The 258,494-nt window shown below is 47.1% G+C and overlaps 5 protein-coding genes across 5 annotated transcripts; 3 read left to right on the forward strand and 2 right to left on the reverse strand.

The window, feature by feature from the left end:
* The first annotated feature begins 4,005 nt into the window (after positions 1-4,005).
* LOC144732151 (glutamine--fructose-6-phosphate aminotransferase [isomerizing] 2-like) lies at positions 4,006-44,517 on the forward strand. The gene is made up of 20 exons (XM_078613479.1): positions 4,006-4,261; positions 8,452-8,559; positions 10,976-11,083; positions 12,989-13,114; positions 19,340-19,398; positions 21,085-21,219; positions 22,799-22,860; positions 24,914-24,990; positions 26,882-26,950; positions 27,095-27,200; positions 27,750-27,913; positions 28,437-28,532; positions 29,682-29,779; positions 30,419-30,539; positions 32,215-32,372; positions 33,513-33,627; positions 34,152-34,279; positions 35,047-35,214; positions 35,989-36,150; positions 41,117-44,517. Exons 1-20 carry the CDS (start codon positions 4,255-4,257, stop codon positions 41,159-41,161), a joined length of 2,112 nt encoding a protein of 703 aa, XP_078469605.1. The 5' UTR covers positions 4,006-4,254; the 3' UTR covers positions 41,162-44,517.
* A 5,085-nt stretch (positions 44,518-49,602) lies between these two features.
* On the reverse strand, positions 49,603-141,373 carry LOC144732152 (anthrax toxin receptor 1-like). Its single transcript, XM_078613480.1, has 18 exons — positions 140,742-141,373; positions 136,484-136,555; positions 130,473-130,544; positions 126,557-126,638; positions 124,986-125,019; positions 122,966-123,045; positions 122,099-122,167; positions 118,405-118,485; positions 116,878-116,938; positions 98,503-98,601; positions 93,317-93,386; positions 91,652-91,730; positions 82,992-83,087; positions 80,850-80,888; positions 70,034-70,129; positions 69,278-69,442; positions 66,827-66,907; positions 49,603-52,898 (listed from the first exon to the last, which is right to left on the reverse strand). The coding sequence occupies exons 1-18, from the start codon at positions 140,921-140,923 to the stop codon at positions 52,512-52,514; spliced, it is 1,845 nt and encodes a 614-aa protein (XP_078469606.1). The 5' UTR covers positions 140,924-141,373; the 3' UTR covers positions 49,603-52,511.
* A 7,599-nt stretch (positions 141,374-148,972) lies between these two features.
* On the forward strand, positions 148,973-157,871 carry LOC144732015 (uncharacterized). The gene is made up of 4 exons (XM_078613195.1): positions 148,973-148,978; positions 153,261-153,365; positions 155,098-155,176; positions 156,157-157,871. The coding sequence occupies exons 1-4, from the start codon at positions 148,973-148,975 to the stop codon at positions 157,305-157,307; spliced, it is 1,341 nt and encodes a 446-aa protein (XP_078469321.1). The 3' UTR covers positions 157,308-157,871.
* Positions 157,872-161,839: 3,968 nt separating this feature from the next.
* RBP3 (retinol binding protein 3) lies at positions 161,840-171,949 on the reverse strand. Its single transcript, XM_078613185.1, has 4 exons — positions 168,866-171,949; positions 167,377-167,567; positions 165,028-165,170; positions 161,840-162,330 (listed from the first exon to the last, which is right to left on the reverse strand). Exons 1-4 carry the CDS (start codon positions 171,947-171,949, stop codon positions 161,978-161,980), a joined length of 3,771 nt encoding a protein of 1,256 aa, XP_078469311.1. The 3' UTR covers positions 161,840-161,977.
* Positions 171,950-189,289: 17,340 nt separating this feature from the next.
* On the forward strand, positions 189,290-220,618 carry LOC144732153 (fibroblast growth factor 5-like). The gene is made up of 3 exons (XM_078613481.1): positions 189,290-189,819; positions 218,587-218,690; positions 220,111-220,618. Exons 1-3 carry the CDS (start codon positions 189,429-189,431, stop codon positions 220,519-220,521), a joined length of 906 nt encoding a protein of 301 aa, XP_078469607.1. The 5' UTR covers positions 189,290-189,428; the 3' UTR covers positions 220,522-220,618.
* Positions 220,619-258,494: the final 37,876 nt, after the last annotated feature.

The raw sequence follows: 258,494 nt of genomic DNA on the forward strand, positions 1-258,494 counted from the left end.
CGACTATTTGTTACCCACTATGTCTTCCATGTGATGAGAGGTGTGTCTGCCAAGTGACTCGTTTATGAAATTATATATTTTTAAATGCGGGTTGTAACTTATTGCTCAATGCTATTACGCATATAAAATGTGCTTTATTATAGCGTGTTGACTCTCATGACCCAGAGCAAACAATCCGCACCTACGATTTCCACGTTTGGCTATATACGGTGCGAAAGAAGTTGAACATACACACATACACTGTCGTGTATTGGAACGTAGTGCAAGTTGCTTTGTAAATGTGTATCCAGTTGGTGAAGTCTGTGTATTCAGCATAGAGGACCTTGTCCTGACATATCCCGAGGGGCAATGTTACTGCTTTTTGTGTAAATTATCGTGGAACAAAATGACAAAACAGCGAAACAGTCTGGAATATTTACCAGACATAATCAACATCAACATAATGTCACAATATTCTTTGGGTCTTTCGGTAAAGCCACGTAGATAGAAAAAATAATCAAAATAAGCAATCGTCTTCACCTGAAGACGATTGCTTATTTGAAGACGATTGCTACGTGGCTTTACCGAAAGACCCAATGAATATGAATTCCACGAAAGCTTTAAGTCAATATATTGTCACTAATTATACTATAATCATCATCGGCCATGTTCAATACACTGCTGTACGGTCTCCCCAAGTTACTGCCAATTCTCAATTTTTGTTATGTAGCGATACACCCAGCACCTGCATATAATCTAAACCATTAAATAAATGTTTTTTTTATTTGACCAGATAAGGCTCGTTGAGCTATATAGTTCTTTTTTCAGAAGCCACCTGGCCACAAATGATAGCTTAACGAAGTGGCTTTATGGCGTGGAAATGTTTAGCAACCAAATAATCTAAATGCATGTTTCTGAACGTGGAGAGAGCAACCGGAGGACCTGGAGAAAAATCCACACGATCACAGGGAGACCATGCAAACTCCAAATACACAGCAGGCATCATGGTCGGGATCGAACCCATGACCACCCATATAGCAGGTAGTTAACATGTCGCTACCGCAGCACCTTAATTTGATTTAATTGCTCCATCGCCTCGGTGGAGGTCCTCTTGGATGTGTTCCATGCTACATTATATATATTGATGTTTTTAAATAAACTAAAACAATTGTTTACAACAAGCACACGTGATCGAGAGTTGGGAAATCCGTATAAAATTCACTTAAAACATCATGCTGAACGACATCTTAAACAGGGCTGTTTATAATATTTTCCTCCACTTTTGAGAGAGGCTTTGGGTAAGACTTTAATCTTACGGCCCTTTGTCAATCCACTGCTGGATGAAGGCCTCCCCCATACCTCGTTTGACCGTACTGCACCGGTTCAAACGATGAGCACATTTCTTGTATCCTCTTTGCCTCTGTCCACCCACTCAGTTCAGTTAGTAAATCAGCAGGTCACTTTTGGTGGGCTAAAGCGTGGGCACTCCCACGTCTACCAAGATGTCTGGCGAGCATGGAAGAATAGCAGCAAATCAACTCTTCTGCCAGCGGTGACATGCAGCTAGAAATCGCACGGCTACCCGAGTTTCACAGATAAAGGGTAATTGTCTTGGATAATAAGTTCCCAGGAAGTCAACGTTGGGCCATCGTTGGCATGTTGTTGAAACTGTTGGCCCAACGTTCCACGTCTACTTGGTTGACCTTCAACATGGACTGATCAGCATGGTGAAGTATGCTGGAACAACTCCCAGAGACCTTCATCCAGCAGTGGATTGAGAAAACGTTAGGATGACAACTCCTGTCATCTGCGAGCCTTCTTAATCCACCAACAGTTTTCGTGTCTTACATAAGTGCGGATAAGAAGGGTTTCCGATTTACAGGGTGGCCCAAAAATCACGACACCCTGGGTTATTTCGTTTATTTTAACACTCGCATTAAAACATTTTAGCCGTAAAGTCTTTAGGTTAATATCGATGATCACTCTTAATATAAATGTCTCTTCTTCCTTTTCAGATGCCGTTTAAAAATGGAACGTTGACAAAAGACGAACGAGTTCAGTTAAGTAGTTTTAATATTTTAAAAAAACATCCTAAAATTTATTTCAAAAGATAATTCATGTATCGCAGTAAATCTGAACATTTGTTTAATAAAATTAAGTAACCCTACTTGATGTGTTCAAATACGGTTACAATTACAATGTGTCCTGACTTTGGGCCACCGTGCGGAAATATACAAGTGTTGGTATGAAGCCGATTCATCCGTTTTCCCTCTGCGGGAATACCGTCGTGTAAAGGAATAGGATCCGTTCTCAACAAGTGCTCTTCACAACACCCGTGGTCATGTCTTGTTCTGAAATGTACCGAACCGGCGTGGCATTACGTCGTATACTAGCCCATTCCTACCACTCTATACAGACCACGGCATACCACACATACAGAATGCAGAACTAATATCTTAGGGGGCGTCCATAAAGACTTCACGCACCTAGGGGGGGTCAGACATTTGTGACGATGTGTGACGAAGGGGGGGGGGGGTGGGTTGAGAAATGTGACGTCACATCAAAATTCGCAACTTTAAATCAATATAGACAACACGTTCTACTTAACACATTCCTGCGGAGGGAGCTGGTAGGAACGTTGGGTTGCTAGGTCAATGGCCAGGGTCAACGGCGGCGTGGTGTATTCCGCAAATATGCCCGACTGTGAGGGCGGGCACAAGCCGGCGTGAGTAGGTTAAACGTTGAGTTTTATAAGGGCACCCGGGGTGACCAGCCCCTCCCCACCCAGCCCCCACCCAGCCCCACCCTTCCCACCCCCACCCAGCCACACCCTCCCCACCCAGCCCCCCTCACCCTCCCCACCCAGCCCCTCCCAACACTCCCCTCCCAGCCCCTCCCCACCCTCCCCACCCAGCCCCTCCCCACCCTCCCCTCTCCACCCAGCCCCACCCCTCCCACCCCCCACCCAGCCCCACCCTTCCCACCCCCACCCAGCCCCACCCTCCCCACCCAACCCCTCCCCACCCTCCCCTCCGCACCCAGCCCCTCCCCACCCTCCCCACCCAGCCCCTCCCCACCCTCCCCTCTCCACCCAGCCCCACCCCTCCCAATTTTGGCTGCACGATGGACGGACGGACACAATAATCCCCTGTGGGCTGGTGGAACCAGGTGGTTCCTACCAGTATTAAATACTTTTTTATGTTTTCTCCTACAACATCAGAGTGCAGCGCCACATTAAATACGCACTACAATGATAATAGTTTAAAGCGATTTGAAGCATGTTTTATTTGTTTTGGGGGGGCAGAACTTTATGACGTCATATTTGAGGGAGGGGTCTGACTTTTTGTGACGCTGTGTGACTAAGGAGGGGTCAAAAAATGTCAAAAATGGCGTGACGTCATTTATGCACGACCCCTTACCAGATTGCCCCCCACCCCGCTCTCCCTTCAATCGTGGCAAATGATTAGTCAGGGTCCAGACTGCTCCAAGGGCATCCGCCGTGTTACAGTACTATCAAGTATTTGCAAAACGCGTCGCCGCGTGTGTGACACGCAACGCAACGCTTCTTGCCCAACCGCTGACAATCACAACCAAGGGATGTCGCCGCTGGCTGCTGGCATCCGCTGCGCATGCTGCACCCCTCCCGCTGCTGCTGCTGCTGCGCCCTCTTGGTGCGCGCGCGTGCGTCCGTGCGTGTGCGCGTGCGTGACGTATGTCACTCAGAGCGTGCGTCTCGCGCCCGGGGTTTGGTTCCATCCTCTATGTGGTCTATGGGAGGGGGTGAAGGGATGGGGTGTTGTGTATGTGGGTAGCCAGGGTGGGGTCTGTACATTGCCTTCCACCTATATGCGCGTCACCATACCTCCAACCCACCCATCCCCATCCCCCTCGAGCCGACGCGAGACCCGCATCTCGTCGTAATTCGAGGGCAGTTGCGCCCAGCCTCGTCGTTCGCTGGGGCGGGTCGATGGCATTCATTATTTAAGTCTCATTCATTCTCCCCCTGGCCTTCTTTCTCTCTCTCATGCGTCACAGCGCTCGGGGGTTATAAAAACAGCAGAGCATCCCGGAGCTCACACACGCCGCTCTGTGTTTTAGACAGCCGCTTTTGCTCCTTCTCTGTGAGTGCCAGTCTCTCTCGCCTCCCTCTCTCTCTTGAATTGTTGTAGCTCTCATCAGCTTGGGTGTGTACGACGTCCTAAGCAATAGGATTACCTAGCTAGCTATCGCTCGCCTGTTACCGGCTTTCGTCTGTGCTGTCCAGCGCTTCAAACCATGTGTGGTGAGTACTCAATGTGACGAGCGCTTCGTGCGCGCGCTGTGTGCGTGCATATCGTTACGTTGATCAAGGATGCTCATTGAAGAAACGTAAACATGCGATTGTGTTCACGTATCTTGATTTATTATCTGACATTTGCTATTCGCAAGATTCACGTGTAGGTTGCTATGTAACTGTGGCTGTGAATTGTGATATGTGCTGTACACTGAAGCTGTCGGAACAGCTGATACTGTATATTCGTGAGCAGGCCCCCTTTATACTATGAGATGGGACTTAGTCGTGGATTATCAATGGATTTAGTAACACGATCGAGAGCCCGCCGAGAATGCGTGTCTCCAATTGAAATTGATGGATTGTATTTATTTTAACATTGGTTTACAATTAAGCGTTCCACAGAAAACGTCTGGGGGTTCCTTCCAACCTTGCAAAAAAAACCAACACAAATTAAATAAATCTTGATTTGAAGCTTTCGTGACTGCAGGAATCCATACTCTTTGGTTCTTTCGGTAAAGTCACGCAGGTAGACAATAGATCACGACGTTTCGTACGTCAGCAGTTTATCCTGCTGTGGTTGTCCCACCTGATGAAGGTTGCTTGTGTTGCGATCGAAACGTCGTGACCTATATATTTTCTATCTACGAAATTAAATAAAGTTAAGAATAATCGGCCATTCACTCCAATGCAGGACCTTCCCCGGAAAGAAGCCTTAGTATTAACAACAGCGAGTGTAGAAATACCTTCAATATATCCAGTCTATTTTACTTAACCGCTGTGCAACAGAGCCATTGGTGATGTAACGAGTGCCATGAACTTGAACGAGGTGGGGGGGGGAGTGAGAGAGGGGGGGGGGGTCATTGGTGAGTGCTTTGGGTTGCACGAACCCGGAGCCGTAATTGAGCACCTTCAGTGAAGCCCCATTTGTTTGGCTAAGGCCACCGATGCTTTGAATGCAACACAAAGTTCAATGTCCGCGGTTCGTAAAAACGCCAATCTGTACACATCCGTGTCGCTAAGCAAACACTCTGCGCAAGCTGTATACGCCGCGGTTATTCCGGACGCGGATGACACGTCGGCGCGTGTGCCGAGCGATTGATTGGCGGGTCCTGTTTCTCGATCTGTGGGTGTCATAGGTACACGCGCAAGCGGTGGTAAATGTGGTCAGATAACTTGGTTTAATACAATGATAACAGATTTTAATTCCCAGTCGATCCCATCTATGGCGGGGGGGGGTTCATACAATGACTTTGTGGGATGGCCAACAAGCGGGTCCTCGGTACAAACTTTCACAAATGGATGGAATTTAGATTTTACCGCATTGCTCGTTTAGGCAGGGCTAAATGTGCACGGTATTTTATGATGATGTAATGTGAATGTAGTTAATAGTTAATATTTTACGCTGTCAGTGAAACGCACTCCCAATTATCATGATTGCCAAAACAATGACCAAACAAGCAGACGTCACAGATTTCCCTGGACACATACATGCCGCTCAACAACATCGTTAAGTAGACATTAATAAGCACGCATCACACAAGCAAGCGGGCATACTATGTGTGGCAGCATTGACATGATGGCCTATTTTAGCAGGACGTATTTTTTGGCCCGAACACTTACATTTCTGGAATTGTTGGGTTTGGGCAAATGTGTTATTTTTAAATACCCCCGGTAACAACTTTGAACGTTCCCTGAGTTTGACTGCGTCGAGTTCGATTTAGACTCCGAATATGAATAAAAGCGCACGTGTTTTGCACACTGCCGAACAAACACGCATACTTGCTCGGGATGCTTGAGCTTATTAATAAGACTGCAATTTTACTTTCAAACTGCTCAATTACAGCAGAGGCCCAAGTGATTTATGCGCTATGCCGTCTGGAATGCAGTCGCAACGTGTGCGCGCACATTAATGTGGCCCTGATTTACCGGTGCCTCTGTTACATGAATCCGCCTACAAAGGAACTTACTTGCCCTCTGCATGCAAGGCACATGGCAAGTGAATTGGAAGGCCCCTCGGTACAATGTGACAACGGTCTTAACAGCTATTCGCCATCACCAACCCCCTCCATCACCATCCCAACTTTTCACGGCGTAGCGTCAAAGGGCCACTGCAACTCGTAACACGTGTCCGGAAGCGGCTGTGTTTGTGTTTCTGCGTTGGCTGCTGGGAGGCGTTTAAAGGCAGCGTGAGGCTTTTGAAGCGATGACGAAATAGTTGTGCGTGGGTGTGGAGTGTGCGTGTGTGGCCGTACCCTTCCCCACCGCTGTGTCATTTGATGGACAAGACGCATGTGGCGGGGTAAAGTGTGGGTACTCGCCCCTATTCCAAAACGCACGGCCAAGGTGGAAGAGTAGGCCAAATACCCTTCACAGGGGTTTCTCCCTCTATCGGAGGCCCCTTCTTGTCAGCAGTTGCGAAAGCAAGCAAGCAATGTCAGAGCCGCACCTTTAAACTTTACTCCTGCAAAAAAAAACCTTCCAGTAGCTTCTTCACAGGTTTCAGATGTAGTTACATGAAGGTTTCAGCAAGCCATTGCAATTCTTTAACATAAAAATCAGGTTGTCGCCTGATAAAGCTAGTTGTAATTACTGGCGAAACGTCGTACTAAGATTGTAAATGTTGTGGCTTTGCTCTCCATCACACCAGTGTGCTGTACTAGTAACAAATTAACACGTTCTGTTTACGTGACAAACCTTACTAATTAGCTGTGTCGGGTGGTGGCGGGTTTAGCGACACATTTATATATTTACGCGATCTAACCCAAAAAAACCTGTATTGTGGATAAAAAAGCACGTTTGAGAAACGTTTACTGTACACTCATTTATGATGTGTACTCGGAGTGCATACATGGTGTGGTGGCTAACCGGTCCTAAGGTATTTTAAATGTCAGATCAATTCATTCACACTGCCAAGACCCGGGTTAAGAATCCACATTTTCAGTCGACTCCACTTGATGGTTTAACATTTCTAAGTTTAGATTCGTTTTCTTTTTTCGTGCAGTCTGGCCTTTCCGTAAGAACTTTGTCATGGGTGTCAGATCAAAGCATGTATTTTAGTTAGAGGACCACCCCTTGCAGTCGACATAGACATATAAACGTGAATATACAGTTGGGTTAGCATGGATGCAATGCACATTAGTACTTGTTAGTACTTGTTCTCCGCTATTTTTGCGTGCAATTAAATCATGCTGTGTGCTATTCCTGGGACACGTTAAACTACTAAAAGAGGGTTGACTTACCGGATAAGATCGTGAACATTTTATCAAACCGAGCGAGGTCAAGCACAGTAAATCAGTGTCGTAAAAGGGGGCAGGCTCACCTTTACAGCACCAGGAGTTAACTTGTGTTGGAGCGAAACATTGATACGGCGCTTTCATGCCATAAAGTGGTCGATATTCTATCAAGAAATCACATCCACGTGTGACAATACAAACATACCGTGATGTAATCTTTACTTTGACCCTGTCGGGTAATTGTTCGGTAAAATACGCAATATCTTCTTTACTTTTAATGATAAGAAGGCTCAAAGTACTGTACTGTATACAAACTAAATAAGGGGTAACATTATTCGGTAACATTTTACGAACTGGAAAAACGGTCACCTGATAAATGGCCACCGTTGACAACAGTTTTTCTAGCAATACTTTAGTAACGTGATATGCAAATATGGTAAAAAAAAGCCACTTCGTTGAGCTATCATTTGTGGCCAGGTCGCTTCTGCAAAAGAATATGCCAACGAACAAAATCACGTGGCATGAGCCCCGGTCTCAGAAGCCCTTGGAAGCATTAGCAGGGTTGGGCCTGAATTCGTGATTGCACGGGTGACCGCCATGCATGCCAGGTTTATTTTCGAGGTTGTCGGAGGATCGTTGAACTGTGCCGTGTGGTGAACAGAAGGCCTGTGCGGCAACATGCAATGTCGCACTGTGATTCTACGCTCCCACGTCTATGGGCAGCACCATGATAAACCCGCGTTGACCCCGCGTGGTGGAGTATGACCAAATAACCATTACGACCCGTACGATGTGGGGAGGCCGTCATCAAGCACGAACAACTGACACCTGCATGTGATGTGTGTAAATGCGCACATTTGCGTATGATTTTTGAATTCTGTATATGTTTTGCATTCGTGATGGGTATTAGTTTGTGTGCTTCTAGCCGATGGGTATTTACGTGTCTTTTTGTTCTCTTTCGTTCAGGAATCTTCGCCTACCTGAATCACCAGGTGCCCGTGAACCGCAGGCAAATCCTCGAGACGCTCATCAAGGGACTGCAGCGGCTGGAGTACCGTGGCTACGACTCGGCAGGTGAATGAATACCCGCGTCGAGCTGGCGACGGCAGACTCACGAGTGACCCACGCTGGACGATTGGTTAAACTTAATGCCAGAGGCATCCACCCCTGAACACCGAGGGGCCTCTGCCGTAGGGATCAATGACAACATTATTGGAGGATCTGTTATCTTTTTGCTGATTCGTTTCTGATTTGAGTTTTTTTCTTCTTTTTATTTTTCCTTTTCATTCTCCACTTTCTGTCTCCTCCGATCCTTCTGCGTGTGTTTTCTTACTCTCTTCTGTTCTTTTCCTGCTCCTTATATCACAGCTGGGGATCACAATAATTATGCTCCCCCCCCCCCCCCCCTGCTGTGCATCAGTCATCCTGAGAATGTGCAGCTCGGTTCTTTGTCTCTTTGAAACGTTGAAATATTAAAAAAACCAAGAGCCGGCCATTATGAACCGCGAATTCGTTGCCTGTTCCGTGATACGTTTTGTTGCGCCCATTGCTTGTTGGGAAAACCCAAGCGGTCGAGAATTGATAAGGGCAGCGGGGGGGGGGTATCAGTTTTGTCACGTGCATGTGCGGTTGCGAATGATACAACCTCCAGCGATAAAACCAAGTTAAACAAAGACTTTGCTTCTATCCACCAATCAAATAGCGGTGGGTGCAACAGCTTTTATGGTGCAGTTTGGTGATAATGGTCAAGCCAAATGGAATAGTGTACAGATTAAACGCGTTACTTGGTGCAACCCGATCACAAACAAAGCTTTGAGTTTTACCACTTTGGATCAGGCAAGATAATGTTCCAAAACTGCACAGGTTAATCCTGTATAGCTGTATGCAAATTTTACGTAGAAACATCCGGCTTCGCAATAGCAACCACTCTTTAAGCACCTGGACAGTATCATGCAATTCATAGATGCCACTCGTTTCAAATATTTAAAATAAGACGCATCTTTATGGCAATGAAACAAAGAGAATCAAGACGGACGTGCATTTCCATGTAATCAATTTACAATGAAAAAAAACATCTCTCTAACTCATGAACATAATGCATGGGTATGAGGTTTTTCTAAATTCTTGTTTTGAATGTATTTTCGTTTAAAAGCAGCGATCGTTGCGCAACGCTGTAGTGCCCCAGTGATCCAAGTTCAAGTGCTGGCCATGAAACTAATGGCAATTAATACGTGAACCTCTCCTTCACCTCAACCTTGGTTGACTTGGATTAAGATGATTGTGACCTGTGATCATTTGCACTTGGGAGACGAAGGTTGACCTCCCCCGAAATGTCCTGAGTCAGCCATAATCGCTGATCACTTCGGAACAAGTGCCCCGGAAATATACGAAATTAAAGTGAAAAGATTGTTGTCCACATATTATTATTTCATTTCCAATTTTCCGCCACATCCCACCTCTCAATGTTTCCCCCAATACTTGTTTAACACACGCACACACACACATCCGCAGGAGCCCTGAACAAGCCCTAGCCATTGAAATCTTTATTTTCAGCGCTGATGCCGTGTTGCCCATGGCTTCGCTTGTGAAATGTCAATGACAATGCTATTATTTCAATTCTGGTAATAATAGCCTGTATTCTTGGTTCGTTCGGTAAAGTCACGTAGAAAGGAAATAATAAAATAATAAAAATATAAAACTTTAAAATTCTCACGACGTTTCGACTGCAACACAATCAATCATCATCATCAGGTGTGACTTTATCGAAAGAACCAAGAATATGAATCCCTGCAGTCACGAAAGCTTTAAATAATGTTTTTATAATAGCCTGCGGACACTAGAATGTTCTCATTCAAGGGAGACCTGGGTGAAACGTAACACATCCTACCAGCAACATGTTCTCGAGTTATACAAATAAAAATGCATGATTAAACATCATAAGGGCAAGCAGGTTAATGTTAAGAACATTCAGTGAGAGCCGGTGATGGGCACAATTAATGTATGTGGCTGATTGTGGTGTGACATTCACGTGAGCCGCCTTGGCTGTTTTGTTTCTCATGCTTGACACTCCCTAAAGGTATTTGACAATCTACACGTGCCATGGAGAAGGGAAAACTTGTACAAAAAAACGGCGTAGATGCTATATTTAATTATTTAATTCCACAGTGTTGATATCGAGTTTGTTTGCTTTTCTTGAATTAATTGAGCGTGTTACCCACTGCCAACGCAGCGTCACCACCACGACTAAGTACATGTTGTAGAATTACAAAATATTTTTTGTATACAAGTAAGCACGTGTTTGTTCTATGTACGCGTAACCTTGGACACCCTTGACAACGCGACGTTCCTTCTCGAGCGATGATCCAGGTGGAATATTTTTCGAATGGACAAAAGAAATAGATAAAAAAATGTCCACACACATGAAGGGAAAATTTTAAAAATTCTCATCTTGAGAGCGTTTGTGACGGTGACCCCCCCCCCTCCCTGCCAGGCATTGCCATCGATGGAGGCAACAGCAAGGATTGGGAGAAGAATGCCGAGCACATCACCCTGATCAAGAAGCGTGGAAAGGTGAAGGCCTTGGATGAGGAGATCTACAGTAAGCATTGCACTCCCTGGGCGGATGGATGCGTGTTGTTTGCACTTCTTTCGCACTGTTACGTAGACAACCTTGCTAATTTGAGGTGTGGGGGGGGGGCAGCAAAGTAAACACATAGTTAATGATAATTATAATACTCTTTGGTTCTTTCGGTAAAGTCACGTAGATGAAAAAAAATGAAAATAACTCAATTTAGTTATTTTCATTTCATTTTATTATTTTTATTATTATTTTTATTTTTCATCTAAGTGACTTTACCGAAAGAACCAAAGAGTATGGGATCCTTGCAGTCACGAAAACTTCAAATCTAGGATAATTATAATGATGACCAGACCGAGGTGAGAGGTAAGCCCACACAGTCGCCAAGTGAATTGACTGCATTGTGAACTGCGGCCAAGAGGAACGTTTGTTCGGCGAGTGTAAGACGTTCGGTCTCCCACCGTGGCAATTGAGACAGTGGGTCCCACCCCGCCGCTTGTCTACCTAGCAGGGGTTAGGGAATACGGCCACGTTCGATTGGCAGCTCGGGTGTGCCGGGGTGAAGTGTGGGATCTCTCCCGTCTCTTGCAAGACGTTTATCCAGTGCTGAAAAGTATGCCAAGGTACCCGCTACACGGAGTTTTCTCTAGAGGTCCCCCCTCTAGCAGGGGAGGGGTGGGGGGCATTCTCCAAGCAGTGGTGCGAGAAAGTAAAAACATTGCACTGCTTTGTGTACCCAGGTGCATATGTTAGAGGGTTTGTTAACCGTGTTTGAGAGCTTTATGATGAGTTGTTTTTATTGCGTTGACAGCAGTGAAGGTTACGCCGTGCAAAAATTAATCAGCACAAGTGACGTGCTAAGGAATGCAGAACTGATGTTGACTGTGAGGACGGATATCTGGCTACTTTCACCCAGTTGTGTTATCACCAACTTAAGCGTGTACAAAAAAATGCATCTCCGGGTTTTAGGAGCTATAATCTGCACCCCAAAGTTAAAAGTTACCCACAACTTGGTTGTAAAACTAAAACAAAATTTAATTGATACAAATTAGTCACCGGTTGGCTCACCGGAAAGAACAGAGGCCGCTGCCGCTGAGATCTTGGGTTTACAAGCGTAAAGAGTCAGCGTTCTCAATCCACTCACCAATAATGACTTCATACTCTTTGGTTCCTTCGGTAAAGTCACGTAGGTAGAAATAATTCTAGATCACGACGTTTCGATCGCAACACAAGCAACCGTCATCAGGTGTGAAACAAACACAGCAGGAGGACTGCTGACGTTCTACCTACGTGACTTCACCGAAATAATCAAAGAGTATGGATTCCTGCAGTCACGAAAGCTTAAAATCAAGATTTTCCACCTCATTTGCCAAAAAATTCCAGCTCTGGGACTGAACGAAAAACATCGTTCGACCGCCATGTGAAGAACACGTAGAGGACACGCAGGACCGTACAACCACACCACAGGGGTGGGGATAAGCGGTGAACTGAGGGGATCTCAGGAGTAGTTCTGTCACATCTCCCTCAGCGGGCCATTCTCTAACACTCGACGGTGTTCTGCTCTTGCGAGACCTCGAATGAAGCCGTTGTCATTCCGTGACGCGAAAGCTGATTGCGGAATTGGAGTAAAACTTTGAAAAAAGACGAACATTTCGACAAATAATTTCCCTTCAATCATTTTGATAGTTTGACACAATAGAACGATGCGCTGTTTTTGCTGTACCGTGGTTACAAACGTACACTAACATCTCGCGACAAGGAAACGGACTAAGTAATCTCGTCGTCAATCCCTCTCTCTCTCTTTTTGTTATTGTCGTCGTTGTTGCCATTGAATGAATTCGGGTGCGTGGCGGTCACACACCCGGTTATGTAAATGTCGCTGAAAGGAAATGACCCGCCGCGCCGCGCCTCTCTTCGTACCTGCAGAGCAAAAGGACCTGGAGATGGACCTGGAGTTCAAGTGCCACGTCGGCATCGCTCACACGCGCTGGGCCACGCACGGGGAGCCCAGCTCCCTCAACAGCCACCCACACCGCTCCGACAAGGACAATGGTGAGGCGCCCCTGTGTGTGCTCACCTTCGCATATGGCACAAAGATGAAGTTACCCCCCCGCCCGCCCGCCCGCCTGCCCCACCGTAGCCTTTAACAGACCGTTGGGGCGAGCGCTGCTAGCGATCACCTAGCGGGTGGGTGGACAGTACCACGCCAGGCCACCTTTGTCTCCCCAGCGCTGATATATAACAGCCCTCGGCAGGTACTTATTTTAAGGCTGAGTTGACCTAGGGGAGGCCCAGGACCGGGTCAAATATTCAGCACTCTTATACTGTTGGTCATGAGTGGGAATCGAACTCGAGTCGCCGGGTTCGGAGCGCAGTGCGCTAACCACCGCGCCACCGCTCCCCATTCACGTAACCTCTGCGCCACCACTTGTGCATAAGCACACACACACGCAATACACACGTTACACGCAACACATACAAACGTATGAAAACGCACCCAGGCAAGAGCTCATGTCTTGCACATATGAGCCAACCCAGAGATTCATGTACGTGCGGTTCAACATTAAGTACTCATATTTTGGTGGTGGGGTTTGTGTTTAGACCTCTGTTGTGTTCGAACCGTCGTTAATTTTGCTGATAGAAAGCATCAGTGCTGTAATCGCCATCATCATAAACTAAACTATATGTTTTTTATTGTACAAAGGTAAAAAAAACCCCACTAAGCTCTAAAGTAAATTTTCAGAAGCAACCTGGCCACATATGATAGCACAACGAAGTTGCTTATCATTTGGAAATGTATCTCAGCCAAATACTCTAAAGGCATGTTTCTAAATGTGGAGGGAAAATCCGGAGGACCCGAAGAAAAATCCATGCAACCACGGGGAGAACACGCAAACTCCAAATATAGAGACGTCAGGGTCCTGATTGAATCCACAACCTCCTGCATCGAGGCGAGGCAGTTAACATCCCGCCATCGTGGCGTCCTGCCTTATCCATCATCGTTGTCATCTCCATCATTCAAAGCGACAACCGATATATAGCAGATTGGAACCACAATCGCCATCTCATCTTCATAGGAAGCCTCAGTAATCATCATGGTCATCATAAGCAATTGAGCTGTTATGATTATTATCGCCATCATCAATCTCAAATAAAGTGTTACAAATTACACCCATCATCACCTTCACGATGACAAATTACAAATCTAAGGCACTCCGATGTTCACCATGACCCAAAGTACAATTTTTCACCACTCGTTCTTGAATATCACATCTAGGGAGTAACACACAATGCATTTTAAAGCATCATAACATCTCCCACAAGGCACGCGACGCAAGTTGTGCATGTGCTGAGGGCTCAAGCTTAGAATGGACATGACCGGACGTGGGTGCCATGGGTAGAGGTGGGCAGTTGAGCGGGTGGGCAGTTCGGCGGGTGGGCAGTTGGGCGGGTGGGCAGTTGGGCGGGTGGGCAGTTGGGCGGGTGGGCAGATGGGCGGGTGGGCAGTTGGGCGGGTGGGCACTTGGGCGGGTGGGCACTTGGGCGGGTGGGCAGATGAGCGGGTGGGCACTTGGGCGGGTGGGCACTTGGGCGGGTGGGCAGTTGGGCGGGTGGGCAGTTGGGCGGGTGGGCAGATGAGCGGGTGGGCACTTGGGCGGGTGGGCACTTGGGCGGGTGGGCAGTTGGGCGGGTGGGCAGATGAGCGGGTGGGCTGTTGGGCGGGTGGGCAGATGAGCGGGTGGACAGATGTTCGGGTGGGCACTTGGGCGGGTGGGCAGTTGAGCGGGTGGGCAGTTGGGCGGGTGGGCAGTTGGGCGGGTGGGCAGTTGAGCGGGTGGGCAGATGAGTGGGTGGACAGATGTTCGGGTGGGCACTTGGGCGGGTGGGCACTTGGGCGGGTGGGCACTTGGGCGGGTGGGCAGTTGGGCGGGTGGGCAGTTGGGCGGGTGGGAAAGAGCTCCCATTTTTGGCGGGAACAGTGACACCAATTGTGCCCACTGGACCGTGCCGGCCGAGGGATATATTTTTTTGCAGGAACACAGAGGGTACTCAGAGCTGCCCTCGTGTGTGGTACAGTATGACCGTTACCCACATGCGCCCTCCCCTCATTGCTTTTCCTGTTGTTAGCTCCCAAGATTGCCAGCTCTGGCCGAAATCCGCAGAAGCCCCAGAGTGGTTTTTGCATTGCATCCATTTCTAACACTGTGCAACCAACCGTTCATTACTCGATTGCGATATTGCTGTAGTGGTTAACTTTCGGTATTTTTTGACGCTGGAATTGGGCACGCCTTGCAGGGCAAAACGTTTAGATACGTTCCACTCAAACTGCTAACTTATTTCATTGCCTCTATCCGTGTCTTCCGAGGGTTTTCCTTGAGCTTTCTAATCGCAATGGAGTGCACTCGGTGCTCAGTATCACGGGGTAGGTTGACCTCTGACCTGGGGCATCTGTAGAGGGGGTCACTTTAAGGCCTCCTTAGGCACGAGGTGAAATGATAATTGACGTTAATAAATCTTCACGAAAGTGAACGCTCCAACGTGAACTAATCCACAGGGGGGGGGGGGGGGTGTCCTGCATGGTTACGGTAGTCTAAAATTCATATTCGTTTGGGTCTTTCGGTACAGTCACGTCGATAAGTTCGAAAAATAATAAGATAAACAAAAAACTACGACGTTTCGATCGCTTGTGTTGCGGTCGAAACATCGTAGTTTTTTGTTTATTTTATAATTTTTTGAACCTATCTACATTACTTTACCGAAAGACCAAAATAATATGAATACCTGCAGCCGCAAAAGCTTTAAGTCAAGATGTAGTCTCGAATTGATGAACTTTAGAAATCGAACATATATTTAAAATGTAACTTGGAAAACTTCACTGAGTTTCAAAACTCACTTTCAGAAAGGTCGGACTCACACTGCACTCGCCGCTGACGGCAACCACGGTCCAGGTATCGAACTCAGTTGGCCGGGTTCGCAGCAGGAGTGCACCACGGCGCTGTTATTCGAATCCGGAGTCGGCGTATTGTGTGAGATCCGAGGATTCGACTCGGGATCGCCTGACACAGCCGTAAATAACCACGGCTGCACCGATACGTCCGTTGTGTGCTGTCAACTCGAGGCAATGTTTTGACAGACGAGGCACACAGGTGCCGTCATGCGACAGAAATATTGTTTTATGTTTTATAAAAAGAACATATATATACTGTAACCGATCGGGCCATCGTCAAATTCGTTTTGTCTTAAAATTCCATCCGTTTGTAAGTGTGGACAGACCCTAGCCCCTCGTGTCTCCACCGTGTGATTTACTGCAGGTTATTAGCTGCCCGGTTTTACTTGTTTGCACGCTGGTTCTTTCAGGGTTCATTTGTAAGCCGAGGCGTAATTATTGTTCTTTGACTGCCTGACAGTACCTGTGCGTATTCACGAAAGACCGGAATATCTGGTGGTGCTCCGTACAAAGGCTGTTGTTGTTTGCACATGAACACGTATGCTGTTTCGGGGCTTCGCATTTTAACAATTGCTCCCCAAACAAAGGCGATGAGATCGCGTAGCATAATGTGTACACTTTATACGCTTTACAAACAGCACTTCTTCGTGTCGGAGGAAACAGTCCGGAACGCTGTTCTTGGCAACCATGCCACGTCACCCAATAATTTTGTCCTGATTTTTTGCTGCGATGCGTGCGCGCGTGTTAAAGAGTGCTCAGTGTCCCATACGTTGCTCACAGATAGAACTGAGACGTTAACTTCCCCGTTACCGAAGGTGAACTGCATCCAATGAGGAAGCCATAAGGAACAAATGTCCGCGGCGTCGAAACAAAATTCCCGCGACGTGTCGCCGACATTCCGAAAAATGTCTCGCGAGACATTAGGCCCCTGCGTGTGTTCGCGCAATCATTAACATCTTAACAGTCGAATGTCAAGGCATTTCCCCCGGCTATGAATGCAAATTGGGGGTCAGTGGCGGTGGTGCTAGTGGATGAGCGCACTTGCACTGTGAACTCGGCGAACTGAGTTTGATCCGTCACTCCTCTTAGTAATGGTTGGGAATTGAATTCGGATCACTGGGGTTTTAGCACAGACCTCTAACCACAGTTCCTCCCCTCCACCCTGGCAACGAGCGATGCCCTATCGGGAATACATTCTTTTTTTAAATGAGCAATCCCCATTGTGTGTGCGTGTGTATACATATGTGTATTTTACCGGCAACACCCTTCAATTTCGTGTTCACTTAATTATTACCCATAAAAACCACACGCAATAGATCGTCCAGGGAATTGTTGTTCGAAATTGCCTGTAAGGTCATCTTGACACGCGATGTGGCATTGTAACCAACACGCTGCTGCCTGGCCACTTTCTGTTCCCCCAGCGCGAGCGTTCACACACGGGAGTATCGCTTGTTCGTTTTTTGGGCCAAATCAGTCCAGTTCGCATTGTAAAACCCCACTCGTTTTTTTTTCTTCCCGTGGCCAAGAATCAAACCCAAAGGTTACCTCTGGCATTGTGGCGTGGCGTGCCAAACCGCTGTACCAGCGAAACACATTTGCGTGCACAAACACGCACGCGCGTGTACATGGACAGACGGAGAGGGTTCATATTATTTTTCGCTTCATACGTGAAGGCACTTCAGCTCAGAGGAGGCAGAGTGTGTAGTGATTTAGAACAGGAAGGGGGGAATGTTGCCGCTTGCAAAACGCAGCAGAGTGGCCACGTGCAAGGCTCCCTTCACATCTGCTCCATCAGAACCAGATGTGCCGGAATATTTGGACTTTTTTCTGTCTCCTTTTAAAAAAAAAATTTCAACGAAACAACTCGCGGGTCCGTTATGATGCACCGCGGGGTCCGTGCTTTCAGCGCATGCATTGGCGCGGGCTCCAACCGACGCTTCTGTATTAGCCGACGTGTCGTCAGGATAGCCTGTACGTTCCGTGAGGTCTGCAGATGCCTTCTGTGGGGCGTTATAAGGTGGGCAGGAGGGGGCGAAGAATTCTGTCTCCTTTTTAACTTTCTAACTTTTTTCCCTCATGGCACTAAGCCCAGAAATCAATTCCCTATTGCCCCAAAGCACCCCCCACACCGGCCACTGCCTTCCCCAGCACCTCAAAGCAACCCCACTCTTCTCTCCACGCACACACACACACCTTTACCCTTTAACTTTCAAATCGATACGGACGTGACGAGCCCGCATTTCTATCTTCTCTTTCTTGCCTGCGTGAAGGCGTGGGCTCGCATTTATCTTTTGAGGGGGGTCGGTGGGGGGAGAGAGCCAGGGAAAATGTAAAACAAAATAACTCAACACATTCGCCAATAACTCCTGTGGCATTAATATAAATATATAATACGCGACGTTTTGGGCTATGGCCCTTCTTCATGGCACGTGAATTTCGAAAGTGCTGATTCATTTCTATGGCCGGAGATACTCTGGGTTTTTTCCACAATATTAAGGATCTGCCCGATGACCGGTTTTTTGCTGCTGTGCGGATCTCGTGTCCACTGCCCGATTCGAGACTAAAGTGGAATTGGACATCCAAAGTCAGTCTATGGAATGCGTGGGCTTTTTCGAAGAGGAACACAAAAAACTGGTTTAGTTTGGTGACACGTGGCCTCTTCCGTCGCCTCTCAGGAATTACTCAATTGGAATCTTACAGCTGTGAACTCTTTAGATCCAACTCTCCTTTGGTGGGTGTTATTCTACGTGTGGGTGTTATTTAATAAGATGTGTCATGTTCCTGCTGCAGTTTGCGCAATCTTAATCGGGTAGCTGGTTCTATCCGCTGACTATTATCTGCTAACTGGAAATGTAAAAAAAAAACAAATGGATTTCGAGAAATGTTTAAGAATGTTGATCTTAATCATTAAAATGTACTGTACATCTTCTTGGTTCTTTCGGTAAAGTCACGTAGAAGGGAAATAATAATTATTTTATTATGTTTTATTTTTATTATTTTATTATTTCCCTTCCACGTGACTTTACCGAAAGAACCAAGAAGATGAATCCCTGCAGTCACGAAAGCTTTAAATCGAAATGTACTGTACATGGCACTCTTTCTATATATACTAGTATTGTTATATACATGTTATGGTGAATGATACAATACTGTAAAAAAATATTCGTTTGTTCTTTGTGTTCACTAAAGTTGTCAGCATGAGTATTGAAAACGTATCCTATGTTGATTTGATTTTCCCCTGTCCACAGTTCAGAGTCATTTCCGTTTGAGATCCCATTTGATATTAATGACACGTGCGTGCGTGTGTGTCTGCGCGTTTTCTGCGACAGAATTTGTGGTGATTCACAACGGCATCATCACAAACTACAAAGAACTGAAGAAGTTCCTGGTAAGGGAGCAGTTTTCCACTGCCATTAACTTGAAACTCCCGACAGACCTAGCTGGCACCATGACGCGTCCACAGCCTCGCAGGGTTTGGCCTGAATGAGTGACGACAGAGGTGGCCACGTAACCTCTACCTGAGTCTGCTGAAGATTGTCCGAATCATAATATTTATTTATTACTGGAGGAATCCAATAAGCTATATAGCTCTTTTTAACAGATGTCCAGTAGGGGCAGGTCATAACGTTACAACAACAATGCAAAAAGCACAATAGGTGTGCAAAGTATGGGAAAGGTAAACAAATCACTAAAAAATATAGAAAAACTAAACTACCAGGAAAGGCCCACTGAGCTATTAGATTTTTTTTCAGAAGCAACCTGACCACAAATTATAGCTCAACAAAGTGGCCTATAGCGGTAAAACAATTAAAACAATTATTTAGAAGCATGTTTCTAAATGTGGAGGGAAAAACCGGAGGTCCCGGAGAAAAAATCCACGCGTACAGAATGTGTTTTATATTGTTATATTAGATTTTTTCTTATTCTTTGGTTCTTTCGGTAAAGTCACGTAGACAGAAAAATAAGAATAAAAAGAAAGTGAATAAAAATGAATAATACATAAATAACCCATTCATGTAGACTGTAGCCTGGTTCTTAATCGGAGTGAGTGTACTGGCAGTCTATAATGCAGACTGTAGCCTGGTTATTAAGTTTGGTGAGTGTACTGGCAGTCTATAGTGTAGACTGTAGCAATGGTTATTATACTTTTTCTGGCTAAGTTGTTCCTACACAATACTGGATTTTACTCACGCGTATACGGCGGCATGCTGCCGTGCTGCAATGGTTAGACTCACATTCTAGGCGTCACCGGTTTCATCTCCTGGCAGGGCAGTGAAACAGTGGGCAAAGTTGTTCATCCCCCCCGCACCATTGTCCATCACGCGGTACGGATGGGTACACCCCAATTGATCGGCAGGATCAGGTGTGGTGGGGCAAAGCGTGGGTACACTCCCGCCTCTTCCAAGATGTATGTGTGGTGAACTTCTTTCGCACCGTACGTAGGACAACGAATTAAAAAGATATCGGGCCAGCGTGGTCGAGTAGGTCGCAAATACCCTCTAGAGGCGTTCCCTAGAACATTCTCTCGTGGGTGCCCTTCTGCCAAAAGTTGGACGTTTACCTTGCTCATACCGTGCCTCACATTTAGGTGTAACTTAGGTTTTCAAACATCCGTACATTTTTACAAAGCCGGCGTGTCCGGCAGAGCGGCGCTGCGGCTAGAGCACTTTGTGGGAATTAAAAATTGGTCAAGCTCTGGGAGGTGGAGCGGCGGTGCAGAAGTTCCCACGACCCAGCAAAACGAAGGTGGAGGGAGATGAGAGAAGAGTGATTGCAGGCAAGATCGAGATGAAACAGACTAATTGGGCTTTATATATATTTTTTACAAATTTTTTTATGATGGTGCTGCTGCGTTGTCAGTGGTGCACATGCACAATTACCGATAAACTCTCAAAATATTCGTCAACAAAGTGAATAGATATAAAACACGTAACATATAGCTGGCCCATTTCCCAAAATGCCACCTATTAGATATATTGTTTCAATTGAGGCTTCAGTGTTAATGCTGAATGTATTGGATTTCGATTTTGAATGGGTTAGTAATGTTCTCCCCTGGATGTCCCTGTTCTCCTAGGAGAGCAAGAACTACTTCTTTGAGTCCGAGACTGACACGGAGTCCATCCCGAAGCTCATCAAGTACATGTACGACAACCGCGAGAAGGACGACATCCGTTTCAGCGTTCTGGTGGAGCGGGTGGTGCAGCAGCTGGTGAGTGGAGTCTGCCCAGCACTCATCACATCAGCTCCCACAATGCATGCAGGCTTAGGTGTCACCCCATGTGCTTATAAACTATAAACCAATTTTTTTTTTACCAAGTAAGGCCCACTGAGCTATATAGCGATTTTTTTGGAGTGACCTGGTCACAAATGATAGCTCAATGAAGTGGCTTATCACGTGGAAATTTATAGGAGCCAAATGCTCTAAACGCAAACTGCAAATATACAGGCGTCCGAGTCTGAATTGAACCAACGACCTCCTGTATACCAGGCGAGGTAGTTAACGTCTCGTCACCACAGCGCCCCATTAGAAAGCACAACAAAACAAACACTCATGATGGCACGTGCGAAGTCAGAGAGGTTAACGCACGTTACGAAAGACAAAGAACCTCCATTTAGCGTCATTGATAGTAATGGCATGTGCTGTTTGCAAGCACATTATGGTCACTATGGTACACTAGGGGGTGATGGAGCCAGCACCATGCATGTAAGACCACAAATGTTATCCCTGCGCTGATGCTTGCTATACCTTACATGTGCAGCCCTTTGTCAATCCACTGCTGGATGAGGGCCTCCCTATGCCATATGGGTCGAGGGGGTTATCTGACCATACTTCACTATGCTGGTCAGTGAACATAGGCAGCATATACATGGGAGCAAAGAAGAACCAGAACAAGACCATACCAGACCAGGTGCTATTGAAGGTTCGGTTGACTTTGGGGAGGCCCAGAACAAGATCAGATTTTAGTTGTTTGGTTAAATGCATTTTCAGCAAATTAACCTAGAAATAACTGTTGTTTTGTACAAACAAACACTTTGCTTGACAACATCTAATATCCAGCAATGGCAAATAAAGTGAAGTTAAACACAACTTTAATTCGTTCTTTCATTCCAAACGTACATATTCTTCCTCTAAGCATATTTTGATCCGCATCGAGCATTCACTGTTGGCAATGCCATCCGTCTGCAAACCGGCTGCCCTGCCCTCTTTGGCAGTTCAAGTGCCACCACCCGCTTACTAAGACGGAATGCGTAGACACACAGTCGCACTGACGACTCGGAGACTGAGCTCATCACATCCCGCGACGCAAGCGGGGCCTTGGGTCTCGCCCAATGTCCTTATGAGCCAGCTGCATAAAGTCTATTAGCCTCTGCCAAATTTCTCCCCGGTGATTTCACAACAAAACTAACACCAATGGCTGTATTCCCAATCTTGGAGGGACGCCTTTGTCTTCTTCAATTTGACGTTGGCAAAAAAGTGCCGCCCACCCAACGATGAAAATTGCACCGCCAAGTCCCAAGATAAATGGAGACATTTCTCTTTTTGCCAAGATAATAACCGTGCCACGAGATTAGTCTGGCAGATATTTGATACAGAATATCAGATTTAAACTGTCGAGAATGGAATTCTGCATCTCGTGTCCTCAATTTGTATGTAAATGATCTGGCGCATTGAGATGCGTTTTTCAATGGACCAACACCCTGGTTAAGTAAAGTTGATTTATCGATCTTATCTATCTGTGTTATTATCACCGTCTCATATTCAATGCAATGTGTTTTACTTCTTGTAGGAAGGGGCCTTTGCTATTGTGGTGAAGAGCTCACATTACCCAGGCGAGGTGGTTTGCGCAAGGTAAGACTTGTTGGGTTAGATCACGTAAATATATAAATGTGTCGTTAAAACCCGCCGCCACCCGACACAGCCAACTAGTAAGGGTTGTCACGTAAACAGAACGTGCCAATTCGTCACGAGTACAGCACACCGGTGTGTTGGAGAGCCAAGCCACAACATTTCAATGTGCCAGCAAGAAGTCTCGAATTGGACATCTTGTTGGCACGTGACCATGACGAGCGGCGCAGCCAGTAAATATTCGACCACGTGAACGCAACGCGTCACAAAAAGAACAGCTCTCCCTTGTATTTACGATGTCCAACGGCACGGATGCCACGGTGGCGAGATGTTCACTACCTCGCCTAGTATGCAGGAAGTCGTGGGCTCAATCCCGACCCTGACGCCTGTATTTTTGGAGTTTTCGTGTATCTCTCCTCGTGGTCGCATGGGTTTTTCTCCTGGTCCTCCAGTTTTTACCCTCCACATTTAGAATCAACGCCACCCGTTTAGAGCATTTGGCTGCTATACATTTCCACGTGATGAGTCACTTCTTTGAGCTATCATTTGTGGCCAGGTCGCTTCTGAAAAAAAGAGCTATATAGCTCAGTAGGCCTTTGCCTGGTAAAATACAAAACAGTAGAAGTAGTAGTAGTTTCGCTCCACATGCTGGGCGCTTCTTCAGTGTGTGGAGCGAAACGTCGGACATCGTGCGACTCGACACTCGGCAATAACCCGACAAGGCATCGGGAGAGCTGTATAGCACAACCGTGGAGAAAAGGGAGAGAAAAAGTGAAGAAAAAAACCCGACATTGTCGTATAACGAAAGTAAGATGCAAAAAATGGCAAGAGAAACACGTCGGCGAAAGCGTAGGAGCCAAACGAGACACTCCACCCATGCGCGGGAGACGTTGCCTGTCGTCGCCGTTGTGTGTGCCTTAGGTCACCGAAGTCTCTGCTTTTTTTCCGGCCCTGCCATCTGGAACAGCGTCGTGCCAATCGGGTGTGCGTACAGGGCACACGCCTTAGAGTCTTTCCCAGGCGGCCTCTCAGTGTGAAGAAGGCAACAGCTGTCTTCGTTCTGCGCTGGACCTCATTCACTCGTCATAATCCCACCGAGATTACGGTCTTTCCCAGCATTCATTAAAAACGGCCAAAAAACTGAACATTGCAAGAAGAGAAAAAACAAACAGTTATTACTTGTTCATGATGTGTCATTGTTCACTTTCTCCATTACTGTGGGAATTGCACAATAGTTACAGTTACAAAAAGCCAAGGTTATTTGACGTCGAGTTTCCAAACATTGGCAATGTTTGCTAATTAAAAATAACTGGTCAAAACAATTTAAAAAATTGTGATACTGCGTTGGCAGTGATACACAATCAAGTCAAGTCATTCTATTAATAAACGTATTTGAAGCCAAGCTCCACACAGCTGTCAAAAGTGCTGCGCAAAAGAGAGAGAACGATAGATTAGCGGCGTTTTGTTATTACTCTGCAGGACCGCTTGTATTAGCATTTACATTCTATTCTCAATCAACAGTGGGTGTCCTGTGTAATCAACGAGATCCCGCCATAGAAACGTGGAATGTCCATCGTCTGCGTCAGGGTTGCCCATTGTGCTGCGTGCTGCTCAGTGCTGTATTTTAGAAGAGATACACTTTGACCTGAACCTTTATATTCGTGCCGTATATCATGGGGGAGAACAGTGGCAACCCGAGTCCGATTCCTGGCCACGGCCAACAGCAGTAGTGTGTGACATCTAACCCCATCTCCCCACCCGCACTCCATCTTCCCTTTAATGGCTTCACAACTATGAATGCACGGCGGCTGCCAAGCATGAATACTGATGCATCATTTGGGATACGAGCTCGGCTTTGCCAGGAGGATCCTGCATCCGGATTGACTGGTGCCAACACCGATTACAGTGTGCGGTTTTTTTGCATACAAACTCCCGCACCCGAGTCAGGCATCGAACCCAGGCGCTCCGTGCTGTGGTGCGTTGCTGTTACTGCCGTTACCCCCCCCCCCCGCGTGTCTAATAGCTAACGCTGTTATTGTCACTGCGCTCGTTGCAGGAGAGGCAGCCCTCTGCTGGTCGGCGTGCGTAGCAACGGCTTCTCCGCCGACGAGATCCCCATCCGCTACCGCAAAGGTAGGGCAACTCCGGCGCCTCTTCGTCACTCTCTCTCCCATCGCTAGCGCCATGGCTGCTTGCTCTCGTGCTCTTCGCTCATCGATTCCTGCGCCCAGGCCGAGGACCCGCACGTAGCTGCACGTTGCGGCGTCACGCCCACACTCTGGCTGTGACTCACCGACTGCATTTTATTTTCGTACTTTAATTTGCCTCCACGTTGGAGGTGGCCGCGTGGCTTGAGATTTAAGCGGAACACGGAGATTCCTTGGTTCGATTTTGGGTTACGGCCGCCATAAACTCTTCTCGTTGGTTCCTCCGCCAATGTTCAAAACTCAGTGGACCAGACTTGACTGTTTTGTGCCGTCATCCACACGGTGTTCATCCACCACTTGCGCTTCCGCGACCGTCTGGAACGCTCTTCCTTCCGATATTAGCAAGCCACAGGAGCTATGGACTTTTAAATTTAGATTGAAAACGAACTTCTCTAGAACTGCTTTTTTGTGTTTAGTTTGTTGTCTTTCCCCCGCAACTCTGATTAGCACGGTTGACTACGTATGGTGCGAAAGAAGTTCAACATACGTACATACAACGCTTACAATTCTGCTTCTACCCTCGCACTCCTCCACTTGGGAATTCTTTCCCGTCGTCTCTTTTCCAAAGCTCTTACAACAACCCAGCTCAATTCGAGAAACTTGTGAACTTTTATTTTTTATTATTATTTTATATATATAAAACAACTTTGACAGTTTCGATTTAAAGCTTTCGTGACTTCAGGGATTCATCTTCTTGGTTCTTTCGGTAAAGTCACGTAAAAGGGAAATAATAAAATAATAAAATAATTATCACGACGTTTCGGCCACAACGCAAGCAGCCGTCCTCAGATCGACGCCGACAGCTGTCTTCCCGACAGACCTGTTCTTCACCTGAGGACGGCTGCTTGCGTTGTGGCCGAAACGTCGTGAGAATTATTTTATTATGTTGTATTTTTATTATTTTATTATTTCCCTTCTACGTGACTTTACCGAAAGAACCAAGAAGATGAACTTTGACAGTCGTGTTTGTTGCAGGCAGTTTGGTGATTTTTAGCCTTTGGGCCTGTGGTCTGCAACTGCGATAAAAAAAATGGTTGTTCACCCATTCTCTCTGGGCAAAGTGCATCCCCTGTGAAGCCACAACCAACATTAGGCCCCAAGGGGAAGTCTTCTTTTGATCGACGCCTACTCGTTGGAGAGCAGGCGTTGCGTAAGAGACAGCACAAAAATGATTCTGGCTTGCAGGCATGCAAGCGACAGTAAAAAAATATGTTGCCGAACCAGGGTGCAAAAAAATATTGAAGGTGTGAAATTTGAAGTTGCTCTCTCGCACACATCTGCTGAGCGCGTGTCTCATTTGACGCAATGAATAATTCTTGCTACAGTGCTCGGCGAAGTGTAGAGCGGCCGGCATTTCATAATCTGCAATTAAATGTACCAATGCCGGGCGATGCTGGTGACACAACTACTACCATCTACACCATCATCATCGTCGTCAATGACAGAGTGCTTGACTTGCATGCGGAAGGCTGCACGTTCATAATCCAGATTGTTCATATCCAGACTTAGGCCCATCATTCTTCCACTGTTGATATGAATTCCACTTTGTGAAAAAAATTTACAGTGCTTGTTCGATGGCGATATTGGGCCTCATCATAAGAACATGGAGTGAGCAACACCCGGCAATTGTTTGAACAGGGAAGCAATTTCGCTTTTTAAACGCAGTCTATTGGACCTTCTAAGAATGTATCACATGAGAATACTGGAATGTTACACCGTACTTGGAACCGATACTTGGCTCGCTCGTCGTTCAGATGTCTCGGCGGTATATCTTGGTCCCTGCAGGCTAACTGACTGATGTCTTCTCTGCCCCACAGCTTCCCACTGCCATCGGATCATGTTCAACAGCCACCTAGAGAACACAGAAGTGGAAGATATCTCGACAGGTAAATAGCCCGTCTGAGGTTCGATCCCCAATGGGAGGTGTTCGGTATTTTCTTTGCAGAGCTTATACAGGTTGGGCCAAACTATAAATGTACGTGTGAACGTGTAACGTGGTTGTTGTGTGTGTGTGTGTCATGGTTACTCAGGCTCCCACGAGAAGGCAGTGCTCATCTCTGAGAACAGCACGGATACGTCCTTCAACCACCTGGGAGATGACGTGGCTGTGGAGTACTACTTTGCTTCTGATGCCAGGTGCGGTAATGTGCGAGTTTGCGTCACCAACCGTTTAGCGGTAGCAATGAAGCTTTAATAATAAGGTAATGATTATTCTTCCCAACTGTGCTCTCTGTCCGTGCCATGTCACAAAATGAAGTGTCGACTTAGAACGATCTCAGAGCACTGCTTCACTCCGTGTTACAGCACGGCCCGTGGAAGGTGATCCTATAGAACTACTTCTTGAACTTTTTTTTTTTAAGGCGTCTCTCATCCACACTCGGGGCAGCACATATTCAAATGCACGACAGTCACGTGACACTCAGTGGTTTTCTGCGACCACCCTGAGCCACCCAGCGGTCATAGGTTGGTGAAAAAAACCGGTGAAACATTATTCGATACGCTCTCGAAGAAATCTAATTGATTACAATGATAGTTGTGGTGATGATGATGATGTTGGCAGAAATAGAAGTGGTTGCATTGATAATGATGACGGCACTAATAGTGGTGGTGGTAGTTGTGATGATGGTGGTTGTGATGCAAGAGTGGTGAACTTGGTAAGGGAACGTCTCTTCTTCTGCTGTGCAGCGCCATCATTGAGCACACGAACAAGGTGATCTTCCTGGAGGATGACGACGTGGCGGCAGTCTTAAATGGTCACCTCTCCATCCACCGCATCAAGCGCAAGGCTGGAGACCAGTCGGCCCGTGCCGTGCAGACCCTGGAGATGGAGATGCAGCAGATCATGAAGGGTGAGAGACGTCCGCACAGTAAAGATGCATTGGCCATTGTCACTTTTGACGACAGATGCGCATTGCGAGGTGGCCTTGTGGCTCAGAGGTCACGAGTAATGGGCCAACGTCCATTACTCGTGACCTCTGAGATCTGGAAAAGCACCGATGATTAAACCAGGTTCTCAAGTAGACTGAGTTGGTTGATGGTCTCTGCCCAGTCCACAAGAGTATGGCCACGAACACCATGATATAAAATAACCGTTTAATATTATCGATAACTCACGATGATGATGATTATCATCATGACTAATCATCGCCACGATCATCATTATCTAATGGCGCAATGGCGATGATATTGGCGATGGAACTGTACGATAAATGTGTGGAGTTGGTGAAGTATCTTTCTTTCAATTGGCTTAGGATTTGGGTAGCTTTTAAGTTCAGGGTCAGCTTCTCTCAATCGTAGCACGGGGAATTAACAGATAAGTAGTGCACAACTCACTCGTCATGTTGCCCTGCCACACGCTGTCTCGTTGAACAGGCTCGTACTCATCATTCATGCAGAAGGAGATCTTCGAGCAGCCAGAGTCCATCATGAACACCATGCGTGGCCGTGTCAACTTTGAGGACTTCACAGGTTGGCTGACCACTACCGACGACTCGCCTCCGGCATTTGCACGCAAACTTCTGTCCTAAATAGAAAGATGTGGTGTCTCAGTGGGATGATGATTATGAAGACACCACGGTGGCGAGATGTTAACTACCTCGCCTGGTGTACAGGAGATCGTGGGTTCGACCCTGATCCCGACCCTGACGCCTGTGTAATTGGAGAGTTTGCATGTTCGCCCCGTGGTCGTGTGGCTTTTTCTCCGGATCCTCTGGTTTTGCCCTCCACATTTAGAATCAACATGCGTTTATAGTATTTGGCTGCTATAATTTTACACATAAGCCACTTCGTTGAGCTATCATTTGTGACCAGGTCGCGTCTGAAAAAGAGCTACTACATAGCTCAGTGGACCATACCTGATAAAAAATTTTAATTGTTTAGTTTAATACTTTAGGTTTAAGACGGTCACTGCATCGCACACTTTTAGATGTGCTTCTGCGGCCGTTTGGAACACTCTTCCTTCCGATATTGGAAAGCCACTAGAGCTGTGTACTTTGAAATCTAGATTGAAAACTAATTTCTTTCGAATAGCTTTTTTGTGTTTAGTTTATTGTGATTCCCCCGCACCTCCGATTAGCACGGTTGACTACGTACGGTGCGAAAGAAGTTCAACACACATGCATACATGTTGTGCTTGCTTGTGCGTGGATTATATGTTTCCCCCCCGAGAGTTTCTGTGTTAAATTACACTGGTCAACAAAAAAAAAAATTCTGGCCTGGACTTTTGCAGCTGTTTTAGATTAATTTCAGGGTGCTGATTCCAAATCTGATCTCAGATTTGCTCATCACATCTCATTTTTATGCTATCGGCATACCCCATTTTCATTGATTTTACCCAAAATTAACTCTGTCACTTATGATTGCAACTTGTTGCGAGTCAGTGACTGCTTTAGTGTTAAAATATGGTGCTGTATTTTTAGGATAGTGTGTTTATAATATCATTTTATGTAGATATCCACATTTATTTAATATTTTTCTTCTGCAGTTTTTATTGAAAATGCAATATTTGATATCTCAAAAACCTGATGTGATAGACAAAAACTGATGCCAGATTTGGAATCGTTGGAATGGCTTATGCCAGAAAAAATGTGTTGACCAGTGTTATCGCTCTTCCAACAGTGATGTTGGGCGGCCTCAAGGACCACATCAAGGAGATCATGCGGTGCCGCCGTCTCATCTTGATCGGCTGCGGAACCAGCTACCACGCCTGCATCGCTGTACGTGCAGTGGCTTCATCGGCCGTAATAAAAGTCAAGAGATTTATTGGCCCTGTTGGCCATTGATAGGACTGCTTAGGATGAACATTCTTTATTACATGGGAGGTGACCGAGTGGTAGAAGTGGTCAGGGCACTGAGCTGGCAGTCAATGGGATCCTGGCTTCTGTTCTGAGTTTCAGCCTGCCGTGATGAAACCAAGTTGTCAATTTCCTTGACTTCATCGATTCCGCCTGTGGATCTATATCTCCGTGTTGTTCCCAGGTCTAGGCCCCACTCTATGGGGGCCCGGGGCTTCTGCCCCTGCGTAGCTTCTAGACTCTGGAATGCTTTGCCGAGGGACATCGGGGATTCCGCTTTCATTGCGATCATCAAGTCTCGACTTAAAACCTCCTCGTTCAGGAACGCTTTTCAACCGAATCGCATCATTAAGCTCTCGCCTTCCATTTTATTATTTTGTTCATAGCGTGAAGTTTTTTTTATGCTCACTGTCATTGTGATCCCTGGATGAAGAGCGCTCTAATAAGTCCAAATTATTATCGTCATCATCGCGACATGCTTAACTAAAGCCTCGTCACTGGAGCGCCCCTGACCCTTGACAAACGTTGCTGCTGCCGGCGCGTGCCTCTCTGTGCGTGCAGACTCGGCAAACCCTGGAGGAGCTGACCGAGCTGCCGGTGATGGTGGAGCTGGCGAGCGACTTCCTGGACCGCAGCACGCCCGTGTTCCGCGACGACATCTGCTTCTTCATCAGCCAGTCCGGTACGGCGCTCTCAATCTCAACTGCCCGGCACACTTCGCACAACACGGTCTGACCAAGTGATCGATTGATCCACCGAGCGACTGATCGACTGGCCAGGTAACCGACCAGCTGATTGATCGATCCACCAAGTGACCAATCGACCGACCAGGTGACCGACCAGCTGATTGATCGATCCACCAAGTGACCAATCGACCGACCAAGTGACCGACCGACTGATTGATTGATCGATCCACCGAGCGACTGGCCAAGTGGCCGACCGACTGATCGATCGATCCTCCGAGCGACCTACCGACTGACGCTCGCAGCCAGAGATTGATTTTCGCTCTTTTTATTTCCCACGTTGCTCGTCAACTTGCATGTGGTCCGTGACGCATAGTAGACGAAAGGTACACCAGTGGGTGCGGTGCGCTGGAAGTCAACTTGAACATTTTCTCACGTAAATGAAATAACCCTGACGTGGTTTGTTGAAATAAAATAATAATGCTATTTGTCCTCACTTTGGGTCCACCCTGTGTACACACACACACATACTTCACAAGCAGTGGCTGGGTAGTACAAAGGCTGGCTTATGTCGGATTCTCAGATGAAGGTCTAATCTCCACCTTCCGACAGGTTCATTGTGCACACACCCACGTTTAGTTTGTTGTCCTTCCCCCGCACCTCCGATCAGCGCAGTTGGCTACGTACGGTGCGAAAGAAGTTCAAAGACATACGTACATATACAAAATGCACCATCTGCAGGATAAAATATATCCCTTTGACACAATTCCTAGCAGGGCAGGTGATCATTCTTTCTGTTATTTCATTGTAGCAAATTTTAAATGTCAATGATTGCTTGGGCACAAAGGCCTATATATACAAATTATACCGCTCTCCTTTTTAAAGAACATGGTATGCTTACGAAATTCCCCACAGCCAATCACAAGGCGGCTGTGCATTCAGAACCGCCAAATCGGTGTACAAAAAAAAAACATTATTTTAGGTTTTCACTTCATTTGTATAAATTCCATGCAATGAACATTTCTCTTTGACTGGATGTGTGGTCAAAAGCACAGATCGCTTCGTGTGTGGATTAAAAAAAAAAACTTCTCGTGAAGGAATCTCAGAAGTAGTTCTTTCACATCTGCTTCTGTGGGCCATTGCGCACTCCTCTGCGAGAGTTCTGAACGTACGCGTCATCTCGCGCCGCTATGTTATCGACAGCACAACAACAATTGCTATGCACTTGAGAGAAATGACGGCCGGGTGCGCGAACGATGGTAATAATTACAATGATGTCAACTCGGTGATGCGCCGCGCATTATTCGCTCGCTCCAGATGAGAGAGAACAACTCGGCGGTGCGAGGAACCGCGGACAAGTGGGGAAGGCAGCAGCCAGGCGGCGAGAGCCGGGCACCAACAATTGCCCAAGCTCTGCAGTTCTTTTAATAGATGAAAGTGTTGTCGGCCAACGAATGACTGCTGACGTGTGGGATGAAATCGTAGCACTCTATGCCATTCTCCTGGCGAGCCAGGTTATGGCTCCTCCTCGACGCCCACGGGGAACGGGGAGTTTCCCGACGTGTGTGCGGTGATCCAGCAACCCTCGCCTCCACGGTGCTGGTTTACAGGCGTGCGTAGCCACCGCCGCCCGGCTAACGACGACATCGACTTTTCTTTCCCGTCGCGGTGCAGGCGAGACGGCGGACACGCTGATGGCGCTGCGCTACTGCAAGGAACGCGGGGCGCTGACGGTGGGCATCACCAACACGGTGGGCAGCTCCATCTGCCGCGAGACCGACTGCGGCGTCCACGTGAACGCGGGGCCCGAGATCGGCGTCGCCAGCACCAAGGTGCCTCGCCCTGCCCGACCCCCACCCACCCTGACCACGCCCCTTGCCCCCCCTGCTACCAGAGGTCGCAAACGGGTTTTGATTCCTTAAGTCTAAAACTAAGCTAAATTGTTTTTTGTTACCCGTACCCTATCCGATACCCGGCTACCCGTACCCGGCCGGGTATCGGTTAGGGTACGGGTACGGGTACCCGATTGCGACCTCTGGGATGAAGCCATGTTGCAGGCGCGGGTGGGTTGATTCTAGGAACTTGAATTGTGATAAGAGACAAGACGTTGGTAAATGAGTGACAAACGGTGACTCACCAGTGACTCACGGCCTACCCGTACCCGGCCGCACCAGGGTCGCAAACGGGTACCCGTACCCGGCCAGGTACGGGTAGCCGGGTATCGGGTAGGGTACGGGTATCGGGTAGGGTACGGGTATCGGGTACCCGGTCACGACCTCTGCCTGCTACCCCCCCCCCCCCCCCGCCTGTGTTCTCGCCCAGCAAACATTGGGAGACCTAAGAAGGGGTCGTATTTTTAGAGGGGGGCGAGAGATGACCGAATAAAGTAAATCGAGAGATGACCGTGAGGCAAGGGAAATGGGAACAAAACTAGAGACGTGGCGTCGTGAGAGGAGAGGTGCAAACAGAGGAGACACGGTGAATTGGGAGAGGTTAATTGCCATTTTATTTAAATTATCTCGTTTTGGTGATCAGGATTTGTTTCCGAGTGGATATTGGATGCACCCCTAATTTGTCATGAATCGCGGTGGGGGGGGGGGGGGTGGGGGGTGTGGTGCACCCTTGAGCTTTTTGGGGTTCTAATAATAAGCAATAGTGATAATTATTTACATTTGTAAGGGCCGTTGAATCTGTAGATCCAATGCACCCATGTATGGAGAGCATAAAAAAACAGAACTAATTAAAAAAAACACCCAGGGTGAACGGCCTGAGCTATGGGGGGTAAAGGTCAGTTTAAAGCGGTGAGTTTTTTCAAGAAAGACTCGCTCTCGTTATGCTTCGCACCACCACCACCACCTCTCCGTCAAGCTCTTGAGTGTAGGGAGCCACGTTGCCTTTCATGAACTCTGCCCCGCCTTGACCAAGCAACGTTCTCCCCGTTTCCCCCCCCCACCCCACCGTGGTCCCGGCAGGCGTACACCAGCCAGTTCGTGGCGCTCGTGATGTTCGGCCTCATGATGAGCGAGGACCGCATCTCGCTCCAGGAGCGCCGCAGGGAGATCATCAGCGCCATGCACGCGCTGCCAGGTGCGTCGTCACAACCGCCTGCCCACCACCGCGCCCTCCCTGCGGTCAGGGCTACCAGCAGGGCAGAGGCCACCACCACCACCACAAACGGGCCACGCCCATAGACGAGAGGACGGGGGTGGTAAACCAGTGGCTCTTAAGTCTAAAACTAAGCTAAACTGTTTTTTTTATTTTACCAGGTAAGGCGCACTGAGCTATGTAGCTCTTTTTTCCGTAGCGACCACAAATGATAGCTCAACGAAGTGGCTTATCACGTGGATATTTATAGCAGCCAATATAATCTAAATGCATGTTGATTCTAAAATGTCGAGGGAAAAACCAGCGGACCCAGAGAAAAAGCCACGTGACCACAGGGAGAACATGCAACAACTTACGTCTGTATTGTCCCCATACAGCGACAGAGCATCTCATTCACTCAAATAGGCCCTCCGACACGATGACAGACCCCTCTCTCTGTCGATGACGCTGCTAACGCTGCTGCCCGTGTGTGTGTGTGTGTCTGTGCGCGCGTGTCGTGGACACAGACCTGATCCGAGAGGTGTTGAGTCTCGACGAGAAGATGCTGGAGTTGTCTCAGGAGCTGTACCAGGAGCGCTCGCTGCTGGTCATGGGCCGTGGATACCACTACTCCACCTGCATGGAGGGAGCACTGGTAAAAGCAATGTTCGTTGTAGTAACACCAAAGCCTGGTGAATGGCACTACGACCAAATCCTCAAATCACGGAGATAATGTGCCCGATCTCGCAATATCCCAGCTCAGCAGGCCTGAGCCTGGATCGTGCTTGGATGTTACCGGCTGCTGCAGGTGCAGGTTGCGGGCAGCAGAGGGCAGTACAGGATCACCCCCGGAAAAATAGTCTTGAGACCCAGGGAGGCTATCCTGGGTTAAATCTATGTTCTCAGTGTTGTTTCCACCTCAGTAATTTAACTAAATCAGACTCTCACCGGGGATTCAAACTTGCACCCTTAGTTTGCGGCCTTAACCACAGCGTCACCAATTTGGATGGTGTTCGTCTGTGACCGTGGTGTGTGTGGTATGTAGGGGGCCGTGGTGGCAAGATGTTCACTGCCTCACATGGTATACAGGAGGTCGTGGGTTCGATGCCGACCCTGATGCCTGTATATTTGGAGTTTGCATGTTCTCCCCGTGGTCGCGTGGATTTTTCTCTGGGCTTATAGTATTTGACTGCTATGAATAGTATTTGACTGCTATGAATATGCACAATAAGCTGCTTCGTTGAGCTATCATTTGCGATAGCCAGGTGAAAAAAGAGCTATGCCGCTCAGCGGGGCCTTACCTGGCAAAATAAAAAATAGCCTAGTTTATGTTGAACTTCTTTCGCGCCGCGCTTAGCCGACCGTGATAATCGGAGGTGCCGCCGTACGTCCATGACACAACCCATGGTCGAATTGTTGCAGAAAATCAAGGAGATCACGTACATGCACTCGGAGGGCATCCTGGCGGGGGAGCTGAAGCACGGGCCCCTGGCGCTCATTGACAAGAACATGCCGGTCATCATGATCGCCATGAAGGACCCCACCTACATCAAGTGCCAGAATGCCCTGCAACAGGTGGTGGCCAGACAGGTGAGAGAGAGAATCATCACACGCGCGTGTACTTGCGTCACGGGCGGCCAGCCGCAAGCGGCACCGCTGAAGCTGTGGCGGATGAGGCCTGATGGGCTCGTTTATATTTCGGTGAATCGAGCGAGGCTGTCATACACGCTTTGCGATTCGGGACGATGGGGGACAAACTCCAAACTGGAGCAGCGTGAGGGATCACGCAGAAAGAGAATTGTCGCGACCGACTCCATGGGGGTTGGACAAGGTGCGGATGAGATGAAGCGGTTAGTGTGCTAGAAAGAGATGGGCGATTTCGTCCACTTGCTGCACTGCCCTCTCCTGGCAAGCCAGGGTATGGCACCTTGATGCCCACGGGAAGGGAAGGGAGTTTCTCCGACACGTGTGCGTGATCCTCCAACCCTCACCTCCTCAGGGCTGGAATGCAGGCCATGTGCATAGCCACCACCGCCCGGTATCAATACTTGGTGTATTTGTGTTCAACTTCTCTCGCACCGTGCGTAGCCGACCGCGCAAATTGGAGGTGCGGGGGAAGGACGCCAAACTACAAAAAGCAGTTACAGAGAAATGAGTTTTCAAATCAGATTTAAAAGTGCATAGCTTCAGTGGCTTTGTAATTGCGGAAGTGAGAGCATTCCAGACGGCCGCAGAAGCGCGTCTGAAAGCGCGCGACGCGGTGACCGTCTTCGTTCGATGGCCTAGCCAATTAGCAATGTACGAACGATTCGATCGGAAAAGGCGGTGGTGACGACGAATGGCTCTTGTGCCGTGACCTCACAGGGCCGCCCCATCCTGCTGTGCGACAAGGGCGACGAGGAGATCGCCAAGCAGGCTTACCGCGTGGTGGGGCTCCCACACACGGTCGACTGCCTGCAGGGCATCCTCACCATCATCCCCCTGCAGCTGCTCTCCTTGCACCTCGCCAACCTGCGCGGATTCGACGTGAGTTGACATCCCTTCGGTCGTTCGTGTTTGCTTTCGTGTCGTCTGCTTGCCGCGATCGCCCCCGAAGGATGGGTCGGCTTCCTTCGATTATACGCACGGCCTGCGTTGTCAAGCCGCTGCTGAGCGAGGGCCTCCGCCCAGGCCGTACGGGCTGGTAATTGCAAACAGCATCATCAGGCATGGCGTATGACACGCATTTTAATTGCGCTATCTGACCCAAACAAATCTATTATGAATCGTGACATCGTTCGCGGTGTAAAATTTGGCCTCCCCCCACGATGTTTCGGTCTTGGTGGGCCTTTTTAAGCAAACTTCACCACGATGGTCAGTGCGGGTTTGTGAAGGCGTTGGGTGTGTCTGTGAAGGAGGGGGGGGGGATGCAGTAAATTTTGCTGCATTGTCATCGCCTATTCACAACGCCCATGACACCTGTTCTATGCACGGTGGTGATCGCCGATCCATAATTCTGATGGGATCAGGGACATTGCGGATGATTGACATCATCATCGGCATGACATCATCATCTCTCGTATTACTCTTGATATATTTCAGGATTTTTGTTCGTCCACCCACCATTGTGCTTATAAGAATCCTTGTAATACCAGGGGTATTACAAGGTAATACAAGGGGTATTACAAGGATGGGCAATGTACCAAGACTCATGAAATAAAATAGCATTAGCGTTGCGTAATCAAAACATTAATTCACTAAAGTGGCATAATTATCCGCATGTGACAGCTGATAAATGTGGCCATGTTATTTATAGCAGTTGCATTTATTTTAATTAACATGTCTTTAAGTGGCATGCCAGTGCCGAGATAGAACTAATTGCATCTCAAGGGGATGGTGCAATAATTTTTGGCATTTCTAGCCTGCAGAGTGATCAAATGCATTTCAGCACCATTCAAGAACGTGCAGGAATGATTGGCTTTCTCAGTTCTAAATGGGGTCTAATTACATGCTGTGTTGTGACGCACACTTGACAGGGCAAACTTACCACTCTTGGCGACTAATTCATGCTATACCGGTCTATTTAAATTTAAAACTACTTATCTTCTGATACAAGAGTATCAGAATAGTAACACTTTGCATAAAAGCTTCTTTCAAACTGCTGGTAATGCCAACAGCTTTCGGTCATAATGGCAATAACCAAATGTTAATTTCTATAGTATATTGCCTTTTAGCATCATCATCATCATCATCGTGGTCGCTGCTTTGGTGATAGCTACCATTATAAATGTGTGTCTGTACGCACACCTTAATGTTATCACTGGGTGGCATTCCTGACTTCCCTGAGCCAGCTGCTTTAGAGTTTAAGAAGGGTAGTGTCAACAATAGGCCATGCAAGGCCGTCGGAATTGTGTAACAGGTGGAAGGGACAAAGTCGGTCGACCCATAGAAAACCCGTGTCTGTCCCGTGACCTGCCAGCGGGCGTTCGACTTCACGTGGCCTTAACGCGGTGCACGTAGCCTGGCACAAGCGCCGTGGTGACGTCACCGCCACTGAGTGGCGAATGGCGGTTGTTGTTATTAAATAATTGTTTTTTTTTAAACGGCGAGTAAAGATTAGGCAGCCGTAGATGCCTTCGACCTCTGGTGGCCATTACCTCGGTTTTAAATTACCTTCTCGCATTGCCATGGCTTCTTAAACCTCTTAAAGCCCTTTAAACCTCCAAAACCTCTTGAGTTGACCGCAGTCACTGTCCGTTCCGTCCCACGAGGTGGCAGTAGAGCACGGTGTCTTACCAACCCTGACACTGGCGTTCAGTTACAGGACCAACGGGGCATTTTGTAGGTCAAGCTTTATACCGTAACTAGCTTTACTACCCGGCTTCGCCCGGGACTTGGATTCGTGTCTTGGATTAATACACGGCCCGACACGGAAGGTTGGGGAGGGGGATGCGTGACGTCAGCAGGCACACTGCTTGACGCTGCCGCATGCGGGTGACATCACAGATGTGACGTCACCGCTCACTTGCCGTGCAAAATATGACATGCATTATTGCGCCTTAGGATAGCTTACTAAAAAAAAGAGACCTCGATGCTGGGAAAACCAGGACAGGTGGCAACCCTATTCAGAACTCACCCCACTTTTACGTGGAATTGACGGGCTGATGCCTACCAATAGCTAGAGTGATTTGTTTTATATAAGTGTCCCATCTGACATATACATTAAAAAAAAACGCTGTGACATAACACGCAAGTAGTAAATGGTGTCACAGCCAAGTTTTCGAGTTTGGCATGTTGGAAAGAAATCTGATTAACCTGGCGAAAAACCCACCCACCCAAAAACTCTGCACATTTGTGTTCAAGAATCCATTTCGGCACTGCCACGTCCTGGCCAAACTCGACTGACACCTGCTATTCCCAGACCGTCTCCCGTTCAAGTAGTAAGCAGGCTTTAAAATCCCTGCTTAGCTTCCAAGATTGGAGGGAGAGAGCTCAGGGGCACTCGACCGGGGTCACACAAACATTGACATACTTGCAGCTGTGATGCATAGGAGGTGACATGCGAATGGGGGAGGAAATGGGATATGCCCCCTGTGCTGCAGGCGTCTCAGCCCAATTCAACAGTCATCGGTTTGTTTACTTGCAACAGATTCTTGAAATATCAGGATGCCAAACATAGTGGTGAGATGTGTGTCATTGTGTGTATTATATCATGGGGGAGCGGTAGTGTAGCGGTTAGCGCGCTGCGCTACGAACCTGGCGACCTGGGTTCGATTCCCGCTCACGGCCAACACCAGTGACGATGATCTGAACCGGTCCTGGGCCTCCCCTAGGTCGACTCAGCCTGAAATGAGTACCTGGTGTGGTGTGTAAAACATTGTCACTGGGGAGACAAAGGCGGTCGGGCGTGGTGCTGGCCACCCACCCCCTCGTGTACCGTTTTGGCCTTCATAGGTGCTCGCTAACAGAACTTGCCCCTACAGTCTTTTAAGGCTATATGGGGGATCTTCATCTTTATCTTTTTTATATAATGGAGAGCGGTAGTGTAGCAGTTAGCGCGCTGCGCTACGAACCTGGCGACCTGGGTTCGATTCCCGCTCACGGCCAACACCAGTGACGATTATCTGAACCGGTCCTGGGCTTCCCCTAGGTCGACTCATCCTCAAATGAGCACCTGGTGCGCGATGTGTGAACATTGCCACTGGGGAGACAAAGGTGGCTAGGCATGGTATTGGCTACCGACCCCCCTCGTGTACCGTGCCAGCCTTCATAGGTGCTCGCAAATGGTATTTGCCCAGCAGTCTTGTCAAGGCTATACGGGGGAACTTTGCCTTTGTGTATATGCATGGTGGCACAGTGGTTACCGCACTGCGTTACGGACATAGCGACCTGGCCTTATATTCCCGCCCACGGCTCACATCAGTGGCAAAGTAATATTGGAACCAGCCTCAGCCTTAAATGAGTAACCTGGTGCAACAAAAACACACGTGTAAGACGTCAGTACTGAGGGAGACAAACGCGGCCGATCCACGGTGCAGCGCTGTTCGTGAATGTGTCGAGAGGTTTTTGTTGTTGGAGTATTATTATTTGTGCATGTGACCCACTGCCAATGCGGTTGTCACGAACCACAATCGTCTCCTACATTTTGACCGGCAGTGCCGATTGCTGGCAATGGGGCATTAAAACTCCGTTGCTTGTGCTTTTTTTTTGCCGGAGTAAAACATTTTTTTTTTTGTCGCTCGACCGTAGGCTGTGCTGTGTGTGCACCAGAGGTCGCAAATGGGTACTCGTACCCGGCCGGGTACGGGTACCCGTTCCCTACCCGTACCCTACTCGAAATGAGTGACAAACGGTTACTCACCAGTGACTCACGGCCTACCCGTACCTGGCCGCACCAGGGTCGCAAACGGCTACCCGTACCCTTACCCGGCCAGGTACGGGTAGCCGGGTATCGGGTAGGGTACGGGTATCGGGTACCCGGTTGCGACCTCTGGTGCGCACGTGCGAGCTCCGCGGTCTAACTTTCGCACAGCCACCTCCTCGCTCCCCTTTCTTCTGAACCCCCCCCCTCCCCCGCTTCAGTCACTGTGCTGCCGTCTATCCTTCAGCGCTGCAGAGGCACAGTCGGTGGTCCTCCTTTTAACGGGGAGCCAATAAATCTGAGCGGGAGATGAGAGAGAGAGACACCACTGGGAATCCGAGAGGGAAAGCGATGCTTGAGGCAGACTCCCTGATGATGGGGAACTTCCTATCAAACACCAGTGGTCTGCTGCTGCTTGCACTGCTTTCAAGTTCCAGATGCAGCATTTAGTTATTGATTTACTATTTGTTGTTTTTAATTATTTCTTCATCAAAAGAATCAAAAGGCTTGAAGCAGCGTCGCCGTCCTCAAACAAACATTGGCGGGGTGCTTATATGTCTTGCCACCAAGTGGTGGCATTTCCACATTCTGCAAAAGCCAACCACTGGGTTAAAATATATATATATACCACCAATTGTCATTCATATCATCAAACCCGAAAGGGCTGAATGGCTGAGTCGATCCCTAACCTTACAATGCGACTCAAGCGCTCACGGTTCACCAATGCAACACGACAATAACGAGGCAATGTCAGTGGCTCTGCACTGCTATCTTTGGAACTATTTCCCAGCGTCACTTGGTGCAACACCACTGCTCAGGAATCGCCGGCTTAGAACGTAAAACATTTTTGCCGGTTCTCCGATTGCGTTTTTGGGTTGTTACCGCGTGCCTATCGGCACGATGACCGTCGTTTCGCTCCACGTGCTGGGAGAAGCTCCCACCACGTGGCCACGAAACATCAAACGTCGTGCAAAACCACACGCGGTAGAACCCGAAAACACTACGGAGGGCTATACGTACAACGGCACGAGCGCGAAAAAAGCTACACCGTAATATCAGTTGCCGAGAGACATTACCATTGTCGGAACCCTAGCACCGCGTTTAACGTGTAATGCACGCCTGCTCAAACAATGTCTCCCATTCTGCGTGTAGGTGGACTGTCCAAGGAACTTGGCCAAGTCTGTGACCGTGGAATGAAGCATGGGACCCCCTGGAACATCACCGCTCCCTCCCCGTCCAGACATTCGCCGTGGAAAGCATTGAAAGTGCCTCCGCACGTGATTTATTTTGGTGCAGCTTTAAATGGCTTAAAGGCCCTCTCCGGGACGTTTCTGGAGGTTGCATCACGGCATTCGGAGAGTTACCATCTGCTAGGAGGGAGCAAAAAAATTCAGCTTCCATAACTCACAGGGCCACAAAGCCCACGAATGTATTTTGTTTTTACTTTGATTTTTGTTACACTATCCTGTGGTAGAAAAAAAGTTACGTACTCAAAAAATCCTGACTTCGAGAGTGTTCGTGAAATAGACAACATTCATAAATTGTGGAGGTTAATTAGAAATTCAGCAATGTACATCAGGAAGTTGTGGAAGGAAATTTTACATCAGGAAAATATTTTTTGTCAAATGACACCAATGCTGAATGGCCAAATCCTGATGGTGAATTAGGGTGACAATCATGCGAGAATTACAATACATGTAGCTTTCTAATTAGGCAAGTTTTTCTTTACGTTCCAAATGATATGCAACTACAATAGCTGGAGCATCATCTATCGGGTGCAGTGTGTACTGGTCACAAACATTAAAAACCTCTATATACGACAAACACATTTTATTGGCCAGTCGACCAAAACGAAGCTTACAGGCATGCTGAAGAATGCTAAATTAAGTTGAGAGTGTATTTGCAATTTTACAGTTTTATTTATTTTATTTAAACTAAATAATATGATTTTCCACCGCTTGCTATATCGCTCTAAAAGTCAAAAGTGGACGGGCGGCATGAGATGAAAACTCATCGATGTTGAAGTCATCCAACCGCTGTCCATTTACACACCCCGACACCACCCATCGCCAGATGCTCGTGCTTCAAATGCTAATGCCCCCTTCGCTGGGCACGTTCAGTCCTCCTGCATTACAATCGCTTGTTTCTCGTTTTTATAAATTCACAATAGCTGTTTGGGGGGGGGAGAGGCGCGGGGGGGGGGGGGAAATAGGCTATGAAATTGGTATCAATCAACGGATGTGGAGAAACGCGTTCAACCACCGTCAGCGGACAAAGCTTCAGCGTCGACAGCACTGTGGATTGCTTAAGCCGAGCATAAGCTGCACACAACTTTGTAGCCATCAAATTGGACAAGTCTCTTGGTCTTTTGTATCTTGCCCCCCCCCCCACCCATTCTGCTTTTAAATATGCATACGCGAATGCTTGAGCCAACAGGACAAGTTGCTCGATTGCAAAGAGCACAACAGATGTTGGGGTCACCCAGACACACGTCCACAATGACCCTAATCTATTCAAAGCTTCTGCAGTGCCTTTCCTATGGATGCGTTTTAAAGGCCACAAAGGGGACTTGTGCCTGAAGGAGGTGGGTAGGCGTGGAGTCATTTCATCCGTTGATGCATTATTCAGATATCTTGAAATGTATTTACCATTCCATTGAGCCAAACTTTATAGAACAATGGGCGGGGGGAGGGGGAGAGAAAATTTATAGGAATTGTAGATCTCTTTTTAACTCAACAGTGTGTTTGTGCAGGCCAATTGTCCATGGGGTTAACCTGCAAAATCAGTGGGATTTAGATTATGCGATACGGTGGTACACTTTTAATTTCCCCGTCGTTGTGAAACACTTTATTCCGACGTCATTAATTCAACCATCCGAAGCTCCATCGAGATTCATTGTCATTTGTAGGGGGAAACTTTTGTGAGAATAGGTATGTCGGGAAAGTATTTTTTACATATATCTTTAGTCCTGTATAAAATTTTAAAATTTGGGCTTTGGCTTGACATCAGTGTACAATACCCTGACCTTGTAAATAATAAAGGTAATATGAATTCTGACGTCAAAGGCTCTCCTCGCTGAAATGAGAAATGTGGTGGTCATCCGTTGGCAATCCAGAGGAGGCGGTGGAATTTCCACTTTCTTGTGGCAGGGGATGGTTCGCCACATGACAACTGCCGTCAACTTTGCAAAAATTAGGATCGTATCAACCGCAGAAGTACGACGGGCCGAGTTCGTCACCACGGCTGGGATTTGAACTCCCATGCTTCTCATTCAAGAGTCGAGGGCTCTAATCGCAGCGCAACCTGGCCGGATGAATTGCAATAGTCGAGGTTTCACCATGAAAAGCTTTCTAATGAAGTTTTGTCAATTGATTTTTTTTTAGATTTGCCTTGAGAGAATAACCTGATACAAATGTTGTCCAACCAAGCACTTTTTAAAGTCCTCTGTTATTTTACAGATTTTGATCCGTGCATTGTGATGTATTTTTTTTTAATTAGAGAACCATATTGTAGGATATAACTCAAAATATTTAATGCAATTAATATACATTAATTTTGCATGTTACTTATAACGTTGTAAATTTGTAAAAGTTAGTATTAAAGTAACAATTATGTTAACCTTTATATTGTCATTGTTTCTTGACCCAGGATGGAATTATTAAAAGCCTGAAAGTGCCTTAGTTGAACAAATAATTTGGTTATCCATCCCTTTGTGAATATTACAAGATCCAATTTTGTAAGAAAAACAAAGTGACATTTGCTTTAAATGGGTGGCGGCGGTGTTGTTTTGTTAATATTTTATGCTTGGGACCAAATTGAATTTACATTTGAGTGCAATACAAATTTAAAGTGCAAACGTTTCTGCACGCTAAGAGCTGGAAATATCCGTTTTTTTTGTTCGAAGAAATGTGAATATTGTTATTACATACGCTGCAATCATAACAAGTACAGGAATAAAAACACTCAATCCACGCTTCTCTTCTTGTCCGTAGATACTTACCATTTGTTTTTTGCCCACGGTCGGCGAAAATCCAAACTCCGAGCAATTTTTTTTAAGGAGTTGTTACATCGATAAAAACTGTTCCCCCACACGCGATTCAAATGCGTGAAAAATGTGAAATTTAAGAGTTTTTCGTTTAAGCGGCCGAAAAGGAAAAAAATATGTACTGCTATTCTCCACAACTTTCTGGGAGTTTATTTTGTGGTGGAGGTGTTTTTTTTTTATGACGGTGCATTGCAGATGAGAGGATCTGCAAATAGCATCCCCCCAAACAGACGCGGATTACGGGCGTTTTACTGCATATCTGCCAATAGCAAGGGGAGCTTTGTGATTTCATGTTTAAAATTAACACCACACAATCACCGTTATCATTCCTATAATACTGGCCTTAAACGTATGAACATCTATGTTGCCAAGTCCAATTGATTTCCAGCTTTGGTGGGTTTGGTGTTTTTTTTTATTACTTTTTATGTTCTTTATATTTGTAATATTTAAATGTAGACATTTTTGTCTCGTACAATTGTTCAATAAAGCATTTTTTTGAGACTGGAAATCATGTGTTGTCGCGTCGTAAAGAAGGTGCCAGCTGATTGAGAATGTTCACCTATTCAGCATCGGCCATGATGACTCCACTGCTGGATGAAGGTGCGCACGAAGTGGTATCTCATCGTCCTCGTCAGGGCACGTCCTCTCGCACAATCCCGCCCGCTTAAACTGCCACTCCATCAATATTCTTACAAAAAAACACGACTGTACATCATGGTTTAACAAGCAATATTTGAGGGAGAAAAAAGGTGCAAAAAAAACACTCAGATGTATATTGAACTTCTTTCGCATCGTATGTAGCCATGCGTGCAAATCGGAAGGGCAACACTCACAAAAAGCAGTTGTAAAGAAATGAGTTTTCAATCTAGGTGATTTAAAAGTGCACAGCTCCAGTGGATTCCTAATATCGGAAGAGCGTTCCAGACGGCCTCAGAAGTGCATTCGGAAGCGTGCCATGCAGTGACCGTCTTTGCTCGATGGCTAGCCAAAAGCCACTGGTACGAGGATGACCGAGATCTCTTGATGGTTTACGCTCCTTGACGAGATCAACGAGGTGTTGTGGGTAATTTGTGACAAGCACTTTGTGTTGTGTCATGAGTGTGTGACGATATATATATGATTTAAAATCGTTCACTTTATTTCTGTAAAGAAAAGCTACGTTAAAACATTTCAATTGAATGTTACCTTTAGATTTTTATAAAGACCCACGGAACTAATGTGCAAAATTCATTACAATAAAATATATATATTGAACGGGTTTTTATTGGGTATGGAAAAAAAATATTGGCCAAAATCTGCTTGCATTCCTACATAGCTTTCTTTAAATTAATAATGGAAATAATGAACGTGATAGTCTTCTAATATAGATAAATAAAATAAGGTTTATATTTTGGGCAGGAAGTTTTATGGGGAAAAATATTGTTGTTTTTGTGTGTGTGTGTGTGGGGGGGGGTGCGTAATTCGTTTATAAGTTGTCTTCATCCTTTTAAAAAGAAAACTCAAATAATGAATACACACTTGCAAATTGTAAGCTGTAAGAAAGTAAACATTTTTGGCATGATTTCTCGTTGAGAATGATTTTAACTTTCAAATGCACGCATGATAAATGCACAAGCAGTGTCACATTTTAGCATGTATACTTTTTTTGTTCAGATATATCCATAATTTTTATGGAAACAAATCACCATGTATGTTAAAGTGTTGAAGATTAAATTAAACTACGGAAATATGTTGGCATGATCTTTTGTGGAAAAGACAAGACTCGCTAAATTATGGCTGGAATGTGGTCGTATTTAACTTATATTTTTTGTTTAAAATAAAGAATAAATACGTTCCATGCTCATGTGTTGGAACATTTTGGTGTAAGCACATATGGAAAATAATGCCAGTTTTAGCTTACATTCGTCATGAAATGTTCTAGGAATGTTTTAATAAAAGCCACAATAAATTCACGTCTATAAAAATAAACTAACTTAAAATAAAAACTGGCACATTTTAAACCATTTTTTTTACACGCATACATTCGAGACCCGACAAATAGCACAAAAACAATATTTTGCTTAAACTATGGACACCGACGCATCTCGTTTTAATTTCCAATACCGAACCATCGAATGAAGTTTCCAAACATAGGAGGCCCTTCCAAATGGAGGGGAAAAAAACTGCAGACACAAGTTGAATATTTTCAAAGATATTTATAATTACATTGAAAATAAATAGCAAATAGCTTCAAGAAGAGGAATAGAGAGGCAGAAGTGTTTTGTCTTTCATAAACCAAAAAGCATTCCAGCACCAAATTCACCAGAGTTATTAAAGTATAACAGCGCTTGACACCACCTGGCACATTGGAAGATGTTGCAGGATTTAAAGAGCTGCAATTACACCGATATAACCACCACAATTGTCCATTTCCTTATCACGATGCTTGCTCTTCCCAACAATACACCAACTGTATGTTTTTATAACATGACCCAATACACGAAGTTTATTATTTTTTTAAACTTTTGTTTTGTTGACAACATACTACAGAAAGCTTACCATTTTAATCAGCATTGTTAGACTGCACCGAGCACCACACCACAACCCTAAACAATAACCAAACAGCAGTCATGCAGACGTTGCTTACCTACCTACGATATTGTAGATTCATGCCCATATGGCTGATGTTTAGTATTCATTACTGAGGCTCTGTTATGATTGTGTAGCAGGGTGTCTCTTATCAAGTAGATGGATGACCTAAACAGGCTATTCAACAAAATATACACATAAAGTATTATTGTGTGACTCTGTCTTTAAGATAAAAGGCATTTTATTAATAAGTGCAAACCGCAAACTGTTAAAATTTGATACCTCTGCAAATAACTTTATTTTTTGAAACTTACAATTCATTTACAGTATATACTCACAAGACAGGGGGATGTACATAATCCGTGCCATATATGTTTTGTTCAAAAAACCACCAAAAACAGTTCCAAGAATTTCCACCACAGTGCGTTTCTCTTAAGTAATTAGGGCGCGACTGCATTTTCTTCTGCACTTGATCTTTACAAACCTGGCTAGGGGCATCCCGCAGCTTGGTAACTCAACATGGTTCTATTTGCCATAGCCTGGACGCATGCCACCGCTTGTCCAGAATTTTGGAACGAGCCACCCGAAATTAAAATTTCCTCAAGGGGCTAAGAATTTCTCTCCCTGGACGAAGACGCACACACGTGGGGCCGAACGATGAACCAGACGAGACATTACGTTTGTACCTCGCATGCTGGAAATACCACAATACAAGGAGGGTGGGGAGAGGGCTTGTTTGTGTTTTTCTTCTCATAATATTCAGGATTTTACAGAGACATACAAAACACACATTTATAGGTGACACACCAAGTTGTAACTTGAATATAATGTTATTCATATATTCATTTTTTTATCATTGATGTATCCACCAAGTACAAGGGCTAAAAGACCAGATGGGTCGTTGAAGACCAATAAAGGTTCTGTGTAAAACAATAAAGTAATATTTTTTTGATAGCTACAAGATGAAAATGTTGCTCAACAACACAGATTGGAACTTTTTTTGTTAAAATACATTTCATTCATACCACTTTGTTGAATCTACCAAACAATTACACACTTCAAAACCGAGGTTATACTTTCGATACTGAATTTCAAGTACAATGTATATATGTAGTGTTTTGTTTTTACTTTAGAACCCAGTTCGGCTGAAAAACAATAGCTGTGCCATGTAAAGAAAATTATGGCGGGGGGCTTACGAGTTTAAAAGTTTTAAATTTGCCTGTGCCAGTATTGGCTGAGCAAACGAGCCTTGTGACATGATCGAAAACGAAGACTTAATAATCACTGGGAAAATGAAAAGCAATGCAAGATCACCAGCCGTGTGAGTTTTAAAAAGAAATGTGTTGCCGCTCGGACGAGGAGAGAGTTTTGATCCTCTGCAGAGCCCCAAAGGGGGCTTTCGTCCCTTCGAGCGGACCCGGGGGTGGCGAGCTTCGAAGCTCTAAATAAAGTACAAAGATAACGATCCCTCTCTGCGGCCGCACCAAAGCGGCCGAGACATCTACACGTCGCTAAATCCATAGTCATGGAGATTAGGAGCCCATCAATGTCAAATGCGAGGCCATTAGGTGTAATTGTGGCAATTAAGTAATAAATCAAGGGTGCCTTTCTCCCCCCCGCCTCCACCTCCAATGCTTTAGAAAAAAAAACTAAATAAGAAGCGGCTCACGCCACACAGAACAGTTTGTGTGACAAGGCCAACAAAAGGCTGTTGGGCTCTGCCAAGAGGCCTGGCCGAGGTGATCGGGTCAGTGGATACGTGTCCTGAATGGATAGTGGCACGGTCTGCTCCTTAATCCTGCCCAGCTTGCGAGAGAGTGGGGGGGGGGCCCACTTCGCAGCCATCACCGGGTCCACAGAGAAATCTGCATAAGCACCAAAAATCCCTTTCGCTGAAGCCCACATTGCCCCGTTCGGGAGATGCGTCGACTGTACGTGGAGCGCACGCAACGCTTACACACCGTCACATTTCGTGCGAAAACGAACGCAGCATTCGCGCTGAACCGGCGAGTGGCGCTTCCGCAGATTTCTAACGCCCCCCCCCCCGTCTCTCCCCCCCCCCCACCTCGGCCCTGTATCACGCTGAGAAGAAAAGCTGTTGAGGACGGTCAAAACAGCACTGGGCCGAGAGCGAGCAGATGGTTAAACAGTTGGCAATGCGTTCTCAGGAGCGGGCGCAAATCGGATTATTCCAAGCAGTTTAGCACTTTGTCTGACCTCCCCTCTCCGATCAGCTATGGACATTGGTAATACTGTGCACATCTATGCATAGGCTTAGAAATGCGAGCAATATAAAAGCCATCCGAGAAAGGCGCGAGTGGTAAGGGAGTGAATGTAGAGGCATTCATTGGCGAGCCGATACGGCATTGTCGTGCCACGGCGAATCTAAAGGCATTTCTAAAGCACGTTTGTGGTTCATTGAGGCCATGTGAAGCACATCAATGTGATCAAGGCCTCAACTGCGCTGGAGTGTAGATGTTATACTTAATATAGCCACAAAGCCCCTCCTTGAGACTAATTTTACTTTTCCAAAGCAAAGCTTTACTAATATTTAAATGCGCTACCTGAGCTTACGTTAAGACAGCCGCTTACAAAAAAAAAACTTATAGAAAAGTACCTCCGACTGCAATTAGGAACTGTAAGGCCTTATTATTATTTTTTTTGGTTTAATAACTGAAAGCCCGAGAAGGTTAACCACGTAAAATAATATTTAAAAAAATCATTTCAGAATATACCATATTGTTCTACAATATGGTGCATCCCGTTACATTGATTATAAAATAAATGTACAAAAAACAACATACTGAAAAGAATGTATGACTATAGCCTGCATCAATCAACTTCTATTACCACTTATGTAATTTCATAATTTAATTGTTGGTCCATTATAATTGCAAAGCCTGTTTTGTGCCTGAAAGTGCTGCCACACAATTTCCAATTAGGTTCAAGCATTGCATCAAATATTAAAGCCACATTATTTATGGGTTAGTACAACAACAACAACAAAAACACATGCGATTTACAATTTAGTTTTACAAACTGGGAAAAGTGTTGTGAGCGATCAAATATGAAACCCGGCACAACACGAAAGAGAATGGTTGTGGGCTTATACCACGCAGCGCTCGGCCACGCATGGAGTTTATCTCCCAGGTCCTACAACTCGTGTTCACGTACAACGTGGCCAGGACTCAAAACTTGACGTTACTGGGGGGGTGGTGGGAATCACTGCTCAGCGAGCAATCCGCTGCGCCACCACTCACAACACTAAACTAAACAATGTTTTAGTTTTATTTCACCAGGTAAGGCTCACTGAGCTATGCAGCTCTCCGAAGCGACCTGGCCACAAATGATAGCTCAACGAAGTGGCTTATCAAGTGGAAATTTTTAGCAGGAAAATATTCTACATGCACGTCGAACATAAATGTGGTAGGGAAAAACCAGAGGACCAGGAGAAAAATCCACGAGACCACGGGGAGAGAAACACGCAAACTCCAAAATATACCGGCATCAGGGTCAGGATGAACCCACAACCTCCTGTATACTAGGCGAGGGAGATCACATCTCGCCATTGTGGCGACATGTCACCAGCGGTATGATGCGGCTTTGCAGAGGCATACACAAAGTAACGTGTTTGCAGCAGGCTATAGTCAATGTCCATTTTCTCCCCACATAAAAATTATGGCGAAACAATAAAAAAAAATGCCTGTACAGCGTTCGTCTCAATGACCTGCAGAGACTAGCCATGTACCCCTCCTTTGTTTGCCAACCACATTCAAAAGCACCACCACCACCACCTATCCCATGACCACGAGCACCATCAACCGCCCCCCTTTAATGCACTCTGACGCCCACTAAAGGCCCAACGGACACACGCGGCGATTTTTACACGGTGGCCCGAAGATAATGATCACGATAAGCCTTGCATCTTTGCCGTACTTTCAGCCTGCGAATCCCCGACGCCAAGTACGGTTCACCCTGTCCGTTGTTCCGAGTAGCTCTTATCGGCTATCAATTACGGCAAGAGCAAAGTGACAAACGCATAACGCTTGGCATGGTATTTTGGACGGGGTAGGTCGGCAATTACTGAGAAATTACATATCTACCTTAACGGCCCTATCCCCGGCCACTTCTGATGCGGGTGAAATTAAACTAAACTATTTTTTATTTGACCAGGTAAGGCCCACTGAGCTATACTCTTTTTCAGAATCGACCTGGCCACAAAGGATAGCTCGACAGAGTGGCTTATCACGTGGAAATTTATAGCAGCCAAATACTCTAAAGGCATGTTTCTAAATATTAAGGGAAAAATCTACACGACCACGGGGAGAACATGCAAACTCCAAATATACAGGCGTCAGGGTGAGGACCGAACCAAGGACCTGCTGTATACCTGGCGAGGTAGTTAACATCTCGACACCGTGGCGCCCAATGATATTGCGGGAAGTGCGTCATCACAAGAGGTCGCTTTACACATCACCTCGTCGCTGCCCAATGCTCCTTTTGGCCAGGCAGTTGCTTTGAAACGAGGATCAGATTTGAATGAGCAATAATTAGGAGGGATGGGGGCGACAACCAGAGGTGGGACAAAGTCATTGTTATGCAAGTCCAAGTCGAGTCGCAAGTCATCAAATTCATGACTCGAGTCTGACTCGAGTCCAAGTCACATGACTCGAGTCCACATCTCAGAGGTGGGACAAAGTCATTGTTATGCAAGTCCAAGTCGAGTCGCAAGTCATCAAATTCATGACTCGAGTCTGACTCGAGTCCAAGTCACATGACTCGAGTCCACATCTCATAGGTGGGACAAAGTCATTGTTATGCAAGTCCAAGTCGAGTCGCAAGTCATCAAATTCATGACTCGAGTCTGACTCGAGTCCAAGTCACATGACTCGAGTCCACACCTCTGGCGACAACCACTACTCTATTTTTACCACCCGTCACTGGGAAATGATAAAGTGTAAAACCAAGCTTTGTGTTATTACGTCACGAGCTCTCCGATATCAAATCTGCCCAATGGCGGCCGAGTTTGAATACATTTTCCCGGTACGAAAAAGTTTGTTCAAAAGCATTTAACGTTGCGCATAGCCCTGTACAGGGCTTGCACCATTCGATAATTTTTTCCCAAACGTTTGCTATATTTGAATTGTAACTAGATTTGGCAATGACAAAACAGCTCTTTGCAGGACTCTCTTGATGACTGTATGCTCTACTTACTCTGCAGCCCGTTCAGAGCCTGACGCAGAGACGGTGTTCCGGTTGAGTCAACACACCAAAGTACAGATCCACCAAAACAGGAGAAGATTTACCTACACTTTTCAAGAGATATATGATTTTTTTTGGGATGGACTGTGTATTGACAAATTTTATTATAGTGCTTATCTTCAGTGTCCTTGATGGGCCTGTGCTATTGATGTGTCAGTCTGTGCTGAATTACAGTTGTTATTAGGGCCATTGTTTATAATGCAAAACGCAGTGCAGAGAAGGGCACGGTGAGCATCAGACAAAACCTTGGCAACTAACAACAATATGTAAGGTGTATTGGACCATGGGGGAAAGGTAAAAAAAAAAATTCACAAAAGTGAAAAATCTATTCACCACTTAAAATTTTAAACCAGCGAATCAGTCTGCCAAACCGATGCACATTGCCCGCTCTCCGACGGAGCTTGTTAGGAATTGTGAATATTTCCCACGGATTCAGTGCGGCCAAAAAAACACTCCACATTCCACCTTAAAATGCACAGTAAATCATTGGCATTTGTCTCTCTACCAGTGCACTTTACTTTCGTTGCTACCCTTCCAGCCGATTGGGATCGCTGCCAACTGGAGGAGACGTTCACCCCTCGCGAGTCGCCAGGAGGCCACCGTACAACACCGTCGAGACGGCATCATCCAGGCCCCTCGCTCACCACACCACGAGCGGCCGCCCGCCAACGCTCACGCGCGCTGCTGCGGCAGTGTCGGCTTGGGGGGGGGCCGCGAAGGCGGCGGGGCCCGGGACGACGGCGGCGGCGCCGGAGGAAGCCGCGTCGGGGAGCCGGCGAGCGCCGACGGCGCCGCCGCTGGACCGGGGGCGGCGTGCGTCGGCACGGGCGGCAGCGGCTGCCGCGGCGGGGGAGGCCCCGGGCTCGCGGGGGCGGCCGCGGGCACCGGCGGGGGTGGCAGAGGCTGCGAGGGCACGGACGGCGGCCGCGATGAGCGCACGCTGCCGCAGGTGCTGCCGGTTCCGCTGCTGCTGCGAGCGCTGCCGTTCCGCTGGGGGGCCCGTGCGGGCGGTGGAGCGGAGGTCTCGGATTTCACGCGCGTGAAGTTGATGCATCGGCCCTGCGTTGCACGGCACGGCAAAATGTAAATCGAGCAGAGTTATTCGATGATGATGATAGGTCTTCCGTTGTGCCAGTTTTCGTGCCTCTTCCGCTGGGTGTTTCAGAGTCATCGAGTTCATGGGTTTCCCTCCCATTGTCTCGTTTTCCCCAGAGTTCTTTAACCTTGCTCGATTAAAAAAATGTAATAACTCTTATGTATTACACCTTTGTTGCTGGCCGTTTGGCATTCAAGGCTTTTGGGCCAGTGGCCAGCAACCGTGATCTGCACTCCACCAATAATCACGATTCTTGTTTCATTGCACAATATTAATCATTAATTGGCAATAACGAAGAGAGGTATTTTAATAGTACGAGAAAGCACAGCGGTGACTTTCAGTTTGAATTAATTTCACAATTTACTTACAACTCAATAATTCAAATAATCGTATGTGTATGTGTGTGGATAAACGTTTATTAAAACAAATTAATATCTACATTCAAAATAAAATGTATTTCACTGGGAAACTATGAAGCCTAATTTCATACAACTATGCAACATTCCTCACAATTATTCTTGGAAATGACTGCAATGTAAATATAAAAGGTTGAACATTTCCATCCAACGTTATTAAATCACTGTTAAGAGCACTTGGCACAAGAAAGGGACCAGGCTCCCTGGCAGAAGCTGTGCTGGCTCAGATCAACATAAAATTCCCTTTTTTTTAATTAAAATAAACCTTCGACTGCCATGCAGTGGAAAAGCCAGGTTCTAAGGCTTTGGATTCAAGGCTCACGATGCTGACCCATAGCCATACCTAAGACGAAATTCCTCTGAAGTTAAGGTGTGGTGCCATTTTACATGCGATGTCTTGAAATGCTATTGAATGTAGACACTAAAAGTTATAATTTTTACAGTCAAATTAAGTCAACCGACTTCTGGATGAAAGCATCCCGCAGCTTCGTCGGTCACGGAGGTTGCTTGACAATACTTTACAAAGCTGGTCACAGTGTGAGTTGGTAAAGGAGGGCCCACGGCCGGTTCAAATATTGCTTGCCACTGATACAAGCCGTGGCCGGGAATCAAAGTCAGCAACTTGGTATGCGAGTGCAGATTGATTAGCATAGCTCCATTCCGTTTAAACACTATAAAAACAGTTTTACCTGTGCCACACCACGGGGAAGCAAGAGTACCGTCGAGGATACAATGAATGTAAAAAGAGAAAGGAATGGGAAAGGGATGCCAGGACGGAAGCCCCCAAGATGGACAAAGAGGGCAAGGGCTCAAGATGAGCAGTTGGGGAGGGGAGGTGGAGGGGAGGGGCACTGGACAGGTGAGGAGAGGGAGCAGGAATGACCGGGCAAACATGTTGGGGATGAGATGAGAGGGGAGGGGCAGAGAGGGAGAGAGAAGCAAGGAGCGAGCAGACGTCAAATGCACAGAGGAGCAGCGTCTGTTTCTACAGGGGGTGGGGCAAGGGGAGGGGGGATTCAGGGTGGGGGTGGCCACACAGAAGTGACGTCATTCAAGGGAGGCTTGTGGCAATTTACATCGAGTAATACGGCAAATGTTATTATAAATATAGTGTGAAGTTATAATGATGATGGTGCTATTTGTTTACCCAGGAAAGCCATAGAGTATGAAACCTCTATGAAAAAGGGTCCTGCATTGCGGTGTTTTTACCAATTAAATTTTTGACGGATAAGCATGTGGGAGGACCATGCAGCATGGCTAGAAAGCTAACAGTTGACTCAAATAATACTGTCGAGTCAATGCTTCAGAAACACCCACTAAGATAGGATTTTAAAATGCATGTTTTGTTTATGTAACTTCATAAAGGTTATCATATCTAGGGAAATGTGGCAAATATAAGATCTCAGAAAATTCTTAAGAATTTAGGTTGGCTCCATTATGGAGTAAAATCACTTCCGTTACTGTATCACGCACACATGTACTCGTACCACAATTTAACGTAATCAGCGGGCCCTGGGGCATTAAAAGTAAACATGAGATTCAGCCTGAAGGCTGCAATGGCCATAGAAGGCTTTGGCGACAACAAAAAAAAACTTTCGAAGTTTGAGTGTGGGAATTGGTTTCAATTACCCCGCTAGGTTGCGCATAGTAGCGCCATTGGTCCGCATGTGTGGCCTCCCTCCATCCCTCCATGATGGTAAATACTTGGAAGAGAAAAAAAAGACTAAAAACTGTAAACCCAGTGAAGCGTATTAAATATCCATACGGTATTTTTTAAGGGTCAAAGCCAGATTTCCAATTACTTGGTTTAGAAATGAGCGAGATGCTGCCAATTGGTAAAGGTGGATCCCAGGAATATTTTTAAGGGTCAAAGCCAGATTTCTAATTACTTGGTTTAGAAATGAGCGAGATGCTGCCTATTGGTACTGCTCTAGAGAACTCCCTCTAGAGCGGTGGTGCTCTGAGAGTGTGGGGGCCAGGTTACCACCGTCCAGCGGTCCGCAACGGCTCCTCCACGTGGTTTCGCGGTGGCTGTGATGCAAACGCAGGTTGCTCCGGACAATAATGACAACGTATGATTATACCTTTTGTTTTGGACATTCATTCATATTTTACTTATATTGATTTATTTTAAATTAAGTTAGGTAAACTACCCGGATTAAATCACCCTAACTCTAAGATCTAAATGCCACCCCCTGAGAAAAAATCTTAAGAGCAGCATTTGTATGTTCCGGTAATATGAATAATTTTACATTACTGCCATTTAGAGATAAGCAAATGCGTTCTGTTACCAGGAGTGGTGGGGGTTTGGTTGGTCTGCGGAAATGTTTGCATCGGCCGAGTGATCCGCGGGTCCAAGAAAGTTTGGGAAACGCTGCCCTCGAGGGCCAATATGCCGACTCTCCCATGCTGCTTGGACATCTTGGAAGAGGTGGGAGTACCCACACTTTGCCCCACCACACGCGGCCTGCCGAGCGACCGACTGTGGTGAAGCCGTTAATGCTGTTCGGTGGACAGCGGTGGAGGGGTTGACAATAAACGTGTGACCACAGAGCTGTTGAGTGGGGTTACGTGGACGTCCAGAATAGACACCTCATTCGCACCCGCTGGCTTTGACATTCCTCCTCCTTCTCCTCGAAGACACTGGCACAACCATCAACCGCATCAGAACATCAACAACAGGCCGATGCACACATCTCCTTCAGAAATAGATCATTAAAGACAAGCGACAGTGTAGTTGTGGTCATGCAACCCAAACTATGGACCATCTGGTCAACCACTGTAGCCTGCACTCCTTCCATCGAGAAATAGCAAAACTATCTCTCCTGAAGTCATCTACTAGCTAGCAAACCTCGACTGGCATTTGGTCTTGGTTCTTTCGGTAAAGTCACGTAGACTTTACCGAAAGAACCAAGAATATGAATCCATGCAGTCACGAAAGCTTTAAATAGAAATGCCATTTGGCTCCTGAACACATTGAACAGTGGAGTGGGAACAAGGACTGTCATGGACCTGCACACACAGTCTCTCGAATAAAGTAACTAATCCACTAGGTTTGAACGGCCAGATATAAATGCAGCACATGGATGCTAAATCAATTAGCTTGCAGGGTTCCTGCGAGTATCCCAAAGGGCATCATTTGCCAAGACGGGCGAGTACATTCCTGGTCACTCCTCCAAGGGGACTCTCAGGTTACAGTACATGTAATGACATCCTGAAGTTTGCTCAGCCTTGTTTTGCTCCAAATCTGTCACGTGCAGGCGAGATCATCATTTGGTGCAGTGTGGCTGCTTGACACGGATTTGCAACAAATGCTTTCACTCTGCTGCTGTGTAGAACAGAGTCAATTGAATTGATCTCAGAGGTAGGTCTGCGATATCCACTTCAGTGGGCCATTCTCCAACCGAAAAGGAATGCACTGCTCTGTGAGACAACCTCATCGGTACCGTTTCGTGACAAGACACCAATAGCAAAATTGGGAAAAAAATTGAGGAACAATAAAAAACTAAAACACAAAATATACAAGTGCGTTCTACCATTTGGTGATGCTGCTACGTTGGCAATGGTGCTCAAACAAAAAAACTCTACACATTCGTCAATAGTGCGTGTCCAATGAAGAAGGAAAATTACATAGATTTTATAAACGCATGTGTGTTCTTTTAAGGCAGTGCGATTGACAAATGTTGATTTTTTTTTTAATTTTCACTATCAAGTGAGCAAGTGCAGTGGTTGTGCAGAGATATTGGTCGAAATTCCACATTTATATAGGACATTATTAACACCGTGCATGCCATGTTGTGTAGAGTGTTTGTGAACTGATTGCAATTTAAACGCACGTTAAATTACGAATGCAATACAATTAGTCTCAGTTTAATTGCCTTACCCTGGCTGAGCATGTTAAAGTGGCAATATGCACAAAAGCATTTTAGAATATCCATTAAGATGTCAAATTGTATTTTACACTCAACGGTATAGTACCAACGAATGTTATGAAGCCAAAATTGTTTAAATGTTGACTTTATTTTGGCACAATATATCCACTAGGTGGCAGACAGCCTTAGTTAAGGCCTCGTAAAGCACGTTATAATGGGTGTAAAAACCCTACGATACGAACATATGTTGGATATTTCTCACTAAAAGCCATAACTAAAGAATAATAATCACATTTTACACCAAAAAACATGGAGTAATAAGAGACACGCATTAAGGTTTTATGGACATTTCAAAATTAAATCACATCTCGCGCATGGTTTTCTGGAAAACAAGGTGTGTCCCCGTCATTATATTTATAAAAGCGAAACATTAGCCCACCAGACATACCTGTCTAAAATCCCGAAACAATGCAAGCTTAATGTGACCACAAGTCAGACTTAAGGTTTCCCATACACCCGAGTTATGTCGCAAGTCTCAATTCACTTCTGCACTGCTCTGGGCAAAAACCTCAAAAGTTCAACTCGGTTTACTTGCGTGGAATCTGGGCAGGTTGTGTGGGTTAGGCTAGGGGAGGTTGCTGGTCCTTAATGGAAGAGTAGGAGAAGGAGGGTGGGGGAGTTTGTGTCATTTCTTCCCTTTCCAAGAAGTGATTGAAGCCCGAGGCTGGGTGGCTACAGTCACCTCGCTGCATAACAAGCATCTGTATTCCACAAAGCCACATAATAACGGCTGATAGAGCTGTTCGCCTCATTCTCACACAACGGCTTCCCATGCAGCTCTAATTCTCACTTAAGATTCTCGGCACTGGAAAATGTTCAGTCCAGTGGCTGGTCTCTTGTTGGGATTAAATTGCTAAGTCAGACACTACCGCATGAAGTATTGTATCTTTCCGATCTCAACAGGCCTGGTTTCAAATACTGTATATTATTTTAATCTGTTAGGGGTGAGGCGGTAGTGCAGTAGTTCACACACTGAGCGACGAGCCCAATGACTGAGTTTGATTCTCGGCCACAGCTAACATCAGCGGCGAGTGATATCTTAATCAAGCCGCACTGAACAGCATGGTGAAGTATCGTCAAAACAACCATCATGACGGACACAACATAGAGAGGATTTAATGCAGCAGTAAGTTGACATAGGGCTCCAACTTATTATTACTGCTCGCTATAAACACTCATTTATAAGATTAAGACTCGTTTTTTAGGAGGGTCCCGATTGGGATGTTTGGACGATTCCTTTCTAAATGTCACTGGAAAACGACAGAGCATATTAAATTGGGTTTTAAAAACGTAATTTCACTAACATTCTAGTTATGGGAAATCATAAATATCGGTTTGACGGTCACGTGACAATCCAAGTGCAGAGGGCTACGAGGCATTATGCTTCCTTATCTTGTATTTTTTTTTTAAATAGCCACTTGTGGGATTTTTTCTGGGCCAAATCCTGTGAGTTTTCACTTCTGGAAGCGCTCTCTCTCTCTCTCTGACGCACAGGGGGGGGGGGGGGATATGCCTTTCTGCGAGATTTCCAAACGGATTCCTCATCTCGTGATACGAGGCCGACAGCAAACACGTAATACATTGGTGGAAACAGAAATGAAACATTTCAAGAGTGCAGAGCTCCAACCATGTTTTATACCCCGGTGAGTCTGAACCCCTCGGCCTAACTACCACGGGGTGGGCAAGATCACAGAACTTCTTGAAATAGTCTGCCAGCCTCCTGGCTCCCCCACCATCACCACCCCCCACCCCTCCTAGCAATTTTTTAGACTTCCATTGCAGTAAACCCATACGGACATGTGTTTGAGATTTAGCCACACTGACACGTGGAAACGTTCGACGATAGAATATTTTTTGGTTATCCCATGCCATGTGTCCCGCAGTTTGACTAAACCACCAACACACATCCTCCTGCACGGAGCCACCACCGCCCTTCGAGACGAGCGGCAAAAACGGCGCTGACTGTGCGGATCTTTGCGGAGTTTCGGCACGAGATCTAATCACTCGTGGATTTGGGGAAATAATTCTAGATTTGAAGCTTTTGTGACTGCAAGGATTCATATTCTTGGGTTTTTTCGGTAAAGTCACGTAGGTAAAAAATAAAAATAAATAAAAGTTAAATAAAAATAAAATAAAAATCACGACGTTTCGGAGGCAACACAAGCCTCCGTCTTCAGGTGGAACCGTAACAGCACGCTACATAACAAAGGCTCAGTCCTTTGTTATGTAGACTAGCCGTAGCTTCAGCCGCACCAACCTTACCATAATAATAAAAAACTCCTATCCAGGAGCCTGCCCTGGCTCCTCCCCCCTCAACCAGTATATATATACGGGGTCGGATCTCTTGGAATTTCTCATTTACTTGATACATCGAGCGTGCTGTGACGGTTCCACCTGAAGACTGAGGCTTGTGTTGCCTCCGAAACGTCGTGATTTTTTTTTTACTTTTATTAATTTTAATTTTTTGGAGAAGTAAGTTTGGATGTCAAGGGACAATTATATCGCCAATGATGTCTCGATTGCACTGTGATGGGAGTACTGTAATGTCGCCATTGGATGATGAGAAGACTCTTACTGGAACTTGTCCTTCGTGTCTGAAAACGAGCTCAGAAAATGGGAACACAGCATTACACTTCTGAAGTTGACTCAATAGTTTAACACCAAATGACGCCCTTTCTTTCTCTAAAGGGAACAGTTCACCAGATGACAATAATCCAATATATTTTACATATGTACATGTACAGCCCATGTTGTCAATCTACTGCTGGATGAGGGTCTCCCTAAGTCATGAAGGCTGTGGCGGGGGATTACTTTATTATATGCCATCATTCCGGTCAGTGTGGATTGAAGCCAGAAAGCATAGTTGCGGGAGCATATCAGTACGGTACAACAATGTATTTTTTTCTGCACTGCCATCTCCTGCCCACCACGTTGCCGCAATATATTTCATGAGATGTATTTACTTAGCAAGGCCTCGCCGAGTCAACATTCCTTGTCACAAAGATCCTGCAGCATTGGAACGTTTGAACAATTTGAGTATTTTTCCACGTGGAAAGAAACGGGGGGGAAAAAAACCTACATCCACAACGAAGTTAAGATTCAACTATCTACAGCGAGCTCGGCAACCTACTTCACATATTTCCCTTCCACGGGCCATCTCACAGCCCCTGTAGGATGGGGGTCTCACACACAACGACATCTGCACAGCAACACCACACCAACCTCCAAAATCATCCATATCTCGGGTGTGTGCCACAAATTTCAGACACACAAAGCGACTGGACAGATACATTGTGTTAATGTAGCGTCATTACCAGTCCCCAGGGACAATTACAACTACAATTACAAACAGTAATGTACATTTCCATTTACAATGCGACCACAATCCATTACAAATTTGCAGTTGTTATCATTTGTGATAATTGACCCCAGGTCCGGCCATTTACTTTGAGAGGTCAGCAAACAACGTGCATCAACAGCAGCAGAGAGGGTTTGGCCTTAATTGCTCATGGTTTTAGGAGCCGTCACTTGTCACATGGGATAGGCATTAATCCCACTGCTGGACACATCTCAGGCGGCATGTCACGAGCGGTTGGGGAATTCACGTGCGAACCCTCTGACAGCCTCCACCATCGTCCCAGCCTCGGCGCTCATCCGAGCCAAATGCGGGAATCATGGTAATGGGAAAGCCCGAAAATAACCTCAGGGTGGCAAGAAGGGCTGGTGCGGGGAGAGAAGGGGGAGGAGGTGCGTGGGGGGGGGTGGAGAGTCCACATGCTGTAAAATTGCATCGCACAGCACGCTCCGTCTGGCCTGCTTGTTATTAAGATTTAAGTCGGCAACAATGTGGCTTCCATACATCCATGCCCCGACCAGACAAACAATATATGATAATGGGGGGGGGGAGTAAAGTGGCTGGGTGGCTTACAGAGTGGACACTGCTCAAAGCATGGGTTTCAATCTGGATTTCAGCCACCTGCAATTATTTTGAAATCATGTACACTGACCACAGGCCCAAAGGCTCAAAAGGACCCAAAATGCCAGTGATAAACAACAGCACTCTCAAAAGGTTTAATAGAAATGCATTAATGCCTTCATTGAATCGAGCGAGGTAATAAAGAAAATAGTGTACAAATATGATGGGAGGGAATTACAAAGTCGCAGTTGCTAGGAAAGAAATCAGACTTGAACTGTGGTATGGATGAGACGAGGCAGTCAGTGAGGTAGACTGAATCCTCAACATGGGTGGAGGAAGCAAGTTCATGGTAACAGTCTGTGGTAGTAGCAATAGAGGAGTGGTAAGGAGGCGACCGACTTCCAGGGAGTGAGTGACTGGGTCGAATCAATGAGGTGGGCACTGGGTGCTCCATCCCAGATATTAGACCAGTTTCTCAAATTCATCGAGGCGGTCATCTCTGTGTGGTCACCGATGACTACACAATAAACCAATCGTATCAAATCAGTTTTTTGTACTGAAATGTATAACGTTCCAGCTCCAAGAATTAAAACCATTCAGTTTGCAAATGCGATAATCTTTGTGGTAAGTAAGCGGTGCAAAGCGTAGCGTTAAATTAGAGTACAGCAGTTAGAAAAGTGACTTTCCTCGCACGACGTGATCTGCTGCGCCGCTGCAAATAATTCCAAATGGAAATGCCTGCGCCTCGTGGCACGCCGCCTTTAGCGCGCAATTCAAATATAAATAAAGATAACAAAAACAATGTCATTTGGCTGCTTTAATCAGACTTCCTGGGGGTCATTCCCGGAGAGCATGCTGAACCCCGATAAGCAACGAAGCTCAGTTTCAACCAACTTTACTCACAGGAGCCGCTGTGTGGAACGCACTGCACGGTTGGTCGGCTGGCTGGTATAAAAGACAAAGTTTTCCCGAATAGCCTTAATAGACTGTTGGGGCAAGTGCTGTTCACGGGGCATCGATGAAGGCCGGAATGGCAAATGATGGGGTGGGTGGCCAGTACCACACCCAGCAGCCTTCGTCTCCCAAGTGGCGATGTTTACACACCGTGCCAGATACTTCTTTAGAGGCTGAGTCGACGCAGGTGATGCAGGTGAGGCAGAGGACCGATTCTGATAAGCGTCACTGGTATCGGCCTAAGCTGGAATCGAACTCGGGTCACCGGATTCGTAGCGCAACACGCTAGCCGCTAAACTACGGCTGGCTGGTATGAATGCACACACACACGCACGCATGCAGCTTCACTGCACAAGGCTGGCAACTTACATGGTGTATAAAGGGGGCAGTCTTGTTTACTTTACTCCTCTTAACAACGCTGTGCGAAACTGACAAGGCACGCACCAGATTGTCGTCCGGAATTCAAGAGAAACACATTTGCCTCAATTAACTAAAAATAAGCACCGCATTTTCATCGCAGCTTCCCAGCAAACATTAAGCCAACGTTGGTCCAGCAGTCCCAACCACATGCCAGCACTGGCCCAGCATTGGGCACGTCTACTGGGGTAGATGGCCACTTGCGTTTTACAATTCCAAATACATAAAAAACCTTGGATTGCGAGCATAATTCGTTCCGGAAACGTGTTTGTAATCCAAAGCACTCGTATATCAAAGCACTCGTATATCAGTTGTGATCACGTGACGCTCGGCAGACCTCGCTCGTTTATCAAATTAGTATTTATATAAAAAAAATTTGCTAGTCTTGCAAAACACTCGCAGACCAAGTTACTCGCAATCCAAGGTTTTACTGTATTTAAATTGCTTCGCGCTCATAGGCACAGTAATTTTTTAAATTATATTTATATCAGAAAAATATATTGCATCTATTGTCCTCGAACGCAGCCTACCTTTGCAATACACAGTGCTGCACTGCAAAATATGTTTTTTGATATATTAGCAGGTTCTCCATATATTATAGAAATAAATCATGTGCCATTGGTGGCTATGCTTGTGAACCACTGCCAATGCTGTGGCTATTTATTTTTGTATGATAATACAGAGCATCTGGTTGTTATTTATCTGTAAGTATTTATAAAGACTAAAACCATAATTTTACACGATTTACAGGAGGAAAGTAATGCAATTGCATTAGACGAATGTATCTATCTGATAATTCATTTAAGTGTATATTACAAAACAACGCTATGTTTGTTGATATTTGATTTACAATTGCATTAATTACCGACATCAATCTTGGGGTAACATAACTATTTACGTATACACTGACCATACGTACATTCCTAGGCGTACGTATATACACAACATGCAGTACACGGACGTTGACTTTAGCTGCTCGCTAACACACCTTTCTATGTATGCATGTAGAACTTCTTTCACACCATACGTAGACAACTTCGCTAAATCAGATAGATTTACCCTGACCGTAGAGTGGTATAACGTCATATGAATGAGGGGGTCAAACTGCAATGGGGGTGGCCGCCCCCCACACGCAAACGTAGCTGCCCCCTTCTTACGTGACTTTACCGAAAAAACCAAAGAGTATGGAGCTGCCCCCGCTCGCCCTCCACACGCAAACGAAGCTGCCCCCGCTGCTCTCGAGGCGACGAGCAGCCGGGGCTCTGAGCTCCGGCCAACGTCACCACGTCTCGCCGGGGAGCGGAGCGGAGCGTCGGGTCGGGAGGGAAGGGGTGGGGGGAGTCCAGGCGACGTAAATTTGCGCCGAAATGTTTTCGCCCGACGGAGCCCGCAAAAAGGTCTGCCCCGTCAAGATGCCACCTTCGGAAAGGGCCGCCCCTTCAAGCAGTCCCATCCGATTAGAGGGGCGCCGGGGAGAGAGGGGACACGTGATGCGCACGTCCACCCGTGTTTGCGTTCGGCAGATGGAGCGGCTGGCGAAAGAATGGCGCGGGCAACACCGCGAGGCATGAACCTGTCACGGCGCACCACTCTGCAACCCGCTAACTAGTTTGCATTTTCATTTTTTTATTATTATTGTTGTTGTTGTCGTGAATGCGTCGCTTGCGGTCACACGAGCGTTTCGTGAGCAGCAAAAGATACGACGGTGAGCAAATGTTTCGTCGGATCACGCAAATGTGTATCCGAATAATTGTACAATTGAAGGAATAAAAAATCCCACAGGGCTCCGAGAGATTCTGGTGAGTGTCCCATGCTCCGGCCGGATACCGTGATTGTTATTGTACCCAAAGGCTGTGCGAATGTGAAATGTATGGTTCGTTTCAAGATGTTGCTGTCGTAATAATATAAAATAACCGTGGCGCCATCGCAAAATGTATATCACCGACACAGAAACTAACATTAAAATAATGCACAAATCTAGTTACTATACCTCATACAATATATATTTAATAAATTATATAGATAATACATTATAATGTGAATTTATACACCAAATATAAAACAATCGAAAAGCTCGTATAGGGTATTCCCTTTCCGTTGTAAATAATTCTACATAATACTGATAACGTGTGCATTATGTCTAAAATCATGCAAATCAATTCAATTTAGCTTAACAGCAATAACAATTAAGATAACTCTGAATGAAGGACAACTTCCCCCACACGGTGTTGGTCATGGGGGTGTTTCACCGTACTTCACCACACTGGTCAGTGCAGATTGGTGAAGGCGTAGGGGTTCAGAAATCACTTGCCAATGATGTCAGCTATGGCCGGGAATCAAACTCAGGCCTAATGGGTATTAGCACAGTGTACTAACCATCCATTATATAGGTTTTATTGGGTTAGATATTTATGCGATTTAACCCATTTTTTTGTTAATTATGGACGATATTGGTCGTGAAAGCCTACGTGTTAAAGCATTCTAACCACTTTACCACCTTTCCACCCCAATGTACAAAATATAACGAGTTAAAGAATTTGAGACGTAAAAGTTCAGCTTTAAAGAAATATCATAAAAACATAAGACCCTTCTCAGTGCCTTTAAAAATGGCCATATTGCAGAACAGCCAACCATTTAAATGCAACACAGCCATTTGCAGACACATGGCCAGAATTCCTCTCTCTGGGTTGTTCCCCCCCCCCTTCTCGCTGCAGCTCCATTGAACACACAGGATGTCAGGAAATGAGAAACACCAGGAAAGAACAAACTGCCGTGGCTTTCCTAGAAAACCCCTGTACACACCAACAACCGAGCCTTTCACATGCTCACCTGACCTGCCATTGCCGCTAAAATGCTTACCGACAACACGTCGTACTCAGATTGTAACGTCGTACTCAGATTGTAAATGTTGTGGCTTGCCTCTCCAACACACCGGTGTGCTGTACTAGTATACTACACTATACACTACTATACCACTACACTATACACTACACTATACACTACACTATACACTAGTGCTGTACTAGTGACGAAATGGCATGTTCTGTTGACTTGACAACCCTTACTAGTTGGCTGTGTCGGGTGGCGGTGGGTTTTAACGACACATTTATAAATTTACGTGATCTAACCCGAAAAACCTCTATTATGGACTATACATATTGTTTGCCATCTAAGATATATCATAATAAAAAAAATGTTTACAGCCCTTTTGTTGTTCTCAATCCACTGCTGCGTGAAGGTCTCCTGAAGCCACGTCAGTTGTGAGGGTTCTTTGACCATACTTCACCACGCTGGTCGGTGTGGGATGGTGAACGGTGGTGGGAGGGGGCAGAGGGAGGGATCGAACTGAGGTCGCCAGGTTTGTAATGCTGTGCGCAGAACTCTATAACAGTGCTCCCCCGTGCCTCATTGATCAAACGCAACAAATAATAATTTCTGCTGCAAAATAAATATTTTTTTCGATATTTTGAGTGTCAAGCATTTTGAAATAGTTTCCTTCAGAGTGAGATTAGAAGGGACGAGTGAGGGATTTGCTAAAGCCAGAGCTGGAATGAAGCATCTTTGCGTTGATTCATATCGATCACGATACACGCATAGAATAATGTGTAAGAATATTTTTTTGGTGCAATTGAGAAATGTCCAGCGAATACCAGAATTCCTGAAAAATAGTTGAAAAACACAACCTCTCCATGAATCGGACCGGTTAATTTTATATGAAGGCTTTCACAACCGATATTTTAATTGTTTTATTTTGGGTTAGATCGTGGTGTGGGGAAAATGTATTTCTTTTCTAGAAAAACCCTCCACCACCCGACGACAAAGCCAATCAAAGCAACTTGTCACGTGGGCAAATATTCCCAGCTCCCACCAGAGCCGAGCTTTTGTTAAATACCCAATGATGCTGGTCCTAATCTCCAGCGAAAGGTCATACATTTTTCTCGCTTTGCAAACATTCGCTACGGTTTTGCTCATAAACCAAGTCATACTCTTTGGTTCTTTTGGTAAAGTCACGTAGTTAGAAATAAAATAAAACAAATCACGACGTTTCGGGCGCAACACAAGCGTCCGTCATCAGGTGGGACAACCACAGCAAAAGAACCCCCAAATACGAATCACGAATCGGGCCCCGTCGGAACGTTCGACAACTCGCCGTTCACATGCGGGTCTCCCCTGTGCTACAAATGCGATCGCAAGGCTCACAGATTCTCGCACCAGGGGGGGGGGGGGGCGGGTTAAACAAAGGGCGGTGTGCGTACCTTGTCTCCCTGTTGCGGTCTCATGAGAGACACCCGATCGTAGCCGCGCCGTAAAAGCACCCAGATGGCATCGAGCTTCCCCTGGGAAACAAGAGGACGACATCAAGAACACCACACCGCCAGCAGCAACTCCGTTAAACCAGCATCCAAACCCAACCGCGGCAGTGTATCTGGCCACATCTATACGTGCATCGTGTTGTGTTAAAAACAATACGTAGTTACGGTTTAGTCAATCCACGACTGTTTTTGTGTCGCTCGTTGTTCTAACGTTGTAACGTTTCAACGTTCTTACCTGCCCCGAGTGGACATCTGTGAAAAAAGAGCTTGATAGCTCATCGGATTCCTCCAGTATACATAAATACTCTGGATGAAGGTCCGCCCCGTGAAGTGCCAGTCATGAGTACCGTTTGATTATTTCACCGGCACTTCACTGTGCTGGCCAACGCAGGGTGGTGGAGAGAGGGCCCCAGGACTAGCTCGGATAATCATTCGCCACGGCCGTAAGCCGTCGTCGGGAATCAGAATCAGAATCTTTATTACTGCTGGAGAAATCCGATGAGCTATCGAAGCTTTTTTTCATAGATGTTCAGTAGGGGTGGGTAAAAACGTTAAAACCACCAAACAATACAAAAAAACGATCAGAGTGCAAAGTATAGGAAAGGAAAGCAAATCTCTAAACATAAATACATAATACTGGTATGAACCTCCTGGTTACACCAGCCCACAGGGGATTATTGTGTCCGTCGTGCAGGGAGGAGCTGGGTGGAGAGGGAGGGGCTGGGAGGGGAGGGGAGGGTGGGGAGGGGCTGGGTGGGGAGGGGCTGGGTGGGGAGGGTGGGGAGGGTGGGGCTGGGTGGGGGGTGGAAGGGGTGGGGCTGGTCACCCCCTGGTGCCCTTATAAAACTCAACGTTTAACCTACTCACGCCGGCTTGTGCCCGCCCTCACAGTCGGGCATATTTGCGGAATACACCACGCCGCCGTTGACCCTGGCCATTGACCGAGCAACCCAACGTTCCTACCAGCTCCCTCCGCAGGAATGTGTTGTATCAAACTCAGGCTCACAGATTTTAAAAAGCAGACTACTCTGGCATTGGTCTGCCCCACGTGATAATAAAGTTGCATTATAATGACAACAATGTACATGTCTGCGTACCGCCCGTGCTTGCAAGTAGGCTCAACCTGTAATGAGTAACTGATGCGCTGAGTAAACGACGTCAGCCCTACGGAGACAAAGGCTGCCGAGCGTTCCGTTGTCCACATTTCCCCCTCGTGCACGATGTCAGCCTTCATTAGATGCTCACGAATATCCCTTGCGGCAAAAGTCTGTTAAAAGCTGCGATGGCGATCTTTGTCTTTGGTGTCTGCAGGTCGACTCGGCCTTAAACAAGTATGTGGTGTGGTGTGGAATGTAAACCTCGGCATTAGGGAGTCGTGTTTACCACAGTGACACGGGCCTTCACAGTTGCTCACTCACAACAATTGCCCCAACAATCTGATGAGAGGCTACACGGGGAGTTTTGTCTTGGTGTCTGTAGTGGGGAGTGGTAGCACCTGTGGTTCGTGCGGTACCATGAACACAGCTACCAGAGTTGTTATTCCCGGCCAGATTCCTACTCGTGTACATATATAAAACACACTGGATATCCTCTCGGACATCGCAGCCTCCTCACAATGTGTGAAAATCAGTGGGTCTCTTCACCCACGATGTGTGAAAATCAGTGGGTCTCTTCTTCACCATCGGTCTTGATGCGTGTTTTACGTTAAAGGACATGTGTTATGTATACATGTTGAACTTCTTTCACACCGAACGTAGCCAACCGTGCTAATCGGAGGTGTGGGGGAAGGACAACAAATTAAACACAAAAAGCAATTCTAAAGAAATACGTTTTCAATCTATATTTTAAAATAACGCTTGACAAAGAAGTCAAGTCATCAGTGGGGTGGAGCCGTGAATAGCGGCACTGCGCTACGACCCCGGTGACCTGCGTTCCGTTTCTGTCCACGGCTGACATCAGTGTCGAGGGTGACAACTCAGCCAGGCACCGTCTCCTCGACTCCCCGTCCCCGACCCGCATCGATCGTAAAGTCCCTCACCAAATGACCGGAGGTTGATTCCCAGGGCCAGGGCCATAGCTAACATCAGTGAGCGAGCAATATCTTGAAAGAGTTCGGGGGGAGGGGGGCGGTGACCACCCCCGGCCCCTGAACCCTTTCAGCAAAGTGTAGACTATTCACAGTAGAGGGCACACTATTCAGATGGGGGAAGGGGGGGTGGGGGTGGCCACCCCCCCCCCCCCCCATTACAACCCCCACACTGACGAAGCGTGGTGAAGTATGGTCAAAACAACCGCCACGACCCGGGCGGCGTAGGGCGAGGCGTACGTCCGGCGGCAGAGCGAGCACGCGTGCTTGCGAGCGGGTAGGCGAAGCGTCGCGCGAGCGTCCCCCACCTTGATGGGCGTGTACCACTTGCGTGGCGGCTGCCGTTGGTGCTTGGGTTTGCTGGGGCCCGTTCGGAGCGGCTCGAACTCCTCCTCGGGGAGCTTGATGACGGCGTTCTTGGGTTTCTCCAGCTTGGCGCCCTCCTCGGTGGAGCCCTTATCCCCCCAGCGCACCTACGCACGCACAGACGAGAGAGCGCGCCCCGTGTGATTGGTTCGCTTAGGTGCTGCTGTAGCCGGTGTGAGCACGTGTAATTTTGCACTCCGCTGCTACGTGTTGCTCTAATTTCTACAGAGACAGATGCTTTTTTTTATTATAAGTGAAGGCAATGATGATCAGAGATAGGACCCCCAAGCCTCACGTGCACAGCAGGCCACGCCTAGCAGTGACATATTTTGTGAAATCGTATTGTGATCAGGCTCTACTCGAGAACTTAGTTTAATCACGGCTGCTGGATTTGAACCCAATATATCTCAGAGATGCAGACTCAAGAGCTCCACCTGAAGTGGAAATTCCTTTGAAAAAAAGAGCAACACGATCGAGGGTGTCGTCAAACAGCTGTGAAGTAGGCCAAGAGTCAGCGCCAGGCCTCAGGGCCAGGCCTCAGGGCAGCGTTCTTCACTCATTTTCCAAGGGGAGGGGGCACTTTCACCGATAAGACATTGTCAGTGTGAGGGCCGTCAAAAAACCTGCAAGGGGTGTTATCACATTTGTGCATCGTCTGGGCCTTGCGATGAACAACACTGCCTCAGGGCTTCTGTCACCTCCATTCTCTTAATGCCTCCAACTCCACGGCCTCCGTAATAAGACGCGTCCACCGTTGGCCATTTCTTCTTGGGCATCTCATCATCTGACGAGTCCTGAGCACGCACACGTACGGACATCGCCAACATGTGAATGACGGAAGACTGAGCAATTTCTAACGAGTCAACGTAATATTTCTTAAGGACGCCAACGAGGTGTGCACGGCGCTCAAATGTTAAGTGGCAAAACTGTACGCTGTAAGGACTGAGGTGCTCTGTTTAGCCTTACAAATTGTTACGCGACGCCCATTGTTAATCTACTGCTGGATCAAGTCCTCTCCATGCCATGTCAACCGTGAGGCTTGTTTGAACATACTTCACCGTGGAGCGTGGGTTGGTGAAGGTGTGGGCGGGGAGAGGGGGGGGTAGGATCACTTGAGATATCACTCGCCATTGACATTTGCTGCTGATGGTAATCCAACCCAGGTTGTCGGGGTTTAAAGCATAGCGCGCTAACCAGTGCACCACCACTCGACTCACAGGTGCTATTCGAGAGCACCGATGTCACATCACACAATGCAGCAGTGATGGCCAGCAGCATGGCTGCCCAGCCACATTCACCTCTCCGATTAAATGTTCAAATTAGCACCGGAAAATCAGTTCAGGCTGAGGTGACCTAAAGAAGGCCCAATTCAGGAAACGATATCAATCGCGACTTGTACTGAGCATCAAGGTCAGGAATGTAACGATGACTGCACTTGTCCCCGTTAGTATTAACAGTTTGTCAATAATTGTAATTGTGCTTATAGTTTATGCGATGCTGTTTGCCATTGTACGGTAGTTGTTTTTATTACGCAAATAACCACTTAAAAAGGAAGTTAACCTTAGTCTCTGGGATCATAGCAAAGTACACCAACCTCGATTCAACTTTCACCCCATATTATACATGTACGGCCCTTATGGCACTCCACTGTGTGGGCCATGAGGTCATTTGACCAAAGAACTAATCCGCATTAGACTATGAACAATATGTATTTTTTCCAGGTAAGGCCCACTGAGCTATATAGCTCCTTTTCAGAAGTGACCTGGCTATCACAAATGATAGCTCTACGAAGTGGCCCATCACGTGGACAACTGTAGCAGCCAAGTACTCAAGTACTCTTAAACGCATGTTTCTTCTTGATTTTTGTGTTCAGTTTGCTGTCCTTCTGCCGCACCTATGATTAGCACAGTTGGCTATGTACAGCGCAAAAGTTTAACACACATAAATACACGACCACTCCCCAAGCAGACAAAACCACACGTCAAATTAAGCTAAAACGTATAACGCTCATATTAATATATGCTCTAGGTGCACTGCCTTAAGTTATGAAAACGTAACATTTCAAACTCTCAACCGTAGTGCTTACGATCTTTTTTTTTCTGGCTGCGGTCTCCCCTTTCCGCCACCGCTTGCAGCTGTGCGCGAAAAACTCCGGGACAAATTCGAGCCTTAGTGCAAAAAAAAATTAAGGTACCTTATTTTTATTGGCAGCGCAATTAAATATTCCGTACTGTATGCTGTCGAGAAGTTGCAATGACATGCCTTGTGGTCGCGGCAGATGGTCAGCTGGAAAATATGTGCCAAGGCTTCTGGCTTGCTGCTGCTGCTACTTTTCTCTCAGCGCCCCGGCTGAAAATGTTTCATTTTTACGCAAAAAATTGCACTTAACAAATAAAGAGAGATGATGCCCTGGGCGTAACGGTTCGCGCACTGCAACCGGAAATGCAGAGGTTGCCTGGTCGACCCCATCCCGTGGCGTGCCATTTGAAACGATGGACAGAGTTTATTCAATTAATCCCCCCCCCCCCCATCGCCTCGGTCCACTCAGCAGCAAGTATACATGGTTCAGCCGCAGATAAGACGATCGGCAGGCTCGTGTGTGGTTGGATAAAGTTTGGGTTAGTGCCACCTCTTCCAAGACACCAGGCCAGTGTGGAAGAGTAGGCCAAATTTCCTGTATTTTGTTAGAAGGCAGTGTCACTCATGAAGGTGGCGAGTTATTTAATTGATTTAGTTACACTTCCAAATATGGGCTGCGAAATACACCAACTGCACATCCCAGCTGGACTACTATTATAAAATCCTGGCATTCCGTTTGTCTATTTGTCCATCAACTAAATTATAAGAGCCTTTCAGAAGGCCCGAATCAAAAAGTTCTAGAAAGTGGACTCCACCCCCTCCCCCCAGATGTGGGAGTTCAAAGTTGATCCAACAGGTTTACAAAAATTGTCGACCCCTACACACAATTGAGTCAGTAGAATCTGCACACATTGGGGGGGGGGACGGGAAGAAGAGGACATGAGTGGGGGGTGACGGGGGAAGCGCCGAGAAGCACTACGTACAGCTCGAAAACGGATACTTCAGTTAAAATGGCTGAACTACTTATCACGGATTAGGAAACAAGGATTTTAATTTAAAAGGTTTGTCTGAAGAGCCAATGTGCATTTAATCACACATGCGTGCTGTGAATCTGAGCCACACACACACACACGCGTGTGCATGAATGTAATACCAAATGCAATAATTACAACTTTGGATAAATGCGGCCAAACGTGCAGTGCATCGAATTCGAATGTGCTTAGCTGTGAGTTCATGTGATTGTTGTGTACTATATTAAACATTTATCGAGGCATTTGCAGTGAGGAGTATAGCGTAATACCAGAATGTAATGTTAAGTTGAACGAACATCTGTGTGCGAGATAGTGAAATGTAGTGCACAATAGTACGTCTCCTCTCTCATCTCACTCTACGCCCTTCCACACACTCCCCTACCTCTCCCCCCTCATCTCACTCTGCTCCCCTCCATGTACTCTCCTACCTCTCCCCCCTCATCTCACTCTACTCCCCTCTACACACCCTCCAACTCCAGCTACCAAGGCCTTCTGTCGAAGGACAACCATTGCACAGTGGGAGGTCGGCTCATTCCCCTTCTGCTGTCCTCATAATCTGGAAATCCCTTCGACTGCTGCGGTGACCTCAGGATTGCAAGTCCAGCGTGCTAATCATCACACCACGGTAGCGCGTCCCACTGTAGGAGGAATCCGATCTATTTTAATCTTTATCATTATTATTATTTATCCAGCGAATGCTCCTCGTGTCACGATTGTTCTCTTCTACAGGAGTGTCTTGGCATTTCATGGAAAACAAATTTCCCTTTTTATGTTTTCATTTTCAATAAAACATCTGAAAATAGACAAATACTCTGCATACAAATTGCTGCTTAACTTAAAATAAAATGCACAAATATTTTAACAGAAGCCAATAACATTATTGATTTAATTTCGAGCCCGTGGGAAGACTCACAATCCGGTGCATGAATTATATATACTTATTAATGACACCAATAGTGCCCTTCATTATCTAGAAGGAATCTAAAGTTCTAAACTTAGCATGTTTTAGCTGCTTAAAGAGAATGTGCATTTGTTACAAAGGAGAAAATGCTAAGTTTGAAATAAACAGAGTTATAACTGAATTCATGATTCATTAATCATCAAGACCATGGTCAATCCACTGCTGGATGAAAGCCTTCCGAAGCTGCCATCACTTCTGACGATACTACGATGTAACAAAGACAAAGATCCCCCATATAGCCTTTAACAGACCCTTGGAGCAACTGCTGTTAGCGAGCACCTATAAAGGCCGGCACTGCACACATGGTGGTGGGTGCTCCACACCACGGACCTTTGCCTCACCCAATTTTGATGTTTACACACCAAATACTCATTTGAGGCTGAGTTGACCTAGGAGAGGCCCGGTACCGGTTCAGATATCTGCCACCGTTGTCGGTCGTGAGCGGGAATCGAACTCGGGTGGCCGGTTTTGGGCGCTAACAACCACATCACAGCTCACCAACGCGATGCAACAATCCGATTTCATCACTCCATCTCCCAGGCAGTCGTTTCCTCGGATGCATCAATTCACTTAACAACAAAAAACCCCAGCTGTTTTTTTCTCAATTGAACGTGGGGGTGGGTGCTCTGTTCACAGCCCTGACCCAGCAGTTGATATTCCACATTCCTGTGGTAGGGGGCGAGTCTTTACATCAAACACGTGTCGTCACGACGTCCCAATAAAGCAATGCTCATTTTAAACAACCCTGCAGGTACGATGGGCCGAGCCGACCCCCGGACAGGGATTGGATTCGTAACCTTCTGATTGTAAGCAACGTACCCCCCCCCCCCATCTCGCTGTGCCATCTGGGCAGATCAAACAAAAACTCAACATACTGTTTGGTTCTTTCCGTAAAGTCACGGAGGTATGAAATCAAATAAATCACGACATTTCGGGTGCAACACAAGCATCTGTCATCAGGTGGTTGCTTTCCCACCTGATGACAGACGCTTGTGTTGCGCCCGAAACGTCGTGATCTATTTTATTTTCTACCTACGTGACTTTACCGAAAGAACCAAAGAGTATGGATTCCTGCAGTCACGAAAGCTTCGAATCAAGATTAAAAACTCAACAATTTTTTTTTTTATTTTAACCAGGTAGGGCCCACTGAGCTATGTAGCTCTTTTTTAGAAGCGACCTGGCCACAAATGAAATCTCAACGAAGTGGCTTATCAATTGGACATTTTTAGCAGCCAAATATTCTGAACGCATGTTGATTCTAAATTTGTAGGGAAACAACGGAGAACCCGGGGAAGAACCCACACAACCATGGGGAGAGAGACATGCAAACTCCAAAAATAAAGGTGTCAGCATCGGGATCGAACCCAAAACCTCCTGTAAACTAGGCGAGGTAGTTAACATCTTGCCACCATTTATTATTAATATTATTATTGCTTCTGGTGTTAGGTAACATATTTGTTTTTGAAAAGAATACAATAATGATGTATAACCCTCTGTCGATTCATTTCTGTATCAAGGGCTTCCCAAACCATTTTGGGGCATGGTGGTTGTGCGGATTGTTCGACCATACTTCACCACACTCCAGATATCTCTGCCTGAGGAAAGTAGCGCAGTTATATTCATCTTCTTGGTTCTTTCGGTAAAGTCACGTAGAAGGGAAATAATAAAATAATAAAAATAAAACGTAATAAAATAGACAGAGTCTGAATGACTTCTCGATGGACCTGTTTCTTCACCTGAGGACGGCTGCTTGCGTTGTGACCGAAACGTCGTGAGAATTATTTTATCATGTTTTATTTTTATTATTTTATTACTTCCCTTCTACGTGACTTTACTGAAAGAACCAAGAAGATGAATCCCTGCAGTTACGAAAGCTTTAAATCGAAAGTTATATTCATTTTATTGAAATGGCAATTTGAGCCCAGGAATGCATTGCGAGGTGGATTATGCCTTGTTTTCACGAGAATAAATCTTCCCACAATGCAATGTGCCAAACAACATTTTATATTTTGACCTTTAATATCAATGAGATTTTTAGCGATACTTTTTTTATTATATAGTAGGGGTTTTTTGCTACCTGATAGAGCTACTATGAGGTAACTATTCATATGCCAATTCAACAACTGAACCTTGTGGCGGGACCCCGGGGTGCCATAAACCCCGGGCTCTCACATAAACTGCATTGCGATGTAATTTGTCTGTTAAAGGCGAACGACACGGCAATCTATTCCTCTCGACGAGTTCTGCACGATGCGCTAATCAAAGTTTAAAAGTTTTGTTTCTTCTGCGCATTCGTCCTCGCTGCTGCGCTTGGACACGACACGACAACAGAATGACCTGCGCCAGGTGGGTCGCGGCGTTTATGTGCGCGGTGGGACGGAGTCGCCAAGAATAAAGTAGTTAATTAACAACGATTTTGACTTCCGTTTATTCGAGACCCAGGGTCCCGCCATAAAATTCAACTGGTCAACAAGAAACATTTTAGAAAACGCAATTCTTAGCAAGCCCCATGGCGTAAAGTGCAATTTCTAGCTCTTATTATCCACCATCTCTTAGGGCCTCTATTTATATGTTGTGAAGAAGGGCCATCGCCTAAAACTTCACCAATTTTTTTCCTTTTAAGGCCACGGTGTTGACAAACCTCTTCGCTGCTTTTGTTAATTCTGCCAGTGCATCAATGCCAATGCAGCAGCATGAATGAATGATCCGTTAGGAATATTCACCAGTCCCAAAAACGGAAGCGCGTACCTGAGCGTGGATGGACGCACGGCCGCTTATGAGTGTCGCAAAGCTTTAAGCGACCGTCAGCAACTTGGCAGCGGCTTCGATGAAACCGATACCCAGCTGCGGCTAGAAACACCGTCTACGAGGCTAATGGGCCGAGTTCCAAGTGAAGCCTCACATTGCCTCCGCTCCATTCGGAAATCGCTTTATCGCACACGCATGGTAACAAGCAAAGCACCTTCCCACGCTTTGCAAAAAAACTTTATTGTCATGTACAGTCCTCCATCGATCCATTGGTGGATGAAGGCTTCTCCAATTGCCGTGTCGATCATTGGGTTATTTAACCATACTTCACCATGCTGGTCAATGCAGATTTGTGAAAGTGGGGGTGGGGGGAAGAGGCCCAGGACTGATTTATGAAAACGATTTTCTTTAGAATTGCTTTTTGTGTTTCATTTGTAGTTCTTCCCTCGCACCTTCGACTAGCTTGGTTGGCTTTGTACAGTGCGAATAAAGTTCAACATCCATACATATCAAACACCACTGTTGGTTAGCCATGGTCAAGGCAATTGAACGCAGGCCAATGGGTTTATAACGGTGCGTGCTAATCACTACACAACTAAGAGGGGACCCAAGAAAGACTTGCCCGTTCAGAATAAAGCAGGCTGGACAGACTTAAAACCACAAGTCGACCGATCCCGTGAGGTTGATGACCAGTCAACGTGGAGGGAGATCAAAACCAGAGCCGCCACCACGGTGCCTCAACAATCTCGTCAAGTCGGTCGGTCACGCGAGATGGATGGAGAGATGGATGGGCACAGGCCTGGATCCACCACGATAACGTGGAATAACATTTCCTACAGTCTCAACTCAGGAATGAATTCTCAGCCGAGTCTGTCCGGGGTCAGTAACCCGTGAAATATTTCTGCACAGGGCACACAACCTCCAGTATACCGTTCTCGCTTCGGCTGTGTGCTACTTAAGTCACGTGCCACCTACTCCGGTCCATCAGCGACCCAGGCAATATTCAGCGCTAAAAGTGAATCCCCGTCTCAACCAATTGCTTTCGTCTATTTCTGGTCTCAAGGGGCACTGTGCGACACCGGTGAATCAAGTACGAAAGTGCCGATACCAATCGCCACCCAAGGTGGCAAACGGCCAAACGTAACTTAATTTCGTGAAGGCCCTCTCTGCTTCCTGCGGCTTACGTAACTCGCAGCACCGCGCAACAGAAGAAGAGCTAAAGCCCAAGCGACACAATGGCACTGCTGTGCTCTGCCTGGCCAAGCGAAGCCAAGCAATGTTCGTTGGGCATCTGCCCCCACCCCGTATGCAGTGAATCAGCGCAGTTCTGTTTCACTGTTGCCATTGTGGTTACCCCCAAGCAGCCGAATTGCATTTTAAAAAAACACGTTAAGTGTAAATCTCCCTTAACTGACACGGATTTAAGCAGGAGCGGAGGCACTTTTGCAACCGAGTTGTTCAATGCGACAGACCTCAGGGCCTTCCCGCACGGAGCTGCTGTAGCGTACGGTGCTGATGTGGCGATGCTATAAAAAACAAAAACCTCCCTGATACCAACTTGTTCGGATGTCTTGCAACACCGTTACATGCGCTCATCAAACAGAATAAGAATATGTATTTATACTGAAGGAATCCGACGAGCTATAAAGCTCTTTTTTGAAGCGACCTGGCCACAAATGAAAGCTCAACAAAGTGGCTTATCAATTGGATATTTATATCAGCAAAATAACCTCAATAGTCTGAACGCATGTTTCTAAATGTGGAGGGAAAGACTGGAGGACCCGAATAAAAATCCACGCGACCACAGGGATAACATGAAAACTCCAAATATACAAGCGCCAGGGTCTGGATCGAACCCCTGACCTCCTGTATACCAGGAGAGGTAGTTGACATCTCACCACCATGGAGCTCCTTAAATAAATAAATATTGCGGGTTCAAAGTGCATCATCAATTCCCAAGCTTGGGAAAGGCAGTAAACAACAGCAAAAACAGTCCCAGACCACACCAAGACAACAGACAGTCCCTTAATAAAGATTTACGTTAAAGTTCAACTCGATACATATTATGGATTACATTTACACATCATTTTGGCAAATGTCGCCGTTTCCAACACTAATCATCTTCTGCTTCAGAATATTTTTCGAAGGAACATTTATGATGTTACGCGAGGCATCGTTGCTCAGCCCTGCCCTTCTCCTATTGGTCTGCTCAATTCCTCCTTTCGGGATATTCTCCTCTCCAAAAAACCAAGCTGTTTGGGCGATCCCCCTTTCTACGGTCCGTCAATGTCACTGCCCTCGAGAGGAAAGCAATATTTAATGGGGGGCATTTCGGGCGAAGGCCCTTCTGCTACGAAGAAGGACCACTGCCAAAACCATTTCCGTTTATAAAATCCATCCTCTTCTACATTACAGGCAAAATTCTGAGCAGTGGCCCTTCTCCCCCCTAAACCTTGCAGGGACTTATTCAAAGCTTCCTCAATAACAAGACGCAACGTCAACTGGCAATACAGCGGACTGTGACAACTCCCACAACAGCCGACTGCACAATGCCCAGACAATTGGCGGTCGCTTCCCTGTGCGCCGCTTCTGGAAAGTGACACCGGCCTAGTTCGGCGCATTGAAACAGGCGAAAGGGGCAGCCGAACAGGGGGCCCCCGTTGCCTTGTGGAAGCCAGAATGTCAAGCTGCGGCTAACGGAATACTCACAGATCCCGAAAACCTCAGACCACACTGGAACAGTGGGACGCTTTCTTTCAAAGCAGGGTCCATTTCGAGGCGGGGGACACAAGTCTCCAATGTAAGCAGAGTGCGTTTCTGCAACTGCTGCTGCTGCATATAAAATGCACTGCCAAGAAACGTTTTGGCTGAGGCTCTCAAATGATGCCTACTCACACGAACCTAGTTATAGTTCTAACTGCACAGGAACATGTACAGCCCTTTGTTATCCATTGCTACATGAAGGTCAACTCACCCTGCTCCCCCCTCCCCCCCCCCCAAATACTGTACAGATGATGGGTGTTGTTTTACTTTACTATACTTCACCGCACTGGTCAGGACCGGTTGCAATATCACTCTCCACTCCCCCCTGGCTGGGATCGATCTCAGTGTCGCCAGGCTTACGAACGTAAATATTACAACCACCACGCAATTTTAAATAACAATTAAAAACAAAGTCAAGCTGAAGGGCGTCTCTGCTCAAATGAGCATACAGTGCCAATCTCCATTGAAACCAGCAGCATAAATTCCATGTTCCCAAGATAGGAGCCAGTTTATTCACAAAGCACAGCCACTGTTGACTTTCTGTAAAGTGGTACTGGTTTTATCAACCAAAGAAGGATGATGGGCAAACTTCTCTTTGCGAGTCTGAACACTGCACTTGGGCAGAGAAAAGGTAACAAAATGACATAATTTGTTGCAGATTAAAACAATTGTATAGCTTAGTACGTGTTGGATACATGTGGGAGTTAAGACAATGAAACGACAGGCCTTCATTTTGGAAACGTGTCAGAAAAAATGTCCTCCGTGTCTGCTGAGGTTAAACACACAATTTAATAAAAAAAGATTACACGTCTCAAAGACAATCCCGCTGGGAGAGACACTGATAAGTTTGCACGGAAAAATATATTCTGACGGCGCAGATTTGGACTGGGTGCAGAAACTATTGGATGTATCATAACACTAAGTGTCCGCACGTCTGGACAAACGCTGCTCTCATCTGGCCGTGTTAACTTGAGAATAACCACTACGACCAGAACAACTTCAAATAAACCACAGCTGTCCCTCCGTTTATAAAACAGGGATGATTACAGTTTGGACTATATTCAAAGTTCAACAATGGAAACATTGTTCCTGATTAATTTTCCTCAATTTTCTCCCCCCCCGCCCCATTAGTGATGCATATGGTGTCCAAACTATAATGTAAAAAAACATTAATTACTGTGTGAAACCATTAGCCAATGACTTATAGCTACAAACGCTCGCTTAAGAAAACATTATGGATTAATAAACACAGGCACGCTCATAAATAAATCACACCTCGACATGTATGGTAATTCCTCGTTTAACGCCGAAGTAGAGGCGTTCCTGAAAAGTGCCGCATGGAGTGAAAGCCGCGTTAAGCGAGGAATCGCTGTACTGTACCGAACCACATTTGCACTCTAAAATCAGCCTGCAGTCATTCCATGGCAGGAATTGGGATGAGGGTAGGCCACAAGTACGGTATCATTCCACGCGCTGTATTACACTGCTCAACCGCGCAGCTCAAGAAAGCAGTAGTCCGTCGTCGGCAGAAACGGCGTTATAACGGTGCGCGCGCATTCCTTGTTGTGTGAAAAGCGTTCCCCCGCAGAAGAACCGCGCTGTAGCGGAAACGTGTTGCAGTGTGAACGCCGCCACGCGTTAATCCAGGACTTGCCTGTACAACTCACACCGGTAGCAAGGAGGCCATTTCCTGTTTTCTATGATCTTGGAAGCAAATTCACCTGGATCAATGATGAGTGGGTGGGGGGGTCACCGTGCGTCCTGCCCAAGTCTAAATCATCTTTCTAAGCAGAGCACTGCCAACAGCAGCGTTTGTTTTTCTTGAAAGTGAAACTGTACGGCACGCTAATGTCCACCACGCAGTCGTTTCGCTTTCTGTGCCACGGTAAACTGATGTTCAGACAAAGCCACAATAAATCATTAAAACCTTACCTCGACGATCGCTGGTGGTGGCGGCGGATCTTTAATGACCTAGAAGAAAAAGAAAAATCAAGAGTTTAGAAATATCGCTACATGGCTGTTTAGAGCACGATCTACACAAATGACTCGGTTAAACAAACACGACGGCTGAATGACCACCGTCGCTGCCAAAACGAATTTACAAAAACAAACGGCACAAGCCGCAGCATTTGGCAGGCAAAACGTCATTAATCTTGCGCGATAGCTCAGTGCCTTCTGACCAACGTATACCGACGGCGAGACACAATCGGACAAGGAGTTTAGCCATGCGGCCGTACAGAGGAGAAAACGATGCATTCGATAAAAACAGGCTGCGAAGGCAATCGGCGCGAGCCATTTCCTGCCAGCTATTTCATGTTCACCAGTCTCCTGCAGCAAGTGAGAACAAATCCAGACACGGGTTGAGCCCGAGTTATTGCTATGTCCGCAAGGCTCAATAGGTGTTACTCCTGGGAGCTGCTCTATATATATTGCAGCTGTGTTTATAAACACACTGCAAGATAAACAACCACGCTGCATGTACAGTGAAGGCATTGGCCCAGTTCTGCAATGACTTACTGCTGGTGGATGGGGCCTCCATGGGAAAGAGCTCTAGACAGCCCATCCGTGAGGGTATTTTGGCTTAGTTTTCACCTCTTCCAAGCTGACCAGAAAGCACTGAAGAATCAAAATCCTTATTTATTATCACAGGAGGAATCCGATGAGCTATAAAGCTCCTTTTCACAGATGTCCGGCAGGTGCACGGGGTCAGAAAGTTGCAACAAAACTTGGGGGGGAACCTACACTCTACTCTACCACATGCGACCCGCCGATCGTCCAAATGTGCGATGCATCCACTTAAACATCGGGGTGGAAATAGGCGGTTGGTGGAGGAGCGATTGCGAGTGCAGGGTGCAAGACCGTTACGCCACGGCACCATAGCCTGTCAATCAATCGAGTGCGGCACTATACCGGCAATGCCACCTGAGGTGGACTATGCGATAACAAGGGAACAGAGCGGGAGGTGGCCGGTTTCAGGGGTTTAGCAGCACCCAGCGGTAACCTCAAAAGGGGCAAAACGGTGAAAATAAGTAAACAAAAACGGAGCAGAATGGACGGGGAAGGGATAATGCAGAAATTGTCAGCTGACCCAAAAACAGCACGGGACGGACGAAAGTGGAGAGCGTTAACAGCAAAGCCGTTACTATAATCTCCGGATTGGGGGGTGCATCTTATCATCCAGTGTGTAGCCTTTATTGCCATAAGGGCCACTTCCACCATTACACGTGTGATTGCATTAACTTCACTTGTGATGGGTACAGTCAACGACTTTATTACCACCACACGGCCACTTCTACCATATCTGCACTCTCTCATACCTGTCAAGCCATAAAGTTTACCCCGTATTCTAGTACAGGGAAATTGAGTTGAGGTCCATACAGCGTACGGAAAAATGTTTTGTCTTTTTGTTTGTGTTTCTCCCTCGTGATGGGACTTTGTAGGATAAACGTTGCAATTTATCAGGAGCACGGGGTGACCAATAAGGTCTGAATTGGTCTGTAATAAGGTAGGGCACTGATAAGGGGTTGACAGGTATGCTCTCTGTGTAATGAGACACACTTTTTTCCCAATGTTCACTCCATATTTTTTACGTTTTACTGCCTTGTTTTCTGCTTTTCCAGGGCTTATTTATATTGGCGTTATTTTTATTATTTTCCTTTAAAAATTAACACAAACTTTGGGTTAATAAAATAAATAGACAATGTGTCATTTGACATATGTCTCTCTCCACGTAAAAAAAATATAAAAGTATTGTAGTTACACATCCCTTCGGCTGCATGGCCATCTGGGAGCGAATTTTATTGCCATTGCTTTAATGCAGGTAAGCCTCCAGACCGGTTTCAACACTCATCGTCTTATCAGCAGTCAGGCTTGCTTAAACCAATAACTGGTAAACTGCCCAACGTCCATGGGCCAATGGCGCCCCTCTTAGATACGAGTCCCAAAGCCTGGCGCGTGGTTTACAGTGTCAGGGGGGGCGGCAGCGGGGGTGGGGTGGGGGTCTTGTAATCCAGAGAATATGAACATTAAACAACGAGTTTATAAAACATCTATTCAGCGGACCGCGATTCTTACCAAGGTGCAGCATAGCGGCCAAAACCACCAGAAGATGGCCAGGGCCAGCAAGAGAAAGATGATGAGCAAGGCGATCGCCAGGATGGTTCCGTCCGACTGCGGGAATTGAGAAGACGGTTATCAGCTTTGAATGCCAGACACGCAGCGACGCATCACTCCATTAAAACCATTTAGACGCCTGTATATTTGGAGTTTGCATGTTGTCCCCGTGGCGATGTGGATTTTTCTCCAGTTCCTCCGACTTTTCCCTCCACATTCATAAATGTGCGTTTAGAAGATTTGACTGCGATAAATTTCCACATAAGCCACTTGGTTTAGCTATCATTTGTGGCCATGTGACTTTGAAAAAGAGCTATATAGCTCAGCGGGCTTTACCTGGTAAACCAAAAAATAGTTTAGTTTAATTTAGTACGCTCACAATGCACATACGCGAAATTGTGCATGTGATAATCGTAATTGTAAAATGCGTGTCCATTTACTGAAAATCAGCAAAGCTCAAACATAATTCTGTCGAGATCAGCTCTTAGGAATCTAAAGGCAAAACCAGCAATGTTATTCTAAGCGGTGGCAAAGCAGTTAGCAAGCTACACGATTTCAGTTTATTTGGAATAACCCTGTGAGCCATTCGGCTCTTGATTTGGGTGCAACCACAACAAACAATAAAATTACAAGATACACTTAAAATGTACTGTTACGCAAATTGAAACATCCCCTACAAAAACAATAACACCTTCCAGAAAAAGCACCATTTGTTTATGCTGTGTACTAAATTGTGCAAAAAATCCCATTTTGATGTTAGATCACAATAACAATCATAATTCAATTTAGATGAAAAAAATTAAATCTAACTCTATACTACATAAAAAAAATCGAGCTAAACTACACCTTTCTAGAAATTACTAAAATAATGCTATAAAAACAATGTAACAGTGATCATAAGAAATGTGATTGAAAGTTAATAATAGCGACATATATAACATATATTACTAAACCTAGCATCCTTCGTTAGCTGCATGAGTCAATCCATAATCCATGTACCCAGTGACGCGAGTTACAATCCCAGCCACGGCCACATCAGTAGAGACGGATATCTGAAATCGGACCTGGGCCCCTCCCACCTTCATAAGCCAGCAATTACCAGAGTGGTGAAGTATGGTCAAACAACCCTCATGAACGATATGGTGCAGGGAGGCATTCCTCCGGCAGTCGCTGAAAAACGGCCATCAATTATGTTTTTTTGCGTGTTTTAATTTATTAATAATTTCAAACGTTTGGAGGCAAAACATCTGACGGGAGGCTACGGACACAATTTCACACAGTCCTGGACAAAGAAAGCAATGGTGGGAAGAAGGGGACACAAAGGGAGGCTGACTGAACCACACTGGGGGTGATCCAATGTCTGAACTGTGGCATTCATACAGATATTCAGATGTGCCTCAACCCAGCCATACCAGTTACGACACGCTGCCGCCGTTTATTACCGAGAATAGACCTTTGTGTAGTCTCCACACCACTGTGTAGTGTGCACATATAAAGCCTTGTTGTCACGGTTGAATATGTGCCTCTCCGTGTTATTTGGTTATTTGACCATACTTCACCGAGCTGGTCGGCTCGGGTTTGTAAAGGCGGCGAACAAGCACATGGGAGCATAGTAGTGTTGCAATGGAATTTGCAGAACCGCCCTCTGCTGCTCACAAGTTAATTCCACAGCCTATAACACCTGGTAAGCATGGTGGTCTCCCATCCAAATACTATTCGGGTTCAGCTCTGCTTCGCTTCAGAGATCGGGTGCATTTCGGGTGATTTGGTCAAAAACCACACAATTGTTATAAAAGGCAGTACATTTCTATTTTTAAAACATTATTTTGTCGAATTGGCCATACATCTCTATGCAGGACTGATGTTAAGGGAGCTTTTGAGACTCAAAGAGGCCTTCCTGGGTAAATAACTTGAGCTCATTATTCTTATTTAGATTCACACAGAGTGGGAAAAGGAAACAATCCAAGTCTATTATCATTATAAAAAAAAATCATGATACTTTTATGCTAAATCTAGAAATAGAATAAACCAACTATTCATTCATTCACGACCAGAGCAGTTTAAAGCTTTGCCAAACAATAAATCTTTAAAACGCTTAAGAATGCTTAATATTTCTTTGTAAAATTCTACATTCAGGTCATGTATAAATCAAACAACAAGAGTGCTATTGTAAAATCAGGCACATTCCCCCACAACAATATATTTTTTTCTACTTTATGGAGCAAAAATAAATAAACGTAAAAAAAAATTGAACCTGAGTCAAAACTTGACACGGAACTTGTACAAACATGCTTGGTAAAGCAGCTGAGCATTTTTCGTTTTGTTGAGTGGGTGTAAACGGGGCTCCTATTAAGTAACACTCCCCACCTGACGTGCTTACACAGTGGGTGCGGCCGAGGGTGTGGAGGCAGCAAGCACGGGGTGCCACGATGGGGAAATGTTAACTACCTCGCTCGGTATACAGGAGGTCGTGGGTTCGATCCCGAACCCGACGCCTGCTGCTGTATATTTGGAGTTTGAATGTTCTCTATCCCCGTGGTCGTGCAGATGTTTCTCTGTCTCCTCCGGGTTTTTCCCCTCCACATTTAGAATCGACGTGCGCTGAGACGTCGTACTCAGATTGTAAATGTTGTGGCTTGGCTCTCCAACACACCGGTGTGCTGTACTAGTGACGAATTGGCAAGTTCTGTTTACGTGACAACCCTTACTAGTTGGCTGTGTCAGGTGGTGGTGGGATTTAACGACACATTTATATATTTACGCGATCCAACCACCAAAAAAAACCTCTATTATGGAAGTATTTGGCTGCTATACATTTCCACGTGCAAGATCACTTCACTGAGTGATCATTTGTGGCCAGGTCGCTTCTGAAAAATAGCTGTATAGCTCAGTGGGCCTTATCTTGTAAATAGTTTAGTTTAGGATTGGGCGCAGGAAAGCAAGCTTCACGTTTGTGCGATGGCGGTGAGAGCCACGTGTGCACAACTCGTTGGCACCGTCTTTTGACAAATAGGAATCGCTCGCAGACAGACAGAGAGAGATAATGGGAATTGTTCTACCGTATCAAGAAACACGGGGAACAGATGTATTAAACAAGTAAACAAAGTCAAATGCCGTTGTAATAGTCAGGCCTGTAATTATGTGGGCTATCCAAATCCTCGGTGTGATAATGTTATTTATTTTATTTAAGTTTATTCACCCAGGAATGCCTCACCGAGTCACAGGACTGTTTTTCAGGCTTGTTCTGCCAAAGACTTTGAAGTCGGGGGCCGATGCTGCGATGTGAAAATCCCAGTTGAGTGATGAAGCATTGGGATGTTTTGCCAATACCTATTCAATGTAAGATGATGTTCTGTTTAACACCAATATTATTCACTAGAAGTGTTTTTTTGGGTTAGAGCTCGTAAATATAAATGTGTCGTTAAACTCGTCGCCACCCGACACAGCCAATTAGTAAGGTTTGTCACGTAAATAAAACGTGCCAATTAGTTACAATTTCAGCACACCGGCCTGTTGGAGAGTAAACTGACAACATTTACAATTCGATTACGACGTTTCACCGGGAATTACAACCAGCCTCATCAAGCGACAGCCAGATTTCTGGATGTGGCATGTTTTGTTTACGTGACAAACCTTACCAATTGGCTATGTCGGGTGGTGCCGGGTTGAACGACACTTTTATATTTTCGTGATGGAATTAAAAAAACCCTGTTATAGATGATCTTTCTTATTTTTATTTCACATTCCAGTGCGTTGTAGCGCCTCTAACTGGCTGCAGGGGTTACGTGAACTAATCAAGTACAACGTATACGAATTGAAGAAGTCGATTCTTAACATGCGGGATTTAATGTATTGTGGAAATTAGAATCGATGATCAAGAAATGCATCTAGACTTAAAGCTTTCGTGACTGCAGGAATTCATATTCTCTGGGTCTCTCGGTAAAGTCACGTAGATAGGTTCAAAAAAAATAACCTATCTACATGACTTTACCGATAGACCCAAAGAATAAGAAATGCATTGTTACACCACAATAAGCAATAATAATAATACAGTGGTACCTCGGTATACGACCACTTTGCAATACGTCGAATTTGGTATACGTCATTTTTTGACAAGAAAAAATGTCTTGGGATACGACGTCTTGCTTGGGATACGACGCGCTTGCTAGAACTTGTATGGGATGGGATGAGTCACCGCGTACCCTCGTAGACCCCGTTCACGACTCCTCCATTTCCTCACCACCATCCTCGTAGGCTATAAACTCCTCTCAGCAAGGTAAAGTGACGTTAAATTTTATTTTTTATTTCCATTTATTTTTATTTATTTATGCATTTACTTTAATTTATGTATGCATTTTAGTAATAAGTAGTGTATAAATTATTTTATACAACCCCATTAATGTATAATATGGCATATAAAATATAATTTCTTATACTCTGGAACGGATTGTGTCCTTTCCCTTTATTTCCTATGGGAAAAATTCGTTTGGTACACGTCATTTTCGGTATAAGTCCTACCTTCTGGAACGAATTAACGACGTATACCGAGATACCACTGTATCAGATTGTTTACACACTATATGGCTAGGCTGGGTGACACTGTGGTCAGAATCCACTCATCACACAATCTTAATTTTGCAAGTTCAAATACTGGCCAGGAGTTGACTCAACCCCGTCATCTTTCCAACTCGAACAAAAAACGTACAATTTTGTAGGATGTCAAGGATGGTCATCATAAGGACATACTTGGGCCCTGCCACAGGAAAGTGGTATTCCACCATTGGCTCAAAATTATTAAGAGAGATGAACACTGCCCTAATGTCCGATTGTACATGCTTTCTTTGTTTAAATCCTGATAAAGGTGTAATTCCCTTTCAAAAGGAAGGGAGGGGTTTTCGCGGTAGTGCTGTACAGATCTGCAATGTATTTTTGGGTTGTGTGTGCACGTGTTGTTCCGAGTGACGTCTTGACTTTTCGCTCCTCGTGCTGGGACATTTTTCAGGAACCGAACATTCACAGAAGCTCATGGTACGTGCAGCGAAACTTCTGACAAACACGCCAAACAATGCCCCAAAAACTGCATCGGAGGGGGGGGGGAATGTTCTTCCATTAAAGTGTGGAGAAGGTGATTCAACGTTCCGTCCACCAGCCCTACACAACACGGAGAGCAGTGTGTAAAATAGGGCAGCGCGTTCGGTCGGTATTGGGGAAGGGGGGGGTTCAGGTCGTCGTCTTCTGTGTACACTTGGGTGCCGGAATGCACATCATCGCGCCACGCAGTAGCGCACACACGCGAGCGCGTGTGTGTGCGTGTGTGCAACTTGCACCCGGCAACCCAGGCTTAAAATACTCTCCACCACTCACATTCAAGTACCCAACGTGAATGTGCGATGTTTGCACTCGATCAATTTTGGTCAAGTATTTTTTTTTCTCTTCCGAAGCCAAGAATCAACTTTTGGCAGTGTGCCGCATCACTACATTCGGCGCTTTCCCACAGCCATGCTTGTGCTTGATGCTGGCTTTCCGAGCATAGGGCAAACATACATCGAACACTAAGGATCGCAAAAAGGTGGCCAGTCTGCTTTCTGAGTCTCGGGCGTTCACAATGAAGCCTAAAGATTGTGTAGTAGGTGGGCTTAAGTTTGGCTCTCGGAGCCTCGGGCATTAGCGCCGAAGCCTGCGAATCCCTAAAGTGTCAGTCTGGCTCCCTGTGCGCCCTTGTGCATTATCAGTCAACACCAAGAATTATAAAGATGTCGTCTGGCTCTCTGAGCCTTGGAGTATTAACGGTGAACCCTGAGAATCATGTGGATGGCTTAGTCTGACTTGCCGAGCCCCCGTGGATGAACGCTGCATTAACTCTGAATTTATCTGGCTCTCTGGGTAATATTGCGTCACGTGTATGTGTGTGTGCGGTGACCTGCTCCGTGCTACGAGCCTGATGACTCGAGTTCGATTCCCGCTCATGGCCAACACCAGTGACGAGTATTTAAACCGGTCTTGGGCCTCCCCTAGGTCGACTCAGCCTCAAATGAGTACCTGGTGCGGTGTGTAAACATTGCCACTGGGGAGACAAAGGTGGTGGGGCGTGATGTTGACCACCCACACTCTCGTGTCCCGTTCTGGTCTTTATAAGTGCTGGCTAACAGCACTTGCCCCAACAGTCTGTTAAGGCTATACGAGGGATCTTTCTCTTTGTTTTGACCTTCTCATATCCTCGTTTACGTGCACAATCTAAATATGAAACAATTATACAAACAAAAGAGTTAAAATATTATCAACTGGAAGTCGTGACGGCATGCAATAAGTGACGTCACAATAGCTTACGTGCCTGCTGACTTTCTCGCTTACAGGCACATCACTTATTCATAGACATGCGCAGACAAGAAAAGCGCGCAGCTTTAGAGACTGTTGGGGCATTCTAGATTTGAAGTTGTCGTGACTGCCAGGATTCATACTCTTTGGTTCTTTCGGCAAAGTCACGTAGATGAAAAAAATAATGAAATGAAAATAACTAAATTTAGTTAATGATAATTATAATACTCTTTGGTTCTTTCGGTAAAGTCACGTAGGGAAAAAAAAAAAAAAAAAAAAAAAATGCTATTTCTATTTTTTATTTTTATTAAAAAAAAAATAAGAAAATTTCTATTTTTATTTTTAATTTTTATTTTCAATCACGTGACTTTACCGAAAGAACCAAAGAGTACTGTTGGGGCAGTTTGTGAGCACCTATGAAGGAGAGAATGGCATGCGTGGCAGTGGTGTTTCTACGCATCGTGAGTACAGAATAAATGAATCAAGGAGTATGATCGAGTGTTTCATTTTGCAAAATATAACATCGATGTCAACATCAGCAGCCACGATCAATCCACTGCTGGATGAAGGCCTCCCATAAGCCTTTGCCATCTCTCACGATCCTGCAATGTAATAAACTAACTTTTTTTTTTAATTACCAGGTAATATGCACACCTTTAATAACGTACCGGTTTCCAAAGACTTTGAGTATTATTATTACTTTATCAGATATTTATCAATTTACTATTGAATGTACTTTAAGGTCTGCTGCATTCTTGAGAGTGATTTTCTTACGTCTTGGGACCAAAATGTTTTCTGTAAGAACGTGCCTCCAATGAATTAATGGAAGTCAATGGGAAAGCAGAGCTCCATAAATGGAATTTTGCTTCATTGACAACTTTTCAGGAACGTATCGGTTCCGTATATCAAGAAATGGCAGTATTACTTTCTTCCTAAGATATGCTCAGTTTTAAAAAGAGTAACATCAAATTAAGCCAGTTAAGAGGCATATAAAATGTACTTCTCATTTATACTGCTGGAGACATCATTCAAAATTGCAGACACAATCCAGAACCTCAACTACCTAATGTGGGTTCACCACAACCATTAAAGATATCGCGGTTTAAGAAACACGTGACACATTGACATCTGCAGGGACAGACACACTGAATGGACAGACACGCAGTGATAAAAGCCCTCCAGCAATTCTTGTAAAGGGATTGGAAAAAATATATTATAAAAACATTGTATAAAGCGTGTGTGTAATTCCTTACATATGTGCAGCTTCATAATGCCTCCAAAATCCATTATGAGTTTCAGCTTTAACGAAGAAGTTGTATTAAGTTAAGCTGTATATAACAACGCATATAGCTCATATCGATTCAAAATTATGCACAATAAATGCATTGAATCCCACGTGTAAGAATCAATGTTTTTCCACTCGTGTACGTTATATGTAATGGATGGGTGATGGTGGAGGGTGGTTGTGTAGTTGAAGCATCTGTCTAATAGCCTCTCAAATGTAATGTACAGACACCTGTATATACATTTGGTCCCAGAGGATCCCATCCTATATCATTTTGGAAGCAGTCATGAAAGCAATCGGCTCCTCAAAACAATGGAAAGGAGCTGATCCTGCTAGCGTATTTCCCATGCTTGTCCACAGTTGTATTTACTCCAATTAGTGACCTATCAGTATATTCTGTACATCCCATCGACTACTTCATAAAAGCCTCGGAATGTCACGTTGGTCATTGGGGTTATCTAACCATACTTCACCAGATTGGTCAATGTGTGGGTTGGTGACATCATGGGTTGCTCAGAACCAGTTCAGATGTCTCCTCGCCGCGTGTTTCCCGTAACTGGGATTCGAATCCTGATGGACCGTTCTATAACGCCGTGCGCCAACCTTTGCATCATTTTAATGAACTATAAATAATTTATTCTCAGACCCATCATTCGATGCATGCATCGTGAGTGCAATAATCGATCTCAATCAATGAATCGATGCTTCGTTTCATGCCTTCCACCTCGGTAATAACACTGTTGGACATTACCGGACGTGAGCCGTTGGGCATGAGGTGGAGATTAAAGACCCCGGAATATTGTGCGCAAGAGGGGACCATCATGTAACCATCTGCCAGCCAATGTGACGGACCGATATAATAATAGTAAATTATTGTCCAAAGACGTAGGGCAAACATTGCAATACAATGCACAGTGCGGTTCGGCAATGGAACGGTTAATTGAAAAGGTGTGCACAGCGTGCGTGCGAGTAGCGTTTAAGCACGAAAGGAAAACACCGTCAAGATGGAAAAGGAACTCACGCAGTGGGTGGCTGTGATGGTAACTGAACTGGAAATGAAGGTCAGGCCATCGTTCATGCTCACTTGGAGGAAAACCTGCCTGGAGGGAAAAAAACAACAGACAGAAGACAATTAGGCACTTGGAGAACAGCGACAGATTATTATTTTTGTGTCACTCAATCCAATAAAAAATGACATTTCAGTGTTTACCATTAACAAACCCACCTGTGCAGTATTCTACCGAGGGGGGAGAAAAAAAAATCCATTTTAGGTTATTCAATTGTGGCAGGAGTTAATTTGTTTCTCTTGAATGGGAATACCTAGAATCAGGGAGGGGTTTTTTCCGCCTAAAAAGTCTTGCATGTTGGTACAGACACAAAGGCCCTATCTCTAAGAAAGCTGATAAGGCTTGTACTCCAATCCTCTGTAATAACACAGACCAAAAGTTCTACCATGGCTGCTTTGCTGAATGCTTCCCACAATTCTCACTAAACCCTGCGTTTTATATTGTTACATTTTATTCCACGCTCTCTTTACAGTTATGTCACAACATCACACTCAAGGGATTACGTTTAATAGGATAATTTTACACTGTCAGAAGTTGAGTAAAAGCACACCCCAATTGGGAGCAGGTCCATGGTATGAGTGCCCTTCGTATTTGCCCGAACCAGTGTAACATAGCCATGTGTTGCTTCTATCAGAACTACGCTTTTACAAAAATATTTAAAAAACCCATTCATCAAAACTGCTTTAAAATAATGAAAATATAAAGACGACGTTTCAGGTAATGCCCCTTCTGAAATCGCACAAACGTCACCGATGAAACAAACAAAGTATATATATTTTAAGGCCACAGTGTTGTTGACGAGTGTCACATTATTTGTTCATTTTGCTTACCAACGGAGCAGCAGCAGAAGCGTCAAATAGTTTGCGCCCGTGTAAGATGCCTTATATTGAGCTCCTAACTGCATTGCGGAAATTCTGCTCGCAAAGAATGGCCATCTTTTACGGTCATTGACAAAATGTTCAGGAGCAAGTCGTGAGTTACGGTTTGAATACAGGGATACGCGGTACGGCAATCTAAATAAACTTAACGTTTATAAAAGGCAGGGCAAGGATGAAATCGGGAATTTTTTATGTCACGGAGACAGATTGTCCCTTTTTTTCTCCCTCTCGGTGACAGAGTCGGTTTTTATGTTCACTTTAAAATTCACTGTTACTTACCATGCAAGACAGCGAATATATAGGGAAACAATTGAACATTATGATTTGACTAAAGGTATGCCTTCACATAGTTGATAAAACATCAATTGCACACATTGTTCATTATCATAAGACATCTGGCAGCATACAAAAGTAGGCTAAAACCCCTCCAGAGCTTTCTCTCGTAGAGGCACCTTTGCTAACAATTGCAGGGTTGCACATGCATATCATCTGATAAGAGCAGCAGCTCTCCGAGATTCACATTCAGGAAACGAAACTTCTCGGTGGTTTTAGTTCAGGCAACAAGCAAGCCACCTGCAAACCCGCGAGCCTCTCACAACGACACTGGCTCGCAGGCGCAACGTTCCACCGGATTATTGTCACGGGACCATTCATGGAAAGTTTGCCTCGCGTGTTACTTAGCAAACACAGCGGAGCCGTTAGCTCACGACGCCGGGCAGAGTTGCACAAAGGACCACTCACTCTCCTGTGTCTTGCAAGGTCGGCGCGGGACACAAGAGGTAGCTGTCTTGTAGCTCCAGGGGCTTTTCCGCTGGAAAGAGAGGACGAGAAGAGGAGGACACATAGACGTCCACTCGAAACTACCTCGGGCATGCTGTTTTTCTTGGTACAAGCCACCGTGCTCGAATAAACATATGGTGGTGCCGAGCGGCAATGCGCTGCGAGCCTGGCAAGGTGCGTTCATTCCCCCCCCCCCTGCTCCCCCCCCCCCCCCCCCGTAACCTCCTTCTTCAGAAACCCGTGCAGATGACCAGCGTGGTGAAGTATGGTTAAAAAAGCCCACTAAGACCGAAACACATGGGGGGAGGCCAAATTTAATACCGCGACCAAAGTTATGATTCATAATAGATCATTTTGTTGGGTCGGATAGCGCCATTAAAATGTGTGTCATACACCATGCCTGATGATGCTGGTTGAAATTACCGGAAAAAACGTCAAACGACCAAATTGTTAAATGTGTGTGGATCATTCAACATTGCCAGTGTGCTGAAGCGGCAATAACCAAGAGATAAATGTATTAAATGGCCGTCTCGGATGGAGGAGGGTTGAACAACAAAAATTTGAATTATGCGAACCGATCCGACCCAAAAGTCCATGATTAATCATTGGGGAAGCCATTGATGAACAATGAATGGAAATTATTTCTTTGACTGTCTATGAAAATTAAATATTGCAGGGTTAGGGTACAAGGTGGTCAGGACATGGCAGTCGAGAGAAGGATTCTTGAATCGGTCTGTGTAGAGCTTTGAAAATTGCTGTACGAGTGTTGAACTTCTTTCCCACCGTACGTAGCCAACCATGCTAATCGGAGCAGTATGGGTTTTCTCCGAGTACTCTCCGGCTTCCTCCACCACTCTAAATACTCGCGGATGATATTGGCCAACCATCGTGATTGGAGGAACCTCGTGACAATGATGACGCACACGGAGAACACCAAGTGCTTTATAATTAAACCGGGGACGGGAGTGCTGTTAACCAGGCACCCTGCAACAGGCCGCTGCGTCACAGCAGTGTGGCCAGCACCACACCCGGCCCCCTTTCTCTACCCCGGTGATCGCATTCAAACAGTTCCTATGATCACTGTTACAATGCCTTTATGGATTTATTTTGGTGATTTAGAAAAGTTTTTTGGTTTGGCCATGTTTGTTTGTTGTAGTACAGAGTTAGACTGATGGCTTTAATCTAAGTTGTCTTGTGGTTGTTGTTGTTGTTTGACTTGCATCCCACTGGGATTTTTGCACACAGCGTTGGTGTACGGTGCTTTTTCTGGAAGATGTTGCTGTTTTTTTCTGGATTTTTCTGCTTGCGCATAGCCACTTTAAGATGTTTTCTTGTTCATGTTTTTGTTTTTTTGTTTGTTGCGGTTGCACCCGATTCAAGAGCCGAATGGCTCACAGGGCTATACCAAATAAATGAAACTGAAAACATTATTGCATAAAAGCGTTTCAACCTAGGCGAGGGCCCACAAGATAATCCATCATAGATTTTTTTTGGGTTAGATCGTGTAAATATAAACGTGTCGTAAACGTGACAAACCTTACTAATTGGCTGTGTCGGGTGGTGGCGGGTTTAACGACGCATTTATATTTACACGATCTAACCCAAAAAAAACCCCTCTATTTTGGATAATATTGGTCGCGAAAACCGATGTGTTAAATTGGCCCCAGATAAGTTGGGATACCACTTGCCACTGACATTGTCAAGGCTGGGAATCGATTTCGGATCGCTGGAATCAGAGCACAGTGCGCTGACCACTATACTTCCACAACAAGGCTGAGAGTACCCACTCTTTACCCCGCCACACATGATCTGCGATATCAACTGACTGTGGCATACCCATTCATGCTGATGGGTGGACAGAGGTGGGTGGGGTGTTTAAGAAACTTACACCATTGTTTCAATTGCGGTACCAGGAGATAGAATCCGGTGACCTCTGAATTGCAAGACAGTTACGGCACGTCAGCATCCCTTGTCCTATGCGATGCGACCAAAATCCAAAACAGTTGTACACAGTTTGCAAAAAAAGGTTCGGCCATTTCATTTGTATGAATTTAGAAATGTGCGTTCTCGAGTAATTGGCTGCTATAAATTCCGACGTGATAAGTAACTTTGTCGGGCCAGGTCACATCTGAAAAAGAGCAATGTAGATCACTGGGCCTTACCTGGTAAAAAAAAAAGTTTAGTTTTATTTTAAGAGAATGAATGCAAAGTTCAGTCAGCCTTTTAACATTGATGTGTAAGTGTACAAATGTTTTTTTTCCTTGCTTGGCAAATTACCGAACAATAAGTTCCATAAAGCAATGCGTTTGATGAAATATGAATTGCATTTATACTGTAAAAAAAAAGTGTCAAATTTTGTGACATCGTTTTCAAAGCAAAGACTCAGGGTTCAAAGAAGAACGTACTGAAATGCGCACACAAACTAAAAATACTACTTTTTGTTAAACATTGTCATGGGATACACCACAGGATGTCCTGTCAAATGCAGGCGACGCCAGCATTTCGAACACAATGCATCTCTCCGATGTGTTTTGTCGTGTTACATCGCTGTGTCATTCGGCACGATGCCCTTCATTTAACCCTCCGCGTGCCGGAAATGCAGTCTCCGAAGAAGCCTCCTCACGCAGCCAAACGTTGGGGATGTCAATGCCGAACGACGCGCGGTACCACCCCACGAAAGACAACCGTCCGAGAGCGACACCGCACAACCGCGATAGCCCGCGCAGTAGCGTTAAGTTCGGCTTGGGCGATTTTAGCTTCCAAGCAAATTCCGCCGTGCGCTCGTGTGCCAAAACGCTCTGGCGAGGGCACGAGCGTCAGAAGTCGGCTATGCCGAATAAGTCAAGAGCCGGCGCTTGGAGCTTGCGGGTGGCGGCAGGGGGGCGACGGTGGGCAAGCCCAATCGTATCCCGAGCCGGGAGAAAACAAACACGTGGTTGCTCCTTGCCAACTCGACACTGCTGCAGCTTTCCCAAGTCACCACCTCGGACACTTTTCCCAGCCACTGTTCCCCTCCCCCCCCCCCCGTTTTAAGCTTACGTATTGGGCCGCCGCTTTTTTTTTCTTGTCAACTGTTTTTCACACGTTGCAGAATGAGGCAACGGCTGTGCCAGGCCGCATAGACAAGCCTCCGTTTGTGCGTCTCTTGGCAGCGACTCGGTGTTCGGTTCATCTGGGTTCTGGTCGCGGAGCCGGGCTTCCCTCAACCCCCTCGGAATTTATCCGCAACACGTCGGGCGGGCGCGTTAGAAGCCTTGCGGCGTCTGCGAGCGGAGCGGCCGTCGCCCCCGGGGCTAATTTGTGCGAGCGACTCCCTTTGTGGGCGAGAACAATTCCCCGCCGCGCAGCAATCGCGGGCCCTTAAATCCTCGCGACACGCATTCGCATCATCGCCTTAGTTTTGCCTGCCCGAAGCCAAGGCATTTCCACTTAATTCGGCGAAGACCGAATGCCCTTTTCATTACATCGTTGTTAGTTTGGGCGGTTAATAGGGTTCCTTGATTTACCTCACTCCAAAAGCTTCCGAAAGGATTCAGAAGAGCAAAAGCCTCGGGACAAACGAACACATTACAAAACGTCAAAACAGCGCCGGGACATTTTAAAAGTTGCTATGTGTGGGCGGGCGTGTGTTTGCGTGCGTGTCTCTTAAAGTACATTATTAAACACTACTTCTTTTCATTCCCCCCCGCCCCCTCCCCGTGGTTATATAACGTGCAGCGTGGAAAAATCGACCAAACACCCTCTATCGGGGCTCCCGCGACATCCACCTAGATACACAGCCTTAGGTGAAGCTCACTGCCGAGACAAAACTGACCACCGGCTGACAGGCATCACATGAAAGCTCTTTCCGCTGCCTCCACATGCTTACTAATTCTCTCTCCTACTCTGTCCATCTCCTCCCTAAACTAGGACCCAACTATCTCCAGGACACAACAACAATTAGAGCCCCCTGCCGCTCCAGCTGTACAGCACTAAAAAGAAAAGAACACCCCTGCTGCTGTTTCCTTCCCTCCCCTGGGGTGGGCCAGCCAGGCGCAAACATCGGAGCGACGCTTCACCTTTGCCCTCTCGACGAGCGAAGCGATTCTCTTGTCCACTCGGCTACGCTTCACGTAAACGCGCGGCGCGGTGTCTCTCGGGTGAGGTGCTTGCGGAATATCTGTCGCGCGCGACGGTTTGCGTCCCGAGCACACATAGCGCACCAGATGCATTGGGGAAACGTCGAGGGCCACCCCACTCTGCGCCCGGCACGCGGCACGAACCACGACCCGAAAGCACATCGGAAACACATCATTTAGTAACGCATTACGCGATCATAAAAATAACTGTAACAATTTAAACTTGGAACGCACCGGGCAGTATTTCGCTCACCTCTCCCCGCGGAGGGAACGACTCACTAGGCGCGCGAGGAGGAACCGCAGACAAGCAGGAAGGCGCGAACAATTGCCCAAGCTTCGTAGTCCTCGTATTAGACAAATTAAGGTGTTATCGGCCAATTATACACAATGTGTGGATAAATAGCTGAAGCCACAACAATGAAAGTTATGAACTCGTAGTTTTATCACTTCCGAGACTACGGTGCGTGGGCATTTCACTTGAGGACAGAGTGCAGTGAAGTTTATTTGTTGAACCGGGTGAGAACTCACTGACCCCTCAGGTTAACCGGGTCAAGCTCACCTCTCCCATGTATTTCGGGTTGTAACCACCTGTTGTTCAGCACGATGTCCGATATTTTATTCCAATTTGTTCTGTTTGAAGCTTGGCACAACCATGAAGTTCAGCTCATTAGGAATCTGCTTCAACTTGGAAGCAAAACGTCGGACACCGTGCCAAACACCACGCCGCGCATCCCAAAAACACTCGGGAGAACGGCACGGCACAAACCCCCGAAAACCTACGCAGCAGCGAGAGTCGAACTCCGTGCTACCTCGGGTTCAGCCAATGACAGAGCTGCAAGAGTGGGCAGAGAGTTGAACGGAGGCACAAAATGCATTCGTGTTTTCCGACGACAACCGTCTCTGGGAGAGAGCTGTGGTTACCGTTGATCCCGCCGCGCGTATCCAAGCGCAAAGAGAGGACGCGGTTTTATGGTTACGTGAGCGTGGCTGCGGTGATCTGGTCAACGATCAGGTGGTGCGTCCACTTACTGATGGTGACCGAGTCGTTAATCTTGAAGCTGCACAGGACCTGCTCCGTGTTCCTCGAGTGGGAAAATCCATTGCCCCTGACGACCACTTGGAACGACTCTGGGAAGGGCAGCAGAGACGGGCGTACACTTGAGAATGCATCATCACACATGAACTGCAACACTTCGCTGATCTCGCCAAGGAGCACAAACCACCACTCGAACTCCGGTCACCCTCCCTCGCAGCAGCGGGCTCTTGGCTAGCCATCGAACAGAGACGGTGAATACATCGCGCGCTGTCAGATGCGCTTCTGCGGCCGTCTGGGACGCTCTTCCTTCCAATATTAGGAAGCCACTGGAGCGATGCAATTTTAAATCTCAATTGAAAACTCACTTCTTGAGAGCTGCTTTTTACATAAAGTTTTTTGCCCTTCGCACGGACCTCTGTTTAGCTCAGTTGGCTATGTATGGTGGGAATGAAGTTCAACATACACCTGTATTGGGAACAGGGCGAGGCTGAGCTCACAGTGACAGAGCAATCACGTATTGCCCTTTAGTCAATAATAAACAATGCCCAGAAAGGCCTTGCCGAGCCTCAAGACACATTTTAACGAGGGTCTTGCATCATTAGGATGCTTGGCCAACTGGAGTGAACGGAGAAAACTCCCACAAATACTCAAAACACCGCACAGATAGATTCAAGAATCCTTTTGCTGTACCGTCATCTCCTGGCCACCTCGCAGCTCAAGCCTATCACACCTGGCAGTCACAGGGCAGCCGAGTACAATAAATGATGAAGGCCTCCCCATGATGTTTAGGTATTGGGAGGCTTTTTGACCACACCTCACCGCGCTAGCCAGCGCAGCTCGGCGAAGTTGGGGGAAGGTAGGGGGCACAGGGGACCCGTCCGGAGAGATATCAATCGCCACTGGCGTTAGCGATGGCCAGCAATGGAACTCGGCTTGCTGGGCTCCACAGCAGCGCTGTTTTGTAAAGCGAACGTAGCCTCGCGTCGAGAGGTGCGCGGCACGTAAACAAATACAAACTCACAAAAATTAAACGTCCAGGTTTTTTGGGTTCTTTTTTTTAAAGCACCCACTGGAATGCACGGAGACTATAAATATGTCGCTTCAAGACAGTTTCTATGGATTGCACGTGGCAAGGCTGAGTGCAGGGTGTGTTTTACAGGTGTTTAGGGTTATGAAATCGTAGCTGGGTGAGATACTTCTGAAGAGAACGTTTTTATTTTTAGAAATGTTATTAGTATTTTAAACTTTCAGGGAAAAAAAACCCTAAATCTGCACTCCGTTATTTTTTTAATAACATTTTGCTGGTTGTGCAACCCCATAATCCAGCTCTTTAGAATGAGGGGTTTGTGAATCACGCAGGGATTATCATGCGCTGTGAGACACAAAGCCCTCATCCAGCAGTGGATTAACAATAAACTGTACATGCACATACGTGAGACTCCCAGCTCACAGGTCTACGATGTGGACACTGGTTAGCAGTACAGCAAGTAGGTTTCCGACCTGTCAGATGTTTGAGTGCGCTTCCCTCATATGGTAACTCTTACATTCTCCATGAAGGAAAACCAGACTCCTCAAAATGGAATCGGCCAAACATCTGAAAAACAAGGTTTGACCTGAAATTTTTTTTTTTACTTGGCAAGGCATTCGTCTAAAACATATAGAGAACTTATGATCACATTGCATTGCCAGTTTATTGAGTGCACATAGACGCGCAGGTCAAAGATATCACGCAAACTGTTAAGAAACGTAAGTGGGGCTCTGGGAAGGGATAATGATGGCTCACGTTCAAGAATAATAATTAGGGAATAGAACGCGCCCGAGAGTACGGCCATCGAAAGGGTGGAGCAATGAGATCCGCTCGTGTGTAGGCGCTCGATGGGTTGTTACATCGCGGGGTTGTGAGAAAAACGACGGCGCGGGGAGGCCTTCATCCAGCAGAAGACTTAAACAACTAAAAATAAACAATTTTTATTTTTACCAGGTAAGACTCACCGAGCTATATATAGCTCTTTTTCAGAAGAGACCTGGCTATTTCAAAAGATAGTGGCTTAGCAAGTGGAAATGTATAGCAACCAAATACTCTTAAACGCATTATTCTAAATGTGAAGAGAAAAGCCGGAGGACTGAGAAAAAAGAATGCGACTTCGGTGAGAGAGACATGCAAACTCCAAATATACAGCAGGCGTCAGGGTCGGGATCGAACCCCCGACCTCATGCATACCAGGCGAGGTAGTTAACATCTCACCACCATGGCACCTCAATGGCTGATCATGGCCGACGTGCAAAAATTCACAAGACTCGCATGTAACAGAAGTTGGATCTTTCAAAGCTGAGTGTGCATGTGTGGGTAAACTAATGCAGCTGACCACTTGATACAATGCAGGGAGGTAGAGGCATGTGCTGTAAGTAATCTATGCTCTCTCATAGCATGAATCAGAGCACAAAACAGCTGTGCACTGGCTCCATCTTCAATCAATTCCAAACTACGCAGCAGGGCTATAAGCTGTCTGCGGTCAGCTTAAGTCTCCCTGTTATTGCACGTTCGTGTGTTCCTCAACACTCCCCACTTAAGGAGCTCACATTTTTCACAGTTGTTTTTGGCAAATGAGTCACTGAAGCAATGGCACAACACAAAACGCACGTAACTGTATTTGTACGGACGCGCCACTTATAAGCGTCGATGGCCAATGGCCGAGACTGATGACAGAATGGCAGCCAAAGGAGGGAACGAGGCCCGAGTGGAAGACCACCGTGGAGATGAAGCGATGAGATCACCCCAGGGGTCGGTGGTGGGGAGGGGCGAGTTCTGCCCCTAAGACAAAGATCCCACACCTACCCGACACAGACCGTTGGGGAAAAGTGGTGTCAGCGAGCATCTACGTGAAGGCCGGAACGGCATGCGAGAGAGTTGGTGGCGTGGCCGGCGCGGTGGGGAGGGGGGGGGGGGCTCCTTGCCTGGCCGCCTTTGTCTGCCCAATGCTGATGTTTTACACATCGCACCGGTTGCTCACTCAGGACGATTTGACTGGAACGCAGGAAGGCCCAGGGACTGGTTCAGATAGCACTCGCCACTTGCCATGGCCAGGAATGAAACTCAGGCCGCAGGGCTCATAGCGCAGCGGTGCGGGAACACCTCTGTGCCACTGCTCGACCTACAAAGGCAAAGTTCACCCACATAGCCTTAACAGACTTTTGGGGCAAATGCTGTTCACGGGCACCAACGAAGGCCGGCACGGCACACGAGGGGGAGGCCCAGGATCGGTTTAGATCGTCTCTGGTGATGGCCACGAGGGGTAATCGAACTCGGCCCACCGGGCTCATAGCGTATCGCACTACTCCGCTCCTGCTCCCCATAATCTAACTACGTTTTGTTTGTTTGTTGTTGTGTATGTTATTGTTGTCCTTTCCCACACCTCCGATTCGCACGGTTGGCTACGTACGGTGTGAAAAAAGTTAAACATACATACATACGACAGCAGAAGCATACGCAATGATAGACGCACTGGAGTACAGTAGACAACACATCACACATCGCGAAGACGTTCTCATGTTTAGCTCTGTAGGAGTCGGGGAGGGGGTGATGACGACTTCAAAACTGTCCAACGAAGACGTCACCGTTCCTTCTATTTATTCCAGCGCTCAGCACCAAGCTCTCCACTGTGCACACTGACACACGTGTTGATCCAGGTGGCCCAAACCAAGCCCATTAGCACGCACGAGAGCACGCCCTCTCTCCCTCTCTCCTCCTCCGTCCAAACGCAACAGCAACCCGGCGCTAGCGCGAGAGGGCCACGGGGACAGCGTTAGCCACGGGCCGCAAGGGTTAAAAAAAAAAGTAAACTTTTAAAAACTTTTTTAAACACGCTTTAATGAAATGTACTAGTAATGGCAGAACTCCACGACTGCAGGAAGTGGCCACAAAGCTTGCCATAACGTAAGGGACCATGGTGATTTACAGCCAACGTCAGTTGAGTGTGGACAATTAGACCCAAGCCGAAACATAACATAAAGAAAATAATTTTTCACATGTTTTTTATGATAGAATATAGTGTTGTCATCAGTACGACATAAGTATACCAAGTTTGCAGTCGATGCCACATTGGGAAGTGGGTTAAAATAGAGTTACAAGATTTGAGGATACGACAACAACAACAACAGACAGAGTGAGTTAATAAAAAGCGTGTAATAAAATAAAATAAAAAATTAACCCGTAAAAACAAAGTTTTTCACTATAAATCCTTTATATGCGTGGCGGCTAGAGTCCTCTCGTCCTCTGGCTTGAGATGGCTGCCACCTATGGGTCAGATGATTGTCTGCCACCATTAAGCAATTGGTAATTAAATATTTATTTATGTTTCCCTAAACAGTGTAAAATTTTAGAAAAAAAAAATCACGAAAATTAATTGTCACGCACAACGAGTCTGTGTGCAAAATGTCAGCTCGATTGGATCACGGGAAGTGGGTTAAAAAACGACCGAAAGATTTGCATGGTCGTAAGCGCGCAAGCAAGCAAGCAAGCACGCAAGCAAGCAAGTGAACTTAATATAAAGGATTAATAAATAAAAAGTTGCGCGACAGCGTGGCGCACCTCTGCGTTCAGGAACCGATTTCTCTGCGCCATGCGGGGGGGGGGGATTACCACAGATGAGGCACACGCTGCCGAACGAGCCCAGGCGTGTGATCCATCAGTGCCCCCCTATTTAACCAGACGATAACCCCCCCCCCCCACCTAAAGGGTTAATATAATCTGTGTAAGGATTTTCAGTAAAAAAGCTCATTCAGCAGAGGTTATTTTTTTATGGTAATCATTCTCAGCAGCAGTTGTTCTGCAAAAGGTGTGGTTCCTGCCACAGTAATGTGGAATTTCCTCCCACTTGGCTCAGAACCACCAATAGAAAAGAGCACCGTCCTTGGCAGATGTCGGTGTTACAAACACTAACCGACAATCGGCAGTTTAGAGAGCAGCAGCAGCAACAGGACCATGAGGTAAACATACGGCAGTGTCATTCTTGTTGGGAATTCAGGACAGTAGAGGACGGCTATCACTGCTTACTGATGTCTTGTGCCGTGCTAAATCGCACCTCCGATTAGCACGGTTGGCTACGTACGGTGGTAAAATATTTCAACATAAAGACAAAAATTCCCCGTATAGCCTTAACAGACTGTTGGGGCAAGTGCCGTTAGCGAATTCCTATGAAGTCCGGCATGGTACATGAGGGGGTGGGTGATCAGCACCACGCCCGACCGCCTTTGCCGAACCAGTGGCGATGATTTTACACAACGCAACAGGTACTCAATTGAGGCTGAGTCTACCTAAGGGAGGCCCAAGACTGGTTCAGATAATCATCAGTGGTTGTGTGGCCGTGAGTGGGAATCGAACCCGGGTTGCCGGGTTCATAGGGTAACAATCTAAAGTTCTAAACTACCACTCCCCACATACACGTGGACAAGTGGTCCCCCGATCGCTGTGGGGACAGTTTGGCACGGCCTATTGGGGGGGGGGGGTGAGATAATTCAAATTTCGTGTGCGATCTAGGAAACCAATCTGGGGTCGCCGCGCGAGAAGACTGAACAAAGTGGGGTCAACCCGAAGGACCGCTGGCGAATGCCAACCGTGGAGTTCTGCAGAAGGTGCCTCATCAAAGCCCCGTTGGGGGTTGGGGGACCCCCCCCCACACCACTGCTCGACACGGCTTTGCTCTGCCAGGGAAACTGGCTCCTCCGCCCATCAACAGCTCCGGGCTCTTCGCCACACGCGGGACACGTTCGAGATGGGGGCCCACGGAGCGACGACTGTGGCCACGCGAACCGCACGGTGGGCCGCACGGTGGGCCGCATCGCGCTGCTGCTGACGAGTCAACGCGGTCCATCGGGGCCGTCCATAAATGACGTCACGCGATTTTGGACGATTTTTGACCCCTCCCCCCCCCTACGTCACACGGCGTCACACAATGTCAGACCCGCCCTCAAATATGACGTCACAAAGCTCTGCTCCCCCCCCCCCCCCAAAACCATATTTCCATTTTGAAAATAAAACGTGCTTCAAATCACTTTAAACTATTGTCATTGGAGTGCGTATTCAATGTGACGCTGCACTTTGATGTTGTAGGAGTGTTGTTATAACAATAAGTGTTGTTATAACAATTCGATATTTATTTAAAGTTGCGCATTTTTATGTGACGTCACATTTCTCAAACCCCCCCCCCCTCGTCACAAATGTCTGACCCCCCCTAGGTGCGTGACGTCATTTATGGACGGCCCCATCGCGTGACTAACACTGTCCAGTCGGCTCTCCGGCGTTCGTCACACTATTCCCAAAGCTGTCACCCACATGGCTCACAAACGTTAAAGCTGGACATGTGATGCACTGTGCGCACACTTGCCATACGCTACGAGGAGGGATAACAACGAATTTCTAAAAACACTTTCTGTGAATGATGAAAACCTCAAGAGAAACGAAAAAAAAAGTCGATCTAATGGCCGTCATAATTAACAATCTAGTTTTACAATTGGTTTACAAAACTTAAAATGCTTAAATGGGCGATTAACTTACGACCATTATCCAACGATGATCTACAGCCATGCAGAGGGACAGCTATCTCCATATATATAAAAGGCAAAGTTGTGATTGTGTGCCTGTCCAAAATGTTTAGCGTACTTCCCGACATGCAACAAACTTGAAATTTGCCATGTGGGTACTTTCCAGACTGTACACCATGCAACAATTATGAAAATACACTTTTGTATTTTTTTTGGGGGGGGGAGCTCAATAATGTATATATTTTTTTCACGCCAAGTGAGCTGTGACGTCAAATCTGTCACGTGACCCGCGCACGTGGAAGCGTAACGCATTGTAGTGTAGTGGTGAGCGCGATGCGCTACGAACCCGGCGACCCGAGTTCGATTCCTGCTCACGGCCACCACCGGTGACGATTATTTGAACCGGTCCTGGGCCTCCCCTAGGTCGACTCAGCCTCAAACGAGTAACTGGCGTGGTGTGTGAACATCGCCACTGGGGAGACAAAGGCGGCCGGGCGTGGTGAATCCAAGTCCCGGGCAAAGCCGGGTAGTAAAGCTAGTTTTAATATATAACACAAACAGCAATCCGAGCATCGGCAAATTCTCTACAGACTCAACCGGGCGGCTAGCATTCGGAATAAAAACTGTTGCACACTTGCAAAAGTGGCCGAATGTTGAGCCTGCGAGCCACCAGGCCACCTAGGGTGTGTACGTACCATGTACATAAACACAGCACGTCTGTGGCATGTGTTTCGTGTGTAGGCAAGCGGACACAAGGTATTTACACAAGAACAACACGATCTCAAACACTTGCTCCCTAGGGGGGAGAGGGAATGTGCGTCGCTCATTTTCGCTTGCGTCATCGGGCAATTTGAGAATTCCGGATTGCAAGCGATCCCACCACCCAGGGCCGGATTAATGTTCTTGATGGCCCCCCTTTAGGCACTTGTGTTTCGTAGGCCTTCAGTGATAACCGCATGCAGTTGGTACTGCCTGCCGCTGCCCCATGTTACCAAGCCTTGCACGCTTGTCTATTGAGAATGAGGTTGTGCAAAAAAAACACCATTTGAAGGATGTTGTTGCCAATTTTGCAGTGAACAAAATCTCGTAAAGTTCATCTCCGGTGTTAATTTCTCTCACCTTGTGAAAAAAAAAGATTGACATTTACATGACTCTGCCTCTTTGTATATCGAGTAAGGTCTCAGAGTACGCGGATCCGCTCATACGCGACTGACCGATTCGTACTTACACTTGTGACTCGTACTTTCGCTACAAGCATGGGGCGAGAAGCGAGAATTCAAATCACACCGCCCGCCATCACGCCAACATGGATTTGACGGCGTGCAAGCGTATCGCCCACGTAAGAAATTAGTCCACCCAGCTCGCATCTTTACTATTGATCAAATACAGATTAGTGGATAAATTACTGTACAGTACCATACTTTATACATTTTATATACTCGTAACGGCGAACCCCAACTTACGCGAATTCGCGGCTACAAGGAACCTAACCCCCTGTACACTGTGCCGATCCCTGCTATATAAATATATTTATTCAATATATCTTGGGTTTAATTTTTTATCGTTCAAACAAAAAAACATGGCCCTTTAGTTTTCGTCGTCCCGAGACACAGTGCCTACTGTTGCCTATTGGATAATATGGCCCTGGTGGGCGAGTAGGTGAATAGTCACAGTACCTACACTGTGGCATATTGGATAATACGGCCCCCTGCCACCACCCTTGCCCCCACCCTAGCCCCCACCCTCCTTGCACTCCTACCCCACGGCAGACTCGAGCGACCGCTGTGCGCTGGCGTCTCCCACGACGACGACGTGCCGAAAGCCACCACCGTGCAATGAAATCATGAAAATAATTGGCGCCTTCAAAAATAAAAATTCCGCCCGAACAAAAAGCGGAGCCGCAGTTGCAGATGGATCGCAGCGGATTCACGCTGCAAAAGTGCGGAGTTGGCAAAATATATATTTTTTATATATCTATTTAAAAAAAAACATATCAGCGTTTCTTTAGGTGAAGATAACTGCAACAATTGTGTATGCAATTATTGATCGAAACAATTTGCTGAGATTATCCGTTGAGATGGAACGTGTCATCTGCAAGCGTTGCGCCAGGGTGTCAAGTAACAGCCTGGCACAACGCGTAGCAGCAACACGGATGCGACCGAAAACTTTTGTTTTGTTTAAATCTACAGCATGTACAGTGTCCATTAATGCGAAGTTGAACGCACGTCCACACAAGAGTCGAGCACGTGAATGAGAAAGCCCAGGGCAGCGTGCACGATCATCACATTCTAAGGTTGCACTCATTACACACCAATGTGCTCGTCACGAATGACCCACAATGCCTTGCTGATCTCGTCCAGAAACATAAACAAATGACCCACAATGCCTTGCTCATCTCGTCCAGGAACATAAACAAATGACCCACAATGCCTTGCTGATCTCGTCCAGAAACAAATTACCCACAATGCCTTGCTGATCTCGTCCAGGAGCAGAAACAAATGACCCACAATGCCTTGCTGATCTCGTCCAGAAACAAACAAATTACCCACAATGCCTTGCTGATCTCGTCCAGAAACATAAACAAATGACCCACAATGCCTTGCTGATCTCGTCCAGAAACAAACAAATTACCCACAATGCCTTGCTGATCTCGTCCAGAAACATAAACAAATGACCCACAATGCCAATCTTAATTTTGGAGCTTTCGTGACTGCAGGAATTATTCTTTGGTTCTTTCGGTAAAGTCACCGTATAAAGATAAAATAATAAATTAAATAATAGCATACGACGTTTCGATTGCAACACAAGCAATCATCATCAGGTATAATGAAATAGCGACATAAAATCTAACCAGAAAACTATAGACAGACATATAAGCAGACAGATATCACCAAGATACAGGTACAGAGAGGGGTGATCGTCTCTGTGGGGTGGCCACCTATGTATCTTGGTGATATCTGTCTGCTTATATGTCTGTCTATAGTTTTCTGGTTAGATTTTATGTCGCTATTTCATTATACCTGATGATGATTGCTTGTGTTGCAATCGAAACGTCGTATGCTATTATTTAATGTATTATTTTATCTTTATACGTGACTTTACCGAAAGAACCAAAGAATAATGACCCATAATGCATTGCCGATCTCATTCAGAAACATAAACAAATGAACTACAATGCCTTGCTGATCTCAACCATCACATGAAATCCGGTCATCCTCGCAGCAGCGGCTTCTGGCTATTTCCATCGAACAAAGACGGTGACGGTCACCGCATCACGCGCTTTCAGATGCGCTTCTGCGGCCGTCTGAAATGGAATGCTCTCCCTTCCGATGTTAGATTTAAAAGCGGTGCACTTTTAAATCATCTAGATTGAAAACTCACTGATTTAGAACTACTTTTTGCGCTGAGTTTGTTGTTCCTTCCCCGCACCCATCTCCTTCATGTATCTGTGACTCCACAAAAAATAATTAAAGCATATCTTACACAACCCATTGGCCTGCACTTCGTATTTAGTTAAGCACAATTACGCACCTCCGATTAGCACGGTTGACTACGCACGGTGCAAAAGAAGTTCAACATACACGCATACATCATGCCGCAGTCATGTACCAAGCTATGTACACCGCCCGTGCACACAGATTGCAGTTCTCGAGCTAAAACAGTTGCAAAACAGTTGCAAAACAGTTGCAAAACGTTGCGCAAACGAATGAAATCCACACCTCCAGTGGCAGTGGAAACTCCACATTGTTGTGGACAGGGACGAGTCCATCCATGGGGGGGGGGGGGAGACGTCGTCAGATGTTTGCAAAGGTCGACAGCATTGGGCAGCTCGTGTCACCACAACAAAACGCAGCAGCAGGCTTTTTTGTACAAATCATTTCTGGGGGTCAGACTTCCATCCCCATACAAAAAAGGCAAAGATCCCTTCCCTTGTATAGCCTAGGCAGACTGTTGAGGCAAGTGCTGTTAGCGAGCGCCTATTAAGGCCGGTACGGCACACGAGGGGGTGGTTGGCCAGCATCACGCCCGGGACTGCCTTTGTATCCCCCAGTGCTGACGTTTAAACACCACGCCAAGTACTCATTCAAGGCCGAGCCTTTCGAGGGGAAACCTAGAGGATGATCGGTTCAGATAATCGTCACTAGTGTTATAAGCCATGGCCTGTGAACCGAACTCGGGCTGCAAAAGGTTTAAAGCCCTGCCTACAAATCACTGCGCCACCACTCCCCGCATGCATTCATAAAATACAAAGTTCCCCCGTATAACATTAAGAAACTGTTGGGGCAAGTGCTGTTAGCGAGCACCTATGAAGGCCGGCACGGCACACGTGGGTGGCCAGCACCACGCCCGGCCCAGTGGCAATGTTTACACACCGCACCAGGTACTCATTTCAGGCCGAGTCGACCTAGGGGAGGCCGTGAGTGGGGGAATCGAACTCGGGTCGCCGGGTTCGTAGCGCAGCGTAGCACTAACCGCTGCACTACCGCTCCCCTACCTCTCCCACACACACACAATTCCATTGCTTTAAACTTTTATAAAAATGTGCATTCGAACGAGAGGATAAACAAAAACACACACACACACATCTGCAAATGGGCTAAAAAACCTCGAAGCAGAGGCAAACTGTTCACAAATTCCCCGCTGCGAGGGGGAGCGCGCCGACCTTTGCGAAAAACTTTCCCCCCCTCTCTGTCCACGAAGCAAAGTTTGAAGAAAGTTTGAAGCAACTTTGTGCAGCGTGCGCTGCCAAACCGGTTTGAGGCAGGGGGAGGCCTCCTCGCAGCGGCTTGGGGGAGGGACCGGCAGTGGTGGGTGGGGGAGGTGTGGGGGGGAGGTGTGTGTGGAGGGGGGGAGAGGTGTGGGGGGTGGAGGGAGAGGGGTGTGGGGGGAGAGGTGTGTGTGGAGGGGGAGTGTGGGGGGGGGAGAGGTGTGTGGGGGGAGGTGTATGTGGAGGGGGGGGGGGAGTGTGGGGGGAGAGGTGTGTGGGGTGAGGGGAGAGGAGTGGGGGGGGGTGTGTGGGGTGGGGGGAGAGGTGTGTGAGGGGTGAGAGGTGTGGAGGGTGTGGGGGGAGGTGTATGTGGAGGGGGGGAGTGTGGGGGGGGAGAGATGTGGGGGGTGGGGGAAGAGGTGTGGGGGGTGGGGGGAGAGGTGTGTGTGGAGGGGGGGAGGGGTGTAAAGGGGGGGGAGAGGTGTGTGGGGTGGGGGGAGAGGTTTGTGTGGGGGAGAGGAGTAGGGAGAGGTTTGTGGGGGGTGTAGAGGGAGATGTGTGTGGGAGAGTGGAGAGTGAGGGCGCGAGACAGGAGCCTTGCGAACTTTGCGAGTCTGCAAGGAGCAGTGGGGGGGGTGCTGTGCACGTGACCATGGTCACAACCACCTTGTACACGTACAAGGTGGTTGTGACCCCCCCACACACATTTAGTTATCTAAAACTTAATATTTTTGCAAGAAATTAATGTGCAAAGGGGGGAAAGAAATGTTAGGGGCAAATTAATTGTGGGGGGGGGGGTCACAAGACATATGGACCACACCCAGTACAGTACTGTTGTTATTCAGAATCAGAAAATTGTATTTATACTGGAAGAATCCGATGAGCTATGAAGCTCTTCTTCACAGATGCCCAGTAAGGCTGGGGGGGGGGGTGGTCTGAGTGTTACAAAAACAAACGTCGTGTTTGGGGGAGTAGCAGCGCAGCGGAGTCTCAAAACATTTAGAAATTCGGAACCCGGCCAACATCAGTGATGAATATCTGAACCTGTCCTGGGCCTCCCTCCGCGAGGTCGAGTCACAGCCACAGAGTCACAGGAGCCGGTGTGTGTGGCGGTGTAAACATCGGCACTGGGTAGATGAAAGGCGGCCCCGGGCGTGGCGTTGGCCAGGCACCAACCATCGTGCCTCGTATGCTGGGCCCTCATGGCGTGCTCACCAACATCCCCTTGCCCCAACAATCCGTTAAGGCTATACGGGGGATCTTTGTCTTTGGAGCTGGCAAACCAGCAACGTACAAAAAGGTGTAGCGGTGTCGCGAACGGGCAAAGAAAGAACGACTCCTCGTCACGCGCCGCATGCACGCGCTCAGCCTTGTCTAGACCACCAACTCAAAAGACGGTTTAAAGTGAGGCTGTGGTTTTTTTAATGTTCAGCGAGACAAGGCTGAGATCAGCGGACATGCAATGCGGTGGTCACATGGCATGCGCGCAAGGAGTGGTGCGCATTCCTGCTGTTTGAGAACTGCAGCAGCAGCAGCACACATTTGCGTGTTGTCAAGTCTACGAGTGGAGAAATCCATTACGCTGCAACGGAAAATAAGAGACAGCTGCCGTTTTAACACCACTCTCAATCCTGTACTCTTAGGCACTCAAAATAATTTTCTTTTTAACGTAATAAAATGCCAAGATAACGTGTATTCTGAGGGTTTAGTTGTACTGTATATATCAGAGGTGGGACAAAGTCATTGTTATGCAAGTCCAAGTCGAGTCGCAAGTCATCAAATTCATGACTCGAGTCTGACTCGAGTCCAAGTCACATGACTCGAGTCCACATCTCATAGGTGGGACAAAGTCATTGTTATGCAAGTCCAAGTCGAGTCGCAAGTCATCAAATTCATGACTCGAGTCTGACTCGAGTCCAAGTCACATGACTCGAGTCCACACCTCTGGTATATATACTCTAGGATTGAAAGAATATTATAGTGAAAGAATGACATCAATGGGAGCACAAATTGAAATACTTTATAACCGTTTCAAATTAAATGTATTGTATTAAATTTCGATTTAAAGCTTTCGTGACTGCAGGGATTCATCTTCTTGGTTCTTTCCAGGTCTGTCGGGGAGACAGCGTCTCCCCGACATACCTGGTCTTCACCTGAGGACGGCTGCTTGCGTTGTGGCCGAAACGTCGTGAGAATTATTTTATTATGTTTTATTTTTTATTATTTTATTACTTCCCTTCTACGTGACTTTACCGAAAGAACCAAGAAGATGTATTGTATTACTACAACCTTACACGTCTCCATGCTTAGCCAGTTACGCAGCTAGTTTCGGTGGCAATGACTCACCACGACTAACCATAGAGTTATTGTCAGGGTGGAAAGGAGCCCAGCCAGTAGCCAGCCAGGAAACTCAAGGCATAGATGGTCTTTTATAGCAGTATTGATGTTGTTCAGCCTGCACGTATCCTCCCGTTTTGAAGCGCTCTCTCAGTGTTTACCTAGAGTCCAAGATTCGAGTAGACAATTTGCTTGGCAATGGATGAAAAGGTACACCGAGCCCAAAGACTAAAGAGCTACTTATCTTCTACGTAAGTACCTGGGGCTATATTTGCTGGGCTTAGTCAATGAGAAATAATAAAAAAATCGGCAAAAATATTTAAATCAGGTATCAAATGCGTGGCATGCCGCACACAACTTACAAATGCCCAACCCACTGATAAATACAAGCTTAACTCATTCGTCAGAAACACTGCCATGAAAAGTAAAAAATATAGAATAGAATATAGAATAGGTAGACATTTTGTGGCAGTGGTCCTTGTCCAGAGAGAAAGAGAAGCCAGTGAGACTGAGTGAATAACAGTCAGCAACACCGATGTATTGGAGAGTAAAACCACAACATTTATAATTCGAGTACGACATTTCGCTGGTGATTACAACCAGCTTCATCAGGCGATAGCCAGAATAGTTTTTAATTTTCCTGCCAACGATCTCTGGGGAAAATATTACGGTAATATGATGCTCGGCCAAGCAGCTCAAAAGGCTGACTGAAGGAAAAACGGAGTGTTGTTGACCTCTGATACCGGACGAAGTTGGCGGTTGTTTTTTTTTTTACAAATCTGAGAAATTTCTTCCATCGCAAAAACAATCGGCGAGGGGATTTTTGGCAAACCTCACAACGGGAATGTCACCGTATCGATTCACCGATTCATACGTTTCTTGAGCTCCCAATATAGGCGTAGAATGACACGTGCAAGAACCAACGTGTGTCTTATGACATATTCTGTGGGTCGTATGGAACGATGTTAAGGTTGTTCAAAGACCAAATAGAAACCTGTTGCAAAGAATAAAGTCTGTATTAACCACACGTACTTGTGGTGAACATGCAAACAAATATGCTCTGATCATGTATGCATTGTCTTTGAAACTGATTGGCCTTCTTTGCAGCCGAATCTCACCAGTATCAGACCAGAGAACGCCAAAAAGCTCGGGGTGAGCAGCTACAAAATGGAAATTTGCCAGTATCAAAATGAAAGTATGAAAGAATAAAAACAGGTTTTACCCCTTTCAAGCAATAAAACAAGTGTTAAGATGTTCAAACACCAAATATAAACCTTTTGCAAAGAATCATGTCTGCACTAACCACACGTACTTGTGGTGAACATGCAAACAAACATGCTCTCGTAATAATTGCATCGTCTTTGAAACCGGTTGGGCTACACGCGAGGTTAATGCAGACTTCATTTCTTGCAAAAGATTATCTGTTGATGTTTGAACATCTGAACACCTGTTATATTGGCAGAAAGGTTAAAACCTATTCTTATTTTTTCATACTTTGATACTGGCAAAAAAGGTCCCATTTCGTATGTAACAGATTCACATGTGACCCTTGCAACCACTAGTGGGCTGCTATAATCACCACGATGTAAAATTATAAAGGAATCGTTTTGTGCATCAAATCATAACCCTGAGGTACATGCCTTTAAAACTTGAATTTAGAAAAATCAACAAATAACAGTGGCTTCATGATTATCATCATGAGTTGCAATGATGACAAAAGAGACCACACTCACATTGAAACACTGTACATCCATTTTAAAACGGTTCTCATAACTTATTTAAAAAAACGTTGGCCTTCATTTGGAAGATGCCTGAGTCCACTGCATCAATTTTCACCGAGTCAAATGCCTTTTCATAGCCCACAGAGGCCAGGCACAATGGTGTTTGATATTCATTCGTTCGTCTTTTTCCAGCAACTATGTCCAACAGGAAAATAAGCACTGTGCAAAATCAGATACAGTTCCTCACATCATAAAATGTTCCCATCAATTATAATACAAAATGAAAGCACTATAAACGTATAATGCATTTTTTTCAGTTCAAAGTGTAGATTATGGCACTACTCAAAATAAAGGTTTGTCATTATCACGTTCCTGGTTTTATTCAAATCGCCTGTTAAACTAAAGCCAACCGAGTTTAAAGACAATCCATACATAATTTTTAGTTGCTTGACGGAGTTGAAAAATGCATTACGGTCAATAGGTTTAGTCAGAGTATAGGGACATTGACGCAGAGAAGGAGAGGAGGGGATCCTGAGTGAGTAGGTGAGTGATTATAGACTCATGGTGAATAGGTGAATCAGTGGGTAGGTGAGCAGGTGAGGGAGCAGGTGAGTAAGTAAATGATTGAGTGAGTAGGTGAATAAGTGGGTAGGTGAGTGAGTAGGTGACGAAGTGGATAGGTGAGTAAGTAAGCGAGTAGATGAGTAGTGGGTAGGTGAATAGTGGGTAGGTGAGTAAATGAGAGGGTAGGTGAGTAGTAGGGAACCACTCAATACAGAGTCAAAGTGTAAACAATGGACTCTGAAAATAAGAGGGGACCCTGAGCCACCTGTAACTATGAACAGAATAGAAGGAGATTCTCAGCTGTTGACTTTTACAACCAAATGAACAAACTGAGAGAGGGTGCAATGTCAGAATACTTAAACTTCACTTTTCCACATTGAGCGGCACCCGAGTGTAGATTAATTTCATTTATATGAATGTAGTGAGTCCAACTGAGTTGCAGACGTTGTCTTGGGAGCAACACTATTTACTACATCAACTCAACACAACATAACGTGACATACACTCGGGTGTTGAACGCCCACCTAACCACGCTACGGCAGAACGAGACACGGTCCCGCTATCTCGGTCCGGACCTCGAGCTGGGTCCCGGACCACGTGGCTAGAGGCTTCTTCAACCCGACGTGGATCTTCACTCACAAACAGTCAAGAACCCCGTTATATCGGTCCGGGCTGGGGCTCGCCCCGCCTCTCGCCCCGCCTCTCGCCCCGCCTCTCGCCCCGCCTCTCGCCCCGCCTCTCGCCCCGCCTCTCGCCCCGCCCACCTTCTCGATCTCTCTGGCCCTTTCCCGAAGGCTCCCGTGAGCTCTTCTACTACCACGTGACCACCCAGCGGCCCCCATCCACCGGTGGCCCCCCTACAATATCATCCGGTCACGTGTCAGCAGGTCAACCGGCATATCTTGCCCCAACGTAACCCTGGCTGACTGACGCTCCCTCTCGCTCCCTCACCGGGAGCCCGCACCGCACACTGTACGTGGTGCCTCCGCGCTGACCAGCGCTCACCCAAGCCCCGCTAGGCCTGGTACTAGGCCCAGTAACCGGGATGCACATAATGACAACATTATCCGCTGTGGCCTCGCAAGCCCGGCACCACACAGTGACATTCACAGTCACTACGTGAATATAAAACATTACAGTCCTAAACAATGCATCACCAGTACTGCAACATAGTACTGGTAATACAGCAGATTGCAGTGAGATTAAATTGCATGTATATTTAAATAGGCACAGCCCTGCACAATGTATCACGATTATTAATGTTTGTTCAGCAGTTTTCACACGGACCTTGTATTAAACTTAAGCACGGCCACACAAAAAAACTCACACACATCAACATTGCACAGATCTCCCTTTGGTGTTTTTTTTTCCTAAGGCCCTCAAAAAGGAATTAAAAACTCACACGCACGCACACACAAAGTGTACACGACCTTCTCATCGTACTCCTTGTCGCGAGTGACAAAACTCGTCACGACTCCGTCTGCAAAGCAACAAACCTGGCTGGTGCCCCCTCGGTCACCTACTCGCCAGCGTGCGCGGGCGGTTACATAATTGAGGTGGGCACGCGCTCAGGGAACGGGGGGGGGGCGGCGTTTATCCGCCGAGCTAAACGCCAAACTTTCTCACGGCACGCCGTTACGAGGGGAAAGGTCGCAAAGGGAAAAAAAGTTACTTTGACGAGCTCCAACACGTTAGCGGGCAAGCCCGCGCAGTGCTCGTCCGTGCGTGCACTCCGCGGACTGACCGCAACCGAATTGTGTCGCCACGCAAAAAGGAGAGTCGGCCGAGGACGTGCGAAGCTGGCGGCGGCGGTGACGCTGGGATGGAGACGACGGCGCAGGTGTTCGCGGTTGCGCTGCGTGGATATCCGATTGGTTTGGGGGGCCTTCGTCAGCAGGTATCAGCGGCCGACAACTGTGTACATTCGAGACTTAACGTGAGCGGTTCCAAGTCGGTTCTGTAAGAAGGTCCCAGATTGTGCAGCGAAATTTTAATGAATCCCTGATATACGATAAAAATAATGTGTGGCAGCTACCAGCAAGGGGACAAGGTGGTTCTTGTAGAATGTAGTCCAGCAAAAACAGGTTGCCCATAGCCCATGGCGGAGATTTAATGCGGGTATTCTCTTACGGGCGCTCCAATTTTCTCTAACACGCAAAAAACGATTTAAAGCTTTCGTGACTGCAGGGATTCATCTTCTTGGTTCTTTCGGTAAAGTCACGTCGAAGGGAAATAATAAAATAAAAAATGTTTTATTGTTCTTTTCTTTCTTTTATTATTTACCTTCTAAAAAGAAAATGTTTTATTTTTATTATTTTATTATTTCCCTTCTACGTGACTTTACCGAAAGAACCAAGAAGACGCAAAAAACGCCCCGCGAATGAAAGTTCGCCAAACGTCACAATAGGACTCTCCCTTTGGAAGAGACTTCGGACTCTCGTTGAGGCTTTCCGTGAAAATAAAAACTTCCAACTTAACGTGATCATTAGCTTTCTTACCTCCAGCACAGACGCTCGAAGGTTCTGCCGACAAGATCTCGGTGCACGACTTCTTCAGAATCTAAAACAAAGAAGGAACGTCATCAACACTATAAAGCAGCCATTGCTGCTCGCACAGATAGCAGGGTAACGAGCACGTGTGCGCATGAGTATTGATCTTTTCATCTTAACCGTATTCCCGATGGGTTCGAACCACAATACTATTTACACATTTTATTCCTTGGGCTTTCACAACCAATGTTATGATCATGAATTTAGTTTAATTTTGGTGGCATCATCATGTAGGTGTTATGTAACATGTTAACCGAAACCCTCCACTATCCGACAGAGCTGATCGAATTAGGTTGTCGAGTGGCCAAACGTGCCAACTGTTTTGGTTGATGGGGTAAGTCGGGAGGAATGTTGAAAAGTTAGCAAAATTGACAATATTTTTTAAAGTAATATTTCGTTGGAGATTACAAACTTTATTTCATTGACTCGGTTGGGTGCTGGAGGATTACAGTTAAATAATTTACTCCACACAAGTTGGTGGCAATGAGTCTTAAAAAATAAATTAAGTCGCCACAGCCTAATAATTACATCAACATTTTGAGGTTAATTGGGGAGGCCTTTATCTGAAAGCGGATTGAACTGGTCCAATTATGAAAAAAATCCCAAAAATATATCCGAATAAAATAAACCCTTCGACTCATCAATTGTATCCAGTTTACAGTCACGTTAAAACACTGTGAAAGCACATCTGTCATGCAAGCTGGGCTGGTACATGCACGCATCGGCAAATGCAGAGATTGACGAAGGCATAAAACGCATCGCGCAAACCATCAAAACTGGTCGCACAACCTCGACGGCGCCGCGGCTGCTCTTGAGCGACAATCCGCACGCACGCATCTCTAAGCGTGGGAAGATCATAATCGGGAGGCTCAAACGGATTGATAGGTCGGCACAGTAGACAAGCCGTCGATCCAGCTCGATGTGCGTGGGGCGATTCAGAAGCTATGGCGAGGCGGCATTTCAAGCAACTTCGTGGCTTGTTTCGCATTCACGCAGCGCGTCAGCAGTAACCCGCACCGACGGCGTCAACACATTGACCGCTGTATAATTGCGCCGAGGGCAGACCGACACAACAGGACAACGACAAGCCAGGGATGCAATCCAAAAGTCAGGTGGAAAAAAGAGACTCGCCGGCAATAAAAAAAAAACAACGCCTTGGCAGCCAAGTCGATTGCGGCACATTTTACACGCTTACACGCACGCAAAAAAAGCCTTGGCTTGGGCTCTGAAGCGGGAGCCTTAGCCGTGTCCGTGCGGCTAATTTCGTAAGCGAGGAACGATTAACTGAGATTACCAGAGCGGCGAGAGAAAGTGTAAAAATAATCTGCAAATCAAAAACGGCTGCAGCACGAGGTCACGGGAAGGATGGGGATCCGTATACCGCGTCGTGGGCAATGTCCGATGAAGGGGGTTTTGTGGCACAAATTTGATTTTGAGAACACGAGACGAAAAAAAAAGAGAAACGTTTCAACTCACCGAGTCGATGATTCCTCGCAAAGCCTGGAAGCCTCCCTGCACCGGGAAGACGTGCTCCTTGGTGTCTGCAATACGGGCCAACTGCAAACAAACACATGGCGGCGAGACTCGGGATTGCAAAAGTCGAACACGTCCAGAGTGTGGTTTTCATCTCAACTTCGTCCGGAAGTGTCTTTTTTATGCCCATTTACAGCACCGATTCATAATACAGCTTTTTTGGGTGAGAGCGCGTAAATATATAACGACACGTATAAATGTGTCGTTAAACCCGCCAGCATCCGACAGCCAATTAGTAAGGATTGTTACGTAAGCAGCACATGCCAGTTCGTTACTAATACATCACACCGGTATGTTGGAGAGCAAAACCACAACATTTACAACCTGATTATGACGCTTCGCCAGTAATTACAACTAGCTTCATCAGGCGACAGCCAGATTTGAGGAGGGGTAGCACTGAGCCTGCAGTGGAAATTCCACATTCCTATGGTGGTGAAGAGTGTTTCCGTGGCACGACTTTCCACAAAGTGGTACTTATTTTGAAATCAGCCATGGAAGGATGAAGGGCCGAGTCAAAAAATTATACATTACTATGATGAAATGTGAAGTCGAGTCAACCCCAGACCGGGACTTTGAAATCTGAACCTTTCAATCACATAGCCGCGCACCATCTGGCTAATTTTCAGTCCTTACACATAAAATAAAACAGATACATTTGCCGTCGCAGAATACAATGCATTATCATTCATTAAAAGAAATTCACACGTGGTTTTCAGTACAAATTAAACATGAAAAATCAAATGCAGCCATACAAGCCGGCGTTAAGCGACGAGTGATTTTTAAGTCGACGGAAAAGCTTACTTCCGTCTCGTCTCAGTAAAACAAGGAATGTTGGAACCACGATGGTCCAATGGTTCCAACAACAAGCCAAACACGTTGGGCCCAAAACGTTGGGGCATGTTTACCGGGATACCATTCCTCACCGTGCACCACTGTGCTTCATTTCAACAAGCGAGCTCTTACCGAGTTTTCCTCCCCCCCACCCAAAAAAAAACGTCCAGCTATGGCGATGACCTAATTACGCGCGGGGTGAAGCATTCCACAGCGCTGGCTCCACAGCGCTGGCTCCCCGCGCGAACAACAACACTGCCGCCGCTTCCCGCCACGAACCTAGAAAATGCTTCACTGCAAAGTGATGCAATGACTCCACCGTAGAAACCGCTGGGTCCCCCACACTATGCAAGAACGCTACAGGACCAAACGGATACTTCACCCTCCTTTGCGCCACCTCGAGTCATTTGGTCGATCCGCCACTGGACGAGGGCCTCCTCAACACCGTGCACATCATGGAGGATTTCGATTTAAAGCTTTCGTGACTGCAGGGATTCATCTTCTTGGTTCTTTCGGTAAGGTCACGTAGAAGGGAAATAATAAAATAATACAAATAAAACATAATAAAATACAATTCTCACGACGTTTCGGCCACAGCGCAAGCAGCCGCCCTCAGGTGAAGAACAGGTCTGTCAGAAAGACAGCGTCTGAATGAGACAGTGTCTGAATGAGACGCTGTCTTTCCGACAGACCTGTTCTTCACCTGAGGACGGCTGCTTGCGCTGTGGCCGAAACGTCGTGAGAATTGTGTTTTATTATGTTTAATTTTTATAATTTTATTATTTCCCTTCTACGTGACTTTACCGAAAGAACCAAGAAGATCATGGAGGATATTTGACCGTACTTCACCGCTGCTGGTCCATGCGGCATGGTGAAGGTGGGGGGGCATCGATGTGGGTGCATAGCGCAACAGATTTGGCTGCACTGCCCCTCCGCTGGCCTCCTTGGGTCGCCCCACAGCCAGCCCATAACACCCTGGCGTGCATAGTGGTCGCCTATTCAAGCACCGTCCAGGCTCGAATCAGCTTGGCTTCCGTTGTCTTACGAGACTGGGAAGCATTCCAAGTGCTTTGGTCATTATGTTACTCCTAGACGCCAGTGAGTTCATGCATTAACCGAGGTCGTATCTCAAAAGGGCCCTCACGGTCTCGCGTGGATCAAATTAATTGATAATCGGTTTAAATGTCTTGCTGTGTTACATTGTTAATTATGGCACTAAATAAACCAGGCAATTCTTGATCTGACGTTACAATTCGGGACCGACGCGATTTTAGTGCTTGACTTGGGCTAATCCACATCAAGCAGGGTCTTTCCCTGCTCTATTTATGAGCACTTAGGAAATGGCTTGGCGTTACACCGAGCCTCTTTCCGATCAATACAAATGTGTAGGCTGCAAATGCAACTTCCTGCGCATGATTTCATGGCTAATGGACATCATAAAAGCGTATTTTTTTAAATGAACACTACAAAAGCTACATGACTGCACTCTTTTAAAAGATAGTTGATTTTGGAAAAACAAGTCCATAAACAAACGTTGCGTGGCCTTGCGAGCCAGTGAAACATTTACAAGTGGCCGATGCAGGCACGTTAACTACGATATTCTACGGATTATGGAAGACGCACCCAAACTTGTAACCGGTGTCAAAAAGGTCAAACTAATTAAGTTTTTTTTATTTTACAACATAGAGCCCACCGAGTTAAATAGCTCTTTTTCAGAAGTGACCTGGCCATAAATGATATCTCAACGAAGTGGCTTATCATGTGGAAATGTATATCAGCCAAATACTCGAAACGGACGTTTCTAAATGGAGGGAAAACCCGGAGAACCTGAAGAAAAATCCACACGGCCACGGGGAGAACATGCAAACTCTAAATATACAGGCGTCAAGGGTCGAGATCGAACCCACGACATCCTGTATACCGAGGAAGTTAACAGTTAACAGGCAAGGTAGTTAACATCTCACCACTGTGGGATACAGTTCTAGGTCACACACACACACGGCTAGCAGATTATAAGATGCACCCCCAACTTTAGCTTAAAAACAACAGGAAAAAACAGTGCGTCACAATCCAGTAAGTGGTAGTAGATGTGGCATAATAGAATGAACCCATAGGGGACTCTTCAAATGGTAGCAATGGAGACACAAGGGTGCAAGGGTTGGCAGGCCAGGCACACACGGGGACCCTGCAAAACTCCAAGCATTTTATGACGGTGTTCCCCACAGTAATTAGCATCCTGATAGGATTTTATTTCGGTCATTTTAGCCCAGCTGGACAACATACAACCCAAGGTATTATCGATTTTAATGAGGTCCCTAATAATATGTGAATTTTGAGGTTATTGTGATTGTCTTTATCCCCTTTAGCCACAGGACTGCCCACAATGCATTGCACGTAGAATATGTACATTGGCTCAAATTTGTTAATTGCAATCCATTCATTGTGTTCCAAACACATTGCGAGTTCAAATCCTGGTTGGTTGGGGGGGGGAGGGCGTTGACTCAGCCCATCATCGTTTCCAGGTCAATAAAATCGCTTCCACTTTGTGCGAGAGTCAACAGAGGTTGTCCTACGGATAACCTCACATCCACCAGCGGAATGTGCAATTTACACCACTGGCTCAGGATCTGTGAACGGGAGATGACAAGGAGTAGCGTCCCAATGCTCAGTTGGGGGAAGAGGAAAACAATTAATCACCGACTTTTTGTTTGACACCGTGGCACACAATCAGCATGCACCGCTACGCATTCCACCAAAGTCGGTCGCATTCCGCGAAAACCAAACCGCCGCGCGGGAAGGGCCCCACCTGCGTGTAGTTAAAGTTCTTGACGCCCACACAGTAGACCATGGCTCCTTGTTGCCGAGCCAGATCGGCCTGCGCAACCCCGCGACCACAGGCACGGCAAAAGACGGGGTCAAGGTCAGCGGGCGCTCGGGCGAGGAGGGGGTCAGGGCTCGGGATGGTTGCCCGCCGTCCGCCCAACGCAAAAAACACAAACGCGCCCGGCGCACACACACGCACGCACGCACTCAAAATCCTTCACGGCATCGTCAAGATCGCGATCGAAAAGTCAACGCGGACAGCGGTTGTTGATGTCACCTCTCCCCCCCCCTCCTCCACCATCATCGCTTCCTTCTTTCTGCTCGACCGAACAGCTGTTGTAAAGCTGACACCCGAACTCCCACCGTCTGCGCTCTACAGTAAGCCAACATCTGGCTTTAGTTCTGCACTGCTGCGCAAAATTCACGGACGTCGCATTACGCGTAAACGAAAGATGCATAATTTGTACAGTGCGCTGAACAGAGACTGGGAAAGCAAACGATTGAGAATTGACAAAATATCCCTTTTCAAATGTCAGTCTTAAAAAAAAATCACTCCCATTGCAATGTGCGACCTCTGTAGGTTCAAATATTCCGACTTGCTTCTCTCATTGCCTACTTGTGAAGAAAAGCCACTGTCCAAAACACTAGCTCATTACAGACCGAGTGCATTCAAGGTTACGAGGCAATAAGGCAGTGTTTGCAAATGACGACGGTGCTAAAGCATGTTCAGCCTGTGCTCGTACACGTGGCCAACGCGAACGCTACCATCAAGCGTAGAAACCCAGCACTTTGCATTCTGCCGAGCAGCGATTCTTCTGCACCGGACGTGGCCGCAAAACGGCGTACGTACCGCTCTTTCTGCGTAGGAGAAGAAATATTCCGTGAGCTCCCCGTCAGTGAGCGCGATGATTATGCTGGCAGCCTTTTCGCCTACGAGAAGCAGTGCGGAGGAGAAAAAAAAAACAATGAGCGCTCTCCGCCGAGCTTTCAGGTCGTGCCGAGCGTTATTTTTGAGCGAGGCCCGACGTTTCCACTCCGCGCGTGGGGAGCGAGCTTCTCCAAGGGAAGCGAAGCGAAACGCGGAAGCTCTCGGCACGGGGAGCGAAATGTCGGACGATGTGCCGCGACAAAATACGCGGGAAAATACGGAAAAACACAGCCGAACCATTTCGTACTCTGTTTCTTTCGGTAAAGTCACATAGGTAAAACATTAAAATAAATTAAATCACGACGTTTCGGAAGCAACACAAGCCTCCGTCATCAGGTGTAACCGCTCCAGTAAAATTGCTGTAGCGTACTGGAGCGGTTACACCTGATGACGGAGGCTTGTGTTGCTTTCGAAACGTCGTGATTTAATTTATTTAAATTTTTCACCTACGTGGCTTTACCGAAAAAACCAAAAAGTATGAATCCTTGCAGTCACGAAAACTTAAAATCTAGAATGAACCATTTCGGTTCACACGTCAAGTCCGTTGTTAGAAACAGCCACAGGAATATGTTTCATGGCATCATTCCACATTTCACATTGTGTATTTAATTATAATAATATACAGCCCTTTGTTCATCTACTGCTGGAGGAAGGCCTCCCCCACAACTTGTCAGTAATGGGGGGGCTATTTGACCATACTTCACCACGATGCTCAGAGCATGCCGGTTGGCGAAGGGGAGGTGCCTTACCACTGATGCTAGCCGTGGCTGGAAATACAACTCCGCTTGCCAGGTTCATAGCACTGCACCAACCACCTGGCACCACGTCTTCTACTCTACCATCACTTTTTTGGTTCTACCATGGTTAAGTAAGGGCTTTGCAAAGTATAATGGAGGACCACCCAAAGCATTCCAACGTTCACCATTTCAATTGTTTCTAAATCTAATTACTTGGCATTCCCACAATTCCAGGTCCTTTATTTCTTGACATTTACAAAGCAAGCAATACATTTAACATTCAAATTCAAGCAAAATCAGTGTATCACCAGCAGAGTCAGGATTGCCTCGATCTATGCTGGCGATTATCCAAATCCTACAAGCAAGGAGCCTCTCTTAACGATATGGGTAGAATATTTATTAGGGTATTCAGCAGAATTATAAGATGCTCCTGAATACAAGACGCACCCCAAACGTGTGCCCATTGTCAAAAGAGTTATACTAACCTGACCACATGAACAAACAAACATGCACACACCTACCAGATTATTACACACACCCCTAAATTTGCTTTACATTATGGGAGAAAAAGAATACATCTTTTAAACCCGAGAACACAATAAAACACATTTTACACATTCTCCTGACTTTATTCTAACACCCTGCAAATCACAAACGCCAGTTCACTGTTGCCCACCATGACACAGGTTTCTGTGTTTTACCAATCATCAGGCATGTGAGGTGCATACCCCAAAATGTGAACTAAACTGGTAAATGTGGAAAATTAAAAAGTGCCAGATAGAGGAATGGAATTTAACACGGATATCAATATGGGAGCAAAGTGCGGCAACCTTTGAGCCTACGTTTGAATGAAAAAAATAGGACAGTGCTGGCTTTCATCAGACAAAAGGATTGGCTAGGCGTAATGTTACATGAATTACGTAACGAGTTGCCCAGTTTAATGTTGTGTAAATAACAAATAAAATAATCTTACTTTACGCGTCACTGCACGCAACAAGTTTCTGCCAGTGCCCTGGAAAAGTGATGACCAAATCACCGCAGATTTTAACAGATTTTTTAATTAGCATTTTCCCACCAGTGGAAAGGGGAAAAAAAACACTTTACGCCAACAAGCTGTGGGCCATCTGTAGCCGAAACGATTTGCAACAGAGTAATCCATTGCAAATTATTGCTTCTAAAAAGGCAGTAAAAAAAAGACCACATACCGTAATAAAATTCTTGCTGTATCTGCTCGCTCGCCTGGGTGGAAGATGACAGATAAGTGTCAGCTGAACGAACACGTCAACAAAATTACAATTCCTTATAGGGGAAACACATACTAATTAACTGATTACTAACATAGTTGATATTTACAATAACACACATTACAACTCATTACTAATCATAACAATTGACTGATTACCAATCTATTATATAATTACAATACCCCCCAACCCCACCTGAAATCATCACACCTGCAGGAGTTAAATGATGACGTCACCCTGCTGCTGCTCTATTTAAGACCGGGAGCAAGTGGAGGGCTTCTCCATTCTGGCGAATTGCCCGATGATGCTGGATGATGTAATTACCAGCGAAACGTTGTACTCAAAAACTGGAAATGTTGTGGATTCACTCTTCAACACACCGGTGGGCTAAAGTAGTGAACTATTTGTCTTTTGTCAACCTGACACTTTTTTGCTGATTGGCCGTGTCGGGTGGTGGAGGGTTACGACACATTTATAAATAACGCGTTTATTATGAATAATATTGGTCGCGAAAGCCTTACGTGTTAAACGTCAACAAACACCGTTGGCAAAACTGAACTACAAGTCCACATAGGCCTCTTTGCGTGCCGAATTAATACCATTTAATTCTGCTCGCATTTATTTTCCTCAGGAAAGCCTCGTCGAGTCTCAAGACTTTTTTTTGTTAAGGCAGGTCCTGATATGTTTCACAACAGAGTAATTTTCAGGGGTTTTATACTGGTAGGAACCTCCTGGTTACACCAGCCCACAGGGGATTACTGTGTCCGTCGTGCAGGGAGGGGCTGGGTGGGGAGGGAGGGGCTGGGAGGGGAGGGTGGGGGGGGGGCTGGGTGGGGAGGGTGGTGAGGGTGAGGAGGGGCTGGGTTGGAGGGGTGGGGCGGGGCTGGTCACCCCGCGGTGCCCTTATAAAACTCAACGTTTAGCCTACTCACGCCGGCTTGTGCCCGCCCTCACAGTCGGGCATATTTGCGGAATACACCACGCAGCCGTTGACCCTGGCCATTGACTGAGCAACCCAACGTTCCTACCAGCTCCCTCCACAGGACAATGTGCTTATTTTCGAACCGCGAACCTTTGCAATGAGCGGCAAAACGAGCAACAGCTCCCTCGTGTCATCGCCCCTTGGCAATTAAACCGAACCGTCCGATTAATTTCAATAGACGCAAATGAAAGATGTTTTCCTCGCAGTCCACAGGACATTCAACACAACATAGCGGGGATATCCCGTAACCACGGTAACACTCCAATATTTGAAAAAAAGGGGAAAACATTGCCGTGTACTTTTCATCATAATAAACCAGTTTTATGAAATAATACTGGATGACTGGCACGCGGAGTATCACGCTTGACAGTGGCGTGCCATCTCGAGCCCGGTCTGGGGCCCATTCCCAGACTGAACCGCGAAGCTCTGCTTACCGATGGATTTCCACAAGAATGTTTCCGTTGCTTCATGACGCGTCGTGATATCACAGTTGGGGGACGGCCAGCGAAAAAAATATCCAAAAAGACATAGATGTCGGAGGGAAACTCACGCGAGCAAACCCCTCATGCATGCAGGTGTCTCCTCCGATCTGCACCTGGTTCAGCTCCTCCAAGCCCAGCTGTATTTGCTCCCTGGAATGCCAAGTGAACACACGGACGATGTCAGAAATGCTGCCGAGCAAAGGCTCGATAACAGTTTCCTGTGACCCACACGGACAGTAGAAACCCTCTTAACGACGGTCGTTGGTTCCACGAAACCGGTCGTTAAGGGATTTGGCAGTGAAGCGGGTATAGGGAATACACGTTAATTCGTTTCGATAACATCAAAAGTTACCCCTTTTCACCCAAAAAAGTACTTCATGATATTTAAACAATGGATAGTAATGCATAAAAATACAATATTTAAATAAGTCTAATCAATGCATTCATTCATATTTACTGTACCTACAAAAGCCCGTCGTCAACAGGGGAATGGTCGGTAAGCGAACACATTGGACTCTATGGAGGCACTACACTACACTATACACTACACATTGGGCTCTATGGAGGCACTACACTACACTATACACTACGCTCTACACTATACACTACACATTGGGCTCTATGGAGGCACTACACTACACTATACACTACACATTGGGCTCTATGGAGGCCCGTCGTTAAGCGATTAGTCGTTAACAGGGGTGCTCGTTAAGGAGAGGTTCTACTCTACACGAAAGCTACCACCAGAAACAACGGAATACACCGCCGTGTTTATTTTACTCATCGGTTTGATAAAAATGGGTAACAATTTGTGGAGAGTGAGCAGCAGATGGTCTACAAACAGAACAAGGTCCCCTTGCCGACGGAATGTGAAATTTCCACCGCCGGCTCAGGAAAGGATAAATGTTGAGAATCAGGGAGGTTTTCTTACAAAAGTGACACTACATATTACTCACGTTTTCATAATTACACAGAATCAAACATTTTCATTATAAAAAAATGTAAGATTTTTTTTCATACTTTTAAGCACCAACTAAAATATTGCACAATTTCAATACGGAGGCCACAGTCATGTCGAGTTATATTTGCTTTAACATGTCACTTTGTTCGTGTGTGGATAAAACAGAGTAATGACATTTAAAGGTTCTATTGAAATTAAGGGGATGGCATTGGTGGTGGCGATTTGCCAGCACAACAATGAATTCACCATCTTCAACATTAAATGTAATGGGGGGGGGGGGGGGGGCATAAAGATGATGCTCTAGATCACAATACATGTAATCAATCATTTGTGCGAGAATCAACCATTTTTCCAACCATATACGTCGTACTTAAAAGGGTTCATGTAAAAAAAACACATCGCCAAAATTGGCCACCACATTGACCACACTGTAAAAAAAAAACAATTAACCCTAGACCCTGGGCCGTGACGGCAAGCCCAATTGCCGGGCCATGTGGCAGCATCGTTACTCCTCTAGCTCACTCACGCTATCCGCCAGGAGGGTCTCAACAGCGTCCCTCACCGTCGCTTGAAGAAGTCGGACAGGAAGCCCTTTTGGAGCCCACGCACGCAACCTTCAACAATGCATATTTCAACCCTGGTGATGATGATGATGATGAGGACGATGATACTTGGTAAGCCAAATGGGAGTTGACAAGATATCAAAGAGGAACAAACACCTCGTGAAAGACCCAACGAAGCAGAAGATCCCCGATGTTGATCTTCCACAATGCCCGAGAACCACCTCCACTGCAATTTGGCTGGCCATCGAACAAAGATGGTCGCTTTCAGATGCGCTTTTGCAGCCGCCTAAAACGCTCTTCCTTCCGATATCAGGAAATCACTGGAGCAATGCCCTGTTTAATCATCTAGACTGAAAACTAATTTCTTTAGAACTGCTTTGTGCGTTTAGTTTTTTGTCCTTCCCCACACCTCCGATTAGCATTGTTGGCTACGTGCAGTGCGAAAGACGCTCAACATACGTACATACAAACCATGGCAGCAGCAGATGCAGATACTCGATGCACAAACGGGAAATTAAAACAATTCTCTGATGTGCGACTGTGGTCACCCAGAACAGACCATGGAACGTACAGAACGACTCAATGCCCCCATTCACAAACACGAGAGAGTGAATCACAGCAGCGATGCACCACTGTGCTACTCTTGCAATTATTTGGCATCAACCGTCTTCAACGTAAAATTATAGCCGTTGGTCTGCATCAACATCGGTTGGCAGTGTTCATGATGGAGTCAGAGTTCGTTTTTTTTTTCGGTTCGACTCCCCCATGACCCAACCTCAGAGTCCACTCGCATCCTGCCTTTATGGACGCTCGTCTCATCTTGGTTTGTTCTAACTTCCTTCAGATAATAGTTGCCAAAACAGAAGCCACTTCTCACATCGGGGGGACCACAACGACACAAAAATCCACCACGCAGTAAACATCGCGGTTTGCGCGTGCACTTTCGAAAACTCTGACATCGCATGAGCAAGAAGCAAGCAGAACCTCAGGCTGGCCGAGCTCGTGTTTCCATCCACAGAAACCTCTCCTCTGCAGTAGCTCGCCACCTCCATCCTTGCAACATTTCCTTGCCCCAGCTGCCACTGGAACCTTGACGTGAACCCTTCGACGCATCCCAACTCGACGACAGAAATCCTCTTGGCTCTACAGCCTCCACGAATCCGAGCGGTGGTGGCTACGCCCGCGGCCCGCGATCCAGCACCGTGGAGGCAACGAGGGTTGCTGCATCGTGCGGAAACATCGCGAAACTCCCTTCGCGTAGGTGTCACGGAGCCATACCCTGGCTTGCCAGGAGAAGGTGACACGGCAAAGTGCAGAATAATATAATCGGGCCTTTCTGTATGGGATCGAGGGTAGGACCCTGCGAAGCGTGGGGTTTCTCCGAGTTCTTTAGTTTATTCCCACGTGTATAAAACACCTGTTAAATTGGCCAAAAAATATCTTTATATATAGAGGACTACAAAGCTCGGGCCATTCTTTCCGGTGGCTCGCCGCCTGGCTGCTGCCTCACCGCTTGCCTGTGGCGCCCTCAGCGATTGTGAGAGATGCAATTTGCATGCACGACGCTACTATATAAAAGAAAACTTTATAATCATAAAATCTCTCATCTCCAAACACTGGATGATCCACGATGTCACTACCTACATCCGCATACGAGACCGCAGAGCACCCCGATACCCACTCTGATCACGTGGGGGCTGGACACGTCGTGTCGAGGAATGACGACCGAGTAGCAACCAAAGGTTACCACGCGACTTCTTTTTCATTCGCACGGCCGATGCAGACTCAGAGCAACGACTACAATTTCACATTCAGGTGGCCAAGCCAGATAACCGCGTCGGGACCAGTGGAGTGTATCACTGTGATGTCTCCCTTCGTATTTGTTGATCGGGCAATTGTGTTGTTATACGTTGCATGGTTTGTTCTGAACGACCAGTCGTACACTGGAGAGTTTTTAATTTTCCGTTTGTGCATCAGGAATCCGCATCGGCCATGGTTTGTGCAGTGGCTGCGGTTTAGAAGATGTCAGCCGCAGCGATGGAGCGATGAAATCAGCTTCAGGTGCAGCAGCTACAAGAATCGTTGCACAGTGAGACCATAAAAGACAGCGATGGGCTTGTGGATGCCTTCATCCAGCAGTGCATAGATAATAGCTGATCATGATGATGATGAAAGAAACCTTTAGTAATTCAATAACAATGTCCAGCAGCTGGATAGTTTATTGCATCGCGAGCCTGAGAGATGGCCGATGGATGCCTTAATCCAGCAGTGTATACACTATGTCTGATGATGATGACAGTGATGATGAAATATCCCAACAGTAATTCAACGACATAAAAAAACTATTCTGCGACTTATAATAATATCATTAATAGCTAGGCAGCCACGCCAAGAATGAGAGTAATGGTCCCACTGTGTTGCCGCCACTGGCGTGTGTGCGTGTCACGGTTGGTGTCCCACCTGTTTCCTGTTAGGGGCATGACCACAGTCCCATGGGTGGAGAAAACAATGAAGGACATCCTCAGCTGGGGGCTGCAGCAACAAGCAGACACAATTCTGGTCATTGACAACGTTCATTCTCACGCAGACGGGGGGGGAAGGTGGGAGGGAGAGGAAACAGCGCATCAACATTTCTGCATATAATGACATATTACACGAGCATTTCTATCTTCGCAATATTCATTCATTGAATAAAAAGGGAAATTTGTTAAATAATTAAATGCTGCCACTGATGTTATCAAACTCTGGTTGATGGCTTCGTAGTGCAGGGCGCCGCGGTGGTGAGATGTTAACTACCTCGCCTGGTATGCAGGAGGTCGTGGGTTCGATCCAAACCTGACACCTGTATATTTGGAGTTTTCGTGTCTCTGTCCCTGTGGTCGTGTGGATTTTTCTCCGGGTCCTCCAGTTTTTCCCCCTCCACATTTAGAAGAATGTGTTTAGAGTATTTATTCGGCTGCTATACATTTCCACATCGTAAGCCACTTTCGTTGAGCTATTATATGTGGCCAGGTCACTTCTGAAAAAAAAGAGCTGTATAGCCCAGTGGGCCTTACCTGGTAAAATAAATACATGGTTTAGTTTAAATATTCTTGGGTTTTTTCGGTAAAGTCACGTAGGTAAAAAAATTAAATTAATAAAAGTAAAATTATTTTTACTTCTTGTTTTATTTTACTTTTATTAATTTTAATTTTAATTTTTTACCTACGTGACTTTACCGAAAAAAACCTAAGAATATGAATCCTTGCAGTCACGAAAGCTTCAAATCTAGAATTAGTTTAAATAGTTTTATAGCATTGCGCCAACCACTGTGCCACCACTCACCACTTTAAAAACGACAATGCAGGAACCATACTGTACAAATTATTAATTGGACGATTAGGCTCCAAAGGAGGCCAGTGGGAGTGCAGTGGTCAGGGCATGGAGCTATAGACCTGGCGAGTGTGATTCCCTGCCATGGCTCACATCGTGGTGAAGTATGGTCCAACAACCCCCTCAGAGAATGGCAAGAGAAATGTTCTGACAGACCTGTTCTTCACCTGAGGACGGCTGCTTGCGTTGTGGCCGAAACGTCGTGAGAATTGTATTTTATTATTTTTTCATTTTATTATTTCCCTTCTACGTGACTTTACCGAAAGAACCAAGAAGAAGAGAAATGTGTTTTAAGTATCAAGAAAATATACATTTTCAGACGTGTCTCCTTGTTAATGAATTAAAATTTCACATCACCCATATAATTTATATACAGTACATGCATTGCGAAGCAGTTCATCGTACACATTAATGTTTATGGGTGAATAAGTAAGCAAGCACATCGGCACAATAAAGACATGCTTGTGAAATAACTACATGTGTTTTTGTTTTTACAAATAACTCTTACAGCATGTTCTAAATCTGAAATAAATCACAAGTCCACCGAACCAGCTGCAAGGGTCAGTGTAATGCAGTGGTCGATGAACCCAATGACCTCAGATTGATTCCAGGCCACAAATAACATCAGTGACCAGTGATGTTAATACCCGTCCTGTGCCTCCACTAGATAGACTCGGCCTTAAATGTCTCTCTCACATTGGGATATGAACATGAGCACTGGGAAGACAAAGGTGGCCAGGTGTGTTGCTGGCTATACCAGTAACATCGCCCTCTTAGCATGCCTCAATACTGTAGGCGTTCACGACCAGATTGTATCTTTTGATGGTGTATGTGTGGGAGTGTGTGCGTTTCAGAGCCAACACATACAGAAGTAGGTCATTAAATAGTACAATACACTCCCTAAAACAATAAATCTAATTTATGTGCCACGTTCACCGCGTGTACATGTCCTGGTTTATTTTAAGCGAGATTTTTTTTGTAAACACAATAGACTTGGCAATGTTACGGTTTCAGACGATGACAATAAAAATAGGGGCCCCTCCTGATCGCCCGGCTCGAGTGATTTCCACCAAATGGCGTGCTGCCCCTATTCATGCCCTCAATTTATCATCCACCAGTTTTAATATCCCAAAGTGCACCGCCTCTTGCAATGGATCGGCGGGCGTAAATGTTTACGCAGAGTGCAGGAACGCTGCTGGTTCCCTACCCAAAGTCATTGCGGAGAAATTTAATTTGCACGTGGCCTCATTAGTCAACAACAAAGCCAAGGTGTGCGGAGTTAAAAATATAAAATTTACTTGCGTTATTTTAATTTTGGATATCTGCTGTGGAATAATTTCCACAGCACTACATTGTGGAAATTCTCAGCTGCTGCCATGAATTTACGTCCATCCCTGCCAAGGCCTGTGCTCACCAAACGCGAGCACCGTTCATCATTTGCATTCGTTACCAATAAACACATCTGGCTCATCATCGTCAGCCGTGGCGAATCCACTGCTGGATGAAGGCCTCCTTCCCATAGCGGCCACCGCGGCTGCTGCCACCTATCGCGATCCTGCAACGTAATCATCCTGCACATCAAGCAATGTGACCGCGCCATATTTCTCAGAGGGCGTACAGCGACGGTGTGTTCCATTCTTTGGCTGCCACTCCATTATTATTATCATCCCTTCTTAGTGACGTGTCCCTGCTGCCAATTCACCAGAGTCTATGCACTTGTACATAGCGATGGACAGATCCATGACGAATCCTGTTCAAGCCCAGCGATTGTTAGCATTTGCTGCTCCGTCACCATCCCAAGTTGTGAGATCTAGAGCTGTTGGAGACTGGGGGTTGTGGTCGTGGTACACCGAGGGGGATTAAATATCAAGATGCCATGACCATTCTTGTACATATTCGGCTGGCCATAGGGATGGCGACGCCATTTGCAGGCAAATTCAAGACGGTTTACATCAACAATCTAAGTCAGCAAGTAGCTGATTTAAAAGTAATTCTCAGCAATAGATGCAAATTCCTCGCAGCACGAACAGACAACATTGATGTCACCACTTAATATTACGTGCCACGTATTGAATTGTATGAAAACATACAAAGCAATTCATGCAAATAAGTATGAAGCAATATTTATGGTAATATTAGTGCTCAAACCCATACAAATGAGCCAGAGCAAATGGAGAAACAAATCCAAGGGACTGATTGCTGCCACTCTCGGCTCTTGTGAGCTGTTGGCCGTCACAACGCTGTGTGGCAGAAAGGGCCCAAGACTTTGGGTGTCATCTTGGTAAGCAAAGCATGCTGGGATTCTTAAAGTGTTATACTATTGTTGATGCCATTTCGCCATACGTATCATTAGTCTGCAAGTCTATGCCTCCAGCGCAGGAATATTGAGAAGCAAGATAAGTGATACAAAGTTCAGTATCATGCAAACAACTTAACTCACAGTCAGTGTCTCCCTGTTTCAGCTATGAGCCACTGGTGGAAATTCCACATTCCTATGTAGGAAATGAGTCTGCCCTTAGGACAACCAATGTTGACTTCTCACACAATGTGGTCATTGATTTTTTTCAACCCAGGATGGGTGACGGGGTTGAATAATAAGAATCCAGATGAACTTGTTCATAATTGAACAATGACAGAGATTGTCTGGATGGATAGTACCAGGCTGGTTAGTGTGGTCAATAAAAAATAATATTGCTTTTTCACAAACGCCAAGAGCATTAAAAAACTTAAGAAAAAACAAAAATGATTGAAAGAGCTGTCTCAGCCAGCGGCTAAAGCTTTCACCTTGATCCCAGTCACGGCGGCGCTATGAAGACAAATAATTCTAAAAATCTGGAGTACATTCGAGAGCTGTGTTGTTTCTGTCCAAACACGCTCGCACATTTCTCTCACGTTTGTCGCGTACTGTACAAAGTTAAACAAAGATCCTTTTCTTATCTACAGAGCACGGTTACAAACAGAGGACTTAAAAATACGTACGTCGCATATCCGACCGTCGCATATCCACTCTGACCAATTTGCCGCCCACACCCCGTGCAGTGATTCTGCACGGCTGTGTAACTGTAATTTTTAAATCCTTTATATTAAGTTCACTTGCTTGCTTACGCGCTTACGACCGTGAAAATATTTCGGTCGTTTTTTAACCCACTTCCCGTGATCCAATCGAGCTGACATTTTGCACACAGACTCGTTGTGCGTGACAATTTATTTTCGTGAAAATTTTTTCCAAAATTTTACATTTTTTAGGAATTTTTTTTTATATTTAATTACCAATTGCTTAATGCTGCCAGGCAATCATCTGACCCATAGGTGGCAGCCATCTCAAGCCAGAGGACGAGAGGACTCTAGCCACCACGCATATAAAGGATTTATAGTGAAAAACTTTGTTTTTACGGGTTAATTTTTTTGAAGATGCTCACGTACCCGCCCCTTGCAACACATTTTCGCTTTTACCTCAATCCTCGGTGAGACTGATGTGCGATGTTGCACTGTGCGCATCAGTAAAACATTTTTTAAACGACCCCTCGAATGGATTCACGGTGATGTTTGCCTGCCTCCTTTCACAAGTGTGAATGTTTGAAACGTTACGAGAAAATTAAGCTCCCACATCCCACGTTTCACTTGGTGGACAATTTAAATCGGTAGACGGGTTTCCTGAGCTTGTGTATATGACATGTGATGGCAAGTGCATGATTGTATTCCATTTCAAAGGAAACATGATACCCACAAAGACATCAGCATGCCGAAATCTTTGGAACAAATCTGCATTTCATCAGTGCCCCACCCATGTTTTTTTTTTCAGAATACTAGGCCATGATAGTAAAACCATAATAGACTTTCTAAAAACCCACACTTTTTGTGGCATTCGAGATACGAAGTTAAATTTCCAAGATGACAATCCAATGTAAAAAAATCTTATTTAATCGTGATTTGAAGCTTTCGTGACTGCAGGAATCCATACTCTTTGGTTCTTTCGGTAAAGTCACGTAAGTAGAAAATAAAATAAAATAAATCAGGACGTTTCGGGCGCAACACAAGCGTGACTTTACCGAAAGAACCAAAGAGTATACATCTTCTTTAGTTGCATTTACCTAGTGGTGAGACAGTGGCGAGTAAAAAGGGCCTAAACATTTTGGTGAACTGGACTGAAGGTTCACTTCGTACGAGCAACTCAAGCTCTCCGAGGTGTTTTGGCGTTGAATCGAGTGTTGTTCGGCACGATGTCGGACATTTCACTTCATGTGCTGGAAGCTTCTTCAGAAACAGTCAAATCTGGTCAGGTGACACCGATTTCAAGTGCTTTACTCACAACTGGATGGTGACGAGTTCAAATCGCGGAAGGCAGTCACCTCAGTTATCCCACTCAATATTAATCAAGCGGTCATCGTGTGGATGTTACGAGCCCTGCCACTTACACGACGTGTAAAGTGAAGGCAGTGCAAATGAGCAATACCCCAATGGTCACTTGAGCAGGGTACACCGTTTGATATTATTAGGTTTTTTTCAGTAAAGTCACGTAGGTAAAAATTAAAATTAATAAAAGTAAAATAAAATAAATATAAAATAAAAATCACGACGTTTCGGAGGCAACACAAGCTTCCATCTTCAGGTGGAATTTTAATCCACCTGAAGGCAGAAGCTTGTGTTGACTTTACCGAAAAAACCTAAGAATATGAATCCTTGCAGTCACGAAAGCTTCAAATCTAGAATTAATACACCGTTTGACTTTGGATTTTGAAGTTTTAAAAAGTTGAATGGTGCAGCCCTGCAATCACCTGCTTACGCCACTACGGGCAAAAGGGTCTCCCCGCTAGAGAGCTCTAGAGGGACCCACCCAGAGTATTTTGGTCCACTCGTCCACACTGATCAGAAGTCTTGAAAGAGGTGAGAGTAGCCACACTTTACCCCACCATATAAACCCTGCTGATTAACTGCGGTGAGGACAACTCAAGAAACTTGACCATTGCTTCAACTTTCAGCTGCCATGCTGGGAAAGAGAACTGAACTCGGGATTGCAAGTCCTGTGTGCCCGCCAGAACACCACATAAGTAACAGTCAACACAATATTTCACAACAACAGTAAAAAAGAAGGTACATACCTTACAAATTTCTCTGCCAATTTTTCCACAAAGTGGTAGATTTCACCCCAGTGGTGTTGAATGCTCCCAGACCTTGCAGTGAAACACACGCACACGGCAACACATCCCGTTATTAAGTCTGTAAAACGCACGTAAAATCTAATGTGTAGTTATCATTTCGGCAATGACAGTCACGCCACATTTCACATATCTGACGGTTCACATATAAATGTGTCGAAACCCTCCACCACCCGACACGGCCAATCAGTAAATACTACTTCAGCCCACGTGACAAATCCTTTACTGATTGGCTGTGTCGGGTGGTGGAGGGTTTCGACATATTTATACTTACGCGATCTAACCCAAAAACCTTTATTATGGATAATGTTGGTCGCGAAAGCCTACGTGTTAAAATGTTTCATTGTACTCTAATGCATATACAAAGGGGCCGGATGTGTAATTTTCACAGTTGTGTGAAGTTGCTTTGTAAAGTGGGTCATTTTTTAATTAATATATTTCATTCGATGCAAAAAAATGCAAAGCATGGAAAGTTCTTTAAAATACAATATTAAATATCCGTAGGAATATTTGGCTACCTGCCTCAAATCCTTTGAATGTTTTTCCTTATGCGTTCATCGGTGGTGCAGTGCCACGACCTCTGAATGTACTTTAAGCTTCATTACAGCATATAATAATTTGACCTTCAAATATCCATGTAATTCAAACTGCTAGGAATGAGATTCACTGAATGATGTTTGAACGTTCACCGCGTAGGTTTTAACTGCTTTTTGTGTTTAGTTTGTTGTCCTTCCCCCGCACCTCCAATGAGCAAGGTTGGCTACGTACGGTGCGAAAGAAGTTCAACATACATACATTGTAACAGTTGTGTTGCTGCGTTGGTCTCCAATGTGTTTTTCAGATTGTACTGCATCACACCTTCGGAGAGCTATGCTTAAGAATTGACTTTAATCCTCACTTGCAAATTATTTACGTTATGCAAAAACGTTTCTAAAAAAGGATACTTAATACGAAGAAAGTAACCATGTGAAGATTACGGTATTTCATTTTGAAAAATGTAACAATGAAGAATGTAAACAAAAATTGCTTTAATTAATTTACAATTATATTTATCGGCGGAAGATGGTTTATGACCCAAAAGAAATCCAAGGTGAATAATGGGACTGCAGAATAAGATTAATATGTGCATTCAATTTAAATGAATAAAGAATGATTCTGGAGTGACAGTTGAGAGGGAAATTATCATGTAAAAATAAAACTGGTCATGGCAATGATCAGCAAGGAAAAAGCATTTAAAAATGATTAACTTTATATTTTTCGTATTAATTTGCATGACAAGGTCACCAAAAGCTCCATCCTGTATTAAGTCCATCAATGACTGAAACTCCAATCGGAGGAAAGAGTCCACAAGAGAAAGAAATAACTTCAGACTTCTTGAATCAATGGGATGTCCTCTTAAATTGAGATAAACTGCCAGCGGAAAAATGAGTTTGAACGATTAAGGAAAGCGTTACGATTCAATCTTTCATGGATTACGTTTCGAGTGTCTCATGGCTCTAAAAGTGCCATCGCTGCCGAAATGAAAACCATGCAGCCTCGCCACAAGTCGTCAAACGGTTCCAACTTTGACGATTATATTTCGGTTTTGTTGAATTACATCACCGAAAACATCTGAGCAAGCGCTGTGCCATTTTGCACAGGCAGGGCCAGTACTTGCCAAACCACATTTTACTTGTGCCTTATTAAAAATCAGTCTGGCAATATCTAATAATCAACAGAAACACTTGGGTATTAAGTTACTGAGTATAAGTTACATAGGAAATGTAACGTTGCATTTATCTGAAGATAGAACATATTATACCATTCTATTATTGTGCTATACAGAAGTACTATATTATTTGGTTCTTTCGGTAAAGTCACGTAGATAGAATAATAAAAGTGTGAATAAAAAATAAAAATAATAACAAAAAAATAAAATACAACAGTACTGTACTTGATAATTGACTTTTTTACCCTTCTATCTGGCAACAAAACTGACACCTTTTTTTTACAAGGAGTCATGTTTGCATAGACCATAATACCTGCACCCATGTGAGACTAGGCTCTAAGGAAAGCTGTCTCGGGTGTGGACCAATCAACTTCAAGGACAGTGCACATTATCAGAGTTATCTTTTTTGTTTGCATTATGACTGCAGGTATTGTGGTCTATGCAAACATGACTCCTTGTAAAAAAAGGTGTCAGTTTTGTTGCCAGATAGAAGGGTAAAAAACTAATTATCATATTTTTCACTGCCAAATGAGGTTCCAATGGAGTACTGTACTTGATAAATCATTTAGTGATCACATTTAAATCTTTTCAGCAGGGTCCTGCCAGCATTTGGATGTTTGGCCAAATCCATTCATGCGACTTTGGCTTCACCAGACCGGGGTTACATTCAACACAGCCCACCTCCTGACGTTACCTTGCAGTCCCATGCCGATACAACACCTGGCAAGCAATAGTGTGTCACCCATGGCAAGTACATTACTTAGCAGGCTTCACCTGCTTAGCTTCTCAGCTTCAACAAGCCCGAGTGTATTTGTGGCGATTTGGTTGTAAGCTAAACTGAAGCACCGTATTCAAATATTTACAACACTCCTCGTACAGTATACCGTTTTTTTTTATTAGAAGCAAAAGCACCCGTGCATTGTGCAAGTAGCAAATCGAAAATCCACTGCTGGATGACGGCTTGCATGTCCAAGACACAAGCACCCAAAGACTTGGACGAGGCAGCCAACACAAAACTGGGACAAACATTTGCGAGTACACAACCACGTGGGGGTCGTGGGGGATAATTGACCACACTGCACCACACTGGTTAGTGCATGTTGGCGAAGGAAGGGGAGCATAGGCACGGGAGCTCATAAGCAGAGTACTGTACAACAATGGACTTTGTTGCACTGCTGTTCCCCGTCCACCACAATCAACGCAGCAGCCTATGAGCAGCCGAGCTGGTTGCCAATCCAAGCACTATCCAGGCTCAGGCCTGCTTATCTTCCCAGATCTGACGGAATGATGTCACATATATGGTTGAAATGGACACGTACATTAAAACATAAATAATCTCGTAATACGCAACTATATTAATAATAACCACTACTGTGACAATAACTTACAATTGTAATAACGTATGAGAATGAGTTTCCCCCCTTGATTCTGGCCACAAAACAGGTGTTAAGATGATTAAACACCAAACTGAAACCTTTTACAAGAAATCATTTCTGCATTAACCACAATGCTTGTGGTCAGAATCCAAAAAAAACCACAACTCTGATAATATATGCATTGTCCTTGAAACTGATTGATCCACACCAGAGACAGCTTTCTTTTGAGCCTCGTCCCAAACGGTGTTAGACCAGAGGACGCCAAAAGGCATACTTATGATCATATTTTGGTACTGGCAAAGGAGATCCCATGATGTAATAACGTAGTTTATAGCAATACGACATTAACTTGATCCCAGGCGTAGGAATGTGGAAACTCCACCACTACCTTGACTTAGTATCGTCAAGCCTCGCTGAACAACCCAGCGCAACATCTACAGCGACCCGTTAACGCTGGCGAGAAGTGAGCTGCCTCGCTTGGGACACAGGAGGTTTGTGGGTTCGATCCAGAGCCTGACACGTGGTTTGTTTTTCTCGGAGCCCTCTGGTTTTTGCCTTCACGTTGAGACTCAACACGCGTTTAAGAGGATTTTTGGGCTGCTCTAAATATCCACGTAACAAGCCAATTTGTTGAGCTATCATTTGTGGCCAGGTCTCTTATGAAAAACAAATCTACAGTATATAGCTCAGTGGGCCTTACCTGTTAACATGAAATTTGTTTAATTTGGTTTTAACCACCCGGTGAATATGCCCTGCGTATTGCCAACAACAAAGAAGAGAAGCAGCAAGATGAATAATAGGGCAGTTACCCTGCGAATCACCACCATCAACAGACAAAGATCCCCCGTATAGCTAACAGACTGTTGGGGGCAAGTGCTGTTAGCGACTGGGGGTGGTGTGACCAGATCCACGCCCGGCCGCCTTTGTCTCCCCGGTTCTGAAGTTTACACACCGCACCAACTCATTTAACGCAGAGTCGAGCGCGATCGGTTCAGATAACCACCGTATATACGACGATGGCTGTGTGCGGGAACGAACTCTGCTCGTCGGATTCGTAACGCAGCGCGCTCACCACTAGCGCCACCGCTCCCCCCACCCCACCACCATCAATCCTTACTTGTCCAAGACGAGGTAGAGATCGAAAGCTCCCTGACACTGGCTCCCGCCTCGGCCCGTCGGTCCCGCCGTCGGAGTTTCAGCCCGGGCAGCGCTCACCACTGCGGTCGTCATCATCATCATCACCACCACCACGGCCACCACCTTCATCATCATCATCCTCATTCTCCCCGTAGTGCCCATCTTGCCACGACGGAGCTCTGCAGAGAGCCGCCCGCTAGAGCCCAGCGCACTGCGGCCGCAGCTGCAGATCACATTCTAGGCGCGCGGCATGCTGCAAAACTCTGCCGTCTTTTCCGATTCCCCACGTTTGCTTGCTTGCCTGCTGCTACTGCTGCTGCTGTTGTTTTCCTGGTCTTCCCTTTGTGCTTCGCTCGCTCGCTAAGTTTCCGAATTCCGTTACCAATGTCTTCGTCGTCGTCGTCACCCTATTGTGTTGCTCCTTGTATAGACATCTGGATGTTGTATTGTAGTGTAAGTGTCGTTGAATGTATAGACGGATATATGATTTAATTTTTTGGGGGAGGGAGGGAGGAGGTGGGGGGGAAGTGCTTAGGAATTAACAATGATGAATCGAAGGGAGCTCTGCACCACCACCCCTCCCGCTTAAACTCTCTCTCTCTTCCAGCCACTGCTGGGAGCGCAGAGGAGGAGGATGGGGGTGGTGCTGAGCTCCCATTGAGAGGGAGGAGACGAGAGGGCGAGACGAGGCACGTGACCACTCTTCCTCCTCATCACTCCATCTCCCTGCCACCACCACCCAGCTTGCTACAACCACCAACAACAACAAGCAGCTTGCTACCACCAGCACCAACAACAACCAGCACCAACAACAACCAGCACCAACAACAACCAGCACCAACAACAACCAGCACCAACAACAACCAGCACCAACAACAATCAGCTTGCTACAACCACCAACAACAACCATCTTGCTGCAACCACCACCAACAACAACCAGCTTGCTAACCACCACCAACATCAACCACCACCAACAACCACCAACAACAACCAGCACCAACAACAACCACCAACAACAACCAGCACCAACAACAGCCAGCTTGTTACAACCACCACCAACAACAACCAGCTTGCTAACCACCACCAACAACAACCACCACCAACAACAACCAGCACCAACAACAACCAGCTTGCTAACCACCACCAACAACAACCACCACCAACAACAACCAGCACCAACAACAATCAGCTTGCTAACCACCACCAACAACAACCAGCTTGCTACAACAACCACCAACAATAACCATCTTGCTGGAACCACCACCAACAACAACCAGCTTGCTAATCACCACCAACAACAATCACCACCAACAACAACCACCAACAACAACCAGCACCAACAACAACCAGCACCAACAACAATTAGCTTGCTAACCACCACCAACAACAACCAGCACCAACAACAACCAGCTTGGTACAACCACCACCAACAAAAACCATCTTGCTGCAACCACCACCAACAACAACCAGCTTGACAACCACCACCACCAACAACAACCAGCTTGCTAACCACCACCAACAACAACCACCACCAACAACAACCACCAACAACAACCAGCACCAACAACAACCAGCACCAACAACAACCAGCTTGCTGCAACCACCACCAACAACAACCAGCTTGACAACCACCAACAACAACCAGCTTGACAACCACCACCAACAACAACAACCAGCTTGCTACAACCAGCACCAACAACAACCAGCACCAACAACAACCAGCTTGTTAACCAGCACCACCACCACCTAACTTGCTACCACCAGCACCAACAACAACCAACAACAACCAGCACCAACAACAACCAGCTTGCCACCACCACCCAGCTTGCTACAACCAGCACCACCACCACCCAGCCATCACCAAAGACCCACCCGCCCCACGTAGCAGCCTGTGTGAACAGACTGTTTGGGGCAAGTGCTGCTCGCGAGCACCTATGAAGGCCGCCGGCTCGCTGTTGCGAGGTGGGCTGTCATCAGCCGTCACCACAGTCGCACGAAGGCAAAGGTTGTGCGTGGGGTGAAATATATTTCGGTTTTAGTCTGCAACAACGATGTTTGTTGTGACCTTGAACAAACAACAACAACAAAAACATTGCAATGCATCGTACGACGTGCAGCTCATTTGTCCACTGCTGGATAAAGGGTCTCTTCGCTGATGTGGTGGGTGGGTCGTTACTTAGGCCATGCTACGTTCAATTCGCACCCGGGCCAGCCTGACATCGGGAAGAGGGAGGGGGGACGGGCGGCTAAATATTTTCCGAAGCTTAGCCCCGGACAGCTCCCGATAAAATTAATCCCTCGAGGTACATGGTGGTCCAGATGTCTTGTGACCCCAACCTCCCCCCCCCCCCATTTAATTCTATAAAACTTGATAAAAAATTTTGAAAGGTTAATTTAAAACACATGAATATGCAAAGGGTGAAACATTTTTAGGGGTCAATTAATTGGGGGGGGGGGGTAACAATACATCTGGGCCACTCTGTAAGGGTCCATCCGGACAATTCATATTGCAGCACTGCCCCCCGCTACACACAACGACAAATTCATAACACATCAGATATGTTTTTCCACTTATATACTGTATTTATAATGAACACTCTAAGTTGAATTACGTGCAGCCCTTTGTTATTACACCGCTGGATGAAAAGGGCTCCCCACGCCGATCGTGAGAGTTTGACCATACTTCACCACTCTGGCCAGTGCGGTTTGGTTCAAGTTCAAGTTCATTTATTAGGTATAGCCCTGTGAGCCATTCAGCTCTTGAATCGGGTGCAACCGCAACAAACAAAAAACAAAAACATGAACAAAAAACATCTTAAAGTGAATATGTGACTAAGTGCAAACAGAAAATCCAAGAAAAGACAGCAAAATATTGCAGAAAAAACACCGTACACCAACACTGTGTGCAAAAATCCCAGTGGGATGCAAGTCAAACAACAACAACAACAACCACAAGACAGCTTAGATTAAGGCCATCAGTCTAACTCTGTACTACAACAAACAAACATGGCCAAACCAATACACTTTTCGAAATCACCAAAATAAAGCCATGAAAGCAATGAAAAAGCAATCATAGGAACTGTTGGTGAAGTGAGAGGGGCGGGAGGTGGGAGGGGAAGGCGGCAGGCTCAGAACTTCAGAGATCGCTTTTTTTAGTTTGCATGTTCACCACAAGTATGTGTGGTTAGTGCAGACACGATTCCTCGCAAAAGGTTTCAGTTTTGGTGTTTTAACACCTTAACACAACTGTTGTATTATTGCCAGATCGGGTGAAACCTATTGTTATGTCTTCTTGGTTCTTTCGGTAAATTCACGTAGAAGGGAAATAATTAAATAATAAATTATAAAACATAATAAAATACAATTCTCACGACGTTTCGGCCACAACGCGAGCAGCCGTCCTCAGGTGACGAACAGGTCTGTCGGAAAGACAGCGTCTGAAATGAAAAAAAAACTATTGATATACTTTGATACTGGCAAGGGAGGTCCCATGATGTGGCTGCTCACCCCGAGCCCTCAATGTCCCTGGCAGTGGCATTTTCTTTGTGCTGTTCGCCTTTTGGCGTCCTCTGGTCTGACACCGTTTGAGACGAGGCTCTAGAGAAAGCTGTCTCTGGTGTGGACCAATCAGTTTCAAAGACAATGCATCAAATACTACCAAAGCATGTTTTTTTTTGTTTGCATGTTCACTTCAAATATATGTTGTTAATGCAGTATACGATTCCTCGCAAAATGTTTCAGTTTGGTGTTTTAGCATCTCAACACAACTGTTTTTATTGCCAGAAAGGGTAAAACCTATTCTTATCGCTGTTCTTGTTGTTGTTGCTGTCCCTGGTAAGGAATTTAACTTCCTGCAGGGCCTTGTTCATAGCGCGGTGCGCTCGTGAATGCGCCACCGCCTGGCCAGGCTTGCAACAATCGGTGAGAGGTCAATGATAAATGTACTGAACCCCGCCATAGTAACATGGAATTGTCCCACCAGAGGTATGGTTCCCCAAACTCCAGTCTTCGCGATCCTCCCCACCACGCTTACGGCTTTCCACGTTTACCAATTGACTCCCCATTCAATTGAAAATTAACTAATTCCACGCTGTACGCGTACGTTCCACGTTATTTTAAATGGAAAACCAATTTCTTTACCCTTGCACCAGCGATTAGCACGCTTGGATACGTACGGTGCGAAAGAGGTTCAACATACGGTACATACACTTGTGTGAGTGCGTGTGTAAGTGTTCATCGCGTATGTGTACGCGTGTTACATTTGACGCAGACAGCCTCAATTGCTTAGCGCGTCACGTGGGGCGCCTGTTTAGCAATCATCGGGCGCGTGCAGCGTGGGAACGAGTTAAATTGCGTTTGAATGGTGATAATAAAATAATAAAAATAAAACATAATAAAATAATTCTCACGACGTTTCGGCCACAACGCAAGCAGCCGTCCTCAGGTGAAGAACAGATCTGTCGGAAAGACAGCGTCTGAATGAACACCACCAGGCTTGGCAGCGTATATTTAAGCTGGGTTGGAGGGGGAAGAGCGCCTTGACAAATGAATTTGCATATCAAGAGGAATTTAGCATATTTATGGGAAATGCAGATATGGGATTAGTAATTACTTATGGAATGCGTAGGTGGTGGGCGGGGGGTTTCAAAGTCATATTATCCCCGTGCATTATGCAGGACTTTACCGAAAGAACCAAGAAGATGAATCCCTGCAGTCACGAAAGCTTTAAATCAAAATTTGAATGGTGAGTCAATTGGTGAACGCGGAAAGCCGCAGGGAGCGTGGTGGTGGATTGCGAGGACCGGGGTTTAGGAAGGCCTGGCGTAAAGGTGTACCGTGCGCAGGTCTACACGGCAACAGCATATGGCTGTCGACCTTTCTGTTGCAGCGGGAATAAAAAGTGCACAACGGGATGACGCCCTCGCGTGTGCGTTTGAGTTATTTTCCTGCGGAGCAGAGAGACCGCGTGCGCGTGTGGGTGGGGAGCGGCGTTGTGACGCGGTTAGCGCGTCGCGCTACGGACCTGGCGATCCGGGTTCGATTCCCGCTAACGGCCAACACCAAGTGACGATTATCTGAGCTGGGACTGGGCCTCGCCTAAGTCGACTCGGCCTCAAATGAGTACCCGGTGCGGTGTGTTAACATCGCCGCTGTGGGGAGACGAAGGCGGTCTGGGGTGGTGCTGGCGCACCCACCCCCTCGTGTGCCGTTCCGGCCTTCATAGGTGCTCGCTAACAGCACTTGCCCCAACAGTATGTAAAGGCTATACGGGGCATCTTTGTGTGGTGGTTACTGTGCACGGATTACCAGCGAGATAAACGTGAACGCTTCGAAGCGAATTATTTGTTGACGTCCCAAATGCAATTCAACGTGCCAGCACCATTGCATGTACATTTACCTTTTTATATGAATTCGTTAATTTCGTGAGTTTTATTGTTGCACGTTCCGTCTGTTACTCAACAGCTACTAATCGTGTAACTATTCACGTGCACATTTAAACACTGCTCAGTCAACCAGATGCTGGTGACATCCTCCCCATGATGCCCCTTCGTGGCGCTGTATATCCGAACTGGGTCCGGGTCTCTCGCAGTTCAACTCAGCCTAAAATGAGTACCGAGAAAATCAGCACTTTGGGAGACAATGCGGTCAAGGGGCCGTCCATAAATGACGTCACGCACCTAGGGGGGGGGGCAGAAATTTGTGACGATGTGTGACGAGAGGGGGGGGGGGGGTTGGAAATGTGACGTCAAACCAAAATTCGCAACTTTAAATAAATATATAATTGTTATAACAACACTAATTGTGATAACAACACTCCTACAACATCAGAGTGCAGCGCCACATTAAATACGCACGACAATGACAATAGTTTAAAGCGATTTGAAGCATGTTTTATTTTAAAAATGGAAATGTTTTTTTTTTTGGGGGGGGGGGGGGGCAGAGCTTTATGACGTCATATTTGAGGGGGGGTCTGGCTTTTTGTGACGCCGTGTGACGAGGGGAGGGGGTCAAAAATCGTCCAAAATCGCGTGACGTCATTTATGGACGGCCCCAAAAGGCGTGTGCCTTGCTACTCATCATACCACCTCGACGTGCGGCGTCCTGCCTTATAAGGTGCCCGCTAACAGCACTTGCCGACACGAGCTGTAAGACTTAACAGGGTATCGTTGTGTGTATGAAACATCATCAGGTGGTACTCATTTTATCGACCTCGTAAATATTCGAATGCATGGCAAGGCAACAAGCGTGGCCTGGATTTGAGCTCACGATGGGGAGCACTGCTCCCTGTTAACATCTGAGCTGTATCTCGGGAAAGGAAAGTCAACAGAATGGACGGAGCCCCTTCACACGAATGCGGAATTTCCACCACTCACTCGACACTACCAGTGGAAGATGAACGTCTCACACAAAAGCTTGTTCGAACCAGAGACTGACTTGAAACACATTACTTGCATTTCTACTATAATGAGCCAAGAATTTATGTTTGTGTGTAACGCGCGTGACGTCACTCCACATGCCGCACCCCCTCCCCCGTCATTAATATTCATGAGCATGTGACGTCACTCCACGTGCGCACCCCCCTTCATTAATATTCATGAGCGGGTGGATTTTTACACTCACGCAGAAGGTCGAGCGGAAATACATTTTTTCGCAAATTCGCTTGAATTTTTACGTTTCTTTATTGAAAGTTAATTTAATAAGTAATTCTACACAGCAACAAAGTGGATTTGGTGTCTTTATTTATTTCTTCAGCACTTGAGACAAAAGGCAAGTCTAATTTATGCTTCTACATTGTGGTAAAATAGACATTTATCGGTGATTTTCCAGATATTGTATCGAATTCCAATTTATTTCAACCCCAGCGACCGAAAGCAGAAGAGAATAAAGTATCAGATCAGTGAACTTGAACAAATTGAAGGTCAGTTATAAACAGTGCTACAGTGACATCAAGTGAAGTGTTTTATGATGTAGTTTTGTGCAAGAATCACTGCCATTAATACAATGCTACAGTGAAATGCAGTGAAGTGTTTGATGACATACTTTCGTGCAAGATTCACTGCCATTAAATTTCCACAAGATACAATTATACTCTGCTTAATTTTTTCGTAAATATTACAGCTTCCGTCCTAGGACGGGCGAACACGCTAATACGCATATAAACGTACTACCAATTGTTATCATACAATCTAGCAAAAACACATCTATGTGATGGAATTGTCAAGTGTAGTATAAACATATAATTAATACAACTATTTTTAAAAATGTATGCCTCGAGTTTCCTGGCTGGCTGCTCACTGGGTTCCTCTTCACCCCAACAATTACTCCGACTCGAGGGGCTGCGGGGCCGTTGCCACCGAAACTAGCCGGGTAGCTGGCTACACGGGATTTGTTTTTCCTTCCGCGAAACAAATAAACGTTGGATTGAGTTGAAACGGCGGAAGAAGCTCAATGGACATCGAATATAGATGGCAACACCGAAGACGTGGAAGTCAAGGAATACATTTAATTTCAAATTGCTCTAACTTTTACATTTGTGCTCCTGGTAATGCAATAATTTCGCCAGAATGTTTACACCCTAGATTTAAAAGAATACATCATATCTTGGCATTTTATTATTACGTAAAAAAAAGCATGTTACTTTTTGTGCTCCGAGTACAGGAGGAATGAAATAAGATGATGAAAATGACAGCTGTCTCTTATTTTCCATTGAAAGGCAAAGGGTTTTCTACTGACAATAATAACAACAATAGCTTACAATTGAAAGAAATATTACCGTCGACATCACTGCATAATCTTTTGTCAATCCATTGCTGGATATCCTCCGGACGCTGTCACGGACTAGGAGATTGATTGACCATACTTCACCATGCTGGTGGAGAAATCGAGAGGGTGATTTCTGGTTTCCAAATCCTGTTTACCATCCATTAAACCACGACAACGTTCTCGTCAAATGTCTTGTCGAATTTAATTTTGTAAACATTTATAAATATTTAGTAATATTAGTGATAACATTATGCATAAATTCTACCTAGCGACCCCTTCGAGTTCAATTCCCACTCACGACCAACACCAGTGGCCAATATTTTATCGGGTCCGGGGCTTCCCTTAGGTCCGCTCAGCCTTAAATGAGCACACACACCTAGTGTGGGTGGCTACACACCAGCAGGCCAGGCGTGGTGGTGCTGACCCCCACCCCCCTCGTGTGCCACGATGGCTGTACGTATACGTAGAGGACAAGGGAGCCGACAGTGTGTGTCTGTGTGTGTGTCTGTGTGTGTGTGTCTATGTGTGTGTGTCTGTGTGTGTGTATCTCTGTGTGTGTCTCTGTGTGTGTGTCTGTGTGTGTGTGTCTGTGTGTGTGTGTCTCTGTGTGTGTGTGTGTCTGTGTGTGTCTGTGTGTGTGTGTCTGTATGTTTCTCTGTGTGTGTGTCTGTGTGTGTGTATCTCTGTGTGTGTGTCTGTGTGTGTGTGTCTCTGTGTGTGTGTCTGTATGTGTCTCTGTGTGTGTGTCTGTATGTGTCTGTATGTGTCTCTGTGTGTGTGTCTGTCTGTGTGTGTGTCTGTGTGTGTATCTCTGTGTGTGTCGCTGTGTGTGTGTCTGTATGTGTCTCTGTGTGTGTGTCTGTATGTGTCTCTCTGTGTGTCTGTGTGTGTCTCTGTGTGTGTGTTTGTGTGTGTGTATCTCTGTGCGTGTCTCTGTGTGTGTGTCTGTGTGTGTCGCTGTGTGTGTCTGTATATGTCTGTGTGTGTCTCTGTGTGTGTCTCTGTGTGTGTGTCTGTATGTGTCTCTGTGTGTGTGTGTCTGTATGTGTCTCTGTGTGTATCTCTGTGCGTGTCTCTGTGTGTGTGTCTGTGTGTGTCGCTGTGTGTGTCTGTATATGTCTGTGTGTGTCTCTCTATGTGTCTCTGTGTGTCTCTGTGTGTGTCTTTGTGTGTGTGTCTGTGTGTGTGCCCTCTGCTGGGAGCGGTAGGGTAGCGGTTAGCGCGCTGCACTAGTGACGATTATCTCAACCGATCCTGGGCCTCCCCTAGGTCGACTCAGCCTCAAATGAGTACCTGGTGCGGTGTGTAAACATCGCCACTAGGGAGACAAAGGCGGCCAGGCGCGGTGTTGGCCACCCACACCCCCACGTGTGCCGTGCCGGCCTTTATAGGTGCTCGCTAACAGCACTTGCCCCAACAGTCTATTACAGGCTACACGGGGGATCTTTGTCTTTGTCCGCATTGATATGAATGGAGTCGGGTAACCGGGATGGTTGGGTGTGTGTGTGGAGGGTCACCGACGCTCATCAGCGGCCAGGGATTACATGCATGGCGCTACTCGCTGTGATAGCGGACCTGACACGTATGCAAGCATCGAGCGAGGTTGCGCACAAAGCCGCGTCTCTCGCTGTGCGGCCACGGATGCCTCGGTCACGCCGAGGCGGACGGCTCGCGGACAATGGTGCCGAGGCTTCGGGAGCGAAGCTCCGGACAAAGCTAACGCGACTAATGGTGCGAACGCTCATCAACGCCCACCGAGCATAAGCTATGCGTGCGTGTGGGTCTGTCTCTGAGCGCGCGCGTGTGGGGCTGTGTGTGTGTGTGGGGCTGTGTGTGTGTGTGTGGGGCTGTGTGTGTGTGTGTGGCTGTGTGTGTGTGCGTGTGGGGCTGTGTGTGTGTGTGTGGGGCTGTGTGTGTGTGTGTGGGGCTGTGTGTGTGTGTGTGGGGCTGTGTGTGTGTGTGTGGGGCTGTGTGTGTGTGTGTGTGGGGCTGTGTGTGTGTGTGGGGCTGTGTGTGTGTGCGTGTGGGGCTGTGTGTGTGTGTGGGGCTGTGTGTGTGTGTGGGGCTGTGTGTGTGCGTGTGGGGCTGTGTGTGTGTGTGGGGCTGTGTGTGTGTGTGGGGCTGTGTGTGTGTGTGTGGGGCTGTGTGTGTGTGTGGGGCTGTGTGTGTGTGTGTGGGGCTGTGTGTGTGTGTGTGTGGCTGTGTGTGTGTGTGTGGCTGTGTGTGTGTGTGTGTGGGGCTGTGTGTGTGTGTGGGGCTGTGTGTGTGTGTGTGGGGCTGTGTGTGTGTGTGTGGAGCGGTTAGTGTAGCGGTCAGCGCGCTGCGCTACGAACCTGGTTCGCCCGGGTTAGATTCCCTTTCACGGCCAACACCAAGTGACGATTATTTGAACCGCTGCTGGGCCTCCGCTAGGTCGACTCAGACTCAAATGAGTAACGTGGTGCGGTGTGTAAACATCGCCACTGGGGAGACAAAGGCGGTCGGGCGTGGTGCTGGCCACCCCCCACCCCCTTGTGTGCCGTGCTGGCCTTCAAGGGTGCTCGCTAACAGCACTTGCCCCGACAGTCTGTTAAAGGCTATACGGGGGATCTTTGTCTTTTTTAGTGCTTAACGCACTGACTCTACGAACCTGGCCACCCGAGCTCGATTCGTGCTCACGACCAATAACAGTGGCGAATATTTAAACCGGTCCTCGGGTATCCCCTAGGTCGACTCAGCCATAAACAAGTACCTGGTGAGATGTGCAAACATCGGCACTGGGGAGACAAAGGAGGGCGGGCGTGGTGTTGGCCACACGACCCCCTCATGCCTTCATAGGTACTCGCTTAAAGCACTTGTCCCCAACAGCGTGTGTAGGAGGATCTTTTGTCTTTGTACGTACCTGTGGGTTTGTGTTTGTGTCCGTGTGATTCTGGGTGTATCTTGTATGAAAGTGTGTCCGCGTGTACATATGTTGTGTACCGTTGTCTAGTATTTTTGTATGAGTGTGTGTCTTTGTTGTTGTTGTGTATTTTTGTAGCGGAGCGGTGGTGCAGCGCTTAGCGTGCTGCAACTACGAACCCGGCCACGCTGGTTCGATTCCCGCTCACGGCCAACACCGGTGACGAATGTTTGAACCGGACCTGGGCCTCCCCCTGGGTCGACTCAGCATCAAATGAGTACCCGGTGCGGTGTGTAAACATCGCCACTGGGGAGACAAAGGCGGTCGGGCGTGGTGTTGACCGTGCCGGCCTACATATGTGCTACTCGCTAACAGCACTTGCCCCAACAGTCTGTAACAGGCTATGTTCGTAGGGGATGTGATAGCGCGGTGGTTATCACATTGCGGCTACACGATTACGATACGTCGTTACGGTCTCGGCGGCCTCGGTTCAATTCCCAGCCACGGCTAACATCAGTAACGATTATCCGAACGGTTCCTTGACCCCCCTCCTTAATTGTTGACCCATCTTGTTGCGTGACACCTTCGAATTAGGCACTCGCAACTCATGGACCTCTTTCCGCGAGCTTCGCCCTCATCGAAGCGATGAACGTTCGCGCGTAGCCCCCGTGTGTGTCAGAGGCAAGGCCGTAGCCATGGATTCAACATTGGGGGAGACCAAATTTTCCAGGGTGTCTGGGGGTCCCAACCCAGAAAAATATCTAAATTTGAAAACTCATTTCCTGCCTAAAATATTAAAAAATTCATGAACACATTGGATTGACTTTTTTATTTTTTACAATGTTCTGTTTTTACTTTTTTTTACCATTTCTTGTTTCATTGTCTGTAATAGCAGAGATTATGGATTAATAAAGTACCACCATAACCACAATCATATGAACAGAAATCTATGCATTGATTTATATGAAGACAAGTCCAGATATTGTGGGTAAGGTTTAGCATATTGTTGTTTTTATTTACATAGCATAGCAATGTTTTATAGCAATATATTGGGGGGGAAATTTTGAGAATATTTGAATATTGGGGGGGGGGGATGTGTGTCCCCCCAATATATATTATAATTACGGCTTTGGTCAGAGGAGTCACTCCGACTCCTCGTTGGGATCAACAACTTCAGCTCGCGGAATAACGCGACGGCTTCATGGCGCGCTCGATCGGCGACTCGGGAAGTTTCCTTTCCAAAATCCATTTGCTGCGAGGAAGGCCGCATAATTGATGGACTTGGGGGAGTGGGGAGCGGGTGAATGATCCAAATTGAGAGGGGGCTTCGATCGGCTGCCAAACGTTTGAATTTTTCATGGGGCTCCGGCAGCAAATTAGGAACAAGAGGCTAAAAGCCATTATGCCCCTCTCCTCCTCCCCCTCCACCCCCTCCACACTTTCCCCCACCCCCCGGCCCCAAAAGAAAAACATCTTAAACCCGTTGAGATGCCACTCGGTCTCAAAGAGGCTTATGTCACGCGTATCTGCGCCGTGTCCTTTACCCTCTGTCGCCGCGCTGAAAAGAGGGGGGGGGAGGCGGGGAGAGATGGGGGTGGGAGGGTGCCCCCCCCCCATCTCCGTCCCCTTCTGTGGGGTTGTTTTTTTATTTCGCACAAGAGTGGGCCCGCGGTATAGGGCAACAAATCGATGGGCGAGCCCCAAAAAAAGAATCCCACAAAGCGAACCGCATGCCCCCCCCCCCCTCCAGAAAAGACCACACAGGCGGAGGCGACCACACGCCTCATTTGACGCTTTGTGGCGAACGCGCCACAATGGCCTGGTGCTCCTAACGCTGCGACCATATGCTTCCAGATCCCCTCGCTGCTCGCTGCCAGCCCGGACGAGTGTGGCTCCCGTTGCTTGTGGGGAGACCTCGCTGAGCCGAGCGGAAGGGAAACAATCTGGAACCCCGCGCAGGCGAGTCGAGGCTTGCTTTTGTTGTTGCTGTTGCTGCTGCTGCTTCTTCGCTTGGTGGTAAGCGAGTTGAGTGAGCGGTGGGCGCGAGTGGGGTTGGTTTCGGGACGGAACGGCGGGGTGATGGTTGCGGTCAGAAATTTTATTGTTTATATTTTTTTAGATTTTAGATTTTTTCATTGATTTGGGGGGGGGGGGGAGCGGGGGTTTGATCGATTTGAACACAGTTGCTCAACTTCGGGAGTCGCGTAGGTGTTAAGAAAAGCTTTGTGCGTTTTTTTTTATTGTCCGGAATGGTGATTAACGAAACCGCGAGGTGAAGTTGTTCCCTGTGCGATGTTTGCGACGGTAATAACTCGTACCTAGAACAAGATGGGGCAGGTGAAAAGTGCGGAGCCAGACGTTGTGAATTTAATTAAAGATTTCTCACCACTTTGTACACTTTTGTATCCCTACGTTTACGTGCAATGCGTGTGTATATGTGCGGTGAAAATTGAAACGTGCGTTGTGTATCACGTACCTGTCGATCGCTTATCAGTGCCGACCTTATTGCGGACCAAATCGGACCTTATTGGTCACCCCGTACCCTTAGAAATCTCAAAGTTCATCCTACAAAGTGTCATCACAAGGGAGAAACACAAATAGACAAAACAAATGTTGCCCTATTGAAATGGCTGCATGCCGTATGGACCTGAAAACTCAAATTCCCTGTACAATATCAAGGGTACACCGTATGGGTTGACAGGTATGGTAATCTTCAAACCTGTAAGCTACTCTTCCTTGTATTATGCGTGAACGTGGTGTACAATTGACCGCAAAATTTGACGCATTTTAAGTTGAATACAATGAACCACAACAATGCTCATTATTATTTGCACAGGGAAACCTCCATGAGATATGTGGCCAATTCCACAAAATAGTGTTTGGAATTCGGGAAGAGACTGGAGCACCCTAGAGAAAATCCTTCCGAACACTCAACATTTCTGCGAATTCCACAAACTATATTTAGTCACCTGGAATAATTATCATATGTGGGGGAAATAATAATAATAATAATATTCGGATCTCGGAAAGTTGATCATTTGTTTTGAGACGAGCAGGGATTGCCAATATCTTGTAGACGTGGAGCTGCAATGTGGCTCGGCGATGTTAAGTTTTGTTTGTCACCGGCTCGTAATGTGTTTGGCATCGTGGCATTGTTATTCTTTGGGTCTTTCGGTAAAGTCACGGAGATGGAAAATCGTGGCATTGCTTCTACGAGCGAATTGTGAAACTCAAGGCAATGGACATTGACACAGACTTCCCATCACCAGCTAAATACTCCAAGTGCATTGCGAACAGGTAGTCTACATCGCTATTACATGTTACCAGGTAAGGTCCACTGAGCTATATAGCTCTTTGTCAGAAGTGACTTGGCAACAAATGATAGCCCAACGAAGTGGCTTATCACGTGGAAATTCATAGCAGCCAAATACCCTAAAGGCACTTTTTTAAATGTAGAGGGAAAACCCGGAGGATCTGGACAAAAAAACCACGCGACCACGGGAGAGAGAGAGACACGCAAACACCAAATATACAACAGGCGTCAAGGGTCGGGATCGAACCCACGACCTCCCGCATACCAGGCGAGGTAGTTTGAGTCCACTTAGACACCCGCTTCCCCCTTACGAGGACTTAAAAGCGACTCCTTGCGCGGAGCAACAAATCTAACGGTGCTCGCCCTTTTCTCCGGCAGAGGCGGAACAGATCGATTGGACTCGAGTCTCGGCGGCGGCGCGACAGAAGAAGAGAAGTTGAGCGAGTGGAGAAGGAAGGTGGAGAGAGAGAGGGGTGGGGGTGGGGGGAGCGGAGAATACAACAAGAGAAGGAGCGGGCGGGAGGGAAGGAGGGAGGGAGGGCGAGGCAGAGAGGAGGAGGAGGAGGGGTCCGCACAAGGGGATAGAGAGCTCGCCAGAGGCGGCGGATAACGGCGACCATCCACAACTTGAAAAGGAACGTCGACGCAGCAGGAGCGAGCGAAGGAGGAGCTGCGTCGGATCGGAGGGTCCCGCGTCTCCCATGGATATGATGTGTGAGTCGTCGGCGTGTCCATCACCGCGCACCATCGCACATTAATATGGAGATTCGAGTCGTCCTATTACAAGTGCGATTGATGTCCCTCGTGTTCAGTTAGATTAGAAGTGATCATAATAAAATAATCGTCATTATTTGTAGTTCTTTGTCAATCCACTGCGAGATGAAGGCCTCTTTATCCACGCTTGCCTTAGTCGTCGGATTACTTGGCTATACGTGACCGCACTGGTCAGTGCTGGTTGGTGAAGTGAGGAGTGGTGGGTGGAGGGTGTGGGGGGTTAGTGCCGTGGCACAAGGCGTTAGCCGTAGCGGGGAATAGAATGGGTTCATAACGTGGTGCGCTAATCATCTGCGCTGCCATTCCACCTGTCATTCAGACTGGCATGCAAGCAATATATGAGAAATCTGTCACTCCACGTAAAATAATTGAAGAATATCTTACACAATCCATTGGCCTGCCCTTTGTATTTAGTTAATTATGCACAATTATACATCTTCGATTAGCACGGTTGGCAACATACGGTGCAAAAGAAGTTCAACATACATATATATAAATCCGATGCAGTCTGCTCGACTGTGGAACTGAACGAGCCTCGATTTACATCCAATGCTTGTCGCTCCAAAAGGTGGGCAGGAGCTGCAGAATACAAACGGCGAAGTCTTGAGTAGACGAGTACATCTCTCTGTCTGACAATCTGTGCTTCGTGTGCGCTCCTTGCAGACTCCGTGGGATACCGCTGCTCACACTACGCGGGGATGTTCCGACTGGACTGCCCGCCGGCGCACGACCCCCGCGCTCCTCCGTGCGGCGTGAGACTCGCTCCGCAGCCGTGGCTCACTCCTCTGCGAGACTCCAACCCCGTGTGCCTCGCCTCTCCGAGTGCCGCTCCCTGTGCTGCCCCCGCCGCCAGAAAATGCTCCGTGGACTTTCACAACCTGGCCCGGGATCTCGAGTCGCGGCCCGCGTTAAGCGAGAGCGCAATGCAGGGACACATCGCCCGTGACACCTCGTCGGATGCTCACGGTCGCCTGCTGTGCTCGGCAGCGGTCGAAGGTCCCAGGTCCGCGCACGGCGTCGCCCGGCCGAAGGCTCAGCGTGGCCTGCAGCGGGGCGAACAAAGGGAGGAGCAGGCGTGGAAACGAGAGCGAAAGGTTGAGAAGGTTGAGACGTCCTCCCCGGATGACGGTGCTCATTATTCTGCGAGACCGACGCACGCGGTGTGGATGAACAACATCAACAGCGGCAGCAGCAGCAGCAGCATCGCAAGAGGTGAACGCTCGGAGAGGCGCACTCCTTCCAGAGCCGGTGAGCCGAATCCTCTGGACACCTCGAGGGGCGATGTCTTTGAGACGCCCAAGAGCGTTGTGGGGGGCCAGCACAAGAGCGCCTTCTCGCCTCCAGCCAAGTCCGAGCACAGGCGCTCCACCAGCTCTCAGTTCATGGTCTCCGAGCTGCTGAAGACAACAACGGCGTCCGCTCACTTCGGCGTGCGCGGCATCGCTGCCACCGCCGCCGCCACCGCCGCCGCCGCTCACAACGGGCCCACGTTCGTCTACGCGGACTGCAGGGCCTCCTGGTCCAAACCTCTGGTGCCCAGGCCCATCTTGAGGCCGTCTCCTCCGCTGCCCATGCCTCAAGTGGCCGGTCCCGGCGGGCTAGGGTTGCCGCCGCAGAACTGGTGCGCCAAGTGCAACGTGTCCTTTCGTCTCACGTCGGACCTGGTCTACCACATGCGCTCTCACCACCGCTGCGAGCGCTCGGCCGAGCCGCTGTCGAAGAGGCGCCGCGAGGAGAGGTTACGTTGCCAGGTGTGCGGGGAGAGCTTCCGGGAGAGGCACCACCTGTCCAGGCACATGATATCGCATAACTGACCCGCGTGACGGCCGCCGTGACGAGCATGGGACTCCGCAATTCCGCCGTCGGCCGCCTTCCCGCTCCTCCTGGCTACACCTGCATACGCTTCATTGCCGCGTTCTATTCGGAACTCCCCGAGTTAGTTTGCCTTGTCCGACTCGAAACCCGCACGCGTGTCGCAACCCGTCCGCCGTCGCCTCGACGCGATGAAATCGACGACACTTTCTCCGCCGCGCTCTGCTACGAGCTCCCAACGTCGCTTACCCTAACCCCACTGTGAAATCCCGACCATGCTCCGCTTGCAGCGATGATATTGGTTGGCAAGGCCGACGTACGGTGACGTTAATTAAGCACAATTTATGCGCAGTAATTTGGTGCCAATGTGCCTTTTGTAGTGTGACTTGTGCGATGTGTGTAACGGATTTTTACTGCAGAGAAAACAAATATACTTTGATCTGTATTTTATGTTTAAAATAAAAAGGTTTTAGAGATATTTTATCTATGTATATATTTATAGTGATATGTATGAAAATGCACACACACATACTACTTAGGTTAACATAAAACAGTAAAACTGGTCATGAGTAATAAACGGAAAAACAATAAATAGTCTGCAATTTTTTTTATCTAAATAAAATAATGAATTCACAGACCATTTCGATTTAAAGCTTTCGTGACTGCAGGGATTAATTTTCTTGGTTCTTTCGGTAAAGTCACGTAGAAGGGAAATAATAAAATAATACAAATAAAACATTATAAAATAATTTTCACGACGTTTCGGCCACAACGCAAGCAGCCGTCCTCAGGTGAAGAACAGGTCTGTCGGAAAGACAGCGTCCTCAGGTGAAGAACAAGTCTGTCGGAAAGACAGCGACAGACCTGTTCTTCACCTGAAGACGGCTGCTTGCGTTGTGGCCGAAACGTCGTGAGAATTATTTTATTATGTTTAATTTTTTTAATTTTATTATTTCCGTTCTACGTGACTTTACCAAAAGAACCAAGAAGATCACAGACCATTGTCTATGAAGGTCTCTCCAACGACGTGTCAGTCATGGACGGTTGTTTGACCACCATTCTTCACCGTGCTGATCACTCGCCACTGATGTTGTCCCTGGGCCCGAATTCAGCTCAGGTCACCAGATTATAGCACAGTGCGCTAACCACTGTGCCACCACTCCTTCCACCCACGATGAGCATTTTCTTTTGACTATTGTCCTGTGTATATGTTTAACTGTAACGTACATCAGTCTTAGTCTTTTTTACGAAGAAGTATTGTCAAATTACCAATGCATTTAAAACCGCTAAATATATTATTAATATTTTATGCATAAAGTATATTATTTTTTAATATTATTTGCATTGCTATGTCTACATTAACAATACGATTTAGTGATGGTGCCATTGTATGTCTTGGAAAGAATGTTGAAATGGGAATAAACGATCAAGCCGACGTCTCTTTATGTGCTACGAATTATTTGTTATGCGTTATCTGTTGTGAATCATTTGCTCAACGTGCTTAAACACATTGTATATTGCTAATAAAACACGGACTAGTCCTCACTTAACAAACCATCGGAACTTGCATAGCCTCGTCATTTGTTTTTCAAGAAATAGAATTGGGAGCGCCTGGGAATTCCCTAGGAAGAGCTGGAGTCTGTCGCCAGGGCAAGGGAGGTCTGGACCGCCCGACTCAACACGCTGCCGCCGCAACCATCACCAGGACAAGCGCATTTTTAGATAAACGCATGCAATTATTGTATTGCCTGTGAGCTGAGCCCGCTGTTGTCGGAGTTCAGAAGCTAAGCCGGTTTTTAGCCTGGTCATTCGGATACTCACACGGCTGAGCACCAGTGCATGGCTATGAGATGCCAGGAGATGGCAGTCCAGCAAATGGATGCGATCCATGGATAGATTGGGTCCACTCACTGGATTGAGTCTGTGGATTAAATAACATGCGAAGCTTTTAGTGGGATTCCCTTGCATACATGGGTATTCTCCGGGTACTCGGGGTTTCTCCAACAAATTGGGGATGCCGCGGTGGCGAGTTGTTAACTACCTCGCTCGGTATACAGGAGTTTGCGTGTCTCTCTATCCCAGTGGTCACGTGGATTTTCTCCGGGTCCTCCGATTTTCCTCCACATTTAGAAACATGCTTTTAGAGAATTTTGATGCTATTGATTTCCACGTGATAAGCCACTGCGTCGAGTTATAATTTGTGGCCAGGTCGCCTCTGAAAAATAGCTAAATAGCTCAGTGGGCCTTACCTTATAGGTCGGAGTGCGTTTTGGAAAACTGAACCAAATTATGAAAAAAAAACCATACTGACAGGGGTAAAGATTTAAAGTGTTTAATCATACATTAGCCTTATAACATACGGATCAGAAACACTGACGCTGAACAATTAATATTGAACAAAAAGCTGGAAATGGATTGTGTAAAGAATTGCACGCTAACGAATTACACACCGAGAGAGCAAGGGGGGAGCACCAGTACCGGATTATCAGGGAGCAAAAGTAGCTACACGTGTAGTAGCTACATATGTAGCAGCGACTACATATGTAGTCGCTGCTACATATGTAGTAGCTACACGTGCTACGGGCCCCGCACTTTCAAGGGCCCCGCGCTAAATGCTTTCAAGCTATCAATTCCGGTTCAGTGATTCTGCACTTGCTCTATTACTATAGTACTATACCGCCTTCAACTTTTACGAACGACTGGGTGTTTAAGGTTAGCGATTTGTCGAATTATCCGGCTGTATAGCAAATGAAAAAAATACAATTAATTTACTATGCAAGTTAAACATGTGTGTTTTAATATTTACGTGTTTTTATTTTATTTAGGGCCCCTTTATAACATATGCTACACCCCCCCCCCCACTAGCTTAATCCGGCACTGGGGAGACCGTGCGAGCGAAGAGACATCGCCACACAACCGAGTGCCATCCCGCAGCGAGGGTTTTCTCTTATATAATAAATATATAGGACACCTATGCGATCACAATCACGTGCTATATGGTACACTGCGAGTATAATGCCGCCGCGTCTTTCGCCAAGTGCTTGAACTGTGCGTGACGAGCTCTCCGGAGCCCCCCCCCCTCTCGAGGGGTTATTAGGCCGAGTCTGAACCCATCCTGCCGATCGACTTGGCGTGTTGAACCCGTTTGCACCGCTGGGTGGGACAGAGGCGGTTGTGGGTGGCTGGGTTTTAGGAGAAATTCGCGACGTGGCTTCAACTAACGCGCCGGGGAGATCGAGCTGAATCGGTGACCTCTGGGATCGCAAGTGCGTATGCGGTCGAGTACCGTATTCTTCGGATTATAAGACGCACTTTGTTTTATTTCTCCCCCTCCCCCATCCCTGTATCTTAGAGCAACAGATGGGTGTGCGTTTTATAATCTTGTTGTATTATGCATTTACTGTTGTAGCGGTTAGCATACTGCACTACGAACCAGGCGACCCGGGTTCTATTCCCGCTCACGGCCAACACCAGTGACGATTATCTGAACCAGTCCTGGGCCTCCCCTAGGTCAACTCAGCCTCAAATGAGTAGCTGGTGCGGTGTGTAGTAAACATCGCCACTGGGGAGACAAAGGCGGCCCGGCGTGGTGCTGGCCACCCACCCCCTCGTGTGCCGCGCCCATCTTCAAAGGTGTTATTCGCTAACAGCACTTGCCCCAACAGTCTGTTAAAGGCTATACAGGGGATCTTTGTCTGTTTGTTTGCTGTGTTTGTTTAACTCGATTGACACCAGGCACACGTTTGGGGTGCCTCTCACTTTCCGGACAATCTTACAATCTGGAGAATACGGTGATCCATGGCAGTATTCCTGCGAACCCATAAATCTGACCCCATATCGAATCCCTACACGTAAGCCCCATATATATATGTCCCTGCATCAACCCGATAGTTAATCGCTGCATCTCATCCTACACCGCACTTAACACATTACATCTGTAAACTGTGATCCTCACCCAGTATCTCAAATCCTTGAATCTCACGGCTATATTTAATGCATTTATCCCCGATGCCACCCAGTGTATAGCCCCTGTATGTAATTCCGACACAATAACCGCAGATTATTCCTACACAATAAGTGATGTGGGGGTGGAAATTAAAACTACAACTATTTTATGATCAGGTAAGGCTCACCGAGCTGCGTAGCTCTTTTTCAGAAGCGACCTGGCCACAAATGATGGCTCAACGATGTTGGCTTAGCGTGTGGAAATTTATAGCAGCCAAAAATACTCTTGAATCCACGCGACCATGGCGAGAACATGCCAACTCCAGATATACAGCAGGCGTCAGGGTTGGGATCGAACGCGACAACCTCCCGTATACCGGGCGAGGTAGTTAACATCTCGCCACCGCGGCAACGCCCTGGCCAGGTGATCTCTTTTCACTTCTTCTTGGTTCTTTCGGTAAAGTCACGTAGAAGGGAAGTAATAAAATAATAAAAATAAAACATAATAAAATTATATAATATTATTACATTATGGTATTATATTATTTTATTATATTATTTTATTATGTTTCATTTTTATTATTTTATTACTTCCCTTCTACGTGACTTTACCGAAAGAACCAAGAAGTTGAATCCCTGCAGTCACGAAAGCTTTAAATCTCTTTTCACTTGTTGCACCGGAGCCGACGCCACCCAACCCAACCACGCCACTGCATCCCACCCTTGCCTACAAGCTCAAGGGGGGCACTGCGGCGGTGGTGGCGGGGGGCGCTGCCGCCAGCCGGTGCCGCGCCAACTGCTTGGCCTTGAGCAGCGCGGCCTGGGGGGCCACGGGAACGTGGGGGGAGACGCCGGTGCGCTCCCAGCGCGCCAGCAGCGAGCGCTGGCCCGGCACGGCCAGGTAGAGGTGCGTGCCGTCCACGTGGTAGGTGTGTGCCGGCAGGCAGCCGACGCCCGTAGTCTCGCCGATGAGGAGCGCGCGGCCCAGACGCTTGAGCACGGCCGCGAACTCCTCGGCGGCGCCCAGGGTCTGACGACTCGTGAGCACCAGCACGGGCTTACGCGAGCCGTAGCGCTTGCCTGCGTGTGCGCGTGTGAACGTGTGCGCGTGTGAGCGTGTGCGCGTGTGAGCGTGTGCGCGTGTGAGCGTGTGCGCGTGTGAGCGTGTGCGCGTGTGAACGTGTGCGCGTGTGAACGTGTGCGCGTGTGAACGTGTGCGCGTGTGCACGTGTGTGTGCGTGAACGTGTGTGTGTGCGTGAACGTGTGTGCGTGTGCGTGCGTGAGCGTGTGTGCGTGCGCGAGCGTGAGCGTGCGTGTGCGAGCGTGAACGTGCGTGTGCGTGCGTGAACGTGCGTGTGCGTGCGTGAACGTGCGTGTGCGTGCGTGAACGTGCGTGTGCGTGCGTGAACGTGCGTGTGCGTGCGTGAACGTGCGTGTGCGTGCGTGAACGTGCGTGTGCGTGCGTGAACGTGCGTGTGTGTGCGTGAACGTGTGTGTGTGTGCGTGAACGTGTGTGTGTGTGCGTGAACGTGTGTGCGTGTGCGAGCGTGTGTGCGTGTGCGAGCGTGAGCGTGCGTGTGCGAGCGTGAACGTGCGTGTGCGTGCGTGAACGTGCGTGTGCGTGCGTGAACGTGCGTGTGCGTGCGTGAACGTGCGTGTGCGTGCGTGAACGTGCGTGTGCGTGCGTGAACGTGCGTGTGCGTGCGTGAACGTGCGTGTGCGTGCGTGAACGTGCGTGTGCGTGCGTGAACGTGTGTGTGCGTGCGTGAACGTGTGTGTGCGTGCGTGAACGTGTGTGTGTGTGCGTGAACGTGTGTGTGTGTGCGTGAACGTGTGTGTGTGTGCGTGAACGTGTGTGTGTGTGCGTGAACGTGTGTGTGTGTGCGTGAACGTGTGTGTGTGTGCGTGAACGTGTGTGTGTGTGCGTGAACGTGTGTGTGTGTGCGTGAACGTGTGTGTGTGTGTGCGTGAACGTGTGTGTGTGTGCGTGAACGTGTGTGTGTGTGCGTGAACGTGTGTGTGTGTGCGTGAACGTGTGTGTGTGTGCGTGAACGTGTGTGTGTGTGCGTGAACGTGTGTGTGTGTGCGTGAACGTGTGTGTGTGTGCGTGAACGTGTGTGTGTGCGTGCACGTGTGTGTGTGCGTGCACGTGTGTGTGTGCGTGCACGTGTGTGTGTGCGTGCACGTGTGTGTGTGCGCGGGAGCACAGTGGGGAGCGGTAGTGTAGTGGTTAGCGCGCCGCGCTATGAACCGGGCGACCCGACTTCGATTTCGGCTCACGGCCAACACCGGTGACGATTATCTGAACCGGTCCTGGGCCTCCCCTAGGTCGACTCAGCCTCAAACGAGTACCTGGTGCGGTATGTTAAAACATCGCCACTGGGGAGACAAAGACGGCCGGGCGTGGTGTTGGCCACCCACCCCATCGTGTGCCTTGCCGGCCTTAATAAGTGCTCGCTGACAGCACTTGCCCCAACAGTCTGTTACAGGCCACACGGGGGGGCCTTTGTCTTTGTGTGCGGGATCACAGTGGCGAGGCACCGGTGGTGCATCCCGGCCACTCAACCGGCCCGTCCCGGGGGCCTCCTACCAGCGGGCCCTCGACACTTCGCGTGGCCTCAAGGTGGCACCTCGCCTCGCACAAGCGCCGTGGTGACACCACCGCCACCGAGCAGCTAACGGTGGCCGCTGTTGCTGCTGCTGTGCGTTGTGGGTGGATGAGTGGGGGGCAAGTGGATGAGAAGGCAGGCAGATGGGTGGGCAAGGGGGGGGGGGCTGTTGTGGGAAGGCGAGAGATGGGTGTGTGGATTAGGTGGTCAGACAGATGGGTGGCTAGGTGGGTAGGCAGATGGGTGGGTATGTGGGTAGGCAGGTGGTTGGATAGACAAGTCGGCAGGAAGGTGAATGGGTGGGCATGAAGGTGGGTGGGTAAGCAGATGGGCAGGTTGGTATTTTGGTGGGTAGGAGCAAGCAGGTGGGTGGGTAGGTGCGTTAGCAAGGTAAGTGTGGACAGGCGGGTGGATTGGTGGGCAGCATAACATAAGTTCTGATGCCAACAATGATAATGCCAATAACAATAACATTGCAACATCGGCAATGGTGATGACAATACTAACAAAAACAATCAATAGGAACAATCACAATAAAGAAACACATTACTGTAATGGCAATGCGTTCTGCTGAGAACGCATCATGACAATCTCTGTTCCACTTGTATGGTTTAATTGCTATTGGTCATATGGTAGTCGTAAGCTAAATTCGTGTATCGAAGCTCACACTATAACTCACGACGGATGCATTCGTGGGTTATAGACACAGCGGCAATTGATTTGTTTGATTACATAAGGCAACAATTCAATATTCACACTTGTACCGATCTTAGAATCATGCATTGTGTGTGTGTGTGGACACCAAATCATAATTCCATCCAATAAAATTCCCACCGGATTATCCCGTTGAACCGGCCTATTCCACGTTGTTTTACTTACGTGTGTATGCACGCTGAACGTCTTTCGCACTGTACGTAGCCAACGGCGCTAATCGGAGGTGCGGAGTGAAGAACAACCAACTAAACACACACACACAAAACTAGCAGTTCTGAATAAATGGCCTTTCAAACTGGATAATTTGAAAGTGCACTGCTCCGGTGGCTGCCTAACATCGGAAGGAAGAGCGTTTCGAGACCACAGCCGCAGAAGCGCATCTGAAAGCGCACGATGCCGTGAGCGTTGTACCTGCCGGGCTCGCCGCTGTGTTGCGTGCCGTGCTTTGTTTACCGGGTAATCGCGCGATGGTCCACATCTGCTGGGTGGTGTTGGACCGTCTCGTGTAGACGCTGTCGAGCAGAACCGGCTGATCTTCATCAAACAGATAGGAGGCGAGTGTGGGGATGGAGGAGATGGGACCTCCTACATTGTACCTGCAGTGCAACAACATCATCATCATCGCTCATTCTGGACTGAGCTCGGACTCAATGATGAATCGATTAACTTTATAATCGATTGAGAGTTTAGCAGAGACAATATCGTTCTAGACATAGCCATTGAAGTGCGTGTGTGTGTGAAAACTGATAACCGTGGATAATTGTAATCTAATAATATTCATAACCTTGGATTTGTATAATTTATCTTGCAGCCCTCGGTCAAGACACTGTTGGATGGAGGTCTTCTTCCCATGCTGCGTGGCTCACGAGGATTGTTTGACCATACTTCACTGCTGATGAACAGTTAACGCAAGCCAAATGTTGCAAGTGCTGATGGGAAAGTGGTAAAGGATGTGTCGCAAACGCTTTGGTTCACAAATTCCGATTCCCCCACAGTCCACGCTTACCGAATTACCAGAGGTGTGGACTCGAGTCATGTGACTTGGACTCGAGTCAGACTCGAGTCATGAATTTGATGACTTGCGACTCGACTTGGACTTGCATAACAATGACTTTGTCCCACCTATGAGATGTGGACTCGAGTCATGTGACTTGGACTCGAGTCAGACTCGAGTCAGGAATTTGATGACTTGCGACTCGACTTGGACTTGCATAACAATGACTTTGTCCCACCTATGAGATGTGGACTCGAGTCATGTGACTTGGACTCGAGTCAGACTCGAGTCAGGAATTTGATGACTTGCGACTCGACTTGGACTTGCATAACAATGACTTTGTCCCACCTCTGCGAATTACCGACAATCGCTCTGACGAGTACAGCGTCTCGCGGATTCATGCGGCGAGGTTGGCAAACGTGGAAATGCCGACAGTCTTGGAACAAGCGACGCCACCCAATCAACCCCAATCGGAAACGAAGCCGAAGATTTCCAAGTCTGGATCTACAACTTGTAAATGTGGTGTCACAGCGCCACCTGGTGGTAGTAAGAATAATAATAACCTCTGATAGAAGAGTCATGTCATCAGGTGGAACCATCACAGCCACGACAGCTGATACAGCTGTCGTGGCTGTGATGGTTCCACCTGAAGACGGAAGCTTGTGTTGCCTCCGAAACGTCGTGATTTTTATTTTATTTATTTTATTTTACTTTTATTAATTTTAATGTTTTTACCTACGTGACTTTACCGAAAAGACCTAAGAATATGAATCCTTGCAGTCACGAAAGCTTCAAATCTAGAAGTCATGTCATCACAAACCCACTTGCTGTACTTGCAGGCGGGTGTCACGCGCATGATGGCCTCTATGGCTGAGCCACCAATCTCGCCCCTAGAGGGCTGACTCACGGTCGGGCACCACCACCCCGGGCTTCTGTATTTATGACGAGACGTTAACTACCTCGTCCTGGTATACTGGAGGGCGTGGGTTCGATCCCCGACCCTGACGATGCCTGATGTATATTTGGAGTTTGCGTCCCTCTCTCTATCTCATCATCATCATCATCACGGTGGCTAGGGGATGTTAACTCCCTCGCCTGGTATACACGAGGTCGTGGGGTTCGATCCCGATTCTTGACACCTGCTGTATATTTGGAGTTTGCGTGCTTCTCTCCCCGTGGTCGCGTGGGTTTTTCTTCGGGAGTCCTCTGTTTTTTTTTAAAATCCTTTATATTAAGTTCACTTGCTTGCTTGCTTAGGACCGTGCAAATCTTTCGGTCGTGTTTTAACCCACTTCCCGTGATCCAATCGAGCTGACATTTTCCACACAGACTCGTTGTGCGTGACAATTAATGTTCGTGAAAAATGTTTTCCAAAATTTTACACTTTTTAGGACAAAAATATTATATTTAATTACCAATTACTTAATGCTGCCATGCAATCATCTGACCCATAGGTGGCAGCCATCTCAAGCCAGAGGACGAGAGGACTCTAGCCGCCACGCATATAAAGGATTTATAGTGAAAAACTTTGTTTTTACGGGTTTACTTGTTGCTTCTTCCACATTTAGAATCGACGCCACGCGTCTAGAGCATTCGGCTCCGATACATTTCCACGCGACGAAGACGACACTAAGCCGCTACATTGAGCCGCCATCGTTTGCGATAGACAGGATCGCTTCTGATCAAGAGCGATGTACAAGCTCAGCGGGCCTTACCTGGTAGTAAAAAACAAACACCATTTTTTTTTTAACTTTGTGGCGATTGTATCGGGGAAAGGGGGGTGGGTGTTTGGGGGAGAAACCCGGCACCTCAGGTCGATGATGAGGATCTCGGTGTCGCAGATTTTCTTCCACACGTGCTCCACCAGCAGGTGGGCCACGTGCTCGAGCGCCTCCAGGTCGCTGAACAGGTCGAAGCGAAGGTAGCCGATCTTCCCCTCCAACACGTCCGTGATGAACGAGAACTTGATGAGGTCCTCAAACGACTCGGTTGGAGGCATCTGGGACAAAGACAAAGATTCCACCACCCGGTATAGCCTCGAACAGACTGTTGAGGCAAGTGCTGTTAGAGAGCATCGATGAAGTGGGTTGCTCGCTAGCACCTTGCCCGGCCGAATTTCTCTCCCGAGTTGTGATGTTTACACATTGCATCAGGTACTCATTTGAGGTTGAGTCGACCTAAGGGAAGCCCATGACCGGTTCAGATAATCGTCGCCGGTGTTGGCCGTGAGCTGGAATTGAACTCGGGTCGCCGGGTTCGTAGTGGCCTATGGGTCCCCACTCTGTGACGCACACACACAGAAGCGAGTGCGACAAGCAGCACTTTGCGAGGAGCCTGCTCTGATTGAGAACGTTAAACTCGTCGCACGAGCCAAGAGCACGCATCGCGTTTTAGCAAACGTTCGTGGCCCATCACATTGTGATGTTGACGCATAATAGTGTCTCAAAGTGTCTCTCTGCTCAAATGAGCGTGGGCCAGCGATTGCTGTGAAACTCTCACGCAGAGTTGCTGCTTGTATTGACCCTGCGCGGTTAAGAAGCGTGCAAAGACGCTTGAACTAAGACTGATAGACAGGAAGAGGAGCACATGGGTTAGATAAAACACGCAGGATACATACACAATGATGAGTGTTATGAACATGCGCTATTTAGGATCATCAAGAACCAATATTAATTCATGAGGCTCAGAAATTCTAGATTTAAAGCTTTCGTGACTGCAAGGATTCACATTCTTAGGTTTTTTCCGGTAAAGTCACGTGACTTTACCGAAAAAATCTAAGAATATGAGGCTCAGAAAGTCAGATTATGCCAAACATAAGATGCCGAACATTCTCAAGCGTTTGTTGTGAATACTTGTAAATTCACTGCTAATTCTTAAACAATAATAGTGTCTTTGTGAGCCCCGAGCATTAACATTCAGAGCACGTTGTTCATGCCCAGGGCTCAGTATTAATCTTCATGGCTCAATAAACTAAACTCTGATGACTCCTGGGTTCCAATGGAAAATAATGAGGTCCACACACCACCAGTGTCCTGCAGAGGCACCATTAGCCAGCTTGATAGACAGAACACTGTGTACGAGTCATACAGAGTGGGTATTCCTTTCTTTCTTCCTCCTGGCTTTAGTCGCACACTTCGTGGGAGGCAAGCGACTAAGTTCGGTAATGATGGGAATCTTAATTGCAGGTCTTCAGCAAATGCGTAACTTTCGGCTGAGCCTGCCCTGCGAGTATATGACCAATCTGCCTCCGGTCCGACGGACTTGATCGCGTTAAATGCGCGTGGGCACGACGTTCACCTGCATGGGCACGATGCCCGGCATCCTGTCCGTGGCATGCTCGGGCACGCACACCGCCTTGAGGTGGCGGTCCCCCGTGATGAGCTGCAGGTGCACGGTCAACTTGAAGGCGAGCTCCTCCTCGGACCTCAGGGCTCCGTACTCCCCGGCCGCGAGCAGCGCCGCCAGCTTGCTGGGCACGCCGAGCGCGGCCTCCGCCCTCGAGTAGCCGTCGGCCACCAGCTTCCCCGCCGTGCGCAGGATGGACGGGGCGTCAGCGCGCAACGCCGCCATGCGCAGGGCCGACTGCAGCGCTTCGGACGCCTTGGTGTGCACGTGCGGCTCCACGCCCGCCACGCTCCACGTGCGTCCCCCCGAAGGGCTCACGCCGGCCTGGTTGGGGATGAAGACGTAGAGGCGGCTGTCCCCGATGCGGTAGGTGCCCGTGGACAGCGAGCCGCCCGCCGTGGGCTCGCCGATCACCGTGGCCCGCTTGAGGTCGCTCATGACCCTCGTGAGGATCTCGCCGGCCGAGCCGGTCATGTGGCTCGTGAGGATGTAGACGTCCTTGCTGGCGCCGTAGCGCTGGCCCAGCACCCGCGGGACCGTGAACACCTCGGCGCTGCTCCTGCTGGGCCGGTCGAAGACCGTGTAGAGGTGGCGCGGAGGCGACGCGTCGAAGAAGTACGAGCAGAGGATCGGGATGGACGTCGAGTAGCCGCCCATGTTGTAGCGCACGTCGATGACGAGCGAGCGCGTGCCGGAGATCTTGTTCCACACCTTCTCCACCAGCTGAGGCCCCACGTGCTTCAGCACCTCGGCGTCGGTCATCATGTCGAAGCGCAGGTAGCCGACGTTGCTGGCGAGGATGTCCACCTTGAAGACGGTGTCGATGAGCACGCTGAGCTCCTCGGGAGACGGCACGCTGGGCGTCTTGTCCGCGTCCATGCGCTCGATCTGCAGGTCGCTGTAGAAGGCGTGCAAGCGGTGGTCGCCCCAGATCTCGTGCAGGTCCGAGGTGAGCTGCGAGGCAAGCGCCTCGTAGTCCACCACCGAACGGTACTTGCCCTCGCGGTACTTGAGGAGGATCTCGGCCGTGGCGTTCTCGCCGTCGCTCAACATCGCGTAGTAGCCCTCCACGAGCGAGCCGGCCAACTCGAGCAGCGACACCATTTTCGGGTGGAAGTCGATGATTTCCTTGGCCGCGTCCAGCGCGTTCTCGGCCAGCACGATTGCGTCGGGCACGACGCCGCCACCCAGCCAGTACTCGTCGTTGTTGTCGATGAAGTTGATGATGGGCACGGTCATGTAGAGGCGCGTGTCCGAGAGGCGGAACGCCAGGCTGTGCGCCAGCCTGCCCGCCGTGATCTCGCCCACGATGGTGGCCCTGTTGAGCGACTGCATGAGGTAGGTGAACTCCTCGGCCGCAGTGGCCGTGTGCTGGCTCGTGAGGAGGTAGACGCCCTTCTTGGAGCCGTAGAGCTGCGACGTGAGGTTCGACACCGTGTGGAACTCGGCGGTGACGTTGCGCAGCCTGTCGTACACCGTGTAGAAGTGCACGGGCGGCGACGCGTCCTGGAAGTAGCTGAGCACGATGGGGATGGCGGTGGAGGAACCCCCGAGGTTGTAGCGGAGGTCTATGATCACGTTGTCTGTGGGCTGGATGCGCTCCCACACCTTGGAGACCAGCTGCTTCCTGAGCTTCATCACGGCCGACGCGTCGCCGAACTCGTCGAAGCGGAGGTAGCCGATGTTCCCCTCCAGGACCTCCACCTTGAACACGCTGTCCACGATGGCCTCCAGCATCTGCTCGTCGTCCGGCAGCGGCGCGGGTGGGCCCGGGGGGATCGGCTGCGCCAGCGGGGGCCACTCGGGCTCGCGGTTGCTCACGACGAGACGCGGGTCCTCGGCCACCGACTGCAGGTCCTGGGTGAGCTTCGACGTCAGGTCCTCCACGGACACCACGGAGCCGTACTCGGACCACGAGAGGTGGTCCGCTATGGCCGAGGCGCGCTCCACGAACGTGTAGGAGCTGAGCAGGAGTTCGCCCGCCGCCTCGACGGCCTTGCGGGCCACGCCGCGAGCGTTCAGGATCTCCAGGGCCTTGTCCAGGGCCCGCTCGGAGGGCGCGCTCACGCACGGGAAGACGCCCGTCAGCTCCCAGCTGCGGCCCGTCAGCGGGCTCTGGGACCTCGCCGTGGGCACGGTGACGAAGAATCGAGAGTCGCCCAGGCGGAAGCGCTCCACCTCGAGGGAGCCTCCGGCCGTCTGCTCGCCGATCACGGTGGCCCGGTGGAGGTGTTTGAGCACGTAGGCCACGTTCTCGGCGACTCCCTCGGTGTTCGCGCTCACGAGCACGAACACGTCCTTGTGCTTGGCGAAGCGGGCCCCCTGGAGGTCCGGCAGGGACCAGATCTCCTTGCTCTCGTTCGTGGGCCGGTAGTAGACCGTGTCCAGGTGCAGCACGGGCCTGGGCTCGCAGAAGCAGGACACCAGGTAGGGCAGGCCCGTGATGTCGCCGTGCGAGTTGTATCTGAGGTCCAGCACGAAGGTGTCCGTGTCCACCAGCCGGTTCCAAATCCTCTGGACGATGACGGGGCCCAGCTTCTTGATGGTCGCCTCGCTTATGATCTCGTCGGCTCTCAGGTAGCCCACGTTTCCGTCCAGCACCGCGAAGCTCGTCTTCTGCGGGATGGTGGCCAGCAGCTCCTCGAAGGTGGTGGGGCGGTGCTGCTCACCAGCGTCCCATCCCTCCGCGTCACCCTCCTCCCGCTCGCCGTCGTCGTCCACGTCTGGCACGTAGCTCACCGCGATCCTGGGGTCATTGAGGGCCCCCTGGATCCCCTCGGTGAGCGCCGACGCGGCGCTCTCGGGGTCGGAGACGCCGAGGAGTTCCCCGTTGTCCACCGCTCGCTGTATGGCTTCGTCCATGCCCACCAGGTTCTCGGGGATGCAGTAGTTGTCCAGCAGCACCTTGGCCAGGTGCAGCACCACGGCGGTGTCGAACTTATACTGCGCTTGGCTGTGGCACGTGGCGAGCGGCAGCAGCAGCAGCAGCAGAAGGCGCGTGGGGAACGCGGTGCGCTGCTCACGCGAGCCGGCCATGGTGGTGGTGGTGGTGGCCTCTGTCAAAGGCAGCGGCCGTGGTGTCCGAGCAAAGTGCCCGGGAATTATCAAGGACGTAATCCTCTTTGGTTGGCTTTCAGCAGATTAATCCGTGGGATTTGACGTGCATCGAGGTTGGAGCGGGAGTGGGTGGGTGGGTGGGTGGTGGGGTGCAGTTGGAGGACGGGTTGCGGGATAGTTGAAGCTCCTCTTAAAGTCGCCGTCAGATGGGTCTCGCTAGCGACGACACTTGGTTCACGCGAGAGGCGAACGGTGGCGATGCGTAACGCGCGGGGCTGTGGTGGTGGTCATGATGATGATGATGGACACGAGGAGTTGGCAGCAAATATCGACACCCAAACCCCACGGGGCAGCGCGCTTTTGGCTGCTTCCGTGGACTGTCCATTCCCGCCCGCATACTGCCCCGATGACGGTCTTCGTACAGCTCGCCTCGACTAGCTAGCGGTTCTTGAGAGGAAGCGCCTCGCACGTGGCCGCGAAACGTCGGACATCACACGGCAGCCTACGCAGCAGCCATCCAGAGAGGATGCGTGCCCGCTGGCGTGTGGTCACGTGAGCTAAGCTCAGGTGAGCCTGGTGAGTGCGTCGATGGTGGTAGAGTGCACGGGAGTAGCAGGTGTTGTAGGCTTGTTGTTAAGTGCAGCCACTGATTCACGAACTCGGAGCTTGTGTGTGTGTGGGAGGAGCGGCGGTGCAGCGGTTAGCGCGATGTGCTACGAACCCGGGACACCCGAGTTCGATTCCCGCACACGGCCACTAACACCGGTGACGATGATCTGATACCGGTCCTGGGCCTCCCCCTAGATCGACTCAGCATCAAATGAGTAACCTGGTGCAGTGTACGAAACATCGCCACAAAGGGAGACAAAGGCGGCCGGGCGTGGTGCTGGCCACCCGTCTTGTGCCTTCATGTGCGCTACTCGCGAACAGGCACTCGCCCCAACAGTCTGTTACAGGCTATAACCGGGGAACCTTTGTCTGTGTTACCTCCCTCGTTACTCGCGGGGTTGCTCCGCAGTGGAACTCTCGTGAACGCGAATCTCTTCCAACGCTGTGTGCGTCGCAGGACCCTCGCCACAACGAGTCTTGAGACTCGGTCACGTAGTCGCTTTTTCCCGCACGGGCCATTAACATTCATTCACTTCTGTGTTGTTCGTGTGGAATGCGTGTTTTGCTACGTTCTCTTTTTAAGAGGAGACGACATGTGAGCATGTCGCTCTCCGTGATAAATAATCGTAGCGGGTGTCCGTCCAAGTTTCACTTGGGAATTCTACTCGGGGAGGAAATATTTTATTTTATATTTTCCGGAGCGTGGCACCGGACAGCTCTGGCTGAAATCGAGCCTCGGGGGTGACGACTCGTACCGATGATATTCCCAATGAAGCCGTTGCGCACAGCACGACATGAAACAAATGCTATATTAATAGGCAACTTAAATAACATTTTGCAGGTGCGCATTTTGATCAACTCAAACGTCATCACACTGGGCGCCTTGTACACGGTACTGCGACGTATAGCCACGGCAAAACCGGGCAGCACTCAGCGGATAAACTTTGACCAGAGCACCACCTGCTGGAGGCGATTGGGGTTAAGTCTTTCTTCCAAGGTCACGTTCAACCACATAGCTACGGATGCTGTGGGGCCGTCCATAAATGACGTCACGCACCTGGGAGGGGGGGGGGCGTCAGACATTTGTGACGATGTGTGACGAGGGGAGGGAGGGTTAATGTGACGTCACATCAAAATGCGCAACTTTAAATGAATATAGACAACACGTTCTACTTAATTAAATATAATTTTTAATAAATGCTTTCTCCTGCAACATCAGAGTGCAGCACCACATTAAATACGCACTACAATGACAATAGTTTAAAGCTATTTGAAGCATGTTTTATTTTCAAAATGGAAATATGGTTTTGGGGGGGGGGGGCAGAGCTATGTGACGTCATATTTGACGGGGGGGGGGGGTCTGACTTTTTGTGACGCCGTGTGACGAAGGGGGAGGGGGTCAAAAATCGTCCAAAATCGCGTGACGTCATTTATGGATGGCCTCTTACGGGTGTTCGGCTCCACTCATTTGCGGCATCGTCTGGATGAAGAGCTACTCCGGACAGGTAAGACGCACCCCAAACTTGTGCCCGGTACCAAATAAATGCACCCCGAATGCAACTCTGCAGTGCCGGATTATCCCGGTAGCAAAAGTAGCTGCACGTGCTATGGGCCCCGCACTTTCAAGGGCCCCGCGCTAAACGCTTTCAAGATATCGATTCCGGTTCAGTGATTCTGCACTTGCTCTGTTGCTATAGTACTACACCGCCTTCAACTTTTATGAACGACCGGGTGTTTAAGGTTAGCGATTTGTCGTATTATCTGTCTGTATAGCAAATGAAAAAATACACAATTACTTTACTATGCAAGTCAAAACATTGTATTTTAATATTTATATTTTTATTTAAGGCTGCTTTATAACATATGCTACAGGCCCCGCACTAGCTTAATCCAGCACTGCAACTCTGGTCTCACACATTCCTCCCTGCCCCCAAACTGTTGTTTTGAATGACATGGGGAAAGTGCGTCATGTAATCTAGACGAGAATACGGTAATTATCAATTTCCTTTAGCTCACGACACGTGCATAGATTCGCGTCTGTCTGGTATGGACTCGTCTATCTTGGATGGGGATGGCTTCATATGACTCCTCCAGCCACTAGAGGCCGCGAGCCTTCACCAGTGCTCGATACACATTTTAATCGAATAGCAACCCCCTGAATTATAGCAATTGAAATGATCGTTTCACCGCTAGCGACGACGCAATGCGCACCCGGTGGGGGTTCTGGTGTCAGTCACCGTAACAAAGAGAAGGGTTGGCCTCGTCTGAACCCAGCAGATGTGTAGCCTCAGAAGAAGCGTTGAGTCTGGTGACTCCGAAAGCACCGAGATTCAGCATTGTGACTCATTGCTCCACGTTTCTCCGGCTGTACAGAGACGCACGACTCTGGAGTATAATTGCAACATGGGCAATATGCAGCGAAATATATTACGCTTTGAATGAAATACAGTCTGTTCACCTATAACGCGTGTTTTCAGAACGAGAATTGGATATAACGCGATTGAGTGAACATAACTACGTCGCGCGATTTGGAATAAGTGGTTGCACGGCTGCCTCTGCGTAGCATCGTCGCACAAGGCAGCGGGATGCTGCTGGATGCTTCTAGACGCTACCCACGCGCCTCAGTCTTTGTCGGGCCTTGCGTACGCATCTCACGTATTTTTTTACTACATTATTTACTAGCCGGATTCGCCCGGGACTTAGATTCACCACGCCCGGCCGCCTTTGTCTCCCCAGTGGCGATGTTCACACACCACACCAGTTACTCGTTTGAGGCTGAGTCGACCTAGGGGAGGCCCAGGACCGTTTCAAATAATCGTCACCGGTGGTGGCCGTGAGCGGGAATCGAACTCTGGCGCCGGGTTCGTAGCGCGGCGCGCGAACCACTACACTACAATGCGTTACGCTTCCACATGCGCGGGTCACATGACAGATTTGACGTCACAGCTCACTTGCTGTGCAAAAAATATATGCATTATTGAGCTCCCCCTCCAAAAAGCACAAAAGTGTATTTTTATATTTTTTGCATGGTGTACAGTCTGGAAAGTACCCACATGGCAAAGTTCAAGTTTGTTGTATGTCGGAAAGTACGCTAAACATTTGAACAGACACACATAATCACAACTTTGCCTTTTATATATATGGAGATTATAACGCGACTTTTCCCCCCATAACGCGGTGTTCTTCAGGAACCGCGTTATAGGAGAACAGACCGCACACCATAATACGCACGCACATTGAATCGTTTAAAACGGTACCTGGTCGACAGGCTCCGTACCGTGCCATGAAGCCAACTTCCACAGCTGGGGCCGATGTGACCACATGGCCCCGCTCTGTGGATGTGTTCGGCTGCAGACCCGCGGGGCAACAGCGTCGTCGAGTGACCCCGTGACCTTGACTCGACGGCGGTCTCGGGGAACCTTCCGTTCACAACTGCCGATGACGCGTACGTCGCACGGCTCGCCGGGACTGGCGCAATGGGTGATGGGTGAACGAAAGTGGTAACGGTGGATTGCGCACCGAGCTGCGGACGCGATCGCCTGAGTTCGATTGGCAGCCACGGCCAACACGAGTGGCCAAGTGGTATCCGAACTGGTCCCCAGCTGGGCAACAACCTCTTGACCAAACCCACTGGGACCAGCGTAGAGGAGTAGAGTTAAACGAGCTCACGACCGAAAGGCGTTCATCCAGCATTGGATTGATACACGACCGTACAGTATTGTTTTAAAATGATTTTGTAGTTGAATCAGTGTGTTTCCCCTAGGTCAACTTAGCCTTAAATGAGTAGCTGGTGCAGCAATGCGCCAACATCAGACCTAGAAAGACAAGCGCGGCCAGACGAAGTATTTGTCCATCCTCCCATTCTGATTCAGTTGCCAGCCTTAATAGATGCTCACAAATAGAACATCTGAATACCGGCTCAATGGAGTTCTTTAAACACGCATCTGTATACGTGAACTACTGCAATTTCCATCGGATGAAATTGCAGAGCGCTGCTATAGCGTGGCAGTGGTGGTTAAAATTGGACCTGCTAAGTACTAAGCCAATGCCTTCATTATCTTGGCCTTAACACGATCCCACCCTTAGCCCAGGTCCTTATCTGAGAGCGATATTAAAGGAGCCAGCGCTAAGCCAGTCAGCCTATCCCTTGCTAGGGTCCCCGCGCTGTTTAAAATGGAAAAATAATTGAATGTCATCCTCTGCAGGTCTCACACGCTGAAGAGGTCCGATCTGTTGGCTAATCTGTATCGATAAGCCGCGTCTGTCGTCAGAAAGTCAACGTTACACGAGACGATATGCCATTACAAAGTACAGCAGCCATGCTTATTATTACTATTATTGCAGTTTAGATTTTCTTTCGTGTTCCAATGCTATTTATAAACGAGAAGGCCAAGAGAAGCGGGGAGGGGTGGACGCATTCTTGGTATTGAGAGACAGGAAGAGGAAGACACGGATTAGAGGAAATACGCCAGCGAAAGACATCGTATTGACTGCTAAACTTAGTAGGTGGGCTTGGGCACGAGACGTCGCTCGAAGGAATGATGGTCGAGAGTGGCACCAAAAGCAGGGACACATCCAATGGGATGTCCACCATGGAGGTGATGGTGTGCTGGGTCTATATGGATTGGTACATCGGCGTGACCTTGATGAGGATGCGACATTCTACATTATTCATGCTGACATTCACCTTCCCCCTGACTCTGCACGGACACAAGAGGGCATTGCGTCGTGCTCTATGCTTCTATTGGAAGCCCTTTCAGTGCACCACCTAGTGGCCAATACACGCATCTACAGAATATAATCTAGTGAAAACAATGGATGTTACGCAAACTCCATTGTTGAGCAGCATTACATTTGCGGACCGTCCTCAAAATAAAGTATTGCCATGATATCATCCAATTTTTTTTTTAAGTAAGTGGGCTTGGGCAAGGCGTATCGCTGTTGTGTATGAATGACCACGGTCAACAATAATTACGGAGTGGCAGCCAAATAAACTCGCGTCCGATAAGGCGGATCAACCGCGAAGATGGAGCGTAAACTGAGCACGTGAGCAGGTGCTGAGGATGCCTTTATCCAGCAGTGGAATAATCGTGGCTGATGTTGAAGTAGTTTTTTTTCACAGACGCACACACATTGCATCAGGTGCTCACGAACAACTGAGATGGCCCACGACAGGTTGACATGCCAATCAGCAAAAGGTATTGTCAAGGTTGTGCATATCCAGGAATTTAATCTCACTTGCCAGGATCGTATCGCAGCACAATAAACACTAAACGCGAAAAATGTAGACAAAGATGCCCCGTATAGCCTTTAACAGACTGTTGGGGCAAGTGCTGTTAACGAGCACCAATGAAGGCTGGAACGGCACACGACGGGGTGGGTGGCCAGCACCATGCCCGGCCGCCTTTGTCTCCCCACTTATGATGTTTACACACCACACAAAGACAACTACTCCCCGTATAGCCGTCAACAGACTGTTGGGGCAAGTGCTGTTAGCGAGCACCTATTAAGGCCGTCAAAGACACACGAAGGGGTGGGTGGCCAGCACCACGCCCGACCGCCTTTGTCTCCCGAGTGGTGATGTTTACACACCGCACCGCGTACAGACACACACGCGCACATTCATACCCAGTAGGTTTCGACCACGAGATGAACTTCTGCTGACAAGTCACCACTTGCTTTCCACCACGTGCATAAGGTATGCGCGTGCACTGTGAATTGGCACGTCTATGTGCAGTATCAACCCGGCGTGACAGCCGGTGTGTATCTGGCCAATGCTAACTTTATCGCGGGAGGGTTATGCACTCGCTCGCACGTTCCAGCCCGCGTGGCAGCGTTGAAGGGTGAATAATACAAGACATCGGGACGCGCTATCACCAGCACAATGCACACGCTGTACACACCGATGCGACGCGTGTGTTGCTATGCGTCACCCACCCCCGCGTGTGCCGTGCCGGCCGGCATAGGTGCCCGCCAACAGCACCTGCCCCAAACAGTCTGTTACAGGCTATGCGAGGGATCGTTGTTTTTGGTGCTGGCCACCCACCCTCTCGTGCGCCGTGCTAGCCTTGAGAGGTGCCACTCGCTAACAGCACTTACATCAAGCGGATGCGAAGGCTGCACGAGGTGTCCTTCGTCTTTGTGGACGTCAAATGTGGGTAGCGATAGTGGGACGGTTAAACGCACTTGCGCAACCGCGAATCACGACGGACTTAAACACCGGACTTAATCGTCGAATGGGCACTTGGAGAATCGTTAGATGCTGAAGGCGGCGCGTATCGCCGGCGCGCGTCGATACCCACGCAAGTCGCAATGGGAAGATAACCAACCCCCTTTGCCGCTTGCTGAGCAGTTCAGCTGCGGCTTGTTTGCTTTTGATGCAATCGCTCTACTACCCCCCAGGACAGCAATGCAATAACGTTGCGGTCGCAGTGGAGAAATCCATGGGTGTTCCCATATGGAGTTGCCGTTTTTTTAAATTATTATTTTTACATGTATGGAGATTGTGGGCGTAAGAAACAACCAAAAATTATGAGGGGGTTTTTTTTAGAACGAGAGTTAAAATCCTGGCCAGGGGTCAAGTCGGACCAATGTGAGTGTCACTTTTGTGGGGTGTCAAAAGTGATTGTCTTATGGAGAGACTGGTTCCCACCATTGGAATGTTGAATGTTCACCACTGACTCAGGGCTTCCAAAAGACACCCCCAACACTCACGAAAGCACAATGACTTTGAATCAAGAATAACAACCGCACCGTTCGAATAACAGTAATAATATTAATATTGTATCTGTTATTTATTTAGGAAAGCCTCATCGAGTGTCAAGACTCTTATCAGGGACAAGCTGCCATTTTGGGGTGCCCTAGGCTAAAAATAAACATGCACTCTGATACGTTTTGTTAAACTATAGGTACAATATAAATCGAAATATTATTACGCATTTTTATTATTATTACCAGAAATTATTTTTCAGGAGAGTTCTGCATTGGGGATGATTGGCCAATTCACATCTTCACTGCCGGAGGAAACGGGAGCAGGCCAGAGAAAACCGGAGGAAACCTCTAGAGAAAACCGGAGCAGGCCAGAGAAACCCGGAGGAAACTTCTAGAGAAAACCGGAGCAGGCCAGAGAAACCCGGAGGAAACTTCTAGAGAAAACCGGAGCAGGCCAGAGAAACCCGGAGGAAACCTCTAGAGAAAACCGGAGCAGGCCAGAGAAACCCGGAGGAAACTTCTAGAGAAAACCGGAGCAGGCCAGAGAAACCCGGAGGAAACTTCTAGAGAAAACCGGAGCAGGCCAGAGAAACCCGGAGGAAACCTCTAGAGAAAACCGGAGCAGGCCAGAGAAACCCGGAGGAAACTTCTAGAGAAAACCGGAGCAGGCCAGAGAAACCCGGAGGAAACCTCTAAAGAAAACCGGAGCAGGCCAGAGAAACCCGGAGGAAACTTCTAGAGAAAACCGGAGCAGGCCAGAGAAACCCGGAGGAAACTTCTAGAGAAAACCGGAGCAGGCCAGAGAAACCCGGAGGAAACCTCTAGAGAAAACCGGAGCAGGCCAGAGAAACCCGGAGGAAACTTCTAGAGAAAACCGGAGCAGGCCAGAGAAACCCGGAGGAAACCTCTAGAGAAAACCGGAGCAGGCCAGAGAAACCCGGAGGAAACTTCTAGAGAAAACCGGAGCAGGCCAGAGAAACCCGGAGGAAACTTCTAGAGAAAACCGGAGCAGGCCAGAGAAACCCGGAGGAAACTTCTAGAGAAAACCGGAGCAGGCCAGAGAAACCCGGAGGAAACTTCTAGAGAAAACCGGAGCAGGCCAGAGAAACCCGGAGGAAACCTCTAGAGAAAACCGGAGCAGGCCAGAGAAACCCGGAGGAAACTTCTAGAGAAAACCGGAGCAGGCCAGAGAAACCCGGAGGAAACTTCTAGAGAAAACCGGAGCAGGCCAGAGAAACCCGGAGGAAACTTCTAGAGAAAACCGGAGCAGGCCAGAGAAACCCGGAGGAAACTTCTAGAGAAAACCGGAGCAGGCCAGAGAAAACCGGAGAAAACCGGAGCAGGCCAGAGAAACCCGGAGGAAACTTCTAGAGAAAACCGGAGCAGGCCAGAGAAAACCGGAGGAAACTTCTAGAGAAAACCGGAGCAGGCCAGAGAAACCCGGAGGAAACTTCTAGAGAAAACCGGAGCAGGCCAGAGAAAACCGGAGAAAACCGGAGCAGGCCAGAGAAACCCGGAGGAAACTTCTAGAGAAAACCGGAGCAGGCCAGAGAAAACCGGAGGAAACTTCTAGAGAAAACCGGAGCAGGCCAGAGAAACCCGGAGGAAACTTCTAGAGAAAACCGGAGCAGGCCAGAGAAAACCGGAGAAAACCGGAGCAGGCCAGAGAAACCCGGAGGAAACTTCTAGAGAAAACCGGAGCAGGCCAGAGAAAACCGGAGAAAACCGGAGCAGGCCAGAGAAACCCCCCACACAATGCGTGGGGACCAAAAATCTGGAGGGCCTCCGCAGCAAGGTCCCACAATTCCACTCGCTGCACCTGGCCACCTTGCAACATATTCAGGTGTCTAGGGGTATCGGAAAACAAAGACATCCACCAGCACTTGCCTTCACAAGCGCTGGATCGCAGGTTTGCGCCACGACACCTGGCTCCAATGATATTCTTGCGCATGATGGTGGCAATAAATCGATACATTTGTATTGACCGCGCCTCAATAAAGTAGGCATCAGTGCACGTTACAACGGCACGGGAACGGTACAGAACAGGGAAGATATACAGCAATATTATTATTTTTCAGGAGCCAAATGCCAATGTCCCGAGGTCTGCTAACCACGAGAGGGAGGGCTTCAGAAGCGATTTCGTGCAGTTTTGCGAATTCCACATTCGTGGATGGAGCGCAAGACTACTGCGGTTTACGATATGGGTCCATCGTTTGCGAATGAAACGGCTCAAAACGAGACGTCAATAATGGCGACGTGGAACAAATGTGTGGCACGGTGCTCTTGGTTACCGGGGGCAATGCGACTAAGAGTTGTCACGTTCAAGGTGTTTTGTTTGTTGCCGCAGTGACGGCGAGGACAGGAATGGACCGCTGACAGACGCTCGGCAGGTGAACCATCTGCGATGTGCAAGGTGGCGCCTGTTCAAGAGTTGCTTGGGTTTGGACAGCGATATGCCGACCCCCCCCCCCCCTGCTACCCCCACCCTACCCAAAATCTGCTCATTTTGTGAACGTTTTCCGGGATTTTAAAAATACCTTCCCAGCTTCACCTTGGGCCAGGTGCCCCCTTTTCTTTCTTCAAGGAAGGTCACCGCTCCTTTGATTTGTTTGTTTTTTTGTTCAAGATAATGCCGTTTTTGTTATTTCGCTTCTAAATTATAGACGCGGCCGGGTGGTGCTGCAGTGGACAGCTCAAGCTCACAATTGGAGGGTTGTGAATTTCACATCCTGATCGTGGGGGTTGACGACTCAGCCTGTCTTACTACTGTGTTCGGTTAAAAAAAACACAGTGGGACGAAAAAAACAAGTCACTTAAATGTTTTTTTCTGTATGTCCAGTCCCCCGCCATATGAATGTGGAATTTCAAAGGCTGGGCTCAGGACCGTCTGGAGAGATGAGCACTGAGCCGTTGCTTATTTGAGCGTGGATGTACTTTAAATGTATAAAACTTAAGTAAGCTTTTGTCAATTCATTGCCGGATAAAGGTCTCGACACCTGCTGTCAGTCATGGGGGGGTAGTTCATAATACTAATTGAAATGTATGAAGCTCCTTTAAACAATCGCTCACAGGCCGCTATGCATGGAAAGGCGGACAATAGTTCACAACAAACCAAGTGAAGAAGAAGTGAGAAAGACGGTTGAAAATAACTGAAGAGAGAAGGCAATTTTAAACAGATACGTTGGGCCCTACCTTACACCGCTGATCAGTGTAGGTTGGTGGTTTAGATATTACTCGCCGCTAGCGTTACCCATTACCAGGACATTAACTCGTGTTGCTTGATTAATACTGCACAGTATTCCCTCGTTATTCAGGAACTTGCTATCCGCGATTTTGGCTATCCGCGAATCGCATCTGGAACTTAACATGACTGCATCGAGAGAGAGAGAGAGAGGTAAATAAAGTGATGCGATAAAGATTATGAGAGAGAATGTGGTGTGATAAAGTGATGTGGTGAAGTAATGCGAGAGAAAGTGATGAGATAAAGATATGAGAGAGAGAGAGAACTTCTCGAAGATTTACAGTGAGGGAAAAAATATTTGATCCCCTGCTGATTTTGTACGTTTGCCCACTGACAAAGAAATGATCAGTCTATAATTTTAATGGTAGGTTTATTTGAACAGTGAGAGACAGAATAACAACAACAAAATCCAGAAAAACGCATGTCAAAAATGTTATTAATTGATTTGCATTTTAATGAGGGAAATAAGTATTTGACCCCCTCTCAATCAGAAAGATTTCTGGCTCCCAGGTGTCTTTTATACAGGTAAAGAGCTGAGATTAGGAGCACACTCTTAAAGGGAGTGCTCCTAATATCAGCTTGTTATGCCAGGGCAATGAAAATGGGTCGTGGATGGGTATTCCAGCATGACAATGACCCAAATCACACGGCCAAGGCAACAAAGGAGTGGCTCAAGAAGAAGCACATTAAGGTCCTGGAGTGGCCTAGCCAGTCTCCAGACCTCATTCCCATAGAAAATCTGTGGAGGGAGCTGAAGGTTCGAGTTGCCAAACGTCAGCCTCGAAACCTTAATGACTTGGAGAAGATCTGTAAAGAGGAGTGGGACAAAATCCCTCCTGAGATGTGTGCAAACCTGGTGGCCAACTACAAGAAACGTCTGACCTCTGTGATTGCCAACAAGGGTTTTGCCACCAAGTACTAAGTCATGTTTTGCAGAGGGGTCAAATACTCATTTCCCTCATTAAAATGCAAATCATTTATAACATTTTTGACATGCGTTTTTCTGGATTTTGTTGTTGTTATTATGTCTCTCACTGTTCAAATAAACCTACCATTAAAATTATAGACTGATCATTTCTTTGTCAGCGGGCAAACGTACAAAATCAGCAGGGGATCAAATACTTTTTTCCCTCACTGTAGTTTGTGCAGACGTTGCACGTTTGATATTCGTAGGCCAATATCATTACCCAAGAAGTGTGCTATTCGCGGGCACCTTTGGAACGTATCCCTCGCGAATCACGAGGGAATACTCTAATGCAATGTGCTAATGACTGCACCACCGCCCTACCCCCACTTTAATTTTAGTTTATCAGGACCATCGCTGGATCTATAGAGATTACAACAAGACTGGTTATGGCCACAAGTCGTACCCACCTCAAGCAAGATGAAAGAACGTCAAACTCAGACGGCGGAGGCGGCTTCATACCAAGAGAGGAGAACCACGTCAGATGAAAGATGGTGAATAGACCGAGAAGCCATTCCGAGAAAGAGGTGGGTCAAAGAGGTGAAGCAGGATATGAAGGACCGTGGGGCGGATGTTGGAGATGACCGAGAATCAGCGAAGAAAGAGAGATCAGGGAGGAGAGACCCGCACCACGATTCGCACGGTTGGCTACGTACGGTACTAAATAAGTTCTACATACCGTGCATACGGACTACCGAGAGGTAGAAGAAGAATGTGGCATTCTATTATTGAGATTGTAGCCCAGTGCCACGAACCAGTACACCGCCCGCTCACAGTATATACACACAAATACGTGCACAAAGACAAAGATCCCCCGCATAGTCTTAACAGACTGTTGGGACAAGTGTTGTTAGCGAGCACCTATGAAGGCTGGCACGGCACACGGGGGTGTGTGGGTGGTCAGCACCACGCCCGGTGGTTTTTATCTCCCGAGTGGCGATGTTTACACACCGCACTAGGTACTCATTTGAGGCCGAGTCGACCTAGGGGAGGCCCAGGACCGGTTCAGATAATCGTCACCGGTGTTGGCCGCGAGCGGCAATCGAACGCGGTTCGCAGGAATCCGCATCGCAGCGCCTCGTATACCCACAAACACGCGCACGCACATGTGCCACGTACAAGACCGTAATCTCGCAGGGCATTTTCACACGCACTTGCCAGAAGAAAATTCGATTTGGGAAGCGCGGCGCACGCCCGGTGTACCAAACGTGACGTTAGCGCTGTCTCGCTTGCAGCGCGCGGTCCTCGCTCCGTTTCAAGTGCTCGCTCGCATCCATCGGTCCATTCATCATCGCTCGGAACTTTGGCCAAGAGAGCGATCTCCCCGGTCCCAGTGAAGGGACCTCGCTCCCAACCCCCCCCCCATACCGGAGCGCAAGAAAGGGGTGTCACCTGCGCGTTTTTGTATCCTTTGCTTTTCTGAGTGTGTATCGATTACAGAGCGCGTCTCATGCACGGCAGCAAAAAAAAACAACCCCTGAGAGCGCTCTGTTCGACTCCTGATTTCACGAGACGAGTGGCAAAATATCAAAAATATTCATGCGAATAATAAGGATGATCATTCAAAAGGTTACAGGTGCAGACTTGCACGGAGCTTGGGGATCGCACTTTTGGCGGAAGGGCCTCCAATAGAGGGTATTTGGCCTACTCTTCCGCATTTGCCAGACGTCTCGGAAGAGGTTGGGAGCTCCCACACTTTAACCCACCGCTCGCGACCTGCTGACAATATTGTTACCGATTGCGCAAAGTCACTTTAAGATGTTTTCTTGTTCATCTTTTTGTTTTTTTTTTGTTTGTTGCGGTTGCACCCGATTCAAGAGCCGAATGGCTCACAGGGCTATACCAAACAAATGACACTGAAACTGAATCAGTTGCGCCTTGCTCATTATCCACAAAACCGTGCATTTGAACGTGTGGCCACCGCCGTGTCTGCACGCATCAGGAGGAACCCCCACAGAGATGAGGGGATGTCGCTTTTAACGGTCTGCACAAGACACGATCGCAACCCACTTGTTGTACTGCTATCGTATGGTTACCTTTCAGTCCTTCGGGTTGAGAGTAAAACAAAACAAATAGATGCGTAAATGTGAAAAAGAAATGCACCACCGAACCTGGGCTGGCCCCCTTTTAGGTCGACTCAGGCCAAAATAAGAGATGCAGAGTGGAACTGGCATGCCGTTCGTCTCACCACCGACATTCATAAGTATCTGCAAGCAGCTTATGCCCCAATCGTCGACTCCAGTGGATCCGGGAGGTATTTGTTTCCGTCACATATTATTATTATAACATGAAATTTCTGCGAATTGTACAAGGGTATCATTTACATTAAGCGATGTCATTTGTGAAAATATACAGATGCATGCCGTCAATGACTCAATCTAATCGTCTCTGTGGGGTGGATAACAAGTAATTATTATTTTTTTGCCAAAAGGAAGTCAACATTCGACTGTTCTCTGTGGAGCGACCTGACCTTCCTGCCCATAGGAATGTGGAGTTTGCAGACCGCGCTGGAGCGAGTGAAATGGCATGTGCGCCGTTCCCCGTGGGTTTGTTTGAGCACGAAGACACTGTAGGCACGGCTGTAATGTGAGCTGCGTAAAATCTCCTGGGCCGACTTGCGCATTAAGAAGGTACTAAAATGGTCAAGGTGTCAAAAGTTATATCTTATCTTCCCTGCCAGTTGCTATAGAGACCTCTGCTCGGTGACTGGGTTGACACTCATTAATGCATCTGGCCAGGCATTCCAATTCAGGGCCCTCCCGAAAAAAAGAGTCGTATGGCTTTAGTGAGACCGCTAATGGACATATCGAAAGTATTATTAATTCCCTGCCACGACTAAAATCAGTGGCGAGTGATATCTGAACCGGTCACAAACTCCCACTGACCAGCATAGTGAAGTATGATGGTTACAAATACAACGATCCCCCGTATAGCCTTAACAGACTGTAACAGCATGTGCTGTTAGCGAGCACAGAATAAGGCCGACACGGCATACGGGGAGGTGGGTGGCCAGCACCTTGCCCGGCCGCCTTCGTCTCCCGAGTTGCGATGTTTACACACCGCCCCAGGTGCCCATTTGAGGCTGAGTCGACCTAGGGGAGCGCCCAGGAACGGTTCAAATAATCGCCACCGATGTTGTCCGTGAGTGGGAATCGAACTCGGGTCGCCGGGTTCGTGGCGCAGCGTAGCGCTAAGCGCTGCGCCACCGTTACAGACCAGCCATGATCAGCACGTTGTGAAGGGATCATAATACGGCAAGAGACAATGGGCTTTGCATGAACGATTTCAGTCAAAATTACGTCCCCTTGTCTAACATCGTTTGAGACGAGGCTCAAAAGAAAGCTGTCTCTGGTGTGGATCAATCAGCTTCAAGGACAATGCAACATTTATCAGAGTATACTCTTTGGTTCTTTCGGTAAAGTCACGTAGGTATAATAATAAAATAAATCACGACGTTTCGGGCGCAACACAAGCGTCCGTCATCAGGTGGGAAAGCTTGGCCTGCTGCTGATGCAGACTGACCGAAAGAACCAAAGAGTATGGATTCCTGCAGTCACGAAAGCTTCAATTCCAGATTATCAGAGTATGTTTTTTGTTTGCGTTCTGACCACACGCATCGTGGTCAATGCGAGACACGATTCCTTGTAAAAGGTTTCACTTTGGTAATTTTGTTGCCAGAAAAAAGTAGAAAACCCAATGATCAAAATAAAGAAAGACGACAAAAAAAAACGATTTCTTCCACGTTCGACATCAGTGGCGAGTGATATCCCCGCCGACGTCATTGGCACAACTTCACCAACCCTGACTTACCGGGTACGACCAAACAACCACCGTGACAGACACGCCGTGGCTGAGGCCTGCACCATCCAACGTCAGAACGGGCACAATGCTGACGAAGCTCTCTCTCTCTCTTCACTGTTCCTGCTCTTATCACGGCCGCGAACGCGCGCAGCCGGGATCGGTGGCGCGGTGGTCCACACACACACGCACACACACTGGACTATGATCGCTGTGCGCCCTGCCACGCACGCGTCCCTATCAAGTGGCATCTGAGCCCCATCCTAGTGTCCTGCGACCCTCTACTCGGTCAACGCATCCTTGGAAGGGCTTGTTCGAGACTCGTCGAATGTAAACAAATGCTGCTGCTGCTGCATTGCTGAAACAAATGCGGTCGCACAGCGTTGATCCCAACGGTCCTATTTAGTTGATGGTCTTTACGTTTTTTTTTATCGTTTTACCGTCGTGATTTAAAGGGACTCTTTATCTGATTATGATCCGCTTCATTTTATTGCTGGAGAGACAAAGGTGCAGTTTGGCACGTGGTGGTGCGTGCTGGACACATCCACCCACCCACAGCCCCCGCTGGTGGTGGTGGTAGTGTGGCGTGCACACCCTCGGCACCTGTGCAGCAGTGGCAGTCCTTTGCCGGGGGTTAGGGGCCGTCCATAAATGACGTCACGCACCTAGGGGAGGGGGGGCGTCAGACATTTGTGACGATGTGTGACAAGGGGGGGGGGGTTGAGAAATGTGACGCCACATCAAAATTTAAATAAATATAGACAACACGTTCAACTTAATTAAATATACTTTTTAATAAATGTTTTCTCCTACAACATCAGAGTGCAGCGCCACATTAAATACGCACTACAATGACAATAGTTTAAAGCGATTTGAAGCATGTTTTATATTTTGTGGGGGGGGGGGCAGAGCTTTGTGACGTCATATTTGAGGGGGGGGGGGTGTGACGACGGGGAGGGGGGTCAAAAATCGTCCAAAATCGCGTGACGTCATTTATGGACGGCCCCTTATTTGACCATACCTCACCACGCTGGTCGCAGCGACGGTTGGCGACAGCGGGGAGCAATAGAAGTGCCATACAACTGGCGTTGCTGCACTTGCCGTTTGCTGACATACTTAGCCCCGCAGTAGCCTGCACAAACGCCTGATGTGTACGGTGATCGCCCATCCGAACAACATCGAGGCTAAACCCTGCTGAGCTTCTCAAAGCACTGTAGTTGGTTACCGCAGGTCGATGACCGCCCTACCTCCCCTTAGTTGATTTTCATCGGGCGATTGGATATTGAGAAAGCCACGGCAGCCTACCTGACAGGGAGGAGTGTTTAACGGTGTGACGAGCGCATTGACATCGGTGGGAGACACGTCGAGGCTTTGGCATACGAAAATACAATTTTCTCTAAAATGTATTGTTATTTTAATGACGAATTTAGAAATCGATCGTCCTGTATAGGTAACGTAGTAAGTAGATGTTCGGAGATGTGTCATATACCAAAAAGTTTGGGTTGTTGCGGGTGTCTAGGCCTTCGTGTACAGAGATGAGCATTGCGATAGGGAACGTTTTGGGGAATGGGCCTTCTTCGTAGCAGAGTTTATATATTTATATTCCTTTTAAGGCCGCAGTGTTCTTGGCAAATGTGTTGCATTTACATCACGTGTGCTTATGCACCACTGCCTATGCAGTATCATAACAACAAGAAAAACACATTTTGTTTAATTGCCATGGTAGGGAGGGTGGGGGGGCTTGCAAACCCCCACCCACGACTCCCTGAACCCCCCTCCCAATACCCAAGTCTCAGTTTCAGTCTCCCGTGTTCGCAATGCACTGGGGTCCGTCACTTGTAGGTATGTGCTCACGCTGTGACATCAGACGCGTTATAAATACCCGGGGCAATAGGCGAACTGAACGGGCAGTGGGGTGAGACAGCGAAGAGGAGAGGGTGGGGGTGGTGGTGGTGGGTGTGTGGATATAACACGCGTGATCGACACCTCGTTAACAAGCGGGCGTGCGAGAGAGAGAGAGAGCGAGCGAGAAGGAGAGAGAGAGAGTGATAGGGTGAGAGAGAGAGAGGGACACGAGGCAGAGAGAACGGGAGAGAGTGCGTGCGTAAAAGAAGAGCAAGAGAGAAACATTTCGGATGACCGCACGGCAAGTTCAGCGCACTGCGCACACCCGCGTGTCACACCCAGACATGCGCTTTCTCGTCGTGTTGGCCGTCCACCTCCGCTGTCTGCCGCTGCTACAGGCCATCCCGGACAACCCCGAGTCCAACCCGGACGCCGAACCCACGGCGGTTCTCGAGCCAGCCGGGCTGCAGCAGCAGCTACAGCAGCAGCTTCAGCAACAGCAGCAGCAGCATCATCATCTCGCCGGGCCGGGCACCCTGCGTTCGGCTGGCAGGGAGCCGCGGCACTGGGGAAAAGCGGGCGCGAGGAAGGGATCTCTGTACTGCAGGGTTGGCATCGGGTACCACCTGCAGATCCACGCCGACGGGAGGGTGAGCGGGACCCACACGGCGACTCTGCTAAGTGAGTAGCGTTGGTCTCTCTTGCTGTCTGTATGTGTCTGGGTGCGTGTGCGTAGAGTGGTTAGCGATACGCTGCTATATGTGCTACGAACCCGGCGACCCGAGTTCGATTCCCGCTCACGGCCAACACCGGTGACGATTATCTGAACCGGTCCTGATCCTCCCCTAGGTCAACTCGGCCTCAAATGAGTACCTGGTGCGGTGTGTAAACATCGCCACTGGGGAGACAAAGGCGACCGGGCGTGGTGTTGGCCAACCACCCCCTCGTGTGCCGTGCCGGCCTTCATAGGTGCTCGCTAACAGCACTTGCCCCAACAGTCTATTAAGGCTATACGGGACATCTTTGTCTTTGTCGTTTGGCGCGCATGGCCCTCTCTTTTATTACCGATGTTATCTCTAAATGGCGGGGTAAACGTTCACAGCCCTGTCAATTGCAGCAAGTTCAACCGGTGACATTTGGGCATCTTCTACGGCGCGCTGAATGGCTTCTCCACAACGGCGATAACGCAAATTGCCCTCCAGTCGCACAATCAAAACACTGTTTTCGCGTTTTGATAACATCCACTTCGTCAAACTCACCTGACCGAGCTTAACTCTCCCTCTCTCTCTCTCTGCCGACCTCAGTATTTTCTGAAGGCCCGTTGGCCGAAACGTCGACATCTTCATTTCCTCTAAGTGACAGCATTCATAAAACCCTGTTCGACGGTAATGTTTTACTGACATGTAAATGTATACATAGCAGGAACTTGACTCACCATATCGGCCTGTGTGTGTGTGTGCTCTACACACACGGGGAGCGGTAGTGTAGTGGTTAGCGCGCCGCGCTACGAACCCGGCGACCCGAGTTCGATTTCCGCTCACGGCCGACACCCGGTGACAATTATCTGTATCGGTCCTGGGCCTCCCCTCGGTCGACTCAGCCTAAAATGAGTACCTGGTGCGATGTGTAAACATCACCTGTGGGGAGACAAAGGCGGCCAGGCGTGGTACTGTACACCCACCCCGTCGTGTGTCGTGCCGGCCTTTATTGATACGTGCTCGCTATCAGCACCTGCCCCAACAGTCCGTTACATGCGATACGGAGGATCTTTGTCTTTGTATCCTCGAGTAACCCAGCGACTTCAGGTAGAATCTCATTGCGGTGTTTCTGGGTGAATGCATTGCTATTATGATTATCATACATCAACTCAGCCGGTCTGTGTGAGTCGAAGGAGGGTAACGCGGGGAACCTGGTTCAGACATGACTCGCCAATCCTGCGGCCAGTAAATGTCACTCAGATCGCCGGGGTTCACAGCGCAGTGCGCTAACCACTGCGCCACCGCTCCACTCCACCCCCCCACGCCCCCCAAACTCGTAGAGGCGCAGAAAGCTCATTGAAACGAATTTGTGCACCACAGTCTCGTTTGCTGCACAATTACGATCATTCCTGTAGAAAACAACATAGGCAAAACATCATGAGGAACTACGTGGCATTCTTCAATATTATTTTTTTAATGCATATCAACTGTAACGCATTATTGGGTGATACCGCACCAGCAGGCAGAACTAAACAAAACGCAGCGCCTTCGTCGATGATACTGCGGCTTTAAAAGGAAAACTGTATAATAGGAGACGTTTCGGGCAACGGACATTCTTCAAGGCACAAGAATGCAGGTCAATAGCTATGTATTCTCCTATGAACAAATGTCATCACCCCAAAAAGTAATCGTTTTATAATGAAGTGTGGATAATAATTATTATTATAATTAACAAGATTAGCGGTTGTATCGCATTGACGTCTGATGTTAAACCTCATTTTGTTGTCACTCACGTGATAGAAAAAAACCAACACAATATCCAGTCATGTAAAGACAAACACCCTCTGTATCAGCACGTGGCAAGTCATGCGCACAGTGCCGCTCACCGGAGAGGCGATTTCGCTCCACGTGAGATCATTATCAGTGTCGAACACACGTACACGCGCACCTGTGCCTTAGCACCTGCGGGACCCCCGTGACACCACTGACAAAGAGCAAGAGCAAGTGACCGTCTGTCGGCGTGTTGGCTCACTTCCAGCTTTTAAAATTGATTTTGCCTGAACTGCAGATGGGGTGCTAATGAGTGCCGGCCGTGTGATGTGAAATCTCAACAGATAAGCATCTCAATGGGCCCTCGTCACCCGCTTAAATAAAGGGCATCGCCGATCAATGATTAAGCGAGGCGGTGTTTAAATGCGCGCATTATTTACGTCCTGGCACTTGCCACGGGAACGTGGAATTTCAAATCACAGGGCCACGTGAGGAGTATGAGCGGTTAAGCGACTTTGTTGCGCTGTGCTGTCCTGGCATCTGTACTTTGCTTCAACGTACAGACAACACTACCGTCGTGCTCAGAAGGTCATGTGTCTGTACACCCACTCGTGTCGGCTTTAGGGTCACACTCCACGTGCAGCGAATTACTTTGGTTACTGACCGTGGGAAGCGTTTGTCTATTGGGCGTTTTAACGCGAGACTTAAAGCAATGTCAGCATTTTAGGCTGAAACTGCCCTGTAAAATGTTCAGGGTCCTAATGAAACAAGTGTGATTCTTTTTTTGTGTGTTGCTGGTTGTAAGAATATGCTCGACTATGTTTGTGCAAAATTTCACCTTTCATGGCCCTTCAAAAACATCACTGCCATTTGAAGTTCGTCACTCTGGGTCGTGTGCGGGTATTTAATTCTCAGTAAACATGGAATGTTGGTCCAACGGTTCTAACCACGTGCCAATGTTTTTTCAACGTTTTATGTGTATTGGATATATGTGGTGTGTATGTGCATAGCAGCGGCTTTTGGATGTGCATAGCAGCGGCTTTTGGATAACCATCGAAAACAAAGATTGTCACAGCATCGCGTGCTATCGGATGTGCTTATGCGGCCGTCTGGAACGCTCTTCCTTCCGATATTGGGAAGCCAATGAAGCTATGCACATTTAAATCCAGATTGAAAACTCATTTCTTTAGAACTGCTTTAAGTGTTTAGTACATTGCCCTTCCCCCGCACCTCCGATTAGCACGGTTGGTTACGTACAATGCAAAAGAAGTCCAACATGCATACATACATACATAGGAATGACAGAGTTATTAACAAAAAAACATACTTGGGCCACGACACGTCTCTACGAGAAGAGGGACGATGTCCGACGGTGAAAAATAAATAGCGGAGCGGTAGCCAAGGAAGGGAACTCGTCCGAGAGGCTTTCGCCTCGTGGAGATGTAGCGATGACATCGGTTCGTGTGGCAGGGATCGCGTTCGCTGCGACGGCGGCGGATCGATCCGTGGCGGGTGACGACGATGCCGACAAATAAACTCGCGGTTCGATCGTCTGAAGAAAGAAAGAAAAATAAACACCGACAGAGATCTCCGCCCATAACGCGCACAACTCTCGGCGGATTCGCAGCTCGTGGCTATTCTTAGACGGCGGTGGATTAATTGCAGGATGAGTAGAATACACGGAGGGACGACGGAATACACGACGAAGACAAAGGTCCACCGTGTAGCCTGAACAGATTGTTGGGGCAAGTGCTGCTTCGCGAGCACCTATGAAGGCCGGCGCGGCACACGAGGGGGGTGGGTGTCCAGCACCATGCCCGGCCGCCTTTGTCTCCCCAGTGGCGATGTTTACACAACGCACCAGGTAGTAATTTAAGGTTGAGCCGACCTAGGGGAGGGCCAGGACCGATTAAAATAATCGTCACTTTGTGTTAGCCGTGAGCGGGAATCTAACTGGGGTCGCCGGGTTTGTAGCGCAGCGCGCTAACCACTACACTACCGCCCGACTCGCACACACACGCGGCGCGTATCTCACAGCCAGAGGATATATACAGTGTGCACACCTATGATTACGCAATCATCATCAGCCATGGTCAGTCCACTGCTGGACGAAGGTCTCCCCAAGCCATCGCCATCTCTCACGGCTCTGCAATGCTACAATCCAAACTCAAATAAATTGTTTTTTTATTGACCAGGTAAGGCCCGTTGAGCTGTGCAGTAGCTCTATTTCAGAAGCGACCTGGCCACAAATGATAGCTTAACGAAGTGGCTTAATGTGTGGAAATTTATAGCATGTTTGTGAATATCTTGATTTGAAGCTTTCGTGACTGCAAGAATCCATACTCTTTGGTTCTTTCGGTAAAGTCACGTAGGTATAAAATAAAAATTATTTTGTATTTTATTTTACACCTACGTGACTTTACCGAAAGAATCAAAGAGTATGTTTGTGAATGTGGAGAAAAAGACCGGAGGACCCGGAGACAAATCCACGCGACCACGGGGAGAGCATACAAACTCCAAATATACAGCAGCAGGCGTCAGGGTCGGGATGGACCCCACGACCTCCTGCATACAAGGCGAGGTAGTTAACATCTCGCCACCGCGGCGCCATTCATTGTCTGCCGCTATTCTTTACCATCGACGAACGCAAACGAAGTCAGCTAATAATAATAACCATGCTGTTAATACTTGAACATTTCCAAGGAATACATTGGCGTAATTATGTTAAATAAGCAATGTCGTGGATCTGTGCAATAATTACCTCTTAAAGTATATGTGCCTGTGTGTGACTAAATTCACCTGGAATGCGGCCGAGCTTAGAAGCTAAGCAGGTTTTAACCTGGACAGTTCTTCGACGGGCGAACACCATGCATATAATACGGGTGTGGTGAGCTGCGGGTGGGCAGCAGAGGGCAGTCTTGCAAAGTAAGTAGCGAGATGTTAACTACCTCGCCTGATATGCAGGAGGTCGTGGGTTCGACCCTGACTCCTGCTGCATATTTAGAGTTTGCGTGTCTCTCTCTCTCATCGTCATCACGGTGGCTAGGAGATGTTAACTACCTCGCCTGGTATTCAGGAGGTTCATGGGTTCGACCCCGACCCTGACGCCTGCTGCATATTTAGAGTTTGCGTGTCTCTCTGTCATCGTCATCACGGTGGCTAGGAGATATTAACTACCTCGCCTGGTATGCATGAGGTTCATGGGTTCGACCCCGACCCTGACGCCTGCTGCTGTATATTTGGAGTTTGCGTGTCTCTCTCCCCGTGGTCACGTGGATTTTTCTCCCGGTCCTCCGGGTTTTCCCTCCACATTTAGAAACATGCGTTTGGAGTATTTTGATGCTATATATGTCCAAATGATAGGCCACTTAAGCTATCATTTGTGGCCAGGTCGCTTCTGAAAAAGAGTTAAATAGCTCAGTGGGCCTAACCTGGAATTATAAAAAAAATATTTTAATTGATAAAATCACTCAAAACAACTCTATTATCGATAATATTGGTCGTGAAAGCCTACGTGTTAAATGGTAGGCAGGTATGGACGCGGGGATATGGCCGTTTCAGACGTGATTGTACCACCACTGATGTTGGCCCGGGATTGAACTCGGGTTAACCAAGTCTACGGTGTACATAGCGAACGTTTAACCCCCACTCTCACGCAATCGTTACTTAACGTCATGTGCTTATGCAGGGTCAATGCCCGAAACGTCACAGAGTTAAATCCATTGCATGTAACGGCCCCACTTTAGTGAACAAACTATTTCGCGATGCTGCGCCTACTGCTGCTGCTGCGTTGGCAGTGGTGCACAAGCAGGAATAACAAAAACACCGCGTTCTTCAAAGGAAAAAAAAACGTACACTAGGCGACGTTTCGGGCGAGCGACCTTCATAGCACGTTCAGTTATGGGCCGTGTAAAGTGCAAAGGGCCGTTCATCATGGTGCATTCATTTATGCGATGTGAAAAAGGGTCATTACCCGAAACGTCGCATCTTTTTTAAAGGCTGCAGCATTATTGACAGACGTGTTGAGTGAGGTTTATTATTATCTGTCCTTGTGCACTTTTTTTAAGGCGCTTTGGAGCGACAGAACGAGTCCGTTAAATATTGAGCGCTGAATGCACGCACGAGGCTAACCTATAGGCAATGAAAAGCAATGCCACACAGTTTATCAACAAGCAGTGCTTTAAAGACGCACTCGATTGTTCCAGCACGTTTATACTTAGTCAGAGTATCAGCCCGTGAATGTATCGATCCGAGTAGTAACACAACAACATTGTTAACACGATGATGTTAGCGGTCGGCCGGCAAACCAAAACAACAGGGAGAGACAACTTTTTTTTGATTTCGGTAACAACAACAAAAAACCCATCTCAATATTTCAGGAGCCGCAATGCCCCGTGATAAGTACGGAAACGAGTTGGTTCACTCCAAGGCGAGCCGCGATGGATCGATCGCAAGGATTCTGGATCTCTGAGTAAAACATTTTACCTCCCCCAAAAAAAAATCTTCAGCCTCGCAGCTGCATTAGTCCCCCGGTTTTTTTACTTTTAACAAAAAAAGTGCTTCGCGATATGAAAGGGGTCCCTTTGAGTTACAGCTGCACTCGACTCCCCGTTCAGAAGATAAGATCAGCCAAGACTATCGGCGAGTGTACGGGAGATGCAAGCTTCACTGTAAAGCTCTCGGAGTATCGCACACGCGGCGTGGGAGTAACTCGATACGAATTCACAGGGACGCACAGCGAACAGAGGTTTACACGGGGTTTATTAAAGGGATTCTGAAGTTCACACAGAGCTTTTGGAGATATATTCGCAGGAGAGATCAAAACAACAACCAAAGACTGGATCCTTAAAACAAAAGCCTCTGCATACTCGAGATTTTCTCCCCAAATTAGATCATTTGAACCTGTTGTGCTCGCTAAAGCAATGGATTTGGTATATACAGCAGCGGCAAAGACCACTCGTCGATAACGTCTGCATAATGATTCAACAGTTCAGTTCAAGTGGGGGATCTGGGACCATGGCCGATGGTCAAGAATCATTACGGAGTGGCAGCCAAGGAATGGAACGCGAGCGAGAGGACGTCAATCGGAGAGATTGGAGCGATCAAATCAGTGCGTGTGCAGCAGCTGTGATGATTACTGACATCGCAGGATGGCGAGATGGCGTCGACTTGGGGAGGTCTTCATCCATCTGTGGACTGACCATGGCTCATCATTATGAAAGATCCACGTAAATATGCTGTAGTGCGCCACCGCTCCCAACATTGCCCCACTAAAGACAAAGATCACCCTTATAGCGTTAACAGACTGTTGGGGCAAGTGCTGTTAGCGACCACCCGTTAAGGCGTGGACAGCGCACGAGGCTGCCTTTGTCTCCCCAGTGCTGATGTTTACACACCGCACCAGGTACTCAGCACCGGTTTATGTATCACTCCCCATTGACTTAGGTCGAGAAGGTTCGAAGCGCAATGCGCTAACCACTGCACCACCATTCAAACATATATATATGCTGTTACGCACAAGGTTGCGATCGGAGTGGACTGCTTTCCCACGTGTTGTAAGCGAGAACCTATTAAGGCCCAGTAACAGCACATAACATGACAGGGGGTGGTGGGGACCGGCATTAAGCGTGCCAGGCCGTCTTTGTATTCCCAATGTGTGAGCTAACAACGTAAACCGTGCGTGGTAGAATTTACTTACAAGAGGCCCCGTGCCAGATTTCAAATTACTAAAATATGTTTTTTTTAACGAATAACGCACATATTTATATACTGAACACTACGCACATAGCCACTCGTGAACGAGCGATGTGGATTCTACTTGTGTTCTGGAAGAAATAAAACAACAAACATCTCAAGACTTGGTTAAAATGTAGTCGAATCTACGCTTACAACGAGACAAAATCCGAAAAGATTTTCGCTTTCTGGACCGACAAAATAACTGTGGGAATAAAAATAGTGCCGTTTTTCGTTTATCCACATAGGCCAACGAAAGTTTGTCGCAAGAGGTTTTGTGAACGGTACTAAAGTCCGCAATCAGCTTCAGCCGTGATCATTCCGCTGCTGCATGAAGGCTTCCTCCCTAAGCCCCCACCCCACCATTTCTCGATGCAACGTTCCACGCATCTGCACATGAACTGACCGCATCGCTCCATCTCCTCCGTGTCCGTCCTCCCTCGATCGCGTTCCAGCCCTTGGCTGCCTCTGCGTTCATTATTGTTGACAATTGCCCATTATCCCATCAAAGCAACGTATCGTGCCCATGCCCAGCTTACATGACAGATTGGATGACATCTCGAACCACGTGTTCCTCTGCAATTCCAAATACGACATCGTCGTCGTTTCTTTGTCCACGTCGAATGTCCGGTCAAAGTCCGCGCTACCCTGTTGCCGTTCGCAACACTCAACCGACCGTGTCTCTGTGGACGGCTGCCGCAGATTTCCATTGGCGGTGTCCGTTTATATATAAGCAGTGAAACGCGAACCCGCTGTGTTTGCAAGAGTGGGTGCTGGATTTCTGAAGTCTGGCCGTGATCCCCTCCTGTTGTAGAGGGGGTCGCGACCCCTGCAATTTCGAGTCATAATATAAAACTTCCTTTCAGAGGGATACGTTGCCCGTCGTCTCGCGCATTTGTGTGCGTAAATTAGCGTAAGGGGAGCGGTGGGCGCAACGGTTAGCGCGCTGCGCTACGAACCCCGGCGACCCTAGTTCCATTCCCGCTCACGATCGACACCAGTGAAGATAATCTGAACCGTTCCTGGGCCTCCCCTAGGTCGGCTAAGCCTCAAATGAGTACCTGGTGCGATGTGTAAACATCGCCACTGGGAAGACAAAGGTGCCCGGGTGTGTTGCTGGCCACCCACCCCCTCGTGTGCCGTGCCGGTCTTCACATGGTGCTTGCGAACAGCACTTGCCTCAACAGTATGTTAAGGCTATACGGGGGAGCTTTGTCTTTGTAAATTAGCGTGCACATGAAGACAAATGCATAAAGAAAAACCCGGATTTATATCGCAAATTAAGGAAAAATATCACTGATAATACATTTCTCACTTGATACAGCAAATCTGGCTGTGACGGTCCCACCTGATGACGGAGATTTTATTATTTTATTTTTATTAATTTTAATTTCATTATTTACCTACGTGACTTTACCGAAAAAACTAAGAGTATATACATTTTATACGACCAACCACTGGCATCTTCACCCAGGTTTCATCCGAAGTCATAGATAATACTCTACTTGGATGCTGCAGAGAAGGTATTTCATGATGCGTAGATGTTGAAATCGATTCTTATGCTCGCGATGGATCATGGCATCGAGTCGTGAGCACAGCAATCGAATGTTGAAGGTTCATGCTAAAGATATGATGTGTCACACGTGCACAACATACACCCACATTCTAATACCACGTGCCAGTTATGTTATTCTTGGGCGGGAATAAAACTCAGGTGGTCAGGTTTTTTTTAGCGCAATGCACCAACGAGTGCACCACTGCTCTACACAAAAAATACAAAGATCCCCCGTATAGCCTTTGTCAGACTCCTGGGGAAAGTACTGTTAGCGTGCACTCAGCATGGCCAGAACCGCACCCAACCAACTTGCCTCTGTCTCCCCAACACTGATGTTTCCACACCGCACACAAACGCTTAGTCGAACTTGGGCAGAGAGCCAGCTTATGATTCAGACATCACTCACCACTGACGGTAACCGTGAATGGGGATCGAACCCAGAAAATCCTGGATCGTGGTGCAGAGTGCGATAAACGACCGCGTTACCGCTTCCAAAGCCCCTTTGGTGTTCCATGTGCAATCACCAACACACCCGCACCGTGCACGTGTAGGTGGTCTCTGAACTTTGTAAGACCGCCCAGATGTTCTGAGCTGTTCTTCTAATGACTGATTATGCAATGTTACAGCACCGGGTGTTTGGTTACATGTAATGAGTGCTGACAGATGAAGAGAGATTATTTCACATATATTGCAAGTATGGAAACAAACACACAAAATCGCTCTAATTTTGACCCTAACTGCTGCCCCTTACTGATTGATGTATATAACAAATGAACTTAAAATAATGATGGAATATGTATCTCCCCAAAGTGTTTTTGGGTTGTACCGCGTGTTATTAATTATGCTCATTAAAATAATAATTTGAACTTTTAACGCACCGCACACAACCGTATTTGCTCAATCTCAAAGAGAGAGAGAGATGCGCCAAGATGCCCGACGTTTCGCTCCACGTGGCGGAAGCTTCTTCACGAACTAAATTTAAACTGCTTCAACGTGTATTTGGAGGCTCGAATCCAGTGATAACAATCTCATTCTCGACGAGGATCTGTCGCCGCATGGCGCAACCGGCACACAAACTAGTACCTATTTTACCAACTCCAGACGTTATGATAGTTCAATCCGATCCAGCTGACCGCGATTTGAACTCTCAACCTTCAGAATGCGAGTCAAGCGCTCCCATACCGCACGGCACTTGCACCCGTGTAGATAAAATAGCAGCAATAACAACATCGTGAGACAAGAGTGTGACACACACAAAAGCGACGAGAGCCATTCATCATAATTAAATGAAAAGTCGCGCCCCTACGCTGCGCTGGGATTTCCAAGGTCCAGATGTAGCACCCCACTCCCTCTTCCCGGGGACAGGTGTGGCAGCTCCTCTCCGTTTGAAGGCGAGAGACGCACGGGGAACCCCATATGTCGACTGACCCCTCCATCCGCTCTCATCCCCCTGCACCCGCACGCTCGCTCGCTCTCGCTCTCCAGGTTAAAGAGATTACGCGCGGTCATTACGGGGGCGTTGGTGGGGGGGGGGTGGGCGGGGGGGGGTGGGCCCCGTAACCATTACGGCGCAATTAATGAGTCCATTGGGCTCCCCGGATCCCGGTGTCTCGTTTCGCGAGCTCATTAAAGGGAGGTCTGTTAAAGTTAATTGCGAGAGTGGCTCGTAAGTTCGTAATGGGTGTCTCGGTTGTGTGTGTGGCTTTTTTTTGTGTTTAACGTAATTTTCATTAAGCACCTGCTTTGTTTCATAATTTGTGTAAGGGTGGTTTATGTTTGATGATCATTGATATCGAGCTGGGTGGCACTGTGGAGAGAGCGTTTCACTCACAATTCTAAGGAATGTGAGTTCGATTGCTGGTTGGGGTTTGAGGCAACCCCCTTAGTGACGAGATGTTAACTACCTCGCCTGGTATGCGGGAGGTCGTGGGTTCGATCCCGACCCTGACGCCTGCTGCTGTATATTTGGAGTTTGCGGTGGATCTCTCCCCGTGGTTGTGTGGATTTTTTTCCGGGTCCTCCGGTTTTTCCCTCCACATTTAGAAACACGCGTTTAGAGTATTTGGTGACAGCACATTTCCACGTGATAAGTTACTTCGTTGGGCTATCATTTGTGGCCAGGTCACTTCTGAAAACGAGCTTTATAACTCACTGGGCTTTACCTGGTTAAATAAAAATAGGTTATAGTTTAGTTTCCATCTCTCTCGGGTAGATAAAATAGGTACCACTTTGTGGGAAGTCGCATTTGTTGTATGTGCATTGGTGTTTTTTTGTGAAACTCCAGCAATCGTGACCCACTACGGCCCACCTTTGCACGTTTACGGATCTTCGCATTTCAAATACAAATTTGATGTCGTTACACACTGCACGCACCGGATGTTTACTGAACAAACTAAGAGCTGATTTAAATTTGTTGTGGAAAAAGATGTGGCCTACTGTGCTGTCGCGTGAGTCTATGGGTCTAATCCAAGGTCATCATTAACTCCATTGATAATTATGATGCGTGGTTCGTTACATTAAGCTCATACCGGCTACATTGTACCACCATGAGCCACCGCCGACTGTTCACGTTTTCACTTGCGGAGTTAGTGGCCGCGTCTGCCCATGGGGTGCTCCCACATGGGATGGGTGGTCCGACGTAGAGCGTGGAAAATAAGGAGTAGGTTTTACCCTTTCTATACTATTCTTAGGTTTTTTCGGTAAAGTCACGTAGGTAAAACATCAAAATTAATGAAAATAAAATAAAATAAAACAAAAAATCACGACGTTTTGTTTTATTTTATTTTATTTTCATTAATTTTGATGTTTTACCTACGTGACTTTACCGAAAAAACCTAAGAATATGATTCCTTGCAGTCACGAAAGCTTCTAATCTAGGACCTTTCTATACTCTTTGGTTCTCTCGGTAAAGTCACGTAGTTAGAAATAAAATAAAACAAATCACGACGTTTCGATCGCAACACAAGCGGTCGTCACCAGGCAAAGGAGTCAGCCTCTAAAGGCAAACTGATTATAAAGGTTTAGAGATGGGTGTAGCGCAAGTATATCAACAACACCAGGAGCACGGGCAGTGCACGAGTGCCAATGCAGCAACAATGCCAATGCAGCAGCAATGCCAATGCAGCAGCAATGCCAATGCAGCAGCAATGCCAATGCAGCAACAATGCCAATGCAGCAGCAATGCCAATGCAGCAGGAATGCCAATGCAGCAACAATGCCAATGCAGCAGCAATGCCAATGCAGCAACAATGCCAATGCAGCAGCAATGCCAATGCAGCAGCAATGCCAATGCAGCAGCAATGCCAATGCAGCAACAATGCCAATGCAGCAACAATGCCAATGCAGCAGCAATGCCAAAGCAGCAGCAATGCCAATGCAGCAACAATGCCAATGCAGCAGCAATGCCAATGCAGCAACAATGCCAATGCAGCAGCAATGCCAAAGCAGCAGCAATGCCAATGCAGCAGCAATGCCAATGCAGCAGCAATGCCAATGCAGCAACAATGCCAATGCAGCAGCAATGCCAATGCAGCAGGAATGCCAATGCAGCAACAATGCCAATGCAGCAGCAATGCCAATGCAGCAACAATGCCAATGCAGCAGCAATGCCAATGCAGCAGCAATGCCAATGCAGCAGCAATGCCAATGCAGCAACAATGCCAATGCAGCAACAATGCCAATGCAGCAGCAATGCCAATGCAGCAGCAATGCCAATGCAGCAACAATGCCAATGCAGCAGCAATGCCAAAGCAGCAGCAATGCCAATGCAGCAGCAATGCCAATGCAGCAGCAATGCCAATGCAGCAGCAATGCCAATGCAGCAGCAATGCCAATGCAGCAGCAATGCCAATGCAGCAGCAATGCCAATGCAGCAGCAATGCCAATGCAGCAGCAATGCCAATGCAGCAGCAATGCCAATGCAGCAGCAATGCCAATGCAGCAACAATGCCAATGCAGCAGCAATGCCAATGCAGCAGCAATGCCAATGCAGCAGCAATGCCAATGCAGCAGCAATGCCAATGCAGCAGCAATGCCAATGCAGCAGCAATGCCAATGCAGCAGCAATGCCAATGCAGCAGCAATGCCAATGCAGCAACAATGCCAATGCAGCAGCAATGCCAAAGCAGCAACAATGCCAATGCAGCAGCAATGCCAATGCAGCAGCAATGCCAATGCAGCAGCAATGCCAAAGCAGCAGCAATGCCAAAGCAGCAGCAATGCCAAAGCAGCAGTAATGCCAATGCAGCAGCAATGCCAATGCAGCAACAATGCCAATGCAGCAGCAATGCCAATGCAGCAGCAATGCCAAAGCAGCAGCAATGCCAATGCAGCAGCAATGCCAATGCAGCAACAATGCCAATGCAGCAGCAATGCCAAAGCAGCAACAATGCCAATGCAGCAGCAATGCCAATGCAGCAGCAATGCCAATGCAGCAGCAATGCCAAAGCAGCAGCAATGCCAAAGCAGCAACAATGCCAATGCAGCAACAATGCCAATGCAGCAGCAATGCCAAAGCAGCAGCAATGCCAATGCAGCAGCAATGCCAATGCAGCAACAATGCCAATGCAGCAGCAATGCCAAAGCAGCAACAATGCCAATGCAGCAGCAATGCCAAAGCAGCAGCAATGCCAATGCAGCAGCAATGCCAATGCAGCAGCAATGCAAATGCAGCAGCAATGCCAATACAGCAACAATGCCAATGCAGCAGCAATGCCAATGCAGCAGCAATGCCAATGCAGCAGCAATGCCAATGCAGCAGGAATGCCAATGCAGCAACAATGCCAATGCAGCAGCAATGCCAATGCAGCAGCAATGCCAATGCAGCAGCAATGCCAATGCAGCAGCAATGCCAATGCAGCAGCAATGCCAATGTAGCAGCAATGCCAATGCAGCAGCAATGCCAATGCAGCAGCAATGCCAATGTAGCAGTAATGCCAATGCAGCAACAATGCCAATGCAGCAGCAATGCCAATGCAGCAGCAATGCCAATGCAGCAGCAATGCCAATGCAGCAACAATGCCAATGCAGCAACAATGCCAATGCAGCAGCAATGCCAATACAGCAACAATGCCAATGCAGCAACAATGCCAATGCAGCAGCAATGCCAATGCAGCAGCAATGCCAATACAGCAACAATGCCAATGCAGCAACAATGCCAATGCAGCAGCAATGCCAATGCAGCAGCAATGCCAATACAGCAACAATGCCAATGCAGCAACAATGCCAATGCAGCAGCAATGCCACTGCAGCAGCAATGCCAATGCAGCAGCAATGCCAATGCAGCAACAATGCCAAACGCTGGGGATGCGGGGGGAAATCAACTCGGAAAAATAGACTAGTACCCGGCAGATATGATGGAACAACCATAAACAGTTAAGGTTTTACCTCGTTAATAACATCCTTTATTTCTAACTACCTGACTTTACCGAAAGAACCAAAGAGTATGGATTCCTGCAGTCACGAAAGCTTCAAATCAAGATCGACCCTTTCTGTCAATGAACCAGGATGTGTCAAGATTTTCAAACACGCAAGTGAATACCTTTTGCAAGGGATCAAGTGCTGCCTAAACCACGCGTGCTTGAGTTGAACGTGCAAACAAACATTCTCTGTCATAAAAGATGGCATTCTCTTTGAAACCAATTGCCTAGCCTCACCAGTGTCAGTATCTGATACCGACAAAAAGGTCCCATGATGTAGCTGCCCACCCCGAGCCGGAAATGCGTTGATACGTGTGGCATTGCCCTTGTACTGTTCGCCTTTTGGTGTTCTCTGGTCTGACACTGCTGGTGAGACTGGGCCATAAAGAAGACCGTCTCTGGTGTAGGCCAATCCGTTTCAAAGACAATGGCACATTAAATATCAGAGAATGCTTGTTTGCATGCTCACCATAGGTGCGTGTGGTTAATGCAGACTTGATTCATTGCAAAAGGTTTGAACATCTTACCACCTCCTGTTTTATTGCCAGAAAGGGTAAAACTTATTTTTCACGCGACGTTGAGCATTTGCTCATTTGTCTTAGAGCTTGGAATATTCACATCTGGGTCAACCGTACTGCAACTGTGGCTTTATTTAAAGAGCGATTGTGATAGGGGAAGAAATGCTGTAACTGGCCCTCAAGAGCGAGACTAAAAAATAAAAATGCTGCTCCTGCACTTTAGTAACACTAGCAAGGAAAAACAATCGATGGACACATCGTAATAAATGAGCTCGTTGCTACAGGCCATTAATTCAACTTCAATTGCAAACTTTAGGCACTGTGCTGGCAGCGGCTGGGAAATCCGTAACAAATGTCATCGTTAATGAAATAATAACATTGTGCGTCAAAAAATACTGCTAATTATAACAAATGTTATCCAAAGGTCACCATCATCGCCGTTTTAATAACGACGATTTTAATTCGTAGATTGTGCTAATACCGTCAGGACCTCGGTGCTTTGCACCAGGGCCTAGAACATAAACATTATTCAGACAAAAGCTAAATGAATAGCCCCAAATCAAAACAAAAACACGACTCGGCCAGATTGAGCAAAGTGGAGACTCGCCTCTCCGTGCACAGCAACGACACGACACTACATCGCTTGTCCGTGCTGCACCATGTGTGTGTGTGTACTGTGCTGAACCCTGTGTGTGTGCTGCACCCTGTGTGTGTGCTGCACCCTGTGTGTGTGCTGCACCCTGTGTGTGTGCTGCACCCTGTGTGTGTGTGTGCTGCACCATGTGTGTGTGTACTGTGCTGAACCCTGTGTGTGTGCTGCACCCTGTGTGTGTGTGCTGTGCTGCACCCTGTGTGTGTGCTGCACCCTGTGTGTGTGTGCTGTGCTGAACCCTGTGTGTGTGTGTGCTGCACCCTGTGTGTGTGTGTGTACTGTGCTGAACCCTGTGTGTGTGTGTGTGCTGCACCCTGTGTGTGTGTGCTGTGCTGAACCCTGTGTGTGTGTGTGTGCTGCACCCTGTGTGTGTGTGTACTGTGCTGAACCCTGTGTGTGTGTGCTGCACCCTGTGTGTGTGTGCTGCACCCTGTGTGTGTGTGCTGTGCTGCACCCTGTGTGTGTGTGTGTGTGCTGCACCCTGTGTGTGTGTACTGTGCTGAACCCTGTGTGTGTGTGTTGCACTGTGTGTGTGTGTGTTGCACCCTGTGTGTGTGTGTACTGTGTTGCACTGTGTGTGTGTGTGTTGCACCCTGTGTGTGTGTGCAGTGTTGCACCCTGTGTGTGTGTGTGTGTGTTGCACCCTGTGTGTGTGTGTACTGTGTTGCACTGTGTGTGTGTGTGTGTGTTGCACCCTGTGTGTGTGCAGTGTTGCACCCTGTGTGTGTGTGTGTTGCACCCTGTGTGTGTGTACTGTGTTGCACCCTGTGTGTGTGCTGTGTTGCACTGTGTGTACTGTGTTGCACCCTGTGTGCTGTGTTGCACTGTGTGTGTGTGTTGCACCCTGTGTGTGTGTACTGTGTTGCACCCTGTGTGTGTGTGCAGTGTTGCACCCTGTGTGTGTGTGTGTGCAGTGTTGCACCCTGGGTGTGTGTGTGCAGTGTTGCACCCTGGGTGTGTGTGCTATGTTTTTACCTGTGTGTGTGTGCAGTGTTACACCCTGTGTGTGTGTGCTGTGTTACACCCTGGGTGTGTGTGCTATGTTTTTACCTGTGTGTGTGTGCAGTGTTACACCCTGTGTGTGTGTGCAGTGTTGCACCCTGGGTGTGTGTGCTATGTTTTTACCTGTGTGTGTGTGCAGTGTTACACCCTGGGTGTGTGTGCTGTGTTGCACCCTGTGTGTGTGTGCAGTGTTGCACCCTGTGTGTGTGTGCTATGTTTCTCCCTGTGTGTGTGTGCTGTGTCGGACGTATTGGTACGAGTCCAAGTGATTTCTCGCTCAAACGATCGTGGAGGTGCTCGGTGCTCATCTCCTGTTAACAGCCCTGAGCCAGCAGCAGCAGCGGTGGTGGTGGAAATGCAACGTTTCTATGCCACGAGGCGAGTCCATCCATCCAGAGGACAACCGCTGTTGACCTTTCCACACAAAAGTGCTACTTATTTTATCGACAGCGGACGAATGTATTGACCGAGTCAATGTCCCCAAACCACGATTTGAACTCGTACTCGTCTGTGTGCGAGCCGCCCCTTGCTCTACTGCTGAGCGGTTACCAGGCCCAGAAGGCGAACGTTGTCTTGCTAACTCGCCCCGACTGGACATCTGCGAACAAGAGCTTTGTAGCTCATCGGATTCCTCCAATCCGAACACAGATTTTAAATCCGATCTTTCTACGTGCACTGTGTTGTGCGTACACTGCGCGTTCTATGTTTTCTCTCAGGGGAGGGGGGCACCTTTCAAAATCCTCGGACTATGAGTCAGACTTTTTTTCTTTTCTTCAAAATAAAATTTTTCATTCTCCGGTCCGAAGAAGAACAATCATGGCCGCACACAAGCCACCATTCAGCAGCGGATAGATCACGGCTGACGATGGCAGATTTCACGGTAACGAAATCTCAAGGACACTTAGGCTCCGATGTTAAAGTTAATGTTGAATCCAGCGATTGTCAGGTTCCGTGTGTGTGTCCCCCCATGCTTTTATTCCGTTACCATAGAAATGACGCTGTGTTGTATCTTGTTATGCGGCAGCGTTTGCTAACAACGATGGTGGCTGAGTATTTTCAATCCATTAAGGAAACACAAACATTGAAAAGAGTTTTCGAGTCACGTGACACCCTGACCGTACACGCACACGCGAGATAGCAGGTTACAAAAACACACACACACACTCACTCGTTATGTCTATCCGAGTTGGATGCTGTAAAGTATAATTGTTATTCAGTGATGGATAGCTACGGGCCCTCGGAATCTGGACAAAGTCTTTCTCACCCTGCCAACTATTTAACGTGATCGTTAAAATCATATTTGGCTTTTGACCAAATCGCCATGAATGCACCCGATTTCAGCAAATCTCTGACGCTAAGCAGGGGTTGAGTCTGGTTAGTGCCTGGATGGGTGAACGCCAAGGCTTGCCAGGTGTTGTAGGCGTGGGGGATGTGAATTAGCCAGAAGATAACGAAAAAAACTCAACACATTCGTCAATAACACTACCTTTAGAAAATAAAAATAAACATATAATAGATGATGTTTTAGCTGCGATGATGAAGGGCCACAGTGGGGTCTTTTTACAAATGTGTTGCGTTTTGTCTTGTAATTTGTGCCTGTGCACCACTGCCAACGCAGTAGCATCGCCAAATAATGTGTTTAACTGAACGACGGCAGAGTGTTGAGTGCGATGACTTTATATTGCCGCGGGGTTTTCTCCGGACACTCTGCTTTCCTTGCACATGAGGCCAACCACTCACTGATAGAAATTGGCCAAACGTCCCAATGCAGCCAAGGCCATCTTGATAAAGTCCCTTGGGACTCAGCGATGCTTTCCTGGACCAAGCAATCGTCACGTATTACCGTATTACTGTACACATCGTCGGCTGTGCCGATACTATTTCTTCTGCATCCTCAAAAAAACCCAAAACCCCAAAACCCGTTATCGGCACATCAATCCCCAAGTGTCAAAGTGGCTTTATCCTTAAGAACCAGGTTTTGATGACACCGTCTGCCGAGCCACGACACCACGAGACGCCACGTGGGACTCGTTCGGCTCCGTCGTCGCTCGCTATCACCACCGGTCACCTCAACGGTCCTATGAGTTGTGCTTGAGGTAGCACCAAAACACTCGTCACAGTGGACTCGCACGTCCAGAATGAACGGCTCATTCGAACATTGCAACCTGCTGGTTTCGACAGTCCTCGAACACATCGGTGTATCATTGGCGCAACACTGGTGTGGAAACACCGGTGTAATATTGGTGTAACACTGGCGTAACAATGGTGTAAAACGCCAGTGTAATATTGGTGTAACACCGGTGTAAAATACCGGTGTAATATTGGTGTAACACTGGCGTAACAATGGTGTAAAACATCAGTGTAATATTGGTGTAACACTGGCGTAACAATGGTGTAAAACATCAGTGTAATATTGGTGTAACACTGGCGTAACAATGGTGTAAAACATCAGTGTAATATTGGTGTAACACTGGCGTAACAATGGTGTAAAACATCAGTGTAATATTGGTGTAACACTGGCGTAACAATGGTGTAAAACACCAGTGTAATATTGGTGTAACACCGGTGTAAAACACCGGTGTAATATTGGTGTAACACCGGTGTAAAACACCAGTGTAATATTGGTGTAACACCGGTGTAAAATACCGGTGTAATATTGGTGTAACACTGGCGTAACAATGGTGTAAAACACCGGTGTAATATTGGTGTAACACCGGTGTAAAACACCGGTGTAATATTGGTGTAACAATGGTGTAAAACGCCGGTGTAATATTGGTGTAACAATGGTGTAAAACGCCGGTGTAATATTGGTGTAACAATGGTGTAAAACACCGGTGTAATATTGGTGTAACAATGGTGTAAAACGCCGGTGTAATATTGGTGTAACAATGGTGTAAAACACCGGTGTAATATTGGTGTAACAATGGTGTAAAACGCCGGTGTAATATTGGTGTAACACTGGCGTAACAATGGTGTAAAACACCGGTGTAATATTGGTGTAACAATGGTGTAAAACACCGGTGTAATATTGGTGTAACAATGGTGTAAAACGCCGGTGTAATATTGGTGTAACACTGGCGTAACAATGGTGTAAAACGCCGGTGTAATATTGGTGTAACACTGGCGTAACAATGGTGTAAAACACCGGTGTAATATTGGTGTAACAATGGTGTAAAACACCGGTGTAATATTGGTGTAACAATGGTGTAAAACGCCGGTGTAATATTGGTGTAACACTGGCGTAACAATGGTGTAAAACGCCGGTGTAATATTGGTGTAACACTGGCGTAACAATGGTGTAAAACACCGGTGTAATATTGGTGTAACACCGGTGTAAAACACCGGTGTAATATTGGTGTAACAATGGTGTAAAACACCGGTGTAATATTGGTGTAACAATGGTGTAAAACACCGGTGTAATATTGGTGTAACAATGGTGTAAAACACCAGTGTAATATTGGTGTAACAATGGTGTAAAACGCCAGTGTAATATTGGTGTAACAATGGTGTAAAACACCGGTGTAATATTGGTGTAACAATGGTGTAAAACACCGGTGTAATATTGGTGTAACAATGGTGTAAAACACCAGTGTAATATTGGTGTAACAATGGTGTAAAACACCGGTGTAATATTGGTGTAACAATGGTGTAAAACACCAGTGTAATATTGGTGTAACAATGGTGTAAAACACCGGTGTAATATTGGTGTAACAATGGTGTAAAACACCGGTGTAATATTGGTGTAACAATGGTGTAAAACACCGGTGTAATATTGGTGTAACAATGGTGTAAAACGCCGGTGTAATATTGGTGTAACAATGGTGTAAAACACCGGTGTAATATTGGTGTAACAATGGTGTAAAACGCCGGTGTAATATTGGTGTAACAATGGTGTAACACCGGTGTGTAACACTGGCGGAGGAGGACGAGGAATGACCACGCGAACGCTGCTTCCCGAAGCCCTCTCGCCGCGACTGGCAGACCTCGACATCACTTGCCGTCCAGCTCCTGAGCATATTTGACGGTCGCAAGGATATCAACGGCGTCGGGCAGAACGATTCTCGGAGGCGAATGGGAATTATCTTGAAAGCGTTTTGCGCAGACGCGATAAGAGGCGCGATGCGTAAGCACCCCCCCGTCACATCACACCCCCCTCGCGACGTTTCTGCCTAAGTCCCGTGCCGTAACACGGGCTTAACCCCCTTCACGATACCGCGTGAGCTGCCGCGCTCTTGACGTCACGTGCATTCCGTCGAATTTCTATTCCCTCTTTGCGTACGAATACGTAAGACGATCAGGAGCCACGGCGAGAGGGCAACTTCGGAAGAGGTTTCGTGGGAGTTCTGGGTTTTGGAGACCCGCAGCGATGTCCACCTGTTAACGCGTGTTCGCGTCGCCTTAAATACACCTCGTACTTTACACCATTGGAACCTCATTTGCCAGTAAAAAATATGATAATTGAGTTTTTACCCTTCTATCTGGCAACAAAACTGACACCTTTTTTACAAGGAGTCATGTTTGCATAGACCACAATACTTGCAGCCATAATGCAAACAAAAAACGTAACTCTGATAATATATGCAACTTCAAGGACAGTGCAGGTATTGTGGTCTATGCAAACACGACTCCTTGTAAAAAAAGGTGTCAGTTTTGTTACCAGATAGAAGGGTAAAAAACCAATTATCACACCTCGTACTATCAAGGCGAGTACTCTATGGCAATGCGTTGCTGTGTACGCGCATGCAGCCCTTTAGTCAGGTCCGTTGCGGGATGAGGGCCTCCGCACGCCGTGCGGGTCATGGGAGATATTTGGCCGTGCTTCGCCGCGCCGGTCAGCGCGGCTTGAAGGCCAACGACGCATCTCGTGTGTGGGGTCGGGGGGGATGAGACTCGCGTGATGCGATCTTCATTCTGCCACGCGTGCGTGCGCGTGTTTATCAACTTACTTCGGGGTTTCCATCAAGGCCGTAGCCATGGAGTCAACATTGGGGAGGACCACATCTTCCAGGGGGTCCGGGGGTGCCCCCCAGAAAAAAATCTAAATTTGAAAACGAATTTTCTGCCTAAAATATTTTAAAATTCACGAACACATGGGATGGACTTTATTATTATTTTTACAATAATGTCTAATAGTGTATTGTATTACATTGCTATATTTTTTCTTTTTTACCTTTTCTTTTTTCCTTGTATGTAATGGCAGAGATTAGGGATTGATAAAGTACAACCATAACCACAATCATATAAACATGAATCTATTTTATAGCGATATATTGGGGGGGGGGGACATTTTGAGCATATTTGAATATTAGGGGGGGATCTGTCCCCCCCAATATATATTATAATTACGGCCTTGGTTTCCACCGTGGTGCTTGGTCTAAAAAGTGCCAGGTGGAGGGGTTACCAGCCCCCCCCCCCCCCCCCTATGCAGGAGGCTCGTGAAGGACGCGACTGGGCAGTTGGAAGCAATCGCCATCCGACAACGGCGGGCAGAGGAGCGACGTTCACAACAACGAGCAGATCACCGGGTGGTTAACATGCAGCGGGGGGGGGCGAGGCCAAAAGGGTGGGCGACGGACGTGAAAGCGCTTGTGCGCAAGCGGCCAATTACTGCACACGCCAACACAATGGAGAGAGAGGGGGAGGGTCTGATACACATGATAGACAAAAGAACGAAAATGCCCATGTTTATACCAATGCTGGCTGAACAATGAAGAGAGTACTGTTAAAATAACTGGGGATGTTAACACTCGGTAAAGTACAGTAAAATAGTGCCTGTCAGATAAGATGGTCCAAAAAATTTGTGATTAAGTCTTTTTTGCGTGGTTGATAACATCTTTCCAATGGTTACTAAGTTTGTACCCATCATCACGGTTGAAATTATGTCTGTGTTTGTATATTTGTATGGCTTCGTGTACAAACCTTTGATGGTAGCCGGGAGGTTTGCAGAGAACCTTGGTCTCGGAAAAGACAATTTCATGAGAGCCCACCGAGTTGTAGCAATGATCGGCCACGGCAGAAGAATCAGTTCTGCCGTGTTTCAGATCTGACGTGCTCGCGGACACGATCAGAAACATGACGTTTCGTTTCTCCAATGTAGCAATCACCACAAATGCAACTCAATTTGTAGACTCCAGGATACTGTAAGTCAGGAACGACATCCTTCACAGATGGAATCAGATCACGGATTTTATGCACTGTACTGAATCGGACTTGGATCTTATGTTTGTTTAGAATTTTGGAGAGAATAAGGTTACTCCGATCTGAACTCGATAATTTAGACAAGACTCTCTTACAAACACATTTAATGTTAACACAAAAAATGTCACCTTCTGATTGGAACCACGTTGATAACATGACTTCTGCTTCTGCTGACTCACTGTCAGCCAAATGCAAAGCTAACCTGATTTCTAAATTCAACCTCCTATCTAAGAAGAAACCAGACCCACACATCGCAAAGCTGGATGTTAACAAGACCGTGATTAATCAGAGTAACATCCCAATTTCTGACACTCTAAAAATGGTACTGGCCAAAGGACTAAATTTCGCCGTCACCCCCAAATATATACCAGTAGAGGATATGATTTCCCAGATTGATGTAGCCCTCAGAGGCATAGTACACATCCATGCGGATGTAGCAAGAGCTGAAATAGCTACTATTCTTAAGAATGCTAAGAAACCCACTAGTAACATCAGCAAAAACGAACGCTCTGAACTCGCGGACCTAAAAAAGAGAGATGATATAGTCATCCTCTCGGCAGACAAGGGCAATGCCACGGTCATCATGGATAAAGATTCATACAACAACAAAATCCTGGACCTTCTTAATGATGGGAGTTACTCCAAAATTAAAAACGATCCCACTAAAAGCCTAACGACGAAAACCAACAGTATCATCACGAGTTCGACTTCCCTAATCGAACCAAGCAAACGTCCCTCTCTAAAACCATCGGCGGCAAGACCTCCCAGACTCTATGGTCTTCCCAAAATCCATAAGGAAGGCACCCCACTACGACCCATTGTGTCGACGATAAACTCTCCTACGTACAAACTAGCCCGTTTTCTATCAGATACTCTGCTCCCTTTCACAGGCAAGACCTCTTCAGCAGTACTCAACTCAACCCAATTAGTCTCTATGGTTAAGGACATGGTACTATCTCCTGATGAAATCCTCGTCAGCTTTGATGTAGTATTTTTGTTTACCAAAGTCCCAGTACCGGACACCCTAACAATAATTGAGGACTTAGTCCAACATGGATTGAATTCTGATGCACCTGCGCTGGTTAGGCATTGCCTCACCAACACCTATTTTACCTGGAATGGCACCTTCTACAAACAGAATGAGGGTACCCCTATGGGCTCCCCTTTGTCACCAGTTATAGCCAACATATTCATGGAAAAGTTTGAATCAGACGCCATCCAGACATCCACCCTGCGTCCTTCCCTGTGGAAGAGATATGTGGATGACACTTTCGTCATCTGGCCACATGGCCTCCCAGCATTGAACCACTTCTTGGACCACATCAATTCTAGACACCCATCCATCAGATTCACCATGGAAGTGGAGAAAGACGGTAAACTACCATTCTTGGATATTCTGTTTGAGAGGAGTCCTGACGGTTCCTTGGGACATTCTGTCTACAGAAAAGCCACCCACACAGACTCCTACTTGAAACCGGATTCCCACCACCACCCATCTCAAAAGAACTCTCTCATCAAAACGCTATACCACAAAGCACATGGCATTTCTGACAAACACCACCTGACCGGTGAATTAAGACATGTACATCGGGCCCTCAGGATGAACGGATACTCTGACCGTACTATCCGCCAAGCTGTCTCTCCCACCACACAGAAACAGCCACATGAAACTCCGACCAAAACCATCACGTTACCATACATAGCTGGCGTGACCAAAAAGATCTCCAAAATTCTAAACAAACATAAGATCCAAGTCCGATTCAGTACAGTGCATAAAATCCGTGATCTGATTCCATCTGTGAAGGATGTCGTTCCTGACTTACAGTATCCTGGAGTCTACAAATTGAGTTGCATTTGTGGTGATTGCTACATTGGAGAAACGAAACGTCATGTTTCTGATCGTGTCCGCGAGCACAAGTCAGATCTGAAACACGGCAGAACTGATTCTTCTGCCGTGGCCGATCATTGCTACAACTCGGTGGGCTCTCATGAAATTGTCTTTTCCGAGACCAAGGTTCTCTGCAAACCTCCCGGCTACCATCAAAGGTTTGTACACGAAGCCATACAAATATACAAACACAGACATAATTTCAACCGTGATGATGGGTACAAACTTAGTAACCATTGGAAAGATGTTATCAACCACGCAAAAAGACTTAATCACAAATTTTTTGGACCATCTTATCTGACAGGCACTATTTTACTGTACTTTACCGAGTGTTAACATCCCCAGTTATTTTAACAGTACTCTCTTCATTGTTCAGCCAGCATTGGTATAAACATGGGCATTTTCGTTCTTTTGTCTATCATGTGTATCAGACCCCCCCCCTCCCCCTCTCTCTCCATTGTGTTGGCGTGTGCAGTAATTGGCCGCTTGCGCTCAAGCGCTTTCACGTCCGTCGCCCACCCTTTTGGCCTCGCCCCCCCCCCCGCCCCCCCCTCCCTCCCGATACGTTCCATTCATTGGCTACCATAGTCTGATGAGCTCCCCCTAAGTTTGTACCCATCATCATTTTCGTTCTTTTGTCTATCATGTGTATTAGACCTCCCCTCCTCCTCTCTGCCCATTGTGTTGGCGGGTGCAGTGGCTGGCCGCTTGCACACAATCGCTCCATTGTGTTGGCGTGTGCAGTAATTGGCCGCTTGCGCACAAGCGCTTCCACGTCCATCGCCCACCCTTTTGGCCTCGCCCCCCCTCCCTCCCGATACGTTCCTTTCATTGGCTACCATAGTCTGATGAGCTCCCCCCTCCCTCTCCCTCCCCCCTCAACTCGCTTTTAAGGGATTACATCTTGAATCATTGCCTCACTTGATACAGCTAATCTGGCTGTGACGGTCCCACCTGATGACGGAGACTTGTGTTGCCTCCGAAACGTCGTGATTTTTGTTTTTATTTTATTTTACTTTCTACGTGACTTTACCGAAAAAACCTAAGAAGATCAACCCATGGCACCTGCTGGGTCTGTCCCTGACCTCCTGCCAGCGAGGCTTCCACACTTCACGTGGCCTCAAGGTGCACCTGGCCTGACACAGGCGCCGTGGGGACATCGCCACTTCGTGGCAAATGGCGGCGATCGTTGTTTATCAACTACAAACCGCGCTATGAGCCTGACAAGATGGGTTGTATGCACGGCCATGGCCAGTGCCGGTTTAAGCTAGTACGGGGCCTGTAGCATAAGTTATAAAGGGGCCATAAATAAAAAAAACACATAAATATTAAAAGACAATTTTTTTACTTGCATAGTAGAGCAATTATATTTTTTCATTTGCTATACAGCAAGATAATACGACAAATCGTTAACCTTAAACACCCAGTCGTTCATAACCGTTCAAGGCAGTATAGTACTATAGTAATAGAGCAAGTGCAGAACCACTGAACCGGAATTGATAGCTTGAAAGCATTTAACGCGGGGCCCATGAAAGTGCGGGGCCCGTGGCACGTGTAGCTACTTGTGCTACTGGGATCATCAGGCACCGACCATAGCTAGCATCAGTGGCGAGTGATAACTTAACCAATCCCCCCCCCCCCCTTGCCCACCGCTTCACCAACCCAAACTTACCAGCTTATGGTGAAGTATGGTCAAACAATTGCCGTGACCAACGTGGTGTGGCAAGGCCTTCGTCCAGCAGTGGATTGACAATGGCAAAAAAGAATTATGAATTGTTAATACACGTGCGCACATTATATAAATACACCTACTAACTAAAACACGTGTGCGTTTACAGTGTTTCTAAAGAGTCTTTCGGGCTGTGAGGCAAGCGAAGGCGGCATATTAGCAGAGAAAACAAATACGTATAATATGTGTATATAGTTAAATTGATTTAAGTAAATATATTTGTCAGCTATGATGTATGGACTTGAAGCGTGGTGGTTGACAAAACGGAACGCGCGCTTTTAAAACTGCGCAGACGGACACGGAAAGTCAGCATCACGCTCGCTATAACTCAGGACATCTGTCAAAAAGAGCTTCATAGCTCATCGGATTCCTCCAGTATAAATACAGATTCGTATTCAACTCGGAGAGAAGGCGACATTGATTTGTATGAAAAATATGAACAGGTTTTACCCTTAATGGCAATAAAATCGGTGTAAAGATGTTCAAACACCAAATAGTTAACTTTTGCAAGGTACATCTTAACACATATTTCATTGCCAGAAAGAGTAAAACCTATTCTTATTTTTTATGCTTTGATACTGTCAAAAAAGGTCCCCTAAACATTGATTTGGCTCCAGGAACCTGCGCTGTGAATACACCTCCTGTTAGCATGGTTGGCTACGTACGCTGCGAAATAAGTTTAAAATACAGAACATACGTAATTTGGCAACGGGCCCTTCTGTGCAGCTGCACCGCCTGCACACTCGACCGCCACACCCCTGGTGCCGATCGTGCAACGTATCGAAGCCGTGCCGGAGTTGGCTTGTGTTGACCATGCCGATGGAATTACGTACCCCCAGAAAGCCGCCGGGGTACCGATGAGATGTGTAAAAACACGGTTTACACAAATTTCATGTGGAGAGACAGATATATGACGGAAATATTGTCTGCTTATCTATCGTGTTATTTATATTCTCCACAACGACGATTATTATTATTATTATTATTTTGAGTTACACGCTTCACTATAAAGGGATGCCTGCTGAAAAATAGTGACCATTTCAGGCCCTTTGGACATTTTCAAGACATAAATCCTGATGTTTAAAAATTACCGATGATCACGTAAACCTGAATATGCTAAATCTCGTCACGTGTTGGGAGATAGGCAGGGTTTGAGCCTGGATAGTCGTTGATTGTGCGACCACCATGCACAAACAGGTTGTCATCGGGCACTTTGGGCTATGTTGTGGGCAACAGAGATGGCAGCAAGATCAGTTTGTTGCCCTGTACCTCTATGCTCCCCCAACCCACCACATTACCGAGCCGCACTGAGCAGCGTGGTGATGCGGCCAAAAAAACCCCCGTGACCTGCACAGAGGCGTGGGCAGGCCCTCATCCAGCAGTGGATTGACAACAGGGCTGTACCTGCACATATAGGATGCGTTACATAGTGTTAAAGTCATCGTGTCAAACATGTTTAACGCCCTCCAATGTCTTTGCTCGGCTAAGCACACGGGGTGCGTAGCAGTGTTCCTGTTAAAGTAAAGGCGATGTTTTCACAACTGCCGCGATCAGTTGCTTTCGACTTGCGGTTGCAAGCCAGCCGCAAGTTGGCACGCGGACGTCGCTGCAACCAGTTGCGCGATGACTTTGACGGCGAATTGGTTGCTCAGCTGATCGCTCAGCTGTGGACCCGACTTAAGCGCAGTGGGGGCCGGTGTCAGGACGCATCAGGTTATTTAATTTACTTTAACACCGGCATTAAAACAATGTTTATGATTTTACCGCATTATTAATATTTTGTTCTTCTTCCTGTGAGGGTCACCTGGAATCCGTTATTTTAAAAAAGTCGACCAAGAACCCTGAATGTGTGTATATGTTGAACTTCTTTTGCACCGTACGTAGCCAACGACGCTGATTGGAGGTGCGGGGGAAGGATGACTAAACTAAACACAAAAAGCGGTTTTGAGACCACAAAAAAGTCTGAAATTTATTTCAAAAGATAATTCACGGTACACATTAACGTTAATGGAGGTCAGATTGAACATCTGCTAACATACTCTTTGGTTCTTTCGGTAAAGTCACGTAGGTAGAAAATAAAATAAATTACGACGTTTCGATCGCAACGCAAGCGGTCGACCGACTATTATTGATAATTTTCACATTCTTCATTTGTTCATCATTTTGATACCGGTAAGAAGGTCCCACAGAGACAATGAAGTGTTGTTCGTTTCACTTGAGGGCTCTAACCCCCAGCCACCGCCGAGTGAGAGATAAACCCGCTGGCGATGTGTGACGTCGGTTTGCAGGTATGCTGGAGATATTCGCCCTCTCGCCGGGCATCGTGGTCATCAGGGGAACCTACAGCAATCGATTCCTGGCCATGAACTACAAGGGGAAAATCTACGCCTCTGTAAGGTCTCGTCCATACGCACACACAAAGACAAAGATCCCCCGTATAGCCTGAACAGACTGCTGCGGCAAGTGCTGTTTGCGAGCAGCACCTGTGAAGGCCGGCACGTCACATGAGTGGGTGGGTGGAAAATACCATACCCGGCCGCCTTTGTCTTCCCAGTGCCGATGTTTACACACCACACCATGTACTAATTTTAGGCTGAGTCGACCTAGGGGAGGCCCAGAACCGGTTAAGATCATTGTCACTGGCGTTGGCCGTGAACGGGAATCGAACTTGGATGACCTGGTTCGTAGTACAGCGTGCTAACCGTGGCAAAGACAAAGATCCCCCATATAGCCTTAACAGATATGCTGCAAGTGCTGTTAGCGACCACTTACGAAGGCCGGAAGGGCACACGAGGGGGTGTGTGGCCAGCACCACGTCCGGCCGCCTTTGTCTTCCCAGTAGCGATGTTTTCACACCGCCCCAGGTACTCATTTGAGGCTGAGTCGACCAAGGGGGATCCAGGAACCGGTTCAAAAAATCGACACTGGTGTTGGCGGTGAGCGGGAATCGAACTCGGGTCACCGGGTTTCGTAGCGCAGTGCGCTAACCGCTACACTGCCGCACACAAAAGTGGCGATCACGGTGCCACTTTTGTGCCCTAAGCACGGCGCGAAAGAAGTTCACCGTGCATACGTCCATAGTGTGAGTGGTGTTCAAACAGCAAATACATAGCTTTTTCAAAAAAAAGTTCGTGGTATAATTGTTTTATATATATAACGATAGATGCCATGTAACGATTCGTTGATTTTTCAGTTCCAACTTTCTTCTGATTCTTATGATTGCAGCCATATCGAATGGTGCGGCCAAGAATCTATTATTACAATGTATGAAAATCATACAATTTATACGTTAATCTGCCACAAGACTCAGAGAAGGTTTCCTGAGTTAATAACGGCATTTACTTGATTATTTTAATCTGGCCTAGACCCATGAAATATTTGGAAAGTTGACTCGTCTTGTAGCTGTACAAGCCACAACATGTGTTTAATTTTGAACACCAAACTCTGTCGTGACGCAATTACTCTGCCCCTACAACAATGCCACACAATTTATTTGAATCACCACTCTGATGATTTTAAATTCATAGTGTTGCTTCTGCTGATATCAATGCGTATTCTCCATCTGTTGTTGCTGCTACTAATACATCCGTTACTCCTGCTGATTACACTGCGATTGATACTATTGCCGCTTCTGATTATGCTGCTACTGGTGCCATTGGTACTCCTGCTGCTGTTGACACCACGACTGCTGCTACTTCTGCTCTCGCTGCGCTGACACCACTTTGCCCGCAACCGTTGCCACCGCCGCTGCTGCCGCTCCTTCCACCCGACTCGCCGCTAATCCTCGTCCATGCCCCCTCCGTGCGACCAAGGCAAAGTTCAACAACGAGTGCAGGTTCCGCGAGACCTACCAGGAGAACAGCTACAACACATACTCCTCGGCCGCACACCCTATCGCACCAGCCCCGCCCGCCAGCGCCTGGTACCTGGCCCTGAACAAGCGCGGCCTCCTGCGGCGCGGCAACAGCCCCCGTCTGGGGCCCAACCACGTGTCCACGCACTTCTTGCCGCTCTTCAGCGGCGCGACGGACGATTCCGCTCGTGCCTCCGACGCCGCGGCCGTCGCCGGCGATAAGACGTTTCGCTTCGTCGGCAAGAAGGCGCCGGCATCTGTGGCCGTGCCCAAGCAGACGACGGCTCGATCGGCGCCGCCGGCCGTCAAGGTGCAAAGGAAGGCCGCGGAGAGCGCACCGAGGTACTGGCCCAAATTTCGCTTTGGGTGACGTCGCGAGAGAACGACAAGAAAAGAGATGACCGTGTTTAGGAGGCCATTGCAGCTGCTGGTGTCGAAATGCGGCCGGGTGCCGCTGCAGCTGATGGAGCGCTCGACTCGCAAGCGGGTGGGATGTGAGCTCGGATCCCGGCCGGGGAGGCCGACTCAACCATTCATCGTAATCAATGCAGGGTTGAGAAAATACGTACCGCTGTTATCAAGCCAACGGTGCTTGAACTTATGGCCCTGGCCATAGAAATGTGGAGTTTCCACCACTGACCCGGGGCTGTTGATGCAGGTGTGGACATTCTGACCCGGACTTTTACCGAAATTCGGTTGGTCGTTGAAGAGAGGGCCGTCACTGACTCATATTATTTGTTGGAAGCTCAAGTTGTATTCTACACAACAGTCACTGCATTTAAGGGCAGCAGTGGTATAACAATTTCCTGGTTGTTCCAAATGTTCACGAGATTGTGGTTTGATATTCCTAGCATACGCTGAGAAATAATTGCACAACGTTGTCCAATTTGGTGAGCCAAAAGTGCAAACAGTTACTTATGTTGAGCCAATAGACTGCAAGAAAAATGTAATTAAAATTGAAAACCCTTGCTCAGGTGTGGACACGCACGCACACACACACACACGTCTTCAACAAGTTTACAGCCGCAACAAAAGTGGAAATTATCAGCCTGAGATTTCAGTTGAGGACGGAATTGCCTCTGATGGTGACTTCTGTGATTGTCTCTGAGAAATTCACTCACCGCGTGGAGCAATAATTAATTATACAATATCAATGTGATTGGACAATGAAGTCTCTATCACCAGTGCCTGTGTGCAGAGTCGGAACTCAGGAATTGGGCCTTCATTAAGACTGCATTGCTGCACAGCTATAAGATGCCTGGCTGAAATAATTTAAGTCCAAGGCTAGCAATTTCCATTTGTGCTGTACTTCTGCTGTGTTTGAAAACTATCTCTTTTTTGTTTAATATTTAAAAACCTAATTTTTTTTTTATGAATGGTCTCCAACAAGGAGGTTGACAAATGTTCTGCTTCAGCTGTCCATTTATCCGTAAATAGGGTGGCACGACAGCACCTATAAAGATGATCCAATGTGAGAAACATTTAGTATAAAGTTGTGTTGCTAGCCATGAATTTTCCCGATTAAAAACCGGCCCCATTTGATACAGCACAAAATATGCAAATATTTTTTGCACGAGACCGATTGCCGTCGGCTGTCTTATTGCAAATTAAATACTTTTGAAGATAAACACACGTCGGAAAACTTTAGATTGTCCATGCGCATCCACGATTATTCCATAAATTGTTTAACTTCAAACTATCTCATTGAATGTTACCGGCTCGGTCACATCAATTATTGGCACGAATTGAGAGGCAACGTTTTCTTTCCGTTTGAAAAGAAGTCCATTGCTCTGAGCCTAGTCTCAAAACGGTGTTAGACCAGAGGACGCCAATAGGCTAAAAGGCGTCCTCTGGTCTAACACCGTTTTGAGACTAGTCTCAAAAGAAATCTGTCTCTCGTGTGGACAAATCAGTTTAAAAAACAATGCATATATTATCACAGTATGTTTTTTGTTTGACTTTTGACCACAAGGTTTCAGTTTGGTGTTTTAACATCTTAACATCTGTTTGTTGCCAGAAAAAAGGGGATAACCTATTCTCATATTTTGGTACTGGCAAAGGAGGCCCCATGACGTCTCTATCTTGTTTGCAACTCTTTTAAACCTTTCACCAAAGTCTGGATTTTAACTTAAAGGTCACCTTATCTGCAATATACACCGTTAGACATTCCACAGATGTGTGTCTGTCTATTGATAGCAGTTGTGTATCTTGTCAACTGGGTTATCCTTAACCACCGTCAGCCATTATCTATCCACTGCTGAACGAAGGACTCCTCACACTACGAATCACCACGCTCCTGTGCATGAGCTAGGCTCATCGCTCCACCACCATTGTGAGCCTGTTGCAGAGTATTTGGCTGCTATCAATGCCCACGTGACAAGCCACTTCGTCGAGCTGGCATTTGTGGCCAGGTCGCTTCTGAAAAAGAGCGATTTAGCTCAGTGGGCCTCACCTGGTAAAATAAAACTAGTTTAGTTCAGTGGCTCGCCCACTTTGTTGCAACACGTGACCTCCAATTCCCACTGGGCGTGGCCACGTGGCCGCGCGTAACCCACTTTGTCAGCGTCTCCCTCGGTGTTCACTCTCAGCGGATTATATTTTGTTTAGGCCACCGAACCCTACGGCCTTGACACCGACGTCACGGGCCGCCGAAATGACGCACGCTGGAGGCAAAACACGGAGCGAGTGGCGGCCTTAACGAATGCAGGGGACCAGCGGGTAACAAGTGGAGATGCCTGAAAGGCTGGGGAGAGCTACTCGAACGGGGATGACGATGTAAACAGCCAAGGCTGGGCATGGAATCGGCAGCTGAAAGGCTGTGCTCGGGACAACCACTGAGCTTATTTGTCTTTGTATATCAGCCGTATTTTACAAGGGCGGGCTGTCAAAATGATTTGATAACGGGGGTTACCAATCGTGTTCTGAAACGTGTGCAAATTCAATATTGTTTGTTGGGTGTGAAGGGGAATTACAAGCAATGCTTGATCTTCTAGACCATCGACCTTTTTGAAGGTCGTTAATGTCAAGACACAGCCTTCGTTGAATATGAGATATCCGTGTACATGTGCAGCCCCATTTTTTTCTTCTTCAAAGAAGTCGGTACGACCCTTGAGTGAGCACCCTGTTCTCAAAATGTTTTGACTACGCGTGTGCAGGATTTTTAAAGGACAATCACTCACGCGGTGTTGTGCGCCGCTAATGACGAGCCGCCTTTGACATTTTTTCGGCGATGGAATTAAACACCTACATGCTCCTTACACACCCGAGTTGTTTTTTTGTGTTTTTTGAAGCTGTCTGTGGCATATTCCCCCCGAGTATGTTCGGAGCAGAGTACAGCTTCGGTGTTTAAGGTCAAGCGAAGTGTGGGAACTTAGATTTTAAAAGATGACATCGATGGTGTGGAATTTGTTTTGCTCCCAAATTCATGTATTTTTTTGTTTGTTTTATTTACATCTAAAGCAAAAGTGCACACGGAGACATCAATAGTGCACGCATTCCAAGCTTTGATAACCATCTCAAGATTTCAGAGCAATCCACGTTTTGGAGAATGAGACCACGTACCCCTCACCAACAGACAATGCGATGTGGTTTGGCCATTATATCAGTGGGCAATTCTTGTGAATACCATTCACACGAAATACATTTTACAAAAAAAACACATCTCGAAGATCAAGATTTATTCAACCTGCGCCTCCGATTGGCACAATTGGCTACGTACGGTGCGAAAGAAGTTCAACATACAAACAATATTTTTTCGACAATTATTTTTCCAAGTAAGCTAAGGTAATGGCGCACCCCTGCAATGTCTTGCTCACGCCAATGCTGCAAGAAGGGCCTCCGCAAAAGGGAGCTCTAGAGATCCCTTCTAGAGTCCATTTGGCCTACTCTTCCACACTGGTCAGACGTTTTGAAAGAGGCGGGATTACCCACACTTTACCCCACCGCACTCGACCGCGGCGTGCCCATTCGCACGAGTAGACATTCGATGCGAGTTGAAATGTCCACGAAGTTGTTTTTCACAGCTGTCCAGCCCAGGCTGGGTGGACAGAGGTGGGGAATTTAAGACGCTTGCCCGCTGTTGCAATTGACGCTCCAGGAGATCGAGCCGACGACGTCTGTCTGGAACGCAGGTTCTGGTGTAGTAATCGTGACATTAGTGGCAGCAGTTACAAAAAAATTAAAATATAGCCTTTAATTCCCAGAGCTGGAATATTACAAATTAAGTGATGTTTGTTATTAGGAATGTTGATTGCACTGTTTAAAACCCAGCCATGCCGCTGCTGCTGCTGCTGATGATGGAATGGGTTGCCCTGTAAAAGAAAAGATTCAGGTCCCCGACTGCTCTGGGCAGAGAGGCGGGAGGCCATGGGTGAGGGAGCACATGAAGCGTGGTTGTCAACCCCGGGCGCAGGTTGGAAAATATTTGTTTAAGCGGTTACTCCGACCGACCGTAAGAATAAAATTAGTCTGAAATTGATCTCACAGCCCGCCCCCCCCCCTCCTGAACCCGAAGCATTTATGTAGAAGCTGATATTTCCATTGTGACCCATGATGTGGCCTTGCTTCAGACATACACGCAACCGCACACATATGGGTTGCAAAGACTAAGGTACGCAACAAATATTAATATTATTGTTGTCCCCGGATTATGATGCACTTTTTTGACTCATGTATTTAAAAACAAAAGTTGAGACTGCATTATATAATTTGTTAACTGTGTGTGTGTTATCAAATTTGTTTAGCTTTATTGACGCGGGGCACAAGTTTTTGGGTGAGACTCATTTTTCGGAGTTTCTTATATACCAGAGAATACGATACATAACAGCATGATGATGATAATCAATATATCAAACACGACTTAGCATAATTATGATGATAATCGTCATCATCATACACGTGCTAAGTAATGCCTGGCAGCAGTTTGGCTCGTGAAGATCACCAATATGAATGATAGCCATGTAAATTATGTTGCACTTCGCATTTCAGTTAAATCTATGGCTGAATTATTTAAACGACAGCAAATTGCAATTCAATGATGTGCACAGGAAATACATATACAACAAACAAAACGATTAGAATCATTAGGGAACAGCCAGTGTGAAACATTTGAGTCTTTCTTGGCAACGTTTTAGCCATGGCTCACCACGGAAAGAGGAAGAGAGTCAAGGATATGATGCACGAACAATGAACGGTAAATGCAAAATAGAAGATTAAGAAAGGATGGAAAAAGAACGATGGAAATGGGGACATAGGGTCAGGAGGAAAGAGGATCGAGAGGAAGAGGCTGCGTCAGGGCCTCGACGCTGCTGCATGGATGAGCAGCGTTTGTTTTCACAGTGGGCGGCGTGGAGAAAGGATTCAAAGTGGGAGTGGCTACAAAGAAGTCACGTGATTTGCAGGAGGTTTGAGTTGATGTAGAGCAGTGGTTCTTATTCCTGGGGTGAAGGTACCTCTCGGGGGTGCGAGATGCCCTTTCTGGGGATGCGAGACATGGCTACATTATTTTTAGAAGGTAAATCATCGAAACACAAATTAAGCGCGGGCACGGAATTACAACTACTTTGTTTCATCAAAGCAATGTCTTTAGTCGCATTATACATTTTTTTAAGATTGAGAACCAAAGGGATGTGAGGATGCAGTCAAGGTTAAGAACCACTGGTTAAGATGTGTAGATGAATGTCTTATGGGCAGCAACATTCGTGGACGTCCTGAAGCGAGCAAGCAGTGAGTACTAAAGTCTCAGTGCAGAGCAGACACAACAACACAGACGCTTACCCCAAATATGACTAGGTTCAACAAAAACCAACAACTTCATACATCCTTTTAGTTGTAGCGTTCTCGAGGGTCTGGTGTGGATTTGAACTCTTGCTCTATTTGCGGGGGGCGGGAATTAAAAAGTACCGGGACAGGGATTAGTACAAATGCATGAGGGAGCTGAGATGATGTTCTGTGAGGTTCGAGACAATTCGGAGACTTGCTAATAACAGACCGCCCTCAGGGCCGGATCAAGGTTCTCGTAGGCCCCTTAGGCACTTCTGTTTCGTAGTGGGTACTGCTGCTGCCCCATGTTACTAAGCCAATTGAGAATAAGTTTGTGCGAAAAACACCATTTGAAGATGCTACTGCTAATTTTTCAATGAAAAAAATCTGGGTGTTAATTTCTCTCACCTTGTGAAAAAAAAAACGATTGACGTTGACATGACTCTACCTCTGTGTATCTACACCGTGCCTATCCTTGCTATTACTACTATAATGAGCCAAGAATGTATGTTTGTGTGTAACGCGCGTGACGTCTATTAACATGCCCCACCCCCGTCATTAATATTCATGAGCGGGTGGATTTTTACTCTCACGCAGAAGAAGGTCGAGCGGAAATAAAAACAATTCTCGCAAATTCTCTTTAAGTTTCACGTTTCTTTATTGAAAGCGAATCTAATAAATAATTCTACGCAGCAACAAAGTGGATTTGGTGTCTTTATTTATTTCTTCAGCACTTGAGACAAAAGGTAAGTCGAATTTATGCTTCTACATTATGGTAAAATAGACATTAATCGGTGATTTTACAGATATTGTATCGAATTCCAATTTATTTCAACCCCAGCGACCGAAAGCAGAAGAGAATAAAGTATCAGAGCAGTGAATTTCAACAAATTGAAGGTCAGTTATATACAGTGCTACAGTGACATGAAGTGAGGTGTTTTATGACGTAGTTTTGTGCAAGAATCACTTCCATTAATACAATGCCACAGTGAAATGCAGTGAAGTATTTGATTACTTCGTTTTGTGCCAGATTCACTGACATTAAATTGACACAAGATACAATTATACTCTTCTCAATGTTTTCGTAAATATTACAGCTTCCGTCCTAGGACGGGCAAACAAGCTAGTACACCTTCTTGGTTCTTTCGGTAAAGTCACGAAAAATGGAAATAATAAAATAATAAAAATAAACCAATTAAATAATTCTCACGACGTTTCGGCCACAACGCAAGCAGCCGTCCTCTACCTGAGGACGGCTGCTTGCGTTGTGGCCGAAACGTCGTGAGAATTATTTAATTATGTTTAATTATTATTTTATTATTTCCATTCTACGTGACTTTACCGAAAGAACCAAGAAGATGCATCCCTGCAGTCACGAAAGCTTTAAATCGAAAGCTAGTACACACACATATTTATTCAAGAAGATATCTTGCTTACATTTTTTTTATCATTCACACGAACAAAAACATGGTCAAGTGAGTGAGCGGGTGAGGGAGTAGGCCCAATAGGCACAGTCCCTACTGTTTTAGATTTGAAGCTTTCGTGACTGCAAGGATTGATACTCTTAGTTCTTTCGATAAAGTCACGTAGGTAAAAAATGAAATTAAAATTAATAAAAATAAAACAATAAAATCACGACGTTTCGGAGGCAACACAAGTCTCCGTCATCAGGTGGGACCGTCACAGCCAGATTTGCTGCATCAAGTGAGGCAAGGATTCAAGATGCAAGCCCTTAAATGCAAGTTGAGGGGGGAAGAGAGGGGGGGGGTAGCTTATCAGAATGTGGACTTTACCGAAAGAACCAAGAGTATGAGTCCCTACTGTGCCTAATGGATAATGCGGCCCTGGCCGCCCTGAAACCAGAGCCCGGGGAGAGGCTGCGGAGGATTTTGTTTGTCCAGTGAATTTCAGTCGTCGAGCCGTTTCAGCATCCAACGAGTCTTGTCAGTCACTCCCGCACCAAAAATACCCGAACCACTGAGCCGTCTGTCAACACACGGCCTCTACTCTTACCTCGGATTAGCGCATCGTCCTCCTGGATCTGTTTTAGTTTTTTAATGTCCTGTAAAACTAACATACGGTATTCACAAATGGTCGGTGTACGTGGAGTATCGGGTGGGGGAGAGTAGGTGGTGAAAGGTCACGTGCTATTAAATCGTGTTCGTCCAACGCATGGACAATGTTGTGCGTTTGCCAAGACTCAGAGTTTGTGACGCACCGTCTCTGCAAGCAATGATGCTTGCCACGGTCGCTATTTTTAAGTCAACTCTTGAGATGAAGTCTAACTCGCAGGCTTTCGCGACACACGCTACTCCAGAATGATGTATATTATTACTTGCAAGTGGGTATTTTTAAAATATATATATTAGTGGTGGAGCGGTGTTGTTAGCACTACGCAATAGATCGATTACCTGAGTTTGATTCCTGGCCACTGCGAACATCAGTGGTGTGTAATATCTGAACCGATTCTGGTCTTTCCCCCCTGGCTTATTCTCATAACTGCACTGAGCAGTGTGTGTGGTGAAGTATGGTCAAACACACCTCTGCAACTGACACGGAATTTGGAAGGCCTTCATTCAGCAGTGAATCGACAAATGGCTGTAAGTTGCAATTATCATAAACACGTTGGCATACACATGCTGCATGTAACACGTGTTCACACCTTGACATTGCAATTGTTGGTGTCAATTTATATTTTCACCTGAATGGTCTGATCCAAGTGTGGTAGTGTAACATTTTGGAAGAAAAGAGTTATGTTCTTTGGGTCTTTCGGTAAAGTCACGTGGATAGAAGAAGAAAAAATAATAACAATAAAGTAATAAAACAATAAAAGAAAAAAAGAAAATAAAGTGAATAAAAAATAATAATAAATATCACGACGTTTCGATCGCAACACAAGCAATCGTCATCATGAGAAAAAAGAGGGGGGAAGCTGCTGAGGCAGGCTGTTTTAAAGGTTTGAAATGGGTGTAGCCCAACGGTCAGAAGCGAAGTGGGCGGGGCTAGTTATGTTAAAGTGAGAAATTAGCATGTCAATGTAAGATCGGAAAGCTACACCCACGACGAGCGCGCGGAGGTGGCCATTATATTGTGAGAGATTAGCATGTCAATGTAAGATCGCAGAGCCACTGCCACATCGAGCACACGAGCGAAGGTGGCTGTGTTAGTGTGAGACATTTAACCTGTTAATGTAAAATCGGAGAGTCGAAAATAACTGCTAACATCGGAAGGTAGGATGGAAACATCACAGCCAGTTATGACTTAAACTGGTTAATAATATTCTCCTGATGACGATTGCTTGTGTTGCGATTGAAACGTCGTGATATTTTTAATATTTTTTTATTCACTTTATTTTCATTATTTTTTTATTTTATTGTTATTATTTTTTCTATCCACTTGACTTTACCGAAAGACCCAAAGAATATGAATTCCTGCAGTCACGAAAGCTTTAAGTCAAAAGAGTTATGCTATACACGTTTGACAGCAGGAAGAATAATTAATTAATATAACATCAAATAGCAGTTGTTGAAAATTCCATTTGGGATCCTTTACGTACAGTAATTCATATCTGATGTCTTTTTTAATTATTGCAAGATTCCTCAAGGATTGTTTCACAGCTGTTACAAAATTTGCTTCAGGATTCCTCCAGGAGTTGCTTCAATTGCACACACGGCCCGATGTGTTTATTACCATGAGGCAATGAATAGGGGGGGGGGATGCGATGCAGTGGTACAAATGTTTTAATGTGATTCTCCAGTACATTTCTTTATACAAAATCAACATCGGCCGTATGAATGTTGAACGTTTTTCGAACTGTACGTAGCCAACCGCGTTAATCGGAGGTGCGGGGGTAGGACAACAAACTCAACACAAAAAGTGACTTGTCAATCTAGATTTAAAAGTACATCGCTCCAATTGCTTTCTAATATCGGAAGGAAGAGCATTCCAGACGGCTGCAGAAGTGCATCTAAAGATACGTTGGCATGCCAAAAGAGGCCATGCTCAATACACGACTGAATGAAGGGCGCCTGAAAACTACTGCCTATTTCCCACGATCGCAACAAGTCAGCCAGCACTTGCACGCGAGCTGATGTCGTCGCTCCATCGACATTCTCCACCGATGTCCATCATGCCCGTCTAGTGTACGCATCCCACCCCAAACCCCACTCACCTCTCTGCACAGTTCGAACGGTGCCCTTTGACCTGCGCGTGTTCCCTAACGTGGCACGGATGTTGATCAGACCCGGCTAAACGATCGGAGCAAGTGTTGTCAGCAAGCGCCGATTAAGACCGACACGCGTGGTCGACACGACGATGTGCCTGGTCAACCCATACCTCCCCAGTGCCGACAATTGACCACACTGCAAGTGCACGCTTATTTTAGGCCAAGTCGACTTAGTGGAGGGTCAGGCCAGATTTAGATGCCGCTTATGACAGGCAAGGGTGGAGCAGTGCCACGGTGGTTCACGCACTGTGCCACCCAGCACGGTGACCTGGGTTCGATTCCAGGCCGCAGCTAACATCTGTGATACCTGAACCAGTTGTGACCCACTGCTTTGCTAGGCTGCACTGACCAGCGTCCAAAGTTTAGTTCGAACAAGCCACATGACCTACACTGCATCTGGATACCTTCATCTAGCAGTGGATTACAACAATACTTAACATCATCATTGTGCAAGGCTATTAATTGCTGCTATTTGTAGACATGTGTACTCACAACATCATCACCTCTCTCAAAACACAAACACGCAAACATGCACCATGGGTAATCAGGCAATATGTTTGACACTGTCATTGGGATTCATATGGAGTCACGTGCACGAATGCCTTCAGAAGTTGGACTAACCGCCTTGCACAGACGACAGCAACAGCAATAGCCGCCATTCGTCACAAAGTGGCGGTGACGTCACAATGGCGCTTGTAACAGACTAGGTGCACGTTGACACACACACTAGACACAACACACACACGTGACATGATACCCTTGGCCCTTGTGAGCTGGTGGTCATTGTAAAGGCTGTGAGGCTGTGTGCGGATTAAGCGTGAGAACTGTGATGTCATCTTGACATGCAAAGCATGCTGGGATTTCTGTTATATTTAGCTGTTAAAGACACCGTTTTGCATTTGTAAAACAAATCTGGCGAGCGGTTTGTTTAATAAGCCAAAGTAAATAAAAACAACTCTAGTGAATTACTATTAGGCCTTTTCGAGAGTCATTTTTGTTTTAATATTTGGGTAAATCATCTTGAGGTGCGACTGCACTGCGGATGTGGCGCCACGGAAGTAGCTGCCGATCAGCGGTGACGACACCACCCCGGGGCCCCCCAAACCCCCACCTCCCCCCACCCCCTCTCTCGTTTCCATGATCAAATACACACCCACAATATGCAGGGCATCATTCCCCAGATGACCCCCCCCCCCCCACGCACGCACCCAGTAGGTCCTGGATGAGCTCACTCGGCGGTGCAGGTTTTAATCCGGGACGTTGTAGACGACGCTCAAAGGTTTCTGGGAATTGGCTGAGCTCATGGGGCAAAAATGAACCGCGGGGTACCTGCGTAATCAGATCTGTTATGTGTATTCACAAACAATTGCCGGATCCCCCGCGTTGAGAATTATACACTCCCAGAGATAGCGCTGTGGAGGGGGGCCGTAGCGGGAGGGCAGGGGAAAGAGCAGTGCCGGATTAAGCTAGTGCGGGGCCTTTAGCATATGATATAATAAAGGGGCCCTAAATAAATAAAACACGTAAATATTAAAACACAAATATTTTACTTTCATAGTAAAGTAATTGTATTTTTTCATTTGCTAGACAGCCCGATTATACGACAAATCGCTAACCTTAAACACCCAGTCATTCATAAAAGTTGAAGGCGGTATAGCACTATAGTAATAGAGCAAGTGCAGAATTACTGAACCGGAATTGATAGCTTTAAATCATTTAGTGCGGGGCCCTTGAAAGTGTGGGGCCCGTAGCATATATAGCTACATTTGCTGCTAGGATAATCCGGCACTGGGAAAGAGCACAATGATTTTATAATCTTCCAAGCGAAATGCTGAGGGAGGGTGGCATGTGTGTAGACTGCCCTACATGACATCATCACAACTGTCTGGACTACCAGACAGGTTCAGTACGGGGGACCACCCTGAGGGGGGACCACCAAGGCATCCCTCAGGGGGGATCACATACATTGTAACAACTTTAGGGGCATCTCTATTCTCAGTGTGCCGGGAAAAGTCCTGGCAAGGATTATTCAACATTGCCTTACCAGACACGCTGAGGAGAGGCTTGCGGAACCCCAATGTGGTTTCAGACCAGGGCGGTCTTGCACGGATGCCATATTGTCTGTCCGTCTGCTACAGTAGACTGTAAGGAATTACTATAAGATCTATATTTCTACTTTATTGACCTGGTCAAGGGCTATGATACCGTCAACAGGCCAGGGCTGTGGCCAGTTCTTCATGCCTTCGGAGTCCCTGACTCTCTGCTCACAATCATTAAGGGCCTTCATGATGGTGGGCAGACCCAAGTAAAGCTACGTGGCCAGGAGTCGGAGCCATTCCCTGTTCACCTTGGGGTACGATAGGGTTGTCCTTTGGCTCCCACATTATTTAATATCATCTTTGACCACGTAGTTCGAGAAGCTTTCCATGGTTGTACAGGTGGAATTTGCATCTGGTACAGATAGAACGGGAGGCTGATCGATGCCCAGCTGTGGTCGAGGGATGGCTCCCTATTGTTCAATCATGTTATGTATGCTGATGATGTGGTGATTGCTGCTCACTCAGAGGAGGAGTTGGATGTGCTGCTGCTGAACCTGGAGTCTGCCACTAAGAGATGGGGTCTTACCATCAGCCCCACGAAAACTAAGCACCTGCCTGGGTATTTTGTGCCACCAAACACTCCACCCCCTCAGCTCGCCACTGGTGATGGAGCATTTGTGGAGAGAGTGGAGAGTTTCCCATACCTGGGCAATGTGCTTATGACCGGCTCCGGTTTGATAGCAGAGGTCTCACTTTGAATCAGTTGGGCGGAATCATCTTTTCATTGGCTGCGCAATTCTGTGTGGAAGCTACCTGGTCTGTCACTCCGCACGAAGTTTCTTGCCTTCTCGTCCACAGTCATGCCCTCCCTTCTCTAGGCTTGCAAAACGTGGACTCCTATTTAACATCTGTGCCGGTTAGAAACATTCAGGCTGGCATGCCTACGATCCATCCTGGGTTTAACCAGGTTAGATTGTGTGAGGAGCTCACAAATCCTTGAAAGATCTAGACACATTTCCATCAGTGAACTGCTCTGGTTGGCAAGGCTGTGTTGGCTGGGTCATGTAGCCCTGTGGTGCCACGACTGCGGAGCAACTCATCAAGCGCCGCAATTGTCCACTACTCCCCACCCTGAGCACACGCACACACGCAGCACTTGCATCCACGCGGTGTCCTGGCGAGGGATTGCTTGGCACATCGGGTTTTAATCCGAAGGGCTCCTAGAGGGAGAGTCCCACGGTTTCCCGGTGCTAGGAGATTGGCCGACCCTCGCAGGACAGGTCACATTGCGATGCCAGCTAAAATTGGTTTAAAATTGCATGGGCGCCGAAAGAAAAGGTTCCCTGGGCCAACCGCAATGAGTTTCTCACAAAATTGGGGGGAGAACGGAGGGTGGAATATTGAGCAAGAAGGGCGCAAGCGCCCTTCCAGACAAAGGGTCAATGGATGGCTGCCGCCGCCCACCACCCGCCCCCCTTAGCCACCGCCGCGCAGCACTCGAGGGAGGACACGGTAACAGGGCGGGGCGGTAACCGCAGGTAAGCGCACGATTGGCCGCGTGGTACAATGGCACCCCGGGCCCGGGACGATTTTGGGGAGTTGTCTTCAACCTCCGGGCCGTCAAGACCCACTCCCTGCCGTGCTGCCTCCTCAAGCCACTCGCAGCATCCGTGTGATGCCAGCGAGTGCTGCTACGAGGCCGTGATAGGTGAAGTTTTCTCGCGTCCTTCTCTCTCCGACTCTCACACCGTCCGTGCGACGCCGGGAGTACAGCGACGAGGAACGTGATAGGACGTTTGAGTGTCTGGGTTCGTCGGCAGAGTTAGGCTAAGCTCTTTTCGCAAAATATTCCCCCGCCAGGTGGTGTTTATTTGCGCCGTTAATAAACTTTAGTACAGAGTATAGGTGCAGTGTGATTTCTGTGTGTGTGGGTAGAACATCGGCTTAGTGTCTGCGATTTGTGTGTGGTGCGACTGCGCAGGGAGATGGTGTGCGCGAGAGAGCGAGCGCAGGGCTGCAGCGTCGGTGTGGTGTTGGTAATTTGAGTGTGTGTGTGAGGCGCGCGCGTGTATTAAAACATAGACAGCCGCCGACGTGCCCACGTCTGAGCAGCCGTGCCACGCGAGTATAAAGTCGGGGGCGGGGTGCGTTAAACCCGCTCGCCGACGCTCGCACGTGTTTACGCGCGCGTGTGTGTGTGAAACGAGCGCCTGCAGGGGCGCGCGCGTTCACGCCACTGCATTTGTTTTTTGTTGTTGTTGGGAGGTGGTGCACGCGGGGGGATAACCCCGGGCGGTGGCGAGCCAGCCAGTGAACGATGTCCCTCAGAGAGGGCGCTGGCGCGGAGGGGGAGGCGATCACCCGATCGGCGGGGGCCCGGCGAGAGGCGACCGACGAGGGGACGGGCGTCCACAGCCCACATGACCAGCCATGCCGAAGTAGTATCTGTTTGGCCAGATAGAGAGGGCTAAATGGGCACGGCACGGACTAGAGCATAGATGGACTGATGCGGTACGGGAGGATGTGGAGCTGAGTGGACTTGCCAACAACTGGTACCAGCGGTGTCAAGATCGGCCTCGATGAAGGAGGCTCGTGAAGGACGCTGCTACTGGGCAGTTGGAGGCAGTCACCCTCCAGCAACAACGGAGGGCAGAGGAGCGACGCTCACAAAATCGAGCGGAGCACCAGGCGGCTAAAATGCAGCAAGTTGCCATAGTAGGGGGTACAGCTGGCTCTGTCCCGAGACCTTCCTGTCAGCGAGCCTTCAACACTTCACGTGGCCTCAAAGTGCACCTGGCCTGGCACAAGCGTCACTGTCACTTCATGGCGAATGGCGGTTGTGTATTGGTATTGGGGCAGTAGTGAGCACGTTGTGTGTGTGCATAGCAATGCCTTATTCTTTGGTTCTTTCGGTAAAGTCACGTATAAAGATAAAATAATAAATTAAATAATAGCATACTACGACGTTTCGATTGCAACACAACAATCATCATCAGGTATAAAAGAAATAGCAACACAAATCTAACCAGAAAACTATAGACAGACATATAAGCAGGCAGACATCATAAAGATACACAGAGAGAGAACACGTATCGGCACAAAGAGAGAGGTCGTCTCTGTGACGGGGCCTTAAATATAGAGAGGGGGCAGGGGCGGAGAGAGGGAGGGGGCAGAGAAAAAATTAGCATGTCAATGAGTGTACAACGACGTGGTACGGTATGCAAGCTTGAAAATTAGGAGAAAGACACACTAAAATTAAAAAAACCTAGTAAAATATCGAAATGTAATGCAATGCAACACAGAGAGTCGGTCAACACACAATTAACGCATATGCCGCCGTTACGCGCTGGCATCTGGGGTACTTGTAGCGCTCGCGTGCACCGTGTGGCAAGTGGGGTGCGGTGCGGTTAATCTTGAGCAGCCCTAATCGGCCAGCATGTCTCTCCGAGACGATGCAAACAGGAGGGCGCCAGCTACCCGGGCAGCGTTGCGCTACGCGAGCGTTTAGCGACGAGGCCGGATGATCGGCTAAGAGGGGAGGATGGCGACTACCGGACGGGTTCAGGTGGACGTCGAGTGTCACGCAGACACTTCGGGAGAACCCCTCTCACTCACCCTGTGGTGATGTTGGGGGACTGTTAGTAAGGAAGGACTTGTCCCTGGCCTTTTATTCGACGCGTGTGCGGCGATGGCGCAGCCATCGATCGAGGGTCGAATTCGAACCGCGTTGTGTGATCGGCATCGCGCTCGCTGAAGGTGTTGATGCCTTCAGGGAAGTCGTGTGCTGTAGACGCAACTGCGCACAATTCCGTGAGTCACTTATAACTGCTTTGCCGTTACTTATTGCCAATTTTGGACTCCGACTATTGTCCTATCATCTCATAGAGTCCCTGGCACATAATAATATGCTACACAGTGGCAGTAGGGGTCGCAAAATGCCGATTTATTACGAACCCAAATGATCCGATCGAAATTAGGGATTTCGATCAAATCATTGGGGGGGCACGTGCCACCCCTACTGGCTTCGCCAGTGATTATCCGTGATGCTATCTGCGACTTGAGTTCACTTATCCATGAGAAAAATGCGTTTGCAGATCATTGCAGACGAAAGGAAGAATTGGTGCCACAGATAATAGTTCGTCTATGTAAATTGAAGTTGTTGTTCTTGTTGTTGCAGCAGCAGCACTGATGCAAAAGTTATTCCAGCAGCGCGAATTCATTGTGAGCGCTGCACACACACACACGCGCGCGCGTCACACACGGTTGTCTACATACGGTGTGAAAGAAGTTCAACGTACGTACAAAGACGTTCCTCATCGCACAAATCGCATTTTTGCATCGCTTTTGTTCTTTTCCTGCCTCCGCACTCCGTCGACCGGTACACAAAGAGACAACAAACATTCCTCGAGAACTCTCCCGTTACCACGAGGTGTAACAGGAGGGTTGTGTGTGTGTGTGGGGGGGGGGGTGTACGCATGCAAGCAAGCAAGCGCGCCGCGTTTTTTTTTTCAAAGTAGGGTTTTTTCTTACGGCAAACAAAAGGACCCAACTTTTCGCGTCTGTTATTTGCGCCTTTTGGACGACGAATGGGGGGGGGGGGAGGCTGTGCGCGAAGACAGAGAGAGAGAGAAGCGAACTGACTCACTCACTCGGAGACGCCGGGGCTACAAAAGCACGCCAGCTGAATGTCTGAAGCCAGATCGAGTGTCGTGAGTTGTGGGTGCTGTGAGCCACCTGGAACATTAAAAAAAAGACCGACTTGTAATTAGCTTTTCATCCCAAAGTGCCAATTGCGCGGTGTTCACCCCCCCCCCCCCCCAAATATTCATTAACTCCCAGGTCGCTTGCTGCGTTAGCAGTTTTGGTGTTGTTGTCGTTGTTGTAAACTGGCCAAATGTACGAATTTATAAATATCAAAGTGGGTCGCAATTGACAATTGAAAGGAAAGGTGGGAATCGTGGAAAGTTATGGGATATAATTTTTTATCCCAGAAGCGGGAAGTTACAGGCTGACAACAACATATTGACGCGTGTTCATGGTTTGCCATTTTAGTTTTTAAGTAATGCAAATAAGGACGAAACGATGAAGTTTAAGTGTTTGTTTTTATTCATAACAGTAATACGATAGGACGTGCTTTTCTTGTGTTCCAACGCATGTTCTTAATTTTCAAGTTTAAAATAATATTTTCTGCGGAACCTAGAATAAGAGCATGCTTGAGATTACATGCACCGTTTTCTATAAATACATTTTTCCATGGGACTTAAACAATGACCAAGCTACCCAACATGGAAATATAACGCTAAATGAATCTTCGTGTTGTGTTATGCTTGCAGGGAAACTGAACAAACGTAATGAACATTAATGTTTTAGAGAAACAAGTACAAAACCATGAACACATGACCCAGCGTTTACAATCACACACCAACTGGCCGCTATAAAGATCTGTGATTTATTTGCTTTTGCTTCTTATTTCATTAGGTTTCTCTTCTTCTTTGTTATTTTTGGAAGTGGGTTTCTTGCAATACAAGGGAAACACTTTTAAAGAGCAGTTTTATAATCTTGGAGCGGATTAAACAGTTGTTACACGTTTAAATCAAATGGCTTTTCGAATTAATGCATACTTCATTAATGCCATTTGAGAGATTAATGGAATGCACAATAAACTTACCGTATTTTATTAATTATAAGATGCCCCCTGAAAGTAAGACGCACCCCAAACTTGTGCTGGGTATCAATAAAGTTATACGTATTTGGTCACACACGCACACACAGCTATCAGATAATAAACATAATTTTTATTTTTAATTTGCTAGGTAAAGCCCACTGAGTTATTATCTTTTTTTCAGAGGCGACCTGACCACAAATGATAGCTCAACAAAGTGGCTTATCATGTGGACATTTATCGCAGCCAAATCATTTAAGTGCATGTTTATACATGTGTAGTGAGTCACTTTACAGACACTAATAGTGGGACACATGCACATTTATTCTACACTTTCCACAGTATACGGGATAACTATATTTGGGTCAGAACAGCCGGCACATTGCCTGACCCAACACCGACGAGGAGGTGAAGATGGAGATGAAGACTGGTGAAGACGACGGGTTCCATTCCAAATCCACAGCAGCCCCGACCCAGCGTCGAGGCCTCCCTTTTATCCTCCCCAGCGTGGCCTGGCTCCGCCCTCGGCCACGCCCCCTTCTGGAACCTACCAGAAGGTTCTGGGCCCTGCCCCACGTGTCCCCTCTGTCACCTTTACCCTACATCCGTGCCTATCACGTGCCCTACTAGCAGACCGGCCGCTGTATCCTCAAATGCCCTTCACTGCCAGTAACCAGTGCTATGCGCCGTAGTGACCCATTCTATGTCACTACATATGTGGAGAGAAAAACTGGAGGACCGGGAGAAAAATCCACGTGACCGTGGGGCAAAGATGCAAACTCCAAATTTACAGGCATCGCGATTGAGATCGAACCCACAACCTCCTGTATACCAGGCGAGGGAGTTAACATTTCGCCACCGTGGATTATAAGATGCAGCCCTAACTTTTAAACTTATCAAAATCCGAAGAATAAAGTAAGATTGTAACTGATTCGCATATTAGCATTTGCAGCCCTCTGTCCAGTAACTGCTGGACAAAGACCTCCCCCACACTGTCCACATTGGAGGTTGTATAACCTCACTTGACCATACTTCACCACATTGTCTTCTTGGTTCTTTCGGTAAAGTCACGTAGAAGGGAAGTAATAAAAGAATAAAAATAAAACACAATAAAATAATTCTCACGACGTTTCGGCCACAACGCAAGCAGCCGTCTTCAGGTGAAAACCAGGTCCGTCGAGGCGACAGAGTCGGCTGCTTGCGTTGTGGCCGAAACGTCGTGAGAATTATTTTATTGTGTTTTATTTTTATTATTTTATTACTTCCCTTCTACGTGACTTTACCGAAAGAACCAAGAAGATGAATCCCTGCAGTCACGAAAGCTTTAAATCGAAACTTCACCACATTGGTTAGTGAAGTGGGGGGTGGGGGAAGGGGGTAGCAGAACGGGTTATTATGCATTGCCCTAAACAGGTTTTAATGTATTTCATAACGAGTACACGGTTGAACGTGATTGTACTAAAGGCTGATTTAATACAGCACTCAGAAAATGTAATGTATCCCATCATATGCCATTTTCCTTATTAAAAAAATTAAACACACTATATTAATTAGTTTAATGCACGGGGGCATTATGTATGTATGTTGAACTTCGTTCCCACCGTACGTAGCCGAACGTGCTAATTGAGAGTGTTGAGATGGACAAGCAAGCACAACAAACGATTTAAAAGCAATGACTTTTCCATCTAGATTTGAAAGTGCCACGAAATGCCAACTCAGTTCCTCTTACAACCAAATAAAAGCCACCAGCAACCAGTTCCAGGGAAAGATGTCACTCCAACTTCACTTCTTCAGGTCGTGCAGCGTTTCACATAATATCGACCCCACATCGACGCCTGTAGACGTGGCGTAGAAAACTAAAGTAGTATGCAGAGTACGTTTCTTCGGGATATTTTATTTATTGCTGTAAGGAAGGGCACAATAAGCTGTAGGGCTGGATTTCGTGAGCGCAATGCGTCGATGGTACAGATGTCACAAGGTACAAATCTTATTTACAATTGTGTTTACATAAACTGCGATACAACCAGCAAGTACTCTATTGGTGCATGCTTTATTTAAACCATCATTATATTTTAACTTTGGTATCAAGGTCAATTGTGTCTTTATTTCAATTATGATTATAGTATATGTCATAATTTAGATATATTTACCAGAGTTTTCTCTGGTACGTGAAAAGTAATCTACTAATTTTAAGTTATAAATAAAATGCATTTAACACTTGGTTGACACATTCATTATTCGTGAAGGTGTTTTCGTCATGCTTTCAACAGCAAATAATATAACGGCACATTGAACAATTTATTTTAAATTTTCAAACAAAAATATGTAATTATTTCATCAAAAACTGAACATTTTACTCAATAATAACACTTACCAGGCATATACTTCTGATTCTGTTAATTTCCCTAATCAACTCAAACATGAGAAATTAAGCAACTAATTTTACTTTCATAAAATGCCAAGGGAGGTAAGACGCACCCCCCATATAATTGTTTTAAATATTCTATTTCACATATATATTAAAATATTAAGCAACTCGTGTTTCTCGTTTCAACAATGTTTTACCGATGTGCCAGCAAGCGGGTTGAGAATAGGATAGCGACGGTAGCATTACTAACTTTCAGTCTGGTCATCTCATTACTAACTTTAAGTCTCGTTCTCTCATACTGGTAAGAACCTCCTGGTTACACCAGCCCACAGGGGATTATTGTGTCCGTCCGTCCGTCGTGCAGCCAAAATTGGGAGGGGTGGGGCTGGGTTGAGAGGGGAGGGTGGGGAGGGGCTGGGTGGGGAGGGGAGGGTGGGGAGGGGCTGGGTGGGGAGGGGCTGGTCACCCCCTGGTGCCCTTATAAAAGTCAACGTTTAACCTACTCACGCCGGCTTGTGCCTGCCCTCACAGTCGGCCATATTTGCGGAATACACCACGCCGCCGTTGACCCTGGCCATTGATCGAGCAACCCAACGTTCCTACCAGCTCCCTCCGCAGGAATGTGTTTACTAACTTTCAGTCTGGTTATCTCATTACTAACTTTCAGTCTGCTTACGTCACACTCGATGCCAGTTTTAAATTTAGCCATTCTTACACTGCCATTCCAGGTTTTTATATCATCGTAATTATTAAGCCATTTACGGTTGGAGCGATGTGGCTCCTTACAGCGTGTTAAGCTCACTCTCGCGTCTGGGTCCACGTGCACACAGGAATTCCCGCCATGTGACTTTAATTACTGGCCTGCCCGTCTAGCATATCAAACAGCTTTGAGCAGAGCATCTGAACGAACGTTACCTGAGACACACGGTTGGGTGTAGGGCGCGCTCGTATTTTTTTTCTCGCAGCGTTTATGTGGAATATTAAAAACGAAATCAGCCTCCGTGTGCGCGTGTTTGGCCCGCGCGCACCGATTAACATGGAAAGACGCCAGGTGATTTCGTGCAGATAATTGGACTGGAAAAAATTGGAAGCTTAAAAGTTTTTTTTTAATGCGATTCGCAGTGAGATATTTTTTTCTTAACCATCTCGCGTGTGAAAATATTCGAAGCCAAAACGATTTTATCCTTTTATTTTTATTTCACGCGATTTTAGGAGTTAAGGGATACACACCGAATGTGTTAAAAATGTTGCATATAACTTAACAGCAGGCATATAAACCATAGCGGTTCACCACATTGGATACGATACATGAAAGAGGGGATTATACATTGAGTAACAACAAATTACGCAGCAGTTATCGTGCACTATGCTATGAACCTGGAGACCCACGTTCGACTCACGTCCATGGCTAACATCAGCAGCCAGTGATACTTGAATCGGTCCTGGGAAGCCCCTATATCAATTGACACAGACCAGCGTGGTGAAGTATGGTCAAACAATACCCATAACTGACACCTGCATGGAAATGCCCTCATCCAGAAATGGATTGACATCAGGGCTGCAAGCTTTTAAGTGTACTCGCTTGTGTTGAAATATTCCTCGCATAATTTTCTGTTTTACATTAATCACAGACCCTTTGAAATGTCAATATTTACATTCAGTTAAACTTATGTGTGTGCAATTAAATTGGGGCATAATACAATGTTCTGCATTTTCACAGAGTGGGATAACTTGAAGATATTACTGCTAACAATGTTAACGGTGGGACAGAAATACTTCAACGGATTTTGTGTTGACGTTTTTTGTATTTGTACACATTTTAGGCAAAATATCACATATAAAAGCAAATATATAAATGGTCAAATGAAACTATAATACACTTTACAAAGTTATACTAAAACATGTGGATCACTGAGTTGGGAGTAAGATGCAGGAAACAGGTTAAACACAGTTGTTACATCAAAATGATAGCTTTAATAGACTCAATTATAGCTGACGTATTTAAGTGTTACACTACATAGCTTTGGAGACATCTACAAGTTGATTTTGCAGAGTGAAACTGATCTGAGTTGAGGTGAATGTGGATATTATTGCATTTTCGTACGGGATGGCGGTGGCATCTTTGGCAACAGAATAACTTTTTGGAAATGTTTACGTTTAAAACTCTATTACTTGGGAAAGTTCTAGCAATGTGAAAAAAACCGTGCGATCGTTTTTTTTATATTTATTTAATCAAGGAATGCGTATGTTAAACAACATCTATACATTATCGCAAACGTGTAATGGTTTTTACTGTAAAAACAATTATTTTGGTATTGTGTTTGTCGCGTGTATATAAATGCTAAAACTCAACGGAGTACATTCATAACTACGCCGGCACGCTCGTACGAAGGTTTTTTTCGACGTTGTAAAATAATTCTGGTGTCACCGGAGAATATTTATCCGTATGTACACGTCTTGTATGTTTATTTATATATGGGGATGGAATGGGTGGTGCAGTGGTTAACACGCTGGGCTATGAAGTGGGCTCCCTGAGTTCGATTCCTGGGCATGGGCTAACATGAGGAGTGTGGTGAAGTATGCTCAAACAACCCTCGTGATCTATTCAGGATTGGATTGAGAAAGACAACTGAAAAGGAGCGTTATGCTCATCGGATTCCTCTAGGAATAAAGATTTTGATACTCTTAGTTCTTTCGGTAAAGTCGCGTAGGTCAAAAATGAAATTAAAATTAATAAAAATAATTTTTTTATTAATTTTAATTTCATTTTTGAAATTAAAATTAATAAAAAGAAAAATTTATTAATTTTAATTGCATTTTTTTACGTACGTGACTTTACCGAAATAACTAAGAGTATGAATCCTTGCAGTCACAAAAGCTTCAAATCTAGAATAAAGATTTTGATTCTGAAGAGCTGTAATTTGTTTAACTTTACGGATTCGTGATTATATACCACTTCTAGTATACATTGCACATGCACAAATCAAATGTATGCATTTGTATCTTAAGCTATGCCCCAAAAAGTTGCTAAGTTAACGTTAAACCTTTGAACAGTCTGTGACATCCCCGAACAAGAGAAAGCCATTATGTGCCAGGGGCAATGTCAAAATTTGAAAAACTCTCACTTTAATCGTAACTGCATAATTAGATGGTAAAGTGTATATGGTATGTAATAGTGGCTGTTTCCTTCCTCGTTTCTTGTAGGGATAAGTAGCCCCTATAGTGACCTTGGATATCTTGTTAAAACTGCTGCTGCAAAGTAATAATTGCCATATGGATGTGTTGCGTTTATCTAAAATACAGGGTTGGCATAGAAGGCGGCAATCAGCGACGATGATGAAGACCAAATACGTGGGGGAATTTACCCAACTACTAAAGGAGGGTACGGTACATTGTAACATCGTAAACGGGGCGAATTTAATCCGAGGCTATAGGTGAAAGGATGCAAGAGACGGGAAGATGATTGTCAAAAGTTGGCATTGGGATGAGAGGGCGGTGAGTGGGTCCTAGAGATCACAGCTCGCAAAAAAACATGAAAATAGTGGACACGTTTTTACAAAGAATGAAGCTAGCAAATCCTGAAGAAGCACAAACAATAAAAATGAAGAATGAGGCTCACTTATTATTATTATGCTTGCTTACACAGGAAATCCTGAGTCTCGTGACTCTTCAGGAGGTATATGCCAAGTTGTTAGCAGGTGATCATTGTGATGTACATTGCAATCAGGTAATTCGCGATGTCATTTCAACAATTTGGCAATTTTGGACGATGACGCTGGCCTACCCTAGTGCACGACGTCACGGGATCTGTAACATTCACTGTGAAGCGGACGGCGCGTGTCCATATTTTTGTGAATACACACCGCAGTCATAACCAGGGCGGCCGCTGGATTGGAACCACAAACCTCTGCTGCAACAAAAGGCGAACTTGCCTCTGCTCGGTCTTAACAGGACAAATATATAGCAGGTGACGTTTCGGGTAATGGCCCTTCTTCATCGCACATCACATAAGAGGAAGCCGAGGTACAATGGACAATAAGAGTTTGAGATGGAACTTGTTTACACCATGGGCTTCGTGAGCATTACAAAAAAAATGAAATTTAATATTTCTCATTGACCATTTTTTCAACGGGCCACGGGAATGACTGCATCGTATCGAGATTCGAGGAAGTCCCAGGCGTTCAGCAATATCTCGGTTGTGAGCGGTGGAAATGCTTCTGCTATGCGCTGTGCAAGATCATTCAAGCTTTTGAAGATTGTCGCCACACACTTGATCATCATCGGTGCTTCGCGCACGCTCACGCAGAGACAAAGCTCCCCCCCCCCCACCTCCTCCCTCCCCCCGTATAGCCTCTCTCATCCCGAACCTACGATTAGCACGGTTGGTTACGTACGGTGCGAAAGAAGTTCAACATACATATGTGCATAATAACGTGGAATTAGAAAGCGTCTAAATGCAAATGCATCTCAAGACATTGATACATACAGTAGAGCATAGGGATGCTGGGGAAGAGATAGGCATATTTGTCAATATTGTTTCACATAAGGAGAATTGTATTTGTGTTCAGCCTAAGAACTGCTTGATTTAAATCACCAAGATAGTTCTATAATTCAGAAACCGGGTAATGCATTAAATTGAACATTTATTAAAAATAAATCTACATGCATCTCATTGATCACTCTTACAATTTTAAGCATTTTCAATGTCAAATATAAATAATGTACTCGAATGCAAACGATTGATATTAAATGACAATTCCACGAAGGCATAATTCATTGTGCATTTTAGCGATAAATTAATTGCTGGTAATATTTATATCTTCAATATGTACTATACAGTAACAGTACAAACACTCCATTTGTGGAATTGCCTAATTTATTAATCAAATCTTATTACCTTTCGATGGAGTATTCATCAAATTTCCATGGATTCAAAATATTGTATCAGGTGGTGATACGTTATTTTTAATACCAGTGTAGTAATGCCACCTAGTGGAAAAAGTGAATACAACATTTGCGATATGAATGCGATGAGTTCGTGCAGAGTTCTTCATCGCAAGGCGACCAGGGGGGTACAGGGTACTGGCGGCCCCTGGTGGCCTTTAGTGCTGCCCCCCCCCCACCCCCCGACGATACACAACAAATGTGGCGGCCCTCTGAGAATTAGTGAAGAACACTGAGTGAGTGGTATGAGAAAATGAGAATATAAAATGTAACACGTGTTCACGTCTTCTTGATTTCTAGCCACGGAGCAGACTTCTTGGTTCAAGCTCCCTCTGTCCTGTCAGATCTACGGCTTTCCTCTTCATTTTGGCACACGTACTCCCTTCAATGAATACATTTATACGTGCTTATCTGTTTACAGATTAGTACTATAGCCACCCTACGTCTGTTTAACGTGTAATGTTTCTGTAATTGTACTAGGATCAGATTTATGCCAAAAAAAATCTGCCTGAGCCAAATCTGCGCTGCATGGAATGTAGAACTTTGATTCAGCAGCGGTTTATGTTTGTACAAATATTCGTAATTAAGGTTTTTGGGTTAGATCGCGTAAGTATAAATGTGTCGTAACCCTCTACCACCCGACACAACCAGTAAGGTTTGTCACGTGAACAACGCGCAAATTGGTTACTACTCCAGCCCACCGGTGTGTTGGAGAGTAACCGTACTAATCGGAGGTGCGGGGGAAGGACAAAACACTAACCACAAAAAGCAGTTCTAAATAAATTAGTTGTCAATCTGGATGTTAAAGTGCACGGCTCCAGTGCCTTCCGAATATCGGAAGGAAGAGCGTCCCATACGGGCGCCAAAGCGCATCTGAAAGTGCGTGATACGGTGACCGTTATTTGTTCGATGGCTGTGAACAGGGCTACCCAGATATTCCTGGAGGCCCGGGGTAGAATGCTACATGGAAGAAGATACAACAAAAACAGACCCAGGCCCATTGTGGGGCCCGCTTTTTTTGTAACGACTGGGGCCATTTTCTCTCTCACTGGATGGCCCTGAACTGAAAGTTATGGAGCAGGGCCTCGCTTTCTCTACCAGGTTCTTTACCTGCAAACTGCAGGAGTTTGACCACTGCTCGATAAAGTTATTCCACCTTCACGATAGCTTCCGCAATTTTTCTGCACGTCAATTACTGCATCTCTCTAGAAGGAATAGATACGTACTCTTATTCGAATTCCACATGAATGCGTCAGAAAAAAACTATGCCACACATTTTGATTTAAAGCTTTCGTGACTTTAGGGATTCATATTCTTGGTTCTTTCGGTAAAGTCACGTAGAAGGGAAATACATTTTCTTGCTGTGGATTTCACACCTGATGATGATTGCTTGTGTTGCAGTCGAAACGTCGTGATAATTTTTTATTGTTTTATATTTTTATTATTGTATTATTTCCCTTCTACGTGACTTTACCGAAAGAACCAAGAATATGCCACACATGTGCCAAGGGAATTGTGATCCACAATGCCACGTGAAAAATTGGTATCCACACGTCACCTCATCGCTCCAATCTTACTGTCACCCATACGGCTTTCAATTCCATCATGGACCCCTTGTGTCCTCATTAAAACACTCTCAATAGGCTCGCCACCCCTGCCTAACCCTCCCCTTTCACAAAACTCCGTGCTGTTCCTGGTGTGTGTAACTCATTTGCATTGTTGTCTGCATTCCTGACTCCGTTCTCTTGTTCAAATCGTTGCTGCAAGACCTAACTCTTATCCTCCACGTCTGATTGCCAGTATTCCCAACCATTATGCATATATTTTTTACCAGTCACTCCACTGGATTCCTCCTCCCTAACCGCTCTTCCTTTCATCTCACCTCACGGCGTTTTGAGATGCTGTTATATATAGACGCGTTTTGAAACTCATTTAGCATTGCATTTGAATACAATGTCTCTACGAAAACAAGTCCAAGGTGAATAATATGGAAACATGAGTTGCCCACGCCATCGTGTGCAGCGCTGGCGCTATCTATAGCCATAAGCAACCGAAGGGAACGTTTAGGGCCCAAAATTGTTCATGGGGTGACCTCAATTAATGTCAAGAAATGATGGGTGAATTAAATATCAGCACGAATTTCAATTCTAACCAACGTACGAGGCTAGGTTACTAAAACGTACAGAAATGATCTCACATCTCAATTCATCTCTCTTGTCTGCACCTCGCTTCTCTCATCTGGCACCATCTACGTCTCTTTGTCTACAGCTCTCTCGTTCCACGAGGGCCAGAAGTGGTTGTTATAGTGTCGGTCGGTGATAATGAAATAACGGGAGTTACCAGAGGTGGGACAAAGTCATTGTTATGCAAGTCCAAGTCGAGTCGCAAGTCATCAAATTCATGACTCGAGTCTGACTCGAGTCCAAGTCACATGACTCGAGTCCACATCTCATAGGTGGGACAAAGTCATTGTTATGCAAGTCCAAGTCGAGTCGCAAGTCATCAAATTCATGACTCGAGTCTGACTCGAGTCCAAGTCACATGACTCGAGTCCGCACCTCTGGGAGTTACCCTCAGCCAACTTCGCGTGCGATGATCTCTGTGGGAGGGCGTGTGTCGTTCAAACTCTGGTCTTGCTAAGTCACAAGCGAACTCACAACAACCAAACGTAACAACCAAATAATAAGGCCGAAGGATTACTAACTTCAGCTGCTAGAAAGAGGTCATCGTTCTTGGGGAGGGACTGCATGTATGATGATAGCTAGAGAACTAAAAATAAAAAATATTTAACAAGTAAGGCCCACTGAGCTATATAGCTCTTTTTCAGAAACGACTTGGCCACAAATGATAGCTCAACGAAGTGGCTTATCGTGTGGTAATTTATATAGCTAAATATTTTAAACGCAAGTTGATTCTACATGGGGAGGGACCGGAGGACCCGGAGAAAAATCCAGGCGATCACGGGGAGAGCATGCAAACTCGAAAACTACTGGTGTCAAAATCGAGATTGAACCCACGACCTCCTGTATACCAGACGAGGTAGTTAACATCTCGCCACCGTGGCGCCCCACATATCTTCTCACGAGGAGTTTATAAGTTGAAAGGAGAGGAGGGCAACCCCAAAAATAATTTCTCTTTTGGGTCCCCAAATTGGGCCAGCAGCAGCACCACCGCTTGTGCACCTACGTATGTATGTTGAACTTCTTTCGCACCGTACGTAGCCAACCGTGATAATTGGAGATGCGGGGGAAGGACAACAAACTAAACACAACAATCAGTTCTCAAGAATTGAGTTTCGAATCTAGATTATTTAAAAGTGCGATGCTTCAGTGGCTTCCTAATATCGGAAACGAAGAGCGTTCCAGACGGCCGCAGAAGCCCATCGCTTTAAGATGTTCTCTGTTCATATTGTGTTTGTTGCGGTTGCACCCGACTCAAGAGCCGCATGGCTCACAGGGCTGTACCCAATAAATGAAACTTGAATCTGAAAGCGCGCGACGCGATGTCCGTTCTTCTGTGCGATGGCTACAGCCAAAAGCCGCCACCGTCGTCGCTGCTGCTACGAGGATGACCCGGAGTGTGGGTGGGGCCTTGGCATCACGTCGTTGGGACATGGTCACAGCCTAGGGGGGTGGTGTGGATGTGGGGGGGGCGGTCTGACCGTCGCTCTTTAGCGCCAATGCACACAGTGTTCTCCCATCTCTGCCGCCAGTCTCCCTGGGAGATCATCTGCGGTGCGCGCACAATGACGAGGGCCCCTTTCCCAGGCTCCGCCGCGTAGCTGCCTGCTGCACGGTAAGGAAATCCGCTACCGACTCGGAGAGCTTCTCGCGATGTGTGTAACGTTTTGAAAATAACTAAAATAAAAAAAACACCCGGCTCATACTTTTTGTACTGAGAGTGGTTTCATAAAGTAACGTTGATATAATGGAGATTTTATTTTTTAACTACCGGAATCGAACTTTGGGGGGGGGTGCATCAAGTTTTGGAGAAAGTGAATCTAGTTTACGATCTTCTTGGTTCTTTCGGTAAAGTCACGTAGAAGGGAAGTATTAAAATAACGAAAATAAAACATAATAAAATAATTCTCACGACGTTTCGGCCACAACGCAAGCAGCCGTCATCAGGTGAGGACGGCTGCTTGCGTTGTGGCCGAAACGTCGTGAGAATTATTTTATTATGTTTTATTTTCGTTATTTTTTTACTTCCCTTCTACGTGACTTTACCGAGAGAACCAAGAAGATGAATCCCTGCAGTCACGAAAGCTTTAAATCGAAATCAATTGACGATGTTAAATAATGACTGGTAAATGAGGCATGAGTTGCTTTTCTGGGACAGCGTGAGCCATTGTGTGTGTGTGCGTGTTGCGTCCTAGTGACATGGCATCTATTTTGTGTGTAAACGTAACCGTGGAGTGTCCGTTCGCATTTCTCCGCTGCACGGTAGTGCACGCATTTTTGTTCAAATGTTGTGCTCGTGTAAATCGTGACATCTTACGCCGAGTGAGTCGAGCGATGCTTTAGTAATTGCGACGTATTTCATAGCGTTTTGGTAAAAACAAAATTTAAGTAGTTCAGCGTGCAAACCAATGCAAGGGATCGAGAGCAAAGTTGTGCAGTTTACAAAAGTGTATTGTCAGGTTTGTGATTAAGTGTCATTGCTCAATATATTATCTCATGATAAACGTTATTGCTTTAAAGCAGTTGTTGGCTACTCATGATGATGGTAAAACGTGTTTACAGCCAGCATTTCTATAACATTGACGGTGCAATTTTTTTTATTTTTTACATATCAGGCCACCGCTAAATATATACTCAAAATGCCCAACCACCGCAAGTTTATGTTCATTGTTTTATTTTAGCTTCAACTGTGAGTTTTGATTGTACCCATCAGTGGTGGTAGGTCGATTGGAACAAGTTATTGGCAGAATGCTTATTAACGTTGGGATGTGCAGTGGTTGGTGGTGCGGTGGTTCGCGCAATTATCGATGAACGTGGCCAACATAATTAGTTCGATTGCCAGCGAAGGCTAACGTCAGTAACAAGTAATACTGGTAGGAACCTCCTGGTTACACCAGCCCACAGGGGATTATTGTGTCCGTCCGTCGTGCATCAAAAAATGGGAGGGGTGGGGCTGGGTGGAGAGGGGAGGGTGGGGAGGGGCTGGGTGGGGCTGGGTGGGGAGGGGCTGGTTACCCCGTGGTGCCCTTATAAAACTCAACGTTTAACCTACTCACGCCGGCTTGTGCCTGCCCTCACAGTCGGCCATATTTGCGGAATACACCACGCCGCCGTTGACCCTGGCCATTGACCGAGCAACCCAACGTTCCTACCAGCTCCCTCCGCAGGAATGTGTTTTCTGAAACCAGTGCTGGGCACCCCCTCCCCTACTCTACCAACCCCCCACTCACCAGCATGGTGAAGTTTGGACGAACAACCCACAGCGCCGAAACAACGTGCGGAGAGAGAGGTCTTTCATCCAGCAGTGGATTAACACGCGGTGCTGTTGATTATTTGGCATGACGTAAATGTGGTATGAATAATAATAATAATAGATTTGACACTTTTCTGGCAATAAAACAGGTGGAAAGATGCTAAAACACCAAATGTATTTTTTTTACAAGGAATCAAGTCTGCATTACCCACACGTACTTGTGGTGAACATGCAAAGAAACATGCTCTGATAATAATCTAGGCATCGACTTTGAAACTGATTGGCCTATACCAGAGACAGCCTTCTTAATGGCCCAGTCTCACCAGTGTCAGACCAGACAACGCCAAAAGGCGAACAGCACAAAGACAATGCAACGCATCAGTGCATTTACAAGCTCGGGGCGAGCAGCTCTATATTACGTAACTATGTTTTAGAGGTCATCGTTTAGAAATGACGAGGGCTGACGCTCCCGTGTCCAGATTGCACCCATCGGTGGCGAGCACACGCGCGCGCTCAACAAAATGTCCTCTCCGTAACGTTGCTCGTTGTGGCTGTGATTTGCCAACTATGCGTCCACTTCGTGTCGATGCGTGTGCCAAGTAAACCCCGGGTGACCTTCCAGACTTGCGCCAACCGGCAGAACATCGTCTGGAAGGTCCGTGTGAGTGGTGCTTCGCAATGTGCCGTTACGTCGCCCCGTTGTGTGTCGTGATTCCAGCAATGCACCCTGATCTCGTCCAGCATTTGCACACACATCTCGTCAGACCTCGAAGGGCGAGCAGGTTTAATGTGTGGATAGTGTCCAGGATGGCAGATCACCGTGCATGCCAGGTTGTCGTCGGTGGCCGTGGTGCTGCTAATGGTGGTCAACAGAGGCCATGTCGCTTTGTTGTCCTGCACTTATTTCTCCAAGCCCATGGTTTACATTTTTGACCAATACACACTGACCAGCGTGGTGAAGTATGGCCAAACGATCCCACGCCTGAGACGCTGTGGGGTGGGCCCTCATCCGGAAGTGGAGGTGCCACGGTGGTGAAATGTTAGCTACCTCACCTGGTATACAGGAGGTCGTTGGGTTAGATCTTGACCCTGACGCCTGTATATTTGGAGTTTGCATGTCTCTCTCCCCGTGGTCGTGTGGATTTTTCTCCGGGTCCTCCGGGTTTTCCCTCCACATTTCAATGCACGCGTTTAAGAGTATTTGGCTTCTATAAATGTCCACATGATAAGCCACTTCGTTGAGCTGTCATTTGTGGCCAGGTCGCGTCTGAAAAAGAGCTACATAGCTCAGTGAAAGCTTACCTGGTAAAATAAAATAAAAATAGTCTATAGATTGAAAAATACGCAAGCACACATCGCTGTCGTATAAATGGATACATGAATTGCTGTGGTATTATGGGCAGCTGATGCCAGTGCAGCAAAATCCATTGTTGAACTGTACTGTACTATGTTCCTGTTCCTACAGCTATGCTCTGCTGCCTTCAGCAACCCGCATTGACCAGCTTATATGCATGCATGTCTTTTGAACTTCTTTCGCGCCGTACGTCACCACCCATGCTAGTCGGAGGCGTGTGTCGCCAAACGCACATTGCTGCGTGTTCACATCAGCACTTGGGAGATCGGCAAAGGGTGTTGATGCTAACGACCACAGGGCATTTGCCCCCAAGGGACAGTCCGTAAGACTAAACTCGAGGTCACTGAGCTGTTAATTTGTTCTTTACCCTTCTATCTGGCAACAAAACTGACACCTTTTTACAAGGAGTCATGTTTGCATAGACCGCAATACCTGCAGTCATAATACAAACAAAAGAACATAACTCTGATAATGTGCACTGTCCTATCAGAGTTATGTTCTTTTGTTTGCATTATGACTGCAGGTATTGCGGTCTATGCAAACATGACTCCTTGTAAAAAGGTGTCAGTTTTGTTGCCAGATAGAAGGGTAAAGAACCAATTATCATATTTTTACTGGCAAATGAGGTTCCCATAGCACTGAGCTGTGTTTGTGCACGTATTATGCCACTGTCATGCATGCTCCATGTGCGGCTTTATTTTCTCGTGGCACATTCGAATTATTTTGTTGTTGTTGTCAACATTTTTATTTAGATTTTCAACAACCAGGAACACAACGTGAACATTGAAAGGGAGGGGGTGGAAGCCACATGTATAACTCGTACCCTGATCATTAGGTAACGGGCTGAGATCATCCGGACTCACCACCCCTACCGTGGTTGAGGTAATGATCGAGGACAGTGTAACGTACTCTCCTAACTTTGTATTCATCACAACCGTTGGGAGAGGACAGTGTGAAGCACTCTAACCTTTTTAATTCATCACAACCATTGGGAGCGTAAGAGCCCGGCCAATAGCAAGCGAAGACAACGGTGGCTGCGTGAATAGAAAGCAACCGAAATAAAAGTAGGCCAAGGATGTTGCAGGCATCACTAATCCGCTTTTGAGAAACTTCCTCTTCCCCCTCGCCTCACCATCAATGGGAGAGAGACATCTGCCCACGGAAGGAGGAGATTATGCTTGATTAGAGAAAATCTGGATTAAGACCGACGGACACACACCGGAGTGGCTATTTGTACACTGTCATTTCTTGCACATATAACCACGCTTCGCTTGCATTGAAATCTTTCCGCACCTCCCATTAGCACGGTTGTCTACGCATGGTGCAAAGGAAGTTCAACATACATACAACCAATAGCACAGAAAACAAGCACTGCCATCAGCCACCCATTGATACCATGTGCAAGGATAGTCTACACTTTTTCTCAGCATGCCCGCGTGTGTGTTATGTATGTACGTGCGACGCATGTGCAGAGCTTATTTTCAGCCGCGTCTTTCCGGGTTGGTGACACTATTTCTGTGCCCGGCACACCGTCGTGGGGGGCTTTTCCCACCATACTTCACCACGCTGGTCAGTGAATGGGTTTCATTGCAATGCCCTCTGCCCAGGGCATCGTGGTCGCCCATCCGAGCAGGCTTAACGTGGCTTTGTTTCTGAGATCTGTTGAGTATGGCCTATTCCGGGTGATTATATCATTGGGGTTTTCGTGTCAGACATTAGGTAGCTGAATATTATTTGACTAGCTTCTTTGCCCGTCCTAGGACGGAAGCTGTAATATTTACGAAAAAATTGAGCAGAGTATAATTGTATCTTGTGGAAATTTAATGGCAGTGAATCTTGCACGAAAGTACGTCATCAAACACTTCACTGCATTTCACTGTAGCACTGTATATAACTGACCTTCAATTAATAATAGGCCAAGTATGAGAGTCATAATGCAAACAAAAAGTGCGCCTTTTGGCGTCATCTGGTCCAACCCATGTGAGACTAGGCTCTAAGGAAAGCTGTCTCGGATGTGGACCAATCAACTTCAAGGACAGTGCACATTATCAGAGTTATGTCTTTTGTTTGTATTATGACTGCAGGTATTGCGGTCTATGCAAACATGACTCCTTGTAAAAAGGTGTCAGTTTTGTTGCCAGATAGAAGGGTAAAAAACCAATTATCATATTTTTACTGGCAAATGAGGTTCCCATATACCTTCAGTTTGTTCAAGTTTACTGCTCTGATAATTTATTCTCTTCTGCTTTCGGTCGTTGGGTTGAAATGAATTGGAAATCGATACAATATCTGGAAAATCACCGAGAAATTTCTATTTTACCATAATGTAGAAGCATAAATTATGCTTACCTTTTGTCTCAAGTGCTGAAGAAATAAATAAAGACACCAAATCCACTTTGTTGCAGTGTAGAATTATTTATTAGATTCACTTTCAATAAAGAAACGTCAAACTTAAAGCGAATTTGTGGGAAAATAATTCCGCTCGACCTTCTGCGTGACTGTAAAAATCCACCTGCTCATGAATATTAATGAGGGGGGTGTGGCATGTGGAGTGACGTCACATGCGTTACACACAAACAAACATTTTTGGCTCATTATAGTTGTAATAGAAACCTGAGACTCTGTGGAGTGCACTGAGATACTGTGGGCCCACTGAGCACGCTGCCAGCGTGAGACACGTGGGAGGACAAACCCAGCCAGTCACGTGGCAACTGACCGAGGGCTTGCTTGGCCCTCGAATGCATACCAGGTGTTATAGGCGTGGGACATGGAGGGATGCCAGGTGTCAGTAGATATCAGTAACAGCAATGTGTTCGGTCCAAAGATAGATTCAGTCCACTCAATTGGTTGAGTGTGTTTATTGAATCTATCCGTGCAGAGCTTTGAGTGAGTTCTCCCCCCCGTATCCGTTTGGTTGTCTCTGGTTCTGAACGTAAAGCCAACCTAATTTATTTAATTAGAAAAAATCTCAATACAGGACCAAACTGAAATCGAAGTTTTTGTATTAAAATACAGTTGCTGAAGCATAGGCCCAAATAGGCCACGCGGCCAGCAACAAAGAGCACTGTTCAAGTTAAAGTTCATTTATTAGGTATAGCCCTGTGAGCCATTCGGCTCTTGAATCGGGTGCAACCGCAACAAACAAAACACAAAAACATGAACAAGAAAACATATTAAAGTGATTATGTGACTATGTGCAAACTGAAAATCCAGGAAAAAAAAACTAGAAAAATTCCAGACAAAAAGCACCGTACACCAACGCTGTGTGCAATTTTTTTCATTTGCTATACAGCCAGATAAAACGACAAATCTTAAACACCAAAAGTTGAAGGCAGTATAGTACTATAGTAATAGAGCAAGTGCAGAACGACTGAACCGGAATTGATAGCCTGAAAGCGTTTAGCGCGGGGCCCTTGAAAGTGCGGGGCCCGTAGCATGTGCAGCTACTTGTGCTACTGGGATAATCCGGCACTGTGCTTAGTGACCTCGGAAGGGGAGGGCATTAGCCCACCCATCGCAGAACACGTCCCTGGCAGCAGCAGGAAACTGGTGGCACCCGCGATGACGCGATGGTGATGTCATGTTGTTCTCCGCCAACTGTGCACCGGCTTGCGGCATAACAAAGCCACGTTGTGCTGCCCTGGTGACCGAAGCAGTGGTTATGAAACGCAGTGCAGGAGCCGCACGGCAATAAGAGCACGCGATGAGCAGTCAGTAGTCATTTTTCATGAACCTCTGCGTGCAAACTCTATCACGATTAATTACTGATGGATAAGTACGACTCAGTACGGTCATCGTCAGCCATTTTACTATCTACCACTCCCCTCCACGCACTCTCCTGCCTCTCCCCTCTCATCTCACTCTACTCCCCTCCACGCACTCTCCTGCCTCTCCCTTCTCATCTCACTCTACTCCCCTCCACGCACTCTCCTACCTCTCCCCTCTGATCCCACTCTACTCCCCTTCACGCACTCTCCTACCTCTCCCTTCTCATCTCATTCTACTCCCCTCCACGCACTCTCCTGCCTCTCCCCTCTCATCTCACTCTACTCCCTTCCACGCACTCTCCTGCCTCTCCCTTCTCATCTCACTCTACTCCCCTCCACACACACTCCTGTCTCTCCCCTCTCATCTCACTCTACTCCCCTCCAGTCTCCTGCCTCTCCCCTCTCATCTCACTCTACTCCCCTCCACGCTCTCTCCTGCCTCTCCCATCTCATCTCACTCTACTCCCCTCCACGCACTCTCCTGCCTCTCCCTTCTCATCTCACTCTACTCCCCTCCACGCACTCTCCTGCCTCTCCCCTCTCATCTCACTCTACTCCCCTCCACGCACTCTCCTGCCTCTCCCCTCTCATCTCACTCTACTCCCCTCCACGCACTCTCCTGCCTCTCCCCTCTCATCTCACTCTACTCCCCTCCACGCACTCTCCTGTCTCTCCCCTCTCATCTCACTCTACTCCCCTCCACGCACTCTCCTGCCTCTCCCCTCTCATCTCACTCTACTCCCCTCCACGCACTCTCCTGTCTCTCCCTTCTCATCTCACTCTACTCCCCTCCACGCACTCTCCTGCCTCTCTCCTCTCATCTCACTCTACTCCCTTCCACGCACTCTCCTGCCTCTCCCCTCTCATCTCACTCTACTCCCCTCCACACACACTCTTGTCTCTCCCCTCTCATCTCACTCTACTCCCCTCCAGTCTCCTGCCTCTCCCCTCTCATCTCACTCTACTCCCCTCCACGCACTCTCCTGCCTCTCCCTTCTCATCTCACTCTACTCCCCTCCACGCACTCTCCTGTCTCTCCCCTCTCATCTAATTTTATTTCCCGTCACGCACTCTGCTCCAGCAACCAAAACTTTCCGGTCAAGCGCCCATTCCACCTCAACTCAATGGGAGGTCGCTCATTCTCGTTTTCTCCTCTCATGGTCTGGAACTCTCTTCCCCAAGCCATCAGTGCTGCAAAATCCCTCCTGTTTAAGTGCATGACCTTCCTACTTATATAAAATAAACATACACACTCACTGTTATGTACAGCGTTCATGAGATGCAGTTGCATTTGTACTCTATGTGAATCCACAATGCATTGCGTGCATACATTGGTTTGCAAAACTTAGCACGCGCCTTAGGGGCATGATCTTGTACAATAATGCAGTGCAGGACTTAAAACATAAATCCACATTGTTGACAAATTAGCGATTGGTCCAAAATGTTGTTGCGTAGGACCGCGCACGGCGAAACATTCCTGAAGTCCCTGATCCCTTCAAATATTTAGCGCCTCAATGGCCAATTACTTTACAAAACTAAACAACATGGTCCAACAAAATAAATCACTCTCAAATGAAAAACAATTAGAGCACAGTGCACAGTGGCTTGCAGGAATATTTGCCAATGAAAAAGGCTTAGCCGTGGAGTATAAACTATATTTTTATGTTATCATTTTCAGACATTGCTAAAGTGTTTTTTAATGACATTCTTTGCAATATTAACAGTTCCATTGCTGTAATGCCCATGTCAGACCACTCAGCCGGCACCTCTGAGATCCTCGGCTGTAAGTGTCCGGTTCAATTGCATGGGTAAAAAGCTTTCACCTGCAGGCCCTTTTGCTGGTGCCATCTCAATACGCCAACGATTGCACTTGCAAATCTCTTTAAAAGTGTGCTGTTTAGTGGCATATGATGATCGACGTAGGTTCCCTTATAGAGAATTTAAACTAAACTAAAAAGATGTTTTTATATTTAATTTTACCAGATAAGGCCTACTGAGCGATATAGTTATTTATCAGAAGCGACCTGGCCACAAATGATAAACCCAGCGAAGTGGCTTATCGTGTGCAGGGAATAACCGGAGAAAAATCCATGTCATCACGCAGGGATCATGCAAACTCCAAATATGCAGGTATCAGGGTCGGGATCGACCCCACGACCTCCTGTATACCAGGCGAGGTAGTTAACATCTCCTAGCCACCGTGATGATGATGATGAGAGAGAGACACCGCAAACTCAAAATATACAGCGGGCGTCAGGGTCGGAATCGAACCCACGACCTCCTGTGTACCAGGCGAGGTAGTTAACATCTCCTAGCCACCGTGATGATGATGATGAGAGAGAGACACCGCAAACTCAAAATATACAGCGGGCGTCAGGGTCGGGATCGAACCCACGACCTCCTGTGTACCAGGCGAGGTAGTTAACATCTCCTAGCCACCGTGGCGCCGTGAAATAAATCCCCCCCCCTCCTCTGTTCAATTTTCCCACTTCCCTCCCGTCTGTAGCTCAGTGCCTGTGCCTCTCTGGCCCATGTGACCCGGTGCAGTTGCACCGCCTGCACACTCTATAGATGGCTACGTCACCGGTGCTGATTATGCGATGCACTGAGCCATTCCCATTCCAGTGTCTGCTTCTGTAGAGCGACCGTTTCAAATTCTTTCACATTTGCAAGGGAAGGCTTAGTGTGTTGCACACATCGGTCTGAAATGCTGATTGTTATATATTTTAAACGGCTGTGACAAAATCACCATGAATGTACTCAATATCAGCTGTCTGGATGATGTTTAGAT

Source organism: Lampetra planeri, chromosome 41 (genome assembly GCF_965212315.1).
Source record: "Lampetra planeri chromosome 41, kcLamPlan1.2.h2, whole genome shotgun sequence".
NCBI lineage: Eukaryota > Metazoa > Chordata > Hyperoartia > Petromyzontiformes > Petromyzontidae > Lampetra > Lampetra planeri.

What these genes read in the sequence shown, in the direction of transcription:
- LOC144732151 (XM_078613479.1), top strand. An exon ending in CCCCATCCGCTACCGCAAAG is followed by an intron (nt 24,991 to 26,881) that starts GTAGGGCAACTC and finishes TCTGCCCCACAG; the next exon opens with CTTCCCACTGCCATCGGATC. An exon ending in TCGGCGTCGCCAGCACCAAG is followed by an intron (nt 32,373 to 33,512) that starts GTGCCTCGCCCT and finishes TGGTCCCGGCAG; the next exon opens with GCGTACACCAGCCAGTTCGT.
- LOC144732152 (XM_078613480.1), bottom strand. Translation starts at nt 140,923, where the DNA reads ATGGGCACTACGGGGAGAATGAGGATGATGATGATGAAGGTGGTGGCC. An exon ending in TCTCCTACGCAGAAAGAGCG is followed by an intron (nt 122,168 to 122,965) that starts GTACGTACGCCG and finishes GGGGTTGCGCAG; the next exon opens with GCCGATCTGGCTCGGCAACA. An exon ending in GGCCGCTATGCTGCACCTTG is followed by an intron (nt 80,889 to 82,991) that starts GTAAGAATCGCG and finishes TTTTTCTTCTAG; the next exon opens with GTCATTAAAGATCCGCCGCC.
- LOC144732015 (XM_078613195.1), top strand. An exon ending in CAATCTGGAACCCCGCGCAG is followed by an intron (nt 153,366 to 155,097) that starts GCGAGTCGAGGC and finishes TTTCTCCGGCAG; the next exon opens with AGGCGGAACAGATCGATTGG. An exon ending in TGAGCGAGTGGAGAAGGAAG is followed by an intron (nt 155,177 to 156,156) that starts GTGGAGAGAGAG and finishes CGCTCCTTGCAG; the next exon opens with ACTCCGTGGGATACCGCTGC.
- RBP3 (XM_078613185.1), bottom strand. Translation starts at nt 171,949, where the DNA reads ATGGCCGGCTCGCGTGAGCAGCGCACCGCGTTCCCCACGCGCCTTCTG. An exon ending in ATCCTCATCATCGACCTGAG is followed by an intron (nt 165,171 to 167,376) that starts GTGCCGGGTTTC and finishes GTTGCACTGCAG; the next exon opens with GTACAATGTAGGAGGTCCCA. An exon ending in GACCATCGCGCGATTACCCG is followed by an intron (nt 162,331 to 165,027) that starts GTAAACAAAGCA and finishes GCGCACACGCAG; the next exon opens with GCAAGCGCTACGGCTCGCGT.
- LOC144732153 (XM_078613481.1), top strand. Translation starts at nt 189,429, where the DNA reads ATGACCGCACGGCAAGTTCAGCGCACTGCGCACACCCGCGTGTCACAC. An exon ending in CCACACGGCGACTCTGCTAA is followed by an intron (nt 189,820 to 218,586) that starts GTGAGTAGCGTT and finishes GTCGGTTTGCAG; the next exon opens with GTATGCTGGAGATATTCGCC. An exon ending in AGGGGAAAATCTACGCCTCT is followed by an intron (nt 218,691 to 220,110) that starts GTAAGGTCTCGT and finishes CGTGCGACCAAG; the next exon opens with GCAAAGTTCAACAACGAGTG.